The sequence below is a fragment of the Acomys minous genome (genome assembly GCF_964271855.1).
Source record: "Acomys minous genome assembly, chromosome: 14".
Classification (NCBI taxonomy): Eukaryota; Metazoa; Chordata; class Mammalia; order Rodentia; family Muridae; genus Acomys; species Acomys minous.
Window position 1 is genome coordinate 77,598,363 of NC_140496.1, and position 216,403 is coordinate 77,814,765.

At 43.1% G+C, this 216,403-nt stretch overlaps 2 protein-coding genes, 4 long non-coding RNA genes and 1 pseudogene across 10 annotated transcripts; 4 read left to right on the forward strand and 3 right to left on the reverse strand.

Moving 5' to 3' along the window:
* Positions 1-14,055: 14,055 nt before the first annotated feature.
* Positions 14,056-15,821, reverse strand: LOC311582579. Its single transcript, XR_014774146.1, has 3 exons — positions 15,703-15,821; positions 15,316-15,492; positions 14,056-14,928 (listed from the first exon to the last, which is right to left on the reverse strand). It is a non-coding gene; the product is annotated as an uncharacterized lncRNA (long non-coding RNA).
* LOC311582578 (tissue factor-like) lies at positions 15,746-25,775 on the forward strand. Of its 3 annotated transcripts, none has more exons than XM_084755769.1 (6): positions 15,746-15,878; positions 16,960-17,065; positions 19,569-19,756; positions 21,646-21,827; positions 22,559-22,718; positions 24,823-25,775. In XM_084755769.1, the coding sequence occupies exons 1-6, from the start codon at positions 15,791-15,793 to the stop codon at positions 24,930-24,932; spliced, it is 834 nt and encodes a 277-aa protein (XP_084611895.1). In that variant the 5' UTR covers positions 15,746-15,790; the 3' UTR covers positions 24,933-25,775. The 3 variants fall into 3 exon arrangements, with proteins under 3 accessions (XP_084611895.1, XP_084611894.1, XP_084611896.1); XM_084755768.1 differs by having other exon boundaries at positions 21,643-21,827; positions 24,823-25,773; XM_084755770.1 differs by lacking the exon at positions 15,746-15,878 and adding an exon at positions 16,150-16,234 and having other exon boundaries at positions 21,643-21,827; positions 24,823-25,727.
* Positions 25,776-40,429: 14,654 nt separating this feature from the next.
* ABCD3 (ATP binding cassette subfamily D member 3) lies at positions 40,430-103,898 on the reverse strand. 2 transcript variants are annotated; one of them, XM_084757600.1, is made up of 23 exons: positions 103,782-103,898; positions 81,270-81,306; positions 71,810-71,908; positions 70,850-70,938; positions 65,855-65,924; positions 64,421-64,518; positions 63,721-63,844; positions 62,096-62,152; positions 60,011-60,153; positions 57,405-57,474; positions 55,973-56,042; positions 55,788-55,885; positions 55,600-55,691; positions 53,970-54,061; positions 53,822-53,888; positions 52,397-52,460; positions 50,451-50,528; positions 50,288-50,353; positions 50,108-50,197; positions 49,560-49,679; positions 46,089-46,193; positions 42,745-42,801; positions 40,430-41,826 (listed from the first exon to the last, which is right to left on the reverse strand). In XM_084757600.1, exons 1-23 carry the CDS (start codon positions 103,811-103,813, stop codon positions 41,749-41,751), a joined length of 1,896 nt encoding a protein of 631 aa, XP_084613726.1. In that variant the 5' UTR covers positions 103,814-103,898; the 3' UTR covers positions 40,430-41,748. The 2 variants fall into 2 exon arrangements, with proteins under 2 accessions (XP_084613726.1, XP_084613725.1); XM_084757599.1 differs by lacking the exon at positions 103,782-103,898 and adding an exon at positions 98,099-98,361.
* On the forward strand, positions 98,562-114,094 carry LOC311583760. The gene is made up of 3 exons (XR_014774658.1): positions 98,562-98,649; positions 105,857-105,941; positions 113,985-114,094. It is a non-coding gene; the product is annotated as an uncharacterized lncRNA (long non-coding RNA).
* Positions 114,095-125,280: 11,186 nt separating this feature from the next.
* Positions 125,281-174,944, reverse strand: LOC311583761. The gene is made up of 3 exons (XR_014774659.1): positions 174,753-174,944; positions 172,869-173,113; positions 125,281-129,252 (listed from the first exon to the last, which is right to left on the reverse strand). It is a non-coding gene; the product is annotated as an uncharacterized lncRNA (long non-coding RNA).
* LOC311583075 (V-type proton ATPase subunit B, brain isoform-like) lies at positions 147,474-148,930 on the forward strand (annotated as a pseudogene). Its single transcript has one exon. The product of its transcript is annotated as a V-type proton ATPase subunit B, brain isoform-like (transcript).
* LOC311583759 lies at positions 153,214-160,716 on the forward strand. The gene is made up of 2 exons (XR_014774657.1): positions 153,214-153,366; positions 159,466-160,716. It is a non-coding gene; the product is annotated as an uncharacterized lncRNA (long non-coding RNA).
* Positions 174,945-216,403: the final 41,459 nt, after the last annotated feature.

The window sequence follows — 216,403 nt, forward strand, 5'->3', positions numbered from 1 at the left end:
AATCTATCTTTCTCCCAGCCAAAAATCCCCAAATATTTGTGTTTATAATTTTCTCTGGAATCCTTTCTCATCATACCTCCTGGGCCTCTCCTTCTAGTGGTAGAATTCTTCCTCCTCTTCCCCTCCATCCCCCACTGGAAATGGCTGTCCCACTCTAGTCTATCTAATGCTACCGATTGGCCAACTTTATTGACAAAGCAGAGAACGAATAGTGAGTATGTTTACACAAATGTGAGACAGGAGATTCTTAGAATACGCATTACAATGTCACATCTGGACTAAAACAAGATAGTGAGATAGAGAAATCAGTATTTGAATAAACAAGGGTAAACCTTACACAGTACATAATAACATGATGCCAACAAGCCATTGCTGGGATCCCAACCCCGTGCTCTCTGTTGCCAGACTTCCCACAGCTGCTGTAACAGCATGGCCAGATTTACCTCTTCTGAGTGAGCTACTCACATATTGTAACAACATCAGGATTCCAGGCTCAGACTTCCAGCAAGGGGTGGCAGGCGGGATTGCCAGACCAATCTTCAAGGACAGACCTTCATGTAGCCTTTTAAAGAGTTGATCTTGGGGCCTGGGAATGTCGTTCAGTGGGTAGAATGCTTGCCTGGAGTGCACAAAGTGCAGAGTTTGAGCCCCAGGACCCCATAAATGGGCATGGTGGGTCTGTAATCTCAGCATCCCATCCACCTCAAGGGATGAGACATTCAAGGCCATTCTTGGCTCCATAGTGAATCAAGCCCAGCCTGTATGTGAACCTATCCCAAAAGTCCATCTTCAAGTCACTGTCAGCTTAGCTTATTTCAGTCAGAGACCAAAGGTCCCCCATTGTAGTCACCATTAATTTTCAGCACCATTTAGCATAGGTTGGTTTATGCGTCATTCATTCCTTCTCTATTTCTGCATGTATACAAGTTACCACTGAAGCTCTCCAGTGTAATCTCTTCACTTGTAAGACAGAGCCCAGAATTATAAAGGGGGCTCCACATAGGATCTTGCTGAATCTTCACCTTCATGACCTCTTGACCTCACTCTGCCATGGCCCTCTCTTTCTGAGCCCTTCCGCCATCTTGTCTTTTTCCTGGAAGAGGTATCTCCTCAGTCCTAGTATTTAGCAGGCCCCTCGTCCTCACTTCAGGCAGACACTCTCTTAGCAATTTCACAATTTCTGAAGGGCTTATGCAATCACAAAAGTGATTGGTTATATAATGCAGTAGCTATTTACTATCCAGTACTGACTATCTGCTCCATGAGGGCAGAGATCGCCTGTCCTGACCCCTGGAGCTCAGCACTGTGTGCTGCATATGTAAAAAGTACATAATAGATAAACAATGGCGGTCACGGCCAGGTAGACTGTCTGGACAACCACACACGAACACACAGGACAGGAGGGGCAGCCTGGGTGGCTTGTAAGAGCAGCCAGAGGACGGGCTGGCAGGTCAACTCAACAGGAAGGCTCAGGCATGGTGCACTGCACAGAAAGGCCTCGGACAGTCCTGTAGGCTGGTCCCTTACAGTGCTGAGTGAAGAGGAAAGTTCTAGCACTTGGCATCCTGGTTCTGTCATTCTGGGAGCAGCATATGATTAGAGGGGAAGCAGTCTGACAGGAAGTACAGGGCTGGGGTGACAGCTCAGTCAATAAAGAAGTGTCCCTGATGCTTTCCAAAGCCCACGTCTAAAAACCAAGGCCAAAAGCGGCACTGTGTGTCTGTAATCCTAGTTTTGGGAGGTAGAGGCAGACAAGTTCCCCCTTCAGTGCCCCCCCCACATATTCATTAGTCCCTAAATTCTAGGAAATCCTCATGAAGCACACTGGGGAAGCTGAACTTGGCCCTCACACTGCACAGCCCAGAGCCTCTGCTCTCCTGGGAGCTTTAGGGGACTTGCAGCTCCCCTGAAGGGATTCTGATGGCTGTGGAGTCAGAAACGTGTGGGTACATAGATGTTTCTTATTTGCCAGCTGAGAGAACTCAGGCAAACAGCATAGCCTTTCCTTGAGCTTTGATCCTGCCTTTGATAACAAAGGGTAGCTGCTGAGTTAGTGGGGACACTGACTGACGCTGTGTAGATACTGCTGGGGCATATGAAGGAACAATAGCTAAAGTTACTGATAGTTTATCTTTTGTAAGTTTGGATTGGCTTGCTATAAAATTATATTAAAACTGTTTCAGTCTTGATCCAGATTTTAGGATTTCTAATACACTTCAGGTTTTCAGAGAAACATCAATCGATGCAACCAAAGTTCTCAACTGAGGAGTGGACATTTGGTAATGACTGAAAACTTTTTTTTAATGCTAAGAACAATACTGCCACCTAATGGACAGACACCCAGAAGTGCTGCTAAACATAGTACAATGCCCCGGACAGTCCCTGCCATTGCCTAGGAGTTTATTCAGCCAACACAGATGAGGCTGAGCAGCGCTGCCTTACAGCAGATCCTCACACACCTCTCATGTTTGGGAGAATCAGCAGGTTTTCGCCATGATTTTTAAATTTCATTGTACTTTTCAAAAAAGATGTATTTATTTTTATTTTATGTGTAAGAGTGTTTAGACTATATGTATGTAAATCTACCACCTGTACATAATGTAGGGCTTACCTCGCTGTGAGGACGGCAGGGCAGCCTGCCCATGGAAAAGGCTTTGGTCGCCTGCCACATCAGAGAGAGCCCCAAACTGCAGCAGCTATGTCAGCCACCTCTCAAGCCACAGCAGGCCATCCCAACCTGCCCCAAGGCTTGAGAGCCTGCCAGCTAAGGTGACCCATCGCCCTCAAGTCATCCCAATGACCCCCAAGTCATGGTAAGCCTCTGGCACCCTTATACTCTGAGGCAACATGGAATCCAAGTGGCCCATTGCCAACCCCCCCCCTCACTCCCCCAGCTCTCGCTGACCCCCTGCTGTGGTGGCCCACTGCCTTGTGCGCAGGCACACACACACACACACACACACACACACACACACACACACACACACACACACACCAAGAGCTATTTATGTCCAGCCCTTGAGCAGCAGAACACTAAAACTTCAAGTGGCAGCCCCTCCTTCCTACCCTGGGGCTGTGGAGCCCAGGGGCACAAACCACCGCAGGAGCTGTCCATGGTGACTATTCCTGCCTCAGCCTACTGCTATGGGAGCCCACACCTTTCCTGTCTCAGAATGCCTACAGCCACCATGAGAGCTCTCCACAATGACAACCTTCCCTGCTTCAGCCTACTGCATTCACAGTGGACTATTTGTAAAGTTTGGACCCTTCGTATATTTATAACCCCTCAAGGCAGAAAAGTGGCCAGACTCCTGCATGACAAAGCTACCACAACCCTGCTCCTCCGGACTTCTATAACTGTAAATCTCAAATCTCTCAGTAGGACTCATGCCAGATTCTGCTAATTTGAAGTGAAAAGACTGGACGAAAACCCACCAATCTCTGAGCTTCCCACTAAAACCCACCAGTCCCTGAGGAGGAGAACCAACCTATCCCTAAACAGGAAAGTCCACCAATCTCTGAGCTCCCCAAGCTCGGGACTTGTAACATCACTACTCCATACTCTGAAAAACTCTGCCCTAGAAAGCTCTGCCTCCCCCCCCCCTCCAAAAAATGCTAGATATGTGGACCTAAGTCATGGAAGGATCTGGAAAATGGACTTGGGAATGTACGGGACCTATTTCTACCTCTGCCAGATGTGTCCGCACTGACTCAATCTCAATTTTCTGCTCTTCATCTTTACTTTTTACAACTTTATTAACTTAAATTGCCCCCACTGAGACACGGTGTGTTAGCAGAACCCAGGCTCTAATCTAAACAACTCACAACAATTGAGCCATGCACTTGGACTGTGGCCCCTGCTGCAGGTCTCCGCCTCAGCTGTGAGTCTGCTCCATCTGTCCTCACTGACCCAGAGGCTGACACACTTGAATCTGATTCACACCTACAGGCATGGCCTCCCTCCCAGAGCTCTTCACTCAGATCTTTCCCTGGTCTGAGAGAACATATGTGTGGGCTTGAAAAGCAGATCCGAGAAGCTTCCTCAGCCAGCACCTGCCCTGCCAGCAGCAGGTACACTACTGCAAGAGCCATGGTGGTGAGACTCACGGCTTGACCTGAGACCATCTATGGAGCAGAAATGTTATTTATATTATACTATATAATGTATTAATGTACACTAGCCTGCCCTGCCTGCTCACCTTACTCCCTCAGGAGTCCAAGAGCCTGTCACCCCTGGATCTGCTTTCCCCTGATCCTTTTAGAGATTGACACTGCCACTGTCACAGGCCTGCTGTTTCCTTCTCATCTCTTGGCCTTCTCTTGAAGGCTGTTTGCAGCCTGAAGGATTGCTGTGTGTAGGAACATGCTGGGCCCACAGCCAGGGCAGGCCAGGCTTGTCAGGGACTTAGTGCCTCTGCCAGCGACTGACAGGCAGTGAGTGTGGACACACCCCCAGCCTCTGTAGCTGTTGGGTGGACAAGGTGAGGCACATTCTCTTCCACTCTCTGAGGTCCCCAGTGGGATGATCAAGGTGACCCACAAGGGAATCTGCTCATTCAACATAGCTTGTGTTCACCCTTTCCTCATCAACCCACACAAGCTCCACATAGTGGGGAAAATCAGAGGGAGGAAAGTTCAAGCAAGAGAAACTCCTTCAGCAAAGCATCAGGTTTAAATCCAGGAGAAAAATCAGACTGTAGCAAATAATTGAGTTGGCAGTGGCGTCTTATTGCAACTTGAGTAAATAAATATCTCATCAAGTGTTTCAAGCCTGGAGGCCAACGATGGAAAGTTTGCTTTATTCATCCTCGTTTGTTCAGTGCCTAGAACCTACGAGGCACGAGTAGGTTCCCAACAGATGCTCAGCAGAGGTCTCCTAGGGAACTCAGCTGTGAAGTGAGAAAGAGTGGCCCTGGTTGTGATGTCTTCTATGCACCTGAAGCTCCCACTAGCTGAGCAGTAGTGAGAGCACAGAACCAGGCATGGCGGGATGTGACTGTAGCAGCAGCACCTGGGAGGTGGAGGCAGGAGGATCACCAGGATTCAAGGTTATCCTCAGCTACGTAAGTTTGATGCCAGCCTAAGCTACATAAAACTGAGTCCCAAAAATTTTTTGGCATTGCTACATCACATTTTCTCCAGTACTGGAGAAATCAACTTGAAGTTCAAGGCTGGCTCACCAGTTAAGGGCTCCTAACTTAAGAGTGATGTATTCACAGTACACAGGTGAGAGAAGCCCAGTGCTGGGGTTGCCCTCCCAGGCCTGAGCTGAGCTTTGTTGTGTGCTGGGGACAGGACAAGATATTTGTGCCATTTTAGATGCCATTTCTACAAGCCCCACGCACTCTGGAGTCAAGACTCTGTTCCTAATACTTGGTACTTTCTCTATGACATTTATTGTTCAAGACAAAAGAGCACATTGAGGGATTCTGATTACATCTGAGCTGGGGAATATATTACAGGAATCTGCCCTGTTACAGACTTCTGAAAAATCACCTACTTTCTTAAAGAAGAAAAAAAAGAGAAAAGAAAGAGGCCAATAGCACCACCATCAGTCACATTTATCACCCATAGGTCTTAGATGGTTGGACTCCCTGGGGAGCCCCAGTTTCTACCTTGATTTCAGTGTCTGTTCTCACTGTCTGGCTTTCTAAGCACAGGCAATGACCTGGGAGGACTTCAGGGATCCAGATGCATCTGGCTTCCCACTTCCTTGGCATGAATCACACCAGACAGCCTACCTCCCCCCCAGCTGTGTGCTGCCCCCTCCGAGGAGTGTGGGTGACAGCAGACCTACAGGCAGTTGCCTCTTGGGACTGAGTCAGTCTTCATGTGCTTTGGCTGCTGAGCAGGCTGGCCAAATCACATAGGTAGCATCTCCCCATCCCCACTCCCAAAAGGAAACTCTAATGTAGAAGGAGGGATGGAGGGAAGGGAGACAGAACTTTTTTCCAGATTCCTCTGCCAGGGAATTAAAGTTTTACTGGGCAATGACAGTGATGCCTCCCAGTGCAGCAGACGATAGATTCCAGGAGGGACCCCATCCCCCACTGGACATTTATCTCTGTTCTCTTTCTTGCCTCTCCCAGACCCAATCCTCAGCATCCTTACTTTTGTACAGGGATACCTTCAGGGGATCCCAGAAAATTGAATGATGTAACAGTGACTCAGACCTTAGCACAACTGACTCCATGATGAAAGTACCATTCAAGCCATAAAACTCAGTACATGGACAGCACCACCTGCCAAAATGAAAACAAAGACCTAATCCATCAAATGCATAGTTCTAGGAAAGTCTCTAAATGTACTAACCTTGCCTTTTGGCTTCTGTAATTCTGCATATGTCTGTCCTTATTAACTGAAGTATGTCAACCCAGAACATGGTTTTTGTGCTTAAAAGCTCTCCCTGAGAAAGGCTCAGTGCTCCACTAGGATCCCCAACACCCAGTATAGTTGCTGGCTGACTAGTAAAGACTTTCTATTGACTTAAACCCATGTCTGAGCAATCTTCTCTGATGGATACCCCACAAAAAATGGGACCCCTGGGTTCAAATTTAAAAGTAAATCTATGAACAAATTAAAGACTAGATATGACCAAATTAAAGGCTGGCAGGCCTATGCTTGTCTCCAGAGGAATTATCTCAGGAGGAATTATCATGGCATGCGTAAGCAAACACCTACATGTGTGAGCCCCTGATATGAAAGTTGACTCCCCAGCACAACAAGTAATGTTGCTTTAAAAAAAAATAGCTCTTGTTCTTGGCAGCTTTGAATGATTATCTCCTCCTCTCACCAATCAGTTGGTCTTGCTATACTGAGTCCTAAGACAGGTTCTTGGCCTGATTTAATCCTTGAGAAGATTCAAAGAGCATCCCAGGGGGCCAGCCTTGACCATGAACAAAGCACAGCCCAGGTCATAGGGGATTCAACCTGTATAGGACATTGGAGATTCACCAGGAGTTGACAGCCTTGTAGTCACATAGAAGTGGCTTCAGTGGCACCTGCCAGCCATAGCTCACATAGTTCTTAGGTGTCTGGATTGCAGAGTCAGCAGAGTGTATGGTGGGGCCTATGACCTTCACCACCACTGTGACCTTGAGCAAGACAAACACATCTCTTGGCTTTTCAGATTTCTAGCTCTAGTTCCTCCTCACTAAAGCCTGCAGAAGCACCAAATGAGGTCACAGATGAGGATCGATAGACACACAGGCTCAGATCTTCAATGGCTGGCAGCCATTGCAATCTACAACTAACCTGTCAGACTAGTTTCCAAATCTATTCACTGTTTCTCCTGTAGGGAGTTTAATCCAAGAGTTTGTTGATATATGTGACGGAAGAGATCACACAACAGAACATGGTTTTTATTCTGTAAATAAAATTTCTTTCAAGAAAGAAAAAAAAACAATGTAGTTTTGAAATTTGGTACATAATTTGGAGAAATTATTCTGTAAATAAAACTTCGTCAAGCTACTTTTACTCATATTAAAACATAGTTAACTACAATGTACATACCCATGGTTCCTTCTGGGATGGTTCCATAGAGCTAATAGTTGAAAGAAACTAAATGTAAATAAGGGAAAGCTTTTATGAATGCACAGCTTGTTTGGGTAGGGTCTTTAGCGTAACAAGCAGAATAATGAACCTTTCAGGAGAGGAACTTTGTCCCTGGATCTGTACTGTCAATCAAAAGGCCTGACTCCTCCCCACATTTGCAGATGCACCTGCTGCTGCTAAGTTCTGCATGCCCCTAGTTAGGTGCAGTGGCCAGAGAAAGCCTGTGATCGGTGCCATCCCACTCACCCGGATGGCTAGACCTATCATTGTCATGGAAGTTAAGCAAGGGGCCCTTTCTGAGCTGACTGATACTCCTGAATGCCCTACCTGGTGTATAGTGGTAAGAATTGGGAAGAAGTTAATAGGTAGCCTGTGTTTGTTAGCTGTGTGATGTTAGTTGACACAACCTTTTGGAGCCTCACTCTACACCTTATAGATGGAAGCATCTATTACATGCAGGGGCTCCATCCCAGGAATGTGAACAGTCAGTCCTACCTCTGACTCCTAATATCCTCTGGGATGTGGAGAGTGAGGCTGGAGGCAGGCTGTGCACCTGTTGACATGGCAGGGGGTGCTGGTATCTAGAACTCATTCAGAGGCCATCTCCTGATTCTATTTCATTCCAATATATACACCAGCAGGGTGTAGATGATTGTCTAAATTTGCCATTTGCTGAGGACCGTTCACAGAACAGTGGGCTAAAGGGCCATGGAAATGGACAGAAATAGATCTGTGACCTCAAGAAGGTCAGAGACCAGATGGCAGTTCTGTCTGCAGCAAGCCTTGTGTGTTGTGTACATAATAGTTGCTTTTTGGTGAAGCAGAGATCATCAAACCTGCCTGGCTTAATATAAGAATTCAATGTAATATACATTTATATATTCATCTTACTAGAATTTGTAGAATCGCAGATTGAACTGTTGTTAAATAATAAGTAATATCGTTAGAGTCCAAGAATAGCTGCACAAACCATTCAGACACCAAACGCAATCAGATGATGGTGGTTTATTGAATGCACACCACAAGAGTGCACACCCTGATCATGATCAGGGATGCAGCCCAGACTCAGGAGCTGAACTGTGACACTGAGTGATTCTCAGAGTTAGCATATAAAGGCAAACCCTGGAGCTGGCCATAGAGGGGGTAGACAGTGGAACAGGGTAGTCAGCTCTGACTCAAGTTACTTTTGTTAACTAGACAAGCAGTTCTAGCTAACCTCAAAAGTGTGTCTGGCAACCGAGACCAGCTTTGTTGATAGTTGGGGAGTTTCCAGCAACAACAAGACCATAGAGTTTCTCATTTAACACAAACATATTTATGATCAACCTGACCTTGTACAGAGATTCTTTTACATTAGAAACAAGATGAGATTATGTGGCTGGTAGGCAGGAAACAAAAAATGACTATAGTAATGTCAAAAAGAGCAGGCTTCAACATTGCTCCCTGTCTTTATGTATCTAAATCAAATCTTTGATGATATTTCTTTTGTCTATTATATAAGGAACAGTATTTTTTTTCTTTTTCTTTTCCCACGAGGAGTTTTGTATCCTGACTACCTGGCAGTCAGAGTTCTTTTTTTTTTTTAATACAGAACTCAGTCAACAGAGATAAATGCATGTTCTTCCAAAACACAAATAAGATCATTTTTGTCCATACAAATGTGTTTTAATTTTCTTTTGGTCATAGTTTAGTCATCATTGATAAACCAATACAGAACAGAATTATCTTTTACAATAATTTTTTTCTTAATCAGTCTTACAACCCACCTTTTAACAGTCTTGCAGTTTTTAAGGGCATGTTTTGTCAAAGCATAACAACCTGTTCTCAAGCTGGTAGCTCTTGTGGTTTCAAGGGCATTAGACAGAAAGAAAATCTCCAAGCTAGTCTGGACAGATTGCCATGTCCAAGCAGTGTATAAATAGTCATAGTGTTAACTGTCCTTAGGCCTAGGAAAAGTCTTTAGGCCAAAGCTGCGGCAGTTATTATTCGATTTTTGTCATAGTACATAGCTTTCATTGTGTCTCATAAGTTTGGGCATGCTGTGCCTTTGTTTTCATTGACTTCTAGAATGTCTTTAATTTCTTTATTTCTCCCTTGACTCATTGGTCATTGAGTAGAGAGTTGTTCAGTTTCCAAGAGGTTGTAGCCTTTCTGTGATTGCTCTTGTAGTTGAAGTCCAGATTTAATCCATGGTGGTCTGATAAGATACAGGGGGAATTTCAGTTTTCTTGTATCTGTGGATACTTGCTTTGTATCTGAGAAGGATCACTGAGGCACCAAAAAGTGCCCTTGAAACCACAATGACGAATGATTATTAATTCCTATTATTTTGATGTGTGTGGTGATGTGTGTGTGTGTCTGTGTGTGTGTGTGTGTGTGTGTGTGAGAGAGAGAGATTTTCCTTCTTTGTGCTGGTGTGAAATTATTTATTTCCTGTGTTAACACTTCTGCATCATCACAGGTTTGTGGCCCTCCCAAGACCCAAGGAGGTATAGCTAACCTCTTTGTACTGGAGTTTTTCCTCTAGTATCTTCTGTAGGGCTGAATTTGTGGATAGATTTTTTCCTAACATATTGTTGCTATTATTTATTTATCTACTTTTATTGATTTAAATGTGTTCTTGTTGTGGTTGTTGTTGTTTTGAGACAGGGTCTCTCTGTATATCCTTGGCTGTTCTGGACTCACTTTGTAGACCAGACTAGCCTTCAACTCACAGAGATCTGCCTGCCTCTGCCTTCCTGAGTGCTGGGATTACCGGCATGCACCACTGCACTCAGCTTGGAAAGATATTGTTTAAACTTGTTTGTTTGTTTTTTTTTTTTCATGTGTGGGACTCTGTTTGATAAGGTTGAAGTCTTACTTCTCTGGATATCCATTTGGGCTTGGTCTATGCTGGTGGACTCCCTTTTCTCAGTGGAGTTCTCACTCCACCTGACTTGGTAACTGCAGGTTCTGTAAGGAGTATCACATAGCCCTCAAGGAAGATTACAGGCCCAACCCTTTCCTGATAAGGAACTTCTTCAACAAGCACGGGGAATTCCTGGAAGTTCCCCACCCTATGCTGAGAAGATCCTAGCTTCCAGGAAATGACCTTTAGTCATATTTAGAAATCATCCCCTCACCCATAGGCAGTACTGTTTTCTCCTTGTGATAGGACCCCATGTTACTACATGTAAATGAGGTACTATACCACTGGGTGTAGATTAAGTATCCTGGCACCCATAGCGCTAGCAAATCAAACACATTCACCCTCAAAACCTCTCCCCACTGCCCAAGGTTTATAAAGGCTGGCTGGCATGGTGGGGGCACTTTCTCTCTTGCTCATCACTCTGAGACTCCATTTATTCTGGGGGGCATGGCAGGGGGCATAGTCATGCATTGATAGCAGAACTGTTGTTACAGCCACTGGAACCTGCTCCACCACTGCTGCTGGCTCGGTGCTGAGCCCCTGTAGAGCACTGCTGGGCCTGTATCTCACCAGAGCGCCAGCAAATTTCAGACACCTGTCTGCTTCAGCTGTGCTTAGCACAGCAACTCAGGCAAAGAAAGAGCTGTAATACTTTGGTATCATCACAAGCTTGTGGGCCTCCCAAGTCTCCATTGACATCTGAGACCTGCAGTTTCACTCTAAAAGAGCAAAACTGTGACACCCAGGTGAAAACTCATTTTCCACCTCCCCCCAGAGGCCTCAAGCCTGGCCTAGTGCCCAGGCTATGAGTCTCACCATAAAACTCTCTGGCTGCGCCTGAGGGAGAAACAGGACCTTGGGACCTTTGATCTTGAGGTCCCTCCATTCTTGCCTGAAGGCAAGCAGTGCCTAGACCAGCCCGATGAAAGTAGAACACAGGCCACACAATTTCACATGCTGAACAACAGTCCTGGGATGTCTTGTTTTCTCCTGTTCCACTGAGTATAGTATTCTGGGCTGGCATCTGTGGTCTCTTAGAGACTGCAAGACATCTGCCCAGGCCCTTCTGGTTTTAAAGTCTCTGTTGAGAAGTCTGGTGTAATTCTAATAGTTCTGCTTTTATATGTTACTTGACCTTTTCCCTCTTTCAGCTTTCTTTGTTCCATACATTTAGTGTTTTGATTATTATGTGATGGGAGAAAAAAAAAACTTTTTTTTTTTTTTTTTTTTTTTTTTTTTGGTGTTCGGTAAGCTTCTTGTATAGTTATAGGAATCTCTTTAGGTTAGGGAAATTTTTTTCTATGATTTTGTTGAAACCGTTTTCTGGGCCTTTGAGCTGGGAATATTCTATTCCTATTCTTCTTCTTCTTTTTTTTTTTTTTCATGATGTCTCAATTTTTCTGCATGTTTTGTGTTAGAAACTTTTTTATTTGAAATTTTCTTTGACTAATCTACCAATTTCTTGTACTGTATCTTCTATTCCTGAGATTCTATCTTCCATCTCTATACTCTGTTGATGATGCCTACAACTGTAGTTTCTGTTCTCTTACCTAGGTTTTTTTCACCTTCAGGATTCTCTCAGTTTGTGTTTTATTTATTGCTTCTATTTCATTTTTTTCAGGTCTCGAAACATTTTATTCATGTCCATCACCTGTATGATTGTGTTGTCCTGTATTTATTTAAGGGAACAGGACACAGCTCACCACTGCTGGGCTTCCCCAGGAGGGACAGAGCAGAGAGAAGGCTGGAGAGTAGGGGTCTCACCTCTCTGTCGAGGCTGGCAGCAGGCCTCAGGGGGATTCAGGCTTAGCTGTGGGCCTAGAATTGGGTGCAGAAGAGACTGGACAGGACTCATCCTGCTGCATTTGCAGAGTGTGGGAATGGGGAGACAAGGCAGGCAGGGGATTGTGGGGGAAAGAATCCCACCTAGTAGTACCTGATGGCAGCAGGCCTTATCCCTGGTGCATGTCATCGCCAGGCACACAGCCCTACCTGCTTTCCTCCTCCTCCTCCTCCTCCTCCTCCTCCTCCTCCTTCTCTTCTTCTTCTTCTCTTTCTTCTTCTCCTTCTCCTTTTTGTTCTTCTTCTTCTTTGCTTCCTTCCTTCCTTCCTTCTTTCCTTTCTTCCTTTTCCTTCATAATATATTAGGGAGATGTTTTATTTCCAGCTTTAAAATATATATAAATCTTGGTATGATGGTACATAATTGAAATCCCAGCACCTAAGACAGAGAGGCAAGAGGATCAGGAGTTGAAGGCCAGACTTAGTTGCACGGTGACGTAAAAAAACAGGTTGGGCTACATGAATCCTTGCCTCGAAAAGGAAAAGCATTTTTAAACTTTAAAATAGAACAAGAAGAGAATTTGGAGTGTAGATGAGTGAACTGATGTGTCTCTGAGCGCCAGCTGGCTTGTCTCTACCCTGAGCACAGACCCCAGGAGTAAGTAGCTGACCACTACAGACACTTTTGAGGGGCTAATTTGAAAATGCTCCACACCAGGAAGGAAAGCAGAAATGAGTAGCAGACTTGTGGCATCTGTTCTAAGAAATAAAAAGTCCCGAGCCCTCACTCTGTTCTCATCAGGAGCTACTTCAGGAGGAATAGCCCTTCGTGCTGTCTGTTCAACGATAGGGCTTTAAAGACACTGTGTCTGCTCTTTGCCAGATTGCATTCTGATAACTCAGAAGCCATCCTTTTTGTGGCCCTGCTACTGCTCTCCTGTGTCCCTAGACCTTCCCCTGCTCCTCCTGCCCCACCCATGTCAATCACTAAACCATTGCTATCTTTTTCCTGCTTTCCTACAGCTGTCCCTGCCTCTCACCTCCCTGCCACTGTGTAGGCTGCGGGTTCTGTTTTGTTGCTTGTTTTTATGTGACCTCAATTTAATTCTTCAATTCTCAATTCTGTTTACATCCTATAACCAGAGTCCACTTTCTCAGGCCCAATCCCAGGCCTTGTACCAGGGCTGACACTGGACCTTCAACGTGCAGACACGTGCCTCACCTACAGTATTTCTGTGCTCTAAAACCCATCAAAGCCCTTCTGCTCACAGCCCTCAGCCCTCTACCCCAGCCCCTGCTCTTTCTCTGTCCTCCAACTCACCATGATCTGAGTGTGGGTGTGCCTGAAAATTCCTATGTTGGAACCTTATTGTGTGATCCAATAAGTATCAGGAGGTGGGAGGAGTTTTCTGGATGTGATTAAGTCAAAAAGTCTCATCCTCATGAAGTATACAAAGGATCACTGATATTATGAAAAGGCCAAGGGTGTTCCTTTCCCTCCCCCAGCTGTGTGAGGACACAAATCACCATCTTTGAAGCCCAGAAGGAGCCTTTGAAAAACACCAAGTCTGGTAGCACTTTCATCTTAGACTTTTCAGCCCCCCAACACTGGAATTTCTGTAATTGTAAATTATCCAGTCTAAGGGAGGCGTCTCTCCTTCTCCTCCTTCTTCCTTTTTCCCTCCGGTTCCTCTCCCTTGTATATGGGCTGCTAAAGTGAGCACTAAGGTAGTTTGTTAGTGTTCGGTCCTGGGTGGAAGCCAAGAAAACTCACTTCAAACACATGAGCTTAAAATGAAAGAAAGCTTTATTGTCTGAGCTCAGGGAGGCAGGCAGTTAGGGATCTGAACCACATCCTTGGGGGGATGTTATATTGCATATTTAAAGGTGAAACCCATAATCAGCTTATACAGAGGGGCAGGATAGTGGAACAGGGTGGTCAGCTCTGATTCTAGTTAGTTTGCTAATAAGAAGTTCTAGCTGACCTTGAAAGTGTGCCTGGCAGTTGGGGGGGGGGGAGCTGGGCTTGTGGTTGGGGAATTTTGGGGAACAATAAGGCCACAGAGTTTTTCACTGAACATAAACATAGTATATGGTCAATCTGACCTTGTGTAGAGATCCTTTTTACATCAGCAACAAACTCAGTTGATGTTATGTTACCCAAAAGGGCAGGCCTCAACAGTGAAAGTGGCCTGAACGGATGAAGACAGAAGAGAGAGCTCCAGTAGGTCCTGAGCAGCTTTTACATCATAAACTAAGCTTTAAGGACATGGGAGCCTTCTGTGTGCCTGGAAGCCTGAGTATTACATTACAATTTATAACAGTAGCCAAATCACAGCTATGAAGTAGCAATGAAAATAAGTCTATGGTTTGGCGTCACCACAACATGAAGAAATGTGCTAAAGGGTGACAACATTGAGAAGGTTGAGAACCAGTAGTATAAAGGAAGGCACAACTTGGACAGTCAACCAGGGATGACAAGAAATCTTTTAACAAGATATTGGACAAGTGCTACCAATAGAAGTGACATTGTCGGGCCTAAAGAGCTTCACAGCAAATCCTAGAAAGAGAAGCTAGGAAATACAGTAAAGAAAGGCGAAGCATGCAAGTGACACCTCGCTGCTGCCAGTCTCAGTGACGGAGTTGTGTTGGAATGGCTGGGCTCCGGGGTCCACTCCCAGCATCTAGAAAGGAACAAATTTGAAAGTCCAGATGTTATTTACTTTGCAGTTTCATTTTTTGTTTCTCTGCATTTCAGGGTAATCTACCCAGCCCACTGCTGAAGTCACCCTCATAATCTTCCAAGCTTCAAACCGCAGTTCCTTAGTCACTTTGGAAACTGGGGAGGGGGCGGGGTAGGTGGGGGTGGGAGGGAGCGGTCTTTAGACTTAATTCAGTGCACTTGTCAATGGCAGGAACGCGAATTTACTGTGCAACATATGAAAAAACTGACAGAAAGCCACAGGGAGGGCAGGCAGGGCTTTGGAACTGTCCTGGGCTACTTGGGAGGGTCCACGGCCCTGATAAATCTTCTGCTAGGCACCCCAACAGGAAAAGTAAACCTTCCTTACCTTTCAACTCTGGTCTCGCCAATGTACTCCTTTCTTCTGGGCAAGCCATCCAAGGCTGGTCATCCATGTATAAGCCGGAGACCTTGACAGCATCTGGATCTGCCTGCACCCAAGGGACATGTTCAGCAGTGTTGTCGAATCATGGTTGAGTCACCCCTTACAGGACACAAGAGTTTCCTAAGGAAGGGGGTGGGGCAGAGGTGTGACTGCCACCAAGAAGGTAAGTTTCCAGGGTGGGGGGGTGGGGGGTGAGGGGGTGGGAGGGGTAGGGGCGGGGAGATGAAGGCCACAGCAAGGCTGGAAGAGGTGGAGAACCTGGCGCATTCCTGTCACCCTTTATAATGCTCCCCTCGTGGACCCTGAAGCCTGGGTGCTGCCAGTACCCACCTCCTGCTCCTCCTGATCGCTTCTGTGGGTAGGGCACATCCCCGCCGCCACAACCAAAGCAAGGCTTCCTCCTCACCAGCCCTTGGACATGAAGATTCCCACGCACCCTGGCATCCTTGCTGCCCTCACGGGTGCCTATCTCAGTTGCCTCTTCGCCCAGGTGGCCGGGGCAGCAGGTGAGTGGCAACCGTCCTGAGGAGCCCAGGGTGTACGGCCTGTGGGAGACTGGAAACGGACCTTGCTGGCTGGGGGCTCCTCTGGTTCCTTGGGGACTCCGAGGTGTCCCGCCACACCTGTAGACTCCGTTGCGCTTGCACTGAGGGTTTGAACTGAAGGCGGGACGTAATAGATGTTGTTACCACTGAAGATGCTGGCTCTGTGTGTCCACTGTGGTTACATGAGGTGGTTTGGGTTCACGATTTAACGCTGAGGAAAGAGCTTCGGAGTTGCTCTCTTGAAGGTGGCAGGCTCGTGGGTCCACCTTTGTCCAAGTCAACCTGCTTTGCATGGCTTACATATTATCTTTGAAAAGGTGTGAGCCTTCCCGTAATAAATAGCTGGTTTTGTGGCTTTTGGTTTAGATCTGATAGAAGCAAAGCTGCTGTAAGCTCAGGCAAGGCAGAGTGCACACCCAATCTGCCCACTCTTTGGGGTGAGGCAGAAACTGAAGCCTGGGGATTTGCAAAAGGTGATCGTGATAAAAGTGCATTTAAATGGGATGGTGTCCCAACATGTGACAGGTGCCACTCGATCTTCATGTCTACCTTGCTCTCCGTGTGAGTTTCAGTGTAGAGATATTTAAGATTGCAGTAGGAAAAGTCACATTAAGTTTTTTTGTGCATTGTTTGTGGGCATTCCTGACTAGTCTAACATGTGTGGTACCCGCCCTGGTTCAACCTTATTGAATGAAACCCTTCCTGGCTGCCACTATCTGAGTCTGGCTGCTTCAGAAGGTCTGGGACTCTGGCACCTGCGTGGACCTTGAGCCCTCCTTCCGTGTCCTTATAAAGTGGGTTTTCCCTTGAACAGCTTAAAGAAGGACTTCAGGGTCTTTAGCTGTTTTCACAAATTGCCGTGTGGATGCTGCCAGGAGGATGATATGAGTCTAGAAAAAAAATGTACACACACACCTCTGTTTTTATAAGTTAGCAACATTTTTCTTGTTGATGATGGAGTCTGGGAAACTGTTTTAGACTGTTAGCACAAGGTCATGAACACAAAAGTGCATGCAGTTACAGGTCTTTCGTGTTGTTGTAGGCATGCCAAAGACAGCATTACATTTAAAGTGGAATTCAACTAATTTCAAGACAATTTTGAAGTGGGAACCCAAATCCATGAATTATCGCTACATTGTTCAGATAAGGTAAGCTAGGTCAAAAACGAAATGATGAGCTGGAGAGATGGCTCAGAGGTTAAGAGCACTGGCTGCTCTTCCAGAGGTCCTGAGGTCAATTCTCAGCAACCACATGGTGGCTCAGAACCATCTATAATGTGGTCTAATGGCCTCTTCTCGGCTGGAGTACATGCAAGCAAACAACATTGTATATGTAATAAGCAAATATTTTTTAAAAGGCAAGTAATGCTTTTGTTCATCCCAATCTTGCACACTCTTTGAAACTGGTTATTGATGAGGCTGTTTAGCAAATTATAGGGTTTTTGTAGTAATTTTCTGGCCACTGTCAGGTTACATCAAGGTGGAAACATTTCTATACTTTAAACTAATGTGACAGGAGCCCGGAATGTCCTTACTTAGCACAGTTGAAGCCCTGGGTGAGATCGTGAGCATCACTTAGAATTGGCATGGTGTTGCTCAGGAGGTGGAGGCAGGAGGATTAGAAATTTATAGTCACTCTTAGCTTTATAGAAGGAGTTCCAAGGCATCCAACAACACATGGACTCCTGTATCAAAATAAACTAACAGTATAAACCAAATAAACAAATGATATAGTGTCTACTTATTTGGTGTAATAGGAAAATTAATAAGTGCATATAAGCCGTGGAGTGGTGAACCCGCTCACACAGGCAGTCTTAGTATGCTTTGGGATCAATGGCAGCTGATCTCTCTGAAGCACCAGTGCCTTTTCCAGTCACTAACTGTCTAGACTGAGCTGCTCCTGGCATGTGAGGGCGAGGTAGGAGGAATTCCAGTTTCTACATGGCCCCAAAGCAGTGTTTGATTCATTTCTGTATGGACTCTGTGAATTAAAATTTGGTTGTACACAGGATCTCTGTGGAGGCCAGACTCCTGAGTCACTGAGTGGCTTAGAAAACACTGAAGGGTTGTCTGCATCCTTTGCTGTCTGGGGCTGTTTAACTCAATCAAGCCTGGTCACTGATTGACAGCTCTCAGGAACAAGTAATGCAACACTGTTAGTCTAAGTCTCAGCGTTGCCACGTGGTTTCCTGAGGGTTTTTACATATTCTTGGGAAGCTTTGGGTTTCTGGTAGGTTCTAGCAGATGTGCAAGGACTTGAGAAATCAAGGTGTAGAAATTATTTTGATAGTGGTGACGTAAATACATGAGTACAACTGACAAAATTCAAGCATGTTTTCCCCCTTTGTTGTGCTGTTTCAGCCTGTGCCAAGCCTTTTATAGCACTAGGATGCCAGTCTCAGGTGTGGGTCTTTTAAACGGCTTTCCTGCTTATCAAAATGAGCTCCAGGTTAACTATTGCCAAACCACAGGGGAAGAGAAGCTGTGTGCATGATGCGTGTGTGCATGGATAGCTGTGCACAGATACATAGAGATAAAGGAATTGCACAATCTATAGTTACAAATCAAGTCAAAGTTATCATTTCACAGGCTTGTGATACAGTTTGGTGGCGCGGTTCTTGTCTGCCCTGTATAAAGCCTTCAGTCCTATCCATAATCCATGCCCCACCCCTCAATTTATTTAAGATGGTTTGGGTGGCACTCTGTAATGCCTGCACAGCTTAGTTATATGAAGCAGGGGGTTATGAGTGTAAGGACACATGTGTGTTCAAGGACAATTAGAAATACACAGTGAGACTCTGACTTAAACTCAAAACTTGGCAATTCATATCCTAATAGCTGAGAGTAATTATTTCTTAGGAAATTAATTACTGGCATTACTTCAGGAAACCATTTTCCTTCTAGGAATGAAGATTTAATGAGGAGAGAAATGGTTATCTTCTAATATGTTGTCTTAATTGGAACAACATTGGAAATATACCTTGGGTTGACTTGATTTTTGAATAGAAGCCCTTATTAGCTGTAATTTTTGAGTTTTTAAGGTGGCTATTACTGAGACATCTGCAACCATCAGAGCTCAGGGCACAGCTTAAGGATTCCCGCAGGCTTGGGTGTCACCCTCCTCAGGCCCTTGCTGCTGAGCTGGGTGATCCTGGATGCCTTTCCATCAGTCAGTGCCTGAGACCTGAGCTGGTCCTCACCCTTCCCAGGGGGCAGGAGGCTCCAGGGCTAAGGGAATCCTAGCAGTCATTTGTCCAGATGGAACTGTGGCTCTGGGAAGCCAGGGCTCACACTGCCTGCCTGCCATGGGTGCGCAGGCTGCCTGGAACTGAGGTGCACCATGTCTGCAGCTAGCATGTGGCAATGTAGGCAATGTGGCAAACAGGACCAGCTCTGCCCCTAGTTACTGTGTGACTTTGAAAGTCAGTTGGTGTCTCTGTTCTTCCATGCTCACATACAATAAAGAAAAATCCGACTCAGCCATCCTGGCGGCTGGTGACCTTGCATTCCCACTTCAGTGCTCAGGGTGGGAAGTGCTCTTCAGGTTCCCTGTGCTGCAGTTGGTAGCTCAGGGCACTAGGGTAGAAGGCCGTCCATCCTGATGGACACAGGCCCTGTAACTTCCCATTGCTTTTCTCCTTCCTTCTATTAGATCTGGATCTAAAGACTGGAAAAACAAATGCAACTTAACCACAGACACTGAGTGTGACGTCACAGAGGAGATCATTCAGGATGTGCACAAGACCTATGAGGCAAGGGTCCTATCTGTCCCCCAGAGTAAGACTAAATGGAAGGAAGTGCTCTTTTCAAATGCCACAAAGTTTACACCTTACCAAGAGAGTAAGTAGCTTGGTGTGTGATGTCTTCACTCCTGGCCTGGGCTTCTGCACATTCTTGTACTTTGTGACCCCTATTGGACATTAGATTAAAGATGTATCTATACACACACACACACACACACACACACACACACACACACACACACAGCATCTTATAAATAAGCACCTCCCTCTCTGCAGATGGACAGGATGTTCACAGAATATGAACTTGTGTGTTGATCACTGCATCATCTACGAACTTTCTCCCCCAGTCTCCCTTGGTTCCTACCAGTAACCAGCTTGGGGTCACAGCAAGGCTGGGTTTGTGGCTTTTCCTCAGGATACTGTGTCAGAATACATGCCACATGCTGAGCTTTATATCCTTTATCAGAGCAGAGATCCTAGGTTAGGTTTTCCCCCAAACAAGCACAATTCACAGGGAAGCCACTTGTGCTGTAAATAGGCTGATTGGTTCCTCAACCAGCTGAGCTTCATGTGGTCCTGAGATGAGCCAGCAGGTGCCAGCTTTCCCTCATGATGGTTTGAACCTGTGGCATGCTTTCTTCCTCACCTTTGTCCCAGTGTGCTAGGCTGCCATCTCACAAAAAATGCAATATCCTTGTTAGAGGAATATTATAAAATAATGAATATCATAATAAGTAGAATATAAGAATAAGGGAATAAATTAGAATTCCTGCAAAGTAGTACAATTTCTTTTTCTTTGTCTTCTTCTTCTTCTTCCTGTGTGTGTGTGTGTGTATGTGTGTGTGTGTGTATTTCAGAAGCTGATATTTCACAGGCACACGCAGCACATTAGGGACACTAAACTCTACTCCTTCTGCAAGGCCTGCTGGTTAAAACAGAAGTGTCCTATTTTTGGTGTCCCCTCTCTGTACCCTCAGATAGCTGAGTGACTGGATGGTGAGAAGGATGAGTGACAACTGACCAGAGTTTTCCTTGTGACATTTGCCCTGATTGTCCAATTACGCAGATGGATGTGGCTGGGTAAGGTCCCCACTGACAAGCCCCTTTCTTAGGACTCCTTTGTGTGTTTACCCTTGTGTTTTTCCATGTCTCCTTCCTGTCTGACAGTCATCCTCCTAAAACCATGATTACCTTTTATAGACCTTAAGCTTTCAGCAATCCAGACCAAATCCCTTGTGATACATGACAGAAAAACACACACACACACACACACACACACACACACACACACACACACACACACACAAAGAGAGAGAGAGAGAGAGAGAGAGAGAGAGAGAGAGAGAGAGAGAGAGAGAGAGAGAGAGAGAGAGAGAGAGAGAGAGACTGTGACTTGCATAGAGTTAGGGCTTCTTTGACCATCACATAACCAGAGCACACGAGCTGAGCTAACTGAACCAGCAACCAATAGCTTAAAATAGATTCCCTGATGGACCAGGAAAATTTCCTGGGTGTCCCAGCCCCTAATTTATTGTAGCTAAAATATGGAAGCTTGAAAAACTCCATTATCCAGCCTTGTCACCATCACCCACACATGGCTGAAATATGGATAATGATGCCAAGGTGAAATATATGCCAGTTTTTAAAATGTAAAATATACATAGAGTGTTCGTATTGAGTGCATGCTAAAATGCTAAACTATTAATGGATCTATTAAGGTCTGTGATTAGAATGAATCCCACCAGCTCTTTTCCCATTTCCTAGTGGCTGTAAGGAAGATTCTCCTTGTGTCTCCAGAGGATGGCATTGTGCTGTGCTGTCTTGGGACTCAGCTCTAGGATGGCCACCACTCCTGCTACTGCACTTGAGTCTATCCAGATGCCCCATAGGAGCCAAGGAGGGGTTGTCAGTTGTGATAACTAAGTAATCTTTTCTTTACGTTGATTGTAATTTCCAACCAAGCAAATTGTTTTTCTATTTCAGCAGAACTCGGACAGCCAGTAATTCAGCATTTTAAACAAGATGGCACAAAACTGAACGTGACAGTGGAAGACTCACGAACGTTAGTCAGAAAGGGCAAGAACGGCACATTCCTCACCCTGCGGGGAGTTTTTGGCAACGACTTGAGTTATATACTTACTTATCAAAATGACTCAAGTACAGGAAATGTGAGAGAGTTTTCATTCATTTTCTGCCTTGTTTTATAGATCCTAGATTCTCCACAGGCTGCTTCCTTCTCAGTTCAATGGGGGTTGACATGATGGTATGGACAACAGATCTCCTTTCTGCCTGTCACTTCTGAGCTAGTTGCCTTGTGTTCTTGAGCAGGGTCTTTTCAGAGATTCCAGTTTCCCAAGCAAGTAGCTGGACCAGACTGTCTGCTCCCACATCCTCATATCGGGGACACCAGAGGGGGAAATGACTGATAAATGTGTGTGTATTCTCATGAGTATGTGGGGGGGGGGCGTGTGTGTCCGTTTTTGTGTGTGTGTGTGTGTGTGTGTGTGTGTGTGTGTGTGTGTGTATGTGTGTGTGTGTTCCTTCATGCTGGCTTTGTAACACTCGGCATTGTTACTCAGGGCCTTGTACTCTAGACAGGTTCTCTACCACTGAGTTACATCCCCAGCCCCTAATTGTGCCTTCTTCGGTGATTCCATCTTTCTTTTCCTACAGAAAAAAGGGACTGGACTGAGTTGGATGCACTTGTTGTATCTTTCTGCCTTGGCAAAGGCATCTTTAGCAGTTATCAGGGTTACTGATGAGCCAGGTCACTTCTAATCCTCCCTCAGTGATGTCTGCATAAGCTCTACTTAGATCCCTGGTGTCACCTTCCTCAGGAACTTAAGGGAAAGAACTCAGTCTGAGCCTGTGTGAATAAGAACTCTCCATCCTTTCACAGAAAACAGCCAGGATAAACACTAATGAATTCTTGATTGATGTGGACAAAGGGGAAGACTACTGCTTTACTGTACACGCTCAGATTCTGTCCAGGAAAAGAAACCAAAGGAGCCCAGAAAGCACCCAGGAATGCACAGACCAATGGACCAGTATACTGGGAGGTGAGTGGCCATGGCTAGCAGTGCCCTGGGAGGCTCGGCTGCCCCATGTCAGGGCAACATGTAGCTCTTTGGTTTAAACATTCAAGGAGAAATGGCCTTGGGTTGTTTTAGTTTCTTTCTGGATTCTCTTAGGGGCATTTAGACACTAGACACGATCCCACTTGGTTTCCTTGGTTATCAAGCGCTGCCCTGGTCACTTGCAATGGGCCAAGTTCTATGGGCATTGGGTGTACAGGTTACAGTTAGGATGTGAGTAGTTAAGTATCAACTCACAGCTTCTCTGCCTGGTTTTCCTAGTGACACCATGATCTGGGATGGAGTGGGGAAGTGGTCTCAGGAACAGTTAGTTTGTGGACGTGGCAGATATTTAAGTGCGTCTGTGATGAACTTTTGCTACATGGGCTATGTGTGAGGGTGCATGTGAACACACTTTCCCGGTGTGCACTGTTGTGACTAAAAGCCTGTAAGTATTCCACAAAGAGTGTTTTCATGGGGGAAGCGTCAGGGGACAGTAGCAGTGTCCTGGCCCCATGTGAGGAACGTGGCCTGTGGTACAGGAGAAACGAGCATGGAGCTAGAATGAGGCTAAGAGATGTCAAAAACCCCAGAATCTCAGTCTTGAGACTGGCAGGAGTAAATACTGCTCCCTCCTTGCATAATGCATGTGCGCTGCAAAACAAGTAGTTTGAAGACCTGATCCTTGCAGTTTTTTGAGGTAGCCAAGTAGCCTGGCACCTGGAATTCCTCTCCATGCAAATAAAGCATCCACAGCATCTTAGTCCAGACCAACACTCACCATGGAAACCCCTTCCCACTCCCCAAGGTTTATATAGGCATTGTTCACCACAAATAAACACACACGAGCTGGTTAACTGTTTCACTGACTATTGTCTAAGAGAGCCATAATGCTAAAAATCTCAGAGAAGGCCTTCCTCCCCCAACCCCCACCCCGCCCCTTCGCCCCACCTCCCCCACGGCATTCCCAACAGGACTGGGATCCAGCATACCTCACTCATTCCAGGCTCTGCCTCTTCCCTCCCAGCCTCGTGTACAGTGGCACCTGAACACTCGGAGGGAAGAAGCAGAGCTAGGAACCACAGCCCCCTGCTAAAGTTTCAACTCATTATGCTAAATTAAGTAGGCCAGACTCAGGAAGACAAATACCACATCTTTCTCTTATTTGGAAACCGAGATTTAAATTGTACACATATGTGTGTGTGGAATGGGTCGTGAGACTAGAAAGGGGGCCATGTCAGAGAAGAAAGAGATAAAAAAAAAGGGGGGGGAAGGGAAATAGAATAGATGTGATAAGAAAGTTGAGATGTGTCCTACCTAGGGCAAAGAGCTGGAGAGAGACAAAGGGGCGTGGGAGCCAGGGAAGAATGAGAACAAATGTAATTACACGTCATTTATGAAAATGCCATTATTAAACCTATTACTACACATGCTAAGTTAACCTAAAAGCAATTTTTAAATGCAAGAATACATTGAAGTATTCTGCCTCCTTACTGCTATTGACAGAAAGTTCCCCTTCCATTGGAGCCCACGCCCCCATGGGCAGCTCCTGAGCTACCAGCCTCCAGATTCCCTTTCCTAAACCCTGCTCTACTTGGACCTCAGCCTCTGCCTCAGTTTCCCTGCCTCATCTCCACCCAAACAGATCCTCTGAGGTATTTCCAAGGCTGCCTCCATGAAGCTCCTGACTACACTTGCCAACCACCGTCTCTTCGTCTCCTGCAACATCACTTTGGCTCTTCTTCTTTGCCCTTCCCATCTGTCTTCTAAATTACAATCTCTGCCACCAAGCTCAGGGTCTGTCACTTTTGGCCACATTTCCAACCCGTGTTTTCACATCCAGCTCCTCGGGGTCTTTTCTGGCTGAGGAACATTGGGAGGCTCATGTAACGCCGTAGCCACTGTCAGCTTCTCTCAAGCATATGAGGTCAGGTAGATTCTTAATCTAAGAATGGTGTAAACAGTGGAAGAAAGAAACTTGAAGTTTCAAAAAAGGAAGGTGCTGTAATTTGGGGTCATGCCCACCTGCAAGTGGGATTTGAGTTCCCAAGTTGAATTTATGTCTTCAATCTTTGTTTTTGTTTTCCAGAAATACTCATCCTTGTGGGAGCAGGAGTGTACATGGTCATGATCTTTATCATCCTCCTGTCCATATTTTTGTGCCAGCGTAGAAAACGCAGAGCAGCGCAGCAAAGGTAGAACGTCCCACTGCACTTGGAATAGAGGAAAGAGCCTGAAGCTGCTGACGTCACACTACCAGCATTAGCAAGACCTCTGGTGGAACAGAGGATGAGGGGAATGGGTTTGAGGAGCATAGTCTGAAAGGCTCCCTTCATGACCTGTTATTGTAGCTAACGATTTGATTCTGACACTTGTATTTATCATTCTAGAATGTACTGAACGGTACAAACTGGCTAACACTCCAGCACCTTTTGCACAAATGTTTTAGATTGTGTATTCTACACTCAGGAAGACACTTAGTTACCCAGGCAGATGTCTTTCATTTATCCGGGATGGACTTTTGGAGAACATATGAGAAGCTAATTTCATAGGCTATAGAACAGTGAAATGGAAATAGGATGGAATTTTCTAACAGTTGTTCTTCTGAAAGTGGTGTTTGGTTTCTTTTTGTTCCTTTACTAGGTACTTTTGGAAGTTCAAAGTAATTGGCAAACTTTCATATAAAATGCAGGATATTTCTGCTTGGGGCATCTTTGTGATATATGTAATATGATTTAGCACTTTAACTGACAATGGTGAGAATTAAACATTCGACAGCCAACTCTATTTTTATAAGACCATACAAGGAAACTACATACAGTTTTATGATTTAAGGTACTTAATAATGACTATGGTTACCACTATATATTTATATAAATTGTAAAAGTTTTATATGTGGGATTTTCTATTTAAATAGCTTCTATTTGTATATATTGAGATTATTTAATATACTTTACTATAAAAAAGATGACTGGAAATGAGGTTGTCACATTTATATCTTCCATTTATTATTTATTACTTGTTCTTTGCATTAGGTAACTTTGTTGTGATAACAATTGATCCTAGCAATCTTAGTGGCTTCCAACAATGTTTAGTTTGCACTCACACTAATGCTGTTAAGTGTTGATAGCTGGTGGTTCCTGACAGTGTCTTCTCATTACAACACCCAAAGAAAGAGGGGTCCCCATTGGGATTAAAGCAAAGGTGAGCACATATACGTACCAAAAAACAAAAACAAAACAAAACAAAATACCCAGGTTGCTACTACTTTTTATAAAAGAACATTTTGGTTATAATTGCATCATTTTCCCTCTTCCCTGCCCTTTGACCCTTGGACTCATTCAAACTCACGGTCTTGGCTCTTCTGCTCCACACTTTGGTTGACATGGCTAAACAAGCCATGTGCCAAGCCTGACAGGACTAGGCCTATTGAGAAACCCTAAGGCTCATGGTGAGGATGTACTCTCACAGAGGAGGAAGAACACGCTGTGTGTAACCTAGTAGAGACTGAGAGAGATTTCTCCCCATAGTCCCTCACTTGCACTGTGGATGAGGCTGAAAGAGAAAGAAAACTGCCTTCCATTTTATGTTGACAACGTCTAGAAGGATCAGGAAGGGAGTGAGGTAGACAGGGTGAAGTCTCTAGACTGAGGCTTCTTTGTGGGCAACCACTGGGTTTGGCTCTTGGGTACGACCTCACTGGGGAAACTAAGCACAGGGACTGGGTCCTGCTGAGTTGACTCAGTGACTCTGAAATGGAGAAGTGAGTGAGCCCTTCAGATGCAGCAGAAGTCTTCGCTGTGCAGAGAGAGGATTCAGACAGGATGAAGATATTCTGAGCTGGGTGGACTACAAACCTGCCTTGGCTTCCCTCTGGAAGGCCGGGAGTTGCCAAGGGCCAGTTTAACTTGCAGGTTTTCTGTGTTCAGTCAATAACAGCCCTGCTCAGTCAGCCCCACTGCAGGGGCTGAACCTGCTTGCCCCTGTGCAGCTTCTGTTACCATAGCAACAAGCCTGTGCTGCAGAGTCCAGAAAGAGCCAGGTCATGTCCTCAGCGAAGGGAGCTTTCACCTTATCTTGAGTTCCTGCTCACATGTGTTGCCAGGACAAAGAGCTCCGTGTACCACATGAAGGGCAAAGCAGGCTCCAGGAGCTCATGCTTGACCTTGAATTTCTCTGCCAGAATAATTATAGCATTATGTAATTCCCTAGCTTCATAATCTAAGGAATTTGAATTATCCACAGACTGAATGCAGGTCTGGATATAGTGAGGTATGGAGCTGTTCACAGCAGGGAGAAGTCATTATATACTTGGTGAGGTTGGGCTGGGTTTTCTGTTCTCAGTGATCAGGTTTTCTGTTCCTTATAGTAAAAAACACCCAACCTAACACTGTATCATCTCTAATATGGATGTAAGCATAAAGAAGAAGCCACCTATGTTGGTGCAAATGACAATGGCCTCCACAGGCTCATATATTCAAAGGCCAGGTTCCCAGTTGGTGGGCATTCTGGGAAGGATTAAGAGGCGTGGCTTGTAGAAGTATGTGTGTTGGGGGGGGGGAGGTGGAGGGGCCGGGGGTGCAGTGGGGGGGGGGGTGCTTTGAGGTTGAAAAAGCCCATGCCAGCCCCATTAGCTCTCTCTGCCCCATGCTTGGGAGCCAAGACATAAGCCCTCAGCTGCTGCTGCAGCCCATGCCTGCTGCTGCCATGCTCCTCACACCAGCTGCATGGACTCTGCTCCTCTCTGGAACCGAGAGCTCTGAATCACGTGGAGCTTCATCACGGCAACTGGAAAGTAACTAAAACAGGACCTAGAATGGAGCCTCAAGATGCAGAGAACTCCTAGTATGAATGCATTTTATTTTTACAAGTTCACAACTATCTAAAGACTTTGCCCCTGAAATCATCTTTCTCTTGCATGACCTTTCTCCCTTGTTTGGTTATTCCTATCAGAATAGGACATATTATTTTCTGTCTCAGAAAACACTGTTTCCTCAACTTATAAAAGCCCGTCCCTTGGACAGCATCCCCTGACCTCCAGCTTGTAAATGCTGAGTTGCCCCAGTGCTTGAACGCATCTCCACAAACAGTCAGTTACTCTGCATTATGTCCACGGCCATGGCCTAGGATCCAGAGCGCATGCTGTCTGCCTGCAGTAGCTAAATGTGGTGCCTTCCAAATATGCACTGCAGCCCCCACTTCCTTTAACACTCAGAGCTGAAGTGCAGACCCAGCTGCTTACACAGCATGCTCGATATCTAACAGGGATCTTGTCCACACCATCCAAGGAGGAACTAGTTCCCTACCCATTTCAAACCTACTTCTCGCCAATCTTCCCCATTTCAGGGAATGACCCCACCATCAGCTCAGGGCAAGCCCTGGCATAATCATTAACTTCTCCTTCCGTTCCCTATGCCCCTTCACTCTAAGCAAAGTTGGCCAGCATGGTGGTGGTTAAAGTAGATTCCAGTTGCAACAGTTACCTCCCCTCACCTGACTTGGAGCCATTTTGATGGGTCTGCCCCGCCAGGCAGGCCACCCTTCCTTCACTACCCACCCCCTTACTCCCTGCTGCCGCCATGACATCCACAACAGCGTCACAAACTCCAAGGATACAGTTATAATAACATGCTCATCTTTAAGACTTCATTTTTACTTTAGCCCTCATATTTTTTCCTTGTCAATGGCAGAAATCACCCAGGCAGTCCAGTGATTCCCCACTGCTGTATGGTTTTTTCTGAAGGCTGTGAGCAAACATCTATTCACATCAGATGGGACAACAGTGGCCCCGTTGAACAGAAATGAACCTGAAAGCATAAGTGAAGACTGGGGTTTGGGTTTGGGTTTGTTGGTTTGTTTGTTTTGCGTTTTTTGTCAAGTGAAGTAACTGTTCCGAAGATCTTCTGCCACATGCACACCAACATAAACAATAATTAATTTAAAAAGGCTAATTTTTTAAAAGAACACCTCTTTTCAGCCTCAATTCTGCGAATATATATATTAGTAATATACCAATAAATAATTTACAAAATCACTCTTTTCTGGGAGAAAATAAAATCACCAAAAGGAATATGCAGGAACTATGAGACTGAGAAACTGTGATTTATTTTAAATTAAACAGATTTTTTTTTCCTTTGAGACAAGATCTTGCATGTAGCCCAGGCAGGTATCAAACTCATGACCTGTTGCTCAGCCTCCCCAGCTTGGGAATTGCAGAGATGTGTGAAAAACTTCCAAAAAAGAGACCTACAAAACACTGAGAGGTTCCTGACATATAGCCTTTATTCGCGCGCGCGCGCACATGCACGCACACACACACACACACACACACACACACACACACACACACACACACACATCGCCTATTTTCAAGCACCACCAACAAAAAGTTGCCTTAATATAGTGATTAATCTTCTCTGACAAATGTTTCAGGTTAGAAAAAAAGAGATATAACCCCAGAAAGGCAGGGAGCTTTCCCTCACTCAGACTTATGGCAGCGTTTCCATCACAGTGACAGGAAGGAGGTGTCATCAAGGATTCCTGCGAAGGGTAGACAACTGGACAAGAGCAATCAAGTTAGATTACAAAATTACTAAAAAGCCTGTGGATGGAAGACAAAATGTTACACTTGTAAATGATTACAAATGACGAGCGGTGAGGGAAGAGGTGGCCAGATGGCTGAACGAGCTCGTCTTCCCCAGGTGCCTATGTCTACGTTGGCCCGTTGCTAAGGTGCGGCACTGTCTAGGGACTGGCTCTTTAACATCCTACTTGGAAAACTAGTTAGAAGTTGGCATTCTTGGACCCCAGCCGAACCTACAGAGCCAGAATCAGACTTTCCAAATGTTGTGTGTGTTCACTGAAAGTGGAGGTACACTCTCTGCGATGTCCCTAAACACTTAACCCACCATTTCCAACGTCCTTCACAAAGGTGGGTGAGGGACGTGGGGTGGAAAGGAGCGAGCTGTCGGCGCATGCTCACAGCAGAGCTGCAGACCCATCACCGAGTGCTTTCTGAGAGGCCCATGGAGGGCCTCTGCCCTGCCCGCAGCCGCGTGAATGGAAGGTTCCTCGCTTGGGCCCCAGTGGTGGGTGCCTTGCTTCTCCCGCTTATTAAACGCAGCTCATGTATTCAGATTCACTGATGTACTCACTGTTCTCAACTAACTCTATGTGCAAGACATTATGGATTTTATTTAAATATGACAGGCATCGTCTCAATTCTTACAGAACTTGCATAACTGTAAAGTGTCAAACAAGCCGTTATAGCCATGCATAAGTGTTATGATGGCGAGCGTGAAGGGGCTTACAAGATCCACTTAGCTTGAACTTGAAAGGGTGTTGTAGTATCTCATTGAAGATAAAAAATTCACCAGGAGAGGAGGAAGAAGGTGGCAAGTGTTTCAGGAGGAGGGGGCGCCTGACCTGAAGCATCTAACTGTTCCCCAGGCACAGATTATGCAATGTACACATGCCTTTTCAAATCTGGCCTTCTGCGTTCCTTTGCACAGTCTTGGTCAGATGCTGCCTAAGTGGGTCTGACTATTAAAAAACAAAAAACAAACAAACAAACAAAAAAACAGAGTGGAGTCAGTAAATATGTCAAACATGGCAAACAAATTACAAAACTTGGAAAAAATTAAGTGTTGATAATAATTTGAAGTTTAAGGTGCTGTTGGTTCCTTAGGAAAAGAACCACGATGTGCATCTGTGCCTTAGAGACCTCTTCCAGGCCAAAAAACCATGTGAGCATATCAAGTCTATGACACGCTAAAGCTCCATTATTTTGAGTTTTCTTGAATATACTAAGGTCTAAGGCTACATATTAAGCACCAATTTATTAAAAAAATGAATATGGAAACTTTCAAGAGCAGGGTGCTGTGGCACATGCCTGTAATCCCAGAACTCGGGAGGCAGAGGCAGACAGATCTCTGTGAGTTTGAGGTCTACAAAGTGAGTCCAGGACAGTCAAGGATACACAGAGAACCCCTATTTTGAAAAACTGGTAATAAAAAAAAATTAAAAAAAAATAAAAAGAAAGAAACTTTCAAGTACTTCCCACTAAAAATGAAAGTCCTTTCCTTTTCTTCCAAGACTCCACAAACAGAATATTCAGCAGCATTAAAAGGGCTTTAATCTACATGGGATATTTATCCAAAGCAAACGATACATATGAGAAGAGACATCATAAAACAAGAGGCAGAAACTTGCTAGATGGAGCCGAGAACATTCTTGGAGTGAGGAGGGAGAAGTGGGGACAGAGAAAGGATGAGAAAAGGCATTGGTAATTGCCACACTCAAAGAAATCAGAACATTGGCTCTTCTCAACAGCAAACTAAAGATAGCAATAATCACAAAAATTTAAAGGACAGGCTGGAGAGACAGCTCAGTAGTTAAGAGCACTTGCTCCACATTAGGTAGCTCACAATCACCTGTTAACTTCAGTGAGACTGAGGTGTGGAGGAATGTCGTGAGTGGATGTAACAACTGTCAATAAAGTGCTGTTTAGCCAATCAGCTGGGCAGAAGGACAGAAAGTGGAAGGCGGAACTTGCTGGAGAGGGGGTGGAGCCAAGATGGATAGTTGAGAAAAGAAGAGAGGGTTGACAGTTGACAAGGCCAGGGAGAGAAGTCTCCGAGGATCATAGTGACAAGTACTTGAGATATATGTATGTTATGAGGTTTAAAGTAGTTTGTTTATGTTAGTTTACAAGCATATTTGTATCAGTTTAGATGCTGCCTAGGGTAGTATTGGTAGCTTTAAAGTACGTTTCAGACTCTGTGTCAGTTATTAGCCATCTTAGGCCGAACTGATACAATTTACTATAACACCCAGGAATCTGGCCAAGTGCTGGGACCAGGAGCCTCACCCTGATCGCTCTATGTTGCCCCTAAGCAAGACATGGGACCTTGAGACCTTTGACCTCAAGGTCCTTCCATTGTCATCCAGAACCAAGCAACACCTGGACCAGCCCACTAGATGGGGAACTGAGGCCAAGCCACTGGATGATAAATGACGCCAGAAGCCAGTTATGCTGGGGCATGCAAGTGAGCCTCCTGGGGACAGTCCACCATTTTTGCAAGGCTATGATCAATATTTGCTGAAGAGGCAAGGCCCCAGAGCCTTTGACCCAGGACTGCTTCTCGCTGCCTTTCCATGCTTATCATTACTGTATTTCTCATCTATCTGACATGGCAAAAATCCTCACTACCTATGCTCTTGTGTAATTGCTTTACTCTGTTGAGCAGATTTCCTCCAGATAAAACTGAAGATTTACTTCCATGTAATAATACTGTTTAGACAAATTGATTTTATAATTTTTGATAGCGATTTTTATAAAATTACCAATTTGATTCAAGTAACTTCAAGCCCCTCCTACAGTAGAGCAAAAACTGCTAGAAGTTTCTAATCTTCACCTGTCATTGGCACATACATTGAACTAGGGAGAAGAGGCAGATTTATGACCAAAATAAATTTTCCTCTAGGGTATGGTCTCAGTATGTACTAGGACAAATAAAAATTATTGCCTTAAACTTTCAGTGAACTCATAGATAACTGAAAGATGCATTCTGAACAGGAAGATATGTAAACAATAACCCTGCTGTAGTCCCTTGGACCCTGTGAACCTTAAACCATGTCATGAAATACGGTTGTCCTGAAATTACAATGAACTGTGAAATAGAGGCATAGATAAATAATGCTTAGATAGGCACAAGCAATCAACGATCTTGATGTAACTACATTTTATCTGTTTTGTGATCATTGATTTCATGGTCATTTTTCCTCTGATGTAAAGATTTTGTATGTTACATAAGGACTGAAGACAAAGAATAAAGTGTGTGGGCCGCATGACAGAGCCTGCTTGTCAGAGCTTGTTATGCATCACCCGCCAAATATGCCGGTCTAATCATCTGTATATATTGTCTATATGTACATAGAGATGTATTGAAGAGCGCTGAGTGACTCCAAGCTCTGGTCTGTCACCCCCATTTTACTGGATGCCCTTTGCCCCACATTCTCTTTACGTACAGGAAAACCCACCTGGCCTGCAACAGCCCATGAAGTGGAAATAAAAACTGCATTAATGAAATAGCCTTGAGCTCTTGCTCTCTTCCTGTTATTGCAAATTCACACTTTCTTCCTGCTTGAGCTCACTCCCGGCTATGGTGGGTGGCTACACCCTGGAACCGGCTCTTGCTCAAGGACTAACCCTCGATTTGCAAATTCTTTCTTAATCATGCCCTGAACATCTGTTTATGATTTTTATGCTTTAAAAGGAGCCTGCTCGCTCACTACAGTGTCGCAGCTTCAGTTCCCAGTCCTGAGTGGGTTTCTAGCTACAAGTATTTTCCCATGGTAAATAAAGTTGCTTCTGGTTTTCTTCTGAATTTGGTGGTTCTGTCCTCATTATTTGTGTGACCCCAGACCCCAACATTTTGGTGCACTGGCCCAGAAAATGCAATCTGAGGACCCCAAGTCTCTGTAATTTTGTTCTTTGGGTCCTTACCAACCAAGTTTTTCTCTAGCTTCGGTTTCAAATGACTGGACAAACTGGGACTTGACAAACTGGACAGGCAGAAAAAATATTGGTCTTAGAGCCAGAAGGATTTGGGGGATGCCTCAGCCCTCCCTCCGGCTGTTGGGTCATTCATTGTGACCCTACAGGACTGAAACAGGCCCACACATTTCTGGACCTGTCAAACAGTACTCTTCCTTCTGTGTCAGTTAGTCTTCGGTCTCAAAACTTTCATCTTCTCGTTGTCTTGTTTGTTGTCAGTCTCCTTGTTGTTTTAACTACTGGTTTAGTTCTAACCACAGGTCAAACACAAGACTTTTTGCCTTGCCTTGCCTTCTGAGTTGTCTGGGCTTCTGATGGCTCTTTAAGCCTTAAGCTTATCCTCACGGTCCAGGTTCGGCCATCCCGCCCATCTGGACCAGGTTCCCTACGTCATGACCTGGCATTATCTGCTGGTCAACTCCCTTCTTGGTTAAAGCCTTTTATCCTCACGCCAGGGAATGGAACCACTATTCTTCCTGGTCCATCAAAGGAATTGAAAGAGAGATCTGGCCAATCTACCACGCCTGCAGTGTTGCCTCCATCATCAGATCCTGAATTAGAGGACCTTCCCCTCCCTACAACCCCGGGTCTCAGAGGCAGGCAAGACCTGCCACCCCGACCCCCACGACTGGCTCCTTCCCCTCCCCTAAATCTTCTGCTCCATCGCGGAGTCCTTCCCCTGCTCACCATTCACCTTACAGGCCAAGTTTGCTTCATACCCAGTCAGAGAAGGCCCGAATAGCGTCTTCAACTGCCCTTCTTCTCGGTGCCACTGGGCCACGTGACTTGGATGGTAATCTCTTGCTTATTTTCCTTTTAGTACCACTGACCTGCACAACTGAGAGCTCCAGACTCCCTCCTTTACCACGAAGCCACAAGCTCTCATTGATCTTTTGATACTGTTTTATTCACTTATCAGCCGGCTTGAGATGACTGTCAGCACCTCCTTCCGGTTCTTTTGACGAGTGAAGAGAAAGACCGGAAAGCGCAAGAATGCCACAAGTTAGTCCCAGGGTGAAAGAGTTGCCCCACGATGATGAAATGATTGCCAAGAAAGCCTCCCCCACCACCACTCCTCACCTAATGATGGATGGGATTACAACACAGCTGGAGGTAGGGAGTGGCTAAAGGTCTATCACCAGATTCTTACGAGTGGTCTCCCAGCAGCTGGTAGGTAGCCCCCAAATTTATCCAAGGAAAGGACTGAGTCACCAGGTGCATTCCTCGAGTGCCTGCTGGTCACCTACCATACCTCTACCCTGCTGAACCCCGAAGCACCTGAAAACCAGATGGCAGTCAACATGGCTTTCGTCAATCAGACAGCCCCAGACATGAAGAAGAAATCCCAATGGCTCCACGGAGTTGAAGGTAAAAACTCATCTGAATTAGTGGCCACAGCCACGGAAGTTTATAGTAACACAGAAGCACCTGAGGATAAACAAACGCGAGGTTTAGCCAAAGTGCTGCTAGCCGCAGACTGAGGTAAAGGGTCCTCAGAATTCAGAAACCAACAACTGACCTGATCACCCAATGGGCAGGAAAATAATGAGCACCCAGAACAACCCCATCTCAAAAAGGACCAATGTGCCTAAGTAGGGAAATGGGCCATTGGAAAAGGAAGATAAAACAAGGAGACCTATTGTGCCAGTTTTGGTTTATATGTGAACATGTTTTTGTTTTAACCCTAGGTATGGGAGGGATATAGGGGCTGTTCCATTTTTGTCCACAGCTGATAACTGCCTCCTGAGAGGGCACATGATGTTTGTCAGCTGTGAACTACCTCATGAGGGGGTGTGATCTTTGTCAGTGGGGGATAAAAGCCAGACCCAAAGAGAGACTGGGAGCTCCAAGAAAGAAAGAGGCTGCTGGTGCTTGCCCCCTGCTGCTCCTGGTTGCTGTTGATGCGGTTTGACAAGAAGTCGGAATTATCCTGAATCAAGGATTGGATTTGCCCCCAAAAGAACCAGAGAGCCATAAACAGCAGGAAGACGCTAAGGAAAACTTTGCCCCGTCTTCCCACTATCCTTCTTCCTCCCCTACCATGTTGGGGCGTTGGACGGGATTGGGGTGGAGTAGGGAGAGATTTAAGGAACCCAAAATAAAAAGAGTTGGTTAAAAGTACGCCAACAGGAACCTAAGAACTGTCAGAAGTTCCTCAAACTAGTGAGTCAGGATGATTGAGGGGGGACAGGGCTCAAAGCCCCTCCTCAAGCCTTGGGTAACCCAACAAGTAGAGGGGGCAATCAATTGATTTCTTAGTGGATACCAGGGCCCACCACTTGGTACTCAACGCCTCTTTGGAGCCCATATCAGGAAAAGTAACTTGGGTCCAATGGGCCACCGTAACAGCCTTGTATTCTAGCACCACCAAATGGACTGTGGACTTAGGGACCAAGAAGGTGTCCCACTTCTTCATGGTAATCCCCAATTGTTCTTACCCCTTTTGGGAAAGGACTTGTTAAACAAATCGAGAGCTCAAATTCCAGCCCAGTCCTGGCTTTGCCAGGCATTAGCAAGCCTTTCCAGTTATTTGTGGATGAGAGAGCTGGGGTAGCTAAGCGAGCTTTGTCACAATGATTGGGACCCTGAAAACGACTAGTGAGTTGTCTAAACTATTAGAGCCCATGGCCTCTGGATGGCCCATCTTCTGCCGCATGATTACAGCCTCTGCCCTTCTGATAAATCTCTGGCCTATCACCACTCCCCATTCAGTGAAGGGATACCCCAAAAACCGCCTGACAAGTGCTAGATGGGACTCATGACCAAGCTCTACTCCTTAGCCCCACCCCCCACCCCCAACACCACGGTCTGCACAGGTGTTGCTCTCAACCTAGCCACCCTGCTGCCCAGCTCAGACCTGGAAGATTTACATGATTACATGGAGGTTCTGCCACAAGCATGTGGAATTCGGTGGACTTGAAAGACACACCCTGGCCGCAAACAGAGTCTACTTCACAAATGGCAGCAGCTTCATGCGAGAAGGAACTAAGTATGCAGGGGTGGCAGCAGTGACACTCGTAAAAACTGTCTGGGCATTATCAGTCCTGCCGCCGGAACGTCTGCCCAAAAGGCTGAACTAGTAGTAATAGTAATAGGACTAACAAAAGCCCTCCAGTTGGTGTGGGACAGAACTGTTAACATCTACACAGACACTGGTATGTTTTTGCAACAGCCCATACACATGAAGCCATTTATCAAGAAAGAGGACTCTTAACTGCCAAAGGAAAGGCTATTAAAAATAAACAAGAGATCCTAGACTTACTGTCAGCCCCTCTGGCTGACAAAAAGACTGGCTATCATCCATTGCCCTGGACACCTGAGAGGGGACTCCTAGGAAGCCCGGGGGGGGGGGGGGTGAGCAGATCATACAGCCTAAGAGGCTGCCGTGGCCATCACCAATCTACTGATAACCATGCTAGCCCCAACACTGCCTGAGATGCCAGAATATTCTGCTCAAACAATACAGATTTTGCCTCTTCACCAAACATGGGGGTTAAAGATGGATGGAAGGACACTACAGATAAAAGACTTATCCTCCCAGCTGAACTGGCCAAGTCCCTGACCCACCAAATCCACGAAGGAAAATATCTTGGCCAATAAAAAATTCAAAATGTGAGTGGAGAACCGTGTGGCTTAATGCCTCCCTGGTGGGGGGGGGGGGAGTGGGGGGGGCAAGGGGGGGGGACGACTTCACCTGGAGTCTACCGAGAAGTAGACTTCTGGTAAATATGGATATAAATACCTTTTAGTCTTTATAGAGACCTTTTTAGGATGGGTAGATGCTTATTCTACCAAAAAGGAAACCTCTAAGGTAACAGAGGACCTAATTAAAATACTGGGGACTAATTGGAAGTCATATTGTGCGTATCACCCCCAGAGCTCAGGACAGGGAGAAAAGATAAGCCGGACCCTGAAAGAGACCCTAAATAGATTAACTCTAGAAACTGGTGATTACTAGATGGTCCTCCTGTCCTTTGCCTTGCTCTGGGTACAGAACCCTTCCCATTCCTGTGGGTTAACACCCTATGTTACCATGTTTGGTAGACCCCTCCTCTAGCTCTAAGCTCCCCTCGGATGTTATGGCTAGGGTATCTGAATATAAATTTCTTAAGTCCACCCAGGCACTTCAGACAGTTCAGGAGGCACATTTAGGAGCTGGCCCCTGTTAAGCCACACTGTCGCAAATTGGGTGATCTTATCAAAAGACACCACAAGGAGGCCATAGAAGTGTACTGGAAAGGGCCTCATACTGTGATCCTGACTACCCCATGGCTGTCAAGGTTGATGGGATCAAAATCTGGATCCATCAGTCATACCTCAAACAAGTTCCTGATGAACGAGCTAACAATCCAGGCACCAGAGGCGAAGTCTCCCAGCATCCTGAGGACCCGCTAAGGATAACCTGGGTATAGCTCCTTGTGCTTTTACTCTGCCTAACCAAACAGAGCCCCCACCTCCCACCCCAAGTATCATGATTACCACAAGATCCCTCAACAGATCCACTGACAAACAGTGACAGTCACCTTTCGGCCCTCAATAACACAAATTCAAATTTAACCAGAGATTGTTCTCTATGCCTTGACCTAAGCCCATAATTACCACTTAAACTCCTGGCATCTGTTCCAACCAACACCACCTCCTCATGGACCCTGGAATTCTTTATGACCCTGGGAAAATTGTGAGGGAAAAAAAATACCTGCCTTCAAGTCCCATAAATACTCTCTGGAATATACAACATACTCCTTGGTTTGTCATGATCCAGACGTATTTATGGTACAAGAAACCTCAGATTGTCTTGGATAAACAGCTCTCATGAAGTGGCAGCCCCTAGAGGCTTTTTGTTCACACGCACTATGGGGCTACCCTCCTCCATCTACGAGAAACTATTTACTCAAGGACCAGAACTATGCAATCTAGCTCAAGTCATGCCCCGAGCGTGCTATTATGGAGGAGCGGCTGGAAGGCTACACCTACAGGCCTCCTTGGGGAGCTACTCACAGTTCCAAGCATGCAGCATCTATCCTAGTACCTATACTGCTGGGTCTCAGGATAGTGGTGTCCACCACCTTGGGCACAGCAGCCTTAACCACAGGACAAGCTAACTACCGCCACCTCAGTGAAGCAGTTGAGATCTCCTCCATCTACAAGAAGCCACTTCCTTCTTACAAGGCCAAGTAGATTCCCCTGGCTGAGATGGTGTTACCAAACAGTCCCTAGCAGGCTGTAGACTCCACTGGCTTATGCCCCTTTTTTGCAGCCTGCTATTATTCAGCAGGAGACATTAACCAGAGAAAAGACCTCTGGTTGCAGAGGAACAAAAGAGCCTGGATAGCTCAGTCTGTATGGCATTAGACATTTAATCTGAAGGTTTAAGTGCCCACCTCCTCTTTCTTTTTTGATTGCCTGCAGTGATCAGTGGACACACGAGTTTTTCTCTTCTAGAGGCTTCCTTTCCCTTTGTGTGTACCCAAATAGCCAGAGCCATCAGCCTGGCAGCTCAAGAATTAAAGTACAGGGGGAGAACCCAACAGTAGCTGGCCCCAAATTCTGGTGTCAAAACTGGACATAGTGTTTAAAAAAAAAAAAGGAAGGGTTAAAAATGGGCAGAGCAAATTGTCTGTGTTGGGGATGTTTCAGTTTTCTGTTACTAACATTCTAACATGACACACACAATGACATGTTTATAGAGAAGGTCAATCATTTCAAGCCTTCGTAAGTTAAAAATGAATGATAAAGGCTTAAAACACTATGAGCAGCTTCTCACAATCTGTAATGTCAAACCCAACAATAAAATTCAGTCACTAGACAAAGGCCAAGGTTTTAAAATCTAGGCTTAAAGATATGAAATTATGTAAGAAAAATACTACTCTTTACTCACCCTATAGTTGTAAGGTGTGCGGAGTGTTGAGATACACTTTTTGGAGGCCCATAGAGAACGTCCAGTGAGGCATCAGCAGCTCCTAAGACTCCTCAAAAGACCCTGGTCCACTGCACAGTGTTGATCTACTAGGGACTACTAGCACACTAGTAAAGTCTCAAAACGGACATGAGGCTAAGGTACATGAGACTAGCGTGGGATGGTCTGATTGGCCCTTAAATCATTTAAATGTGTCACACTCCACAATAAAGTTAGAACCACACCTAAGTCTGGTCCTGGGATTCTGTGTGGGGTCCTTCACCAATCACCCATCTTCTCCCGGTTCCTAATCCCCACAGTAAGGCGGAGTAAATCTCTCTCTCTCTCTCTCTCTCTCTCTCTCTCTCTCTCTCTCTCTCTCTCTCTCTCTCTCTCTCTCCCTCCCTCCCTCCCTCTCTCCCTCCCTCTCTCTCTCTCACACACACACATCGCTCCAGCAATGCCAACAACACTGTTGACACACTTTCTCACTACATGATAAGAACTTTAGGACGCAGAGCAAAAACACTTGGTTTGCAGAAGGCCATCCATAAATTTTTTCCATTTGCTTTCGTATTTATTGTTGAGGTTAAACTAGCACATTCAGTGTAGTTTGTGATACTTAGGCAGAGAACGACTCAGCAGTGCCATTCGTGTTTGGGAACACTGCTCTATAGTCAGCCCTAGGAAACCATCATTATGTTAGAATACACTAAGATTCTCCTGAAAACTCTCCTCTCTCTTTCAAATGATGAGATGCTTGGTTACCAGATTTAAACAAGAAAGAAATTTGGAGACAGACAAGATGAGTAAGTCGGCTGGCAGCCTTGGAGCAGCCTAGAAATCTGAAAATTTACAGTTTCCTTATGCTTTAAAGCCTTTCCAAGGATGGACCATCTTTTAAGGTCCTGGTCCAGCTCGTAGCATTTGCAAGATATAAACATTTGGTGACGATTTTCTTTTCTAAGGAAGAAATGCAAATTAAAAAGTGTGTATTAGCTGGGTGTACAAGGGTAGAGTGTGTCTTTAATCCCAGCATTCAGGAGGCAAACTCAGGTGGATCGCTGTGAGCTCAAAGGCAGCATGCTTTACATAATGAGTCACAGGCCAGGCAGAGCTACATAGTGACACCCTGTCTAAATGTAAATTTCACTTAATAAGGTTTTGCAAAAAGACCACCTGGGTGCTGAAAACACTTTCTGAATGTCAGCATTTAGGCAAAAGAATAAAAAAGGACAACAGTTGTGTAGGTTTTCCAATATTTTTGTTGTTGTTGTTTTAATCAGAACAGAAAATAAGTATACAAGTATGCTAAGGAGACATGGTAAAATTGAATGTGATATATTTACGGAATCAATCCACCAAGGTTATTTTGGTAGCCAGTGATTCTGAGTTATGCAGAAACAAGATTATCAAATGCCCTTTCAGAGCCCACTGGATAAAACTGATTTCATAACCACTAACTGATCACGTCCAGTCTCAGCTCTTCTTCGTGCAAACAACGCATGTAGTCATTAATGGTGCCCGGGGAGCCAGACTGACTTCTCAACACAGTAATCCAGGTACGAAAGCAATTCTACAGGAGGCAGAGACAGTTTCTAGGACATGTCACTCCCCGGTGTGCATGATAATGTTTAGCATTTTAAAAACTAAAGCCACAGTCAAGGACAGCAACTGCATTGCATACTCAGTGCGTTACTTCATGTAGTGCCTCTACAGACGTGTGGTGCTCACCACTACACAACCACATTCCTGATAGACTGGTTCAATTCTCTTCACAAAAATCTAAAATTCTCATAAGACCTTGGGCTGAACATCTAAACACTGAGAAGACTGGGTGCAACGTGTAGCAAGCACAGGTTGTAAGCAATTTGCATACACATTGTAGTACACCACCACAAAGATCCTTCACACAACTCAGTCTGAAACACAGAGGGAAACATCTGCTCGTTAGCTAGAGAAAACCCAAATGGCTCTCCTGGAGTCAAGCGCACCTGAAGGCATGAATGAGGAATGAGAATAAATGCAGTAGCTAAGGAAAGCTGCTACTGTGTAATAACTGCCGTCTTGTATCGATGGTACATAGTTTAATAATACAATGTCACTGGTATGGTTCCCGCTACCATGGGGCACAAAAACGAAACTTAAGACTACGTTGTTAGAACAGCTAATGAGCCCAGTTTTAAATAGGGTTCTTCATAAAAGGAAAAGATAGAGCCATAAAAGTCAAATTAGCTGACTTCAAATGGTTTACATCCCAGGATGAATCAGGTTACACTGATTTAAGCCCAATTTAATTCAGGCAGGTTTTTTAACCACAAGAATAAGGACATTCTTAGTATATAATTAATAATTAAACCAACATATACACAATTAGCAATAATCCTATACAATATTAAATGTTTTAACATGTTTCAATTATCCTATATCTAGTTATTTGTTGCTGTTTTTTTTTTATTTTAGAAAAACAAGCTTAACTTTATTTTACAATGCACTCTGCATTTACGAATGCATTCCGCTCATTATCTTGTTTGAAGAAGGTGAAGTTCTCCAGATGGTCTCTATGATCCGAACTCAACTGTATCTTCTGTGATCTTTTTGAATTCATAATTGCCTCTACCATCCATATGCAGGTAGTACTGTGGGAGAGAAGGAGAGTCAGTAGCTAAGAACAGGTCTGCTGCCCCCTGCAGGAGAACTAACAAGACTTTCGCACTCTGCTCAGCCAGTGCACAGGCATCCCACAAATGAGGAAGCTTCCACAGCTCTGAACTGCAGCTCAGAGCTACCTCGTGGCCCTGGCCAGAGCCTGGTTGCAGTGCAGGTGGCTTTACTGGTCAGCTCCCAATCTTCACTATAACACCCTTTGCTCAGATTCAGCAGAGAAGAAAAGGAGTTACACATGTGCCTTCTGAAGACATAGAACAAAGCCTCATGTTTTTAGTTAGCACATGCATATAAAGATTTGCCTTTTCTGTTTATTCTCTGTATTGCTATTTCTTAGCAGCGGGGGTGGGGAGGGAAACAACGGGAGAGTTAGAGAAATAGAGGGAAGAGAAAGAACTGTGTTCCCGACAGAACCCACCAACCTTACGGACACCGCCCAGAATACACAGCACCACTGTCCCCATGTCAGCGTCAGTGCAGTATCTTTGTAAGCAGCCAAGACTGTCTGACAGATCCTACTTTATTACACTACAAACACGCTATCTCCCTTACAGTTCTGAATGCTACTGAAAATCTTCCCAAAAATTTGTCACCTAATTTTTAAGATTTTCTTTTCTTCTGTCAAAGCTGCATGACAATGACACAGCTCATTTACCCTCCTCTCTAATCTCAGTAAACCAGACGTTGTTTATGTTCATTCTGGCTTCAAAATGATGGCAGTAATAATGAACAAAGGCCTACTGTATACTGTAAAACTTAACATCGCCCTTTTACTTAAGGCGTATACCTACAAGATGACACACAGCATGAAATCTAAAATCAGCCACTAAAGTTCACATATCTACATAAGATAAACATTCATCATTCCATAAAAGCATAGAAATACAAACCTCATGGTGTTTCCAAAGGGATTTTCTGTGTGAAACAGTAAAGAGGGTGATGCCAACCTAATTCAAAGAAAGGATTTCAGTTTACATCAGTAACAGTGAGCCACAAACTATACACACATTTTAACTTGTTATTAGGAACCCATGTTCAGGGGCTGCAGTAAAGAATTAAAGTCAAAATAGATCCCCTACGTTTGACTTTTCATATGTTATGAAAAACAGTAAGATAAGAGCAGCAAGAGGCTAAAATCAGGAAAGCTAGCAGGAGCAATCTGCAGCCAGCACTTTCAAATGAGGGTCATAATCCCTACTGTAGTCTCACTTTGGAATGTGGCTTGGAGTTCAGATTGGGAGTGACTGCTCCATTGTGTCTAGAAGGTTTTAAGGGAGAATTCCACATGTGCTTACAGTAATATGTACAAATACTGAAATAAGCAAGACAAAGTTTGAATATCTTTTGTAAGTTTGGATTAGGTTTTGCCACCCAATAAGCTTATTATATTATTACAAAAACGTTTCAGTCTTGATCCAGCTGTCAGGATTTCTAATGCACTTCAGATTTTCAGAGAAACATCAGTAGATGCAACCGAAGTTGTTCTGCATCAGTGGTTCTCAACTGGGTGATCTTTTTCTCTGGTGGACATTTGCTAATGACTGAAGACTTTAAAATTTTACTACTGAGAACAATATTGCCACCTAATGGACAGACACCAGAATTGCTGCTAAACATAGTACAATGCCCAGGACAGTCCCTGTTTTGCCTAGGAGTTATCTAGCCAATACAGATGAGGCTGAGCAGTGCTGCCTTACAGCAGATCCTCACACACCTCTTATGTTTGGGAGAATCAGCAAGTTTTACTATGATTTTTAAAAAGGGCTTATTAATTTTTATTTTATGCATAGGAGTGTTTAGCCTGTATGTAAAGCTACCACCTCATGCACAGTGTCCTCAGGGGCCAGAAGAGGGCGCCAGATACTTTGGAACTGTAGGTAGAGGCAGTTGTGAGGCACCACGTGGATGCTGGGAACTGAACCCAGGCCCTCGTGTAGAGCAACAAGCGCTCTTAACCACTGAGTCATCTCTCCAGACCCTGCTTTTATTTTTATTTCAACAATAATTTAAAAAGATTAGCCTAAGTAAATTCTGGATAATTTCTACCATGAAATTTTATGACTGGATTATTCTGCTGGCACCAAGGGATATCCCTTAAGCTGTGTCATAGTCTGGCTGCCGTGTACAATTAGGAAGAGCAGCATAAGAAGATACGCGCATTATCGCTCTGTTAAACATACATTTCAGCTGTATTAAAAGCCTACTGAGACAATGTTTTCTGTTGCTGATTTTGTAATTGGAGTGACTAGAGTTACTTAAGCCAAAGTACAAAAGCAAAAGCAGACGCTGCCTTCCCAAAGGGAAATCTCACACTCATGGCTTAGTTTCAGGAAGGAAGCACCACTGTTCTCTTCAATGTTGAACATTGTGAATTGGGCTTAAGTGTTGCTTTATTTCATTTGTAAATTTCTGCTGTCCTGTGTTCAGAAAAAGCTCTAGGGGTGGCAAGATGCCTTAGTGGGTAAAGACGTTTATCACCAAGGCTGACAGCCTGAGTTTAGTTCCTGGACTGACATAGTGGAAGAGAAGTGCCTCCCTCGGTTGTCCTCCGACCTACATGACACCATGGTATGCACACATTCGCTACATCAACAAGACGTTTTAAAAGATTATAAACTTAAGGGTTTATTCCCTCATTTTCTGCTATTCATAATCAGGGCAATGTTAAATTATCATCAAAACTCCAAGTAACTTTTCTTCCCTCAAATGGAATCTTTTACAGATTTACACAATCTTAAAAACATAAGAAGCAACAACATAGGATTGACAAGGAAAAGCCTTCAAGGCAAATATGGTCTATAAGGTCTTATGCACGAAAACAGTACAAACATCTCTAATACCTGTAAAACTGAAAACCATATACAAACCATTACTAAAGAGGATTCAAGAATAGGAAATAAGCCATTAAAGAAATAAAATCAATAGTTCAAATCTTCCAATGGAGAAGACGTTGAAGTTCCTTTCATCATCACACCACACTTTTCAATCTTTTATATGCATTTGAATCATACAAAATTATTTTTGTTAATACTTGTCAAAGTTGGAGATTCCATATTTCTAACTAACTCCAGGTACTCCTACTGCTGTTGATCCATAGCAATCTTCCAAATAGCAGGAATTCAGTATAAATGTGTGTGTGTGTGTGTGTGTGTGTGTGTGTACACATGCAAGTGTGTGTGTATGTACGACAAGACTATTGTTACTTATTGTCAACTCCCCAAATATACATAGAAAATGTCAAAATGCTCCTGTAACTCGTTTATTTATGTCGGACCTCTAAAACAGAATATGCTACTATTTTTCAAATCTAACAAGAGTACAGAGGGTTGCAGCAACTCCTCAAAACAAAATCTCACCAGGGCTACTGACTTTAAACAATGGCAGCACAGCCAGCCTCATAGTTATCAAATAAAAAAAATTGGTAAAATGCTGTCCAGATAAAATAAATTAGGTAAATTTAAAACTATCAAGTGAAGGGCTGAAGAGATGGCTCAGTAGACAGAGCACTTGCTGTGCAAGCGTGAGGGCTTTTACGTGGGCGATAGCTGGGTGGGCATGGTGGCCCGCCTGTAGTCCTGTGTTGAGGATGCAGAGACAGGGCAGCATCTGGCTGAACTAGCTCAATCAACAACCTCCAGGTGCCACAGTAAATGAAGTGGAGTATGACTAAGGACACACACTGTGTCCTCCATATGTACCCTATGCATACACATGGCCATACATGGAAACACACACAAGCACAGGCACATAAGCCACAAACACATACACACACAAAATAAGAATTTGAAAAAATAAAATTACCATATGGTTGCTATTGGTTGTTCTTCATTTAAAAAGCGATACATAAGTAAAGTTAATGAGACAGAGGATCAGAGGGCTTTTTTTGAGGTTTTGGTTTGCGCTCTCTCTCTCTCTCTCTCTCTCTCTCTGTGGTTTGCTAGTGCTCTGTGTATGTGTGTGCATGTGTGTTTGTGTGTGTTAACTCTGAGTATAAGCAATTATGTAAAAGGGAATAGATTTAAACACTGTACCATGACTAAAAATTGTTAGTGTTATCTTTAGAATGCACAGATAATTCCTTGTACCCTGTTCATATATATCAGTTACCAGCTTAAAGACAACACAAGGCATTACCTTTTAGAAGCAACTCTTGTTGCTTGGAATCTCCTTTTGGTACCAGCCTGTGGTTGGACATGGCACACAGACACCCCAGCACCTGTGGCATGACACTTACCTTCCGACAGTGGCTGTAAATGTAGTCTTCCACATCCACGCTAACTGCACTTGTGCATTCATCCAAAATAGCAAACTGGGGTTTATGATAGAACAATCTTGCCATCTAAATCATAAAAGGAAATAGTCTGTGTAAGTAGAGGCTGGCCTAAAATAAAACTAATAAAGATAAACTTACTTCAGTAAATATGTCTTTTTGAGTTTTGTAGAGCTAAAATTTGAAAATTACCCTAAATTAAAGGTATTACCCACAGAGATAAAGATAATATAAATAAAATTAATTGGTCTACTGTCATCTTAAACAAAAGTAGAAATACAGTGTGTGGGAAATATGTATTGCTAAGAAAAAACTGGTGTGAGATGGGCCTGAGTTTTAAAATGAACATTCACTGAACAAACAAGTTTTGTGTCCTAAACCTTACTATTCCAATTCCAAGAAACTCGCTCGGATGCTGCTGCTCTAGTAATAGCATCTGTTGGTGTGTCCCCATGTACATCCCAGTAAGCCTGTCAAGTCTGTGCTGTGGTGTGTCACTGTGTACAGTCCAGTGTGCCTGTCAGGTCTGTGCTGTTGGTGTGTCACCGTGTATATCCCAGTGTGCCTGTCAAGCCTGTGCTGTTGGTCTGGGAGTGTAGGCTGAAGCTCCTGCTGATCTGACAAATGAACTCAGGGCTTACATTTCTTTCCTAGCAGGAATATGGGACATTTTCCTTCACCTACATTCCAAGAGTATTCTATTTTCTGAAAATGGTCTGTCCTTGTCTTGGACAGATATTCTAAGAGAGATCTTCATATTGCAAAACCAACGACATGTTCCTAACTCTAATCAACTTATATTCTGTGAAACATTCTCCTCCAACCACTTGAGTCACAGTGAAGCCACTGAGAGTCCTTCCCCTTCTCTGTTTTCTCAATCCTTTCTAGTTCTTTCCCATTCAGTGTGTGCACGTGGGGGTCCTCAGAACTAACTCCCAGATCCTTTCTCTTCTCTCCTAGAGCAAGGAGCTGAATCTTTCTGACCTGTTTCTTACCTGCCGTCTCACCCACCCTCCTTTTCAGTCTTATGGAGTTTAAAGTTCATGTACTCTTCCTTGTCTCTGCCATGCCCTCATCCCAAAGAACACTCTGCCTGGATGACACCGCACCCTCCAGCTGGCTCTCTGCTCTTCTCCATTCTCCATATAACTGGGGAGCACCTACCAAATATGTAAATCAAAGAACGTCACTTGACTTAAAACTTCTCCACAGCTTCCCCTATGTCACGTCTAAGGTCCTATACAATCCTCCTCCTCCCATGCTGATGTCAGCATTCCAGCCAGCATGGTCTCTTCCCAGTCAACTACTAGGAGCAGGATATCCTAGGCCTTAGAGACTGCGTATGTTACTCTGCCCTTTCTCTTCTTCTATTTTTGCTGTGGTTTTGGCTGTTTCTGTTTGATAGAGGCTCTCACTCTGTCTGTACCTCTGGTAGGCCAGAACTCACTATATAGCCCAGGCTAGCCTAAACTCGTGGCGATCATCCTGCCTCTGACTCCAAAATGCCTGCACTATACCTGTGCTATCACAACAAGCTTTTTCTTTAGGTCCCAAGGCCTGCCTCTGGTCCAGACATCTTTCAAGTGTCTGCTTAATGCTATTCTCTCAATCCAAGTGGGCCCCTTTTATTGTAATAGTCTGTATACTGCAAACAAGTTTATCTCTCTCTGTGTGCTTATTTAAGCTTTAACAGTCACTAAAGTAGAAACCATGAATCAACTACTACAATATTCCCCACGCTTACACAGCTATTCCACCCAAGTATATAGCAAGGGGTTAACTTAGTAAACTGCTATTCTGGGGTTTACATCTATGTGCATGAGGTGAGGAAGAGGCAGCAGCAGACACTATCACATAGCTAGTTCACTGGTGGCACTTCATGAGTGTCTCTCTGCTCCATGAAACTATCCTCATCATGTGTGCACGGGTGTCTTCATCTCCCTCCATGCTGTCAGCTATTTGACTTCCCAAAACCAGGAAGCTGTAAACCGACATACTACCTGAGCTGAGCTTGATAAGCCAGGCATCTTTCACCAGCTCCAACATTAACTATCTGCTTAGCAAGCCCAAAATTACGAAAGTGCAGTTTCCTTGGAGACTGGAATATTCACAGTGATGATTTATTGCACTGTTTCAAAGATATAATGTGTTCATTTTTGTAATCTGCTTGGCATATTGCCTATCATCTGTTCAATACCCAAAAATTAGCTGTCACTGACCTAAACAACATCCTCTCCTTTTCAAATACAAAATGAGTTCTTCTAACTGAGTGGTAAAGTAGCAAGGTAGAAAACGGAAGATTGGGGTTGGGAAGATGGCTCAGTGGGTAAACTGAGTTCAGATCCCTAGCACCCATGTGACAAAAGCTAGGCATGGTGCCATCCACCTATAATCCAGTGATAGAAAGCAGAAAAAAGGCATGCTGTAGGTTTGCTGGCCAGCCAGCCTAGCCAATTGATGAATCCAGATGCAATGACATGACAGACCCTGTCTCAAAAAGTAAATACACAAGACATCTGATGTAGACTCTGTAGTCCCTGGTGGTGGTGAGCAGCCATGTGGGTACTAGGTACAGTACCTGGGTCCTTTGGAAGAGCAAACAGTGCTCTTTACTACTAAGCCATCTCTCTAGTCTTTTTTTTTTTTTTTTATGACTAATTGTTGTAGGAAGGCCCAGCTCACTGGGACATCCCTGGGCAAGTGGGCCTGTGCTGAATAAAAAGGGAAGCTGACTGTGAGCTTGGAAGCAAGGCAGTAAGCAGCACTCCCTTATCGCCTCTGCCTCAGTTCGCACACCTTGAGTTCCTGCCCTGACTTCTCTAGGTGACCAACTGTAACACATAATCTAAAATAAACTCTTTCGGTCTCCAAATTTGTTTTGGTCATGGTATTTTTCACACTAACCAAAAGCAAACTGGGACAGAAACTGGCACCAGACAATAGGATCTTGATACAAAGGATCTGACCATGTTGCTTTTTTGGAAGCATTTAGAACTTAGATCTGGAAAATCTTTTATTGCTCAGAGCCAATGGGTTGCTCTGTGGGAGCTTGGAAAATAACAAGGAGGGTATGGTATACTGGAAGAGTAAGTGCTGGGCAGAGGGGAAAAATCTTTCTTCAAGATAACTTTGTTATTATAAAAATTTAAAGTGTTTCCAATTCTTCTTTATACTTTGAATTCTAAGTAACTTTAGGAGCAGGTTAATGAGAGGAGAAACAAAGATACAAGTAACAGTGAAGGGAGAATTAGGACAAAGGATAGGATGAAGAACTGATGTTTCTAACAGTGTGGGATGTTCAGGGAGAGCAGCCTGACTAATACTATAATATTTGCTGAGTAGAAGACAAAAACCTTGTGTCTGGATTAGGCAAATCCTGGATGCTAACAGTGGCTTTAAGCAAGCATTTGGTACCAGTCTTCTGAGGACACTGACCGCCATTCTTTGTTTTTCTCCTCCACTGAGTACATCCATCCAGTCCTGAACACTGTCCCAGCCTCCTTCCCGCTCAAGGATATGGCCCAGCTGCACATTATCCAAGTACTCCTTCAGCACCTGTACGCGAAGATGAAAGATCGAAAATGTGTATTAGAAGCTAGCATCCTGCCCTATCCCATTGTTTAGAGTAGGTCAGTCACTCCATGGCCAGCCACTTGGACAGCTATGTGCTCTTCAAGAAAGAAATGACAAAGCTGACATGAACTGTCAGGCACTAGCCATACTACCCTGACAAAACGTCTGGTAGCTTACAGACAGTACAATATCATATAAACAGAGGATGGGGGCAATGAGAATACAGCACTGTCAGGACAGTTAAAACACGCCATGAATAACACCTACCGCCTCCCAGAGAGTTATAACAACGTTTTGGAAGGTGTTACAGATTAGGCCACACTATGTGACATTTAAAATGACAAAGAATCTGAATCATGGGGGGGTAGGGGGTCCAATCTCGATGCATGTAGATTATAAACACCCCTTACTTGGTCAGATATCCCCTTCTTCTTCTGATCTTCTTTTCCATCTGGATATATCACTTGGTCTCTTAGTGTTCCCAGGGTCATATAGGGTCGCTAGCAGGAACACAGCAGGAGTCATTAAAAGTACGCTTTAAAATATTAAACAAACTTAAAGGTTACAAAATAGCTTAAACTGAGTCTTACCTGAGGAACATAAAACAACTTTCCTCTCTCAGGTTTAGTAAGACGTCCTCCAAAAAGAGGCCATAACTATAAAAGCAAAGGGAGGACATACATGACCGTGAAATTCATAACCTGACAGTGTTACAAAAAAGACAGCAAGTTTTGGAAACCAGTACAGACGTACTTCACCGAGAACACGGAAGAGGGAACTCTTTCCACAGCCGTTAGGGCCACAAATGAGAACGTTGGCCCCAGATCGAACCTGAAAGACAATCATTCTTTGAGTTAACTACATCAAATGACTATGTATATATGATAGATATTTCCTTACAGTCAAAGAGAGCTTTGCTAATTCTCTGCTTCTAGTTTTATCTGTAAGTGTGGCTTAGTTAAGCACAACTGTACAGTGATATAGTGAAAGAACTTATATTTCTGCTTGTTTTCAATTTTTACTGTGTTTTTTTTTTTACTTAAAAAAACATTGTTTATTTAGACTATTTAATGTAGTCTTAATCAGAATGCAAAATTTGGAAACTTAAAAAATCTGAGAATTCTTGAAAATAACAACTGTATATATTCATGTTAGTTAACACATTTTTACTTGCGTTGTAGAGTAAATTCTTTTACTTAGAGGTCTATATTTACTAACAATACGTCACAAATATCCTTCAAGGTCACTGTATTTTTGTCCCTCTTGCCCATGCTTTTAATGCCTGCAGAACATACTAAGAATATGGTAACGTATCTAAATGCTTCCCAATGATTAGATATGCAGATCATCTGTTATTTTGCTCTTTTAGAGAACACTGTGCATAACTTCTGTGTCAGCAAGAATATGTATAATAAAAAAGTAAATTAAATTGTATACCACAGACTAGTTACTGTAGTGAAAACCCAGAGTAGGATAAGAAAGCAGGAGTGGGTACAGACACTGAGAGGTCAAAGGACACCTCACTGAAACGTGACAACTGGGAAAACTTCCAAAGACATGTTAGCAGCTTATCATAGAAAACCATTTCTGTCCTCCCACAGCAAGCAGGGATGAGGACACAAGACAGCAACGAGGAGAGCAGCAGTAACTGGGCTCAGAGAGGTACAAGGCAGGGAGAGTGGGCAGTAGTCAGCAAACCCTAAAGAGCAACACAAAGCCAAAAGTACTCCACACCAACTGAGGCTCCTACTGTGATGACACAGATAGCACTCAGCATTATTCAAAGCAGCCAAAGGGTAGAAACAGCCCGAGCAGATGAAGGGGTGAACAGAATGTAGTAAGTACACACAGTAAATACTACTCAAAGTAGTGACAATTTTGGAATTTTGGTTTCTTTTAAAAACAGAAATTTTATAAGAATGTATTTTTGTCTTAATCCCTGGCATGGGAATACAAGGCTGCGTCAAACTGACTGAAGCAGCTGACTGATTTGCCTTGCACTTTAACAGAGGCATGGTTTTGCCAGCTGCAGATAGTTTTGCGATTGTGTGACATTTGGAATTCTGGGAACTTTTCAGAGGGTATATATACTAGCCCCGCCCCAACCCCCAGAGGAGGCATCAATGGTTGCTGGTCATTTAGGGAGGCTGGCTGCAGTTTGTTAGTAGCCATGGTCCAAGAAGAAACAATAGGGAAAAAAATTAGATCACATTATAAATGGTTGCAAGCCACCATGTGGTTGCTGGAAGATGGCTCAGTAGTCAACAGCACACTGGCTGTTCTTCCAGAGGTCCTGAGTTCAACTCTCAGCAAAAAAAAAAAAAAAAAAAAAAAAAAAAATTAAGAGCTTTTTTTTCATTTGTGTATATGCATGCCTGTATAATCTTATGTGTGCCGTGTGTGTAGAAGAGGATGTGAGACCTCTGAGAACTGAGACAGTTAGCCGCCGTGTGGGTACTGGGACTTTGCAACTTCTCTGAACTGCTGACCATCTCTCCAGCAAAACAAACTTAATACAGTAGTAACCCCTGAGATTTTTAAGCCAGTCCATTTTAAGAAAAATGAGATTTCTAGATGGTTCAAACAGTTAATTTCACATGTAATTGTATGGATTCATAAAGACAACACAACCCTTTAATTAAATCTTCAGTTCATATTTTTAAGATGATTTAAACTCACATGAACATTTAAAAACTTACTTCAAAACTAAGGTCTCGGATCAAGACATCTCCATTTGGTGTTGCTAAAGGAACGTGATCAAACCTAAAAAGGACATTAATAAAAAGAGGGAAGTTAAACCATGTAAGGAGCCCTATACCCCAGAGAGGAACAACCCAAAACAGCAATAGGCCATTCCAACACCTCATGAAAGAATACATTCAGGTGACAAAATGCAATGAAAAGGTTCTCAAGATCTCTCACCACCAGAGAAATGCAAATCAAAATTACACCAAGTACCACCCCTGCCAAGGATGGCAGTTATAGAGACAAAGGCAGGTAAGTGCAGAAGATGCAGCGGAAAGGTATCCTTAACCACTATTGGTAAGAGTGTAATTAGACAGCAATGACAAGAAAATAGCATGGAGGTTCCTCGAAAAACTAAAGATTTAACTGCTCTAAGTTCTCTGCTTCAGAGGTCACTCCTATTCCAGGAAATAAAACGTCTGTTACAGAGTGGTGTGTGCACTCCCATACTCACTGTAGTTTTTATCAACAACCCAACTGAGGAAACTCCCTTTCTTTCACTGATAAAAGAATAAAGAATATATCATATGTGTAAGCATACACTCACACAAAGGAGTACTATTCAGCCTTTTAAAAACCAACAAACTAAACCTGGGGTGCTGAAGAGATGGATCTGTGGGTAAAAGCACTTGCTGAGGGCCCAAACTTGGTTCCCAGCAACCACATCAGGTGGCTCACAACCATTTGCAACTCCAGTTCCAGGAGATTCAATGTCCTTTTCTGTCTCCACAAACACCTACACAAACATGGTGCATACAGACAGGCAGGAACATACATAAGCACATAGAAAAAAATCTTTCTTAAACTCCTGAAACCATAAACATATTTCTAAAAGAACAGAGGCGTTCATTGTTCACAGTAGAGAGCGTCATGGTAAGCAAACTAAGACAGAAAAAGAAACATAGCTCATATATACCTTCTATGTAGGATCTAAAGTAGTTACATTCCTAGAAGAGCGTATGGTAGTAGTAGCTAAGGGCTGAGGGGAGGGAAATGGAGGTGGTGTCACTCAAAAAGTATAAAAGCCTTAATTATGAAGGAAGATAAGTAAGTTCTGGAGTTCTAACCAGCAGCGCAGGGACAACAGTTAAAAATATGCTCTACACACACGAAATGACATATACATACATATACACACATTCAGATAGAGATACAATAATTAGCTGAAACATGGACATTATTTTACAATGTACATGTAATATCAAAACATCAAATATACCTAAAAATGTATAACTTTTAAGTCAATGATATACCAAAGCTATTTAAATTTTTTAAAAGTCACATTTAAATGACACATGTAAGTAACTGCAAGCTGCAGAGAAAGGCTACCATGAAGGGTAACAGATGCACACAGTACAGCAGCCTTTTTCTGTACATACTTTATAATGTTGTCTACATTGATGACTTCTCCAGCACCAGGGATCAAGACATGCGCTCCTTCGATACCTTAAATGGAAAATAATTAGTAAGATATCAGACTAGGAAAAGCTTAAGACTGTAGCTGCAAACTATGATATTTATATTTACCCTTTTCCTGCTGTGACACCATTGTGCGTTCATATTTGCCGTGATTTAAATCCTTTAGTACTTGCATTAATTCTGTAATCCGAGCTGTAAAACTAAAATTTAATAGAAAGCATAATCATAAGTCTAGGCTATTATTAAATCTTTTATATATAATGTCTAAAAGTATAATTTATCTTAAAGGATATAACCTAAAAGAAGTCTATCAGCATAAAATACTAATGATAACACATATGTCCTACTTTGCGTTAATAAAAGCGAAGCACAGGGAAATAGGGGAGGAGGTTTCGCAGGATCCTCGTCTCTGTGACACCCCACAAGAAGCAAGACAACAGTGTTTCCTTTGGGCCCTGGCAAGTATTCTTATTAGTACACTCTGAAGACACAGGAGGGCTGGGTCCTGAGCTGCTGTAGTGACCTCTTGTCACATACAAGGCTGGCCTTTCTATCAGAAGGAAGGACATACTGATGATGCTATTTCTCTACAAATGGACAAACAGGGTATTTCCATGCTCATGTTCTGAAGAAAGGAAAAGATGAAGAATTCTTAATAGATGATGAAATTCACCGGGACAACAGAAATCAATCCAGTGATAAAAAGTTGGGGAGTATAAGAAAGACATAAAGGTCAATGAGAAGTTTTCTTATCAGAGAAACAAAAAGGAGATACTCATTTGTTTGTTTGTTTTGGTGTAAATAACAAGCAGAAACGCCCCCAAAGGAAACCTTGGGCAATGATAGGTACATTTATACCCTTGGTGCTGGTACTGTCATGGAAGCATAACTGTCCCTATATCCACGAACTCTATATGCATTAAGTATCATGTTTTTAACATACCACCGTCTCCTTAATCAAATGGTTTTGGGGGTAGGAAAAAAGAACCCCTGCAAGGAAACCCCATATACATGAACTTAATACAGGTCTGAGAAAAGTTACTAACAAGTACAGCACATGGCAGCTTCTCAAGAACAAGAGTCCACAGAGTGTTTACAACTGTCTTAACAACTATGACAGCAGAGAGAGCACAGGGACAGATGTCACAGGCCGAAGACGGTAGTCAGCAAACTTCCTTAGGCAATCCAAAGTTTGTGGCACTTCTCATATCCTGGTATTGCATTTTAGATTTCTGCCTTCTATTTTCATTTCTGAGATGTTTAATGCTGTATTATCTAAGACAAAGTTGCTAGGTAATATAACAATCTACAACTACCTAAAGATGCCACAAAGTAACTTAATTTTTGTTACATTAAAATCAACCTCTATTTGTTTATTTAAGCAAGTTACCCATATAAATCCTTAAAGGGTAAAAATCTATTGTTGAGAACAAAAACGTTCAAATGTAAAGCTAAGAAAAAGCTGCCAAGAACCATCGTTTCCCAACTTACCCCAGGTCAGTGTCTGTGAAACACAACAAACGTGACGCTACCTAGTTAAGACTCAGGACAGCTGTCCTCAGGAAGATGGAAAGTTCACTGAGAGAGAAGTCTTCCTTAATTTTCTACCAAAACCAGCTCCCTAGAGTAGGAAAAGTCAGTCGCTCCCTTATCTTAATCTCAACTGGGTACCAGCATTATAAGAACAATATATGTTTAAAAATTATTCTATGCAATTGCTTATTGTTACAAATCTTACCCAGCCAATCTAGTCATTTCACGCCCAGCCAAAACTATACGACCCAAAGCTTGAGACATTCTCAAAAGCATTCTTCCACTTTGGTAGTAATCCTTAAAGAGAAATGAGTATTATATTTTGCCCACATTTCTAAAGTAAAAACAAAGCCTTACTTTTGAATTCTCACTGCATTGGTATTATTGTCTTACCTCCAGGAGCTCTGAATGTGTGCTGTGAAGATGTCGAGGGTGTGACAAGTCCAGGAAAGGACGGCTGACAACCAGGTACCCGACTACAGTGGCAATATCTGGGACAAAATAGTTAAGATTTTAGGTGTCATTATTCCACTTTTCCCACAAATCATGTTGCACCATCTCTTTTAAATCATACTTACATTTGGCAATGATGCTATCAACAAAACCCATAGTAAACCGAAAGAAAATGAAATTATGAAGGTGTTCCACCTGAAACAAAACAAAAGCGCATTTTTTTAACAAATAAAAAACTGATTTTCCCTAAGGACAAAGCATAGTTAATTTACAAATATGTGCTGAGTAGCTATGATTCCTATTTGTATTTCACCCACACAATGAGCATAATGCTGGGCAGAAAGCAGGTGCCCAACACAGCCCACAGCAAACCACGCACGCTTATCAGCATGGTTTCCATTACACATTATGCTGTTTCCAATACTGACAAACACATATATACCCAAACTCATCAGTCACCAGAACAAAAAGGAAGAATGAGCAGCCATTTCCAATAGGCTTGTCAGAGAAGATAAAGCTGTAATAAAGTGTATATGAGATGAAGACCTACACATTGAAAAAAAAGCTGAGAAAAGCTGGTGCATGGACAGCAGTCCTCTGGAAAGGGGCTTTGTATGTTATTATCAGTGAGCACTTTAAAAACTCTAGTCATGTTAGATGGCAAAAATCCAATTTTTTAAATAGTCCACAACAATCTTTAGTATTGTTAGAATATGTATTTAATATCACAAATTTCCACTGAAGTATTAGCTCCCGAGAGGCAGGTTTTCACCATTACTCTCCCCACCTAATTACCATTAGCACCTACACAGCCTACCTGGCACTTAATAACTTTTGAATGAGTAAAACTGTTTGAATTCAAAATTTCCAAGCAGCAAAATAAAAACCTTTTTTTAAACTCTGTATACTACAAATATTAGGTCAACAAACTATGAGCCACAAAATCCAGCACGCCATTTGTGTTGCAAATCTTTTCTTAAGACAGCCACATTCACTCATGTAAGTATTACAGCGCCAAGAGAGACTACATAGTCAGGAAACTTAAAATATATACATACTCGTTTGTCCTTCACAGAAAAAGCTTGCTGACCCTGCTCTACCAAATAGTTTCCACTGATCGTGGGAACCATTAAATTAATCATCCAATGAGAATTCTATAGCAACAATTGCAAAAATGCACCAAATTATTTTAATAAATCAGCCTATTTTATAAATGGGGAATTTAATGTTGATGCAATAGTTTTTAAACTCAATTTTACTTTAAAACATAGTATAGCGCTGGGGAGATGGTTCAGTGGTTAAGAGCACCGCCTGCTCGTCCAGAGGTCCTGAGTCAGGTTCCCAGCAACCACATGGTGGCTCACAACCATCTATGGTGAGATCTGGTGCCCTCTTCTGCAGATAAAGCATTCATATATAATAAATACAATAACTAAATCTTAAAAAATTTTAAAAAATAAAACAGTATAAAGACTATTTAAAATACATATTTATTTATTCATACATACGTAAAGGCATAGGGGAAAAAAACCTTTGACCCTCAAGTAGTTATCTTACCAGTTTTCGGAAGACTGAGTGGATTGTCTGCTTTTCTCGTTTATTCCCATTATAAAAGGCAACTTCTTCACTATTAAAGAAAATAATTAGGAATTAATGACACTGTTAACTCACCCTGAAATGTAACCGAAAGGCAGTGTTCAATGAGTGAACTTTTGTTATGTGTGTGGACATCCTGGGTCAGTGAGATGGCTCAGGGGTTAAACACTTGCTGTGCAAGCCTGCCAACCTGAGTTCACCTACATAAAGGCTGAAGGGGAGAACCAACTCCACAAAGCTCTCCTCTGACCTCCAAAAGCACTCAGTAGCAGGCCCCCTCCTCAATAACAGTAAAACAAATGAATAGCAAAATGATAAATGGACATCTTATCCCTAAGAGAAAACCTGGCACAAGCCAAGCCAGTTCCTAGCAAAGCTTGTAGGAGCACAAGAGCACACAACTGACTGGATCACAAATTGGACCTGGCTGTTAAAGATGCAGTGAGCAAATACTCACAAACTGTAACTGAGACAGAAGAGGAAAGACACCCTGTTACAAGGTGTTTAAGCTGGGACAGACATAGACCATAGTTAAATTACAGACCTAAACTGTAAAGAGCTGGAAAAAATTAACAGAAAATACAAGTAGTGATGCTTTGCTATTCAGCCTTTGAAACACAGAAAGCAAGTGACGCCCTGAGGCGCTGCAGTGCTGGAGGTGTGGCTGCATATTATCCCTCATAAGCATCTCCCCTGAAAGCATGAATGGGCCCACAAGAGCCACAAAGGTCTTCAGTAGCAAAAAACAGTCCCTGCAGATGAAGAAAGGCTCAATGTAATTAGGCAAATTCTTTACAGTCACGTAACCAGCATAGTTCAGCGGCTAAGATTATCGCTCCTGTCTAAACTAAAAGTTATGGTCTTTCTGTCCTGTGAGCAAGATGTAAACTACTCAAGCAGTGTTTCTAGAATTACAGATGGCTGTGAGTCAGCATATGTGTGCTAGGAATGGAGCCAAAGTCCTCTGCAAAAGTAACAAGTGCTCTTAGCTTCAGAGCCAGCTCCCCAACCCCCACCCCCGCCCCGCACAGCACTTCTTATAGCACCAGAAAGTAAATATAAACACAGACGCCTAAATACCACAGCTTAGACACAGTAAGAATGTATGTGAAGGCTGGTGAGATGGCTAGGCAGCACCAGCAGGCAGGCCTGACAAATCCAAGTCCATCCCAGAGCACCACACGGTAGCAGGAGACAGCTGAGATCTCCACACGTCCACACGGGCAGTTATATACCCATGTGCACACAATGTATATCAAAATGCACCTCAGTATTCAGTGCACCAAGGCAGGAGAACTGGAAGTCCAAAGCCAACAGGGTTACATAGTAATACAGAGAAAGACTAAGGTAGAAAAAGAGAAGGAGGAGGTGGAGGGGAGGGGAGGGGAAGAGAAGAATCTCTTAAAGAAATAACAAGAAGTGGTTTCTCCTTTTTGTTTCTAGCAGTGAAGCTAGGGGTGGGCACACGGCAGGGCAGAGCCAAGAGAATGCCCAGCAAGAGTCACAGGTGTGCTGGGACTGCTGCGTCCTGAGGGCTCTTACGGGAGACACCAATGTCTCTACTATGGGGGCATGTTGGTTCTCACTAACTATACCCACTATCCCCTGCCTCCCTAGAGCATGGATCTCTACATATAAAATTCATAGGATTTCAACAAGGAAAGGGAAGAGGAAATTACTAACAGACTAATGTCCTAAGTAGTTCTGTAACTTCCTATAGAGTACCCTACATAGTATTACATACATACATACATACATACATACATACATACATACATACATACACACACACTAGGACCCTCAAAATTGACTTAAGGATAGGCCCAAGAAAGTTTACAGAGCATCCTAGTTCCTGATGAAAACCTGAGCCAGAAGCACGTGTAGAGTTAACCCTCTTAACAAGTCATTTATCTATCTACAGGAAATTGAAGTTATAAATAATTTGCTAAAATCACATAATATATAATTAATAAGTAGAAAGGGTAGACTTTGAACTAATATAGATGACTTCAATGCCTAAAATTTCTTATTATTATTTTAGATCTCAAAACTGACCAGAGGTCTAAGAGCATTACCTCATGGCAGAGTTCTGGCTTGCATTCAAGAGATCCTAAGGCTAAATTCCCAGCACCCCTTCTCTCCACAAAAAAAAACTATCTGGAAAACATGGAATTACTTACTGAGCACTGAAAAACAGTCACAACTTTAAAATGCCTGGGTTTAATTTATCCAGTGGGTAAATCAAGGCAAAAGTTTCTTTGAATAAGTACAAACAAATCTGAATTATATCATGACTAAATTTTAAAATGAAATTCACAGAAAATCAGTGAATTGTAAGATATGAAGCGGTAAATCAAGGAAACTACAAGGCTAACAAGGAATAGCTGAACTACCCAGGGTTTCTACTTTATAAAACCAATATTCCAAGTGAGGCTTATTTTCAAAAAAAGTGAAAACCCATACTATTTTCAGTACCTGTATTTTAAGTTTAATTTCAAGTCAATATAAATGATAGCAATATCCACAAAAACAAAGCTTCATTATCGTTTTAGAATGCTTCTACTTACCTATTTGTGATGAGTCGGGAATTAACGTATCTATATTCTCCTTCATATTTCTGCTCTGTAATTGTCATCTTCCCGATGGGTCTTCTGAGCCGAGTTAGGAATAGCCCAGAAACAAGCAAGTAGGCCATCATGCTTGCTGGGCCCTATGGTTAACGAAAGAGAAAGACGCACAACCCTCAAGGACACGGTAATAAAATCCATGCACAGAAGGTCCATAAGCAACTGGGACTGAGAAGCTGAGCCTTTGCTTACTTTTCTTTTTCTCCTGGAAAATTTCCTGCTATTCTCTACACTTCTATCATCCACTGGCACTGTTTAGTTCCCCTCCCCAAAACTGCTCCCCTGAAAACGCTCGTGGTACTTACCTTCTCTGTCATCCAGCCCACTTCTGCTGGAACCCAACCTGATGTTCTCTTGAGAGTCCACAGTTCTCAGAGCTCTGCTTTTCACTCTATTTGTTAATATTCCCCTAGGTTCCTTCCTTAGCTCTTATCTTATGCTAAATTTATACTTCTAGGCCACCATTTGTAGGGTACAAGATATTACTGCCAAGTATGTACCATGCACCCTCACCCAACAGTGTATCGGTGCTTCAAGGGTTAACTCCTTAAGCAAGCTGTCAGCCATTCCCTGCTTGTACACTGCATTTTCATATTCTATACTTTACAACTCTGTAAGTGACCCCACAGTCCACTGACTATCTTAAGTTTCAACTAGACCCCAAACCACCCTTAATTTCTACATATCTGACATGCCATTCAGTGGGGCTGTTCCTGCATCTGACAAGCTCACCATCTAATGCACATCTAAGTATCTCCTCAAAACAGTTCACAGTCAGCTCCAATTCTTCCAGGTACTAAATATTTCCTTAAAGCTTCCACTAGTGGGCATTTCATACTTTATTATAATTTCCTGAATAATTCTTTAAATATATTATAACCTTCCTTCTGCAGGAACTGACTCATCTTTTATGGCTAGTATAACGTATATAAACACATATACCAAGGTTTTTCAAAATTGTACCTGACTGATTAAATACTTTCAGTAACTACAGCAAATTGGCTGGAGATGCTAACTGTACTTTTTAAATGCTGATGCAGAACTGCACATATAAATATGAAAAATACAAGAAATATAAAGTATAGTATAGAGACTAGAAACAATTAAGTCTGTCTACTCTCTTAGGGTACAGTCAGCTATAGAATGATTAAACCTGAATCACAGGGTAGTAAAAAGAAAAACAGGAAATTCAAACAAAAGGAAAGCAATAAAACAACCAGGTAAATTATTAATCAACCACAAAATTAATAAAAATGACACTATACCTAGGCACATAAAACCAACACACTCTTACATGGTTTGCTATAAATACATAATGCAATAAAATTAAGATAATTATTGGTTAGATGTCAATTAAACTCAAAGAAAAAAGAAAGAAAAAGAAAAGAAAAGAAAAAGAAACTCTTGTCATCACAAATATAAGAGAAAAGAGATAAGGCTCATGGACTAGCCAACAACTTATCATTATAATTTATCATTATAAAACACTTCTGAAACTAGTATTTCATTCTGAGAATATTGCTGATCTTATTCTAACTTATTTAAATTATTTGCTGCCAAATCTCTCATTACTTTGCAACAATAGGTATGCATGTGTCCAAAGTATGCAATGTGTGTTTGAATACTCACGGTTATTATTGCCAGAAAAAAAAAGTAAGTATCTAATTTAAAAGAAACTGAAAAGCGAAATTAGGATACTTATTTTAAAGCCTCCAGTACAGTATTATTTTATAGCTGTATCATATGAAGTATAATGTGAAGATGTTTCCATTCATTCTTAGACCTGCACACTGATTACCACATGCAGAACAGGGGTAGCAATACGGCTCAGTGGGTAAAGACATTTTTGCCAAGGCTGAGTTCAATCCCTGGACCCCACATGGTGAAAGGAGAAAATAAAAACTCCTGCAAGTTGTCCTGTAACCTCCACATGTGTGCATGTGTGTGTGTGTGTGTGTGTGTGTGTGTGTGTGTACACATGTGCATATACACAAATACAAACAAAAAGAATAAAAGTGGACTCACCTGAGCTCCAATTGCACTTGTTAACTTGAAAATATATAAAACTATGTCTAAAAATGGCTGTTAAAAAAACACATTAGAATATAAAGAATTAGATCTAAGAATTAGCTTGCCTAGACTGACAAGTAATACAAAACGTTACATACAAAACGTAATTCAATATTTAATACATAATATGCGCAGTTCTCACTGTGCTTAATAGACTGTAACAGTGCCTAGATCAATGATTATCATCCAGTTAAGAACATGAAACGGAGATATCACAAACAATGACTACTGAGCATCAAGTGTGAGAAATATTTCTCTTCATTACTAAGCTATCTCTATCAGGATAATTACCCATATACAGAAGTATAAATACATTAAATAAAATTATGAGTTATAATTCCAAATCTGCTATGCATTTTCTGGTTTGATACCGCGTCAAGATGAAAGAGACTTCCTTCTGTAAGACTGTTTGAGTCTACTACCTTATCATAACAATTACAAAAGTGAAATAACCCTGTGAGTCTACGGAGCTTATCTGATGATATAATACTCAAAGTTTCTTCACATTACAGTACTGCTACTGAGAAGAACTCAGATGCTGTTCCAATAGCAACATCACTTTAACCTTTTTCAAGGAACCCACATTGTATTTATTGATCTGAAGTCTAATACATGATGAGTACTAACAGATGCATCCTTCTGTTTCATATTATTAAGAAGCTTAAAATATTTTTAAGATTCAATTCAAATATAAGTCAGGAATTAAATATATATTTAAAACAGAATGCACTATAGTACACAAAAACTATTAATTTCACAACATTTCTCTTATTATGGATACGACACTTTATGAGCTACACATTTACTCAAGGGCCAAGAGGAAAGGCTTTGAAACAGTTTCTCTATAGAGTCAGCTTCATAGATCTATTAATAATACTGAAGAGAGAGGTGCTAGAGAAGTGACTCAGGGGTAAAGTGTTTGCCATGAGCAGCTGACCACCTAAATCCTCACTTCTAGAACACACATAAAAGCTGAACACCAAGCACAAGCATATGTAATCCCAGCATGCTCCTCTCAGGAGATGAGCAATTGACACATGGACTAGCTGGCTTACACACAGCACTGAACAGCAAGAGAGAGACTATCTCAAATCCAGGTGGAATGTAAGACTGACACCCAAAGCTGCATATCGTGGGACCTGCACATATGAACACATTCAAAACACACACACACACACACACACACACACACACACACACACACACACACACGTTATGGTTCTTCACATCTGGATACTGAAGAAGAGAAACAGAAAGTCCCTCATTTTATGGAGGTCTAATTTGAAATATAAGCTGAAAAGCCAACCTGTAACAAGTGCTAGAACAGGCAAGAACACTTGTCTGAAACCCATCTGTGAAATTTTTATAAAACTTTTATAATTTTATAATTTCAATTCTAAGTCAAACACTTCACAGAAGTAAGATTTTAAATTAATTACATAATTAAAACAATTACAGCTATCTGAATTTTCTTTTAAAAGCATTATTTATACTCTACTCCCTTTTACCCAATCAATTCTATAAAAATTCAAAATTCAACGACTCTAACAAAAACATTTTTCTTAAGTAGGTAAACTTACCTTACTAAGATTTGAATACAGATCAACTACACTGTTACAAAATTTTTCTACATCTTGTGTAAGCAGCTGGTCTGGATTTGCTATTCTGTTATCCAGGTTGCCCATTTTATAATATGTGAAAGCTCTGAAACAGCAATTAGAAAGTGATTTCAAAACACGGAATACAGAGAGCACGCATATGCACATTCTCCTGCCCGCTGCACACGCACGCAGACTAGTCTAGACAGCCTAGGGACTGTCCTAACTCACGTCGGCCGGTCACCCCCCAATGTGCTCCTAGGCTAAGAGCCATTTTCTTGGAAGATAAACCAATAAACAAGAAAATGCCTAACGTGAGCCCTGCTGCCCGCTTCGGCATCCGCGCTGCACTTACTGGAGGTACTCCTCATAGAGGTAGCGCGTGAGCATCCGCGCTGCACTTACTGGAGGTACTCCTCATAGAGGTAGCGCGTGAGCCGCTTCGGCATCCGCGCTGCACTTACTGGAGGTACTCCTCATAGAGGTAGCGCGTGAGCATCCGCGCTGCACTTACTGGAGGTACTCCTCATAGAGGTAGCGCGTGAGCACCCGCGCTGCACTTACTGGAGGTACTCCTCATAGAGGTAGCGCGTGAGCCGCTTCGGCATCCGCGCTGCACTTACTGGAGGTACTCCTCATAGAGGTAGCGCGTGAGCCGCTTCGGCATCCGCGCTGCACTTACTGGAGGTACTCCTCATAGAGGTAGCGCGTGAGCCGCACTCTGAAGCACAGCTTGAGCTCATTCAGCCCATACTTCAGGAAGTTGTTAACCAGCGAGATCTAAACCAAACAAGCGAGTGTTAGCGGTTTGCTTCAACTTCAGCTTACTAAGTTGTAAATCTATCAGTTTCTGTATCTCCAAGTTCTGATTTTGATAACTCACAGGCCATACTGTAATTCAGTTCTGTTTTATTTAGATTTTATAACAATGCAAAAAATAACAAGCTAAGCTACATGTACTTAATTACGGTATTTGGACTCTTACTTGGAGTTCAATTTTAAAATATTATTGAGACCCTTTCAGGGTAACCAAAAACGCAAAGCTTTCTGCTTTGACCTGATAGGGAGTGTACAAGCGCACACACTGCAGTCCCCGCACGCCCACCACCTACCACACTGCAGCCTGCACCGGGGGCTCGCGTCACAGTCCACGCTCCACAATCAGCACGATGGCCTAGACTATGGGTTCTACTCACACTCCACGTGTCTTCGCTTCTACAGTGTGAGTTTCATGTGCTACTTTCCAGATTATTCTACTGCTCTTTCCTAATCTAGCCCACCATTAAATCAATCCCTCCACAGTTTTGTTTAAACTCACTTTATTAAAAATGTTCTCACATTGTTTCCAACCTTTGATTCCTGTTACCTACATTAATTTTTTAACTGAAAAGTCTAAAAATTCTTTATGCCCATCCTCAAGCTATATTAAACTAGAATTTAATTAGGTTTCACAAGCAAACTTCTCCTCCCAATCTGGACATTAGAAGTCTTAAGGACCAAGAAAATAAAAATAAAGACCAAGGTAAGAAAACCACTTGGGTTTTAGGTTAAACTAATTTCTAAGTAAACTCAGATAACAGAATCTAGTTTAAAAGTGGTTCAAGTTGCAACTATTTATGTTTTCAATCAGTAGTTCCTGCGTAGTTTACCCATCTTACTCCCAGTTTCACAATCTGGAAATGTTTTCAGTTGTCCCAAGTGGGAACAGGGTCCTGTTGCCATTTCATAGCATGTGCTTAAACACTAGAGAAAACCTGGTCAGCAAAGAGTTGAGAGGAAAAAAAGAGAGAGAGGGAGGGAGGGAAGGAAAGGGGAGGGAAGCAGAGATGGGGGGAGGGGGGCAGAAAACAGAGAGAGGGAGAAAAAAGTGTGTGTGTGTGTGTGTGTGTGTGTGTGTTACAAATACACTAATATAGATAAATTCAAGCCAAATAAAAATTTTCAATTTTCTATTAAGTGTGAAAGTTTACCCTGAAAAAAATTAGACTATAAACTATAAAATTTAGCACAGAATTAGAATTTAATATCACAAATCTTTGAAATTAGTAAGTACAAATTCAAATTTTAATGAGGTGTGAAGTTTTCCTACAGGAAAGTTATGAAGAAGTACACTTACAAGAGGCATGGCAGCGATGAAGTTGAATAAGTATTTCTTGAAATCTTTACTGCTACGACCAATGATGCCACTGCAAACCAGCACATGCAATGCATTAGTCGCAAAGAAGCCAAATGTAACACTAGAAAACCTAGAGCTCTAAAACCATCTTGGGAATTTCTATTGAATTTTTAAGTAATAAGGAAAAAATAAAACAGCCTAACTAGATTCTAATACAGTTTTATCTAAAAAGAAAGTATGGCATGTGCACACTTTGAATCCCAGCACACAAAGGCAGGCAGATCTCTGTGAGTTTAAGGCCAGCCTGGTCTACATATTAAGAATCAAGTTAGCCCAGGGCTACATACCAAGACCCTGTCTAGAAAAAAGACAAAGAAAAAGAAAGAAAAAAACGTATGGAGTAATGAGACTTAAACCATAGGTCCTGGCCGGCCAATCCTGAGACTGGCTGGCACCTGAGGGAAGCTCTGAATCAATCTGTAAAAGCTTCTGGTCCCTGACACAGTTCAACAAAATCAGTTCCTCTTTTATCTGCTTTTTGTCTGTTTTGTGCATTTACCTGCTTTTAAAATATATATTAAGAATCTAAAATAAGGGTTCTACTACTTTATTAAAGAGTTTGAAATCCAGGGTTGGAGAGATGGCCCAGCCATAAAGAGCACTTGCTCTTCTTGCAGAGGATTTTGGGTTTGGTTCCTAGCATCCACACAGCAGTTCATAACTGTCTGTAATCTCTTCTCGCCTCTGCAAGTACTAGGCATGCATATGGTACATACACATGCATGCACGCAAAACCCATACAGATAAAATAAAATTAAATCCTAATAAAAGCTTGACAGCCATTATTTAGTAGTATATTGTGCATATATATTTGTTAAAGAGGACGGGTATGGTCACAGAACTTTCTTTTCAGAAAAATTTTAGCAAACAATATGCTTAGATCTCCTAAAAAGCTGACTGATAAGGAAATAATTTATCATTAATCCACATTTGGGGAAATCTGGATTAAACAAAGCTATAAAACATCTTTACCAAAGATCTTCTCAAAGATTTTAATATATAAAAATCTAAAGGGATTTACCGCATGCCTATTTTCTTGACAAAACTTTTAGGAAATGTTACCTTATACTAACAAAAAATACATTTTTTCTATAATTCTTGAAGAAAAGAAATACTGGGCTTTTTTAAAAAGCTGAACTAAAAGGAAAAAAAATGCAACAGTACAAAAATACTGTTAACAGCAATAATCCTACTTGGAACAAGAAGCAATTAGGACAGTGCAAAAAGCTTATAAGTTCAGTTAAAGTTGAGTCAAAGTACAGAAAACCAAAAAGCTTTAGTGCTGCCCAAGCTGTGAAACACTTGACACTATATATAACATTTGATACAGCACATGCCATCCATCCATCATTGCACACTGTTTACCAATGGAGTAGCTGCTATAAATTTTAAAAATGGTTCCTTGAATAAAGGCACACTTCTGCTTATTATTCCACTGCAAAAGAAACACAGTTAAGAAAGAGTAATTAAGCTACTATTACTCCCAAGGATTCAAGGACATTTATGAAAGATTGTCTGGGACTTTAAAAATAATGCTTATAACAAAATAGATGAAAATAAAATACATCTGTATACTTAGATAAAGCAGCCACAGTTAAGAAGGCTCCTCTTCCACATTGTGGCATCACTAGCTTCATCCTTACAGATGTCTGTCCTATTATAACTTCCACATTCTACACACTTCTTGGCCATTACTAACAAGTAGGTCTTAAATATGAACGAATATAAAAGGGAGCACATTAATAACACTAACAAATTTCCTGGAAACTCCAGACCTACTTAGAAGAGCCAAAAATGAAAAGGCAAATTCATTCACAATGCAACTTTAATACTGAGTCAAAGAGTGTTGATTTTTCAAATAAAATTGCCCTGCAATACTTAAACTATTTTAACTAAGCAACTAATAAGTATTTGTATTTAACCAAGTGTTGAAGTCCCATACATGACTGAAGCTCAAAAACTGCACTGCAGAGAAAGTTGTCTTAGTTACTTTCCTCTGCTGTGTAGAGATGCCATGACCAGAGAGAAGGAGAGAGAAATAACAGTAACTAGGAATGGCATTGGTTACTAAAACCTCAAAGCCTAGCCCCAGTGAAATGTTATTAAATGTTTTATTTTATTTTAGACAGGGTCTTGAATAGAGTGCAGGTTGACCGCAAACATACACTCCTCCTGCATCAGACTTCTCATATCTGGAATTACTGGAATATGCCACCACACCCCAACTCCTAGGGAATTGTTTTAAGTAAAATAACCCTCAAGAAAACTTATAGAAAGAAATTCTTTTTAGTTTCACAATTAAGATTTAAAACTGAATACTAGGCTGACTAACAAAACTATCAATTGGCTTCTGTCCATCATCATCAATTAAACTACATATAACCTACTCTTGGCAATGTATTTTCCATGTTAATAAGTATGTAAAAAATCAATTCAATAAAATATAGAAACCCATAGTACATAAAAATTACTGTTTTGGATTACAGAAGCATCTAAAAGGAAAAATTAAAAAAACAATTTTCCATTCTTTTCTTTAGGAGATAAAGTAATATTCAATTCTGTACCATTCTTTATGTGATTCCAATACTTAATATAATATTTCTAGTGGGCATTTTTAACACACCAAATACAATATCATGTGTGAAGACTATAATAATTGGAGAGACACTTAAAATTATAGATAAAATTATCAAAGAAAAAATATGAAACTTTACAAATCAAGTGGAAGGTTAGAAATGTCTTCTGTATATCTACCATATTAAGGTCCCAAATTACTTGGGCTTACAGCTTATATACACAGAGCATGACCAAACCCTATTATTATTATACATGTACACATATGCACACACTTAAGACTCCTACAGACCCCTTCAGTGGGACCAGATGGCCAACAAGCCCTGTGTGGTGTTGGTATTGTTTTTAAGCTTTCACTTTTAAGTGTTAATTCACAGCCAAGAGTCACAAGCTGCTTGAGAAAATTCTCTAACATTAAAAAGGACTGTTAAAGACACAGAATTCTGGGAGCTAAAAGACAAAACAAACAAAATAACAAAATACCAAAAAAGACTAAGAAGAGGAGGAGGAGGTGGTGGTGGTAGCAGCAGTAGTAGTAGTAATGGCTTCAGAAATGAAAAAAAACATCCTTAACTGAAAGTATGACTACTATAAAAATGAGGATCCCTACAAAAGATGGTTCTTGGAAATAAAATTATGTCAAAAATTCTCTGGAAAATGTGGGGAGAAAATTTCTAGCTAATAGAATTAAAGTGTCAGACATGATAGGTGGTTTTTACAGCTTGCTGTAAATTGGAATCACCTGACATCCCAAATGGTGACAGCTAATTAAACCAGAAACTCCTGAGTGAGGCCAGGCCTCAGCAATTCTTCAGATGGGACAGATGATTATACAACCTGCAGCCAAGCTGAGACCCGACACTTTCAAAGTCTGATGGCAAATGAGTTTCAAATTGGATGTAGAAACACAGCTGGATCATCAATGAAGTGTGGGAATAGAAGAAAGACACTTTCAGATCCACAAGGGCTCAAAATTTCACTTCCCTTGGCCCTTTCTCAGAGAAGGATGTGTCTACCACAATGGGAAAATAAGCAGGAAAATGACAATAGAAGATTCGGGCGCGCAGGAAGCTACAGGCATGGGATGCTGGTGTAAAATTAGAGTACCTGGTATGCTCGGCAATGTTACATCATGTGCATATGTACTGTGGTTTTATAGTACTGTGAAAAACCTTGAGCTGAGTCAGAGCTGGGAGCTAACAAACACCTGTAATGAATAAATGGCAGGACACACAAGATGCTGTACAGAAGAGCAACTACCAAAGCACAGGCTGTAGCTTAGCTCCCAACAACACAGTGTCTCGTAACCAGTAAATCCTGACAACACAACACTGTAGAATGACACCACAGAGATAAGCAAAAGTGACTTCTCACTTCCAAAGTAGAGGACAAACCCACTCTAAAGCCACAACACCTACAAAAACAAATGCACATCTACTCAGGGAGATGTGTGTTGAATTTAAAAGGCTATTTAATCTACCCATACAGGTTTACAAAGGCTTTATCTTAAACAATCACATTTCTTCTCTTTCCTACACAAATGAGTCAGAAAACATGCTTCCTACATTATCAACAATATAAATGAAAAGCATTATTTTAAAAAGATTTCAAAAGGAGACATTATCCAAAAAGATACCTTAGATTATATATTTTAATATATATCTGATAAAACACTGCATACTACGATACAGAATTCCAATAAAAAATTTCACCTTGTCACTCATAACAGCAACTTCCTTAACAGACAAATGAGTGTTATTACAACCTGAGGTAACCCAACGGCCATTTTTCAACTTTAAATTCAAAGTTTTCAATTAAAGTGATTATGATGTCAGAAATATCATTAAAACCATGAGAAATTAACTTTTGAATCAAAAAGTCTGGTTTTTTTTTCCTTCTAATAAGCATACTCCGTAAGAGTCACCAAATGTTTTGACATTTCCCTCCCAATTACCTTATTAATTTTAGATAGTCAACACTTGCCTGCACTTTTAAGCTCTTGTAACAGCACCTATTACACTACACTTTCATTTCTGGCTTCCTTATCTGTGCCCTTCACACACTGTGAGCTCAGCAAGGCTCGGCACAGCACTCCTTCTGTTCAGTGGCACACACTCCTACCGTCACCGTGCACCACAGCGCGGACAAAGGAAGTATCTAAATATCATTTACATCATTATGTAAATGAACAAACACTTAGCTGGACTTTGGTATATTTTACTCTATTTTTGGGGTTTTGGCTTATCCTAGCAAAGCTTAAACACAAGGTAAGGTAAACTGCTATTTCACACACACACACACACACACACACACACACACACACACACACACACAAGAAAATAGTGAATGAACAATGAATACCTTTCAATGAGGGTCCCATTTTGAATCATCCAAACATCACAGTATGTTCGAGAGACCAGCATAACAGCAATAAGTACCAAGTAGCCTGTCTAAAATAAACCAGCAAGAATAAAACAAATGCATTTCAGAATGTTAAAAGAAACAGCAACCTGGTGAAGCTTCTGGTTTTAAATTTTAGAGTTTTATTCTAACAATATGTATTTACATTTTATGTGTGTTTTAATCTATAATAAATTTTAAATAGAGCTTAAAGGGAACTTAAAATTATAACATATATGTCAAAGGCCTTATAGAGCATTTATTATTTCTTATCCAAAAGTCAAAGGCAGGTCAAGTAACTTGCTTTCACACAGAAAGTCAGCAGCGGAAACTAGACATGTAACTTAAGATTATTTGGCTTGGTATGTTATGATTTTCTTGTTTATTTTTAATATACTACTTTAATAAAGAACAGTGGTAATGGTTACCATATTAACTAAACAACAAACAATGAAGCTTAAAATTTTGTGCAAGTTGAACAAATCCCGAGTGCCGGGATTAAAGGCGTGCGCCACCATGCCCAGCTTGAGAGCTTTTATTTAACAAATTGAATTTCATTTTTAATATATCTACTTCTGCAGATAGTAGCAGCAGTAGTGTGAGCAATACATTAAACAAACCAAGGGAAACAGGATAGGATGAAGACTGGGTGGGGGGCGGGGATTAAAACCACGTGAGGCATGCAGGTGCTGACCCAGCAGGTCCAGATAAGAAAATTTATTGTACACTTCTACTAGGCAAAACAGTGTTAAAAAGTGACAAGCAGGGAATGTTACATCAGCAATACTAGTGAAAATTTAGAGATAAATTTAATAGTCTTCTTTACCTGTACAAAACATCTTACCTGAATTGCTCTCACTGACTGTTCAATACTTATGAACATGGAAAGTTGAATAAGTAGTATAATTTCAGAAGACTTACCTCCTTACAAAATGTTCTAGGGACCATGATTTTCAGGATCTGTGAGAGCCTTGATAAAAATACTTTGTCCACCATAGCTCGCTCTTTCTTTCCTTCTTTCTACATTTAGAGAGGAAAAAGACCTTTTTAAGATGGTGGGTACAACAAATGCAGTGATTACAGAGCCACATTTAAGATAACTGCAGCAAATACAGTGATTACAGAGTCACTTTTAAGATACCTGCAGCAAATGCAGTGATTACAGAGCCACATTTAAGATAGCTGCAGCAAATGCAGTGATTACAGAGCCACATTTAAGATACCTGCAGCAAATGCAGTGATTACAGAGTCACTTTTAAGATAGCTGCAGAAAATGCAGTGAGTATAGAGTCACATTTAAGATAGCTGCAGTAAATGCAGTGATTACAGAGCCACATTTAAGATAGCTGCAGAAAATGCAGTGATTACAGAGTCACATTTAAGATAGCTGCAGAAAATGCAGTGATTACAGAGTCACTTTTAAGATAGCTGCAGCAAATGCAGTGATTACAAAATTACTTTTAAGATAGCTGCAGCAAATGCAGTGATTACAGAGCCACATTTAAGATAGCTGCAACAATCCACAATGATACAGAACCAAATGTAATATAGCTGCAACTGATGCATAGTGATTACAGAGCCACCTCTCATGCAACTGCATAGACAACTATTAAGACAGACAGCTAAATGTACAATGCACACTTGAGCAGCTCTCCATATTCGAAAGATCCTAAGAAAACAGAATCACCTAAAAGGTGGAAAGAGAAATGAGGTGTGCTCTCTGATAGAGGAGCATCAGCGAATAGAACACAAGTAAAAACAGGCATGTCAAAGTACTCAAGGGACAACAAAGTGGCCAATGTGGCTGAAGCTCTGAGAAGTGCAGAGTAAGAAATGGTCAAGTATTTACTGATTTGTTTTATCTTTTGCAGTGACAGGAATTGAATCCAAGACCTCATGAATGGTAGGCATGTACTCCTCCTCCTCCTCCACCACCACCACCACCACCACCACGTCCCGGATCCATAGTCTCCACTTCTTGATAAATAGAAACTTTTTTTAAAATCCTGAACATGAGTTTCCCTAATTTTAAGAAACTTCTGCTGGGCAGTGATGACTCATGCCTTTAATCCCAGAACTCAAGATATATAGGCAATAAGTTTGAGAGCAGTCTGGCTTGCAGAGTGAGTTCCAGGACATCCAGGGCTACACAGACAAACCCTGTCTAGAAAAACAAAACAAAGAGTACAAAAGGGAAGGAAGGAGGGAAGGAAGGAAGGAAGGAAGAAGAGAGGGAAAGTGAAAAAAAGAAACCTTCTGGATTACTAGATTTATCACTTAACGTTTCCAATATGTAATCTGCTGATTCTTACTAATAAATTCCTAAACTCATTACCATATGCAATTCATTCCTAATAGAGGGAACAAAGACAGAAGGAAAGTACGAAGTAAGTAATTCAGATGGAATAGCCAGAGTCATGAGAAAAAGAATAATTTGGGCAGGGAGACACAGAAAGATCACAACATTTAAAGAGTTAAAAGTGGAGAAAGAAGGGTTAAAGCACAAACAGCAAGCTTGCACACACACACACACACACACACACACACACACACACTGTACACACTCAGCATCAAGATGCTGAAGAGAACACACATGACAAAAGGTAGGAGTGCCTACAAAAGACAGAGCCTAAAGGACACAGACGTATCAAGAATTTATTGTCAGGACAGAGATTTAAGACAAGATAATGGCTTTCCCCTTAGAGATTTGGTTTTTTTTTAACAGTACAAGAAAACAGAAATAAAGTTATTTGTAAACATAAGGAGAAGTGGCATCTACAGCTTTTGGCAGGAGTATTTACTACCCTTAGACTGGGAGATAGAAAACAGAACCCCTGAAAACCACAAGCTACTCCAGAACACATCCTGTGCATTCCTTTCCAGATCCCCAGTCACAGCTCACTTGGTTAACTACTATGTTCTCCACAAACAAATGTCCATAATAGAGCAACTACTACTGCACAAGCATTTGTATAAATATGTCTTAATTAAAATAATACCTAAATGACTGTGAAATGCCACTCAGCAGTTAAGAGTACGTGTTCCTCTTGCTGAGGACCTGGGTTTGGTTCCTAGCACCCACATGATGGCTCACACCTATCCATAACTCCAGTTCCAGGAGATTCAATATTCTCTTCTAACTCCTATAGGAATCAAGCATGCATGTGATACAAATACATACATGAAGGCAAAACCCTCATACATAAAATAAGTAAATAAATGATAAATTAAAATTAGTTAAACAAACAAACAAATGAACAATCTTCCCAGGTTGCACACTGTATTGATTACATTTAAACCCACAGATACATACCCCTAATTGGCAGTAAGTATAGTTCAGAATTACAGAATAAAGGAAATCTCAGGTCAGCAGAGGATAAATGTAAAAGGAATTTTTATTCACCTGTTTCAGTTGTTGTCTCAGAAGATTACTCCCTGTCTGGTAACCTAGGCCTAGTCCTGGAAGCTTCTAGCCGCCATACAATCTAACCTAGGCTTAGAATATTTTCAGTCTGAGACTTACTGCTTAATAAGTTCACCCTTTCTTATTCTTTCTAAGCTCAAAGTTGGCTGATTCAACTCAGCTGTTCTGGCTCAAACTCCTCTCCCAGCTGACTGATTCAATCTGGCTTCTCTCTGGGCCCCGGAATCGCTCTGCTTGTCCTCAAACTAACTCCAGCAATCTTTACTAATTCTCTGGCTGTTTCTCATTCTCTGTGCACCCTGTCTCTCTATTACTATCCCAGTAAAAACTGCCTCCTCCCACCTCCTTCCCTCCCTCCTTCACCCCCCCCCACCTCTGCATTGCCCCTTAAGTAGTTTCTCTTTCCTTTCTCTTCTTGTGAGAGTTGGGTGTATCCTATTCTGTCAAATATTTCTCTGATACATCACTTTTTCTACCACACAATTAAACATTACTTTCAAACCTGGATACCTCCTTCTACAAATTAACTTTACTTTCATTGTTTGGGATTAAAAGCATGTATCACCACGCCTGGACCTAAGCTTTTCTTTACCTGAAACTTGCAGTGTATACCAGGCTGGCCTTGAACTCAGATGTTTGCCTCTGTCTCCTGGATTAAAGGTGTGTCTGTATTCCAGCTCAATCACACAGACCTAGAAGGTCTTTGGATGTGATCTCTTGCCAGAGCAGTCATGTTCTAAATTAGCATTCCTCTACAGGTAAAGAAACTTGTTGTGCAAGTTAGCAACCTACATAAAGGTGGAAAGTCAACCAACTTCAACGCTGTTCTGGCATATACATATGCCACACATGCACGCGCACACACACACACACAATACAGTTGTTTTAAAAAAGAAATCTGAAGACACAGACAGAACTGGAGATAACATATTTACAGTTTTTGTCTTCAGAGGAAGTCGCTGTGATCCTTAATACTAACGTCAACTTGACAGCATCTAGACTCACCTAGGAGACCAGCTCCTGGGTCAACTGTGAAGGAGTTTCAGGTTAGGTTAAGTGGGGTGGGAAGACCCATGCTAACTGAGCCCCAGGATCCACTTGTCTGTGTCCTGACTGCAGATGCAGTGTGACCAGGGCCTCATACTCATGCCACAAAACTCCGTTTTTCTTTCTGGACAGACTATACACTTGAACTGTGGACCAAACTCAACTCTTTAAGTTGCTTTTGTCAGGTGTTTTGTCCCAGCAGGAAAAGTAACCACTTCAATTGCAAACCACCTCCTCGTGAGTTCCAGGCCCTGTCCACTTCGTTCACACAGCTGCATTCATTCCCTCAACATTTCAAGGCTCTGATCCAAATCATGATGGTGTACTGGTAGGACCAGACAAAATACTCAGGCTGTTAGTTCAGCCAGGCCATTCTCCTGCAGCCAACTCAACCTAAATCTCTCTTTTTATTTTCCCAACCTAAGAAAAGGCAGGATGAGAACAGAACAAGCATTACACAACCACCATAGTGAAATACCTACTTTCAAGTTATGCTTCTCCCACCAGCCTCCCTCCTCCACTTGCCGTCAGTTAGCTCAATGTCCTCTTCCATTTCTAACTTAAAAGTAAGCAGAATTCCTGAGTTAAAAACAACCAACCACCTGCAGAAACTTAGGACTATCTATTTCTAGCTGACCCCAAGAAATAATCTGGAACAATGAAGGAGCTTTAAGGAATTAAAAAAAAAAAAAGATGAAATTAGGCACTTTAAGAATATTAGCAGCTAAACTAAGTATTTTGCACAACTGAGAGAGGGAAAGACAGAGACACAGACAGGTCGACACAGGTTTAAGCCAAGTGTGGTGGTGCAAGCCCTAACACTCAGGAGGTTTGCTGCCAACACACACACACACACACACACACAAAAACCAAAAACTAAATAGCAGTAGCTAACTGGGCAGGATCTCATTATGAAGCCTCGGTATTCTGTCACTAATATATACCCACAGCCTATATTTTAGTCTTAAAAACAAAACTCAAAACACTAAACACTTTGGTGATGTATTTAACATGAAAATCATAAAAAGAAAATAAGACATTAGATACAGATCATTTCAGAAGTTGAAATAATAAATTTATTCATAAATAAATAAAACAAAAGTAACATTCAGGAGACAACAAAGTTAAGGAGCAATGAGAAGTTCCTACTCATATTCATCTAGCTTAGAAAAGTGAATTATAAAATCTGCAAATAATAAGATGTTTGAAACAGTGGGATAAGCACTTTAGTAATGACTAAAGTATTGCTGCACATTGTTGATGAACATGTAAACTCTGACAATTATGCATTGTTTATCAAAATGTAAAATAACCCAACAAATTTATTTTTAAGGCTTTAACTTTCAGGTATCCCCATTCGGCAACACTAGTGGGGAAAATGGCATAGTTTTATAATACTATAAAATAAAAGCCTTCTCCATGTACATCATTACCACAAGTTACAGTGACTTTACTATAAGGGGAAGCAGCTCACATTCCTGCAGCAGAAAATGAAATCAGAGAGCAACAACACTTATAAAACAGACAACAGTTAAATTAAGTAGATCTTATATCAGGCATGATGATGCACATCTGTAATCCTGATACTCTGGAAGCCAAGAAGGAGGGCCCCAAGTTTAGAGCCCACCTCAGCAGCACAGTAAGATTCAGATCACCCTGGGCTGCAGAGTGAGACTTTATCTCAAAAAGTGAAAAATAAAAATAAAAAAGTAAAAAAATTACCTAGACTCTACTGTTTTCAACTTGGATGGATCCAAAACGCATATATAAGAAAAAACAGAATGGTGTTTTTTACTTTACTAGTAAATTCATAAAACTCCTAAATATGTAATATAATTCTAGGTACATTGTTTGCAGGTATATACACACCCACACACTAACAAGCACACAGAAGAATGTTAAATACCAATTGCAGCAGTATTCACTTTCATACTATGGATGACATCAAGTTGAATGAGTATTTTAAAATAAAATAAACTGTACTATTTTCTGACTATCAGCTCTAACAGCTTTACTCTTTAGTTTCATCTTATGAAAACTGTGTATTTGTTACCCTTATCCCAAAGAGTATGATATATATTTTCAATTTAAAATATTTTAAATTGTATTCTCTCATTAATAATACTCACTGTAGAAAAAAAATTTGACTTCTGACCAGCAAAGAGATCTGTACCTACCATCTGGAGGCCTCAACTCTTAATCTTCGGGACATTTCCTATCACATTTCATCTTAGCATATCTGTTCGCTTCCTGACAATTTGCCAGTGCAATATTGTGGAGGTTTGAATGAGAAATGACTCCCATAATCCAAGGACTTGAGTACTTGGTCCCCAGTTGGTAGTACTGGTGGGGCAGTTTGGAGTGTGCAGGGGCAGAGCCTTGTTGGAGGAAGTAGTCACTGGAGGCAGGCTTTGAGAATATGACTCAACCCACTTCCAGTCTTCTCTTTCTTGACCACTCATATGACAAAACATTATCAGCCGGCTTCCTGCTCTAGCTGCCTGATGCTGTGCCTTCCTCACCATTATAGACTCCCCTTTTAGAACCGTAAACTAAATAAATTCTTCCTTCTGTAACTGTCTTGGCCATGGCCTTTCATCACTGCAACAAAAAGCACCTGATCCAAGTGTAAGTATACATCCTTTTCATTACCAATCATTTACCTAACTTAGATCTACCCTGATTATACTATCAACCTACAAATAATTTATTATATGTTAACACAAAAAGGGAGGATACAAAATAAGTGGAATGAAATTAGCTGTCCTAGAACTTAAGATACATTGCAGATAGACAATTTAGATGTGAGAGATTATGGGGATAGAGTATCAGAGACACAGAGTGAGAGAGACCACATGCAAACAAAAACCACCACCACCAACAACAACAACAACAAAAAATTAATACAAGGCAAGCAAGACAGTTCAGTAGGCAAAGACACCTGCCAGTAAGTATGGCAACCTGAGTTCAACCCACAGGACCCACATGGTGGAAAAAGAGAACCATTTCCCTCAAGTTGTCCTCCTAACTTTATTCTAATCCTAAAGTATGACTAGAAGGTCAGACATAGTAGTGCCTGCCTCTAAACCCACTACCCTGGAGGCAGAAGTAGACAGATCTCTGTGAGTTCAAGGCCAGCCTAGTCTACCTAGCAAGGTCCAGGCCAGCCAAGGCTACGAAGTGAGACCTTGTCTCAAAGGAATAAAAGTAGGAGAGGGGAAGCGTGGCCTTAATGAAGAAATACAAATTTTGCTACTTGGATACAGTCACAGTGGACAGAGAAACAGACACTTTGGTACTTAGTTAATCCTAACAAGAATTTTAAGGAAGAAAAAGAAGGCGAATTGAACTCGTATGTAATAGCCTGTGTGTTAATAATATACTAGGTATAAGAAGATAGGAAAGATGCTCTCTTCAAGGCTGCCAAATACAAGTACCCAAAGGCTACAAATGCAACATTTATAAAATTCCTGATTGTTTTGTGGTTCTTCTTGCTGTAGGTAGTTTATTGTATATATGTGTAATAATATAAATGTATATGTAAATTTTTTAAAATATTTTTAAAAATAGATACAATACTACGACGGAAAAAAAGAATTACACTCAAAACTATACTAATAGTACAAACATAAAAGCCAATAAACTGACACATGGATAAATACCATTTGTTTGAAAAATTGTCAACTTATAACCCCAAATTCCACACTAAGTTGTAGACCATCCAAGAGAAATAAAGCCATACATCCACTTCAAAATGGGTACTCACAAGCTCTTATGCTCACGTTAACAATGTAAAAAAATCCCTTACCTGGTGGAATAACCTGTACAACAGAATACTATTCAGCATAAAAACCGAATGGAATATGGATACAGCAACAACATGAAGAAACCTTGAAAACGCCATGCTAAGTGAAAGGCCTAAAGGGCCACACACACTGAATGATTCTATTAATATGAAGTGCCTGCCCTAAAGCAGGCAGCTCAAAAGACAAACAGTGCATCAGTGGTTGCTAGGGTTAGGAAAAGGAGTGAGTGCTACTAGGCATGGGATTTAAGTGGAGGAAGTTAATTTTTAAGAAAAAAAAACATTCAAGTTGTTGCTCATTTATTGTTGATCAGATCTGGCTAGCGTTAAGGGGAATAACACTCAGTTAGTTCTGACTGCAAACACTGAGATACAACAAGCTGAATCCATGTCATCACCAAAAGGACATTCAAGGCCATGGCATGTTCTCCTATGCTGTAATAGATCAATGCCACTTTATCACACTCTATCACTTTCCAGGCTAACTAAGTAATATGAAAAGGACAATGAACATGTCCATGATTTTCAGAATAATTTATTTTGTTTACCTTGAGGTACAACTATATTCTAAGACAATTATTTTAAAGGAACAGATCCTTACAGGACCAAAAAAACTAGACCATGAGGTTGGTTTAGCTTTCTTTTTTCTTCTTTCAACAAATGTTCGCTATGATATTTCAATAGCAAGGCTGATGCCATGAATTTGAAAGCTGCTGTTTGCAAGGTACTACATTTAGACCCCAGGGAGGCCAGTCAGACAAAGTGCTATTCCAATTAAATGATCAGGGAACATCACAACACAGTGGGGTACAGCACAGACACCCCATTAAGTTTCTACTTTCTTGATGGTCAGAGGTTCCACACTGTCTCCAGCCCCTTCCTCACATTTTATGTGAGCTCCATGACAGAAAGAGAAGTTTTCAGACCTTCAACAGCTTCAGTGCATGGCCTTATCTCCCAGATCCTCCATGCTGAAGGCATGTACAACCATAGGATTGTCTTTCTGGACCTGAAGGTTCACCATAGCTTTGGTGCAATGATCTTTAATGTAGAACTCTTAGCAAGCCAGGGAACCAAGCGTAGCTGTCCCAGCAGCAAATGGGCGGCTGCAATCCGTTCAACTCACACAGCTGACTTGGAGCTGAGGTACATAGTGTGGGCAGCAGGAAGGTGTGGCAGGGAGGTGGGCACTGGGGACTGTGGGGACCCACCTGCGTAAAATGTGACCTGAGGGCCCACTCAGTACCACCAGTAATTTTAAAAGAATGTGACAACCATTCAATTCTATGATAAATATACTAATAACTAACTACTGACTTGCACCCTTAAATGATAACTATTAAAGTAAGGAGTATAAACAATGCTACTATTCAAAAAATCAATTGGTGATTTTAGAGATCTGTTATCAGAGAGATTATCAAAAGATACCTAAAGACCATAATTTACTAATGACTTAATGTGAATAATAGTTACTACTAGATAAATAATATCAATGTTAGGCTGAATATCAGCAATAAGGTGCTCGTATCAAATAATTCAGCAGTGCTGATACATTTCATTCTAGTTAAACTTCCTTTGGGTAACTACCTTCATTTGAAGCACAATGTCTAAGGAAATTCTAGGTTAAGCCCAGAAGTAGTACAGAATTTTAAAAGATGAAAATGTCATATGATAAATCTTTAAAGAAACAGGTTTGTACATAGTGGTACACATATGTTAAATCCTGCACTAAGGAGGCTGAGGCAAGAAGATGAAGGGTTTAAGGCCATCTCAGATTATACATACAGTGAGATCCTGTCTCAATAAAAAGAAGAAAAACAAAGCTACATGAGTAGCAAATCTCGTCATGAGCTAAATCTAACAAAGTCATGACTGTCTCCTTAAAAGAGTGTTTTCCATGAACAAGTAACACTAGAAAACATAAGGTGGCATTCTTAAGGAGAACTCCTTTAATGTAATTCTTATATGTAGAAGACTGGAAGTGATATTTTAAAAACTGCATCCTAACTCTAAAATTCTCACTTTACTCCTAATTCAAAATTACCAAACAAAATTGATTAAATAATGTAAACCATCCCCAAAAGTAGATTATTTAAATTTGTTACCTCATTATTCTGTAATGGCGGTTTTCCACTTTTCTTACTGCAAAGGAAAAATAAAAGAGCTTTACTTTATTTGCTATATGCTTCCTTAATTAAAATTATCCTAAGATGTCAAAAAATACATGAAATTCTTCAAATGGTCCTTTTCTTTTTCCATAACCTAGAGAGGCAAACTCCTTCATTAAGAATAGTTCAGCTGCCTCTTTACAGGTTGAGTATTTGCTGCATGAAATGTTTCAGATTTCATAGCTTTTTAAAATTTGGAATATCTACTACATACATTTTATCAGATACAAAAACCCAGGGTGCTCAAAATGTTTCATTATTTCAGATAATTTCAGGGCAGACATGTTTAATCTGTACTAAGTATTGTTTGAAGAAAGTAATCATTAAATGTTAGGTTACTGTATGAACGTGTGTGTGTGTGTGTGTGTGTGTGTGTGTGTGTGTGTATACACTCCCATACATTATGGGTTTTTTTGTTTTTGTTTTTGTTTTGTTCTGTTTTGTTTTCTGTAAATCTTCCCACAAAATGGGACAATCTACCTGTACATTCTTGACTCAAAGCCTGGTCACATTAACTGTTAGCCAATGACATTTTAACAAGATGACACAAAACTACATGTGCTAAGACTTAAAACACCTGGGTGGGGGGCGGTGATCAAGGAAAGATTTACTTTGAGTTTCAGAGGCTTCCGTCCACCATGCAGGGAGGCATGGCAGCAGAGCAGCATGCACCATGAAGGCTATGAGCGGGCCTGTGACAGTAAACATCCTTCTATCCCTTTACCCCACCTAAGCTTCCTGTCTGCTGGGTGGTGCTTCTTATATTCAAGGCATCTCTTGAATATACCCTCAATCTCCTCTAAAATGCCCCCATGGACAGTTCTGCATTCTATGAGTGTTTCTCTACCAGTCATGTTGACAATTAAGATTAGCCATCACACTAGAAAAACCTTTCTACTTTATGTCCTCTTGCACACTGCTCAAAATCTATACTCCTCAATCACATGAGTGACCAAGTGTAAGCTAACTGCCTCAAGGAGACACATAGGTACACACACTTAAATAAAAATGAATTAATAAATGATTGCTTTAAGGGTTACTTTGGGGGTTAGTCTGGTTGCTGCCCAAATGAGCAGGCTCATGTACCCAAAAATGTTTGTAACCTTGCCTAAAAACTTATTCCTGTTTGACATATAAAAAGCCAACACACCCAGGCAGGGCAAATGGGATAGCCATGGCTAAGGTTCCTGGGCATTTGGGACATAGAGGTTCTTGGGAAGAGAGGCAGTCAGAGACTGGAAGAGGATCTTGGGAAGAGACAAAAGGGAAGAGAAGGAAGGAGGCCACCACCATGGGCGAAGTGGAGACCTTTACATAAACAGCAACACGTTACAAGAGATATACCTAATACCTACTAGGATCTCTACTACCAGAAAAATGAAAGATAACAATGATGATAAGGATGTTCAGAAAAGGGAACACCTCATACAGCTAGCAATAATGTAAATAAGCTCATTAAAAAGACACAGATCCCTCAAAAAATTAAAAGTGGAGTTATTACCGTATGATCCAGCACTTCTACTTGTGGGTATGTAAGCCAGGAAAATGGAATGAGGATGTTGAAGTAGCACCTGCACTCTCATGGTCACTCCAGATCAGCTCTCCCTGCACCTGCGCTCTCATGGCCACTCCCGATCAGCTCTCCCTGTACCTGTGCTCTGCTCTCATGGTCACTCCTGATCAGCTCTCCCTGCACCTGCGCTCTCATGGTCACTCCAGATCAGCTCTCCCTGCACCTGCGCTCTCATGGTCACTCCAGATCAGCTCTCCCTGCACCTGCGCTCTCATGGTCACTCCAGATCAGCTCTCCCTGCACCTGCACTCTCATGGTCACTCCCGATCAGCTCTCCCTGCACCTGCGCTCTCATGGTCACTCCAGATCAGCTCTCCCTGCACCTGCGCTCTCATGGTCACTCCAGATCAGCTCTCCCTGCACCTGCGCTCTCATGGTCACTCCCGATCAGCTCTCCCTGCACCTGCGCTCTCATGGCCACTCCCGATCAGCTCTCCCTGTACCTGTGCTCTGCTCTCATGGTCACTCCTGATCAGCTCTCCCTGCACCTGCGCTCTCATGGTCACTCCAGATCAGCTCTCCCTGCACCTGCGCTCTCATGGTCACTCCCGATCAGCTCTCCCTGCACCTGCACTCTCATGGTCACTCCCGATCAGCTCTCCCTGCACCTGCGCTCTCATGGTCACTCCCGATCAGCTCTCCCTGCACCTGTGCTTTTATACCCACCACCAACCAGCTGTCCCCACCACTTCATTTTTCACAGCACCCTCTGCTTGGAGCACATACCTTACACAATACACAATAATAATATACAATCCACAGGGAAAATTATATTATTTTATAATACTATAAAATCCACTGTCAACCTTAAACAATAAAAACCCAAGAACTAGTTCTTCAGAAAATAAAGCTTTCGCAGGATATTTGATCCCATTGTGAGCCCTGAGATTGTGAAGTATAAAAATCTGTCTTTTGTTTGGCCTGGTTGAGCCCTAGCTCACACCTTTAATCTAAGAACTTTCTGTTTATTGTAAATAGGTGATTAAGGTGTGGTTCACCAGCCCTAGCACACACCTTTCATCCAAGAGTTTTCTGTACATAGGATTTATGAAAGTTAACCATAGGTCAAGAAGTGGAACAAGAAACCAGCTGGCAAAAAGAAAAAGAAAAAGAAAGAAAAGAAACCAGTTGACAGGTATTGAGGAGTCGGAAGGACTTCGGGTTGAGGGGTATTTAAGACAGCTGTAGAAGAAGGAGTTCTTTTGTTCTTGGGCTTTTATCTCTTTAGCTCTTCAGCTCCTCAGCTTCTTTGCCTTTGGCTTTTTGAACTAGAGCAAACCTCTAACCTTGGGTGGGTTTTGTTGTTGTTTTGTTTTGTTTTGTTTTTTGTTTTGTTGTGGTGGTGGTTGTTCTGGGGATTTTTGTTTTGTTTTGTTTAGTTTTTTTCCTGTTCCCTCTGGGCTGTCAGCTGAGCTAGAGAGCCTTCTGTGCCTTTTCCATCAGGATGTGAGCTGAGTAGGAAGGTCAGCTGGGTGCTTTCTCTGCCTCTCTGAGCTAGCAGGTTTTCACCCCAGAATCTGGCTCCGAGTCTTTATTGGTAAAATAGAATGTTTGAGATTTTCACTTAAAAACAACAGAACGCACTAGGTAATCCAATATTAAAGGACAAATACAGGGTCTGTGCCTGACTTTTAATCCCAAAACCATGGAGACTGAGGCAGGACCAGGAGGCCAGCCTGAGGTACACAGTGAGGCTGTCTCTCAAAATTAAGAAAAATAAGAGGAATAAAAAAGCACAAGAAAAAAAAAAGCAATTAAAAATTTAAAACAGGGAGTTTCTGTCTCTAGAAAACTTATAAAGTAATTAAACTTATATGAAATGTCTAATTTCCTAGAAAAAGTTTTCCAAAATGGATCATCTAATCAAGAGGGAAATAAAAAAAAAAATAAGTAATGGATTGGAAAGATGAGAAATTGAGAAGATTGTCAGATAACCTCCTACCTATCTCATCCCAAGAAAAGACATCACACTCAAAGATTTATAGGGAAAAATCCCCAAAACAGATGACCTCCAAGCTTTGTGTTACTGAGCATAAAGGGTAGAAAGTACCTCATTTTCCAGCATATTAAAACAACTGGGCATATAAGATGACTCCCAACTTATAAGGTGACCCCCAACTTTTCTAGTTAAAATACAGCATTTAGAATATACTCGCCATGTAAGGCTACCTCCCTTCCAATGCACACCCAGTGCAGCAGACTCGCGCATGTGTCTATTTGCAAGCAGGGCACAGACAGGCACCTTAATAAATGCTGGCAGACAGCCAGCGCTAGCCTACACTGCCTCTTTAAGGCATGCTCCACACTCAACCTGAAGACAGCAACCCTCCTAATCGAATGGGCAGGTTCTGGTGGAGAGCCAGCCCATGCTCACGTATACAGCCTGCTCTCCCCTGCTTTATACCCCACACCCCACACAGAGCAGGGAATCGGCCATGGCACCCACACACAGAGGAGGGAATTGGCCATGGCACCTCCACACTATATGCACCAAACATATGACACAAGGGGAAAGCAAACTGCAGGTAAGTACCTGGCATATAAGATGGCCCCCCCAACTTTGGCACGGATGGAGGGATCATCTTATATGTTGAAAAATATGGTATTATGTTTGTTTCATGTAAAGCATCACTGCTAAAACTGCGCTGCTCTTAGTCTATCAGTAGTTCTGCTTCTTATATTTTTAATTTCAAACCATGAGAATATATAGTTTGGATTAAAACTTTAAAATGAGCACAGTTTTCAGAACAAAGTCCAAATTCTACATCACAGTGCTGAAGCAGCTCAGGACTTAGCTCCCGCCCAATGAGGCTCATCTGCCACTATGCACAGGCTACCTGCTGAAGGTACTCTATCATTAATCAGGTCAAAGTGTGAAGTGACACGTATCTGGCCATCTCCCACATGCTCTCACACTGCACTGTGTCTTTACATGTTACTGCTGCTGCTTAAAGGGAGTCTTCCGAGGCACACACCTATAATCCCAGGCTGAGGCAAGAAGACTGAATTCCAAGCCAACCTGGCCTGTGTAATGAGAACCTATTTCAAAAATCCAATCAGGGCCAGAAAGAAGTTAAGAGTATTTAACTTCTTAACGGCTGTTAAGAGTACTTACTGCTCTCGGGGAGGACCTGGCACCCACACGGCCACTCACAACCCTCTGTCATTTGACTTCTTGTAATAAAGGTCAGATTGGCCCCTCCTCACATCTACTGCATGCTGACAAAGTGATTAATATACCTCCCTTCAGTCCTAAACTGTGCCAATCAGCATAACAAGCTATCCAGCAACTCTTAGAAGTCTTCCTTGTCCATCTTCCCCTCTCAAACAGAGAACATCAAGTGTCTGCTGGACCCACCGTCCATGCAGCATTTGCCCCTCACTGTGAGAACAGGGGCCCGGTCAGGTTCATCTCCATATCACCAATGCCTAACACTATGCCTGACGTGTGGTAGATATTTTCAAAGTTTACATTTTGTTTTCTCCTTTAAATTCAATTTCAGACCAAGACTTTTGGAATCTGTCTATGAAGAAGAGAGGGAAAAAAAAAAATCTAAGTGACCAGATACACAGGTGGCTAACTCCAAGAAACACTTGCCGCCAGCTCCTAGGCAGCAAGTCGACAGGAACAAGTGAATGGGTGAGCAGCTGCCTTTAACAAGACACCTGAGTGGACAAGAACGACAACTTTTCCTGAGACAGGATATGGCTGTTTTTAAAAAGCACGATTTCGAAATGAAGCTCAGCTAACTACAGTAACTGTCACTCACTTCCTCCTACCACCTAGCATCTTCTCAAGTAATTCAGCTATTTTTTATTTTATTGTGAAAAAAAAATCAGAAATCTGACATCTACCTGGACACAAACTACTTTCACTAGTAGCTAAAGTGCTTAAAAACATACAATCAATACACAAGTAAAGTCAGAAAGATTCCTCAGATTTTTTTCCTCCATTAATATTGCCTGACTTCTAAGATCCAGAAGACAATTGAGGCCAAAAGTATAAAACTTTAAAACCAAACACTACTAACAATAGCCACATTTCATAACACCGATGCCAAGTTTCTAACAATATATTCCTATAAAGGCAACAATAGATACCCACGTTTAAATTAGTGAGTAGAGACTTGAAGACCCATCTACTTATGACAAAGAATCTAACACAAAACATGTTTTTCATAGATTAAATTTCATTCTTCTAATGGCAATTCCTTCATCTTAGGGGCATAAACTGTATTTTCTAAAATCCAAAGGCAGTTGAAATCATGTCATAAAATTAGACTGTGAGTGTAAAACACTGACTTTGATCCACTAGAATTAAATTCATGTTCGTCAAATTTTTGTCAGGGTGGAAGGAGGGAGAGAGGAAAGAAAGCCAGCAGATCACTAAAGTAGAGTGGGGACAGGAAAGGTCAGCAAGGGACACACATACACAGAAAGAGGCCCTTGCAATGTAATAAGGAAGAGTAAGTTTTTAAATTAAACAACAACTAATTTAGGGGGACGGCTTAGGGGTAACAATTCTTGAGTTCAATCCTCAGAACCCACAGTGGAAGGAGAGAACCAACTCCCAAAAGTTGTCCTCTGAATTCCATATGTGGCATGTGAGTGTACCCATGGCATACATAAATTTAAAAAATTATTTTTAAAAGAAATACTAATTTTAAATTAATAAAATATATGATACACAATTAAAAATGAGAATAAGTATTCTATAAGCTTTGGGCAGACCTTACATCATACTATAGGCTTATAGGTTAACAGGAATAGTCTTGCCTTCAAAGAGATTACAATCTAGCTAGAGTAAAATATGGATAGAACCATAAAATCAGACACATATTAGATCTAAGCAAAGTGCTTGGAAATACAAAGAAAAAAGGAAGTAAGGTTAACCTAAGAAACATGCAAAACCTAAACCGAGACTTAAAACTGAACAGGATTTAGTGTGAAGGTGACTTAAAAGAGATGGATAATACCATGAGCACCATGAGCAAACCAGTTTATTTTATAAGAGGGTAGAGTACACTGAGGAAAGGAAAATAGTCCTTTCTAGTGTGATAACAAAAAACATATTCATTTTAAAGACAAATTAAATGTGTTCAGATTCTAGCTATATGCATGGTTACAGCTCTAAAGGGAATTTCTGAATCAGAATCCAATGACACTGTGTGTTAGCTATGTGACTTTGGGCAATTGACCATATTTTTCGGCCCATAAGACACACCTCACCATAAGATGCACACAGTTTTTAGAGCAGTAAAACAAGAAAAAAAACTGAACCAAATTAGTACTAGTATAATAAAATATTTATTAAAATATAACAAAATATGGTAATATTAAAGTGTTGACTCAACAGGAGGACACTTAGAGACTCAAGCACTTTTCCAAAAATGTGGCCCCACTGGAGTCAAGGAGGGACAAATGGTAGCTAGAGCTTCCTTATTGCCACACATTTTAGTGCACTCCCCTGCCCTGCTCCCTGCAGCAAGCTGACACGCACCTGCTTACCTGGCAGGCTCAGATCAGCTAATTAGTGGGGGGAGAGGAGAGGAGACCAGGCTCTGTAAGAAAGGATTTCGGGGATATGGCCCACACCTCTTCCTGCTCCCATGGGCACACTGAACCCTGCACGCGTTCCTCAGCTGGAACACTGAAGACATTGGTAAGTGGCTTCTTTGTTGATGCCCAATGGACAGCAACTTGGACCACTTCTGGGGGGGGGGGAGAGTGCAGTGTGTCTTATGGTATGAAAAATATGGTATACAATCACTCTGTGTCTTATTTTCCTGTCTACAAAATGGAAATTACAATATCCCCATCAGTTACCAGCAAAAACACATATAGTGCTTATAACAGAACCTAACATATTGTGAAGATTCAGATATTAGTGGCTATGTAGAGACACCTCTCCAGACTCATTAACTTTTTTTTAATTTAATGTTATCCACTAAGAAAAAAGTTATGAAAGTAGCATCTGACCTGAAAGAACTAAATAAATTTTAAAGAAATAAAATATACAACTGAAATAATCAATAGGGTTAACACATTTCACACAGTTGAAGAAAAAGAAAAACTTACAAAGCAGAACTAGAGAAATGCTCTGTGTTTAAAAGCTCACACCAGAGGGTGCAAGTTTGGAACCACCCAGATCATGGTTCATAACTCCTGTAACTTCAACCCCAAAGTATCAGAGACCTCACCTGCACTCCTACTCACAAACCCACACATAGATAAGCAGACAGGCAGACAGCTACACAGACACACATGCGTGCACACGCACAAAAGAAAAAGTGTCAACTAATTCAACATTATATTTTAATGGCATGATAAATTTAACAATTTTTTGTGTTTAATATAAAATAATTTTTAGCCTATGAGTCTTAACCATTCCTTTGAATCAAAGTTTATTTGTTAAAAATTGAATAAAAAGCTTTATTCTTTATAATCCACATCATTAATTCAATCTTAGTTGTTTATATATGGTTTTTTTTTTATGTGTATGAATGTTTTGCCCAATCCCACATTTGTGTACCAAATGAGTGACTGGTCCCCAATGAGGTCAGAAGGCAGCAGATTCCCCAGGACTGGAGCTACAGATGGTTCTAAGCCACCATGTGGGTGCTGAGAAGAAAACCCAGGTCCTCTGCAAGAGCAACAGCCACTCTTAATATCTCTCCAGCCCTGATCAATTCAATCTTAAGGACTCTCTTTGCTTAACTTGTTCACCCTACTTAGAACATCTCTGACTCTTCAGTAAAAGAGATTAAGATTGGCCTCAAAGGTGAAATCTATCCATATCAACACAATTATTAATTAAATCTTTTTAACTTCATGCTCTCTTCCAAAAGACTACATTCCTAACACAAGTCTAGGAATTCTTAGGTTGTATGGATTTTCTATGATTTGTACTTCCACAAGACTTGGCCTAGAAATAATATCCATTCAATGTGCTACTCCTACTGTCTAGCCTATTTTTAAAAAACAGCAAGCAGTCAATAAAATGCACTAGATACGTTTTATATTTTGCCCCATATTGATGGCACTTTCTCCAGGTGGAAAATAACTATTTTTTGTTGAACCCATGTTTTAAAAAAAATATCACTTAACCTGCATTGGCTTCCCCATCTCCATTTCTCTAAACAGGCTATCTTGGATACTACTGGTAGAAAAAGTCCAAGGAATTCTACAGATGAAAATACCTTAAGTCTATTTCTTAATAATAATTATATTCACAGGTAAACAGAGAATGGTATTCTAACTATAATATCACTATAGCATTTTTTAGTAGGCCTGCTTGAGATTGAACTAGAAAAGTAGGACTGAAATATTATATTGGATGGGGTTTTTTCAATGGTCTTTTTTTTCTTTTTGCATATGTATGTGTGTGATACCTATGTATGTATGCTAGTCTGTAAGTGCAGTAAGTATGCAGGTACATGTGAGGGCCAGAGATTAATGCTAGTGTCTTCCTTTCCGTATTCTCATATGTTGAGGTTCAGAATTGGCCCATTCTCCTCAATTCTCAAGAAGACCTCTTGATCATCCACTAGCAGGGTAAAACCTCAGCATCCTTTGAGAAGTTGGTTTTATATCTGCCTACTGATCTTGAGTCAGCCTACTTCCTCCAGCCCTTGGAATAAGGAAAATACAATTTGTTTTCCTAAGCTTATGATATACTGAAAAACAGTAACAACATTGAATTTAGAGCCCTCCATATAAGCTGATATACAATATTTTTATGAAAAAATTAAACATGCATAACAAAGAGGAAATACCACAACCTAAACAATGATCTAGTCAAAACAAAAATATATCAGTAGTCTTTTGAAAGTTAATGTCAGAAGATAAAATATGAAAATGGATGCTATAGTGAAAAAAGTAGTTTTAGGATCAATAAAATATATGACACTCATAAATGATAAATACTTTCTCCTTTTCTTTTTTTAGTACTCAAATTTAAAATTTTTAACTTTTGTTATTCAAAAATGAAGAATAATTTTAAAACTATTCCTTGGGTCTAGTGTTATTCACTACATTAAAATAAAGAACCACTTCCTTCTTTAGAGACACCATTGCTTATTTCACAGGCTTAAGTTTCATAAACATTTTTAAAATGAGAACATACAGTGGGTGACAAACACAACACAGGAGCTAAGCTACTATATACCTAAGAAGTAGCTCCATTCCACACAGTGCATACATTTGTTAATGCTAACAGATATGAAATATTAAGATAGGGCTGGTGGCACCCGACTGCCATCTCAGCCCCTGAGAAATGGGGAGGCAGGAGGCTCAAGAATTAAAGTCATCTTTAGTTACATAGCTGAGTTCAAAGCCAGACTGGGTTCCATAAGATCTTGCCTCGAAATGTGTGAATAAATAAGTAAGTATATTAAACTGTTATCTGAAAAGAAAAAAAAACACCATTATTTATGGCTTAAAAGTAAAATGAGGACGTCATGAAGATAATGCACACACAGAGTAAACAAATCATACAGCCTACTTTAATGTCTGCCTTATGGTACCAGTACAGTGCTGGGGCTGCCACACCTATTTATAGGTATCATGCTGGCTGATGATGCTCTGATGAACTTCATTTTCCATTTGTATTTTATTCAGTTGTGTTCACTCAGGTCTGTTGTAGTAGCAGAAAGACAAGAAATGTTTTGTTTTGTTTTGTTTTGTTTTGTTTTGTTTTTAATATACAAAGCCATAGTAGTACATGCCAGTAATCCCAAAATTTAGGAGACAGAGGCAAGAGGCTCAGGAGCTCAAGGTCATCATCCTTAGCAATCTAGAGCTCAAGGGCAAGCTGGACTACATGAAACCCTGTCTCAGAAAAGCATAGCATTAGCAAAACAAACACTCATAGTTGTTCCTAACCAAGTATCTTAATGTGTGTTAGTTACAGTTTCCACTGCAGAACACACTAACAGTCCAAGTATTGTGTCTTTACACTTCCTCTTGACACAGATGCCTGCAACAAAAGTGACTCTAGTATTTTTAACCAAGGGCATAAGGCCCTCATACATAGTAAAAAAAATTCATTTTAAATGCTAGCATCTCTTTAAACTTTCCAAAAAAAAATGCAGAAATAATATTTTGAATAAATTTGAATTTAATTTGCTATACATTTTTTCCTCCCCATAACCCCAGTGTGCATTCTAAGATTGGAGGCTATGGATGCTCATCAGACTAATCTACTGGACCTGAGAAAGCGTCATAATGTGTTTCTCTAAAGGCACAGCATGGTCTGAGAACTTAGGCCGGTGCAATAAAGTTTAGGGTTATGCATGAGTTTACATGTCAGACTCCAGTCCTTGAAGGGATGGACGGTGGCAACTCAAAGCTGTTCACTATGCTACAGACACTAAATATTAGACTAGACCAGGACTTCTTTCTCTATCCAATGTAAAAGAAACCACTGGCTCTATGGCCTCTCCTGACAGCTCTGTAGCCCTTTCCCCCAGCTCCAACAGACATGCTAAAAGACTTCTCAGTAAGGAAGAGGCAGATGACAGCAGCTCTGTCACCAGAAGTTGCTGGTAAGTTACAGGTAAGAACCAAAACAACTCTCAAAGGGTATCTATTAACAAAAAGGTTAGGCCTTACTTACATTTACTCTAACTCTTTTAATTTACTAGGAAAATATGCAGAAAGAATACTAAAGAAGGATGAAGGATCAAAAAAGTTTTAGAGGATGTGACACACCCAAAGATTACATAGTATTACAAAGACCAGCAACAACCAAAACCCAAGGTTCAAAAGCAGCAATAACAACAAAGGAACAACTTGAAGATGGGGAGTCAGTGAAGAATATTTGGCTGTCATAAAAATGAATGCACCTTCATGCTATTTTAGCAAAAGCGTATCACCTACAAAGTAGGTCACAATTCTACTCTGCACCAGTGAGGATACTATGATTCAGACCACCTCTTTATCAGGTGGAGAAATACAGAATATCCTATTAAGGGGATGTCAACTGGAAACATGTAAGACTTGAAACTATGTCTCTGAAGCCAGTATAATGCTCTAAAAGTAAATGGATTTACTAACTTAAAAGCTATTTAAGGACATTTTCATTGATACATTTGAGAGCACTTTTATGAAGCCTCAATAATTTCTGAGAAGCTAACAAAGGGATATTTTGTTGTCTTCTTAGTTTTCTTTTGGTAGGCATAATGATGGCTTCTGAGTTCAGTATTGAATTAAGGTGTTTTCTTATTCAATCTTCACATGACTGTGACTTAAATAATAGTATCCCCTTTCTTCTGAGGCTCAGAGAGGGTGAGGAAAGTGGTGAGAAGCCACAGATGTAAGGCATGGCTACCTAACCCTCTGAGCCCGATCTCAAAGACCATGTCCTTAACTATGCCAAGCTACTTCAGGATCAAGATGCTGCTGCTGAATGAAAATAAACAAAAGCTCATTCTTGCCAGCCTATAAAATACATGTATGCTAACTTTTCAATATTATTTTGTACCCCTATAAGAGAAAAAACCAAATCTCTCAATAATGGTAAAGTACATTAACACTCATTCATAGGATTACAAATTTGCATGACTCATTAAAAAACGTCATTTCAATTCATGTAGTTTAGAATGTTCACACCCCTTCGATCATGATACAGACGCCACAGACTTCCATTTATTATTCTTATTTCTGTAATTTACTCTAAAGAAACAAAAATATACTATACTACCCCTAAAAATTCATAGGCATGGATCAGTTGTAGAACCCCTGTTATCACAAGCAAGGCTCTGGATTCCATTTCCAACACTACAAAAAAAAAAAAATCTTCCATAGGCAAAATAAGTGTGATAAAGCTATGTAAACTATAATCAGAAAGGTCATAAAAAACAGGATTTATGCATTAAATGAAAACAGTAAAACATACAGATAAAACTGTAAAAGACCTATAAATACAGAGTAAGCAAAACTAAAACAGTGTTTATTATATTTATAATCATGAGTAATTTTTATTTTATTTAATTATCTCTAATAGTTCCACTCCATGACTGTCAAAAGATGTTTTAATTGTAAATTAATGGTACATTTATATTGTTTCTGAACTTACAAACAAAAGGCATAAGAGGTTTAGTTCCTAAAGATATAACATGATTAAGATAATATACATATTTATAACAAGAAAACTGCTATTTATATTAACAGTATCCATGCCCTAAGAAACCAGCATCTCACAGGTAAAATCACTGAACAGTATTTTCCTAGTACAATATGTTAGGCACACTTCTAGAAATTAGGGCTATACCAATGAACAAAACAGACAAAATTTTCTTCCTTTGTGGAACTTAATTACATCCCAGCAGCACAGACATACAATAAACAAGATACACAAGTACAATAAACAGCACACTTGGTAAATAGTAAGTGCTAAGGAGAAAAGTACACCAGGAAGAGGGCCACAGAACACGTACACATATAGGATGCTATTTAAATTGAACGGCAACAGGTCTAACTGTGATCTAACTGATCAGTGACTGAGAGAGGGGAGGAGGTAAGCAATGTGACATTCATGGAAACAACATTCCAGGCAGGAACGGCAGGTGCAAGAGCACAGAAGCAGAGTGGCTGCCGGAGGAGGCTAACGCACCAAAACCTGAGACTTGGGACAACTCTCCTCTCACCTGGTCTACCCCAGTGGGCTCAGTAGACAGCTGCTTCTGCTGCTGCTGCTGCTGCTGCTGCCATACCCTTTCATGCCCTGTTTATTCTAGAAACCCAAATAAGGCCAGTCATACAGCTCTACTCAACAGTTCATTCATTCTAAGGGTGTCATCCAGTCCCTCACACGCTTATACAAAACGCTCAGTGGTTGTGAAACTAAGAAAGGTGAAGCCAGCCCCTAGCTTGACAGATATAAGGAATGGACAAATTAAGTTTGCAAAGTTACCATGGGTTAGTGGGAAAGGGGTTACAAGAAGCAACCACCAGATAGGAGGGCAGCTAGATTATACCCAGTGAAGCAGAGCGCAACAGGCAGTGCAACTCGCAGGCAAGGTTAAAAGCAGGTTGATCATCGCTTAGATCATCAAGAGCAGCTAAATGCTTCGTGTCAGGGTGACCCTTCTCTAGCCCTTTAAGAATGTTAAAGAACTGGAGAACAAAGGAGACAGGGAAATTACAGATAAGACTGATCACATGGATAGAGCTCCAAAGCCAGGAATGAGGATAGCCTGCTCAGAGAACGGCACAGAAACTGCCCTATTTGGAACACAGAGTAGCAACTGGCAGGCAAGACCCACAATAAGATTAGGCAGGTAAGATGAGACCAGATGGAGGAAAGCTCTGAAATCTAGGGTGAGAAATCTGAACTTTATTTCACAAGCACTGATGGGAAGGGAAGCTGCTTTCTTCTGTCTTAATGGTTTACTTATTCAGCAGAGTAAAATATTGTGGCAATGTAGACTGGTCCCCTGCCCTGCATTAGGACTAGCGTACTGATTTTACACTGTTCAGATTATATTACAGGCTCCGGCTTACCCATGACTTCTATGAAGATAAGAACTCTATTCTCTTCTCCCGACTCCTGTCAACTGTACTTAAAAGTCCTTCCACAGCCCTGCATCACTATGCTCTGTGTGACACTTACTGAGTGTCTATCCTGAGACATATCCAAATGAGGGACTCAAGGTTTCCCTAGCTCACTGGTAAACGACTTGCCCAGCATGAAAAAGGCCTCAGTATGATCCCCAGTACGAAACCTAAAAGTTAAGTACATTGGAAAAATAAGCAGTGACTCAGTCCAAAGCCTCCAGAGTGTGGCGTAAGCAGAAGCCAGGAAAAGAGACCAGTACACAACTAAGCGGTGAGTGCTAGAGAAGAGGAATCCTAGTGTCAGAAAAGCAAGAGGTCTGCGCATCATCAGTCTGGAGTTAGGAAAGACAGAAAACACTCATCAGAAAGCTCTCTGCTGAGCTAAGTCTCAAAGAAAAATATCCAACACAGTGGGGAGAAAGGCAACAATTTTATCCACTCTACTATTTAGAAATAATGTTGCAACATAACTTGTGGTTTTACTAGCTCTGTTACCTATCCAATTCCAAGAGAATATATATTCTAAGACAAACTTACTAGTCACAAGATGGACAAACTAAGGCCCGCCAACCACTTATCCCTCAGCTAAGTACGAGACATTAAAATTACTTAGCTCTGTGACCAAACACACCCAAGGGTCAGTAAAATAGAAGGTCAGAATTTTCTAACCTCCAGATTATGAAACCAAAGGTAGAGACCGAAAGAAACTGTAAGGTCATGTTAGTACACAATACATAATATCTAATATAGAAATTTCTTAGTGATTTTTGTAAGTTCAACCTTTTTATCTCAGTAATGCACACATTTATCTGCCCACAACCTACATCCTCACTCCTCAAAATATTTAGCACCTAAACCAATGATTTTGATACTCAGCCCTTGTTCCATAAACTGCCTTGTTCCATAAACTACCTGTTGCATAATTCTATCTTCAGGAAGTTCACAACATTTCTCAAAAAAAGATTTTTGGAATGGCCGATGAACAGCTTCAATTATTTAGGAAGATAAACTGTATTATACCATTGCTACTGTTTCCCATTAGATTATGTTTTGAGCTCCCTGTACTCAATAATCAACAGCACTATCAAACAGAAGAGCTGTTGGCTGGGACTGGAAAGGAATTATAAAGGGGTTCTGGGGTGCTAACAATATTCTGCTTCTTGATCTGGACACTGATTACACAGTGTTCTACTTGTAAAAATCCTGCAAGTCTGACATTTAAGCTGTGTGTTGCTTTCTGTCTGTACGTAACACCCCAGTAAAGAGAACTGTTTTTAAATCAATGTCAGAGCTGTTAGCAGTCAAGTCCCCTCCCTATTAAAATGCCTGTTCTATGCCCTGAAACGCTTCTCTATTAAAAAAAAATAAATATAAAGTAATTCAAGATAAATGATTTAATATTTTCTGTCCACATATTCCCAAATGACTGATAACTTCTAATCAAAAATGAGAGTTCAGAAAGGATACAATCTAATAGGAAATATTTAGAGTTAATCCTCCACACACACAAAGAAAACTTTTTTAAAGAGCTTCGAATAGTTGGTGTATGACCGTGATGCAGGTCGTATTTTGTAAAGCTGAGTTAAGAAGAAAAAACTCAATGCTGAAAGCGATAGGCAAGTTAAAGTAGACTGAAGGACGGAAAATACTATTTTTCTGTATTTATAATACAGTATAAAAATATTGTATTCCTATAGGAAATACATGAAAATAGTACTAGGAGCTCTCTGCTAGTATTTTAGGCCAAATTCTAGATAGTTCGGGCAAATCAAAAGCAGGAGACACCAGTACCTGCCCAGAGTGTGGACGAAATAAAACGTATGGAAGCATTATTCTAAGATTGCCAAAGTCTAACAAGAAGGCTTAGGAAGTAACCTTTTCTCAGTCAGTCGCTGAAATAAAATGTGCGACAAGAAATAAAATTATGCCTGTACTCAATTCTCTCTTTTTTCCTAATCTCCCAAAAGTTGAAGGTAAACTTTAACATTCTCTCCAGGCTGGAAGCAGTTCGGAGTAACTAACAAGTGATCGTCACCTGAAACACACTTTCACCTTTCACCTATAAAGCCGATGGAGGAAACTTTGTCCTCCACACACCTTTGCAAATGACATGTCAGGGCGTTCGCTGACCAATTCCGGAGAGGAGGGCACCACTTTAAAAAAATAAAAATAAAATAAAAAATAAAAAAATAAATCGTGCCAAGTGGACCCAGACTACCTCCTCCGCGTCCCCCGCCCCCTCAGAACCGCCCCTGGCGACTCGACAGCGCCACTACTCCGGTGTCCAGCCGGTGGCGAGTAAAATGCCCATCCCGAACGCAAACGTAACATCCACCGAACAAATCCTCAGCGCTCCGTGCGGCAATGAGATGGCAAAACCAGGACGCACCCACAAAGTTGGGCATACAGGAGGAGGGAGGTGGTGAGGGGGCGCAGGGACACGACGCGCCCTCCTCCCTCCCGCAGTTCGGGGACAGCCGGGTAGCCACCGGGCCGAGGCCCCCGCGGGGCTCAGGGACCGCCGGCCTCCGTTCCGCGGGCACCCGCGCAGCTCGGGCCGGGGAAAGAGAAGGGCAAGGCGCGCGCCCGGGGCACCCGCTCGGGCCCGGGAAGGCGGCGCGGCGGCGAGCCTCACCCGTGCAGGCCGAGGGCGCGACGCCGTTTGTGGAGCAGGCAGAGCAGCAGGAACGCGGCCCCCGCCAGCGAGGAGTTCCGCGCCGTCAAGTACTTGCTGAAGGCCGCCATGGCACCGGCAGGGCGAGCGAGCCGCGGGATAGGGGACGCGCCGGCGACTACCTCAGTGCAGGAAGCGCGGGGGAAACTGGGAGGATAGCTCGGCGCCGAGCGAGGGCGGGGCCGGCCGCGCGGGAACGCCCCCCGGCGCGCGCCGCCGCGCCGAGCCCACCGCGGACTTTGGCTTCCCGGGCGCGCGCGCGGGCGCGAGACCAGGCGGGCAGGTCGAAAGGTTCTTCCCCGGGGGAAAGCTCTGCGCACGCGCGGACCCCCGTGGACTCCCAGGGAACGCGGCGTCCACGCCGCGGGTTCTCCTCAGTGATGGCCCTGGGATACCCCCTGTTCTGGCGAGCTCCGCGTGCACACACCCTAGCTTTCACAAGAACTGGAAGAGCGGGCCAGGCCTGCGCCGTGGACTCAGTGGGCCCTGCCCCTCCGCCATCCCCTGGATGGGTTAGTACCACCCTCTTAAAGAAGCCGGGGAAAGAGGGGAACGGCCCCAGCAGTGAGCACTAGCAAGGCTGGAGGCACGGTCCTCATTTGCAATTTACAGTAGGAAAAGAGACCTGGAAAGAAAGACTACAGATCCACGATCTTATTCTAAGCCGCCGTGGACTGTGATCTCTAGGGTTCTGTAAAACTGGCTTGGGAAATCGAGTACATCACTCGATTGGTTTTTAAATACGGATAGTGTAGTAGGAAAAAGCTCAGTGCGTGACAAAATGGAGTTTTGTAAGAAAAATTATTCTTTTGTAGATGTGTACCAGGAATGGCGATTAAAAAAAAAAGTACTTCTTTATGTTAAGTCTGGTAAAGAAAGTTTGAGAAACGCTGTACTTTGCAAAGGGACATTCAGAAATAACAATCGTGCGTTGTTTTAATGCTGGCCTTCCTCCCAGAAGCAGCCGGGCTTTACAGATTACAGCATTCTTCTCCTGGCCCACCCCTATCATGCAGAAATTGTTACCCCTAACATTTAGTCTTCCGCGTGCACAATAACTTAATGAATGGCTGTTTTCAGTTGAGGAAACTGGAGAGAAGCAAGTGTCAGTCAGAAAGGAAGCTTATAAAAACCTCACCCAATACAAACACGTTTTAAAGTTGCCTACGGTTAAAGTAACCAATGAAACAGTGGTGCCCTACGGGTTGTCTCTGTGTGAATGCGTAGTTGTCTAAAGAACGACAAAGAGCAGCCACAGTGGCGCGTGTGCTGTGTACAGGTGCTCAGTAATCAGTCAGAAATCTGTTACACAAAAGTAGAGCCTCTACCAAATCCTCCGTATGCCGTTCGTGTATTTCCCAGTACCCTGGGAATCATTTAGGTAATTAGGCATGCCTGGCACAGAGAATACAAGTATGAACAATCAATCCCTTATTCTCCAGAGGCTTGTACAGAAGAAAAACATGAAGGAAAGTACAGATGAGTTAAGTGTCAAGTTAGAAAAAATGAACTAAGTGCTATGAGAATACCAATAAGAAATATTAGAATTTTTTTTCTTTCACTTTTAGTTAAGGCTTGACAAATACAATGATTTCAAAGCTACATCCTAAGTCCAAAGTAGTCTACTAGCAGATGCGGGTGTGAGGGGAGTTGGGGGTATAGAGGTGACCTTTGTTCACATTGTATTAAAGAGTGCGTCCGTATATTCGATTGTTAATTGCTATTGATGAACTGCAGTGAGCTAAATGCTAACAGATTCTGATATTGTCGTTGCTACTTAGGAATCTCCTGTCTCAGTGTTGTGTAAAAAATTACTCCCCAGTTATCTCTGATTGGTTAATAAAGACTGAAGAGCCTGTGACTGGGCAGAGGAGACAGTAGGCGGGACTTCCGTTCCCAGTCCTGGGGGGGGGGAGGGTGCGGGCAGAGATGGGGAGGTGGGGAAGGAAGAGCAGAAGGAAGAGAGGTCCCTAGGCCATGAGGAGTGGACATTAGGACAAGAGATGAAACGGCTAGATGGCAAGTAGCATTGAGCACATGGCTGGGAAGTAGCTAGACTAACTTAGACGTAACATAGACTAACTTAGACTAGATCACTATCTGCCAGTTGTGATGCTTGAAGCTTATTAATAAATGTAACATGTCTCTGTACTGAAAAACAACAACAACAACAACAACAACAACAAAACTTTAATTCCAAAGGGGGACAGTATAGTGTTAAAGTGTTGGGAACCTGAGGAGAGAATGAGTTTAAAATAATGAAAAAAGATGTTTCTAAAACTGATTGAAAACAACTATGAGGAAATAGATTTCAAAACGTTCAGGGGAAAAAAAAAACAAAGATAAAAATAATCCACTGGCAAGATATTCTACAAAATACTCTTGCTCAAGAAGCATGGAAGATTCTAAGGGGCAGGAAGAGGAAACAAAGAAGGCAGGGAAATTGTACAGGCTACACTGTCTTCTGGTTGTTGATATGCTTGACTGATAAAAGACACCGAGGGTTAGTCCAACAAAGCTTTCCCGAGCTGATGCAAAAAAAGACACCCAGACACCACACAGCAGAAAGACCATGGTCTACACTTAGAGGAGAGGTTTAACTCTACATGAAGTAGTGCTTGAGAGACTCAAAGAAAATCAAATCTACTTCCAATATTAAACCTGAGTTGGTAAGTAGACCCCAAGTTCTAATTCTCTGGAAGCACAGATCTTAACTCAGTGCAGAGTACTGTATCTATAAACCCCATATCTCTAAACTGAGGCCTGTCTTAGTTTGAGTTCCTATTGCAGTGTTGAAACACCACGAGCAACAAGCAAGTCAAGAGAGGAAAGAGTCTAATTGCCTTACACTTTCACATTGTAGCCCATCATTGATGGAAGCCAGGACAGGAACTCACACAGGACAGGCACCTGATACAGAGGCCGTGGAGGAGTGCTGCTTACTGGCTTGCTTGCTCATGGCTTGCTCAGCCTGCTTTCTTGTAGAATCCAGGACCGGCAGCCCAGCGTTGGCACCAATCACAATGGGCTGGGCCCTCCCCCATCAATCACTAATTTAAAAAATGCCTTAGAGACCTGCTCTTATGGATTTTATGGAGGCATTTTGCTAACGGAGCGTCCCTCAGATGACTCTAGCTCGTGTCAAACTGACGTAAAACTGTCCAGCACAAGACTACTTCTCTCAGTCAAACTCAAGGCATTTGAATCCTCCAAGAAGAAGGGGGTCTACTGCTCTTAGTGATACAACCTCAGAACAACAAAGCTTGCGATTATACAAGGGAAAGTAATTCCTCAGCGCTGTTATTGGATACGCAATTTTTCAGATTGACATTTCATCATAACAAGCAAATATAAGAAAGAGAACACAGGATCTTGTTAAGCAGTCTCCAGGAGATCTGACGTTTAAAGCATCTGAGCTGCTTAGAACAGGGGAGGTAGGGGACATATGGAGTTGGAGAATCAAGGAAGAAGGAAAAATGCGATAGCTGCTTCTCTCGATTGTTCTCAACTTTGCCTCCTGATGTCCTAGTCTCTGGCCTCTCCTTTACTTCAGAGCTGGAACACAGAGTAACCTGATCGTGTATGACTCTCGACTGAGATCCTAATAGTACGACTTTTGCCTTGATCTCCTGGACTGCTTTCTTTTTTGTTTGTTTGTTTTATGTTTTGTAGTTGTTGTTTGTTTGTTTGTTTCAAGTCAGAATTTCTCACGTACTCCTGGCTGTCCTGGACTCACTTTGTAGACCGGGCTGGCCTCGAACTTACAATGATCTACCTGCCTCTGCCTCCCAGGTGCTGGGATTATAGGAGTGTGCCACCATGCACGGCTCCTGGACTGCTTTCTATAAAGGGAGCCAGCTGCCGTGGAGAATTCTCTGGATGACCCTAAGAGAAGCTAGGACCAGCCTGACAGTCTCCTCACAAACAGACCTCTCTCTGCAGTGAAAACTTCAGGAAGCTTCCACCTCACGATGATTCCCACCATACAACTCAATTAAGATGCTCCCAAACTCCTGACTCACAGAGGCTGTGGAAATAGTACATGTTTACTGTGTTAAGGCACTAAATTTGGAGTGTGATCTTTTTACAACTGATTGATTTGGGTCAATCCTTAAAAAGAAAAAAAAAGGGGGGGGGAACCATAGGAGATTTAGAAGAAATAGTGGGATCAAAACTACAGAAACAAAAATAAATCAGATTGAGGAAGATGGATAAGGCTCAGGTTAGAGGAGAGGTGTGAAATGAGAGGAAAGACAGAAGTATTTAGTATTAACTTGTGGAAGGCATAAAGTGCCAAGTTAACAAGATGTGATACATTCTGCATGCAAGGATAGGTATTATGTTCACCACGAATAAGTTTGGAGGGAGGTGAATGCCTCATCTTTGATTTAGGGTAGAACATTCTTATGGAGCATGAAGCGAGACTAAAGGAGGAACTACCAAGCTGAGAGACCAGTGTACACACACACCCCACGCACGATGCGCGCGCATGAAATATCTAGGTAAAAGGTAATGAGAACTGAGCCAAAGCAGCATCCAAGCGAATAGCAAGAGAAGGAGTCTGTGTGTTTAATTTAGATAGAGAATAGGCAGTACTATTAATTCGTAGGAAGAAAACTTTAATTGACTGTGATATCCCCTGGCTGTCTGAGAGAATAATATTTGCCCAAAGTCAAAGGTGTGGAAGTGGTGCATACTTGTTATGAAGGATAATGAGATGCAAATGAGCACGCCTCTTACTGTTTTCTCATCACCAGGATAAGCTCCAGGATTCTCTACATCCACATGAAGCCGGTTGAAAGAGAAGTTCTGGCTGCCTTTCCAAACCTCCCACTCCAGGAGATAGTTGACACTCCAGTCGCTTCGTCCCTGGAATGTGTTATCCTTTCTGCCTTAGGTTACCAGACGCTCTCTACACTAGCATCCCTATGTCTGACTCGGTGCATCCCTACAAGATGCACTCTCTTTTCCAGTTTCTGGTAGGATCCTTTGAATCATCTCACACCTCAATTTCAATTCAAGTTTTCACCAGAGTCGTGAAGCCCTCCACCAATGAAGGCAATGGTGTGTAGAGCCTGTTCTCCAACGAGGAGAAAAGGAAGAAGAAAATGTGTCATTGATATCTCAAGAAGTTATCTTGTGAGTCATGCGTTGAGGGCACACCTACAAGTAAATGAAACTGCCCTGCCCTCTTGAGATTAACAATTCGAACAAAGATGACAATCAAAAGGAAAATGTAATAAAAGCTATGTTGGGTATATAATCACATTTATATATGAATCTGCAAAAGGGAAAAACTAATCCAAGTTAGGGACGTGCAAAAAAACCAGTTTATGGTGCCAGATGTTTACTGGAATCTTTGCATTAATTTCACTTCGCTACACCCACACTTGAATGTTCAGTTCCTTCCATTTTTGAACTCAGGTACAGAGCAAAGTGTTAGCCTTAACGTTCCCTCCAGCAACTCAACAGCCTCAACCCAACACTCCTTAAAAACCTCAACAGTGCTCAGCTTGACTGGTTGTTCAATTCAATATTCTCTTTTGAGGACCTGGATTGCTGCAGTGAGCCCACCTATGACTGGATTCTGCACTGAGCTATGTCAGGTCTCCTTCCTAGAAACAGAATGTTGCACAGTACCCACCTCAGATTGAAATCCTGCTCCACGGTCTTCATAAGTCATGGGCCCACTATCCGACACCCACGTTCTCCATCCCTTCTCACCAGAATGAAAACAATTGCATAATGGAAGACAGAGACTCATTTATTCCAAGCTGGCCTTTACTTCTCTGTGTAGCTGGGGGGGTGACCTGGAACCTCTGGTTCTCCTGCTTCTAAGGACCGGAATTACAGGCTTGCACACCATGCTCAGTTATGTTGTGCTGACAATCAAACATTTCTGGATGTTAGGCAAGCACCACACTACATCCTCAGCCTAGAAGAAAGAAAATGATGCCAGGTAGTTTTAAAGTAAAATTTATACAAAGTCCAAAAGACTTTATTATTTTCATTTTTTTAATTTTTTGTTTCTTTTTTGTTTTTCAAGAAAGGGTTTCTCAAAAAAAAAGAAAGAAAGAAAGAAAGAAAGAAAGAAAGGGTTTCTCTGTGTAGCTGCCATGGACTTGCTTTGTAGACCAGGCTGGCCTCAAACTCACAACGATCCACCTGCCTCTGCCTCCTGAATGCTGGGATTAAAGGCGTGCGCCACTACCGCCCAGCTCCAGTTTTTAATTTTTTAAAACTATAAAACCAGAATTTCACCAGTATAACTACATGTTATAGTAATGATACATTTTGTGATAAGAAACATATAGTGTCCTATAATGAAATGTGTATATACATTAACTCATACTGAACTACCTACCTGCCTTGTCTAGGTTATAAAATGTGTTCAAGACCTATTAGTGGTTCCTGTCTTTAGGGAGAAAAGACAGAAGTCCTCAGCAGGTGAAGGGGGTAAGGAACACCAGAGGATGAGCATCGTAGCAGCCACGGTCAGGGTCTTGCTACATTCTGATTCAGGAAGAAATTCTTTTATCTTGATTTGCCCTAGCCTTAAGTTCCCTGGATGTGGTACTTTTCTATAATACACAGAACCTGATTGTGTCAGTCTGGCATCTGAAATCCTTCGGCTACTTCCCATCACATTAAGAATAAATTACAAGGCCTGGGAGATGGCTCGGTGGGTCAAGTGCTTGCTATACATGTGTCAGAGCCTGAGCTTAGATCCGAAACCCATGTAAAGCAGGGCACAGTAGCGTTTCTATAATCCTCGCACTCCTACTTCGGGAGGCAGCAATAGGCAAAATCATATATATATATATACATATATATATGTATATATATATATATATATATATATATCCTGCCTCAAACTAGATAAGAAGGCAAGACCCAATACTCAAAATTGTCCTCTCTACAGGCATGCCACAGCAAGCAAATGTTCTCATACACGTGGACACACATACACACACAGATTTTTAAAAGGACAAAGAACTACAGCTAAGTAAGGTGGCTCGTGCCCATGCTATTTGGTAAGCTGAGGCAGGAGAGTAGCTTGGGCCCAGGAATCTGGCCAGCCTAGGCAGCACAGTGTGACTTTCATCTCAAAACAAAACCCAATAGGAAGGGGGCAAAAATACAAACGTCTTAACCACCCAGCAACCCCTCCAGCACTCACAAATGTGTGTCTAATCTGGCCCTTGACTTCCTCTTTTCCTCCAGCCATGGGGGCTTTTCACTCAGTAGTCCACGCTCTGCCAACATTGCATTCTCTACAACATTTGATGTAATCTCCTGTTGCGTCCCAGTGCTATTTGTCTGTCTTCAGCTTTTGTGTGTCTTCTCTGTCTTTTGCTATCCTCAAATCAAGATAGACACCCACCTGATTCCTCTACAAAGCAGCTGTAGTTCCGTACCATACGAACTTACTTACTCATCTTCTGCTTCCTTCAAATTCCTCAGGGAAAGGGATGCAGTTTTGGTTGTTTTTGTTTTTGTTGTTGTCTTGTTTTGTTTTCCTATAACAGAACAAATAGTTAATATGTTAGGCTGTTTGGGCCAAAGAACCTCTGCTACAGCTTCTCGGCTCTGTCAGCGAACAATGAACGCAAACACGGGTAATAAGGTACATGAACAGGCTGTGTTACACCAGAACTTGATTACTATAAGAGCTTGATTTCAATATGGTCTCATGCATGATGAAACACTGTTTTCCAGTCATCGCATCCAAAGCTGAACGCGTTGGTGCATCCAGGAGTTGGAGGCAGGAATATCAAGAGTTCAAGGTTGCTACACAACAAAAGTAAGTTCAAAGTCATGCTTGGCTACATACGTAGCTAGTTCCTGTAGGTAGGATTTGAGGAGGGGAAGGGAGGAAAAAAGAGGAGGGAGGAAGATAGGGAGGAAGGGAGGGAGGAAGGAAGGGAGGGAGGGAGGGAGGGAGGGAGGGAGGGAGAAGGTCAAAGTGATTCTTTCCTTAAAGGCTACATACACACAGGAGGTGAGGCCAGATTTGGCTGAGCAGCAGGAATTTGCTATTTCATTAGGGACACAGATGAACTGGATATGAAACAGCTGTCAGGAGCAATCATTGACCTAGATTTCTTTTGTTTTCAGCCTAGCTACATATTACTTTTATGGACAGGATAATATTAGGCAAGAGATGTCACTGTGTTTGTTTTCTCATCAGTAAAATAGTGCCTACTTTGAAGGGTTGTTATGGGGATTAAATGCTTGAGTTTGTATGACAGTTGAGCAGTGGTTAGCACATAGAAAGCCATATAAGTAGAAGCAAGTACCATTAGTGCTTTGATAATATCTTGCCCCAGGGTAGACACTCAGTGTATTCCTATATAATATATTAGAAAATATTGAGAGGAATTGTCGCATAAGCAGTTGTTTCAAAAGACACAAAAAGGATCATTGAAGGCATAAAAATATGTGAGGTGACTGGAGAGCTTGCTTAGTGGGTTAAAGTGCTTGCTGCTTATACAGAGGACCAGGATTCTGTTCTTGGCACCATCTGTAACTCCAGTTCCAAGGGATCTGATGCCCTCTGCTGGACTCTATTGACACTACATCAATGTACTGCACATTAAAAACATGCATGCAAAAAAACAAGCAAACAAACAAACAAAAAAAACCACTCAGAAATATGTGAGATAAGTAACAGTCAAATAAGAATACAGTTAGAGTCATGGAAAAATAACTACTCTTTATTGCAACCTGATTTTTATATTAATTCTCAAAATACTAATTTCCTCCTTCCCCTAACGCTGTTTGCCAGCGTTATCCTGGATTTCACATCTTTTCCAGCCCACTGACCTCACTTGGCCAGCCTTCCTACACTGCCTCTCCCTGGGTCCTCTCTGTTCCAAACAGACCCATGCTCCAAATAGTCCATACTCGTTTATATCTTTGATCATGTGACTAGCCATGGCTGCAAGGTCCTTCTCTCGGGTCTCTGCTGTCTAAATCTTACAATGGGAGAAGATGGAAATTCTCAAAGCATGCATCAGATCACACGTGTTCTGCTGAAAACCTTTCTATAATCTTCCCTGAGTTAGACTGTAGCCCATCTCCTTGCCAAGGCTGGGGTTCTTTCTAGGCTGAGGCCATCACCTCTCGTTGGCTTTCCTTATTAGCATGCTTTAGTCTCCTACTCTTTCAAATGTGTTCATCTGCTTGCATCTTGGGGACTGAATAAGTTAATATTTGTAAAGTGTTTGTAAGAGAGCTTGACACACGGTAAATATTCCCTAAATGTCACCAAAAGGTGAAATGAGGTAAAAAGAAACATATGTATATTTACAGATTTATACTTTCTTGATTTTGTTTGTCTGGAAAAGGTTGACAAAATAAACCCTTTATGTAAAACATTTGCTAACTTCTGTCCTAAAAAATCCACCATAACATTACCTGAAATAATAAAAGATTTATGAAAAGTAGTAGAATATAAAATGAATGTCCAAAAAAGATATTTTATATACAAATAACAAGTTTTAAAATGTAACAGATGATAAAGCTCCATTTTTAATAACAATTTTTTTCAAAACCTGACAACAAATATTCAAAATCTATCTGAAAAAAATTATAAAATCTTCCTGAAAGACACAAAAGGAGACTTAACAAATAGCAAGATGTTCTTAGCCCCTAGCCAGGATGTTTCAGTATCATCCACACATTAGTTCTTCCAATATTGATTTATAAAGTCAAAGCAATTTTTTAGAAGAAATCCAGTGACCTGCTGGATGTGGTGACACATACCTTGAATCTCAGAACTTGAGAAGTTCCAAGCAAGAGGGTCAGGAGTTCAAGGCTGTTCCTTCACTACCTGGTTAGTTTGACATCAGCTTGGGCTACATGAGACTCTGACTCAATTACACACACACACACACACACACACACACACACACACACACACACACATTCAACGAGCTTTTTTTATGTAGATGAGAAAAGCTGATCTTATAAGTGATAAAGAAAAAGAACATTCAAGAACACTTACAAAGGAAGGACCTACTTCTGATAGCAAAACATAGTGAAGAGCTTTGTAGCTGGTATAAGAAAAGACAGTCTAAGAGCCTAAGATAGACTAGAAGTGAAATAAGGTGCACATGCATATTTAATGTATGCAAAGATAGTATGCATATCTCATAATTTAAGCAAAGATAACTGCCTCTTCATAGTTTATTTACTTATGTTGAGGCAACTAAGTAACCATTTGAAAAGAAAAGGAAATCCACTCATTACTACATTATAGATAAAAGCCTAACACCCCAGCCCAGCATGGTGGCGCATGCCTTTAATCCCAGCACTGGGGAGGCAGAGGTAGGCGGGTCGATGTGAGTTCAAGGCCAGCCTGGTCTACAAAGCAAGTCCAGGATAGCCAAAGCTACACAGAGAGACCCTGACTCGAAAAAAGCCTAACACCCCTAATTTTAAAAGAACTTTAAACTTAAGTAAAAAGACCCAAAAAAAATCCTACAGAAAAAAAAATTGTCAAATGACAAGAACAATTTACCCCCCCACAAAAAAAGATATTAAAATGTTTTTTACACATGTTGAAAGATTTTCAACTTCACTCATGACAAAGAATGGTAAACTATATGAAAATGAAGTCAACTATACAGCAGTTCATTTTGTACCCACAGCATCGCAAAAATTCAAGGACTTATTAACATTACTCTCAAACACTGTTGCTGTGGCTGGGGGGAAAAATAAAGGAAAATGGGCAATATGTATTCAGATATGGCGCAAATTAACAGCACCGATGCAGAGTAGCTAGTTGTCTCAAGCCTTTAAACGCATTACACCAAGGACATGGCGGCTCCTATGCAGGGTTCCAGGCTAGAAAACATAATGAGAATATATCTGTGAGAAAAGATCAAAGTAACTTAAAATAAGTGCTTCGGCATGGTATAGTACTTTGATAATTGCTTGCTCCAGGTCTTGCTGTGTAACTTGCCTTGTTTGACCAATAAAAGGCCTATACCTGGGCCAAGCTGAAGTGAGGGGCGGAGCTAAGGTTCTCGGGCTTTGGTGATGGAAAGATCAAGGTAAGGAGAGACAGGTAGAGGAGAAAGAAGGAAGCAGAGCCGCTACCGGTTAACATGGAGAGAAGCACCTCACCCACCAGATCAGCGTGGGTGGAGGAAAGCAGCCCAGATGAGAAGCATACTCAAGTATTTATGGATTATGGAAGGGAAGTAGCTCAGATAGAAATTATTAGAGCAAATGGCATGGGATGGGGGCTGGAAGATAAAGGTAGATTAGGGGGTGAATATCTGCCCAGCCCCAGGTAAATTAAGGCTTGTCTAAAATCTGCCAGGTGTCTGTGTCTTTTATTGATTTGATAGTGGGTTAAATAATACCACTGGAATAATTATAGGCTTTTAATAATAAAATATTATTAGCCCAATTTTCTTATTTACTACACCAAATGTGGAGCACACTGTTAAACAAGAAGCAGATGCTGTATTTATCAAAACTGCCAGCATCATAAAAGACAGAGAAAAGCTACGGAAATGTCTCAGATTAAGGGAAACTAAAGAGAGGTGACAGTTAAAAGTAATAGAATCTATACTGGAGTTTGACTTGAAATGGGCATAGGAACATATTGAGTCAATAACTAACAAAATTGAAATAGTACTGGTAGATCAGAGTATTATATCAATATTACATTTACTACAATTGGTAATTAATTGTATTATAGGATAGTCATACCCTAATTAAATATATACCGAACTCTCCATGTATAAAGGGGCCACAATTTAAGAGTAAAGGTCTTGAAATAGCTCAGGGAACACATATATAAAAAGAAGACATACACACAAATGACAAAGCAATACTATCATTTAACCAGTATATGTGTGTTTTAGTTTTTGCAACCTTCGGTAAATCATAAATAATTTCAAAATAGAAAGACTTTGTTAAAAGGAAAAAGAGAGAAAGAGAGATAGAATTTAAAGAGTTATTTACAAATGTCCCTGGCAGCTATAGGAATCAGCATTCTCTATAGGAATAGAACCCACTGAATTTATTAAACTGGCTCACACAGTATGGGCTGGAAAATCCAACAGTAGCAGTCTACACACTGGAGAGGCTTAGAACTCAATAGCTACTCACCCAGGAGGCTGGGTGCCTCAGCAGCCCTAGCTGGCACCAAAGGCCTATAGAATGCCCAGAGAGCTACTGATCATCAGTCTATACTGGACAGCTTAAGGAACTTAATTCCAATGCCAGCAAATGGTAGTAGTAGTAGTAGCAGCAGCAGCAGCAGCAGCAGCAGCAACAGAGTAGATAAACTTACCAACAAGAAGCAAAAGCAGGAAGTATTGCCTTTGGTCTGCCCGCACCCACCCCAGAGGTAAAAGGTAAATCCCTATTACTGATGATGTCATGCCCTTCAGAACCAGGACCCAGAGACCCCTGAGCTGGAAGTGAGCTGAATTCTCCCTCCCCAAGGACTAGCATTCATGGTATCAGAAGGAGCCATGCAAGCTTCCAAAGGAGAGAATCAAGCAGCAGTCCTAGCTATGATGCCTATGAACCAACCGCATGAATGATGACAAGCCTGGCACAACAACCCTAGGGATGTGGTAGTAGTGGCACACACACCTTGGTGGCAACCAATCACTCTCTAATACCATCTCAAAGTGGGGGGGGGGAGCAGTATTGCTTTTCCAACTGACCTCTTTGGATCTGTATTACCCTGGAAGGCGCTGCAGACTCTGAAGGTGGGTCTTCCCCCTCAGTCAGTCCTTCCAAGAAAACCATCACAGACTCATCCAGTTAAGGTGTACCTCTTAATTAATCCCAGATCCCATCAGGCTGACAGCCAAGAATAGCCATCACAACAGTTTTACTTAATACAGCCTAAAAGGAGAAACATCCTGAGGGTCCATTAGCAAGACAGTGGGTACTTCGTGGTTCATCTATACAATGACAGACAAATTCTCACAAAATGAGTGCATTATGTAAGTCAAAAAGTGGCTTCTTTGGGAAATGAGTAAAATCCTCTTGAGAAATGGCATGACAGGACTTTCTGGAGTGATGGAAATGTTTTATATTATCTTTGGGGGGGGGGGTTCTTATAATACCCAAAGTCATCAAATTGAGCACCCAAGGTCTATGTCTTTTAGGGTATGTAAACTCTAACTCTACATAGGTAATGAATGAGTAAACGACTTGACTATGCTTCCTTTATACACACACACACACACACACACACACACACACACACACACACCGAGCCATTCTTTTATTAATTATTTATATTCACAGCTAATTAATCTATCTATCTAATACTGGGGATTGAAACCAGGGTCTCAAGCACACTAGGCAAGTGCTCTACCAGGAAACTGTATCTCTAGCTCACTGCTCATGTTTTCTAAGATGAAAAGGCTTAGAGTAAATAAAAATACATAACAAATTGAATCCACTTAAATACCCATGAGATCTGGTAAGACCATTTGCTGATATGGCCATGCTCTGTGAAATGCCCAGAGTTCTTAAAACTATGGAAGAGAAATGATTATCTTAAAAAAAACATGAGAAGAAATGCAATCTATCTCAAATGTCCCTCACATAGCCTTTAGAATAGTTAAGAATGCCCCCTGGGATGTATAGTTAATGTCAAAAACTTTCTAATCTAAAAAGATGCCTGCAATGGGGTAGCGGGTGGGAGGGGTGGGGGAGGGGGGAGGTGTTACTTTACACATAAGGAATGGCAGGTCTCCCTCAAACTGGAGCCTGTTTGGGCACCACTGTGTGCTGGGTGTGTTGCCTGGGACAGCCCATGCTGGGAATCAGGGTTGTGACTGTACATGTTAGCAAGTTCCTTTCCATTCAAGTATGGCTCCTTGACAGTACAGAAAGTAGTTGTTTCACTCAAACAATAAAAGGATTAACTCAGAGAAACAAAGTTGCATAATGGTAGTGTGTGTTTAAAGCCGGTGTTGGAGGGGCTCAAGAGATGCCCTAGAAATCAACAGATCTTGTGGTGGTTTAGAAGACCCAGGTTCAGTTCCCAGGACCCTCATGGTGGCTCACAATCATCTTCTTAAAAAATCATCTGTGCTACATTTCAAGTACCCTTGGCCATCTCCATAAACCAGCTTGACAGACAGCAGTAGGCCTTCCTCTAGATGCTGGGAAGCTGGAAACTGGCAGGCCCTGGCTGGGACCCTGCCTAATCCTGTGATTGTTCCACCTCGAAAGGCAGAATGCCACTGTTGCTCAGTCTCCCAGAGCCATCTCTTGTTATTACAATTATCAGGCAAATCAGGAGTTTTTTCCTTTGTCCAGTCTTAAGACCTGCACTTTCAAGGACATGCATCTTACTGATTCTTTTTTTTTAAATATTTACTTTTGTATGTATAAATGTTTTGCTTGTGTGTAAGTGCACCATGTGTATGCAGTGCCCTGAGAGGCCAGAAGAGGGCGGCACCTAGAATCCTGAACCTCTGCTGTAACAGCAGCCCGTACTCTGCCTCTGAGTTCTCTCTCCAGCCCCTCCTGTTTCTTTTACGGTTCTAGAATGCTGTTTTCTTGCCAGTGTTTAAAATCTTTGTAAAACTACGAGTTCTATAAGATCTCTGCTGTGGCCTTCTGGCTGCTAAGATCCTTGTCAACCCCTGCTAAATTTCTACTGCAGCCTGATTGGAAAGGGTTTTCATTTGTTTATTTGTACAGGTTATAGGGATTGTTTTTGCTTTGTTTATGTGCTTGCTCGCTCACTGGCTTTAAAGAGCTTTTTGTGGTATCACATGCGACATAAAGCCATCTGGACTGAGACACATTAGTGCTCACCTTCTGTAGCTACAGCAGCTGAGGTTGCCATACGGCACTTAGCAGCTCACCCGTAGTTGCTCTGCAGACTGATCTGAGTGCAGGCCTCGCCTCGTCAAAGGGGAAAGAATCATGTTCCACCTCCAGTTTTGTCATGGTGATTATATGACCTTATTTTTTTGGCTCTGAACAGGACCAGGAGTGGCAGAAAAAACTAAGTAGTGGTCCCTTCCCAGAATCAATCTTAGACTCTTTGGCTATGAAAAAATAAAAATTGTGGATTGAGAAGTCCAAGGTGTGGGCACAGGAACTCAGCAGTGGGCATTAAAGCAGAGCATCTCTCACATATTCATATACAAGTACCACCTAGAAAGATTTGTTTTACATACCATATATTTCTCTACCATTAAACAAACAAAATGCATTTCTTTTATGCAGTTAAAAAAGAAAATTATAAAATATAAGCATGTTAGACAAGTTGGTTCCTAATGCCTTTTATGGCTAAAAATTGTTCTCATAAGTTTTGGGCTTAAGAGAGGAGGTTCACTACAAAGGAGCTACACTAGTGTGGTTGTGTAACGAACAGTTGTCCCCATAGGCTCATATATTTGAATGTTTAGTTACCAGGGCATGGCCTTGTTGGAGAATATGTGGCTTTTTTTGAGGAAGTGTGTCACTATGGATGAGCTCTGGGCTTTCCAGTGTTCAATGTAGAACCCTTAGCTTCTTCTCCCACACCATGTCTGCCTTCATGTCACCATGCTCTGTAGTGGCTGTCAACATGTTTTTGTTTTGATCCCAAGTGTGGGATGTGAAACAGACTTGTGTAAGTGTGTGCAGTGTTTGTCTGCTGGAAACAGACTTGTGAGAGGACACCTGGTGTTTGTCCACTAGAAGAGGAACCGCCTCTTGTGGGGCATGGTTTTTGCCAACTGATAAACATCCCAGTATGGACTCTAAGAGGATATATATGTATGAGCCCCAAAACAAGTGGTTTTGGCTTTTTGGTCTTGGCATCATTCCTCTTGTTTGACTGGTTGTCGCTCTACTTGAGACACTCCTAGAGAGAAACGCTCCAGAGACCAGGTTCTGGGTTCCAGATGCTGCTCCAGATTCCAGCTGCTGTGGTTGCAATCATCTGTGCTGAGTTGCTGGTTTGTTGTTTAACAGGTCTGTTGAAATCCTGACTACAAGGGGTGGAATTACTCCAAACTTCTCCTGTTCCCATTAGAGAACCTCTTTTCTCTCCTATCTAGGTACGTGGGTGGGAAGTGAGTTATAAGCATTAAAGAACCCCAAATAAAGTAGACTTGAAAAAGTTAAAAGCCTACAATGCTCCCTGCAATGATGATAAGGGACTAAACCTCTGAAATTATAAGCCAGCCCCAGTTAAATGCTTTCTCTTGTAAGAGTTGCCATGGTGTCTCGCGGTGTCAGCAATGAAACAGTGGCCAAGATGACTAGGGACTTTAGGAAGCTGGCACTGCTCTGTTTGGTGCTACAGCGGTGAAAAGAAGGGTCACATCTTTGATAATAATGTATTGATTGCTTTATCACAAGCAGTAAAGTTTACCATAGATAAATTAAAGAAAAAAAGAATCAGGCTGTTGAAACTCTCAACTCTCAGGATCGAATGTAGGCCGTACAAATGAATCTTAAAAGTACAGACAACTTCATAGGGTGAGAGAAAACCTTAGGAGTAATTTTGGAAAATAGTGTTTTGGTTTTGCTTCCCCTGCCACCCCCAATTGTATGGTTAAAGACAAAAAAAAAACCAAAAACTATATAAAATATTTGTATTCTACTTGTGATTCACACATGAATACAGTTAGTAATTAAATATCCATATGTCTTTACAAGTGTGCTAGGACTGGACCAATAAAAAATGTCAGCCATAGAAGTCAGGCTTCTCATTGTCAGGGAAAATAAGTTATCAGTCAGCAAGAAGGTAGAAAAAGCCTTGTAGGGCTAGAACTGTGTCAAAGGTATCATTATGAACGCATATGGGGTTGGTTGATAACTGGTTAGATAATACAGAAATTAAAAGTGCCTTTATTAGCCAAGCCTGGAACAAAATTAGCAAGCTTAGTATTGGATTAAACACAGAGGATAAAATAAATATTCATCAATCCATATTGTTATAGACATACACATAAGTCATGCTATCATGATTGAACAGATAAATAGAAACAAAGGAAAATTCTTTGTCACATAAATATTAAAAAGCATCAATTGATAAATATAAAATTAACTAGGGCAATAGAAAAACCAATGTTTGAACATACTAGCAATTATTAAGGACAAGTGTTGGAAGGACCCTGCAGTTTGAGGTTATAATCCTCCCAATCCAGATAGCCATTCTGAGTTTGGTGTTAGGTGTTGGACTCCCTCTCTCCAGCAAGGCCTCCTACTCTCTGCCTGCTCATCTGGAGAGTGTCTTTAGACACAGATGCCCCTAACCACACTTGATATATGGCCCTTGACGCAGCTCCCTACTAGCTCTCCCCTCCCTGTGCCTATAGAAAAATTAGGTACTATGCTCCCATTCATATGATAGGAGCATGCTGCCTAATGCAAATCAAGCATCTTTGAAGTGCCTAATTTCAACCAGTTAACATCTATCCTGGTGTTAACCCACCCACCCACTCCCCAAGGACTATATAGTCTTTCTTCTCCCTGAATAATGTTGAACTAGCTCCCTGTAGTGTTCAATCTCCTTCGTGCTTCATTGTGCTTGTGGTCTTCCAAGCTCGGCACCTCACCTTTTGCTCTTCTTGCCTTGGTGGCCTGGTGGCCAACAGCCACCCCCACAGACACCACTTAATAAATGCTAAAATTACTGAGCCAAACTTTATCAAGGACTAGAATAGTGGCATAAATCGCCTCCAAGTCTCTATTAAAAGTTTTGTTTATTTTAACACGGGTCCACACAGTCTTTGATACCCTCCCATGAGGAGGTAAAACAGTTTGTGTTCATCACATTTTTGCCACTGTGAGAGAATACTTTCAAGCAGCAATACACGACACAAGGTTTATTTTGGCTCACAGTTTTAAAGGTTGCAATCTATGTTTCTCCAAGGAAGAAGCATCATGGCTGAAGGGCATGGTGGGAAAGTTGCTCATTTCATGGAAAGCAAAGAACTGGCAAAAGAGACAGGGTCCAGGGACAAAACTGAATCCTTCAGGGGTACATACCTGGTGACTCACTGCCTCTGATGAAGCCCTCCAATCCAGGGTCCATTCAGCTGTGAGTTCATCAATGGATCAACCCACCAATGAAATTGCCACCCTTATAATGCAATCACCTCCAAAGGACACCATTACCTGGGGACCAAGTATTCAACATTAGGCCTTTTTGTGTGGTGCTTTCATGTCTAAAACACAAACCAGACCTTGAATGTTAACTTAGTAACTCATTTCTAATGAATACAAAGTATGAAAAAGAAGAAAGTGTAGCCATTTTACTGTTGAGGAATCTTGCAGACCTCACTTTAACCAACTGGTCAAGATTGGCATTTTCAGTAATAACTTGATGGCTACCTATCATTATCATGTGTCACTGACACTGTACAACAAAAGGAGTTCTTCCCCTCTCTGATACTCTGAAAATCCCTCAACTCCAGATAAATCACAAGAAACTATCGCTTAAACACAGATATTTTCTATAAAACATCTGATGAATGCTTTTCAACCGTGTTGATGAAAAGACAAGTAGACCTGAGAAATAGTTGCAGATTGGAGACTATGTCATCACCATGACCAGATGCAGTAAATAGAGTATCCTGCTAAGTCCTGGACTCAAAACAAAAATGCAAGTGAAGAAATTGGAAATTTTAAATTGCGTGTGGTTTAGTTAACAGTCCTGTGCCAATGCCGCACACCTGGTACAGTTAACGTCGGGAGAAGCCGGGTGAGAGGATGTAAGAATTTGCCGTGGTGTCCTTATAACCTGTCTGCATATCTAAAAATCATTTCAAAATCAAGTTAGAAAGACATTGTGTCAAAATGCTTTCAGTAAGCAGTTCCAGCACTTGGGAGGCAGAGGCAAATAGTCTGAGACCAACCTGGTTTACATAACAAGTTCCATGCCAGCCAGAGCTACACAGTAAGACCCTGACTCAAGATAATAAGAAGAACCTAAAATAAAATGCTTTCACTGTCCCAATAAAATATTATGTCTAGCCAAGAGCCTTATTTTTGGATCCAGAAACTAAGAAAAACAACCAACCAAAACCAAAACAAAACAAAACAAAGCTAGCCCAAATAAACCCCAAAAATTGAAACAGAAATAGAGACCGTTGTGCTGCCCCGCCCCGACACACACACCTTTTTGTTGAACATCAGCCTTGTGCTGCCATCCTGGGTCTATCAACAGAACCTGTGAAAGTAACTTGCAAATCGTGTGAGATAGAAGTTGCTATTTTGTCAATTACGTTGCTTTTTATATCTCTGGAAGACCCACAAAACACATGTTGTTCTAAGCTGGGGAAACATCATCATCATCATCATCATCATCATCATCATCATCATCATCAAAAAGCAGGTTGTTATCTTTGTGTATCTTTCTTCCGGAGGCAGAAATGTGTAGTGGTATATTCATGTAAATTTAAAGTTTCAAGGAATTCATGTAAGTTTTTTTTCCAAAAATACAAAAAAAAAAATCCACAAAAAAATCAAATTCCTATTAGGAACTATTTCTAGCAGGTGAGGAAGGGAGTGAGGAAGAGGCTGCGAGACTGCTGGGGTTCGTGGGTGGATGAGAGTTGATGGCTGATCCTTGCTGATCACCACAGTCAGGGTATGAGGGCGGATGGTGTAGCTGTGAGGCAGCCGTGAGTGGGCAGATCCCGAGAGTCACTACTCCGAGTCACAGTGTATGATGAGTGGTAAATTCTAAATGAGATTTTCTGCTCAGGTGCACAGTGTGAAAGGGGAAAGTGGATAATCCTCAGACCTTCCATTTATATTGGTGCATCTCACTTTGTCATCACAAAAGCCTAAAAGTGGCAGGTCCCATTATCATCCTTCGTTTTATAACTGGGAACGTGAAACATCTGGGAATTGACCCAAAATCACACACAGGTCATAATTAGCGACTGTAGGAATGGAACCTAGGCTTAGGTGACTGCGGAGGGTAATTCCGGTGGTCAACTTGACTATACCTGCAGTTAACTAAAACATGAACTTCTGGACACGGCTGAGGGAGATTCTTCATCAGATTTGCTGTAGCTGCCACACCTTCTGCAGCAGCCCAGATGAAAGAACACTGCCGCCAAGGAAGGAAGCTTCGCTTTGTGCCGGCTTGCCCTCGCTGTCATAAGAAAGTACATCTATCCTGCTGCTGACGCCTTCCTTCACAGATATTAGCATCTACTTCTTGGGATTCTAACCAAGACTGACGGTCTGCAGCTCCCTGGGAATCGTCAGTCCTCCAATGCTAGGTTGGGACTGCTCAGACACCAGCCTCTTAGACTGAGCGACTGCGGATTCTCCGTCTCCCCACCGTGAGACAGCTGTTATTGGACTGCCTAGACTCCATCCTGTAAACCAGTCTAATAGCTACCCTTAAAATATGTGTATGTACACATATTATTCCTGGGCACAGTGGCACGTGTCTGTAATCCCAGCACTTGGGGAGGCAGAGGCAGGTGGATCAAGCCTAGCCTGGTTTATAAAGCGAGTCCCAGGACAGCCAAGGCTACCTAGAGAAACCCTGTCTCAAAAACAAACAAACAAACAAACAAACAAAACCTGTGTGTATAGTGTGTGTGTGTGTGTGTGTGTGTGTGTGTGTGTGTGTGTGGAGAGAGAGAGAGAGAGAGACAGACAGACAGACAGACAGACAGACAGACACAGACACAGAGATTCATTCTGTCAGTTCTGTAAAGAACCCTGACTAAATAGAGTGACCTCAGAGTTTGTGTCCTCAGTTTTTAGTTAATGGACCATTAGTTAGCAGTGTTAAAAACTGAGCAGCCTCAAGAACCAACAAGGAAAAGGTAGGCATAGACAGCAGAAGCAAGATTAGCTGGGGCCGGGAGCACTTCGGGTCCGTGTGCTGTTTTGACACAGAGTCTCATTCTGTTAACACGAGCCAACCTAGAAACGCTAAGTATCTCGAGGGGCTGGCCTCGACTCACAGTGACCCTGCAGCCTTTGCCTCACCATTACTGAACATGAACCAACAGGCTTCCTTCCTGAGATCTGCTCTTACTGGCTAAGACTGGATTCCAGGCTTAAACGTTGGAACCAAAAAAATGGGGGGAGGGGAGGAAAAAAATCAAGGACCTACACTGAGTGCCTGCTGCCATGCCCAGAAGAAAGGCTGAAGGGCACTCTAAAGGCAGAAAAGCCAAGGAGAACAAACCACAGAGAAGATCTGCAAAGCAACGAAGCTCCCCCCACCCCCACAAGCCTATAAAAAGCCCTGCAGAGAAGGGAGAGCAAGTACCCAAAGGGCAAAAGGAGGGGGGGGGAGTTGATGTTGGCAAGGGCTTGGGTAATCCTGCAGGCAACAGGGCTGCCAAAGCAGACCAGGCAAAGAAAGTGAAGATGCCAAGGAAAATGTGTGATTTTCCACGGCTATACTCCTGGGGGACTGAACAGTTTGAAATAATATTTTGATCGTGTTTTACAAAATCACATCCTTTTGCTTTTATTTTTGTGAGCCATCTTGTTGGTGCACAGAGCACTTCATTGTCTTATGGAGGGAGGGACATATGTTATCCACAGACTGTCACCAGAGCTGGCTCAATGGGCAGGACATGCATGGCCTTGGAACAAAATGCCTGGTTTGGTGTGGGGAAATCCTCAGTCCATTTTTATGTCCTCTTCAACACCGACCGTAGAAATCTGCTTAATTCCCTTAAAACCAGAATCCAGCCCAGATCTGACTCCCTGCAACTGGTTTTGCCCATGTGCCAGGCAGCTAGGGCTTTGCAGTGACCCTCAAAAGAGCACTGGTCCCTTTTCTAAAAGATTGTGGCTCTTCAGGTCGATCGCTCCGGCGTTTTCATCCCACTTCCTGAAAGTCTGAGTCAGCTTGTGGGAGGTAATGAGACAGCACCCTGAATGTAAACTGCCAGCCGCACGCTCAGCTTTCCCTGATGGGGCGTCAGACGTCACTAGATTTTATAGTGCCTTTTTGATTTTGACAAACCCACACAACAAGGGAGTTAAAAACTTCTTGCACACCGCTAGTGATTGTCCGCCATGTGCTGCCTAAAGTGCAGGGAAAATGTTCATGAAAAGCCTCTTGAATAGAGCCAGAATCAATTTGGCACAAAACAGAAAACAAAAACAAAAACAAAAGTAGTGGATTCAAAAACAAAACATGCTCTTTCTCTTTCTGTCTCAGTCTGTCATTGTCACACAAGCGCACACGTAAATCCTAGCAACCAACAGATAAAGTGGAGATGGTGCCACCACAGGCAGCCACGCACGCCCGCAGAAACAGATCCTGGCTACTCTAATGCCAGCCTTTTAATTGGCTCTCTCCTGCCCCACCTGGTCTGGTACCTGGCCGACTCTTCCTTAATAAGGTCCGCCAGAACTCTTTCCCTGAAGGAGTGGTACCCGCAAGGCCTGGTGACTCTCACACCTACCGACGAAAGATCCAGAGATAAGTTTGTCTCCTCCAACTGTCTAAAACACTAGGGTCTCCTGTTACAAGTTCACTATTGCCCATCCTTGTCTATGGCACGTTTTGTACTTAGTAATACATAGTGTGTAGTACTGAGTAAATCACTTGAATAATTCATCTGGCTTCTCTTTCCCCACACCTACCTAAGTTCCACAAGGACACACACACACACACACACACACACACACACACACACACACACACACACACACACACATGTCCTTTTCTTCTCCCCTTAACACTGCCCTTCAGGTCTCAGGTCAGTATTTCAGAGACACACAACTCTTTTTTGCCTGCAAAGGAGCTCAGGAGCATGGGGCTTCCTGCCTAAGTAGTCACGGCAGCAAAAGGCCGGTCTAGCTGACCTTCTGTCCAAGTACCAGATAGCATGTGAGTCCTCAACACCGGCCTAACAGGCTGTCTAACCGCCACATCACCTAGTTTTGCACTGCTCCTTTCTCCGGGGCTAACTCCTACCTCCCTCTCAAGCTAGGCTAGCACATGCTGATCAGGGCTGAAGTCTGTGCAAAGACAGGAGGTTTAGAAGTTCCTAGTGAGTTTTGTGTGTATACGTCATTTAAGAGAAATGAGGTTTTAGCCAGTGTGGAACAAAGAAGGACTGGTGAGGCTGTATAGTCCTCATATGCCTTTCCCCATCCATCCATCCTCCATCTTTTCCCGCTCTTCTCCATGTCCATAGCTTGACCTTTTTCACCGGTGATAACTGGCTTTCCAGTTGGACCTGGCCAATGAGACACACTGACAACGAGACTTGAAGTACAGAGAAGGGCTGATGGACAGACTATCGTGGTTACACCTCAGTTTAGTGACAGGTTACCAATTCCTAGATCCAAGGCCACATTCCCCTCCAGGAAGTCTTCCCCTAACACTCTCTCTTGTACCGGTTTGAACTGGCTCTCTTCTGTGTACTTCTTCCCTGCTTGGAAACGGCAATACCTTCCTTCTGCACTGGCTCCACGGTACTCTACGATCTTTGGAGGGTTTCTCTTTATCCTGTTGCATTAACGTAAATCATACTTTGATTAAACTTACCCTTAATTAACCCTTTGGGTTCCATCTCTTTCCTCCAAGGCGCCTGACTAACACAGCAATTTAAAAGGGAGTGGATCAGCTGCAGGAAAAAGAAAGATCACAGGGACAGCTTTCTCGTGAGGTGGAAGACTGGGCCTGAGACCACTTGTGAATGTGAGATGGAATGCAGATGAAGCATTCTGGAAGATGGTCATGGCATTTAGTGACTATGGCAATGATGTTAAGTGTGAAGTCACATGACCTAGAACAACCATGTCTAATAAATAACACTGGAGGGCAAATAGAAAGAGAAGGACAAATGTAAAGCATTGAATGTCCAGCTCAGAAAGTGGTGTGTGTGTGTGTGTGTGTGTGTGTGTGTGTGTGTGTGTGTGTGTGTATGCACGCGCATGCGCACTAGTTCCTGTATGTGCACATGTCCCTGTGGGTGCATGTGCACATGTATGTACGTGCATGTGGAGGCCAGAGACCAACATCAGGAGACTTCCACAGTTGCTATCCACCCTTATTTTCTGAGACAAGATCTCTCACTGAACCTGGGCTTTGGCTGGCTGGCTAGTCAGCCTTGGGGACCTGTCTGTTTCTGCTTCCCTAGTATTTGAGTTATGCCTTGTGCCACTGCGTGCCATGGGGGTGATGAGGATATAAATCCAGGTCCTTCAGCTTGTTAGGTGAGTACTTTACCACCTGAGCCATCTCCCCATCCCTGTGCATCATGGCTTTTAAAGGCATTCTTAAATCCTATAGGTACAGATGAAAATGTGACGAAGCACAGAGCCTGATTGCACACACTACGGCATTTCAGTGTCGACCTAATGCACACACCATGAAGCTCTTTGTGCTCTGTTAAAGCTTTGATAGAGGGGTCAAAACTTAAGCCATGGGGGTGGGAACATTTGAGCAAAAGAGATGGGAGCAGAATCCCATTCAAAATTTGCCAGAACAAACATCTGCTTTATCCTGCTCGAGGAGAACCAGAATCCCCCCTGAATAAAAGTTTACTAATGATGACTAGATGTTTCCATTCATTTTTTTCATTTGGAGGGTGACAAACAGCCAGATTGCTCTTCAAGAGTGAGTGTAGATTTGCACACACCCGAAGGGGGTGGAGTCTGTTATAGTTTGCTTCCTGATGCTGTGATAAACACCATAGCAATAAGCAGGTTGGGCAAGGAAAGAATTTATTTCAGCTTGTACTCTCAGGTACCAAACAATCCATTACTGAAGGTAGTCAGGACAGGGCGCAGGCAACAACATACAATAAGCCCAGACAGCTCTTTTTTTTTTTTTTTTTCCTAGACAGGGTTTCTCTGTGCAGCCTTGGCTGTCCTGGGCTCACTTTGTAGACCAGGCTGGCCTCGAACTCACAGCAATGCCCCTGCCTCTGCCTCCCAAGTGCTGGGGTTAAAGGCATGTGCCACCACCGCCTGGCTCAACAGCTCATCTTAAGTTGGTTGTAGTACAACTAAATGTCTGGAAAGAATGTTTGAAGGCAAATTCAGCAAATTCCTTAGTCTTAAATGTTTTTTTAACTAAAATACACACGATGCTTTTCTTCCTTTAGCTAGATTTAAAATAAGATCGACATCCGCTAAGTCACCAAGGACATGGGGTTCTGAAGTTGACTTATCTCCCTCACCTGCTTGCACACATAGGCATCCAACACTGCTTTAGGATTGGGCACTATCGTATGTAAGGACATTTTCTCAAGGGAGTGCTTCTGAGAGTGACCAGGAAAAAGATGGCCAGCTCTAATTTCAGTGTGGAGAGTTTCCAAGGGTTGTTTGTTTTCTCACTGAGCTAAATCTAAAAAGTGATTCCTGTTCCCCTGTTTGCTTAGGGTCTCCTGAACTGGTTTGAGTTGTATCCTGATTTCAGACTGTCTTAGGTATGACTAAAATGTGACCAGCATGGATGCTAGGGTACCCAAGGGATAATCTTCCTGTTTGTCACCCACTCTTACAGAATACTTAGCTTGCTTGTGTACGCTAATTTTTCTCTGTTAAGAAGCTGTCTTCTTTTATACTCAAATACTAACTTTCTAGACCTCAGCTTGACTGGCGCTATCTCACAGGTTACAACTGATGTCAGCTCCTCTCAAAGCCTTGCTTATCTTCAAGATTAGATTGACTCCAACCTGACAAGCTTGATAAGATCTCAACATTGCACCAAAGGAAAATAGTCTGGGGGGAGGGGGGCGACGTAGGGCCAAAGGCACTGCAGAATGTGGTACTATGCATTTCAGAGATCAGGGTGAGTATACTGATGTATTGGATCAAAGATGGTGACAGGAGGAAGAGGAGTAGAGGGCACAAGGTCCCTGTGCTCACAGCTAAGTACTAGGGAAGCCAGGAGTGTTAGTCGTGCAAGGCTGTCTTTTTAACAGAAGAGATGCACACTTGTTTTCTGCCCAGAAGGCTGGGAATCGGTGTAGTTAATAGCCCGGTGAGCTGAGCTATCTGTAGGAGATGGCCACACCCGAATCTCCCAGACTATATGTTTATCCCAGACTCTTCCACCCAAGATCTTTATTTTGAGCATTGTTTCTCAGTCAGCAGAACCCATCTCTAGGGGAGATGTCACATATGCTGCACAGCTTGGTGGCCTCTATAGTATCTGTATGATCCAAGACCACACCAGAGCCTCCCCTGGGCCTTTAAGCTTATAGAACCAATCTTATGGAAGAGGTCACATGTGCTTTGCAAGGGTTTCAATGCAGTCACTCTTTAAGCTTTACTATGCACATGGGCTTGAGATCATTTCTTACCAGGAACCTTTTTTTTCCCCAAAATTGTGCTGTACTTAAATATGTCTAAAATAAACTGCCTGGGTTTTTAAATTTTTTTTCTCATTATATAAACAGACTCTGGATGTTTGAGCCAACACTAGCCATTGAGTCGTGTTGAACCAGATTTCATTCCTGCCTCACAGGGATCAACACTTTGTTGGCCATGGCCTTTATAGAGACCCTCCACAAGGAAACATAAAGCTGATGGCATATAGTTTATTGATTTGGGAGGGCTGCATCACAACTCAGAGTTGAATGTTTTGACAGTGCTTCCTGGACCCTAACATGCTAGCATGTGTCTTTGTAGCATGTGTGTGCTAACATCCTACTGTAAATACAATGAAGATGTCAAAACTGCCTTGGCATAATAATGAGACAGGGATCTGAAAAGTCAAGGATTTTTTTTTTTTTAAGTTACAGTGAATGAATTGTGTGTGATTAGAGAAAGTGACATCAGACAATGTACCTTAGAGGGACACAGAGGACACCTCTTCCACTAAAATGAAGACCACATGGCGCATTAGCTGCTTTTTCTATTATCATAAATTACAGTGACAAAAGCAACTTCCCTTCTCTCCCACCCTGCTAAAAAAAAAAAATCTATAACTATAAGTAAATGATGCTAGCATAAAGAAAATCCTCAGGCTTCTCAAGAAGCCTATCTATAGCCTACACACACACACACACACACACACACACACACACACACACACACACGTATATACCTATAACCTTCATGGCTCTGTGTTGATACTGAGATAAGAAACCTGAAATACTTCCACTGTCATCTGCTTAGAGGGCGCAAAGAAGCCAAGTGACAAATGAAGTTGTAGGACAAGCTCCCAACAGTGCGTTTGGCAAATCTGTTACAACTGTCCTTCGTTATGTCTCTAGTTTATGACTATATAATTAGAATATGACTAATAGTTAGCAGAGCATCTTCTCCAGCCCCTGGAGGAAGGGCCATTATGTGATGTCAATATACCAAAGGAACGCTGTGTACTGGGAAGGCCTGCAGACGTTAGCAACACCATCACACTCTTTAGTGAAGTCTTTGCTGTTCAAGTTTGAAGACACTAGCTCAGAGCCGTGGCACCCACATGAAAACCTAGGCACAGTGGCATGAATCTGTAACTCCAGCTCTGGGGAGGCAGAGATAAGTGTATCCCTCGAGCTTGCCTGCCAGCCAGCTTGGGTGAGTTGGGTGAACTCCAGGTTTAGTGAGAGCTCTCGTCCCAAAAGATAAGGCAGAGGGTGACTGAGGAAGACACCAGAAACTGGCCTCGGTCTTCCACGTGTATGTGCACACGTGCAGGTGCACAGCGTCTGGGAGCATTGCTATCTGTTATATTCTCAAGCAATCACTGATGTAGACTCTATAAAAACTCAAAATTGTGGACCAAGGCTGGTTATGAGAGGAAAATTAATGGTGGTTTGTGTCATGTCTGCTCTTTCAGATTTGGTATCTCTCAGAAAGAAAGCAAGATGTCCTTTCTACCAGGTATGCTGTTATTGATCTGGCAAGTTTGTTCCTCCTCACCCTCCATCAGTAAGGAGAATCACAGCAGCTCACTCTTCCACGGAAAGGACCATGGTCCATATTTACCATTTTATACTGGGGCTTTAGGAACACCCATTCTCTTAGACTCTGCAGGGACTTTCATGATCTTAACATTCTGCAGAATATATATCTCAAATCGATGACATCACACCAATTAGAGCTGGTGAACAGACAGCAGACAAACTTGGGGATGTACTGGAAGCACATAGGAGTGAAACCTAGGATGACTAAGAGAGATAAATTAACTGAACAACTGTGGGTGAGATCAGCCATGGCCGTAAAAGCTGAAGAAGTGAAAGTGGTGGGATTTCTTACGATATTTCGTACGTGTGGCTTGCCCGCAGGCCAGTCCTACGGAAGCATTTCCTGGGATAAGAGTTCTTCCAAGATGACTCATCTTCCCAGATGTGTCAAGTTGACATAAATCTGTCCAGCACAGCAGCACAGCTGGTCATCACTGCAGCAACCAGATCTGGACGGGCTTCAAATGGCTCTCGGGGTGGGGGTGGGGGGGTAGGGGGAGGGGAAAAAGCTGCTTTACTCACATCTCACCATCCTTTCTCCCAGCACTGGAGACTCTTTTAATGATCAGGTGTCAGATACCAATAGGAGGCCACCTGCCCCCAAGAACAAAGTGGAAATGAAGGTAGCTAATAGCCGCAGGGCTGGGTTCATCTTAATACACTTAGAAGTGAGATGATACTGTCTCCCTCTTTCCTCTCTCAGAGGAGCAGTCGCTGAGATTCCGCTCGCAAGGTGACCCCCTCAGAAGGTCTCTTCAGAAATGAGGACTAGATAGTCACAGTAGTGATCACATTAGCGACCGATTTTTCCTCCCCTGTTTTAACTTACTCCTTTCCCCTATGATGCCTTTTTTTTTTCTTTTTCCTTTTTATCGAATGTCTATGATTTACATGCCGTGCACCAAAATCCCTCTCCCCCCACCCCCGTCCCAAGTAAAATAAAACAAACAGACAAACAAAAAAGTCTTGTAGTGTATCATGCAGTATAGCCTCTGCCCTGATGATGCCTTTTTCTAAAGCTTGCTACTATTGTTGTTGTCAGCACACAAAGGATGGGTTTCACGGTGACACTTTAAACGTCACTGTATTCTGTTCTTATTCTCCTCTTCGCTCCTCTCTCCTCCCTTCTTGCTATCCCCGTCCAAACAGGTAGCGCAGCAGCGTCACAGGGAAAGTCTAGCTCTACTTCGCCAAATTGCCACTGAATGGTTCTACAGAGCAAGAGTAACCAGCCATTTCTATGAATCATGAGATTTCCCTTTCTGTAGATTTAATTCATCCAATAGCCACAAGGAACGGATAGTACTCTCTGGGAACAAAGACTGTCTTCTGTTTAGATGGTTGGTAAATGGTTTTAAAAAAAAAAACAGGCTTTGAACTTGGTGCTTTGTAACTTCAAAGTCCATGTTCCCTCTCTGCGGTGATAAAATTATGACGGAAGTACAGAGAGCTTCTGGGCTATAAATAAATTAATCCGAGCCGGGGGACTCCGGGAACCTTTTAAAGGAAGCAAGATATAGGTCTGGCCTTTTGAAGAATTTATAGATGACTGTGGAGAAAAGAAAGCATGCCAGTGAAGAAGTCTGTGCTGCTCAGAGTAGAAGCAACTGGGCAGGGAGGGAGACTTTAGGGGAACATGGCTGCAAAGGATTTGAGTTTATAAGTAAGTTCCACCCAATTATAGCCATCCCAGAAGGCATGGTGAACTCTGCTTTCTACAGTGTGAATGCTGGGCCCAGAGTTGCGTCCAGGTACATTCTGTAACGTACAGGACATTGTTGTAGAAAAGGGACGCAATTTGCTCTCTTTGAGTACAGAAACCAACAGTCTTTGAGTCCGATCCCTTACCAGGTACTATGAGAGTCGTCCGGGGTAGAAAGCCAGCATTATTCTGCACACCCCCACCTGGTCTGCTCTAGCCAACTTCCTTGTTCTGTCATTAGCTCTCAGGAGGTCAGCGATGAGCATGTGCTGCTGTTGTCACCACCGAAACCCTTTCAGATAGGGGTGGCTTGCTTGGACATGGGAGAGAGCTGATCTTTAGCGGGTGAATGGTGACTAGATGAAGCCAGAAGAAAGCTTTGGGCTCGCCTTTGACATATTGGATGCGCCTTTGACATATTTTATCTTCAAGAAGAGTTCACAGGGAAGTGGCAGTGGCGGGGGGGGGGGGGGGGGGGGGAAGCAGATGAGGGGCTGACCAGGAGGCAGAGAGGGCTGTGTGTGTGGTGGAAAGGACTTGGCCCAGGGTGATTCCAGAGAACTGAGGGTTTTGCCACCTCAGTGGCCACTGTGGGTGACACTTGAGTGAGCAGAGCAAGCTAGAAGCCCCAGAGGCCATTGCCTCCCAGGTCTACTCTTGTAATAAGTGACTGAAGGTAAGCATTGCCTGCCTCCAGGCATAGCTACCATGTCCCTCCAGTGGCCCCAGCAAGACTGGTCTGCCTGGACCTCTTCTACAAAACAGGGTCTCAGCTCCGGTGCGTCTGAAAGCTACCTTCCTTCACCCCCAAGTCCCAAATCACTGAAATGTAATGGTTAGTTTCAAGGGAATGGTGGAAAAGCAAAATTAATTCAGTTCTCTTTTTAAAAAGAGAAAGAGAAAATGAGGAGAGGGAAGAAGACAAAGAGAGAGGAAGGATGGGAGGAGGGATGGAGCGAGGGGAGAAAATAAAGGAAAAGGGAGAGGGGGGAAGAAGAAAAAGGTAATGAGAAGGAAGGTAAGAGGGGGAGGAAAGAGGGAGGGGGAGAAGGTGAAGGAGGGAGGAAAGAGGGAAAGGGGGAGAAAAGTGATGAGAATGAAAGGAGGGAGGGGAAAGGTGAGAGAGGAGGGAAGGAGGGATGGGAAGGGATGCCGTATAGTACATAGAGAGTGTGAGTGAGTGATCTGTGGCCATGGACACCAGAAGGCCAACAAGCATGTTACACACTATGTGAGTCCAGAACAGGGCCTGTGTCGGCCATCAACCGTGTCATGCCAACACAGCATAGCACGTGACATGCAGAACACGTCATGGATGTTTGCCAGAATAACTGACTGAAGGCTGAAATATGGCTGAATCAAAAGGGAAAGGGATGGTAATGCTAGGCTGGGTTTGGCCTCTGCCCATGTGTAATAGGCAGCTGACGATCGCTGAGAGAACACGCCTATCACTATGGAAGCATGTTCCTACACGGGCACGTGTAGGAGGCACTGGAAGCCAGTGGTGGAGCACACACGTTGTATGAACTTCAGGTGGACGAGGTCACTGAACCCTGAAACAGACACAAATGGAAAACCAGGTTAGCAAATGAGGAAATACAACCAGAAATAACTGTAAAAGGGAAACTCATTTTCCACCACTCATCAATATTTGGTAGAAGTTTTGTAAAACAAACACACAAATAAACCAAACAAATAAAAAAGGAAACCAGCTCTGCGAGTTCTCACTGAGCAAGGGATCAACTAGTAATTAGTTTCCCCCATAAAACTATTTTAAAATGAGAATTTCTGTAGAAAAAAATTTCTTTTTGGTTTTTCGAGACAGGACTTCTCTGTGTCACCTTGGCTGTCCTGGAACTCTTGTAGGTTCCAGGTTGGCCTCGAACTCACAGAGGTCCACCTGCCTCTGCCTCCCAAGTGCTGGGATTAAAGGCATGCACCACCACTGCCCAGCCTCTCTGTAGAAAAATTTTGAGGCTATCTAGAACAATAGCTTACAAATAAGTTTTGATAATGCACTTATATAAATACAGACTAAATAAATATTGCATAAACACTACACTTGATAACTTTCAGTGACAAAGAGTAAAAGTTGTTGTATTTTTTTTCCCTTAAAAACATGAAGTACAGTGTCTGTTTCTATATACGACTATTGTTCTCTGATAAAAAGGTATTTTTCTCTCATGTGCAGAATCTAGGTTTCAATTTCTTCTGCTGGTTTGATTTTGTGAAGCAAACCCATACCTGAGTTTGTGAAAAGGGCTCAAGATGTGAAATTGATTTCCACGATAGAGGAGTCGGGGTGAGAAAGAGAAACAGTGGGAGTGGGAGAGAAGAGACAAATGAGGAGTGGCCGGAAGCTGTGGGGGATGGGACAAGGTGCTGCAGGAACTTCCAGAAACAGAAATGCCTCCCTTCTGGTGTCTTAAAAAAAAGCATCCACAAGAAAACCCACAGAGCCAGGCATGGTGGCACACGCCTGTAATCCCAGCACTTGGGAGGCAGAGGCAGGTGGATTACTGTGAGTTCAAGGCCAGCCTGGTCTACAAAACCAGTCCAGAATAGGCAAGATAACACAGAGAAACCCTGTCTTGAAAAACTAAAAGGAAGGAAGGAAGGGGGAGGGGGAGAAAGGAAGGAAGGAAGGGAGGGAGGAAGGGAGGAAGGAAGCCCACAGAATCATCTAACCTGGGCTCATAGGAGTTCACAGAGACTGAACCACCAACCAGAGAGTCTGCATGGGACTGACCTGTGCCATTGGCATGTTATAAGTGTGTAGCTTCGTCTTCAAGTGGGACTCCTAACAGCAGAAGGAAGGGCGGTCTCTGACTCTGTTGCCTGCCTTTACTGCATTGCCTTGTCCAGCCTCAAGACTAGGGCAGGTGCCTAGTCTTACTGCAACTTGGTATGCCAAGGCTGGTTGATAGGCATGGGAGGCCTGCCCTTTTCTAAAGGGAAACGGGAGGAGTAAATTGGGGGAATGGGGTGGGAAGGCACTGGGAGGAGAAAAGGGAGGCGAATCTTCAATGATATGTAAAGTTAGTTTGTTATTTATTTATTTATTTATTTTAAAAAGTGTCAGTTTACTGCCTGGCTTTGTGTGTCAAGTTGACACAAACTGGAGTTATCAGAGAGGAAAGAGCCTCAGTAAGGAAATGGCCTCCATGAGATCCAGCTGTAAGGCGTTTTCTCAATTAGTGGTCAATGGGGGAGGGCCCAGCCCATGGTGGGTGGGGCCATCCCTAGGCTGATGATCCTGGGTTCTATAGATAAAGCAGGCTGAGCAAGCCAGAGGAAGCAGGCCAGTAAGCATCACTCCTCCATGGCCTCTGTGCCAGCTCCTGCCTCCTGGTTCCCGTCATCCTTGAGTTCCTGTCCTGACTTTCTCCAATGATGGGCTATGATCTAGAAGAATAAACCAAGTAAGTCCTTCCCTCCCGAACGCATTTTGGTCTTGGTGTTTCATCGAGGTAATAGAAACCCTCACTAAGACAGTCGGTGAAGCCGTCACCTAATAAATAGCAGGGTATCGGAGCTACAAGAATCACATCAAACTATTCAGTGAAAGTAATCTATCCAAGATGTCAGCAAGTCAAGTGGTAGAGGCAGAACACCTTCTGCTGCCCCTGGGCTATCCTAACCTGTCATTGCAAAAGAGCCCTGTGGAGTCAGCCAGGCATGGTGGCTTACATCAGTAAGCCCTGACTTTGAGAGGCTGGGCCAAGAGGCTGAGGTTAGCTTTGGGTAGACTGAAACCGGGCTAGAAGGACATATAGGTGGGGGGGGGGGGGAAGAGGAAGAAAAGGAAGTGGAGGAGGGGGAGCTGCCCTTAAAATGTGAAATGGAGATTCAGGCATATTAGCAGGATAATTTCCACATTAAAAGATATTTACAAATATAGAAGTAATGACAACTGATTCGCCATATCTACTGAAAGGAAAAAGCAAACTAAGGAGCCAGTTAAGCATCTTACCAAAGCTCCCCAAACCACTGTAGTGTGAGCCAAAACTGAAAATAAATAGAACCAAAGTAACGTGACACACTGAACATCTCAACTGGCCCAGTGAACTTCTTTAGTCATCAAATTGCCAATTTTTATTATTTATAAAATAATTAATTTTATAATAAATAAATATTTTATAAATAAAATAATTAATTATTAAATAAATAATTTATTATGAATAAAATATTAACCCCTCAAAATTCAGAATGTATGAAAAACTTATATGAGTATTTTACAGCCTTTTCAATATAACTATACAATGATTTCTGATGTGTTTTTTAATACTTATAGCACCTTTTCTACTAGATTAAAGTTCAGCTTTACATTATTTCAAGCTACTCTGTAAATAGTGTGTGGTGGATATGTGCTGACTTGAATCAATAGTCTTGTTAGAGCTAACAATACATAGTAGACAAGAATAAAGACTAAATTTTTTTAGTAGCAATCTTTATGTTTAAGAAAGAAAGTGTAAGCCAAGCTCGGTGGCGTCTGCCTGTAGCCCCGGCACTCAGTAAGGCAGAGGCAAGCTGAGCTCTGTGAGTTCAAGGCCTGCAAGTCTAAGACAGCCAAGACTTCACATAGAAACCCTGCCTCAAAAAAATAAAACAGATGGAAAGAAAGAAAGAGGGAGAGAGGGAGAGAGAGAGAGTAGTCAGGTGGTGGTGGTGGCACAGATGTACACACCTTTGGTCCCAGTGCTCAGGAGGCAGAGGCAGATGTGTTTCTATGAGTTCAAGGTCAGCCTGGTCTACAGTGGAGTTCCAGGATAGCCAAGGCTATACAGAGAAATCATGTCTTGAAAAAGAAAAAGAAAAAGAAAACAAAAGAAAGTATATTTATAAAACCATGACATTGCTTTTGCTATAAATTTTAAATATAAACTAGGATAGCCTAATTTGATGTAATAAAGGAAGACTGTTGCTCACCTTGACCTTCAAGAACACTTTTAAAGTAACGGATTGCCATTGCCAATGAACCTTTGGATGCTCATCTTCCTACACAGAAGGTGCTCCTGAAGCTCTGAGATTTGTACCCTTTAAAATTGTGTGAAAGCCAGGCATGATGGCACTCACCTTTAATCTCAGCACTCAGAGACAGAGGCAGATCTCTGTGAGTTCAAGACCAGCCTAGTCTATAGTGAGTCCCTGGCCAGCCAAAGCTACATATGGAGACCTTGTCTCAAAACAAAACCTATACAAGTGGATGGTGGTGCACACATATAATTCCAGCACTTGTGAGGTGGATGCCCCAAGTCAAGCCTGGACCACATAAGACCCTCTTTAAAAATTAAATGTCTATACAGCACAAAAAAACCCAGACAGATCAACATTATAAAAGTAATTAACTTTTAAAATTTTTATAAACCACAGGAAGGTGTATTTAAATATAAAGAGATAATAAAGCCCTGGGAGAAAGTGGTAAATATCCTTCCACTATACTTTTCCCAAGCATGTTTTTCAATATAGAGATCACGAATTGGTGTTCTATTTGACGTCCTATTATATAAGCACAAGCATATGCATTTCTCTCTCATACTTGCAAACCCACGGCAAGTCCTTACAGTGACAGATAAGCATTCCCTGAAGTCCTATTAAGGTGGCATTTCCAACTTCCAGGTGGCAATTGATGGAGGAGTCATGTTATACACAAGGGCTTTGAATTCTGAAGTTCCTTCTTGACCTATCTGCTATGGATGAGAAAATAGAATTCATCTATCTCTGAAACACTGGCTGATAAACATGGGGTACTCATGTGCCACCAGGGACAAGACACCCCAAGAAATGACAATAAGTGTCAGGGTCAGGGTGGCAGTGGCTGCCCATCAGGTGCACAACAGCCTGTGGACGGTTGGTGGTCCTCTGTCTTTCTTTAAACATTCTTATCGCTTTATTTATTTGTGTCCTGTGTTTGTGCACGTACACCCGCACAAGCGTGCATACATATGCGTGTGTGCACTCGCCCTCATACGTGTGCCATGTTGCCCATATGGAGGTCAGAGGACAATTTGAGGGAGTTGGTTCTCCTTCTGTCACCATTTGGGTCCCAGGACAGAACTAAGGTCATCAGGCTTGGCAGCGAGCACCTTACCCACGGAGCCACGTACCACCAGCCTCTGTCAAGGGCTGCTCCTTGCCAAGGCTTCTCTGCTTATGTTTGTTCTTCCCTTCTCAAGTATTTCCTCACCCCATCAGGTGTCGGGACATCAAAGGTCTAACTCTAGTACATGATGGTATTTTATTTTCTCAAGACCATTGTTTAGACTTCTGGAATGTCAGTGCGAAGAAAGTCTATCGTGCCATTCACATTCGCTTGGAAATATGGTCACGTGGCCTTCCCCGAGGCCAACAGGATGCCCATTGCTCTATTCTGGAAAAAAAAAGCCTCTGAGGAGGTAGAAGGTAAGAAGGTTTAATTTCTGGTTTCTGCTACAGGAAAAACTGGCCTCTCGTTACTTTATGTCTATAGCCAGTTCGTCTGCCTTCTGTTGTGACCAGCGTCAGAGCCACCTACAGCAGCCATTTTCACTTTGATTTTTGGCACAGGCTCTTCTGTATCTCAGACTGGCTGAAACTCACTTTGTAGCTAAGGAAGAGCCTGAGTTTCTGATCCCCTTGCCTCTACCTCCTGAGCGTTGGGTGCGTGCCTCGTAACCTCACATACTCAGGGTTTCATGCGTGCCAGGCAAACACAACCATGGTACACCCGCAGCCCCACCACCAGTTTTTAAAACAAGCCCAGCCTCTGTGTAATGCGCCTGGTCTTTAGCAGTTCCCTTCCTTTGTGAGGCCAGGAGTTCTTCCACTCTTCTCCGAACATATTGGCATCTCGGTCTGATTTTACTGAGCCCAGCTGCCCCTGAAGACTCTGGGCGGCCGTTTATATCTGAATGTGGTTGAGTGAGAACTCCCCTGACCTGAGGAAGCCTCTTATTACTCTGCTAGAGCACTCAGCATCTTACTGGTGCATCTGAGAGTGCATGAGGGAGGGCCTAGGAACCTCCCTTATGGTTCTCAAGGCATTGTCCTTCTCGTGTGTGTGTGTGCGTGTGTGTGTGTGTGTGTGTGTGTGTGTGTGTGTGTATACCTGTGTGTGGGTGTTTGTCTGTCTGTGTGTGTTTGTGTATGGGTGTGTGTGTGTCTGTGTATATGGGTGTGTATGTGTGTGTGTGTGTGTGTATAAGTATGTGTGTCTGTATATGCGTGTGTATGTGTGTGTGTGTGTGTGTGTGTGTGTATGGGTCTATTTGTGTGTATGGATATGTGTATGAGTGGGTGTGTGTGTGTGTGTGTATGTATATCTACATGTGTGTGTGTGTTATGGGTGTGGGTGTATATGGATATGTGTCTGTGTGTGCATGGGTGTGTGTTTATGTGTATGTGTGTGTATTTATGTGTGTGGTGTGTATGTGTGTGTCTATGCGTATGGGGTGTATGTGTGTGTGCCTATGCATATGGAGTGGTGTGCATATGCACATATATGTACCTGCATGTAGAGATCAGTATCAAATGTTTTCCTCAGCCATTCTCACCCTGTTTTGAAACAAGGTCTCTCATTAACCGGAAGCTTGCTGACTCATCTACACTGGCTGTCCAGTAAGCCCTAGCGATCCTCCCGTATCTGCGTCCTCAGCTCTAAGATCGCAGGTTCGCATTGCAACGCTGAGCTTTGTTTTATATGGGTGGGTCGTGGAAGTTCTAAACTCAGGCCCCTCTGTTTGCCCAGCAAGCACTTTAGCAGGCAGTCATCTCCCCAGCCCAAGACATGGTCCTTTGCTGCAGAAAAATCCACTGGAACATGGGGTTGGCATCTGCTTTAAGCAAATTGCCAGGCTTTCAAAGCAATGAATTTATGCTAGCAATGTTGCTTAGCTTATATGACTTATGTCCGTATTAACTACAATTTTCTGAGTCCTGCAGGCCATGTTCTCCGCATACATTACTTCATTATATTTATTGTAGAAACTGGAGTGGATAGAAGATGGACAGACAGAGTGACTCCCCCAAAGACACAGGAGGCCTGGTAGTTGACACTTGCTCTCCAACCACCATCCTAGAAAGCTCCCACAGAGAAAACACAGGAACCTGCTCCGCTGCTTTGCAAACACGGGACACATTATTATAAAACAGGTTATTTGGAATCCACACTTAGCAGTCAATGATTTACAGAGTCCGGCTAACTGCATGGTACACACTCAGGTCAATGCGGGACAAGCCGAGTTATGATATGGCCCTTGCCTTGAAGCTGGACATATGACATCACACTGAGTGCTGAACAAAAAATGCACTTGTGAAAGGACAGAATTAGGCAATCGCACAAGAAACATAACAAATAACTCGGTCTGTGCATCAGACTGAGCTCCACGCACTTTAAAAATATTTTTCATTAGGTAGAAATATATATATATATATATATAACATGAACCTTAGCAAATTTAGATAGACATTCACATTGGGCAACCCTGACCACTGTTCCTCTATAAAAGTAGCTTGATTTAGTTTAGTTTAGGTTGAGATAAGTTCTTGCCATGGCCTAGGATTCACTCAGTAGTCTCCGATGACCTCAAATTACAGAAGGGCTGCCTCGGCTGGGATTGCAGGCCTGTGCCACCACCCCTGACCAAGACGTTTAATCTGAATCCTTCAATTCATTCGACAGTGAGGCCCAGTGTTCCCTTTCCTAAGTTCTGCTGTGACTACGCTGCTGTGCTCTCTGTCTCTATGCTTTGACTGCTCCAGACGCCTAAGAGAGATCATAGCGTATGGGTTCTCTTCGTGTCTGGCCTATTTCATTTATCATGTGTTTAAGGTTCATCTATACAGTAGCGTGACTCAGAATTTCATTCCTTTGTATGAGGGAGTTCCCCCCCCCCTTTTTTTTTCAAGACGGTGGGGCTATGAGTGTGAGTCAGTTGTAGAGCGCCTGCCTTGCAAGCACCAGCATTTCAACAATGGGCACCCGTCAATGGGTCATATACGTACAACCTTTGTTTATTCATTAGTAGGCACTCGGGCCATTCCAATCACCTGGAGAGGCGCTAACTGGTTAAGGGGCTGGTGAGAGTGCTAGGCCGTTAGGAGAACTGACTTCACTTGCAGAGGAGTAGGGTTCAATTCCCAGGACCCTCACGGCAGCTTACAGTAACTCCAGTCCCAAGAAATCTGAATCCCTTTTCCAGCCTCCATAGGCACCAGGCACACAACTGCAAGCAAAATACCCATATACATTGGGGGAAAAAAAATATTTTTAAAGAACCTACGAAGTTACGATTATTCCCATTTTCAGATGAAAAAGTTAAAACTAAGATAGATTAAAGCACCAATCTTGTACTATTATAGACTTTATAATTCTGCTATGCCTATATTATTATTTTTCAAGGCAGAGTTTCTCTCTGTAGCCCTGGCTGTCCTGGAATTCACTCTGTAGACCAGGCTGGTCTTGAGCTCTGAGATTTGTCTGCTTCTGCCTCCCGCCCCCCCCCCCCCCCCCCCCCCCCCCCGCCAGTGCTGGGACTAAAGGCGTGTGCCACCGTCGTCCTGCTATCCCTGTATTTTAAAATGAGTTTTGAAAAAACTAAATTCACCATGCTGTAAGAATGTGGAAATCTCTACAGGTTGAACCGGGGTGTGAGGCCATGACCCTCCCTCTGCGTTTTGGGAGGCACGAAAGATTTAAATGGACGGTGAGGCCTAAGAACCTTGATGTGAGAGGGTAGGAACGAAACTCATTGGAGCAGGGCGATTACGTAAGAGCTGGTAGGACCAGCCTTTCCCACATGGGAGGTCATGTGCCAAGCAAAACACCTACTTCAAAACAACCAGGCAAGCAGCTACCCAAGCACTTCCTACAGGCTGCTTGGCAGGAAACAGCCCCAGAGATAGGATGGCTACATTCCCTGCCCAAAACCTATCCTGTGCACTTTACTTTTAAATCAAATGGAACGTCCAGTGCCTGAAAGAGCTGGTTGTCTAAAGAGACGTGTCATTTCTTCTTAGGTGACACGAGTTACAGATGGTCCCTGTTCTCTCCCTGTGTGTGTCCCTGAATCATGGATCAGGACCAGGTAACCCCAGCCTGGGCTTTCATCATCCCCTCCTCCTAGCGTGATCCTCTGAGCTCTGAGTAGGGAAGGACAAGAACAGTTGTGAATCTGCCTATGCAAATCAAACGCCAGTGACAGCAGTGGGAGCCTACCGGGCTTGGGGGTCCATGAAAACAAGATCATTGTCTTTTTTTTTTTTTAATCTCAGATTCTGGAAGTCTGGCACAAAGTATTCAACCAGTATGTGAAAATATGACGTCCAGAGTGACATACAACTCAAAAGCAAGAGCTACTGGCACTGAACTTAGAAACGCCTTTTTCATTTGGTATCTATGTATATAGATGTATAACAAGCAGCACTTCGTTTTGCTTTGCTTTGCTTTGCTTTGCTTTGCTTTGCTTTGCTTTGCTTTGCTTTGCTTTGCTTTTGAGACAGGCTTTCCCTGTGTAGCCTTGGCTGTCCTGAAACTCACTCTGTAGGCCAGGCTGGTCTCTAACTCATAGACAAGCAGCAAAATTTTAAAATAAAGACCATAATGCCTGTTTGTTTGCCTTTTCTTTTTCAACTCAGGACTCTTCAGTGTAGGGCTAGCTACTCAGCCAGTGAGAAACCCACTTCAGCCAATTAGAGGCATTCACTGCGTTCCTGGTTTTTAGCTACTAAGGGTAGAACTCTCAAGTAACTACACGAAGAAGACTAATGACTGATCATTTTATACTCTCAGCAAAGCTGGGAGATACACTGTGGAAGTTATTGCCGAGCAGGCACAGCATTTCCGTGTCGGATCATGAGACACTCTGAAGATGGAGAGTGGCTATAACTGCAGAAGAGTATAAAGGAACTTGCTGTCACTACACTATACAGTTACAGTGTTGCCATGACAACAGAAACGCTACCATATACTCATAATCACTTTATGTATTTCCTGAATCATTTAGGTTCAAAATAAGGACCCCAAATAAAATACCTTGGGGCTGCTAAGCTGTCCCAGGATAGGTTGTTTAGGAAATGATTGGCAGCTGATGACATGACTTAGCTTAATAAGGTCATGGGAACACAGTGGCAAAACTGCCACAGGAATACAAATTCATTTTATGATGCGCCCTCCCAACTTCTCTCTCAAAAAAATTTTTCATATAATCTTTTTTTAAAGATTTATTTATGTATGAGTCTCTATCTGCATGTACACCTGCATGCCAGCAGAGGGCACCAGATCTTAGTATAGGTGGTTTTGAGCCACAATATGGTTGCTGGGAATTGAACTCAGGACCTCTGGAAGAATAGACAGTGATTTTTTTTAAAAAAATTTATTTATTTATATTTATTTATTTACTGGTTTTCTGAGACAGGTTTCTCTGCATAGCCTTGGCCGTCCTTGGACTCACTTTGTAGACCAAGCTGGCCTCGAACTCACAAGAGATCTGCCTGCCTCTGCCTCCTCAAGTGCTGTGATCACAGGAGTGAGCCATCACTCCCAGCTCAGACAGTGCTCTTAATAACTGAGCCATCTCCCCAGCCCTCTCTCGCACATCTTATTGGGAAGTACTGAACTGTTTGTATCACTGCAAAAGTGGAAGCTGAAATACCCTGTAGAGCAGCCACACTGTAGGAATTATCAGGCTGACAGGAGAGCGGAGGATTCATGAAAACTAAGCACAAACAGACACTGTATGTAGAAGACAGGAGAGAAATAGCAAGAAGGCTGACAGAATGAGTTGTAATGCCCTCCTGCACTGTAGAGTGACAATTAGTATACATTTACGATAATTCTCGACTTTATAAAGAACTGGTGTAAATAGCATACCCCTTTTATCCAAGCACCCCAAAGGCAGAGGTAGGTGGATTTCTATGAATTTGAGGCCAACCTGGTCTACATAGTGAGTTCCAGGCTAGCCAAGGCTAGATAGTGAGATCCTATCTGAAAATGTTTTCAAGAGTCTTTTGAAAAATAAAAGGAAAGAGATGCTGATCGTCCTGTTTCGATTATTATGTATTGGATATATGTATAAATTCATTGCCAAAAAATAGACAGTTTTATATCAATTAAAAATATACCTATGCCTAAAACTGCTTTGTAACAGTGACATTGTTTACCAAACTGTGAGCTCTTTAATGGAGGCCTCTTGTGAATTTTTTTTTTGACAGCCCTTTCTTTCCATTGCATTTGAAGGCTTGTTTTAAGACTGCTTGGAAGCCTGACTCAAAGAATGTCACTTAAAAGATGGGTTGTGAACTTTCTTACAGAGAATTTCCCAGAAGAAAAGATGGAAAGAAGGTAAAGTGGAGGAAGGAGGGAGGAAGGGAGGAGAAATAAGAAAAAAGGAGAGAAAAGAGAGGGAAGGAGGAAAGAAGGGAGGGAGGAAGGGAGGAAGGGAGAGGGAGGGAGGGAGGAAAGAATGGAGGGAGGGAAGGAGAGGGAGGGAGGGAGGGAGGGAGGGAGGGAGGGAGGGAGGGAGGAAGAACAGGCTAGTTGTAGGAGTGCACTACTCCAAGGGAAGCACTGAAGCAGAACGTAACTGAGATGGAATAGCAGAGAAATAAGCCTCAGGCTCCAGAGTTCTCAAGGCTCATCAGCCAGTAGAAACATCAATAACTCCTGGTACAGAAGGGGATGTGGAGGAGGTGGGGGGAACAGGGCACAAGCCTGATGGTCCATGACAGCCAGGGCTAAACAGCAAGGATTTCTGAAGGCCTGCTGCTCTCAAAGACCATCAACTCTAAGGCCATGCTCCTAACTGGGCATCCATGGGAGCCCTGTTCTTCAGTTTCAGCTGTTCATAAAGCATCATGTGGTGATTTGAATGAAAATGGCCCCCATAGGCTCATAGGGAGTAGTACTTTTGGGGGGTGTGGCCCTGTTGGAGAAACTGTGTCACTGGGAGTGGGATTTGGGGGTTTCAGAAACCCAAGCTAGGCCCAGTGTTGCTCTCTCTTCTTGCTGCCTGTGGAGCTGGATGTAGAACTCTGAGCTACCTCGCCAGCACCGTGGTTTCAGCACACTGCCATGCTTCCCGCCATGATGATAATGGACTAAACCTCTGAACGGTAAGGCAGCCCTAACTAAATGTTTTCCTTTCTAAGAGTTGCTGTGGTCTTGCTGTCTCTTCACAGCATCAGAGCCCTAACTAGACACATGACATAGAAAAGTACACACACACACACACACACACACACACACACACACACACACAAAGTCACTATGGCTGTGACGATTGTCTTAGCCTGCTTCTTATGAGTAGAGTCTGAGCAGGGCCGTGTGTGGTTATCTGGTGTAGAAGTCTAAGGTCTGAAATATGAGGGAGAATCAAATGGGAAGGAGAAAAAAAAGCAATCTCAAAAAACATCACTCCTACAGGAGTCAATTCTTTAAAAATAATCCTTTGAGGATCATTATGAAATCCACCTCTCTTTATGATCCTTTCTAGTTCCATCCATTTATCCACAAATTCAGGTGCCCCATATTTGACCACGTCCCCTTGATGGGGAGGCCCAGTGGCACTCAGAGGAAGGATAGCAGGCTACCAAGAAGAGACTTGATACCCTGTGATCACATAGAGGGGAAGGAGATCCCCCTCAGTCACAGTCATAGGGGAGGGGAATAGGATGAAAGCAGGAGGGAGGCAGGAATGGGAGGATACAAGGGATGGGATAGCAATTAAAATGTAATATAAATAAATTAATTTAAAAAATAAATAAATCCGCCTTTCTATGAGAATGCTTCCCTCTCTATATCTGCTTTTTTGGTAAGAGTTGACACTAGGAAGCTTAACGCTCAGGGAGCTGTGTTTTGAACAACCATGTCCTCTCCCCCCACCCCTCCCCCTACCCTGTGTCAACATCAGGGAAGCCACCCCTGCCCTGGCCCCCTCCACCCTCTCTCTCCCCTCCCCCATCATCCCAGCCTCCCACCCACTCCCATCCTACCCCTAGCAGAGCTGCATGGATAGCCAGAATGGCCAGCCAGGAGGACTTGAGCAACTGTTCCTCCTACTCCACTGAGGCCCTCGCTGAGATGACTAAGGCTTTTACTGGACCTCACAGACAGAGTTAATAATGTACTTGGAGGTCACTTAAGACTTAAGACCGCTTCCCTAACTGTGTACTGTGTGCCTGCTTCTATGAGAAGAACGTGGCAATGAGCCATACTTGCCTTGGATCCGCCATCTAACCAACTTCCATAACCTAAGCTAACCCACAGATATACTTTGAAATGATAGATACTTTTCTATATCATTTGTTGAGAGCAGCAAATATGGAGGTTTAAAGCAATTTTTAAAGATGAATATCCACCCTAAATGTTGAATGTAACATTTGGACATTGGCTGATAAGCAATGATATTGCGGTACTGCGTTTTGTCTGGGTCAGTTGACGTTCCTAGGTCCCTTGCCTCTGTAAATCTTTCTGTAAGGTACCTCGTTCCTTCTCCGCGTGATACTTTCTGTGCTGCTCAATGAAAGACAGCCGGAGCTCTGTCTTAGGAGGTCAGAAGACACAGGGGGCGTGAAGTAGAGAATTCAAATCCAGACTTACCCTTGGTTAAGTGATTTTCTTTCCTTCCTTCAATGCCAGTGCATTGTTAGTGGCTCAGCTGGTCGCTAACACATTTATCCGCACAGTCTTCCATTTCAAGTTAGGGATATCAAAGCCCTTGGTTCCTATTACCAGAACTTTCTTCTTCCTTCAATATAAATAATCGGGCTAGCTTAAATTCATTTCCTAAAAAGTAGACTCAAGAGCCCAAGGAAAGGGCTTTCTATGACTAGTTAGTGTCAGGGTTTAATCCCTTTCTCTTGTGTAAGAAAGCAAAAAAGTCATGGAGGCTATCACATTGTACACGCAGTTGTGTTAAAAAAGCATCGATCACGCCACTAGCTTAAAAAGAAAAGCCTCTTGGTTGGAAGGTAGGGGAGCCTCTAGGATTAGAACTTCCCAACGAGACAGTGCCCTTCTGTAGAAGTAGGGAAGGCCGTAGAGGACAGGCTATCTACAACATAAAGCGGTGATAGTACGTTCTAGATCTTTGAGCTTTTTATTTAAAATGTTAAGGAAATCGGTTCACATTTCAGAGCTTGTGTTCAAAGAGCTATTACTGAGAACACTGGGGCCAATTCCATGTTCTGACAGCCACGACCATAACCGACGGAGAAGATGGAGACTGTCGGTCTAGATTTCAGAGTTTCCATCAGAAAATAGCCAGGTTGAAGGCTATGGTGACTGGCGATTTACCCAGCGAGGCAAGCTCTGACCTTTGTACCTGCAGCACCTGGCATGGTCGTTTCTACTCATCACCCCATGGGACAAAGTTCAAGCTGCTGTTTTATCAAAGCCCTCCCTTTACCGTCAATACATTAAAACAAATACATGCACAAACACAAGCGCTACCAAAAAAGTAATGAAGCAAATCTGACAGCAGTAAAAGGAGAGAAAGACACACCTGCAAGAAATACTTCAATATCCTTCTCCTAGGGATGGTCTCAGCATCTTTAATCCCAACACGTAGGAAGCAGAATCAGTTTGATCTCTATGAGTTCTAAGCCAGCCTGGTCTACATAGAAAGTTTCAGTCCAGAAAGGGTTGCAGGATGGGCAAACAAAACAAAAAGCCATCCGACAATCCACAACAAATTAATGGAGGGCTGGCAGTGTGGCTCAGTGGACAAGGACGCTTGCCACCCAGTCTAATGACCTGAATTCAATTCCCTAGGGCCACATGTCTTCCCGCAAGCTGTCCTGTTACCTCCACGTGTGCACTATGGTTCCTACGCATGCATGCAGACATGCACACATAAATGTAATTTTATTTATTTATTTTTTTTTTTTGGTTTAGTAAAATAATTAGGCAGATGGTCAAGGATTAGCAGAATTTAGAACTATCAACCGGCAAGAGCTAAGAACAGGTATAAGACACCAGATTCGGAAGTTGCGGGACCCATGGAACATACAATAAAATATCCATGGTGATAAGCGAAATCCTGACACATTTAAAATAATTGAAATCGTATACGTATGTTCTCTGACAATAAACTAGGAATCAAACAAAAGACGATCTTTCAAAGCATGGTGGCTCATGCGCATGACCTGAGAATTTGGAAGGCTAAAACAGAAGAACTGCAAGTTTGAGGCCAGACTGGCAAACAGCTTGAGTTCCAAGCTGAGTCAAACTTGAAGATATAGTGAGATCCTGTCTCAAACAAACAAACAAACAAACAAACAAAAACCAAGGTGTGGCTGCAGAATCTGCAGCATCCATATCATAAGACAGTACGAGAAACAGTGCTTCCTGCATGCTGGAAACACTTGAACAACTATATAGATGACAAAACTATAAATAGATACATTTTGTTTTGTTTTTAAAGACGAGGTTCCCTCTGTGTGCCAGCCCTAGCTGTCATGGAACTCTCTTTGTAGACCAGGCTGGCCTAGATAGACCTCACAGGATCTGCATGCCTCTGCCTCCCAAGTGCTTGGATTAAAGGAGTGTGCCATCATCCCTGGTTTAGACAACCTATTTTTATTTTTATTAATTATTTAATAATTTCATACAATATATTTTGATCACATTGACCCTCATCCCACAACTCCTTCCATATCTCCCTTTTCCATCCCTACTCTCTTACCCCTTCCCCCTCCCCCCAGCTTTGAGGCTTTTCTTTTCTTTTCTTTTTTTTTTTCTTCCCCACTTGAAAACAGTTTACATTGTCCAACTCCTCTTGGTCAACCTACCAGGATTCACAATGTTAAAAAAAAAAAAAAAAAGCCAAATCTCCCTTTTGTTGGCGTATTTGTTTAGTTACCTATTGGGTTCCTGTATCTACCACCCTCCCAACCCTTATTCTACCCTAATACCTTCCAACACCCCAGCACTAGGTGGGAGGGGAAGGGGGTTAGAGGGGAAAGGGTGTGTAGACCTCTTTAGATGACTTGCTGTTGATTAGGGGTATTGGGTTCCTTGGGGCAAGTCAGAGCTGCGTTGTCAGGATTTCTCCAACTTCTCATCAAACTGCGGCAGCAGTGACCAGGAGAAGCAGGAGACACAGCAGCCTCCATAGGCCCACTTGGGGCTCTCCCACATATATACCCTTTTCAAAGTCCCCAGAATTAACTAACCTATCTGCAGCTGGCAAAAAAAAAAAAAAAAAAAATCACACCCTGGCTAGACCGCAAGGCAAACCATAAGCACCGGCTGTGAAGCAGCCTCTTATCCCACACCTGGGATTAAAACAAAAACATATCCACATAACATAACTGGGTTGTTTTAAGAAACCAAACCTCTCACTACACCCTCGCTCAGACGCTATCAAAATGCCGATAGCTCCTCAGCTAACAAGATTCTCTGCCCTCCTTCCCTCCCCCGTGCTGGTGTTTTGTCTGGTTTGCGTTTGCACAGGATTTGTGAGTGCTATTGCAGTCCCTGAGTTTATATGTGCAACTGCCCTGCTGTGTCTAGAAAACGCCGTTTCTTTGATGGTGCCCACCACATCTGACTCCTGCAGTCTTTCTGTTAGGTCTCAGAGAGAACATGCAGCTAGAAACGAACTCAAGCTGACCTATAGAAGGATTTCTGGCAAGTAGACAAAAGCCAGCATCCCTCAGGAATTTTAAAGCTCAAACTCAACAGGGATAAAAATATATATATATTTTTTGTAGCAGAACTCAGTTGTTGCAATGTGTATTTGATACAAGTCAGTACCATACAAACGTTTATATTCTGTGACTATTATATCTGCTTGTCTATGCAGATGGTCCAAATGAAGTTTAACAAAATATACAGATAAAATTGCATTACTCATAGTGTTAAAATTTAATGTGATTACTATATACGAATTTATTTAGCAACTGCACAATTTTAAAAATGATTATTTCTAAAGGAAATGTCGTGCAGGTGAAAGATTGTTACATGGATTTTTTTTTTTTACTTTTTAATTTTAATTTGTTCACTTTACATCCTGATTGTACTCCCTCCCTCCCCTTGTCCTCAGAAAGGGGAGCCCTCCTCCCCTAACATCTGACCTCAACCTACCAAGTCTTATCTGTACTACCTGTATACTCTTCCTCTGTGGCCTGGCAAGACTGCCCCACCACGGGGAAGTGATCAATGTGGGGCAGGGGGCACGGCTTGGGGGGGGCGGTGCAGAGTCCATGTCAGAAGTATTCCTTACTCCTCATATTGTGGGACCCACAAGGAAAATACAAAATTCTAATCTTACAAAAGTTACTAACTTGTCATAAACTGTTAAAGATAATTAAGAAATGCAAGGTGATAGCTACCTTATAAATGATCAAATTCTTTGATGCTCAGAACTGTATTTCTAGTAATGTAACTCATTTGCAGGGACAAGCTTTATATATATATGTTCAAGGTTAAGGCTAAAACAAGTTACTTATAACAGGTAAATTTTGTTTAACATCAGGTATACTTAATATATTATATGATGACCTTCAACCCCACCCCACCCCCAAAAAAAGAGATCTGCTGAAAATAGTATTTAAGGTGCCTAATGAAAAAGGCTTCCCACGGGAGACAGAAATGCCAACTCCTGACGGCAGCCCTAAAGTATCCTCCAAAAAAGATAGACCAGTGAGCTTCACCTAGAACTTGCTTCAGATGTGGCCACAACAGTCACTGGGCAAAGAACTGCCCTTCGCCTTGCGTGCTGCCAGAACTCTGCCCAAACAGTGGACAAGCAAGATGCTGAAAAATCAACTGCTTCTTCTTGCCTTTGCAAGGTAGGTCAGCTCCCCAAGTCCCTTCTCCAAAGAAATATCTCTCAGATCTTCTGGGTCTGGTGGCCAAAGACTGATGACCTCTGGCCCCAGCAAGCCATCAAGATCACCATGGAGGACCAAAGGCTGGCTGTTCAGGTAGCAGGTAAGGCTCTATCATTCTTAAATGGTACAGAGGCCATTTGGTCTATACTTCCTACTCAAATGTATCCTTCCCAGATCTCTGTGATGACACTGATGATGGGGGCCTAGTTTTATCAGACAGTTTAGCAGCAGCAAGCCAAGCTCAGCCACCTCCTCCCCCAAAGGTGCAGCCGCCTGGTCAGTCCATTCATAGATAGAAAGTCAGCTTTCACCCTTAAAACAGTCCACTTTGTAGTAACTTTGGGTATAAAAGATGTACGTGTTGCTTGCTCATGATACAAATTTAAAAACTTTAAAACCAACAGTTTAAACTCACAAACAGGTTTGCCTTGCTGACAGGCTTCACACTGGGAAAGGTAAACTCACAAAACAAGTTTCAATGGTTTAAAAAAGGCCTTTATTTAAGTATGTATTTAATTACAAACTTGTTTTTCAATGACTGCTTTCAGTAATTAACCCTCTATGTCTCGTGGTTAATGACTGGATGTTTCCACTTAATAGAAAAAGAGAAAGTTTAAAGTTAATGCAAGTTGTCAAGGTCTGAAGAAATTATTTAAATTGTTAGAAAGAAAGTTCTAAAGGTCTGAGGAAGTGCTTGCTGGTAGATAGAAAGTGAGACTTAAGCCACACAGTGGTGGCACACACCTTTAATCCCAGCTCTGAGGGAGGCAGAAGCAGGCTGGTCTCTGAATTTGAGGCCAATCTGATCTACAGGGTGAGTTCCAGGACAGCCAGGGCTACACAGAGAACCCTGTCTTAATTGATTAATTAATTAATTAATTAATTAAAGAGGTGCTGAGGGTGCTGCTGCGGAACTAGTCAGGAGGAGACTAGATGGTGTTGTAAGCGATGTGGGAGAATCATGAACGGACCTGCTCCCAAACTGCCGGTGCCCACTGGTGGGCGGATGGCCAGAGCTCAGGAGCAGGCACTGGCTCTGAGTCAAACTACCCTCTTCCAGCCTCATCTTACCTACAAGACTGTCTTTGGAGTGAATGGTCCACTAGCAATCTTAGATCATATGAAGTTTCCCAGATAGGCTGAGATTGTCCACGTGACATTACCAGATGCCACGAAAAGAAGTGGGCAAGTTCTAGAAGTTAGTAGCTCCAAAGCAGTGATTAGGTATTTGAAGGGACATTGGGTATAGATGCCAAAAAAACACCCCATGAGTTTATTGGGGATACTCTACAAACACCAGTGTTTGAGGATAAGCTTGGTCGGGTATTCAACGGATCAGTAAAACCCATTGACCAAGGTCCTGTGGTGCTAGCTGAAGACTTCCTTGACATCATGGGTCAGCCAATCAACCCTCTGTGCCAGATCTACTCAGAGCAGATGATTCAGAAGGACATTTCTGCCATTGATGGAATGAACAGTATTGCTAGGGGTCAGCAAATCCACATCTTTTCTGCTGCTGGATTACCACACGACGAGATTGGTTTGGTAAAGAAATCCAAAGATGTAGTGGACTACAGTGAAGAAAACTTTGCCTTTGTATTTGCTGCTATGGAGGGTAAACATGGAAACAGCCCGCTTCTTCAAATCTGACTTTGAAGAAAATAGCACAATGAACAATGTCAGCCCTCTTTTGAACTTGGCTAATGGCCCAACCATCAAGAGAATTATCACCCCTTCAGCTGGCTCTGACTGCAGCTGAGTTTCTGGCTTACCAGAATGAGACCCATGTCCTGGCTGTCCTGACAGATATGGAATTGAACACTGAAGCACTTTGAGAGGTTTCAGCAGCCTGGGTAGAGGTTCCTGGTCGGCGAGGTTTCCCAGACTACATGTACACCAATTTAGCCATGATCTGTGAACGTGCTGGTCTAGTGGAAGGCAGAAATGGCTTTATTCCTCAAACCCCTATTCTGACCACACCCAATGATGATATCAATCACCCCATCCGTGACTTGACTGGCTAGATTACTGAGGGCCAGATCTATGTGGAGAGACAGCTGCACAACAGACAGATTTACCCACCTATTAATGTGCCGCCCTCACTCTCGTGGTTGATGAAGTCGGCTATTAGAGAAGGAGTGACCAGAAAGGATCATGCTGACCTAGTCGGTAAGGATACGCAAGCCATGAAGGCTGTGGTAGGAGAAGGCCTGACCTCACATGACCTTCTTTACATGATATGTCTGCAGAAGTCTGAGGGAAAACTTCATTATTTGGGGTCTCAATGAAAACCAAACTGTCTATGAGACTTTGGGCATCGGCTGGCAGTTGCAACGAATCTTCCAAAAAGAAAAACAAAAGAGAATTCCTCAGAGCACCCTGAGCGAATTCTACCCTCAGGACTCTGCAAAGCAGTAGTCGCTGCTGCTGGAGTGACGTGACCTTCTTGTGAAGTACTGGTTCTGTTTCCTGATTCCTTTTGTGGGAGTTTACCTGTTACCCTGTAATCAAAAAACAAAGGCTAGGTAGCTATTGTGCCAGAGTTGCAGCGTTTAAACTGCTAACAGATTGAAAGAGCCCTGCTGGGGGGGAGGGGCGGGGCGGGGAACCTCACCTTCAGTGCTTTCTTTAAAGTAGCTGAGGGGTGGAGAAAAAGAAAATAGGTGGTGGGGTAACGGAAGAGGCAGAGAAGCGGAACAGTGTGTGTGCTATGAAGAGAGGTGGAACTGGAGACATGAAGGCAGTTGCTGTGGTTGGTCCTTGGGAAATGGTGAAGTGAACCATCTGTCAGTGTAGCCAGTAACAAATGCAAGTGCCAGTGGGCCAATGCCTTCTTCCTTTGAGAAAACCAACCACTGTATGAGTCGCTGTGACGTTCAGAGCTGCATCCTAGCCCAGGAATGCAGTAGCTGCAGAGTGGAGACCCACAATTGTCTCGGCATGTCCTGCTGTGTTTTCTTCCCATCCTTGGCCTATTTGCTAATCTCTTATGGGGACGGTTCAATCCCGAGACTGGACAACTCTATGTTGAATTGGTTTTTCTGTGCTGTGGGTGACTTGGGCCAGGGGTTTTATTTCCTTAGGAATCTTGGGGTTGGACAAACATTCGACCATCCTACCTTTCAGAAGAAGATGTCTTTGCCGACAGGGTGCATGTGGCAGCACGGCGATGAACAAGCATGTGATGGAGAGGTGGGAGAGAAAGAGAAGCAGAAGTGTTTGTGTGCTGTGAGACCTGGAGACACAAGGGTGGTGAGAAACAGCCTGATGTGAGTAGCCCGTGTTGCCACCTGAGGCCATGGTGGTGTTCTGGCCCTTGCTGCCACTGAGCAGGGGTCTGCTGTAGAGATGTCAGAGGCCCACGTTAACACCAAATACCATTAAGACATCCCTGGTCTGGGCTGTTCTCTGGAGTCATGTTGATGTCTGAAGGCTAAATAGAGCTTGCCCCACCCCTGGCCTGGGCAGAAAGTGTGAGCAGGACCCTAGGGCGGGAGAGCTGGCCCTGCTCTTCACCAGACTTGAGGTGGTGTGGATGCAGGAGAGATACCTCACTTCATACCCCTAGCTGCCTACGGCAGGTGGGAGATCTGGCCCCACCCCTTGCCTGGACAGCATGGGAGAGGTGGCCTGGTGGCATAGGTGCCGGAAAGCTGGCCCTTCCCCTGGCTAGCTGTACAGTGGTGCATGGAATGGGAAAGATGATCGCGGCCCTTGTTGTCTGTGGCTGGCTGAAGAACTCTCCCACAGCCACCTCGGGCTGCAGGACTTGGGAGAGCAGGCCCCACACGTCACACAGTAGTGCTGGCCCTGGTGGAGGGGACAAAGGTGAGGGAGCCCCAAGGGGCATGAGAGCAAGAGAGCTGGCCCTTATGGTGTGGTCGTAGGAGAGTCGGCGGGCAGACCAACGTAGCTAGCACTCAGGGCCCTTCCAGGACTTTTGATTTAAATCTCCCGAATATCTACCTCATCTACGGGACTGCTGGAGCCTGTGAAAGGGCTGGTCCTGCAGAACCAAAGCTGCGGGAGCTCTATGACACAGGGCAAAACAACAGGATATCCCAGAGGAGTCCTGGTGAGGATCCAGTACGGGGGGGGGGGGGGGGGGGGGGGGGATTTTGGCAGAAGCCAGAGACCTCAAACCAGATCAATGACTCACTGCAGTGAACATTTGCAAGTGAAACTGTTTGGACAAAAGGGTATTCAGTGTGACACTGAAGCTTCCACAGCGAAATTGGTTTTTTTTGTTTGTTTGTTTGTGTTCTTTTCTTTCATTTTATTTGTTTTCTTTTGTTTTCCAGGGGGCTGGGGGGAAAGGTTGCAAGGGCAGAGGGTGGCTATGGAGGGACAGGGATTGGGGTGCATGATGTGAAATTCACCAAGCATCACTTTTTTTTTTTGGTAAAGGTTTTTAAAATATTATCATAATCACAGGCTCAACAATTTAAATTTCCTTCACTTGCTTTCTAAATATAGACTTAAAAGCTCTTCTCATTGTGCTGAGGACATCCCTGTCCCAATCTATAGGTCCAGACCTCTAGATGAAGGGGGTAAAAATGGTTCATTGTTTTTCCTAAAACCAACCATCCTTTGAGTCCTCAAGGTCTTCTTCCCCTTGTTGCTCTTCTCTGTCCAAAAAAAAAAAAAAATCCAGCCTTATTACAAATGTTTATACATCACTTGTGCTGACAGCTTGTCAAGCTTTGCTTTTACTATGACTCCAACTGCTTACAGACACTTTTGAACTGCTTTTCTTTTCTACAGTGAGGACTTCAGTGCAGAGTACAGACATGTTAACACCTTCTGTCCCCCAGTCTGTATGTGGCTCTGCAGCAGAATCAACTGCACCCCACAAATTGCTTCAAAATGACCTGCACCTTGTTAGCTCAAAGTAGTCTGTCAAAACTGGTGAGCCCAAACTTGCTCAACCAGTCCAGCCAAGTGGAGAACTGGCTTGCAGACTGTGGCCCCCAGGGACCAACTCCAAGGCTATGCTTTGATCTCCTTTGAGCCTCTAGCTCCTCCATCTCTAGACAAACGCACTCCTGAAACTGAACATTCCAGCCTTTTGTTGGTGGTAAGAGGTGACATCAGTCTCTTCTGTGGCTGCTTCCTGCTGGTTGGGGGCTTGAAGAAAAAAAAATGGAGTATGGAATGCTGATCCAAGGCAGCGCCTCAAGCCAGCAGGCACTTGGGAGGAGACCAGAGGAAAGCATTTGGTTTCCTGGCATCAGGTGGTAATTATGCCTGAAAGAACCTGAAGAGACAGGGAATGATTTATTGCATTATTCTAAGAAGGATAGAGATCAGTGCTCTACACTCTTCCAGATGCCTCTGGATATTTTCTCTCTCTTACCCACAATAAAAACCTTTCACCTGGCGGAACAGTCCATACTACACCCCTTTGCATACACTTTCCACCCCCAGTGGGATTCCTGTAGACCTCCCAAGGATTACAAGCTAGTGCCAATCGTATAGGATACTCTCCAGAACGTGACATTAAGACACTATTGCTGAAGATGTCACAGAACATGGGGGAAAAAAAAAACCTCAATCTGGTACTCTCCTGGAAACTTCATTCCTGAGTCTATAACTCTTCTCTTTCCACCTCTCAAGGGTGAGCGTCATAGACATGTATGTGCCAACACCTTCGGCTCATACAGAGTGTTCCAACAAAGATAATTGTACTGTAAGAGTCATTCAGTAAATCCTTGCTAGTTATAACACAAGGGATGGTATTTTATTTCCAAGAGATAGGCACATCATCCTGACAGTCCCTTTAGTTCTTAAACAACTTCATCAAGAAAACAGTACCAGCCAGGCATCTTGGCACACTCAGGAGGCAGAGGCAGGGTGACCTCTGAGTCTGAGGATAACCTGGTCTGTGTGGTGAATTGTAGGACAGCCAGAGGTACACAGAAAACCCCTGTCTCAAACAAACAAACAAACTGAGGGGCATTCTCAGAGAGAAAAGCATTTAACATCCCTATTTCTACTTTTCCTTCTTTTCTTTCTTTCTTTCTTTCTTTCTGACTTCCTTCCTTCCTTTCCTTCTTTCCTTCCTTATCCTCGTCCCCACTCCTCCTCTTCCTCCTCCTTCTTCTTGGTCTGAAAAAGAATATCACATTTTAAAAATCTAAAATAAATAACTTCTCCCAGCAAACACACAGAGAGACCCCCTAAGTCCCCTTGAGACCTCTCTGACCTTCTTCTTCAAAGCCCAGTGCAAGTTAGAAAAGAGACTTTTATACTTTTTTGCAATTTAAATTTAGATAAGTGTTTCAGCTACATGCTTAATTTTAGGGAAGTTTAAAGGGAGGTTCAAGTGTTCCTAATGCAAAAGATTTAAGGGGCAAAACAAAATACGCCATCCCCGTTTCAACTTAAGGCAGCCTCTCAAATGTCAAGTGCGTCCGTCTCCATTTCATTGACAACCATATGCGTCCTGGTTCAGAAATCTCTAAAGATGAAGTCTGCAGTGTCATTTCTGTTCTTGCTTCTTCTGGGATGACCTCAAGCAGGTCAGTGTTAAAGGAATGCTGCCGGCCTCACAGTGAAGCAAGAGTCTGCCCTGAAATTAAGCAAGCAAAGCCACCTTCCTGATAACTTCTGCCCCAGTTTCAGAATGTCTTTCACCTTTCCCCTTGTTGTTTTGATTCTTTAAAACAATCTGGATTGTCTGTTGGATGTAGTGGTGAGGGTGGAAAATGGAGAGCTGCTAGGGAGGAGTCATTCCTGTGCAAAGTCCAGATTTTCTCGCAGTCACAGGTTGGGCAGAATGTGATCAGCAGACAAGCTCTCTCAATGAGGAGAGGGGAAGAGACTTCCTGGGCCAAAGGGCAAGAGGAGCAGAGGTGAGGGCGTTGATTTTGTCTGGTAATTATGCTCTTTCTCCCTCCCTTTTTATATCATGTTGAGGTTATTGTTGTGAAAATTATTGAGGGAAGAAAAGATAATGCTGAGCAAAGGGTAGAAGTCAGAGTTATATAAGTTTATATGCAGAAAATTTCATAATATAGATTTAAGATTTCTTTTATTTACATATTTATGTGTGTATGGGCCTGTATGTGCAGGTACCTATGGAAGTCAGAAAAGAAGACATCGGATACCTTGGAGAGGAAGTTATGGGTGGTTGTGAGCCACCTGATCTGGGGTTTGGGGAACAATATTCCAGTCCTCTGCAAGAGCAGCAAGCACTTTTAACTCCTGTGGTGTCCTCCCAGCCCAAAAGTGTTATAATATACAATCTTTAGATATGTGTGTGTGTGTGTGCTTACATATGTATATCTATATACGTAAATGGTTTGTGAAACGTGCTTAAAGAGCTATTTCTGGTTGCTGCCAGCCAGATCTTAAGAGCAAAGAGTCTTTCCAGAGAGATGGGATTTGGTCCACATAATAGATGTCCTTCCAACAGGTTTTTATATTAAAAATGCTTACAATGCAGACTATGAAATACACACTCACATGTTAACCTTTGTCCCCGTTTGTGAGTGTTGGAGCAGGACACAGAGTCTGTCATCAGTGCCTGGCCTTCTGGCCTAGGGCTGGGTTCAGGAGCAGGAAGCTGGCTTGCAGAGGTAGATGTGGGAGACCAGAAGGGCTAAATTCTCATCTCCTTAAGACAGCCTTGACAAGCCTCGCAAACAATTGAGGATCAGCTGAAAGTGATGCCCTAGTGTGAACTAATGGAGACAATCCTGTGGGTTCCAAGCAGATCCAGGTTTGATTTCCAGTTTTGTCACTTAACTAGATGCATGAGCTTCTCAGGATATTTAAATCCCAGTGTCGTAGTTTCCTGATATTCAAAAGAATGGAAATCATAAATCTTGTAGGCTATGATCCTTTGATAGAAGGGGCTGGAGTATAGCTCAGTGGTACTACACATGCTTAGCATGTTCTGGGCCTTGAATTCAAGAAATAAAACATAATAATAATAATAATAATAATAATAATAATAATAAGAAGAAGAAGAAGAAGAAGAAGAAGAAGAAGAAGAAGAAGAAGAAGAAGAAGAAGAAATAGGCCTGGCTAGCAATCAATTAAGACACAGACACTTATATTTTAAAATAGCCTTAGTTAACCTGGGGGCAGGGCAGATATCAATCCTCTAAACTACCTCCCATAGTGGGGCAGGCATGGGATCCCTGCCTCAATCCCATGCCATCTGTTTTTAATAACTTCTATCAAGCTACCTCCCATCCATAATCCCAAATACTTGTTAATGTTCTTCATCTGGGCCGGATTCTCCATCCAAGCTGCCATGTGCTTCTCTTCCATCTAACCCATGGCAGCCTCCTTTCTTCCCTTCAGGGTCTCTCTCCTTTCTCCTCTTGGCAGTCCTCTTCTTCCCAGAATTCCTCTCTTTCTCCTAGCCCCACCTATCTCTCCCCTGCCCAGGTGGGATGGCTTTTTATTAAGCAAAAGTTGAGTCACAGAGATAGCAAGCTGTAATTAGCATCAAAATACATCAGACTATCCCCCAACAAATAACAACAACTCAATCTGCTCAGTTTGTCTCATACAATTCTCAACTACATTGTCATCAACAGGATTCTGCCTGCCTAGAGAAGTCTCTTTCTCATAGCCACAGCAGCTGCAGGAAAATGGCAAGCCCCCGTGTGTGGTCCTCTAACTCTGTCTAGCAGACGCTTGGATATCTGGATTCTGGTAGAATAGCAGGTACCATTCGCACTGGCCCCAAGGCATCTGCAGATCTCATGTGGCCTGACTCTGGATTATCAGAGAGCCTCAGAAACTGATCTCTCCTCAGAGCCCCTACCGTACTGCTGTCTGTCTGTCTGTCCATAGTATTAATAACTCTTCCAATCAATTTGTTACCCAAAGTGACAGCTCATCTCAGTTTCTTCCTTGAACCCCAAACCAGAGCCCCTCTGGATACCTTCATAGACATAGTAAAAAGTGTTTTTACTTTTTCTAAGTAAAGTCTAGATCTAGGCAAGCTGACAGTGGAGTTTTACTGTTGTCACACAAGAGTAATCTTTTCGGGAAGGTTCCTTTAAATCTGAGGGCCACTTGAGCATTTTCATTGGTATGTCCTTAAATGCTTGAAGGTTTCTTAAGACGACTGCTACACTGCAAACCACTATGTTTAGCAGGAAGGCTAGTGCCTCGGTTCCAAAAATTATACAACATCCCAGTGTAAGCATCGTGCCCAAGAAGAAAGGGTTGCCTACCATTGCTGTGGAGCCTTAAGTGGGACCTGCATAGATTAGGGGAACAGGCTACAAGGGTCTCCAAGCTCACTCCTTGGTCAGTAAGTTAGGCTCAAGGCCTTTACACCAATTTAGAAAGGTCTCAGTGGGGCATTATCCCTCAGGGGAAAAAAACCCACTATTCAACCCCCTCCCTTTCTCTGGGCTTGAAGTTGTGTTGAGGTAAATAAAATTCTCATTCTTCCTCTAACTCTCACACAACAACCATCACAAAGGGCCTTCTGACTCCAGATCTCCCCACACGCCAAGAAGCACTCACGTGGGTGCCAACTGGTGTCCTCCAATCCAGTTCAGCACTGGCTCTGTCTACTTCAAGATCATGTCAAGCCTCACAGTTGGAGAACATAGTCTCCTGAGGCTGCTTTCCTCCCACCTCCCAGATGCCAGTTGCAAGTCCCACATTGTATTAACTGTGCATATCTGGCCCACTGGCCATGACTAGGATTCCCGCAACTTTTCCTCAGGTTTGATTAATATGCTCAGGACTCAGAGAAACACTATATTGTTTTAATTATAATGACTGTGTATGGAATGCAGAGGGACAGATGTATGTATAGCTGGGCTAGGAAAATGGAGCTTTTGAGTATTTTATGGGTTTACCATTTCCAGGAACAGCCACGTGATGTGTTCGGCTACATAGAAACTTCCTGGACCTGGTCCTTTTGGGTTTTGATGAAGCCTCTTTTGCATAGGCAGGATTGCTGATGGGCTAATGGGAGACCCAGCCAGTGAGACAACATCTGCTTGCACATGCTTCCTGATTGCACATATGTGTGTATATATACTATCCTCTCCAGGGTATGGGTGAGATCCCTCAAGTTTTATTACCTACTTCCTAGAAAAGGTAAGTTGGAGAATGAGAGAATCTTTATGGTCAGTGCCAAGACAAAGAGACAGGAAAGATTGGATTTTTTTTTTTTTTTTTTTTTTTTTTTTTTTTTTAGTTTCTGTGAGTCACCTGGAGGAAGTGAAATTCTAGTCTGTATAGTCGGCCTTGGAGTGAAAGTTAGAAACCAGGAATGATGGATAAAAGCCAGGAAACATGAGCCTCACAGAGGCCCTTCCACACTGCCTGATAATGTTGGTGCTTGCCCCCTACTGCTCAAAATTCTTATGTCCATTTCCGGAACTATCATTTATTGCTTTTGCAATCAATCACCCTTCAATCACATCAAGACTTTTCCATTGAGAAGGTCAAACGTTTTCATCAAAGGGTCTGTGAAGGTCTCCCTAATTGCCCGTGCGGGCCCCAGGAGGGTGTTTGGTGAATGTGTGCTCAGCCAAGTGACAATTATCCTTATGACCCAGGACAATGGGGATCTCACTTGAGAATCCAGATGGCTGAACTAGAGTTCAGTTCGAATTTCCCAGGCTGCCTGTGATGACAACCTCCATGGAGAGCATCAACAAGCTGTCATAGAATTGCTGGGGCAGGGGAGATGGGGCGGGGGTGGACATCGTGTGCCTAGGAATGGTCACGTCTCGATTCTACACACAACCACCCATCCCTTTTGTCCTGATCATTATCCAGAAACTGGTCAAGAGGCGATCTTTTAGGAATTACTGTGCTGACAATCAGTCAGAAAGCTTCTTGAGTCAAGTTTTGAGGTCATGCCATTGCCCAACACTTGAGGTGCACATGGATACAAGTATTCCTGTTTGTTTGTGTTTGTCTTGAGACAGGGTCTCCTGGAGGCCAGGACAGCCTCAGACTCTCTAAGCTGCAAAGAAGGTGAACTTATGATCCATCTCATTTTATTTCCCAAGGGCTGAGGCGACAGGCACATGCCACCAAGCTCCGTTTTCTGTAGTGTTAAGGTCTGCCCCCAGGGTGTGGTGCATGCTGAGCAAGTGCTTCACCAGCTGGGCTACATCCTGAGCCTTGGAGGGAGTATTTGATGAATGGAAAAGGAGATTGAATATCTGTACTATCCATAACTGAGGTGAGGGTAGAGGAAGAAGGAGGCATGCCATCAGCAAAAGAGGAAAGAGCCTCTCTAGCTGGCTGGGCTTGACACCTACTTTGCATTTCACACTGTGGGACAGCTGACCATGGGTCAACCAAGAGAAAGTACAATCTTTTAGACCAGCCAAGTGCTTTATTTTCAATGTCAAGATCTCAAAGTCATAGCCACAGTTTTACAGGATTGTTAGGTGTGTGCCTTTTTTTTTTTTTCCCCTGACTTCTGCTGGGCTCATGCCTCTGGCAATATGCTTAAGGAGTCTACCTTAATCTGGACTGGTATCAAAATACCACTCATAAAGTTTCACCATAAATGTTCCAAGGCTCCAGAACTGGCCACAGAAAACCTTGAGGCATTTTATTTTATTTTATTAATTTATTCATATTACATTTCAATTGTTAGCCCATCCCTTGTATCCTCCCATTCCCCCCTCCCTCCCGCTTCCCCCTACTCCCCTCCCCTATGTCTGAGACTGAGGGGGACCTCTTCCCCCTATATATGCTCTTAGGGTATCGAGTCTCTTCTTGGTAACCTGCTATCCTTCCTCTGAGTGCCACCAGGCCTCCCCATCCAGGGGACGGGGTCAGAAAAGGGGCACCAGAGTTCGTGTCCTTGAGGCTTTTTTACTTTTTGTCCCAGTGTCAGGTTGGTTATGCCAGCCTGTAGGTGTGGTTGAGCCACATAATGGCCTAGTTTCCAAAAAGTGCCACGTCTCCTTCCCACCTGAACGATGAGTATTACTCCATTTGCTATGGTGGAGCAGACCCAAAACTCCACTGCTGGACTGGCGAAGAAGGTCTGCAGCTCAGACAGTAGTCAGCGACAGCCAAGGTACTATCCAGGCGGTGACTTTGAGTCAAGGTCAATAGCAAAGCTGTAACTTTCTAATTCACTCTTACAGCTGAAGGAGGAGGAGGGGGACGAGGGGGAGGAGGGGAGGAGGGGGAGGAAGAAAAGGAGGGGAGGAGGGGAAGGAGGGGGAGGAAGAAAAGGAGGGGAGGAGGGGAGGAGGGGGAGGAAGAAAAGGAGGGGAGGAGGGGAGGAGGGGGAGGAAGAAAAGGAGGGGAGGAGGGGGAGGAGGGGAGGAGGGGGAGGAGGGGGAGGAGGGGAGGAGGGGGAGGAGGGGGAGGAGGGGGAGGAAGAAAAGGAGGGGAGGAGGGGGAGAAGGGGGAGGAGGGGAGGAGGGGGCGGAAGAAAAGGAGGGGAGGAGGGGGAGGAGGGGGAGGAGGGGAGGAGGGGGAGGAAGAAAAGGAGGGGAGGAGGGGGAGGAGGGGAGGAGGGAGAGGAGAACCAGGAGCTGGCGCGCTCAGTTAGTAGAGTGTTTCTTGGTTGGCATACACGAAGCCCTGGCTGGAGCCCCTGAAGGAGCTGTCCTGTAACCCCAGCAATCAGAAGGTAGAGGTAGACAAGACGATCCAAAGTTCAAGATCATCGTTAGCTTTGTAGTAAGTTCAAGGTCAGTTTGGACACATGGGACCTTATCTCCAAAAGAAATATTAAAAACAGAAAAGGGGGGAAAAACGAATCAATGCCTTCTTTTTTTTGTTTTGTTTTGTTTTTCAAGACAAGGTTTCCCTGTGTAGCCTTGGCTGTCCTGGACTTGCTTTGTAGACCAGGCTGGCCTCGAACCCACAGCGATCCGCCTGCCTCTGCCTCCCGAGTGCTGGGATTAAAGGCGTGCGCCACTATGCCCGGCTGATCAATGCCTTCTTGATCATAACACTTGGTTAATGTGTCCACTTCTGCTTCCCAGGGGCTCCTGAGTAAACCTGCAAAATGACTGCGGGGCCTTCAGTTTTCCTTTCCAGGGTACCATCTGTCTACACCCCCATCTTGGTTATAGTTCTTTGCCAAGAATGATGAAGACCTCCCCCACCCCCACCCCCGAGATTTTTCCTTACTTATAATTTAAACTAGCTGGCCATGGCTTTAGGCTGGCAGCAGAAGACGTGAGACTCTTGGATCATGGACAAAGGCCCTAATCATTTGTTACAACTGCAAGAGGCATATCCTGACATTTGTACTTATTTCCTAAGCCTCAGCGCCCACAATGTATCCAAAGGAAGACCAGATATCACCAGATACACACACCATGGACAGTGTTAGAAGAGAGAAGCCCTAAGCTTAGAGGACTCGAACCTTTCATCACAGACAGCGAGCAAGCTTGTCCCTTTCCTCCAGAGACAGCATCATTGCTGCCCTTTGGAGTTCTCTGTCATATATCCTTAAAGCAGCAGCCAATAGCAAACGTAGTCATGAGAGACTGCTTCACACAATAATATGGATTAATTTAAAAGATGTTATAAGTTTAGGAGGCCAGACATAAAAGACCTATGTAATTTATGATTATGTTTATATGAAATTCTAGAAAATGAGAAATTACAGTGACAAAAACTAGATTGGGGATTTCTAGGTCTGCGGCAATGACACTGGCTTCTCATGGTTGCAAAGAAACTTTGGGGAATGATGATTATTTTTCATGTTTTAATTAATTGGTGGAGTTTATTGAGGTAAATTTATACAGAGAGGGCATACAAAGCCATTTTGACCTAAGGATATGTGTAAGTGGTATAAATTATACTAACAACAATGTTGTACAGCCATCAACTTATTCCTAAAACCCTTTATCATCTCAAACAGAAATCCATGCATGTTAAACAATGACTCCTCACTCTCATAGATGATTTCTATTGCTTACAAATTTGGCCTAAATGCAGGTGATTTTTACAGTGCGCTTCCTCTATGCATGCAGTACCTGTGGTAAAGGGCCTTTGTGCACTCTGATTAAGGTGTTCTTCCTTTCTCTAGCTAGTCCTATCTCAGTTAACTCAGCCAAATCTACCAGCATCTGTCTTTGAATGTGTACAAAACACATACAAATGGACAGAGAGAGAGAGAGAGAGAGAGAGAGAGAGAGAGAGAGAGAGAGAGAGAGACTCCATAACCACAGCTTCTCCCTTCAGCAGTGTAAAACAGTCCATGTTCAACAATGTTACACAGTCTATGTTGTATTGTATTCTCAGATTTTTGACTCCTTCCCTTTTAATATTTCCCCCACCTTAATAGACAGATTTCATGCTTATGTTTGTAAATGACAGAGATTTCCAGGCCAAAAGAAAAACAGGCCTCATTTCAAAAGATGGATCTTGCTGGCAGAGACTTTCACAAGGGAGACTGAGGCAAGACATCACAAGTTTGAGGCCAGCTTGGACAGTATACCAAGAGTCTACTGGAAGTGGAGAGAGAAAAGGAGGGAAAGAGGGAGAGAGGTGATGAGGAGGAGGTGAGAGGGGAGGAGGGGAATAGGAAGGATGAAGAGAGGGAAAAGTTGGAACCCATTAAGTATGCCATCCTTTCTAAGATGTCTCTCCCTCTAATGGCATCCTTCTGAGAACTAAACATCCTCCACCATGGCTTCTTCTCCTGCTGCGTATCTTCAGCTCAGAATCTGACTCATTGCTGTTGTGAGTTCAGGAGGGTGGGAGAGGTAATAATGTATCTGTCCCTTTTGTTCTCCCTCATACCTCCTTTCCCAAAGGCATGCAACCAACGCTTCCTCTCCATTAGACTAAGGCGATGTTGTGGTCCAAAGCAAGATCCTTTCTTTCCCAGAGATTTTGTAAAATCCACTGTGCAAGGTTAAAAGAGTGGCTATTTAGAACTCATTTCTCATTCTGAGGTGACCAAGTATGAGGTTAAGGAAAGAAATAAATGTACTCAACCAAGGGAACATAAAGTCTGGATGGACCCTCAGCAGGTCAGACTGCTCTGAGGAAGCCATGCCCACTCTGAACACTTCCATCATACCTGTAATGCTGAACTCTACTTTGGGCAGCTCAGGGACTGTAAAGGCAATAGGAGCACTAGCCCTGTACGTACTTGGAGTTCCCTCTTCAATGCCCAATAATTCTACTATTTAAGGTCAAGAAATAATTTAGGGACAGACTGACCCTTGTAGTAGGCATCAGAATCTCTTTGTAAGGTAGGGAGATTGATCCATAGTACAGAAGTTAGGAGGTTGGAAGAGCCTTCTTCCAAGAGCTAAGGACAGGATCAACGCTAATGATCAGGGTAAAGGCTGGGGAGATGGCTCAGTGGATAAGAGCACTGGCTGCTCTTCCAGAGGACCAGGGTTCAGTGAGAGCCAACAGCCATCTCTAACTACAGTTCAGGAGAGCTGATGCTGTCATCTGGCCCCTGTGGGCATCAGGCACACACCTATTGTATAGGCATCCATGCAAGCAAAATACTCATACATGTGAAATTTTTTAAAAAATTAAACTAAAAAATAAATAATAATCAAGGTACCCTGATGAGACACTCAGTCCTCAGTATACATCCAGAAAAGTCACGGACTTTTGGAACATAGCCATCACATGGAATGAAGTGTGGCTTTCACCACATTGTCATCTCAACTGCGTCCCAGATAGAGGGACCCTTGGAGAGAAATGGATGATGCCTAGAATTCTACCACGTAGCAGCAGTGAAACCATCTGATGTCCACATTAGAATGGGAGCCCAGGAAGGAAGCACTTAATGTTTAAAAACAACTTCTGACAGACCACTGAAGAACACATGACAAAGTCTTTCCAGGTCCTTAAAGAGAACTGTGGCCTCTCAGAAGAAGCTGGTTTTGAACTACAAATGGATTGCAACCAGAGATCTTATCCCACCCCAAACAGGATGGAAGAGGCCATTGCCATAGGTGGGTCAGAGACCAAGACCACATTTTCCAGAGTATGGTCTTGAGTGAACACATAAAGAGAGCAATTCAAGATCTATATTAAACGAAGCTCAACAACCTGGGGAAACGTCCCCACAATTGATTAACCAAAGATTACAACTGCAATATGAAAACAATACCTGTAAGCCAATAAATAATAACAGTAATAATAATAATAATAATAATAATAATAATAATAATAATAATAATGGGAAAATAGTAGTTTACCTCCAAGTAGAATGTACCAAGGGGAGTTTATTTATAAAGGGATTGGTTGTACATGTGTGATCTAAGGAAAATAAAAGGTATGATTCAATTATCTGGGGGTATTTGTAGCTCAAATTACTACTTTAGTGCTAAAACAACAATTGGAGAGAAGGCTTCAGGAGCCTTGAGCAGAGAGGGTCAGGTCAGGAGAGTGATGGACTTTGTTCTAAAAAACAACCACCAGAAGCATTCTCATAGGGAGAAACTCAGGACAACAACTCCTTTGAACTTCCCTTCCCTCTCTGATCTCTGCCAAACTTTCCCCTGGCTGAGCCAAGATTGAGGCCAAAGGGCATGGCTGCCAGGATGACGAAGCTCACAGGGGTCACATTGGCAGGACAATCACACACGAATGTGTGATTCTAGAGGAGAGGATGTCAACAGGGCCGTCGCTTCAGTTCACCAAAGCTGAGACTCTTAAGGAGTCTAGGACCTAAGAATCTGCCTGCGTAAACTCTGCTTGAGTCTCCCTGTCCTGCCCCATGGTTATCTGCAGATCTTGGCCAAGTCTTGCTCCCATCATTACGAAACTTTGGGTCACATTCGGAACCCCAAGAAGCCAAGTTTGGCCACCTGCCCTCAAACAGCCCATTAAAACAGCCAATATAATAGCAAAAAGCAGAAAAAGGAGAAGTATTCAATGTAGTCACATTGGGAAGAAGGACAAAGAGATCTAGTAGATGCCCCCTCCCAAGTCCTGAAGTAAAATTGACATTTAATAGAGGGCTGGGCTATGTACATTAAGCTGTCCAGATTAATGTGTGGTCCCTCCCACCATTGACTGGGCTTCAGTCTCGCCCCATATGGTAGTCTAACAAGTTGTAAATCTCTTTTCTGGAAAAAAGAGGGTCTAGGGGAATTTCCATTTAGTGTGTGTGTGTATGTATGTAAATATTTAGTGCTAGGAAAAAAATTGATAAAAGTTGGAAATAACCTTAATTTACCTCACGGTTTCTGATACCCACGTGTGTTGGTTTTCTATGTTGGGTAACATATTGTATAACTTGATAGCTTAAAAGCAAAAGAAGTGTATTACCTCACAGTCTGTGTGGGATGGAACTCACTTCATGGCTTACCTATGGCTCTACATGGTTCTGTTATAAATGGAGCCATAGGTTCCTGTGTTGAGGAGTGGTCCTTAGCTGATGGCATCGTTAAGAGGTGAAGACATGACGATCATGAAGACATTAACTGTATCAGTCAGTTAATTCACTGATAAGCTCATACTGACTATGCTATTGTGAAGTAATGGCCTCGATAGAAGAAATGGGCTGGGTACATGCCCTTGAAGAACATCTGTCCTGGTTCCTTCCTGTCACACTTTGTCTCCTCTGTGTGATGAGGTGACTACTTGCTTGGCCCCACTATGAGCTGCCCATCATGATGTTCTGCATTTTCAACATGGGGACCAGAAGATATAGACAGAAACCCTTGAAACTGTACATTTACACTGGTCTCCCTTGTTTTCTCAGGCATTTTGTCAAAGTAATGAAAAGCAACTCACAGCCTTTTCCAGAAGTATAGATCTGCTGACTCAGGCTGTGACCTCATGTAAAGAGCTGGTGGAAAGGCTGGTGTGGGCATCCTCTCTTCCTGTTGGAGTAGTAAGACCCACATCAAGCACTTAGACTTTGAATCAATAAAAATAAGACCCATAAAAACCATGGTAAGGCTACATCTCCGCCTTGATCCTAGCCATTCCGGGTCTTCCTTCTAGAAGGCTCACTCTTCCTTTTGAAAAGAAACATGGTGATTTGAGAATGAAGCCCCCAAGCTGACTGCAGTTTTACCACTTCTTTCTGTGTTCTTTGTGAATATGTTTTCCTGCCATATATCAGGTAACAGGGCTGGCATCTAAACCAGAAAATAGAATTTCGTATTGTATCAACTCTCCTTCAAGTCCCCTTCAAACTTGCAAAAACCCTCGCTTCCTGAAAACACTGCCATGACCCTCTCTCTCTCTCTCTCTCCTCTGTGACCATAAACACTCTCATTTTTCATAATTTCCTCTCAAATAGGGATTTTCATCCTTTATCACTTTGCTCCTCTGTAGAGCACTCATGCGGTCCTCTGTAAGTATTTGGTGAATGAATTTCCTCCTTCAACAATGAACAAATATTATAATTGGTTAATGACCTTCTCAAAACATTACTAGGTCAGAGTAGTACCCTAAGGCCAGTGACAGTGAAATGCTCTTGATTGCACAAGAGAAAACCTTGTCTTATGCTTACCTAAGCAAGCTCACCAAAGAGTGCAAAGTTCTAAAGGTCCAGGAGAATTAGGTGTGACGTTCGCTGAGAGCTGTGGCCTTGCTTGAATGTGCAGCTCTTGGCTCACCTTTGCCCTAGTCTTCAGGCTGATTTTTTTTTCTATACTTTCACATGGCACCTGCAGTCACGTGCCTTTACCAGGGTGTGCGTTCTCAGCTTCCAAAGCCTTCTACGTCTCACTAGGTTTCAGAGTCTTAGGAGATTCCGCTCCTCTACTCAGGCGATATTTTAATGTGGAGGAAGTAGCTGCAAGGTGTGTCCTCCATCACCCACTCAGGCAGTGTTTAGTTAGTACCAACTGTATGCAAGGCATTCTTCCAGGCCCTGGGGAAACAGCAGAGAGCCAAGGAAGGAAAAGCCTTGCTCACATGGAGGGCGACCCAAAGTAAGGAGACATAGAAATGCCAAGTAGGGTAAGAGCTGCCGGGAACGGTCAGAGCTTGCTAGCCTATAAAGAGTGGTTTCGAGACCTCACAGAAACAGTCACCCTGGATCAGTCTCTGGCATGGTGCACAGGCATGCGCACACTTGCTCATAGACTCTCTCTCTCTCTCTCTCTCTCTCTCTCTCTCTCTCTCTCTCTCTCTCTCTCTCACACACACACACACACACACATATACATACACACATATACATACACACACCCACATACACTCACACAACATACACACATACCACACATACTCACCCATACCACACACATATACACACACACCACATACTCACACCAAACACACATACACACACCACATAAACAGAGAGAGAGAGAGAGAGAGAGAACAAATAATTGAGAGATTATGAGCAGGGAAGGCAAAGGGGAGAAATCCCGGGGCCAAGAAAGTGAAGAATGCAGGATGAGCGCTAAGTAAGCCCAGAGGCCCTGGGCGGTGCATATAAGACCCAAGGAGCACGGAGCAGAGTGGGTAGAAGGTGAGGAGAAGTGAGAGCTGAGCCTGTCCGGCCTCATAGGCCATGGAAAAGATGGAAGCTGGAGGGGACCATAAACTAGATCTTCTAAGGGCAGGAAGTCACCTTTAAGCTGTAGCCACACTGCTGTCACTATGTTACTGTCATCTCCTGCCCACCTCTTCCTGTCACAGAGCTTATCTCACATGGAAGGCTGGCGATAGCAGTTGTTCTCCTCGCTGCCTGATTCTGAGGTATGAGGTGCCTTGCGGGCAGCCAGGTTGACTAGAGGGGCTGTGGGCAAGAGTCGCCAGGAGGCTTTCTCCAGATTCCAGAGAGGTGTAGACCGCCTGGGTGAGTGGCGGTCAAGGTCACGGGGTGAGAGATGAGGGCTGGATAGGACAAGGACGATGGAGATTGAATTGAGTGTTTCTACAAAAAAAGATGGGCAGAGAGGGAGAGGGAGGCAGACGAGGAAGAGACGACTGGGAAAGCAGCAGAGCACAGAGTGTATTTAGAGAGGTGGGTGCTCTGAGGTGTCAGCTGTGCGCCATGTGTTAGGGAGAGGAAGGACGCCCATCCACACAGGCATTCATTCTGAGTGGAGTTTTCTTTGCCTTTTCCATTGCCTGGTAAACTCTTATTCATCCTTCAGATGAATTGTCACCTCTTCGAAGCTCCCTTGGCCCTCCGCAAGCACCTTCCTTCTATCATTTGCTGTGCACAATGCATGATAAATTTTCTGTTCTTCCTACTGGATTACATGAGGATGTCCTTAGGAGTCAATTTAAATCTTTCTATCCCTGCCATTTAAAACTAAACCTGGGCTATAATAGGTAAGAAACAAGCAATAAATGAATTATTGGTAATAATGAAGGAGAATAGAGTAAAATGGATGGCCAAGAGAGATAAAATTTAAAAGATAGGGGCTGGAGAGATGGCTCAGCAGTTAAGAGCACTGACTGCTCTTCCAGAGGTCATGAGTTCAATTCCCAGCAACCACAGGGAGGCTTTGAAGGCTCACAGCCATCAATGATGTGATCTGATGCCTTCTTCTGGCCTGTAGGTGTCCATGCAGGCAGAGCATTGTATACATAATAAATAAATAAATCTTTTTTAAAACTTGAAATATATGAGCTAGATTACTATAGTGAGGCTTCTCCTTGACATGGATGAAGGTGTTGATGAAGGCTTTTAGAAAATGCTGTATCTGGAAGGAAGAGGCAGAAATATTAAGTGAACACAAAATATGGTGAAGGGTTGCAATTGCTCACTGCGAAGAGATTTGAGAGAAAAGTAGGATACTTTTTTAGATGGAGCTGAAAGGCATAAGAACAAGTCTTGATTTCCTGGAGACATACATATTTCTTGATGCAACCATATAATGCAGTCATGAAAATCAGAGGCACTCAAGACAGAATTTTCCACAGGAATCGGCATGAGGGTAAGTGACACATTCCTAGCCTACATCTTGTGTAAACAGGTGGTTTTGTGGCATTTTTCTAGTCAGTGCTCTTGTAATTACATAATGACAGCTTTTCACGTTTTGAATTCTTTCCCCTCTGTTTTAGAACAATTGGGAGGATGAAAGTTAAATGACCTCTTAATGTTCCTTCTAACTTTTACTTTATCGGATTGTTGGACTGTTTCATGGTGTGCTCTTTCTCAATGGTTCTTAAGCAAGGAGAACTCTAGGCTCCCCACTCCGCCACCCCCATCCGCACCCCCACCTCTTGGAACTCTCCTTCACCCTGGGGCCATTTGGCAAAGCAGGGGCAAAGGGCCTTTTTTGAATGTTACAGAGAAATACCGTTATTAACTGGATGGGCTATCGCTTAGCACCCTACAGTGCACCTGAGAGTCCCCAGAAATGAAGAACCGTCAGGTCTCACACGTCAGCAGTGGCAGGGTTGAGAAACCCTTCCAAGCTTATTCAAAAGTAACAACACAGGCTTAAGATCTTTGTGGGTGCTGTTTCTTTTCTCTCTGTTTTGCAATGTCCCAGAGGAGGGTGCTGGAAGAGTCCTTTTGCCTTAAAGCCGGTGAAGGTTTGTTTTTTTTTCTGTGTTACACCAAAATATCCACAAGATGGTGCCAAAGGATTCCTTTTGAATACTTAAGGGAGCCATTCCATCTCTGGTTTTTGTTTTGTTTTTGTTTTGGGGATACTACTGTTAGTACCTTTAACCTGAACATCAAATCAACTGCAAATGTTTCCGTTGAAACATAGAACAAATTATTTTCCCCTGTTCTACAGCAAATCATAAAAAGGTACTAGACAGAACGTTTTTCTGCTTTTATTTACTCAGTAAAGACTGAGCAGCAGGACAGGTGAGATGGCTTAGCAGGAAAAGGCCTTGCAAGCCCGACAACCTAGTGTTATCTACCTACATGGTAGGAGAGAATCAACTCCCGCAAGCCCATCCACATGCACCCGGTGGCATAAATGTGACCCTCCCCACCATGACAAATATATGTAAAAGATTTTTTAAATGACTGAACAACAACAACAACAAAAGATGAAAATGACATTACAGTGGTAGAGAGTTAGCAGCCCCACCTTGTTTTTTAAAAAATTGGGTTTGTTGGCATCTGTTTTAAAGAGCTTGTGTTTTGAGGGATAGCGGTGAAGAATTCTCTTTACTGGGCATGACTTCTTTTTCCCTTACACCTGAGCAATGGAGGGGCCAAGCAGAGGTGAAGCAATGGGGCTTCCTTCAAGTCCTGGGCTCTATTCAAAGGAAAGCTTGCAGCTGGATTTTTACATAGTAAATTAAAAACAAATGACTTGGATTAGCAAACCTTTCACCTCATCCTATTGTTTCCTACCCTGAGGCAAATGCCATGAGGTAAGTAGCCTAGGGAGCCTGCATCCCTGCAAGCCTGCCATGCACACCCCCTCAATCCTCCCCTTAAATAGCACTCAGGCTGAGACCCACTCAGAGCCGCAAGTGTGCATAGCTTTGGGGCAGATGAAACCAGTGTGGTGGCTCATGACTTCATCCAGTTATTTGGAAAAAGCAATTCAGAGTTCAGGCCTACCCTGAGTAGTATTGGGAGACCTTGTCTCAGACACATACTACACTACACAACACACACACACACACACACACAGAAACACACACACAAAACAAAACAAAACAAAACATGGGGGAAAACAACAAAGGAGAAAGGAATTCATGACTTTCCAAGTGTTCTACTGTGTCCATCCAAATAGTAAGAATTTTTCAGATTCTTTTTCTACCTGTACTCGCTCACATTTGTTGGTATGTATTTATTCCCCTATCCATCTATTAATATCTATCTCTCTATTGAAAGAGGATCTCTATATTCCGAGTGGCCTTGAACTCATTAAGTAGCCAAGGATGACCTTGAACTGCTCATCCTCCTGGCACTGCCTCTTGAGAGTTTGGGAATTATAGGTATAAGCCAACATGACCAGTTTCTTCCAAGCTGGAGCTCAAACACAGAGCTTTATGCATGCTAGGCAAACACTCTTCCAACAGATCTTGCACCCCCAGCCTTCGCATTTGTGTTTATGTAAAGAGTAAATTTAAGGGTGAATTTGAAGCTAGAAAGAGCGCAGAAGTCTAGAACCAGAGCATCCTGGTTTCAGAGCATCCAAATTTGCTAAGAAGTCTCGGGGAAGGGAAAGAGAGAGAAGAAAGCAAGAAGAGGTACATAACATACGTAATCCTCAAAGAACTCTACCAATTTTCACCTTTTACATTTATATGACAGATTGGTAAATGGAGAATGAGAAGTTAAAATGTTTTCACAGTCACTCAACTAGTAAAGCGAGAAACAAGGAATCAACTAGATAGCTAAGAAATGCCAAGTATGAGGAATCTTAATCAAACCTGGCAACTAACCACCCATAACCTTGAATATTTACGATGCATAGAGTACATCAGAGGACTGTATCGAAAACAGATTATGTACACCCATGGTTTTGACTGTCAGTGACCACAGGAGGGACACAGGGGACTTCAGTTTTTGCAGGGAAGAGACTTCTCACTCTCCTTAGGAAAGTGTCCTGGGCTGCTGGGCAGTTTCCAGACTAGTGTGGAAGATAGGCTTCCAGGCTTGGGTCCATGGCCTATCTAGTGACAACTGCCTGGCTTCTTCCAAGATGGCCGTTTCTCTCTCCTGTTTATTGATATGCCATAAAAAGAAAAGTGCTTGTAAACAACTTGCGTGCATGAGCAATCTAATTAAAATAATTAAGGTAATAGCTTGTGGAGGAAAAAAGCAGTAAGACTAATTATTATAGAGTGGCTGTGTGGGAGGAGAAGAATTGCTCACATTCTTTAGGTCTAAGCAGCCCTGAAAGCCTAGGTGATTTAACAAATCTCTTCTGAGGTCATGGTTCCCCTCCTCCCCAACCTCGCCTTAACCTCATCTTGAGTTTTAATTTCCTTCTTGGCAACAGTTGTGAGGTGGTGACCCTCTGATGCTTCTCAGTCCAGATTGTTCCTTCTAGTCAAACACTCGGGGCTTTTTTGTTTTGTTTTGTTTTTTTCCTTTCTTTTTAAACCCCGAGAAGTATGTGTGTTTAGAATGGGAAGGGCAGCTGAAGGGATAACTCAAGTGATTAGAGAGCGCAGATCGCTCTTCCACAGGACCTGGGTTCAATTCCCAGCACCCGGATGACAGCTCACAATTGTCTGTAGCCCCAGATCCAGAGAACCTGACACCCTCTTCTGGCCTTTGCAGGCACCGGGTACACACGTACATAGTGCACAGACAGACAGGCCTGCTGGCTAAACACAAATATACTTTTAAAAAAATTAAAATAACCATTAAGAAATTAAATTTAAGACGAGAGACTGCGTGGAGGTACATGCCTTTAATCCCAGCACTTCGGAGGCTGAGGCAGGCGGATCACTGTGAGTTCGAGGCCAGCCTGGTCTACAAAGTGAGTCCAGGACAGCCAAGGCTACACAGAGAAACCCTGTCTCAAAAAAACCAAAAAAAAAAAAAAAAAAAAAAAGGAAAAAGATGAGAGCACCTCAGTGCCTAAGGAAGGTGTACAACACCTATTGAAATGATGCACAGAGTGCAGAGCCTCTTTGAGAGACCTTTGAGAAGGTCTTCACTATGGATCTAACAGTTACTGATCCAGCCCTTACTTAATTGAGCAAGTTTGGAGGAAATAAAGGCTGTTACTGCTTGGGCTATAGTCTAGAATCTTTTTGTTTCATTTTTGAGCATCACCTGGGTCCATTGATACCCTAATCTGTGCCTGGGGGCACAGATGTTCACACCAAGAAGACGTAGATTTGGATTACAGGAATCTACTGTAAGAAGCTGAGAGAGATGGTTCACACCTCTAATTCCAGTGCTGAAGAGGCAGAGACAAGGAGGGCCCTGGAGCTCATCAGCCAGCTGCCTTGGTGAGCTTTAGGGAGAAACTTTGTCTGAAAAAAATAAAGTGGAAGGTGATTGAGGAAGGTACTTCTGGCCTGTATGCACACTACACACTTAAGTGCTTACACACAAATACACAGTAAAATATTGTTATGATGATTTTTAAAACCCTCCAACACATAGTTGGTTTAAGGAAGGAAATTTATTCTAGAAAGGGGGTTGAATGGGGAGTGTACCCCAGAGAGACAGAACAAGACAGAGAGTAAGAGAAAGAGCAGTAAGAGAGAGTTTGGGATGTTGGACAGGTCCTTTTTTTCTACTGGGCACCTGGTGGCAGCAGGTGATGACGTCAGAGGTTGCTAGGCAACCTAGAAGTAGGCTGGTAAGAACACCTAACAAATATAATAAATAACTACTACTACTACTACTACTACTACTACTACTACTCCATTTGATAGTTTGAAATAAGGGAGCATCTGAAAGGTGATTGAAAATATATACCCAATTTTCTTTTATTCAGGAAAACTCACCAGAGCAGACGCTTTTTGTTTCATGAGTACAGTCTGGTAGAGGATGAGGGCAAAAACAAACTATATCACAACCAAGTCAATCACTTAAAGCCAGAATCCTGTGCTTAAATGCTCGTTCAGCCATTCCCAGCCCCTTACTGGCTAGCTTTGTGGGAGGTCTGCAACAACAATCCCAGTTCACTTCCTCACCATCCGGCGCCCCTTCCTCTTGCTTCCTCCCCTCCTCTCCCGCCACCAGCTTTCAGTTCCTGATGCTTTTCTCATCCAAGATAATTTAGCTTTGGAAGTTTCCGCTTTCAAATCAAAGGTCTTTTCCAAACAAAGAGATGTCCTCTTTGTGAGCAATTTGACTTCCATCTTTAACGTAGACGTTTTTAGGGCCCATTACCCAAGATTTTCTGTGCCATTTGTAGAGATTTTCAGAGTCTTCATTCTGGAAGCAGAATTGGTGCAGCAATGGTATTAATTGACAGAGTCACTGAGGCAAGAGAAAAGATCTTCTTGCCAGAGACTCAAGAAGCCTTGACATCACAACACAAGAAGGGTGTTAGCCTTGGGAAGGAGGGAGGGGAGCTCTGTGCTCTCAGGCGCAGGCAATGACTGCCAGCTAAGCAGAAATGGAGTAGGGTTTGAGTGGAGAGAACTCCATTCAAGTTGAGAAACTGGTGGGAAAATAGACTTTCCTACCACCCATCAGAGTGAGGCTGTGGTTCCTGAGGAGCACAGAGGATTGAAAAGACATAAGGAAGTCAACCAGCAACAATGCCAGGGAAATTAGCACAGTGTGTATCCTCTAAATCACTCCTCCTTTTCTTCCTTTTATTGCTTTTATTGCTTCTCTGCCCACGCCCTCCTTCCTCTGTACCGAGGACCAAACCCTGGGTTTCGTGCAGATCAGCTCCCTGGCCTGCATCCCCAGTCCAAGGCTGCGTTCTCCTCCTGAGACTCTCCACAGAGTACTTATACACGCACTATCTCAATCACTCAGAACAAGTCTTAAGTGGGGTTATTAAAATTCTGTTTCTGAGATGAGGAAATCAGAGCACAGGCAAGATTTAGAAGTAGCCAGTTTCCTCCGGCCTACACTTACCGGGAAAAGCTTGACAGCCAGCTTGTCGTGGTCCTAACCCCATACTCTCAGCTGTCTCCCATTCCACGATGCTTTAGCGTCCCATTGTTTCTTGTCACATATGTGTTCTCTCTGCTCCTGGTTTCTAGGTCTGTCACCAGGCCTTCTCAGAGGGTCTTCCTGGTCCCAAAATATTGTTTGACAGAACTGGAGACATAGCTCAGTCAGGAAGAAGAGTTGGAGAGACAGCTCCGTCAGGAAAGAACCTGGGAGTCAAGTGGAAGGAGCTGATGTTTATTTTTCAGAGCTCACATTCAATGGCACGTGCTTGTAACCCAAAAGCCTAAGTAAGTAGATGCCTCAGTGGGCAGTCAGCTTAGTCTCCTTATGAAACAGCACCCAAGGTTATCTTCTGGCTTCTACCTTCACACTTGCTCCTGTACACACTCACACTCACACACACACACAGACCCCACACGGATTTGTGCAAATGGATATTCAAGGATGTTCTCTTATGTACCTTTTCTGGCATGACGTCTCAGAGAGGGAGAAACTCTCGTTTGTGCATGCTGGGTATATGCATGTGTGGAGTCATTGGTAACTTGCTGGCTTTCTCTCTTCCTTTTTGGTTTTCTGAGACAGTTTCTCTGTGTAAATAACAGCTCTGGCTGTCCTAGACTTGCTTTGTTGACCAGGCTGGCCTCGAACTCACAGAGACCCACCTGCCTCTTCCCACCTCACCCCACCCCAGTGCGGGGATTAAAGGCATGAGCCACCAGGCTCGGCTTTAAATAATTTATTTATTTTTATTTTGTGTGCATTGGTGTTTTGTCTGCATGTATGTACGTGTGAGGGTGTTAGATCTTGGAGTTATAGACCATTGTGAGCTACCATGTAGGTGGTGGAAATTAAATCCAGGTCCTCACAGAAAGCAGTCAGTGCTCTGAAAGGCTGAGCCATCTCCCCAGCCCCCTTGGTTTTTCTGGGGGGGGGTGTGAGGGGCATTTTGGTTTTTTGTTGTTGTTGTCATTGCTGTTTTCTTTCAAGAGAGGGTTTCTCTGTGTAGCCCTGGCTGTCCTGGAACTCGTTTTGCAGACCAGGCTGGCCTCGAACACAGAGATCTGCTGCCTCTGCCTCACAGTGCTGGGACTAAAGGGAGCCCAGCTACTGTTAGCTTTCTTCTTGTTAGCTTGTGGGTACCTTTGTGTCTGTGCTGACATGTGTTCCTTAAGACTGTTGCATCCTCAAGGAGAGTGGGCAGCACAACTCTTCCTTATCTAAGAAACCAAGATACCCCCTGTTCGAATATGATCACCATGGCAACGATGCCAAGTAAATAACTGTCAATCAATGCACATGGTAGGAATTCTGTTATAGTGGGCACCGTCTCAAATATTTTATGAATATTTTTAATCAAAAGAATAGTTTCCCTTAGATTGGATTGTGCTGGCCAGTGAACACATGTATTTCTGTGTGTTTTGTGATCTCACCTATCTAGAATTTAACTTTTTTTTTTCCCCATTGCTCCTGAGTGACAAGGGAAAGCTAGCCATTTTTTGCTTTCTCTCAGTCAGTTCCTTGCAGCTGACTTGATATGTTTTGTTCTGATTTCCCAGAATATCTCTGTCTTTGCAAAGGGCCCTCCAGGCACGCACAATGGCAGTATTATTAACTCTACAGCTTTTTTTTCCCCACCTCACTAAGGACTTGACTCCTTTTAAGTCATCTTAATTTATTTGAGAGGAAATCCTAATGGCCCTTAATTTATCACTGTTAGTATATTGTTATCATTTTAGACACCTTTGCTTGCCCACACCCCAAAGAAAGAAAAGAGGCTAAAATACATTAAAGTAAAACCCCATTCAATTGGTCAAGTTCCCAGTGCGCCCCCTCATGCACTGTCACCTGAAGGCATTCCAGGAATCTCTTCGGGGCTGTCTGTCTCACACGCCCTTCTTCCATCACTGTCTACTGCAGACTGTCCGGCTCACTCTTACACACTCTTGCTATTGTTCCAAACACAAAGCCTCTCTCCTTTCTTCTCTTTTAAGTGTGCTAGTTTTAGAAATTAGAGGCCTCTGTTTTTCCCAGGGTATCTTTAACTCCTTCTCCCTGTGTGACGCGCGCGCGCGCACGCGCACTCGGGCTCCTTCGTTTATTAGTTAGGGGAGGTCGATTCGTTTCCTGGACACAGAGGGTTGTTAAGAATCCTGAAATTGCCTTATTATCCACTTTGTCCCCTGAGTCAGCCCTTTGTGGTTGGATCTGGTCTTCTAATCCTATTTAGCATCTTCATTTTGCTCTATAATCTCCTCTCCCCGCTTGTTTTGAGTGATTGTGGGGCAAGTGACTTAACCTTGTCTTTTTCTCCAGGCTTTTGCGTCTTGGCCGATTAAACTCAGGAGCTTCCTAGGTTTCTTCTGATTAAGTATCAACTTGTAACAACAACAACAACAAAACACACACACACACACACACACACACACACACACACACACACACACACACACACTTCATCTTTGATTCTATCCTTTTCTGCATGCCAAAAATCATGGGTGGTAAACACATTGGCTTAAAAAAAAATAATCAAATTCTTATTTTTATGAAACAATCCCATTTCCGCCCCCAACCCCATCATTATCTTTGATTACAAAATATGCTATGATCTTAAATAATCTTGATACTATCAAATGCCTTTACAGTTACTATCTTGTTGCCCTGACACTTTCATCTAATGCTGATGCTTCTGCTTCTTGCATAACTTAGTAGAAATGTTTTTCCAGCGAATCCAACCTTAGATGTGTGTTTTCCCAAGCTGAGCAGGGAGAGGGGACAATTGTTTTGTTTTCACAATAACTGTGTTGACATTCTTATCTGGTGTAGTCACGGAACATTTCAAAGAACTCGATGAATAAAGATATTCACTTCAGAAGGAGACCTTGGGATATAAAAGGGTTAAATTATGAGCTCCACCAAGCCAGCTTTAGGGCCCTGACAGAATCCAAGAAAAGCCAGCATTTCTGGTGACTTTTAGGGACTCTGGGGGACTCTGGGTCTAGGAGCAGGCCAGGCCTCTTTTGTTGTGGGCTGGTTTCCTGTGATTGTCATTCGTTCTGTATTCCTTCCTGCTCCTCTGTCATGGCTAATTTTTTTTTTTTCCCACACAGCAGGCTTTTAATTTCTGCCCATTAGGGCCCTATCACTTCCTCAGCAGTTTCTGACAAAGCAGGTTGGCCTCATTTCTACTCTTTCTTAGTTTGCCCATCACCACAATGGGAGTTGTTAGCTCTCCTGTGCTTCCCGAGGTGGCTGCGCCCAAACCCAGTCATCCTGGGATAATATGGCTAACCCGGGTTCCGTGCTTATTTTAACGGACATCCAATCAGACCGACCAGTAAGATTAGAAGGCGCAAGGATACACCACAGCTCACCGCGTCCTCCGAAACAGCCTTTTGGTTCAGTTTACCTTTTATTTATATATTTCTTCCAAATGAGAAATCTAATTTACTCCATGTACCACGTTCATCCACAGAGCAGTTTTCCCAGTGGCATTTTGAGCAAACACAAGACCTCTCTTCCAAGGAAAAGGATGGGCTCCCTCACCCCCACCCTGTCCTAAAGCCGGGTGTGGGGAAGGAGAGGGGGGCTGATCTAAACCCTCACAGTGATGCACAGGCTCACCATATGCCTTTGCCTTGGGTTACAAAGAGAAGCTCAATTTCTACAGCCATAGCCTTTAAAACAAACTACTTCCATTTATTAGACTGAAGAAAAGGATTTTATAGTTAACGTGGAACATTAGGAAACGAACCCAGAGTGTGAGAGGGAGACGGCCCATGGAATTGATGCTTCTTTCCCCTTTTAGTGTAGGGAGCTGGCCCTGGAGTGTCTTCTGACCGAAGCGGAGTAGCGGCCTTTGTCTGAAAACCAAGACTCTGATTACACCTGACAGAACTGAAACTGGAGTCTGGCACAGCTTAGCGGAGGAGCTTTATCTTCTCCCACCATCCACTGACTGCAGGAATGTCACTGAGGGTGTCAACTTTGATTTTCCTTTGTACCCTGCTTAGCATGGCAACACCACCAACAACAACAACAAAAACAAAACAAAACAAAACCCAAAAAAGTTATTTTCCCCTTCAATTTAGCTCCGAGATGACTGTTCCTTTCCATTCTTTTTTTTTTTTTTTTAAATATGGGTCATCATTGTAAGATTTCTTTTTGAGGCTAATCTTAATGTCCCTGCCGGGAGAGTCTCATAGTTCTAGAATAATCACATTTATTTTAAAAAAAAAAAAACCTGCCTAAGAAAATGATTCGCAAAACCTGGGCCATGGCAGCAGTGATTTTGTGGTATTTGGATTCGTGTCTACAAAAATATTTGTGCACCAGATGGTGAATCGTTTGAAGCATTCATCCCAAACAAGTTTTAAACATTCACACACATTAAAAAAAAGGGCGGGAGTGGGGGGTTGGGGGGGGGGGCTCATCATTGTTTTTTTTTCCCCCAGTGGTGCCGCATGAGTAATGCTTTAGCAACACCCCTGACACAGGAAGATTGCCGGGTAGGAATTGGAACGCACTGTCGGGTATAAAAACTTCAAGTAGTGCTGAAAATATTTTCTCCCCCTGAGTAACGCATACCTCAAAGCACAGCTCATTTTAACAGCTCACCAGCTAAGTGCACGTGGTTTCTAAAAACCAAAGCCAATGGGCTGGCGAAGTAGCTTAGTTAGAGTAAAGCGCTTGCTACTACAACTAGTGTGCAAACATGTACTGGGTGTGAGGCCCCTAATCCGATCTCCAGGAGCCATGGAAAATAGCGAGGTGTGATGGAGACACCACAGGGCAGCCACACTCCTTGGGCTTGCTGGTCAGCAGCCTAGCCTGATGAGAAAGCTCCAGACCCAAATGAGCGCGATCCCATCTCAGCGAACCAGGCGGCTGAGAAATGACACCCAAGGTTCACCTCCGGCCTCCACATGCAAGGCCCGCTCTACATGCGTTCGTGCATAATATCATCTTATTGTCGACACTGTGTGGACAGAGAGGGAGCCCAGTTAGATACTGAATCAACAGCCTCTGCCCCGGGTCACAGATCCAAAGTGACTTTCTCTGCAGGTTGATTTCAGGTTTTCTTGTTGTTTTCTTCCATGGTAGAGAGTAGAACCCAAAGCAAAATGGGTACCATTCGGTTATATCTTTAAGCTCTTATTTTTTATTTCAACAGTCAGTTCTCAACTATCTGTGGTTTTTTTTCTTTGTTGTTGTTGTCTTTGTTTTGTTTTGTCTTGTTTTTCAAGACAGGGTTTCTCTGTGTAGCCTTGGCTGTCCTGGACTCGCTTTGTAGACCAGGCTGGCCTCGAACTCACAGTGATCCACCTGCCTCTGCCTCCCGAGTGCTGGGATTAAAGGTGTGTGCCACCACCGCCTGGCCCTCGACTGTTTTTTCTAGAATGGAGAGGCATACGAAGGCAAAAACAAATCAGTAACAGAGAAACTAAATTTATGTTCAGCTGGGAAATTTATGCTGCATTGGTGGGAGGGCTGTTACTGACGCCACACACTGTGACGTGTGGTCATGCTCTGTTGACTCTGGTTGCCCATTTGCTGTCATATGAAGCCAAAATAGGACAGTTTTCTGAAGGTAATTTAGCTTTTGCCCATGGGTACACTTTTGTCTGCATCTCTCCAAGGATGCGTCCAGGCAGGCGTCTGGCTTGCTTAGAACCTTGGTTTTTGCAAACAGATACCAAGCCCTTATATGCATCCCTAGGTCTAATCAGAGATACAGATTTTCAACATGTGGCTGCCAAAAAAAGTCCATCCCTGACACTGCTGTGCTCGATCTTATGAAAGCTTGGTAGGAGATACGACGTTTGGTAGTCCTGTGTTTTCTTTTGTTACCATACATGTATTTACTTATTTTTTTTCCTTCGTGTGCGCACATTGCCAGGACATGCTTTCAGAAAACGGTGGACAACTCATGGGAATTGGTTCTCTCCTTCCACAGCGTGAATTCCAGGGCTCAAATTCACGTCACCAGGCTTGGCAGCAAGTCCCTTTCCCCACTGAGCCATCTCACTGGCCTCAGTCATTCAGCTCTCTTAATGATTTTAAACCTTATCCTGGATCAACGTGGATAATTAATGAATAGCATATTTGAGGTGCATCATTTTGTCCCTTAGAGGAACTTAGCTGTGGAGGCTTAGTTTGACAATCAGTGCTAACTTGAGGCTCCTTGATTTATACCCGACAAACAGCTAGTGGAAACTCATTGACTTACAATGTTATTCTTCCCACTATCGACACAGCAATAGTCCATGCCCATTAAGACAAAATTAGTTCCTTCGGGTCAAGGGGTTGAAATCCTCTGTCTAACATTTCAGCCACGTGAGTCAATCACCCTGCCCCGCCCCTAGGAAGGCAGGCCCAACCCCAGGAAGGCAAGACCACCTTAGGCTATGGAAAGGACATAGGTGGAATAATTATCCCTTTAGTGAGATACTTTACTTTTCCTTCCCAGAATCCCCTACCTGTTAGTACAGTCCATATGAGCTGCCATGAGGTTCTAAATCTGTCTGCCTAAAGGTACGACATTTCCCTGTTCTCTTTTCTGATTCTCTCTGGGTACAGGCCAGAACCTGCACGTGTTTTTTGTTTGTTTGTTTTCTGGTACTTTGCGCTTTCTTTACTCCTTCTCTGAAGTCTTCTTCCTGCCATGTTGCTGCTTGCCTGCTGCCGTGTGGCTAGCCTCCTGCCTGCTGCCGTGTGGCTAGCCTCTGCCTGCTGCCGTGTGGCTAGCCCCCATGGCAACTTAACCCAAACAACATGGCTGTTTTTTTGTTTTTGTTTTTCGGTTGTTTGTTTGTTTATGTTTGTGTTTTCTCTTTTTCTCCACTTTCCTCCTCTAGGCTGCTGCTGGGCTTGTCTGTCCTGGGCTTTTTCTTTACAATGCCAACAAAACCGCAAACCTCTGTTTGCATCCTTTCTTAAATTCTTTTTATTAATGAACTCAGAACCCAAGAGGGGACCCCAATTTCCTTGGTAACATCTGGCAGCCAAGAAAGGATGTCCAAAAACCTCCAGAAATACCAAATGTTCTTTGCATGGGATTTTTTTTTTCCCTTTCACTCTCAAGGCTCCTGGCCTCTGGTATGTGTCTTACAATAGCCTGGAGGTCTTTGGCTGATCCATTTCCCTTCCTTGTGCTGAGCCAAGCCTGTGGTCTCTTCAGCAACCACTGTGTTTTTGTGGTTGGAATTTCTGTCCTGCTCTTGTTTCTCTTTGCCCTGATTAATTTCTTTTGATTCAATTATGTCGTTTCTTTTTAATAGGCACCTAAGGTGTATTTTGAAACCAGACAAGGATTAAATGGAATCTTTATATGAATGAAACCATTCATATGGCATCTTCTGAGCAAATAGCAGTATGGTATACCATGTGTTTGTTAAATAGGGACTATTATTAGGTTGATGACTTGGGCACCTATAACAAAAGAGATTAGTAATCATACCAATGTATTTATTGTATGTTTTATATAAACGAGGCATAGGATAATCCTGGCACTTGAAAGGCAAGAGGATCCCTGCAGGTGTGATGACAACTGGGTCTCCACAGACAGCTCTAGGCCAGCAGGGCTTTATGGTGACAACCTCTCTCAAAAAACACAAGAGGAGTCAGGGCACAGAGATGACTCAGTTGGATCTGAGTTCACAACTCCGACACCCACACAAACAGCCAGGCAGCCTGTGCTTGGAAGGCCTCGAAGTGGGAGAATCCCTGGCATTTACTGGTCAGGCACTCTAACAAATTGGGGGAGCTCCAGGCTGGGGAAGGGGGAAGATAAGGGGTTTCGGGGGACACTGCCTGAGTACATGAGGTGGAGCACAATTGCAGAAGGTGTCTAATATCAACCGCCAGCCTTTATTCCTGACATGAATATGTACATACATAAACACACATACACAGAGAGAGGGGGAGAAGGAGATGAACAGGAAGAAATGGGGGCAGGGGATAAAAAAAAGAAAGAAAGAAAGAAAGAAAACCCAACCAAACAAGAACAAAAACAGTTTTACTGAATTTAAAACCTTTTTGGAAATAAAAATATGAAGAAACAAAGGAACCTGTGTATTTTTATGCTGCTTAATGAAGAAATGGGCTGTCTTGTTGAATTCTGTCTGGATAATTGGGGCACGACCTAATGGTGCTAAGTTAGGAGGTTAGGATGCATCTACTCAGATGCATCTGTGTCCTTGTGTGTTCAGAGATAAGGGTACAGCTCGGAGTACAGCAAGAATACACCTGCAAGGAAAGATTATATGATCTACTTCAGGAGAGAGGTGTGAGGGGGAAGGGAGGCTAGCCTTCTCTCTACTCAATTTCTCAAATACCAAGGGACCCATTACAAAGGAGTTCATCTTGAATCTCCATCAAGAGAAAAGCCCAAAGGTACGAACGTTTGTGGGAGAATATTGAAGGATATTTTAATTATTTGGATAATTGAGAATTTGTTATAGAGTGATACCTCAATTTAAAAACTGCTTTAGGACAAATTTATTTTAAATTAATTTGTGGCACAGAATAAATTGAAAGATATGCTGTTCTCAGCCTCAGAGAAGAGTGCTGTACTGTTATGTTGCATAGCTTTTTCCTGAGGAGGAAATCAGTGTTCCTATGACGTTGGGATGTTCTATTTGATTCTTCACTGCCTGGGAAAGGGCCCATCTGGGCTAAGGGTTGAACCAAGGCTTGCTTCACCCAGAAAAAAGGCTTTATTCTGGGGAAAACCCAAAGCAGGGAGAAAATCTGTTCCTCAAGGCATAATTTAATGCTTAATAGCCTACCTGTTAGGACACTGCCCCAGTCTGCCTAGCAACCTGTGACATCATTGCCTACTTACCACTGGGTGTCCCCCTGCCCAGGACTATATAAGGGGACAAACCCACCTACCTATCTCTCTTGCCTCCCTCCTCCACTTTCTTTCAGTTCTCTTAGTCTCTTACTCTTATTTTTCTCTTCCTCTCTGTCTCTGGGGTGCTCCCCCCTTTCTTCTCCCCCACTCCATGCTCATATAATAAACCTCTCCATATCACATCTGTTGTGTGGCAAATATCGCATATTTCATCTTACTTTTCATATTTAAAACTATTCCTAGGTCCTTCTATCCACCCCTATTAGTTACTTTCCTCGCTGCCCCGATTAAATACCTGACAATGAGCAATGTGTAAAGGTAGGACACCACGTTTGTGCTTGACGTTGAGGGACAGCATGGTGGGAGCAGCATGAGGTGACGGGTCACATTGCATCTGGGTTTGGGAAAAAGAAAGGACAAAAGTGGGGCCAGGCTAAGAAATATCAAGGCCAGCTCCCAGTGACCTACTTCTTCCAACTAAGCTGAACTTTCAAGCATCCTCCCCCCCCCCCCCCGCCCCAACCTCCCCACCCTCCCCCCCTCAACTCCAACCCCCAACTCCCCACCCCTATCACCCCCATCCAACTAAAGACCAAGTGTTCAAACAACACATGAGCCTGGAGAGGACATTTCACATTCAAACCCCAATACTACCCTCAATATAAGCTCTGGTCTATTTGATACATTCAACAATGGCCTGGCCCTAGGCATAAATAAACAAATGACTCAGGGTCCTCGTCCTCTGTAACATCATCCTACTCCTGAGCCTGTGCTCCTTCATTCAAACAGTGTTTATTGAGTGTCTGAAGGAAGGGGTGATAAAAGTCATAGCTGGGGACAAAGTGAGCCCACCCAAAGAGGTGACATTTATATGGTCACCCAAGAGATAGATGAATGCTGTTGGTCAAAGCCTGGAAAAGAGGTCACTGAGTTGACGGTGGTGTGTGTGAAGTTTCAAAGCAGGAAGGAGAGAAGGAGATGGCTGGGGTAGCTGAGGAGCAGGAGGGAAAGCATGAGTATGAAAGCTGGCAAAGAACACGGGTTAGCGGATGCTGCAGCAAGGCACTTCCTTTTCTCCCGCATAGCCTCATGGGAATGCTCTCTACCTCCTCCAAGGCTTAGCTTTAGGGAGGCTTGCCCTGTCTGGTCCACCTGAACTGTTATATTCTCTTTGTCCAGTTGGTTTCCATCACATCTGTCACCTTCTATTATAGTAGCAATTCGCTCTTTATTATATTTCTTTTAGTCATTCTAGTGTGTAAACTTCAGGAAGAAAGAAAATTTTCTTTGTTTACTAATATGTCCCCAACATCAACAGCAGGGCGCAGCGTTCAGTAGGTTTTCAATCGATCATTGCTAAATAAGACCGAATTGAGAGTTAATGGATGTTTTACACAACCGCACGGTGGCATCTAATCTGCATTTTTTTGGGAGCTTACTCTGGATGCTGAGTGAAAACAATGTTTTAAACCCGACACACGTCAGTGCAGCTCTGTAACCACTCCAGATGTAAGACCAAGATTTTGCCAAGGAGAAGTAGAGCCCGCCCCCACCTGCCCTTCCTCTTTTGTTCTTCCTTCTTCTTCTTCTTCTTCTTCTTCTTCTTCTTCTTCTTTTTTTAAATCACCCAGGTGGAGGGAAGCAAACAAAATGGATACTGTGAGGCTTTAGGTGCATGGGTGGGAGCCACGGGATGAAAGCCAGGCACTCTATCAAGCAAGTTGAGCCAGAGGCACATACTGCGCACATGACTACCAACAAAGCCCTAAATACCTGGATCATCTAAATGGCTAGCTACAAAAGGTGTGTTTGTCTCCCTGTTCTCTTTGCCGAGGCTTGCTACTGCCTCAGGGAAGAAACTGTTTACTTTTCATATGGGATTTTTTATTTATCATTATTATTTTTTTTCTGGTTTCTCTCAAAAGGAAAGTAATTTGTACCGGTTAACTCTTTTTGAAGGACTCTGTTGAAAGAAATCGCCCCAGGATGGGTGCTCATACTCCATTAAGATGGGATTTATGGGTTACCACAGGCTTAGAAAGCCTGCTCTGGGCTGATTCATTCATTCAGCAAATATTTCTGGAACATTTTCTATGTGCCTGGCCTCGCTGGAGAGTTGAAGGTGCAGTCCTTTTACTGGCTTCTGATAAAGCTTACCTTGCAGTTGAGGAAATGACATATGGCACAAGAAGGTGAATACAGATTTGACAGTGCAAAATGTGGCCCCAGGCTCCTGTGCCTAAGTCCTAAGCAGACGGTGGGAAGCAGAAAGTGCTGTGCAGCCAACTCCCAGATGCACCCTTTCCCTCCTAGCAGTTTTCATTACCTGAGACAGCCACACGATCTTGGGAATATAGTCAGTTTTCCAAAGCTAACTGCCCTCCAGTTAAAGAAGTGGCCGTTATTCTGAGATGATATTTGTCACGCACAGAGACGAAGTTATTTTTTCTTTAATAGCATAATCATGAGAATGGCTTTGTTTTGCTTTGCTTTGTTTTGCTTGTTGCTTTTAGAGGCAAGGCTCCTCTGTGTCGCTTTGGCCGTCCTGGACTTCGCTTTGTACACCAGGCTGGCCATAACTCACAGAGATCTACTTGCCTCTGCCTCCCTGGGTGCTAGGATTACAGGTGTGCGCCTCTGCCCCTAGTGAGAGTGGCATTTTCAAAAGTTCATATTTGTCAAAGTTCAAAACTGACAACCCTATATTAGATTTTATAATTATTATTTTTTTGAAAAAATAGCACAGCTTCAGTTAATAAACCCTTCCTTCCAAGAAGCTGCTGCTGTGAGCCAAGCAGAATTCTAAGCAGGAGGGACAGGCTGACCGAGTGGCATAAACTGGGTAAGATTTACAAGGTCAGACGGGGAGCAGATGCATAGCCATATTAGGTCTTGGCTCAGTTTTGTTGCCCAGAATCACAGTCTATGTGGAGTGAGTGGAGGAAAGATATAAAAGCGGGCAGTTGGGACAGCCTGCTCGGAGTCAGCATCTAGCACTTTCTGTGGCACTCCAAGACTGATGGCTGCTGGGAGATAAGGTTGGTGAGTAGAACTTGGACAAGTCAAGGAGAGCACTGGAGGCCCAAGTGTGGACATTGACTATGGGGAAACAGGCAGTACTGTAGTGAGCAGCTGAAAGATGTTGTTGTTGTTGTTGTTGTGTTTCTTTGCGTAACCCTGGCAGTCCTGGAAATAGCACTATAGTTTAGGCTGGCTTCAAAATCATAAAGATTCGCCTGTCTCTGCCACCACCGCAAACTGAAAGTTTTAAAGCCGAAAGTGATATCACAGAGCAATACTTTTCAAAGATGAGTCTTTTAAAAATATGTTTTAAGTTACATTGCATAGGGCAATTCTTTTTTTTCTTTATGATTATTTCATTTTGTGTGTTTCCCCTGTATGTAGGTCAGTGAATTGAACCCGAGTCCTCTGGAAGAGCCATCTCTCCAGCCCTCCACACAAGGCAATTCTTGTGCAAAAATAAAATGTACATTGAGAGCACCTAATGCCACTATACAATCCAAAGATTCATTTTTATGTAAGTGATGAACTTATGTTGATAATGACATGTTGCTCACTGTGGGCTAATCGGCTTAACACATGTACTCCTCCAAAACGAGGTGCCAATAGTGTGAAAATCATTATGAGGCTGTAGGGCAGGACGTGCACAACACGCCGGAAGTTTCTGTTCAGTTTTGCTGTGAACTCAAAACTGCCCCGAAAGATAAAAATCATTTTCTCCCCTTGAAGATGACCCTGGCAACTGAGTGAAAACTGGAGAAGGTACAGAGCAGACTGAGAATGTAAAGTGGCAAATTTAAAACTAAGTACAATCCCTTGAAGCAAGCCTTTCTATGCAAGCAAAGTATCCCGGAGCTTGTAACGATTCAATTAAAAGGCAAACCCCATCTTGTTGATGTTATAAAGAAAGAAAAATCCCAAATGGTTCTATTTTACCAATGAAGACTCAGGAGCCAGATGCTGGGGTGTGGGGGTGGGGGGACTGCTAGCTCAGAGAGGCAGGGAAAGTGCCCAGCTGTCCTTCCGACTCAGCTAAAACCCAAGAACTTAAGGCCAAAAGCTCAGGTGATGACCCTGGAGGAAAAGGCCTGCTAGCTCACCCAACAGCCCAAGAGAAAAAAAGCTAAAAGTCAAAGAGCTCCTTCTTCTTCTTCCCCACACCATCTTAAATACTCTTCTCTCAGAGCCCCCCCCCCCCCTTTCTATTAATTCCTGTCATCCCTGTCAACTGGCTCCTGCTCCGCCCCTTGACCTAGGGTTAACTTTATTAAATTCTGTATACAGAAAGCTCTTGGATTAAAAGTGCGTGCTAGGGCTGAGCCACACCATAATCACCTGTTTACAATAAACAGAATATTCTTAAATTAAAGGTCTGAGTTAGGGCTGAGCCATTCCACAACTAGAAACAGGTTTTTACAGCTCCCAGTCTCGGGGTTCACAATGGGATCAAATAGCCTGCAACACTACCTTTAGAAGGGAGCACTTCTGAAGACCAGGAGCTCCGCCAGGAAGCAATTGCCACGTCTCACACTTAAAACCAGAAGAGCCTAGAACAAAGTATCAAAAAAAAAAAAAAAAAAAAAAAAGCAAATGGAAACCAGCAAATGATTTTGGAGACTAACAGGAAGGAAAATCTGTGGTATTTGATGACTCATGGGATGGGAGGGAGAACCAGGTCATAGGAGTGACCCCCGAGGTTTGGCCAGCTGGGTGATAATTGTTCTGTAGTGAGAAATAGGGGAAATCAAAACCTAAAACGTTGTGGGAGGAGACAAGAAACTAGAGCAGGGTGGAGGTGTGCCTTTGTCTTGAGCTGGAGCACCAGGGAGGCAGGAGGCGGGAGGCAGGAGGCGGGAAGTCCACCATCAACATTTCTTAAAGGGGTGGATCCAGGCTTACCCACCCACACATCCCGACGGCTGTGAAGTGTACAGATGGGTTTCCTAAACCAGAGTATGTGAGTCTGAAGAGTGGATCCTCCACGGGAGGATGTTTTTAATCCTGTGACAACAGTTCCAGTTCCCTTTTCCGATTGGCGCAGGGGGAAAAAAATCTGAGCTCCAAGACTCAGAATAAAGAGAGGATGCGGTGACAGCTGCTCACCTTTTCCGGGAGGGCTCCAGAGGATGTTTACAGGGACATTCCTTTCTGCCCTTTGACTTAGAGCACTCAGAATAGACATGGGGACCCCAGTGTAGAAGTCCTAGGAGTCAGCTCAGATATAAGTCAATGATAAACGCAAAGTGGAAGCTCCGAAGAGACAAAGCTCTCGGCCCCGAGGGGATGAGGAGACCATCCCTTAGGGTGGAAAGACGCCTCCATTCCTTTCTCTCCCATTCTCCCCCACCCCCACCCCCACCCCACCCCCCACCCATTCCTTTCTCCCCCCTTTTTCCCCCGCCTTAACGTTTTTATTCCCTCCTCTTTCCTAAACTGGCTTCCATCTCCTAACAAAAATACTGAGTAGGGCCTGAGACAGGAAAGGCCTGTAAAATGCACGTTTCCCTCCGTCGTTTGAAGCAATGGCCGTGTTTTCAAAGCCTGCATCATCGTGACTGTAGTTGCATCAGGTGAGACGATGGTGCTGATCATGTCCACACCTAACTTGGAGCTAGGTTTGGCCAGCCCTTTTGGGCAGCGGAGTTGTAGATGCCCAATGCCCAGCTAGGTAAATCCTTACCCATCCCTCCCTCCTGGGATAGCTGTGACCCGTTACCTAGTGTGATGATTAATATCGGAGAGAGAGGCACTGGCGAGTGAGTGTGACAAGCCGCCCCACCCTCCCGCTGCCATGTTGGAATAGATGCCCTCCAAAGTTTAAGTTGCAACAAATCCTTGCTCCCTTAAGGTGCTACTTGTCTGCTTGCTTTTTGTCACGATAATACGGAAAGCAACTAAGACACGCACTGACTTCATCTGAGAGACAGAGTAAACACTTGTATAGTGCCTATGAGGTGCCCGAGATAGCAGAGCTGCAAGAAGGCAGACACTGGTCCAAGTTTGTGAAGCTTGACAATTATAAGTCTTTGGAAGTTTTCTTTAGTAAAAAAAAGACAGTAAATCCAGCTTTTTTTAACTTTAATGTGAATGTACGTCTATGCAAAGACATGGTAAACAAAACTGACAGTCTGAGTTTGATCCTCACCCAGGACTCACGTGACAGAAGGAGAGCGGCAACTCCCAAAAGTTACCCTCTGATTTCCATACCTGTGCCCTGACATGCATAAATTCATTCTCTCTCTCTCTCTCTCTCTCTCTCTCTCTCTCTCTCTCTCTCTCTCTCTCTCTCTCTTTCTCTCTCTCTCTCACACACACACACACACACACACACACACACACACATAAATGCAATACATTTTTTTAAAAAAGATCTTGTCAAAAAAGAAAAGAAAAGGAAGAAGAAGAAGAAGAAGAAGAAGAAGAAGAAGAAGAAGAAGAAGAAGGTGCAGCTAACTCCCCTTCCAGGGTCTTGAAACTTTGTTAAAGCAGAGGATTTAAAAGTGTAAGCTCCATCAGCTCCAAGGAGAACCTACTTCTAAACAAATGTTTAAAGTAAAATGTGAGTCCATGCTGTTATTTATTCACTGGAAAGATGGGCATGTGTGGAGCAAAGCACAGACTCTGTGTGAGGCAGTGAGCTCTCAGGAGGCACCTGAGTGTTGCACATCTGGAAGTTGCGCCCAGCTAACAGAAGGTCACCAAATATCAAAGCACACTAAATTCCTTATCTAAAGAATGTATTTGATTTGACAAAAAACATCCCAAAGATGAGATGGGCCACGAAGCACTTGCAGGCCTCTTTAACAGAAACACTGACCCAGGGAATAGATGAACTACTTATAGCTATTATTTTCTTTTTCCATTGAAAAATTCTGACATATACACATAACATTTACTATCTTAGCCAGCTTTAAGAAGATTTTTCTATTGCCAGGTGTGGTGGCACATGCCTATAATCCCAGCACTCCGGAGGCAGAGGCAGGAGGATCGCTGTGAGTTCGAGGCCAGCCTGGTCTATATAGTGAGTCTAGTTCAGCCAAGCTATTCAACAGAGAAACCCTGTCTCGAAAAACAAACAAACAAAAAAAGATTTTCTATTATATTTACTGTGTATGTGTGTCAGGTGTGTGTGTGTGTGTGTGTGTGTGTGTGTGTATGCATACACTTACTTATGTGTGCTCCTGTGTGCAAGTGTGGAGTCCAGAGGTCTTTCTCAATCACTTGTGTTTTGGCTGAACCTGGACCTAGCTTACCAAATGGCTAGACTGGCTGGCCTGTGAGTTCCAGAGATCTGCCTGCCTCTGCCTCCTTCTTGCTGGAGTTATAGATACACACTGCTGCACCCCACCTTTATGTGGGTTCTGGGCATCTGAACTCAGGTCTTCATGCTGGGGTGGCAACCACTTTACTCATTGAACCATCTTCCCAGCCCCGAGGCTTCTTTTACCCAGTCCTCAGGCTTTGTCTAATGAGATAATAAATATCAGAATTCCTTTGTTTCTAAGCCGAGTAATATTACTCTGTCCATCTGCTTGCTAAGGGCGCTTAAGGGTCTCTTCATGTTTTAACGGTTGTGAATAACGCTGCCCCGACTGTGGATATAGAGGGAACACTCAGATATGGTTTAGAATATGTGGACCCTATGGGTAATGGTTAGGAGAGTACCTGAGCTGTTGATTTCCATTTGCTCATACGTGAATTACATCAAGCAGTCAAATACCCACAAGCAAGAATCAAACTCAACTTCTTCCTGCATTCCACTGCCACAAACAAGGATAATGAGTCTGGGGAGCCTTACACTAAGATGCAGGGCATCAGGGTACTGGTCCCAGCCCTGCAGTCATTAGTAGCGCTTTTATGTTATTAGGGCAAATTCGTTCATGATTCTTAACAGCCTGTGAGAGTTGGACCAGAGTATTTTGTTTTTGTTTTTGTTTTTTTCCTAGGGTAGTGGTTAACTCAGTTGATTTTTGCCAAGTCCCAATAAGTCTTGTAACTCAGATAAACTGGGCTGGCTGGTCACCCTACCGTCAACTCAGAGGCAAATCTGACCCCAGATTAAATGGGCCAAATTAAATGTAATATGGCTCTTCAGCCTTTTCCTCCACCACCACCACAACCCCCTCCCCCCAAGGGAAAATTAAAAGAGATTCCAGCAGCTGAGTCAGCCTAGGACAAAATTCCAAGCATGTAATTTTTAACAGGCTTTTGGGGAAAAGGTTGCTTTTAGGTCCTGTTAAGAAGTCTTCCCCCACAAATATTCTGGTTAGGGAGGTTTGTGTGTTAACGATTAGACAAGAGCTGTTAAAACATCAGCTGAGTAACTTAAAATATTTCCTCCTTTTAAAAGCTAGCTTGACGTGTCATGGAGCCCCAACTATCTAACGGGGTGAGGAGGACTTTTGTTTGTTTGTTTGTTTTGTTGGTTTGTTTCTTGGTTTCATGGTTGGTTTGTTTTTTCTCTCTTAGTATGTATTTCTGTGCCATAAGGAGGACATAGAATTATTACACAAATAAATAAAATTAAAGTGGCTTCTTGTCTGAATCTCAGCTGTGAGAGAACCCCAGTGTGGAGAATTTCAAAACTTTCCCTCTCTTACCCAGGAATGCTCTGAAATCCCGGATGAGCACCCTTGACGGGAGGGCTAGGCGCTAGCCTGCGGGCCCCATCAACACGGAAAGCTGGTGCTCCCGAAGCTGATGAGGACTGGAAGACTGTTCTGGGGGCGAAACGGAGTACAAATGAAGCAACCATTGATGGCCAGGATGGACAGGAGTATTTCAGCTCCCTGCCTCTGGCTGCAGGTTTTCCAATTAAGAATATGAGTCTTGGCCCGTGAACAGCTAACAATGCATGGGTGACTGGCCTGGGCCTTGGCATGGGGCCTAAAAGACAAGTAACCCTTCCTTTCTATGGGTGCCGAAATGAAAAGATAATCCTACATATTGATTATGCCCACTAGACAATGTTCTGGTGACTCTTTTTTTTTGCAACTCACCCTCCACGATTCGAATTATATTTTGCAAAAACCTTCCCACACATATATAATTCAAGCTTATCCATTAAGAATAAAATATGCAAAGTAAGTTCTTATCGTTCCTAATATAAGAATGCAGAAACAGACTCCAGAAAAAATGAGTCTGATCCCCAGACATAGAAGGATTAGTGGCCATGCTGGGCTGGCCTCAAGCTAGGTCTTTAGAATCAAAATCAAGCCTCTTTTTCCAACATGCAAATTAAAGTTCTCTTTTAAAAATATCCTTCTAAACCAGGTGCAGTGGCCCACACATGTAATCCCAGCACTCAGGGAGGCAGAAGCAGGTGGATCTCTGTGAGTTCAAGGCCAGCCTGCTCCACAACATGAATCCAGGACAGCCAAAGGCTACATAGAGAAACCCTGTCTCAAAAAGCCAAGTATATTTCTTTCTCATAGCACTGTCATCCAAATATAATTATTAACATGAAATTCAGAGGGAGTGTTATAAGAGCAATATTGTGTGACAGAACCAGAAGAGGAAGGGAAGCCAGCAAAGAGGTCCCAGTCTCGGGGTGGGGGTTTGGGGGTTAGGGGTTGGCCCATGAGAGGGGGTACTTAGCTAAGAGAGATAGTAGGGGAAAGTTCATCTCTAAGTATAACTGTAAAATGCCCCAGATTAGCATTCATGAAACTACTGGTGGTCTTGAGGAATATAGATGCACAGATCCTGGGATCCTGGGATCCTGGTTCAGTGGATCCGAATAAATAGCTGTAGCCCCGGCACACTCCCCAGGTGTAGACTGCTGCTTCCCCCAACATCAGTGAAAGACAAGGCATCCCGTGAAGGAGCCTGGGAAGCACTACTGAGGTGGAATTGGCTTGAGAGAAAGGGGTTTTAGAAGCTAATGAAGCAAGTTTTTAAGAGTGGTGGAGTATCAATATGCTCCACTAAACTTAAAACTGTTTAAAAACAAAAACAAAAACAAACTTCTTTGTTTTGTTTTGTTTGTGGGTGGGTGTGGTTTTTTGTTTTTGTTTTTGTTTTTGTTTTTGTTTTTGAGATAGGATCTCTCTGTGTAGTCCTGACTGTCCTGGACTCACCTTGTAGACCAGGTTGGCCTCCAACTCACATCGACCCACCTGCTTCTGCCTCCCGAGTGCTGGGATTAAAGGCGTGCTCCACCATGCCCAGCAACCTTTTATTTTTTCCCCATGTGCACATTCACTCCTATTAAATAGCAAGAGTTGGAGAGGTGAGTTATCTGTGAGTTATTTCAAATATTCCTAAATTCTTTTCTCTGATTACTGCTCTATTCCTTTTACTGGCACACATGCACACATACGCATGCGCGCCTGTGTGTGCGGTTCTGTGTGAGGCTGGAAAAAGCATGGATATGTTTGGAACAGCTGTGAGTATTATGGCAGCAAGCTGATAAGCGAGAAAGAGCTTTTTCCAGCGTGCTGGGCACTGAGATCAAAGCCCTCTGCAAATATTTTGATAGGAGGCAGCTGTGTCATAACAGAGCCGGCCCTGACCTTCTCTCCCAGGACCTTTGCTGGGCTCTGGTCCTACTGTCCTACTTCTTGTGACCCTAGTAGAGTTGTTTATTTCTTCGAGCCTTGTTTCCTCACCAGGTAGAAATAGTGAAAACACTCCTTAAAAATTTGTTATGATAACAAAACAAAGAGACCTTAAAATATAAAACAAGGGTTAGGAAGTATCACACAGTGTTTCTTTAAAAGAAAGTGACTAACTGAGCCTGTGCCTGGCTCCTGGCAAAGCAGATACCACTGTGCACCTGGCAATGAGGATGAGAGAAAGGAAGATGGTGGGAGGCCACTACAAGGATGGCTCACTAAGTTGCCTTAGGATGTAGGTGCCTGATCGCACACAAGCTTCTGAGGAGCCTTATATGAAGCGAGTGTCAGAAATGTCCAGGGGGAAGGTGGAAAATTCATCTAAGTCTGCCCTTCTCTGCAACCAGGTTGCAGTGGCTTATAGCCATTGAGGCCTCATCTCTTCAGGGTGGCACACATGTGAATGCCACAGAAGCCTGCCTGCCCCTCCCCCCAGCCCCCACCCACTCCCACCCCCCAGCCCCTGGGAGAAGGAAAAGGCAACGTGTGTGATGCATCCAGGCCGTGGTAGGGAGCACATTTGGGCTGGCTCTAATGAGTTCCTGGAACAGTAGCTGTGCTTACAGATGAGAACAGAAAGGTTTGAAATGATGGACAAGATACAACCCCACCTGGGGAAAGTGACATGACATGGCCTTGGGTATTTACAGCAGGTATTATATGCCATCTGTTTAAAAAAAAGGGGGGGGGAGAAGACTGCAGACATTGGATTTTAATCCCATTTGTCAGATGCTGTCTATTTCTGTAGAATTAAGGATTATAAACTCCAAATGGCCCACCTGGCTCTTTGTACCCCAAGGACAGCATGACCTAACTGAAGAACCCAGGCCGAGATGCCCTCAGATTCCCTCTTCTCTCACCGTTCTTGACCTTTGTTTGCCCAAGGAAGAGATAATAAACCAACAAGCCATTTGAAACATTCACTGTCCAGCTATTTTGATTTTCTCTGGAGGAAGCTGCTCAGTTTCTAAAGTAAAGAAGAGATAGGACAGAAGAGCAAACTAAGAACACTCCTGTTGCTGAGCTCCGGATGCTGCCATTTTCTCCAGTTACATCCTAGCGCTGTTGGGATTTGGGGAGATGGAAGGGGGTTCATCAAACAACCCACCTATCTGGAAACTCTTTACAAGGAAGGAGGACTTGTTGTCATTTGAGGATTAAGTATGGCTTGCTCATGTCTGTTCCTGTCTCAGGATTCTACCAGAATCAAAGCAATTCAAGTTGTTCAAATTAAAAACCAAAACAAAAAGTAGAGCCCTGTGCCTGCCTCTAGGCAGATGGACACGGAGACTCCTGAAGTCTTGCTAGCTCCCAGGCACTAAACACTAGCTACTATTAGGGGAAGAAACTGAGTGCGCATGTGTGCTCTGCCAGATGAGTTAGCCAGGAGCCAAGTCTTGCTTTATTTATTGGGCTGTCTTGTTTCAGAAGGCCTCTCTTACAAAAATTATGACTATGCTCCTCTGTATGACTTTCCCTTTGCCTTTAGAGATTTCACTGTTTTATTTTATATTTTACATGAAGTGTTTTCCTTTTTCCCCCTAATTTGTAAGAAGCAGAAATACAGTTTTTCTCCCAAACAGAAAATTGTTCTGATCCCATTTATTCTATCCCACTATTTTGAAATATAACTTTATCTTAATTTACTCTTATATGTGTTTACCAATCTGTGTCACTGTTATATATCATTGATAGTCCACATTATTTAATACAGTGCTTTTATAGTTTGATAACTGGTGAGTCAATTATTACTCTTTTTATTTCTCTCATCTTCTGGGTTATTCTTGTGTATTTATTTTTCTGGACAGCTTGTAATCACCTTATATCCATTGTAAAATCTCATTGGAGTCTTGATTGTGATTTGCTTGTATTATCTGCATGCAATATTATCCAAAATAACCTGGTTACAACATGGTAGAAAAGAGGATCAGATATTTGAAAAGAGCAAGATCACATTGTCCCGCAGGTGAGGAGGCAACCAAGAATTAGTAGCATCGATCTCATGTTTGGTGAGCTTTATCAACGATGAGCATTCAGGAGCAAGCATGAAGAATGGTTTGGCTGAAATTAGGCTGGCATTGGGTCTGGCAAAACAAAGGGTGGGGTGAGGATGGAAAAAGAAACAAAAAATAATAATTTTATTATTCAGGAAACTCAGGTTAGAAATAACTGATTTCTCTTGAAGATGTGCTAATGTTTTGTTGGCCTTGATATTATAAATATCTTCATAAACTGAAGTGATTAACTGTGTATTACCGTGTGTGTGTGTGTGTGTGTGTGTGTGTGTGTGTGTGTGTGCGCGCGCGCGCGCGCGGTGCTGGGCCAGGGAAGCCTTCCCTGTGCCATGGAACCCTCATCGGTGTAAAACCCTGATTTCTTAATGTGTGTGTTTTCCCGAAGCATTTCCTTTCTTTGGCATTCAGCATTCCCAACTGCGTTCCCCAGAGGATCTGGAAATGTTGGTGCACATCCATCTGGCAACTGAAGGATTTGTTGGAGTGTGGGAAACTTCAGGGTTATTTTCAGGTTATGACATTTAAATATTTCTCTACAGGTCCAAAGCAAAGTTTATCTTTTTTGAACTATAAAGACGCCAGAGTCTTTAGCTTTAGCTATCCTTTGGAGAAGAAATTGCTTCCATCTTTAAGGAAGGAGCATTTGAAATAAAAGCCTGCATTTGAAAAATTGAAGAGCTAAAATGGAGATGAAGCTAAATGTTTCAAATTACCGCTCAGATTACTATTTTTCTTTCACTTAGGCATAAAACATTAAACATTAAGAAGAGGTCATGAGGGTAAATTCATCGATATTATAAGCCAAGCTTTTGAGAGCTGGATGTGCTGGTTCATGCCTCTAAAAGATAATAGGCTGAGGTAGAGGTAGGAGGAAAAGGAGTTCAAGGCCAACCTTAGCAACATAGAGAGTTCAAGGCCAGCATGACCTGGGTAAGACCCTGTCTCAAAAAAAATTAAAAATAAATAAATAATAAAGGAAATAGTCTTTTTTAATATTATTTTTAAAACATTTATTTATTATTATGTATACAATGCTCTGCTTGCATGTACACCTGCAGGGCAGAAGAGGGCATCAGATCACAGTAACAGATGGTTGTGAACCATCATGTGGTTGCTGGGAATTGAACTCAGGACCTCTAGAAAAGCAGCCAAGTGCTTCTAACCTCTGAGCCATCTCTCCAGCTCCTTATTATGTATCTTTAATGTGTACTGGTGGTTTTGCCAGCTTCTATATACCATGCTGGTTATCTATATACCATATGCCTTCAGTGCCCCTGGAAGCCAGAAAAGGACACTAGGTTTTTCTGGAATTGTGAGATGTCATGTGGGTGCTAGGAATCTTAACTGGGTCCTCTGGAAGATCAGCAAGTGCTCTTAACCACTGAGCCATTTCTCCAACACACATTAAATAGACTTTTAACCTTTTTCTTGCCTGGGAACCCAGGCCTCAGTAAGGCAATCCCTGTCCACCCTGGGAATGTCTCTAAGGTTTTTTTTCTCTGGGGCTCCTCAGGCTCAGGATTGCTGATGGTTCACACGGAGTTTCTGCCATCCCAGCTGTCTGATTGTTGGGGGAAAAGAGCCAAAGAAGCTGTTTAAATCCCAAGGATACCCAACGCTCAACTGGCTGCTCTTTCCACAGTCCTTGTCAGCATTCAGAACACTTTCTGTATTTCCTTCAGCCGCAGAGAGCTGGACCCTGGCAATGCTAAATGAGTTGTTATTTCAGTCGAGACTTACTGACCCAACATGTGGTAATTGTGTTATTTAAGAGTTGCCAGCAACCGCCTATCCAATCGCTCTTATCATGCATCTTACCGTATGGTCAACCACAACACATTATCTGAATCTTGAGGTAAGACAGTGAAAATAAACATGAAATATTGCTATAGTCTTGGAACACCCCACCAACTAGAATACTCACATTTCAGCTGGGTAAGGTGGTGCGTGCCTTTCATGCCTGTGCTCTGGAGGCAGAAACAAGAGGATCCTGAGATGGAGGTCAGCTTGAGTTGCACAGGGAGACCTTGTCTCAAAATATCAAGGGCTTGGCACTGAGGAGACTCCTGTCAGTAACGTGCTAGCCTTGAAAGCCTGAGCATCTGATCTGAGTTTAGGGCCCTGGGCCCACATTTTCAGAAGCTGGGTGTGGTGATGCACAGTTGTAATCCCAGTACTGGAGAAGTGAAGGCAGGAGGAACCCGGTGCTCACTGGCCAACCAGCCCAGACGCCATGGAAGTTCCAGCTAGCAAGAGACCCTTCCTCAAATAAGGAAGCAATCAGCAACAGAGACAGCAACTGGGGAATAAGAGCTGAAGTTGCCCTCTGTCTCCCACAAGCATGTACAAACACGCACGTACATGCCTTAAGAAATGAGGGCTAGAGTGTAGCTTGGTAGTAGAGCACTTGCCCAGCAAGGTCTTGGGTTTGATTGTGCACACCCACACACCTACACACACACACACACACACACACACACGCACACGCACACGCACACGCACGAATATCTACATCTTAGGTTTTACTGCTCTTGACACAATTACTCCCATTTTCTCCATCCAATCTTAAACCAGTTTTACCTCAAAACATATCTTTTTCATTTAACAAAAAATATGTATTGTTATCATGAAGTTTTTGGTTCAAGTTTTCATCTCTCATCTGGTCCCCAGGAAAAGCCTGTTAAAATAGTCTCTCTCATCTTTCCAGTATGTAAATCTACTTGTAACCTTTACCTGCATGATGGTTTTCTATGGCTCATTGACCCAGATCATTGATTTGAATTCCTCCAACTGTTGCTCCTTACCTACACTTCCTGCCTCATCTCTGTTGTTCATCCACTGCCGCTTTGTCCTCCTACTACACAGTGATGGGAGGGCTGTTCCTTCTTCCCACAGTTGATATGTAAAACACTCAAAGAACAGAAGCCAACGGTGAGAACATAGCCACTCATGGCTGTCACTGCTGAGGACATCTGCTGTGCAGCGACTCTTGCTGCCCATTTCCAGTCCACTGAGCAGGGTCACCTTCCTGGGGGAGCTTCTGCAGCACTTTATACAGCTCCCAGAGGATAGCCACTGAGCCAGGGTTGGGAGTGTGGCTCTGTGTCATCTACAAAGGTTTATGGGCCTGATTTTTCCAGTACTCATGCAGAGATGAAATGTTCGTGTGGCGGGCACTGCTCGCAGACCTGAAACGACCTCTTATGTTTTCTAAGACATTCTTGAAAAACCCACTGCCTCATCTTTGGTTTGCTCTATAAATATTTTTGCCTGTTTCTGTTTCCCAGGATTTTATCAGTAAAAAGACATCTACCTCTCACACAGGCCCACCAGCAGATCAATTTTGTGAGCAGCCTTGATCTTTTTTTATTTTCATGCTGCCTGGAAAAACCTTATGTCCTGAATTGACCTAAAAGTATGAGGAAAAGTTCCAACATCTTTTCTAAGAAGAAAGAAAGAAAACAATACACGGGTTGTCTCCCCCCCCCACCCCCACCCCAACTCCTTGTCTAAATTGCAGTTGTGTAGACCATAATCATATTTCCTGCATCAGCGTCATTGAAGGATGCTCAGCAAGGTGCTACACTCAACTGGCCTTAGGGGAATTCGAAGGACCTAAAGGACACAAGCGCTGGCTGTCTCCAGGACTCGGAGTTGGATGTGGACGTTAAGACATGAACAGCTTATTAAAGCACTTGTAGTCTGGATTGTGTTCAAATAATGAACACCGTGGGAGTGAAGAGGAGGAGTGAGCTTGTTTTTCTCCTACATGCCAAATGGGTGTTAATAGATAGTGTGCACTTTAACCCATCAGGAAAACCAGCATATGTGACAGATACAGAGAACACAGAAGAGGGACTAGCATGTGAAAGGCTCTAGGCTTACTTCTTAGGAGCAAGGGAATTATAGTAGTAGTAGTAGCAGCAGCAGCAACAGCAATAGCAGCAGCAGCAGCAACAATAGCAGCAATAGCAGCAGCAATAGCAGCAATAGCAGCAGCAGCAGTAACAGTACTAGAAAATAAGAGAACACAGGGAAGCCCTCAAAACTGGAATGAGGATAAAACTGCAATTGTATCAGCCTGTAAAAAAGAAATGTAGTCCAAAGCAGCATCTAAGTGCTAGAGCAGGGATGTGTAGCACTCTTAGTCTATTAACAGAAGTTTAATATAATCGAAGCAGCATTAAAAAATATTAGGCAGCAAGTAATAGCCTTCCAGCCCCAGCTGTAAGCACACCGCTGCCATACTCCACTCTTGGAGCTGTTTAGGGAGGAAGATCTTCGCATCATGAACACTTAGCATGTGTTCCCATTGCACTAAGTACCAGGCTGTCAGCTGTGCTTTTTAAAAATCATGGTAATATACAGATAGAAAAAAAATCTCATTTAAAACAAATCGCTTATAGGAGTGTAGTTCCCGGCTACCAACTACTTTCACATTGTTGCGTAAGCATCATTCCTATCTATTTCCAGACTGTTTCCTGTTGTAAGTCTGAAACTGTACCCCGTAAACGGTGGCCCCCGTTTCCTTTCCTCCCTGGCCTCCAGCAACCATCAGGCTTTCTGTCTGTATGAATTTGGGCGCTTGATGAAAGAACAGCAATAGAGTCTGTGTCTTCTGTGACTTTATTATTTCATTCAACAACATTCATTTGTATTTTAGCATGTCTTGGAATTTTCCCCCACTTAAGGCTGGATAATATTCCATCAATTATATTACCATTTTATCATGAGAAAATTGATTAAAGAAGTTAATTTGTCCAAAATAACATAGTTGGCTGGAGAAAGAGGACCGGGGTCTGGACTGATTCATAGCCCATCCATACTCCCTGTCACCACACCTGGAGCGAGGGGGCAACTGTGGGAAGATTTTCTATTGTTTTTGATTATCTAATATCATTTCTTCAGTTCTTCTAAGTGTTGGTTTAGAGTGTGGTAGGCATGGTGTGTACGTGTGTGTGTGTGTGTGTGTGTGTGTGTGTGTCTGTGTGTCTGTGTGTATCTGTGCGTGCATGTGAAGGTCAAAGGACAACCACCTTGTGTTTAGACACAGGCTATCTCGCTGGCCCAGGGCTAGGCAAGCTGGCCAGTGAGCCCCAGGCTCTCTCTGTTTTTTTCTTCCCCAGTCCTGGGAGTCCAAGCACGTGTCATCACACTTGGCTTTTTAAAATGGATTCTGAGTATTGAACTCAGGTCTTCACGCTTGCACGGCAAGTACTTTATCAACTGAGATCTCCTCAGCCTTCAGCTCGTCTTCAGAACAGCTCTCCTCTGCCTCCCCCAATCTTTTTCTTCTCCCCCATCCTCACTCTACCCCCTCTTCCTATGAGTGCCAGGTGTTGAACTCAGGCCTTCAAACATGCTAAGCATATGTTTTGCCACCGAGCTATACCACGAACCCGTAATCCCTCTCTTCCTTGAGGAAATCCTTCTGTGCTACCCATGCCAGACCAATCAGCTCTGTGGGTCTCATTCTTCAACAACTACTGATTGCAGAAGGGTCACCTGGGTACATCAGCGTCCTCTCCAGTACCTTGAGGAGGATGTGAGCCAAGAGTTACAGGTATCCACCTTAAAGGCCAGAGGTGGAGGGGGAGGGGGGGAATAGAGGGTGGAGGAGGGGAGAGTGGCATGGGGAGAGAGATGGCCAGAGAACAGCCACTCTGAGTAACATTTGAGTCCCTAGATCTAGACACACCTGGAGCCAACTGCCTCCACCAACTTCCCAGGGATGAGGTATGAGGTGTCTCTGAGCTTTGTGTATAAGTGCATTGCCATTATGTGCTGGTAACTTGCCAGAGAGAGACCTGCCTAATGCATCAGGTCAACAGGGCAGGGCGAGAACAAGTGTCATAGACCCTCCGAGGTGTAAGGAAGGGGGAAACATCAGGCGTCCTTCTGACCCCTGGTGACCAAGGATGATGCTATCTCTAAAAAGGTGAAAGAAATAGTCATAGGGAGCAGATTCTAGAAGGTGTTTGGCACTCCCAGGAATACAGGAACTAGCTAGCTTCTACCCTCCCTACAGGATCTCTACCTGGGGAATGTGGCCAAGATCTGATCGTGATGGGGCTTTCGGGCTCTGGCCTTTATCCTCCAACCATACTTAGCGAGCTGCTTTGAGTTTTTCTTCGAAGTACGATTTATTCATCAACCTGCTCATGTATGCATGTGTCATGTACTGCAGTGAGTGCTTGCTGTGTGTTAGGTATTATGCCGGGACATAGTGATGGAAGAACAATAAACGTGGTTCTCCGTGTTTAAGGAATTTTTGTTGTTGTTTTTGTCTTTCGAGACAGGGTTTCTCTGTGTAGCCCTGGCTGTCCTGGACTCACTTTGTAGACCAGGCTGGCCTCAAACTCACAGCGATCCGCCTGCCTCTGCCTCCCAAGTGCTGGGATTAAAGGCGTGCATCACCACCGCCCAGCTGGAGCTTTTCGTTAGTGGGGAAGACAGGCACAGATTTGTGTATCATACAATGGAACATGATGAAAGTGGCATTAAGTGTTGTGAAGAAAACAGGAAGTGTATCCTAAGCAGTAACCTGGGAGACCTAGTTTACACGGAACAGAGCTGGAAGACCAAGGCATGACTTCTCTGGGAAGTAGCTCTGAGGCTGAGTCGGGGCCCAGTGAACCGAGAGAAAGGCGGAAACCAGAGGACCTGGTCTCACCCGCCCTTAAGACATAAGGGAGTCACTCTGAGGAATATAAGGCCAGGGTGCGTCCAAACACTCAGGGTCCTCAGAGCACAGACTGATGACGTGGATAGTTTAGAGACCCCACAGTCACCTTGCAATGACTCCATGGGTTTACTCACTAATTCAGTCACTCATTACATTTTTTTTTTCCCAATGGAAGTCATAGATGTTAAAAGTTGAAACTTTGGCTGATGGCGCACACTTGTAGTTTTAACCCTGGAAAGCTGAAACAGAAACATCTTGAGTTCAAGGTCAACGCTGAGCTCTGTCGCAGGACCTGTCTCTAAAGAAAGAAATGGGTCTATTTAATTAACCTGAGAAGGATCTGGAGCTATCTGGGAGAAGGCAGAAACTCTCCAGCCAGCTGTCGGCAGGAGGGCAGAAGCACAGAGAGGCTCAAAGATTCATCTTAGTAGCCTGAAGGACTCAGTTAGGCACGAGCCAGTGTGAATGCTTAGACAGATTCCTTGCAGTTGGAAGTATGGCTCCTCAGTTAGGGATACTCGTTCTTGTAGAAGACCCAGACTCGACTTCCAGCATCCTCGTAGCGCCTCACAATCATCTATAACTCCAGTTAAGGGCAATCCTACGCCCCTTCTGGCCTCTGTGGGCAATAGGCATGCACACGGTACACATATATGCACACAGGGGAAACAGTCATACACATTAGAATAACTAAATATTTTTTAAATTTCCAAGAAAAGGATTTCAGGGTTTTTTTTTGTTTTTGTTTTTCTTTTGTTTTAGGCCCTTACCCTAGCAAGCTTTTTTTTTTTTTCTGTTGGTTTTCACTCAGCTAAATCCAGTCTTTCTAAGCAAAGGCCAAAAAGTCCTTTACCCACATAAAACCAGGCAGCATGGCAGCCCAACACCAAACACAGTGCGGCTGCCCGGTCTCTCCAGATAAACACAAGGAAAGGTCATGCAAACACAGGAAGACAGCCGCCCCTTCCCTTTCCCTTTGCCCCCTCCCCTTCCTCCCCTGGTTCTCTTATCCCCAGAGGGTGGACCCAGCCTTTCCCAACGTTTATTCTGAGAGCTCCAGGTCTCACAGTGGAACGTGCTTCAGACATGGGAATACAACAGCAAGGCCAACAGGGAAAACCAAAAATATAAACCGAGATTCTTGACGGATTTCTGGTCTCCCTTCCCAAATTCTGCCAGAAACGCCTGCTAGAACCGTCTTTTACTGTTCTTGAGGTAACTCAGGCCTTCCCGGGAGGAGGGCTTCTGAGGTTTATAGAACTTGCCAGTTTGCACAAAAGAAGGTTAGTCTCGCTTAGGATCTCAGTGGTGCCCTTTGCTCGATCCAGCCTGAGAATGCAATAAATGTTAGGAAACAATATACAAAGAGCCTCAAATCTCAAACACTGGCAATGAGTTTAGCAAGATCCCCTGAAATTACAGAGGAAATACTGTTGGAATTTTTTAAATAACCAGAAATTCTAAAGCTCATAAATAAAGGGCATTTTACCCTCTACTGACATACGCAGATCACAACAGGGGCAGGAAAATAAACTTGTTCCCATCACTTCGGATTTCACTCTTCACTGGGGAAGGGGGGGAAACCGATTGATACTTTGGGATTATGAGCCTCAGTGATTATAAACCAGTATTTGTGATGAAATGTTCAGAACTAATTTCAAAACAGACCCAGGGTTTGAAAGCAAAGCATAATGGTGACCTTTCTTATTAGCTGTTGCTCAAACAAAGATATGTTCCAGCAATATCCAATGCTTCCTTCCTGCTGGGCCTCCACCCAACGCCATTTAAAACACTGTGTCACATCCAACTGGGAGCAGAGGATGTGGTGTGGCTGAGTTTCAGAAACACTGTGTTTATGCTTTCTTATTATTTTTGAAGGTTTTTAATGTTGTGCTTGCTCTGTTTCCATGAACTTATTGTTATGAGTTGGTCTCATACGACTAGCCACGGGAACCAATAGAAATGAAATCATTATACATGCACTTACGTTTCTATTTCTCTAGACTTTTATTCTTGTGACAAACAGCAACATTGGTTTTGCAGCTGTTGTTTGTTTGTTTTTCGTTTTCCGAGACACGAGGCTCCTCTAACGAGCCCACTGCAGCCCAGGTTGGCCTCAAACTTGCTTACAGTCTTTTGAGCTCTGCCTTCCAAACGCAGGGAGGGATGAGCAAAGTGAACTCCGCACTCAGTTCCCGGCACAGGCTCTGCATCACAAGGGCACTGCTTGTTGGTGCTTTCGTGAATGCTCTAGGGTGGAACAAGCAAGCAAAGACTCTTTTTAAGAATCGCTTGCTTGTTTTGTGTAAAATGTTACAAACACAAATAAATACAAATCCCAGGAAAGAATGTGAGAAAGGAAGACTAGGGAGAGGGGTTCAGAAAGAGAGGAGAGAAGGCTGATGCTCCTGGGTTGGGTAATAGGAGCTAAAGATGGTCAAAGTCAAGCTGACTTTTTGCAAAATCTGGTGTGTGTGTGTGTGTGTGTGTGTGTATGTATGTGTGTGTGTTTGTGGTGTGAATTTATTGTGTGTGTGTGTACTTTGACTGCATGTATGTGTGTGTACCACATTTGTGCTCGGCATCTGCAGATGGATGCAATCAGAATTACAGAGGTTTGTGACCCACCAATTACAGAGGTTCTAGGGACCAAATCCAGGTAACCTGAAAGAGCAACAAGTGCTCTTAACTAGTGAGTCGTCTCTCCAGCCCTCAGGTGATGTTTTCCCCCATAGACCAACAAGAATGAGAATTTTGCTACTGACCAAAGACCAGCCGATATTTAACTAAGATGACAATAGACACGTCAGTTCCGCTGCATATGAAATCGTTTCTAGTTCCTAAAATAAACCTGAGTTTGTAATAGAAGAAAATGTAGTGCGTGGCACTGTTTAAAGCTCCTCCGTTGCCTCACCACACAGTGCACTGGCGGGAGAAAGAACCTGCTCCTAGCATTCCCAGTAAAAGCGCTAAGCCGCCGACTAGACAGGCCCAGCTCTAACTTAATCTCTGGCAGAGACCAGAGAGATGAATGACGGGTCAACTCTTTGCCCCTCTTTAATAATGGTACTAAGAAAGAGGGACCTCTTATTTCCACAAATAAAATCTGAGCACTCAAAGAAAGAAGAAAAGGAAGGAGGAGTAGAGAGGCAACCAATCAGTACTCAGTAGTGGTCGGGATTAAGTGATAGATATGGATATAAAGTAGTTTTGATAGCGAAAAATGATCTGAGGACTAGAGAAGGGATGGTTGCTGCTGGAAGCAATATTAGGACATTGTAAGTTACCTTAAACTTAAAAAAAAATCATTTTTGGTTCATATAACCTGGAGGTTCAAGGGCAGAGGCAAATTTAAACATACAGAAGATTTCCCCCATATGTTTCCTTATTGGAGATGGCTGCTAAGCTCCAAGCCCATGTCTTGACAGTTGACAGCTCTATAAGAGAAACCCTGTCAGTGTTCATGGATCAGTTCCTTGAGGGGCTGGGACAGATCTTGCCTGAGTCTTACCCCATCTCTTAATCACCATAGATGGTGGGAGAGGAGGGTGGGCCACCTGGCTTGGCCAGACCTGACTTGCATGATGACCCTTGCAAGAGAGAACAGAGGAAAGAGAAATGATGTAATTGAGAGGTTTCCCAGTACGAAGGATGTGCGTGAAAGGAAGGTTTCTCTAAACCAAATAGATGTACTGAGGTTGCTATAGGGAGCAATATGCTGAACGTGATGGCAGCACGTGGGCTTAGGCTCTGGTTTGGGTAGTTTTTGCTACTTGCATCTGAAAGGGGAGTCACGTTAGGCAAACCATCAGCTTGGGTGCCCTTCTAGCTCTTCATCTTCTCCATATTTATAGGTCTCTACTTTTAATTTCTTCCCTCTGTCACAAACTTAGGTTCATCATTCAAAAACGTCTCAGCTCCTTTTTGGTAAAATGCATCCCATGAGCAGTAACCTGCATTCTCCGTTCTTGGCCACGAGTAGGCAAGCAGAGAACAATCACACAGAAGACAGACTGATTCCCCTCAGGGTTCGTGATCGTCCCTCACCAGGACCAGCGGCCATCTTTCTGAATATGGTCTCCAATGACGTCATCAGACCTTTCCCCCTGTTCTCAAATCCTTCCCCATTCTCATCCCCCACCTTTTCCACATGGAGGCTCTTTGTACAAAATGGAATTGGCAAAGCTATTTATGAATGTAACATTTTCTATCGTCTCCTCTCATAATATTTGTTTTCTTTCTTTTGGTTTTTGTTTTGTTTTGATTTTTGTTTGGTTTGGTTTGGTTTGGTTTGGTTTTGAGACCGGGTGTCGCTGTATAGCCCAGGAGGACTTTGAACATTTGACCTCCCTCCTAGAATTTACTACTAGGTGTAGCTAACCTTTTCTGTCTGTGTCCTATCCATTTATCTAAGACTTGAATTTTGACTCTCTCTCTCTCCACTTGTTTGAAACCTGCACTATCAGTTTGCCCTTCTCTGGCCTGTTTCTCTCATGCTGCCATTCACCAAGTTGGAGAATTCATGGTTTATCTGTCCAATGGCATCTCTTTATCCTCCTCTGTTCTTCCCCAGAGTCTCTGTAGACTCCCTTGCTCTCTACTTTCAGGTCTGCTCCCAGCCACAGATCTGGAGGGGGAAGCATGTGAGATAATATTTGCTTCTGGAGCCTTCCCTGGAATGTCTTCCTGCTGTGGCTGAGCTTTCTTCGACCCAAGTTAGTGTCTCCTCCAGACAGGCAGCGCCGGAGTTCCATAATTGATCCTTCCATTCCCCTGTTTTCAGTGGTATAGCGCTGGTGAGTTCCTGTCTTCCAGCAGATAGTTCAACATCCGTGCCCACATGGGTGGCCCTGGTTAAGCTCAATGGGTCCCAAAGTATGAACAAAATCAAAACAAAAGGACATAAAAGGAGGATGAGGCCTTGGTGGAGGAGGGGAACTGGTAAGGGTGGGAAAAGGATAAGAAAGGGTAGGGAGATAAATGTGACCATAATATTATTTATATACATATATTAGGGTAAATATGTATGTGCATATATGTATAATATTATATACACAAAAAAACTGGTAAAGAATAAATTAATTTTTAAAATACAAGTAAGGAAAGCATTCCATTTTTCTTACCCTGGGGTTACCCTACAATACTTTTTGGGGTCACTATATTGTTCCTACCCCACCCTGAGTAGTTTGCTCTCCTGATTCTAACGTGGATTTCTAACTCTACAGAATTGGAATTCTGAGTTAGAATCACAACAGGCATTTCGTCTGTTTCCTGTTGACTCTCCTGCTATGACGAATTGTTTGTATCACCTATAAATATGCTCAAGCATCCTAGATGCACACATCCATAGTCTTTTCCTGTTGTCTATTAATTTTAGTAGCCTGTGCCCTTGGTTCCATTCACTGCCTTATCGTCAGTTCCATCTCTGAAATCCTGAATCCCACTATCTGAGCACAACCTTCCTGGAAATGACCCATCTCTTAACTGTGTCAAAGGCAGTGAGCACCCAGACGCCACTTACCTCTCAGTCTCCTTTGTTCTCATTTCCTTCTCCAGGCAGCTTAGAAATGACGGACCCATACTTTCCATCTTGGTCATCAAATCCATTCAATCTTTTACATGTCCGTGGGACAAAATCCCAATACCGTGTCAACCCATCTGCTCATCTTCTCTGCCCTTGCCTCACACAGATGAAGAAGCACATATGTCGGTAGGTGTGCTGCCATTATTCTTTTAAGATCTCTAACACCAGCTTTATCCTTCTCACTTTCCCTCAACGTTACAATTCTAAACCTTTTGTCAACAACAAAGAAAGGAAATCTATAACGCTTTCTTCAAATTGAGATGGGGGGGCATCACACATGGTAAACAAGGAGTCTGTCATTGAGACATAGCCTCAGTTATCTCACGTCCTTTATTCTCTTATCTCCTTGAGGTATTCTTAGGCACTGACAGTGGTCACCAGCATGGCCAACCTATATACTGATGATTACTAAGTCTAAGTGTCTAATGCTATACCTAAATTCTAAATCATTGTATTTAATTGATGAGTCCTTCGATTACATGTTTGACCAGCAATTCATTCTATAGTAAATGGTTAGCACTTTCCATCCTGTATTCAAGCCCTACTCTTTAATTGAATGACCCCATTTTTCACTTTCCTAGTCAACTAAAACCAAACTTTCTGAAGTAGTCTTAGTAGCATAGTAATTCCTACCTATTCATTTGTTTGCTGGGGGTTTTGGTTGTTGTTGTTTTGTTTTGTTGGGACCAGGCTGGTCTTGAGTTCAGAGAGATCTGCCTGCTTCTACTTCTCTAGAGCTTTTAAAGGGCTGTGAGCCACCTGCCTTGCATTACCTGTTTGATTATCATTTGATTATTAAGGCCTTGTTGAGCCAGTTTCTTTCTTAGTGGTTCTGAAACTTACTCCTTTTCTATTCCTTCTCAGAGCATATTCTCTGACTGCATGTCTGTCTACCTGTCTTATATTTGGATTTGGTGGTTTGGTTTCATTTCATTTTTGACAGACTTTAAACGTCAAATCCTCCTGCCTCAGACTCCCAAGTTCTGGGATTACAGGTACACCACCATGCCTGGTTTTGACCTCATTATTTCTTGCTGAGAATGTCATAGCAGCCTTTCAACCAAGCTCTTGTCTTTCTCTAGTCTATCCATCTCCCCAACAATGGCAAAATGATGATTCCAAAACTAGAATCCTACATCAATTCTCTTCTCAGACATTTCAACAATCCTACATTGCTCGGACGGTGGAAGTCATACACATCAGCATCCTATAAATGTCCCAAATAGTGCAAGTCCCTTTGTTGGTGAGGAACAAAAATCTATCTGTGGTGAACTCAGGGGAAAAGAGGACGTTTTTGTTGGGAAGATACTGAAGAAGTTCATGGGCTTGAAGGAAGAACTGACGAGTCAAGTGCCAAGAACCTGAGTCAGGAATGACACGGAGATGCCAGCAGCAGAACCGTGAAGACGGTGACAGGGTCCTCCAGCTGTATCGGGCTGACTGCGCACTGCCTGGGGTGGCTCGGCTCTCCGTGGGGGTACTTGTTAAATATGACTCAACTGAAAAGACTCTCAGTCTGTGTCATTCACTTCTATTTCCAAAAACAGTATATTTATTGACACGAATTGACCAAATGGTAATTTCTAGATACATTGTATGTGGGGGCGGGGGGTGGGGGGCGGGGGAGGAATGAATGGCACAGACGTAGCCATAAAGAAGTCTGCCTGTGGTGTATGGGCACTCTATAGCAACTAGGACTCACTGTGAGCACACTACACATCTAAGAAAGCCTTCTGAGCTCTGCGTTTCCTACCTTTCAGCTTTCTTTCTCCATCGATCCTTGAAATGTGTTTTCTTTTTCATGGAATGAATGTTTGGGTCTTCCCCAGATTCATATGTTGAAGGCCTTAACCTCAGTGTGATTGTATTTGGAGATCATTCGAGGTAATCATGGTGAAATGAGGTCATAAGGGTGGAGGAATTTGATGTGATGAGTGGCCTTATAAGAAATGAATTCCTCCCCCCCCCCTACATGCCAGACACATCATGTAAGGATGCAATAAAATAAAATAAAATAAAACAGCTCTTTGGAAGCCAGGAAAAGAGACCTTATCCAACCGTGCCCCCCGCCCACCCCCCCCCCGACTCCCCGTGTTGGAATCCTATAGGACTCTGAGCCTACAAAACTGTAAAGATGTACATTTCTGTAGTTTCATCAACTCTGTGGCCTTTAGTTATGGCAGCTGAAGGTGACTAAACCAGTGTACTCCCCACCATTATGTTCTCTCCCCGTTTTCTTCTCAGCTGTTAAGAATCATCTGGAAGATCCCTTCCTCAGGAAACCCTTTCCTGACTCTTCTAGGTTACTCTCATGGTCTTTATCCACACACCTGTGCCTTTCTGAGCTTAACTTTGTCGTAGCTCTTAGTCTTTTTGTAGTATCCCAGGAACGATCTGTCTCTCCCTCTCTAGCTTGTGAGATCTTCTAGGTACAAGTGTGTGTGTGTGTTTGTGTGTGTGTGTGTGTGTGTGTGTGTGTGTATGTGTGTGTGTTGTTCATGTGAGTCTGTAGAAGTAAATAGAGTAGTCAACTCATTGTTGAGACTCAACACATATTCCTGGAGTGTGGAGTGAATGCCTGATGCCCGTGCCTCCCAGTCTCATACTCAGTCCACTTACTAAAACTCTCTGCAGCCTGCGGTCATTACTTTGTGACACAGCTGAGTGATTGTTTGACCTTCACTCGTGAAATCATGAACAGCTGGGAAACAATTATTTTCCTCTTTTATTTTTGTATCAACCATGACACCACCCCCCGGGGACTTTTGTTAAGGAGACGATAATTCTGCTGCCATTATTGTCAAAGGAACCGGCATGGTTGTCAGAAAGCAATGCACTCTAAGCCTTCGTTAACAGATGTTCGATGTAAAAAAGTATTTGTATTCTTGGTGCCTCTTGTGTGGATCAAATCACATCTGAAATATTATGTTCAATTCTGGGCAACAACCGTACATTCCTTCCTTCAGCAAATGTTTATGGAGTGCCTACACTGAGCCAAGCACCTTTAGTCAATGCCAAAGGCTTAGAAATTTAGAAGGCAGGATTGAATCTGTGTGTGTGTGTGTGTGTGTGTGTGTGTGTGTGTGTGTGTGTGCGCGCGCGCCTGCCACTTATCATGCGTATCAGTCAGGAGAGGGTAGGCTTTGTGGCAGAAACAATCCAAAAATGTCAGTAGCTGACCATGTCCTATTTTTGTTCCTTTTTTTTTTTCTTTATGCCACACATTCATTGCAGGCTATAAGTATCTCTACTCCGTAGAGTTTATGTTCTGAGACCCACTTTGAATACTGCTGCTTTTGTGGCAGAGAGAAAGCACAGCCAACTGTGGTCCTTCAAGTTTCCGCCCAGAAACCACATACATCATTTCTGCTCACAGTTCAGACGTCCCGCATCCGAACTCCCACAAGAGGGCCAAGAAGTGAACAATGAAATCACCCGCCATGCATCATGAACCGGTCTCTCCATCTGATCATCTTCAGGATGGTAACATCGATATGTGCCTTGAAGACTGAGGGAGGCTACAAAGTCGTAAGTTCTCTTGGCAGATAGATGGCTGGAGGGATGGCTCAGTGCACGAAGTGCCTGCTAGACAAACAGGAAGACCTGATCTTGATCGGTTGCACCAGTGGAAAACGCTGAGCATGGCAGTATATACCTGTAACCTCAGTTCTGAGGGTTGAAAATGTGTGAATGCTGGGGTGGCCGAAATGGCAAACTCCAGGATCAGTGAGAGGCTCAAAAATAGGGTGGAGAGCCTCCACAGACACATGCATGAGTAAGTGCACTCAAACATACATGTGCACACACAGGTATATACCACACACTGGTGTGCATGCAAGACACATGCACACTTACACGTATCTGTTGAAATTCCTAAGTGTAAAAAATCCTTATCTGGGAGTGGTGGCACATGCCATTAGTCCCAGCGCTTGGGAGACAGATGCAGGTGTGTCTCTGAATTTGAAGCTATCCTGGTCTACAGAGTGAGTTCCAGGACATCCAGGGCTACACAGAGAAACCCTGTCTCAAACAAGACAAAAAAAAAAAAGTTTAAAAATCCTGATAGTCACTACAAAAAATTGCTGCAAAAAAAAACAAAAACAAAAACAAAACAGAACCAAAAATACCCACAAAACCCTCTCTAGTCATTTAAGAATAAACTAGTTCTCTCTTTCTTTGACATTTTCTTTGAAGACCCATTAAATTGACTAAATTATGTTTCCAGCATTAGCTTGATATGCTTTCCTTCTCAGCTTTCAACACTTGGCCAGGATCAGAAAAATTGATAAGCAAATAGATTGGATACAACTTTGATAATTTATTATTTGATTTTTTTCATGTGAGGTTTCTTTTCCAAATAAGACCATAAACAGCTGATCTGGGACCATGTTTCATATATATATATACACACACACACATATATATATTTCATTATTAGAAACTAAGACTAAGAATGTCATGGTGGCAGAGTGCTGGCCCAGCAGGTGCAAAACTCTGAGTTTCATTCCTAGCCAAGAGGAAAAAGTAAGAACAATTTCCCACCACAGAGAATTTCTTGGTATTGATAAGGATGCTTAAGAATAGACAAGATTTTATGTTATCATTTCCCAATACCCACTGATTTCCTAAGTCTGTAACTCTATGTTTATACACATCTCATTTATTCATTAAGATTACATACAATTTTCTACCAAACAGGTTCAGAGCAAAAAACACATTTACGTGTATTTACATGTAAAAACTTCCGATTTATATGAACATTGATAATATCACTTCTGGATTGATCCACCAAAAACCTAAATGAAATGCTAACTTGCTGTTTTTGTTCATTTTTTTGTTACTTAGAATGATTAAAAGATATTTTAAATGTAAAGAGTTGAGACATCTTTTCATTATATAATTCGTCCTAGTCCTTTTAAATATTTGGTAACCATGTCAGTCATCAGATAACTTAGATATAATTATGCATTTCAAAGCAAGGCTTTTAAATATAGTCTGCATCTTCTAATTTAACCTCCAAAGAGTCCTCCTTTAAAATGAGACACTAGAGGTGTCTGAGTGTCACATGAGTGACACCTACCCAGGAAGCCACACAGTCCTGTGCACAATGTGTACATGACAACCAGGTGTGCAAAGTATTGGTGATTATGTAAGCCTTCGAAGATAGGCACAACGGTACCCAGAGTGCCTTGCAACCGAATGGCCTGTTCTTGCTTACTGAAACAGAGGGCTTGCTATTTCATTAGAATAGCATCAACAACAGTAACAATTACACAGAGCTGACACTGAGATTTAGAACAGGGACTTTATGTACTTTACTTCAGCTTCAGAAAAGGTTGCTGGCTGCTGGCCTGTATCTTTGCTAAATGTTTTAATTTGACATTAATTAATTTATTAATTTATTTATTTTTGGTCTTTTGAGACAGAGTTTCTCTGTGTGGTTTTGGCTGCCCTGGACTCACTTTGTAGACCAGGCTGGCCTCGAACTCACAGAGATCCACCTGCCTCTGCCTCCTGAGTGCTGGGATTAAAGGTATCTGCCACCATGCCTAGCCCTAACTTGGTATTTATTTATGAAGATTTAAATACTAGGACCTAGACTGTTCAAGGAGAGGAACGTTGTGGAAAATATATCTCCCCTGAGGGCAAACATACATATATCCTTCTTGTTCTCAGAGGGAAAAATATTCCTCTGGACCAGATGAGTGACTTAGATCACCCAGATCTAGTTCAATGAATTACATTCAATTTCATATAGGTTGGATCAGATTTAGGGTCTTAATTTCTGCCCAGAAACAAGCCACACGGAGTTCTTGGCTTTTTGTTTTTGTTTGTTTTGTTTATTTGTTTTGAGTTGGGTTCTTTATATGCATCTCTGGCTAGGCCAGTAGTTGCTACATAGCTTAAGCTACCCTAAAGTTCATAGCAATTCTCCTGCCTCCTGCCTCTGTTAGGATTATGGGAATGTACCATAGCTGGCTGGAAACTGTTTTTAAGGTTCCTTTGTGATTCTGTTTATCTGCCATCTTCTGGAAGTATCAGTAACATTGCAGAGCTGTGGTCTCTGCCCTTGGCAAAAAAAAAAAAAAGCTACATCTGGGACTTGGGTCATACTGGCACTCGGCAATCCAAAGCCCAGCTCTCCCTGCCACTGACACACACCCGTGCTCTCAGAGACAAGGAGGCGTGCAAATCCATGATGACAAAATGCCCACGCAGAGACCTCAGTGATTGCCCTGTCCATCATAGCAGCGCCGCGCTCTCACATTCCAGGGTGGGGATCCCTTTCAGCAATGCTACCCAAGCTGCCCTTCCGACTGAGCATTGACTTTCACCCACTCTAGCCGTCTTCCATTCTGTTCTTTACACTGGGTAGCATTTGCCCAACCCTATGGGCCTGGTCCCTGGCTGAGTCGATCCACAACCCCCTTTCCTTGAGTGCTTGTGAGTACTGTTGAGTCTCTCCAGAGCTCCCTTTCCTTGAGTGCTTATAAGCAGTACCTACCAGGGGGACTTATTTAATAAGAGGAACCTATGTGTGCAGAGCTCAACTTCTGAAATCCCCTATGATAACACTATTATGTGTGATTGCAATTCTCTGAATTCTTTTAGCTTATTTCCTGCCACCAGAGTGACGAATGCTTTGATAGGCTCTTGGGTTTCTGTGATGTCCTGCCATGAAGTCCTGCAACTCATCTCACTGACGGTGTTGATCTCAGGGTTAGTTTAAGTGCTGGGCTGTTGTTTCCAGAAAGAGCAGCCTCCAGCGTACCTCCTGCCTTGTGCCTGCCTGGTGAGCTATGATAATATTCGGGCCCCAATTCCTTCCCTATCACGCTGTCATGTTGAGCAAGTACAGGGATTTATGTGATCTTAGAAAATTACAGGTCCTTGTTTTATAGAGTTGAAATGTGCATACACATACATCTATGTAGTTTATCAGTGCCTGTACGTGGATACGTGTACGTATTTGTGTGACTCTAAGGCACAGGTATTTCATGGTTTTCATGTCTCAAAGAGCGCTACCACGACCATTTCTTTAGCTAGTAGTCATAATAACAAATTGATCACCTATAGAGATACATTTGGCCCATGAAGGGATCGAATGATTTACCTAACAGGAAGTTATTACTCATCCAGGGAAGTAAAGTCCTGCAAGTTCAAGATGGAGGAGCAAGATGGTCCAGGATGGAAAGGAGGCAGGCAGTGCACTGCACTTAGTGATGGATGGCTCTGGTTATCCCTTCAGTGTTGGGGATAAGCAGCCTGGGAAATAGTTTGAAGTTGTCACAAAGAAAGGTCTTTCCCTCCTAAAGATACCTTCACTTCCTTCCAACTTCTCTTCCTTTATTCTTTATTTCCTTAACTTCAGCCCCCCCCAAAAAAAAACAACAACAACAAAAACAAAACAAAACAAAAATCTTCTGGCTCCTGGGTTACTGTTCATTTGTTGGAGGAGCAAGCCAGACCACCCACCCCCACCCCCACCCCGGAAAAAGGAAAGAAAAAGGAACAAAACAAGAAAACATCACTGAACAAAATGCCAAGGGAAGTTGAAATGCTTAAAAACCTACAAGTGTAACAAACACCAAGTGCTGGAAAGAGAAGCAAGAATGACATCTAAAGAGGCAGTAGTAGACACAAAGAGTTTCTAAAGGGAAAGGGGTCACCCTTACAGAACAGAGCAAAAGCAGCGACCAACAGACGCATAGGAAGTGGCCCGTATTTACTGAATAAACAAACGAGAGCCAAACTTAAGAAAGTGCAGGGGCAATCTAACAGATGACTCTAATAGCTGTCTGTGGCCAGGAGAGAGGGGTGGAGGGAAGGTGGTGCTAAGTTGCCATGGGACAAAGCCAGAACCCTAACCAGAACTCCAAAGAGCAGTACTTACAAATTCCTTACAGGATGACTAGGAAGACCTTGAAGGCAAGCCTCCCTCCAGTTAAAGGGGCCCTGGCAGGGCTCCAGGGTAGGAACCGGGAATTAAGACAGCAATGTAGACCAGCGAAGAGAAACCACGAACAAAGTCATTTTAGGATTTCAAGAAGCAACAGCGCATGCTCAGCCAACACGGGGGGCGTGCCTCCTGTAGCCAGGCAGACAAGGGCTTCACCGGCCTCTAGTCTGCTTTGAAAGGAAGCTGGTGATTTGGGGTATAACCTGAAAGGCACCGGAATGGAGGTTATGTGTTAAAAAGCAATGGAACATGTGCAAAGAAAGACCTGTGAACTCCTTGTGGGTCAGGAAGAACAAAACAACAAAACAAAAAAGCAAAACAAAGCAAACCTCGTGGAGGAGATGATATTGCCATGGAGGCATTGACGCAGAAGCCGGGCAGGCAAGTTGGGAGAGAGCAGCGTGCGTGGCATTCTAGGCCAACGGTAGGACACAGGCGAAGGGGCATGAGATTGCCGGGCCAGCAAAGCACTGCGTCATATTTCTAGCAGCTGCCCACTAATCTGTGAAGAAATGCCAGTGCTGCGGGTGATTGGCCACCTGGAGCACACTCCCTGGCTGCTCCTCAAGAAGTGCAGTGGCAAAAGAGCAGAAGAACCCATGGGAAACGCAGACTTGAACAAAGAGGCCGGAGAAGCTAGAAAGTGGGACGCCGGTTCCCATCATCCGTACCAGTGTGAGGAGGATAAACGCGGTGCTAATCGCTCTGTGATTCCTTCCAGGAATAGATGCTCTCATCATCTGCTTATTCTCCTGGGTATCAGAAATCAATGTTTTCCTTAATGGTTTCTCAGGTCACGTTATCCAATAGATTCAGAGGCAATCCTCATGGCTTTCACTAAGGGCCCTGAGGTAACAAGTAGCAATTCCGGACGAGCAGGTCCTGTGCTTAAGAGCTGTGAAGCGTTTGCTTGTGTTTATTGACAGCTAAGTTGGTCGAAAACCTATCTTTCCGGACTTGCACACATGCTTAGTAATTAAAGTTGGGGTTTTTATATGGCTTTAAAATATTTTAATTTGAGCATGCCCCGAGGGTCTTCAACAGAGTCGGACTTAATAAACTTAATAACCAATTAAGACACCTTCAATTTCAACCTCCATTAGGTTAATTTCTTTAATGAGTTTCAGAACGTCTCTCAGTATATTTCTTCCTAAGATGTGGTGAGAACCCTATACGAAGGCGCGTACCGAAGGCGCGTACCGAAGGCGCGTACGCGCATGCGCGCGTGCGCACACACACACACACACACACACACACACACACACACACACACACACACACACACATACACACTCCAGGTATGGACGTAACCTTTGATGCTAATAGTCTAGTACTAACTATGTGACCTTGGGAGAATCAGTAAGCTGCTGGAGTTTTTATTTGTTTTGGTTTGGTTTGTTCCCACTCTAGAAGAGATTTAGGCAAGCTTTTAAAAGATCCTTCCAATTCTTGCCTTTTATCATAAGCATTAAAGTAGGTGTTTGATATGTGTCTGTTTCCTCTGAGATTGAAACATTCCACATCCTGGAGGGTAGAATGCAAACAGGTTCAGGAAGTCCCTGAAGCTGACCACATTCACGATGACACTAGAGTAAACAAGCCAAACTGCCGAGAGTCCCTCTGAGACAAGACTCTGAAACCAGGCCAGCTACTGGGAAGAAGCAGAAACCAGCCCAGCTGCCTGGAAGAGGTTAGAACAACTGTGTCACCCGGAAGGGACACTCTCCAACGTGTTGAGCTGCTCGCTTGGCTGCTCAGTGT

Excerpts from the sequence above, each read along its gene's own strand:
- LOC311582578 (XM_084755768.1), top strand. The coding sequence starts at position 15,791 with ATGAAGATTCCCACGCACCCTGGCATCCTTGCTGCCCTCACGGGTGCC. Across the intron at positions 15,879-16,959 it reads CCAGGTGGCCGGGGCAGCAG|GCATGCCAAAGACAGCATTA; the intron begins GTGAGTGGCAAC and ends GTGTTGTTGTAG. Across the intron at positions 21,828-22,558 it reads ATGACTCAAGTACAGGAAAT|AAAACAGCCAGGATAAACAC; the intron begins GTGAGAGAGTTT and ends ATCCTTTCACAG.
- ABCD3 (XM_084757599.1), bottom strand. The coding sequence starts at position 98,208 with ATGGCGGCCTTCAGCAAGTACTTGACGGCGCGGAACTCCTCGCTGGCG. Across the intron at positions 71,909-81,269 it reads CGCCATTACAGAATAATGAG|AAAGAAGGAAAGAAAGAGCG; the intron begins GTAACAAATTTA and ends CTCTAAATGTAG. Across the intron at positions 41,827-42,744 it reads CCCTTTGGAAACACCATGAG|TACTACCTGCATATGGATGG; the intron begins GTTTGTATTTCT and ends TCTCTCCCACAG.